This window comes from Podarcis melisellensis, assembly GCF_964234715.1.
Source record: "Podarcis melisellensis genome assembly, chromosome: 8".
NCBI lineage: Eukaryota > Metazoa > Chordata > Lepidosauria > Squamata > Lacertidae > Podarcis > Podarcis melisellensis.
This window is the reverse complement of record NC_138540.1, coordinates 76,397,099-76,641,556: the sequence shown is the minus strand read 5'-3', so window position 1 is coordinate 76,641,556 and position 244,458 is coordinate 76,397,099. Positions and strand designations below refer to the sequence as shown.

At 45.6% G+C, this 244,458-nt stretch overlaps 7 protein-coding genes, 4 long non-coding RNA genes and 1 pseudogene across 18 annotated transcripts; 4 read left to right on the top strand and 8 right to left on the bottom strand.

Moving 5' to 3' along the window:
* The first annotated feature begins 17,942 nt into the window (after positions 1 to 17,942).
* PHLDB3 (pleckstrin homology like domain family B member 3) lies at positions 17,943 to 56,960 on the top strand. 4 transcript variants are annotated; one of them, XM_081920647.1, is made up of 16 exons: positions 17,945 to 18,117; positions 31,142 to 31,413; positions 34,324 to 34,464; positions 34,872 to 35,012; positions 37,754 to 37,882; positions 38,614 to 38,769; positions 39,623 to 39,733; positions 40,678 to 40,764; positions 43,404 to 43,502; positions 45,631 to 45,724; positions 46,881 to 47,049; positions 48,449 to 48,536; positions 50,209 to 50,265; positions 52,859 to 53,078; positions 55,159 to 55,244; positions 56,543 to 56,960. In XM_081920647.1, the coding sequence occupies exons 2-16, from the start codon at positions 31,189 to 31,191 to the stop codon at positions 56,675 to 56,677; spliced, it is 1,938 nt and encodes a 645-aa protein (XP_081776773.1). In that variant the 5' UTR covers positions 17,945 to 18,117; positions 31,142 to 31,188; the 3' UTR covers positions 56,678 to 56,960. The 4 variants fall into 4 exon arrangements, with proteins under 4 accessions (XP_081776776.1, XP_081776773.1, XP_081776775.1 ...); XM_081920649.1 differs by having other exon boundaries at positions 17,947 to 18,117; positions 34,875 to 35,012; XM_081920648.1 differs by lacking the exon at positions 17,945 to 18,117 and adding an exon at positions 18,251 to 18,532.
* A 3,617-nt stretch (positions 56,961 to 60,577) lies between these two features.
* LOC309375223 (chemerin-like receptor 1 pseudogene) lies at positions 60,578 to 64,702 on the bottom strand (annotated as a pseudogene). The gene is made up of 2 exons (XR_014173317.1): positions 64,122 to 64,702; positions 60,578 to 62,018 (listed from the first exon to the last, which is right to left on the bottom strand). The product of XR_014173317.1 is annotated as a chemerin-like receptor 1 pseudogene (transcript).
* A 16,631-nt stretch (positions 64,703 to 81,333) lies between these two features.
* LYPD3 (LY6/PLAUR domain containing 3) lies at positions 81,334 to 93,537 on the bottom strand. Its single transcript, XM_081922814.1, has 5 exons — positions 93,360 to 93,537; positions 84,841 to 84,972; positions 84,216 to 84,386; positions 83,224 to 83,364; positions 81,334 to 82,328 (listed from the first exon to the last, which is right to left on the bottom strand). The coding sequence occupies exons 1-5, from the start codon at positions 93,421 to 93,423 to the stop codon at positions 81,799 to 81,801; spliced, it is 1,038 nt and encodes a 345-aa protein (XP_081778940.1). The 5' UTR covers positions 93,424 to 93,537; the 3' UTR covers positions 81,334 to 81,798.
* An 11,675-nt stretch (positions 93,538 to 105,212) lies between these two features.
* Positions 105,213 to 118,169, bottom strand: LOC309375261 (ly6/PLAUR domain-containing protein 5-like). The gene is made up of 6 exons (XM_081920905.1): positions 118,055 to 118,169; positions 109,260 to 109,380; positions 108,126 to 108,263; positions 107,078 to 107,263; positions 106,199 to 106,330; positions 105,213 to 105,686 (listed from the first exon to the last, which is right to left on the bottom strand). The coding sequence occupies exons 2-6, from the start codon at positions 109,336 to 109,338 to the stop codon at positions 105,400 to 105,402; spliced, it is 822 nt and encodes a 273-aa protein (XP_081777031.1). The 5' UTR covers positions 109,339 to 109,380; positions 118,055 to 118,169; the 3' UTR covers positions 105,213 to 105,399.
* Positions 118,170 to 119,099: 930 nt separating this feature from the next.
* LOC309375262 (uncharacterized protein) lies at positions 119,100 to 132,224 on the bottom strand. The gene is made up of 6 exons (XM_081920906.1): positions 132,112 to 132,224; positions 125,796 to 125,916; positions 123,776 to 123,913; positions 122,420 to 122,605; positions 121,513 to 121,644; positions 119,100 to 120,990 (listed from the first exon to the last, which is right to left on the bottom strand). The coding sequence occupies exons 2-6, from the start codon at positions 125,872 to 125,874 to the stop codon at positions 120,704 to 120,706; spliced, it is 822 nt and encodes a 273-aa protein (XP_081777032.1). The 5' UTR covers positions 125,875 to 125,916; positions 132,112 to 132,224; the 3' UTR covers positions 119,100 to 120,703.
* A 14,179-nt stretch (positions 132,225 to 146,403) lies between these two features.
* On the bottom strand, positions 146,404 to 202,397 carry LOC309375156 (uncharacterized protein). Of its 3 annotated transcripts, none has more exons than XM_081920697.1 (8): positions 201,716 to 202,397; positions 199,757 to 199,912; positions 198,183 to 198,362; positions 197,296 to 197,430; positions 189,612 to 189,767; positions 187,334 to 187,513; positions 186,455 to 186,592; positions 146,404 to 148,810 (listed from the first exon to the last, which is right to left on the bottom strand). In XM_081920697.1, exons 1-8 carry the CDS (start codon positions 202,074 to 202,076, stop codon positions 148,485 to 148,487), a joined length of 1,632 nt encoding a protein of 543 aa, XP_081776823.1. In that variant the 5' UTR covers positions 202,077 to 202,397; the 3' UTR covers positions 146,404 to 148,484. The 3 variants fall into 3 exon arrangements, with proteins under 3 accessions (XP_081776823.1, XP_081776822.1, XP_081776824.1); XM_081920696.1 differs by lacking the exons at positions 186,455 to 186,592; positions 187,334 to 187,513; positions 189,612 to 189,767 and adding exons at positions 150,642 to 150,779; positions 152,344 to 152,523; positions 153,887 to 154,042 and having other exon boundaries at positions 201,716 to 202,370; XM_081920698.1 differs by lacking the exon at positions 146,404 to 148,810 and adding an exon at positions 184,421 to 184,850 and having other exon boundaries at positions 201,716 to 202,395.
* On the top strand, positions 154,476 to 163,716 carry LOC309375389. Of its 2 annotated transcripts, none has more exons than XR_014170895.1 (2): positions 154,476 to 155,489; positions 163,344 to 163,716. It is a non-coding gene; the product is annotated as an uncharacterized lncRNA (long non-coding RNA). The 2 variants fall into 2 exon arrangements; XR_014170896.1 differs by lacking the exon at positions 154,476 to 155,489 and adding an exon at positions 156,029 to 156,170.
* LOC309375364 lies at positions 172,696 to 190,644 on the top strand. The gene is made up of 2 exons (XR_014170859.1): positions 172,696 to 173,709; positions 190,440 to 190,644. It is a non-coding gene; the product is annotated as an uncharacterized lncRNA (long non-coding RNA).
* Positions 173,718 to 175,435, top strand: LOC309375369. Its single transcript, XR_014170867.1, has 2 exons — positions 173,718 to 174,390; positions 175,063 to 175,435. It is a non-coding gene; the product is annotated as an uncharacterized lncRNA (long non-coding RNA).
* On the bottom strand, positions 177,607 to 179,020 carry LOC309375373. Its single transcript, XR_014170872.1, has 2 exons — positions 178,516 to 179,020; positions 177,607 to 177,974 (listed from the first exon to the last, which is right to left on the bottom strand). It is a non-coding gene; the product is annotated as an uncharacterized lncRNA (long non-coding RNA).
* A 3,993-nt stretch (positions 202,398 to 206,390) lies between the features above and the next one.
* On the bottom strand, positions 206,391 to 217,404 carry PLAUR (plasminogen activator, urokinase receptor). Its single transcript, XM_081920818.1, has 7 exons — positions 217,106 to 217,404; positions 215,082 to 215,192; positions 213,146 to 213,292; positions 211,649 to 211,810; positions 211,384 to 211,521; positions 210,498 to 210,644; positions 206,391 to 207,626 (listed from the first exon to the last, which is right to left on the bottom strand). Exons 1-7 carry the CDS (start codon positions 217,152 to 217,154, stop codon positions 207,364 to 207,366), a joined length of 1,017 nt encoding a protein of 338 aa, XP_081776944.1. The 5' UTR covers positions 217,155 to 217,404; the 3' UTR covers positions 206,391 to 207,363.
* A 14,092-nt stretch (positions 217,405 to 231,496) lies between these two features.
* LOC309375126 (uncharacterized protein) lies at positions 231,497 to 243,770 on the bottom strand. The gene is made up of 7 exons (XM_081920609.1): positions 243,612 to 243,770; positions 239,521 to 239,634; positions 238,357 to 238,503; positions 237,248 to 237,391; positions 236,716 to 236,850; positions 233,690 to 233,848; positions 231,497 to 232,973 (listed from the first exon to the last, which is right to left on the bottom strand). Exons 1-7 carry the CDS (start codon positions 243,658 to 243,660, stop codon positions 231,556 to 231,558), a joined length of 2,166 nt encoding a protein of 721 aa, XP_081776735.1. The 5' UTR covers positions 243,661 to 243,770; the 3' UTR covers positions 231,497 to 231,555.
* Between the last annotated feature and the right edge of the window lie 688 nt (positions 243,771 to 244,458).

Below are 244,458 nucleotides of genomic sequence, written 5' to 3'. Positions count from 1 at the left end.
ATTATTATCATCACATTTCTGTCTCACCTTTCCTCCAAAAACCTCATGGTGGCATAAGCACTTCCTGCCCTGCTTTTCGTTTTATACTCACAACAACTCTGTTCACCTGATAGACAGTGACTGGCCCAAGATCACCCCATTGGCAATCATGTACTGAAGTAGGGATTTGAGTCCTTAATCCTGCACACTAAGCACTACACTACACAATCTAACTACCTACTTCTTTGGCGATCACTAGTAGCCAAGTAAGATTGTCTTCCATGAACACGGTTTTAACAGTGAGTCCGTAAGTGCCTGTGGAGGCCAATTCGGGATCCACACATCCTTTCACAGTGGGGACATAGGTTTCCGGGCGGGAATTGACCACGGTGAGGGTTTGTCAAGCGAGCCTACCTCTTAGCGCGTTTCTCCCTTTTGTCCTGAGTTTGATCATCTTTGAACCTCTTTTGTTGACCACCAGCAATGCGCTTTCCATTTTAAAGTTCGGAATAGAGTAGTTTCTTTGGAAGACGATAATCAGGCATCCAAGCAACATGACCAGTCCAACAAAGTTGATGTTGAAGAATCATTGCTTTAACACTGGTGATCTTTGCTTCTTCCAGTGGATGTGGCCTACAACTCCCATCATCCCTGACCATTGGCCATGTTGGCGGAGAGGGATGGGAATCATTGTCCAATAATTTAAATCAGGCCGGCAGCTCACCTAGTCCAGCATCTTCTCACACTGGCCAACCAGATGCCCATGGGAAATCTGCAAACATAAGAGCCCTCTCCCCTCCTGTGGTTTCCAGCAAGTGGTGTCCAAAAGCATTATTGCCTCCAACTGGCAGAGGAATAGCTGTCATCGCTATTGGGCATTCATAGTCCTCCATGAATTTATTAAACCCCCTTATAAAGCTGTCCCAAATTGGTGGCTATCTCTGTTGCAACTGTAAGCTACTTGGAAGAAGAGACCTCTCTTTTTTTGATGCACCCTTGTTCATGCTGAAGGGGCTGAAATAATAATCTTTGGCCATTACAAGTCTCAGCTCAGAGACTTGTGCTGGCTTGTAGTTGCAAGTTCTAACCGCTAGATAGTACTGTTTGCTCACTGGGCTGACTTGCCAGAAACTTTTAACAATAACAGTTAGCTAGTCTGAAAGGCCCAAACCACACTTTGCAGGGCATTGCTTGGATTTTCTGACGACTACTTTTTAAAAAAAGCATTTTAAAGATGAAATTGCCGTGGGGGCAGGTGGTTGTCTGCAAATATGAGTGGAGACATGGTTCTGGGAATGTGCACTCTTTGCTTCCTCATCCGGGACTGAGTTTTGCATGAATATTGTTCCTCTCCTTTCTCAAATATTGACTTGGGAGCATCCAGAAACAGAAAATTAAAAAAAAAATCCATCAATGTCTGGATCAAACACCTTGCTATAGTCCCAGTATGCAGCCCCACTCACCTCACAGAGTGTTTGTTGTGGGGGAGGAAGGGAAAGGAGAATGTTAGCCGCTTTGAGACTCCTTTGGGTAGTGATAAAGCGGGATATCAAATCCAAATCCAAACTCTTATGCAGGGGGAGTGGGTGGGTGGGTTAAGACAGGCTTTCTCAACCACAGCCCTCCAGGTGTTTTTGGCCTACAACTCCCATGATCCCTGGCTAGCAGGACCAGTGGTCAGGGTTGATGGGAATTGTAGTCTTAAAACATCTGGAGGGCCGAGGTTGAGGAAGCCTAGGTTAAGGGAACCAGAGGAGGAACAAGCAGAGGAGGGGATGTAGCATCTCTGTGTTTGGGGCTCTTGGAAGGAACTGTTGGGGTGGAAAGCTGCCAGATCACAACTTGACCCTGACTTGACTGTTTCATTTTAAAATGCTATTGGGGTTTTCCAGCTTGGGTTTCCTTGCAGCCGTGGGGTTTTCCAGAAGTTGTGGATTGAATGTGGAATGTATTGCTTGCTGCTAGATGTTGTGTTTGAAGTGTTTAAAGGGGTGGGGCACAGAGGGAGCCCTTCTGACTTTTTCATTGCGTCGTGTTCAGAGTTCTCACTCTTGGGGACCCTAAACGGTTTGGGCAGGTCATTGGGGCAGAGTTCCTGGGCCCCTCTCAGCAGGATGAGCAAGAGGGCTCCCCAAAAGCAGCACAACTAGGTTTCCACGGCTTTGATCTAAGGTGATACCAAGGAGTTGCAGTGAAGCACAATATGGCAATACAGTGGTACCTCGGATTACATACACTTCAGGTTGCATACGTTTCAGGTTACAGACTCCGCTAACCCAGAAATAGTGCTTCAGGTTAAGAACTTTGCTTCAGGATGAGAGCAGAAATCGTACAGTGGTGGCGTGGCAGCAATGGGAGGCCCCCATTAGCTAAAGTGGTGCTTCATGTTAAGAACAGTTTCAGGTTAAGAACGGACCTCTGGAACGAATTAAGTGCTTAGCCCGAGGTACCACTGTAGAACAAAAATTGCATAAAATAAACCCATTCTGGGCATTAGTAAAACAAACAAAAAAACCAACAGAACAACAAAGTAGTATCCAGTGAGCTCAGCTGGTTAGAATGTGGTGCTGATAATGGCAAGGTTGTGGGTTCAATCTTCATACGGGCTAGCTGCATATTCCTGCATTTTAGAGGGTTGGACTAGATCCACAGGTCTCTTCCAACTCTACAGTTCTATGATTCCTATCCCTCAAGCCCTCCCAGCCCTGTTGCAGACTGTCCTGTACAGCCAGGCCTGACCTAATGAACCCTAAAGTTGCGGTGTTTTGACTGGATCTGATTCTGCTCTGTTCCACCCGCACCCTCCTGTGTCCCAGGGTGCCCCACTGCCCTTAGTTCCTGTTATCAGCAGCTGGATACTTTGCCCCTTGATCTTCCAGCTGTACAGAGTGATGTGGTTGCTCAGGGGTTCGCCAGAAAGAGTAAAAGTCCCTTCTGCTCTGCTGTTGTATCTTCAAGCAGCAAAACTGCATGGACTCCAACTCACATCAGCTCCAGCCAGCAGAGCCAATAGCCAGGAACGATGAGAGTTGGAGTCCAGTCACATCTGGAGGGCCACTGACACTCCACCACTGCTAGACCATTCTCTCTCTACAGATATCTTGTTGGTTAAGAGGGGAGCATTAAGTCAAACAGCTGCGGTTAAGAATTTAAATGGTGACGTAATGAGGCCCAGCCCAAGCCTGCCTGCGAGTTCCAATCTCTTCCGTGAATCCCTTAATCCCCTGATATTTAACCATTCTCTTGGTTACTCAGTAGTGGGGGGGGGGTCACACTCTGTGTATGCTCAGAAACACAATGTTATTTACTTCACATGTTTAAGGGTGGCTCCTGCCATGGAAAAGAGGTTCTGGGGCCGAGTCCAAGAACATGCCAGAATGCAAGAATACAAAGCAAAACAGACTTAGTTTCCTGCATGACAGATGTGGGCAGGGCTGGGGAAAATAATCCATATTCCTAGGTGCCACATCATTGATATAATAGCCAGAACTGTACTTAGAGGCCAGCCCAGCTAAGAGCTAAAGAAACTTCTCCAGTTTCCAGACACCTCCAGTTTCTAGAGGTGGAACAAGTCAGTTCCACCACTAACCTGGTTACTCAGCACCCAGCCTGATTTGTTTGCACAAAGCTTACACAGTGAGTAGACTATGTCAGAACAAATGCTCAATAGATTACAGGGCGGTTTTGTGACAATGTTCATTCGTTTGGGTTTGCTTGTGGCGTGTTTACATATCTTCCCATGAAACATTTGGTCATTCCACACTCATCAGTGCATTTCCTCGTTACTTTCCAAATCACAAAAAGTCTGGGTTGTTTTTTTTTATTGTGTTTACTCTAGTGTATTTAAATATTCTTCCATTATTAGTTCTGGAGGGGAGTTTCCAAAAAAATCCCCTATTGTCAACATAAATGTCTCTGTCAATCTGGAGAGGCAGACTTGCTAACTCATGTACAGTACTTACAAATTTCTATTTTTGTTGTGATATATGTAACATTTTTGTCTACAGAGATTCCCAGGCTGATGGGATGCTTTCTGTGTTTGCTTACTCGTTTCAAATTAGAATACGTCAACATCTTTCAGGGCTGCTAAATATTGTGGCGCAGCATGTAAGTATTACCAGGGAATAATTTTAGCAAATTCACAATTTTGCTCTCTATGCCCGGCAATACAATTACCAATCCGTTTATTGTGCTGGGTATCTGCTTTGTTTTGTTTGGTATTATTTTATATATTTATACAAAGTTTCTTTCTGAATATCGGTCATAGAATAGACCATTATAAATAAATGGACTGACATTTTTTAAAGGGATTGGTTGTATTTTAAGAAACCAGCCCTGGTCACATATACACCAAACGTTTCAAGCACAAGGCTTCCTTGAAAGAAGCCTAGGAATGAAGCTGGTTAAGGCTGCTGGGCATTGTAGCTCTGTGAAAGATAAACTGAACGTTTATCCTAATATTCACAATTTTGCCCATTTGTTCAATCAAGCAATCTCCCCCAATTCATGTTTTCTATTCATTAGCACGTGCATTTTTCTGCACTCTTCCCCCTAATGTATGCATCTTTACACACTGTTCTTGGTTGGAGAACAGCATCACAAAATTCTGAGACCTGCAATTTTCGAAGGACGGGTGTGTTACAGTGAAGAATTAGGCCATCTCACATGAAAATGCAAACCCTATTCCACGCCACTCATCCATACCCCAAACAAAGCTCCATTAAACAGTGTGAGACTTACATCTGAGCAAGGTTTTGCACTGTGCACCCTACGTTAATTGCTCCCTTTGAACAACACGGCATCCTTTGCAGTGCTTTTTCTGTTCTCTAACTTTATTTCCCTCTCCACTTTACCACTTTGGCCGTGGAGACGAATTTGTCTGCCAGCTTCTCACTCCATAATTCCAGTGGAAACACCCAGTGTTGTCACTCATGGGGCAACTGGGGAGAGTTGTGCTTCTGCATGCCGGCGGATGTCCCGATTGTATCTCACAAATGGATTGTTTTGAACATGCAGAGAAGTGTGTCCTGCCAGCACGGCTCCCATTCATTCCCACGGGAGGACGGGCAGAGATGACAACCGACTCAGATGGCTGTTAAAGGAGGTTTGGACAAATGCATGGAAGATTATGTTTCATTTTACTTTTAACTTGTACACCACCACCTTTCTATATTACTATATGCAAGGCGGTTTTCAAGTCAGAGAAACAACAAAATAGACAGCAAAGGTCACACACCTAATCACAATCTGATCCAATTTTTAAAAAGCCATGTTAAAAACATAACTTTAAAATAAACAACTTATATCAATAAAAAGCAATATACAACAATCCATTAGAATGCAATAGTAAACAGTGGCTGTCTTGTCTATGATGGCTATGTTCTGCATCCACAATGGGAGGCAGCTATGCTTCTAAAATACCAGGTAAAGGAGAGGGTTGCAGGCCACTGTGGAAATTTATGCTAGTTTAGGTGGATCATTGGCCTCATCCAGAAGGCTTTTATGTACTTATGCTCAAAACCCAGATTAAGTGCAGGGGGAAGTGATGAAGGAACTGAAGATAAAATCAACAAGGTTTGCATTTGTGATTGGTGGCAATTTGTTTGCCTGAATACTGAAAGGGAGTGGGCTGTTCTCCTTGCCTCCTTGCCTGGTTTTATATAAATACATATAAATTAGAAGCTGGTGGGAAGCTGTTTCTCTCCCCGCCTTCTTCCCCACCTGCACAACTTTCCCTAGACAGGCCTGAGTTTCCCAGCCATTTCCCAAGGGAAACCAAAAGGCAGCGAAACAAGAGCAAAACCAGGCAAGATCTGGCATGTTTCGATCTGCCATCAACTCAGAGTAGCTGGCTTGAGAACGACGCACGTTTTCTGTTATGTTTTGGTTTTTTCCCACAGCCCAGGCGGTAAGATCCTGCAATGCCTTGCGAAATTGTTTCAGGGTCTCATTTCCCCAGCGGCTGGAACGAGAACCTGGGATGAAGGTTCCCACCTTTGATCTGCACCAGTTGGCCAAGGACAGGGATGAGGAACCTGTGCCCACCCACCCCCACCCAGTTAATGTTGGACTACAACCCCCCATCAACCCTGGGACTATGGGCCATTGCCATGCTGGCTGGGGCTGATGGGAGTTGGAGTCCAACGACATCTGGAGCGCCGCCACAGGCTATCACTGGATTTGTTTGTTGCTGAAGCTAAAGGAATCTGAGTGGTTTAACAGTTCATCTGTCTTCCCAGGGAATTGTGGGAAATGCTGCTGTGTGAGGAGAATAGGGGCCTCCTACCAACTACATCAATACCCTCCAACATTTCTCCAGTGAAAATAGGGACGTCCTATTCAACAACAACAATTTTACTCCACCCTAGGTAGTCCCAGCCACTCTGGGTGGCTTCCAACACATATAAAAACATCATTAAACATTTTAAACATTTTAAAAAACCTTCCCTACACAGGATAATTCCATACCCTCCAACTTTTGTCCAATGAAAATAGGGACGTCCTAAGGAAAAAAAGGACGCGGGTGGCGCTGTGGGTAAAACCTCAGCGCCTAGGACTTGCCAATCGCATGGCTGGTGGTTCAAATCCCCGCGGCGGGGTGAGCTCCCGTCGTTCGGTCCCAGCTCCTGCCCACCTAGCAGTTCAAAAGCACCCTTAAGTACAAGTAGATAAATAGGTACTGCTTTATAGCGGGAAGGTAAACGGCGTTTCCGTGTGCTGCTCTGGTGCCAGTTCGCCGGAGCAGCTTCGTCACGCTGGCCACATGACCCGGAAGTGTCTGCGGACAGCACTGGCTCCCGCCTCTAGAGTGAGATGAGCGCACAACCCTAGAATCTGTCAAGACTGGCCCGTACGGGCAGGGGTACCTTTACCTTTAAGGAAAAAAAGGGACGCGGGTGGCTCTGTGGGCTAAAACACAGAGCCTAGGACTTGCCGATCGGAAGGTCGGCGGTTTGAATCCCCACGACGGAGTGAGCTCCCGTTGCTCGGTCCCTGCTGCTGCCAACCTAGCAGTTCAAAAGAACGTCAAAGTGCAAGTAGATAAATAGGTACTGCTCTGGCGGGAAGGTAAACGGCGTTTCCGTGCGCTGTTCTGGTTCGCCAGAAGCGGCTTAGTCATGCTGGCCACATGACCCGGAAGCTGTACGCCGGCTCCCTCGGCCAATAAAGCGAGATGAGCGCCACAACCCCCGAGTCGGCCATGACTGGACCTAATGGTCAGGGGTCCCTTTACCTTCACCTTTAAGGAAAAGCAGGACGTTCTTCTGGGATCGAATCAGAAACCAGAATGGCTTCTTCTAAGTCCAGGACTGTCCCTGGAAAATAGAGTCACTTGGAGGGTCTGTACATCAACCCAGGGTTCTTTGGGGGAAGCCATGACTGTTTGAAAAGGCATGCTACTGCTTTAAAGGAATAGTTATGCTGCCTGCAGCTGATGAAGTCCAACAACGTAAGAACATAAGACGGACTTGCTGGATCAGGCCAATGGCCCACCTGGTCCAGCATCCTGTTCTCACCTTGGCCAACCAGGTGCCTGTGGGAAGCCTGCAGGCTGGACTTGAGAGCAACAGCACTCTGCCCATCAGTGATTCTCTGCGACTGGTATGGCGAGGCATAATACTTCTGACACTGTGGAACATGTTCATCATGGCTAGTTTATAGTCTGGAGTTCCTCTACCCCCAGGTTAGAGAAATTTAGCTTTCTCCCCCACACCCCCAGCAGTCCTTTTACTGTGATGGCTAGTGTTACGTACTGAGTTGAATAGGATCAAAAATGCAGCAGTCTGATTGGTCCTAGAACAATAGGATTCAGAATGCAGCAGTCTGATTGGTCCTCAGGAGCCACCCAATCCAGCTCCAGGTGGAAGTGAATCCACAACCTGATTGGCCTACAGGAGAATCCCGGAATTAGCCAATCACGTGCAGCCCATTGTGTAAATAATGTATATGAAGCAGATATTGTGGGGGAACTTCCATTCCTCACCACCACTATGAGCTGAATAAAGAGCATGAAATCCACTCTTGACTCTGAGTATATTTCAACTAGGAATGGAGCTTCCATGTTCAGAGGTAGTATACCACAGAAGACCAGACATTTTCCTCTTTCTCATGCTTTGTGGAGAGAGATAGCAGGAGACAGATGTCACCATCATGCCCTCGGTGAACTTTCTGGGGTGCGGTAAGCATTTGAAAGCATTGCTGGGTATCGTATTGGCAATCGGCTCACAAACATTCAGTCAAAGGGCGGCTCAGGGCTCTGCAGACTGTGAGTCACATTGCCACTGGGATGGTTGAACAGGAGCAGCAGGGTCACGACCCTGATTGCCGTGTCACCTCCAGGATTTCCATGAATTGGGAAAGGGCTGTCGCTCAGCAGAAAGGCATCTGCTTTGCATTCGGAGTTCCTGGGCTCAATCCCCGATGGCATCTTGGAAGCAGGACTGGGAGAGAGTCGCAGCCTGGAACCCTGGAGAGTTGCTGCCAGTCAGTGTAGGCATCACTAGATGGACCCATGGCCTGACTCAGTATAAGACATGCCCAAACTGTGGCCAAGAGACTGGTATTGATGAATTGGAAGAATAAATATTTGATCCCCATTAATCAATGAACTGACGGCATGACAACACCTGCACCATGTAAATGGATCGCTTATAGACTTTTCTGAAAATTTATTTATTTGGTTTTTCAAATTGAAATTTTACAAATATCAAACGTAAATCATAAAAACAAGATTCCAAGGAATCTCCTGGACTTCCATCCTCCCCTTTGTGGGTCCTATTATTAAACATTTCCTCCTGTGTCTTTTATGATACTCCAAATCCTTTGCCTCTTCCATTATGTCCTGAATTCAACCTTAAACTACAAGTGAGATTCCAATCCTACTAACGATTTTAGCCATTTACAATGATATTTAAGATAAGTCATAAATTTTCCTCATTCCTTATTAAAATTTTGGTCTTCCTGATTTCTAACTCTTCCGGTCATTTTAGCCATTTCAGCATAGTCCATTAGTTTCATCTGTCATTCTTCTCTAGTATAGTATATCTCTGGTATATTTGGTAGGGACTTTGCATCTCTGGGTCAGTAACATCCATGTAGCCCGCTTATAGGCTTTTCCGGATAAATATATTGACATTTGGAATGAGTTTATACAGAATATACTAGATTATTAATAATCATATGTGTATTAGGACAGTAATATTATTCATCTATCTATATAGTTCTCTATGGAAATGCAACTGATTATAGTTATTGCTTCATATTGTATATTTCTTTTTTTCACTTTTCTTCTCCCTCTTTTTCCTTTTTTCTTTCGCCACTTTATTTTCTAAAACTGAAACTCTCTTAATAAAATATTGATATTATTAATAAATGCAGCTGCAAATGTTACATGAATCACAGAGTCACGGGCTTGGAGGAGATCTTGTAGACTCTCTGGTCCAATTTCCATGCTCGATGTACGAGATCCTGAGCTAGGGAACCCACAACCAATGGCTGCCCTCCCTGTGTCTGTAGGCTTCCAGCAAGGGAGAGCCCATCAGCCCTGTAGCTAATGAGTCCCATTGTCAAACTGCTCTCACCATCTTCAGATGGAATTATTACATCCTGGGACTTCCCGGGTAAGGAGGGACCACAGGGATGAGCCAAGGAAGGGTAGTTTGAGAAACATTGACTGTAATGCACCATGGCTGGGGACAGAGTTAGTTTAGAAGGGTAGGGAATGTCTGGGCTGATCCGCTCTTTGGGGGTCAGCCCCAGCGGGGAATTAAAATTCAAACTTCCTGACAAAATATTCCAAGGAGACAGGAAATGGTGGAGTGGAGATAACCCACAGTGAGGCTTTTGGGTGGGATGGAGAGGAAAAGGAAACAAGTCTCCGCCTGCATGTACCTGTTGTCATTTTGAGCACTTGTTTTCATGTCCTGGCTGATCCTGTTCGCCTGCACGCTTACTGCAATGCTCTCTGTGTGGGGCTACCTTTGAAAGTGACCCAGAAACTGCAATTAATCCAGAATGTGGCAGCTAGGCTGGTGACTGGGAGTGGTCGCCGAGACCATATAACACCGGTCCTGAGAGACCTACATTGGCTCCCGTTACATTTCCAAGCACAATTCAAAGTGTTGGTGCTGACCTTTAAAGCCCTAAACGGGGCTGTATACCTGAAGGAGCGTCTCCACCCCCATCATTCAGCCCAGACATTGAGGTCCAACTCTGAGGTCCTTCGGGCGGTTCCCTCACTGTGAGAATTGAGGTTACAGGGATCTAGGCAGGGGGCCTTATCGATAGTGGTACCCGCCCTGTGGAACACCCTCCCATCAGATGTCAAGGAAACAAACAACTATCTGACTTTTAGAAGACATCTGAAGGCAGCCCTGTTCAGGGAAGTTTTTAATGGCTGATGTTTTTTCATTAGTTCTGTTGGGAGCCACGCAGAGTGGCTGGGGAAACCCAGCCAGATGGGTGGGGTATAAGAAAGAAAGAAATTATTATTATTATTACAGTGGCACCTCGGGTTATGTACTTAATCCATTCCGGAGGTCCATTCTTAACCTGAAACTGTTCTTAACCTGAAGCACTACTTTAGCTAATGGGGCCTCCTGCTGCCGCCGTGCTCCCAGAGCACAATTTATGTTCTCATCCTGAAGCAAAGTTCTTAACCTGAAGCACTATTTCTGGGTTACCGGAGTCTATAACCTGAAGCGTATGTAACTTGAAGCGTATGTACGGTAACCTGAGGTACCACTGTATTACAGCTAGAAATTTTTGGAGGAGTGGGCAATGAAGAGCTTAAGGAACCACTGAGGGAAGAGTCAGTACAGAAACGCTACAACACACAAGCAGAAAAAGCGTTAAAAAATGCAAACAACCCATCATATTTCTTTTTAATAACTTGGGGCTGCTACTCCTGCTTGATAACTGCATTTACCCCATTGCTGTCTGCCCCACTTACCCCCCTTTACACCCCACCTACCCCTTGCCTCTCCCCCCACAACTTTCCCCAAGCCCCTCCCCTTTCATCTCTAGCCCTGCCCCCTTTAAAGGAGGAGACACTTGACAGAGCGGTTTGCTAAACTGCTGTGTGAAGCGCCTCACCTCCCTCCATTAAACAATTTGCATGGGCTGGCTTGCTGTTTCTCACACCTCTTCATCCTAGCTTGATGCCCTAACCTCTACGTTATGCTGGCTAACAGGGTGGGTGTTGGGGGGCATATCAGTGCTTTTCCAGAGAAGCTTGTTTGCCATGTCCCACCTAGTGACTGAGGAACGCTCAGATAAAACTCTAAGGAACCTCTCTAGGGTTCCCCGCATGACAGTTTGCAAGCGCCAACATGCGCCACAAAACAACACAGGGACCTAGAGCTATTCACAGGTGCTGTGACAATTCCTGTTTGCCTGACTGCTGGGAGTGCCACCCAGCATTCCATCTCTGCCGGAAGGATTTCTCTGTCTGCAAAGACATCGTGCTTCTCGAGAGGTGCAATGCGTTGTTGTGACAGAGGGGAGTGGCTGTTTTTGTTCAGGTATCATTTCTGGGTTGGAGGCAGACAGGGCGGAGTGCTCTCCCTCTGTGTGTGTTTGTGTGTGTCCCACAGGGCGATCTATCTGTATCAGCAGAATACCTGCTTTTATTGACATTTTCTCAGGTGCGATGGCCCTTAGGCCCCAGATCTGTTTTTCTGACCAGCCAGTGTTTTGGTTTTAGCCGTGGACCGTGCTGTGAGAACAAAGATAACCAAACATGAAAGGACAACAAACAAGACTCTGATATCATCCCAATGAGTCTGCAAAGAACACAGGAAGCACTAAGTCAGATGACTTGTTCATCTGGTCCAGGACTGCCTAATACACTGATAGGCAGTGACTCTTCAATAGAGGTCTTTCTCATCACCTGCCTGTACCACACGGTTGGGGAACCTCTGCAGGTGTCTCTGGACTCCCAATTCCCATCAGCCTCAGCGTGCATGACCAATAGTAAGGGATGGTGAGAGTTGCAGTCCAACAAGATCCAACAGGTAAGAGCTGTTCGGCAGTGGAACAGTCTCCCCCAGGAGGTGGTGGACTCTCCTTCCTTGGAGGCTGTTATGTACTAAGCTTGGATCCTAGAACAATAGGCAAGTAGCATCCTAGGATGCAACAACTGATTGGCTTGCAGGAAAAGACGAATCAGGCTCCAGGAAGGAAGCAGAATCAGCCAATCAGATGGGACTCATTATGTAAATAATGTATATAAAAGCCTGAAGTTTGGAGGGCAATTCAATCATTGTTTTACAAGTTGCAATAAAGAGCATGAAATCACTACAGGACTCTGAGTATATTTCAGAGGTTTTGAAGCAGAGGTTGGATGGCCATCTGTCATGGATGCTTTAGCTGAGATTCCTGCATTGCAGGGAGTTGGGCTAGAATCTCGATGACCCTTGGGGTCCCTTCCAATTCTGCAATTCTGATTCTAAGATCTGGAGAGTCACAGTGCCTCTGTTCCCTGTTTTTACTGAATCCATCTAACTGGAGATGCCAGGGATCGAACATGGGACCTTCTATATGCAAAAACATGCACTCTGCCACTAAGCGACCTGCATCACTGTCCACAGATTTGCTCTAAAGGTCCCTACTCCCCAGACAGAGCTACAGGTCACAGATTTCCTGTAAAGAGGGATGCATTGTTAAAGGACTCTGGGAATTGTAGCTCTGCAAGGGGAATAGGAGCCTTACAGAGCTACAAGAAGTCTCAGCACCCTTAACAAATGACAGCTCCCAGAATTCTTTGAGGGAAACCCATGACTGTTTTAAGTGGAACATAGCGCTTTAAATGCTGGGTGCCAATAAACTCTGCTCTCTGCCCTCTCCCTGAGAATAGGGGTGGGGAACCTGTGACCCTGCAGCTGCTGCTGCTGGACTCCAATTCCCATCAGTCCCCAGGCAGCATGGCCAATGGCCAGGGATGATGGGAGCTGTAGTCCAGCAAATGTATGGAGGACAGCAGATTTCCCATCCCTGCATGTCAATCTTTCCAAGTGCCAAGCCTAAGAACAAATATTATTTCAGCCTATATAGCTTCTGGCAGAAGAGTTATATAATGAAAGAAAGACAGCTTGACTTCCGGGTTGACGTAATCGGTGTAATGGCGGATTCCCTCCGAGCTCCGGAGGGAATCGGCTCCACTGAGGACGGGTCTTGCCGCACCGGCGACGCGGGGACCCTCGGAAACCACAGGTGCTGATACCTGTGGACTTGGTGACTCAGCGGGCACCTTAAGCGCCCCCCTCGACAGTCGAAGAGCCTTTTTAAAGGCTGCGGAGAAGGTACGGGGGGTGGCGTGGTGCTGAGAGTAGACCGCTACCTCAGTGGAGTGAAGCCGCAAGCCATTCACCGGAGAATGTCAACTTTCTACCTGAAAATTGGACTGGAAACAAACACCCCGTGAGTAGAAGGAAATTTGGACTTTTTTTAAAAAAAATATTTTTAATTGGGCGAACGGGGGGGATGTGCTAAAGGGAAGTCCGCACCCCCCCCTTCATACAGGCAATTGGAAGCAAGGAGCAAAAACCTAAGATCGGAAAAAAAGATCTTGTGTCTATTGAGACTGATAAGAGATTCCATTAATTTTTGAGAACAAGCTTTTATCTTTTTAAGTTGTGCTGGAGGGAAGAGGTGAATCTTGGAAACTTTTGTGACCCCCCCCCCTTGGACCTGGGAGCGTCCTGCATCAACCTAGCCTGAAGGAATCGGAGTTTGACAGCTGTCAATTGAGCTGTCAGACAGTTGAATAAAGGACAAAATTGTATTACTATATATCTCTTTGGTTTAAAGGTGTTACATATAAGCAGATGTGACTTGAAACAAAGTAAATAAACAACAGGGTAAGGGACTGCTGGCGTAGAACTCTGAACAATGGCAACCCCCCTAGGGGAAACCAGTGACATTACAATGGCTGCAGAAGGAAAATTACTGGCAGAAATAGAGAGAGCTTTCTTTCTCGTGGGAATTTTGCAAGAGCAGACCATGGAAATGGACAAACAACTTACGTCCTTGAGTTCTAAAACAAGCAACCCTGTTGACGGAACTAAAGATTTGTTTTTGAAAGTCTCCGCAGCTGAACCAGAAATGATATCCTTGGAGTTGGTGGAAAAGGAAGTCGGAGGAGGGAAAGTGTGGACAAAAAATTTTGAACAGAAATCTATGCTGCCAGGAAACAGAGAAACCCTTTGGATTACAAAACATGAACAGATGAGACTGAGGAGAAAAGTTAAGGAAGAAGTCCCCGGAAACCACGGAATTTTGAAATCTAAAGGAGTAAAGAAACACAACTGGGACTTCCTCCTCTTTTCTGGCCTTGACCATTTGGAATTTGAGGGATTTTTGGTAGAACCCTGGCAACAAGTTTCTTCAATTAGGTTTGAACTGGGAGAAGACGAAGCAATTGTGACAGATATTCTTCAAGACCTGAAGACCAGCAAAGAGGACTATCGGCAGAAAAGCCAGAGAGAGACTGAAATGGATTTGAGGGCTGTGGACGTGAGGAATCCTGGCTAGGAGTTCTATGGGAGGATAGTTATTTGGGAAGGGACAGATACCCGGGCAGGGAGGGAGGGGAAAACAGATTCTTAAAAATTTTAGGACTTTTGGTTATTGTAAATTTGATTTATATTTTAATATAAAAAAGGGGAAATTTATGGTATAAAAATCTCGGTTGATCTTAGAAAAAGGATCTATTGCATATAAGAAAATAGGATAATAATATTGGGCCTAATAGGGAGAACTAAGTTGGAAAATAATGAGAATAAGTTTAGAGAGAGGAATAAGAACTTGCTGAATTAAATAGGGGAAGTGGGATGTATGTGGGGGGGTGGGGGGAAGTCATATGTGTTGTTTGTCTTTATAAAATGTGAAAACCCAATAAAAATTTATAAAAAAAAGAAAGAAAGAAAGACAGCTTGAAAATGTACACACACGCAAAACCCACTTCAGGAAACTGACAGACATTTATGGCTCTGAGGTTTATCAACTCGATTTCCCACAGGCTGCAAGACTCATCCAATAGGCTACCAATTCTGCCATCAACAGAATCAAGTGGTTCAGCACTTCCTGGACTGTACTACTTTGCGGGGTGGGGAGTTGCATACTCCCTCATTTTAAAAATTATTATTCTCACTTTAAAAAAACCAAAAAATACTTGTCTATCTGGAAAAACAAAATGTCAAGGAAAAGCCTGACAGCACGCAAGTTTTCTACGTATGTTTTCTGCCCTCCACCCCATGGATGAGCAATTCCAACATGCCACCCCCCGCCATATGATCTAGTCTGAAGTGGTAGAGTCCAGGCAAGGTTTCCAAACAGTGGAAGGCTGTAATGCTTCTGAATACTAGCTGCCAGGAACCACAGAGGGGGAAGAGTGCTCTTGTGTTCAAGTCCTGCTTACAGGTTTCTCACAGGGAACTGGCTGAATTAGATGGGCCATGTGTGGTTCTGCCATTTGCAAGCAAACCAGCTCATTAAATAGACCACATTGTCTAGTCGCCTTGCAGGGAAATCAGGATGAATTTTTAATTTTCTTTTTATTAATGCATTTATATGCCACCTTTCCTCCAAGGAGCTCACGCTGGTGAACAAAGCTCTTTCTCCCCTCCTGCTATGTCCTTGCAACAGCCCAATGAGGAAGGTTAGGCTGAGACATTGTGACTGGCTCAAGGTCACACTCTAACCACTACATCACACTGCCTCTCCAAAATGTTTGCTTGCTTGTATATTACATTTGCATCCCTGCCTTTCCTCCGTGGAGCTCAAGATGACAGACTTGGTTCTGGTGCTATTTTTCTAGCAAAAGGGATGCCAGAACTCACTATGAACACTTTCTTTGTTCTGTTAGAATGGCAATAGCACCTACCTGAGAGGTGCTGGAACCGAGTTCTGGCGAGTTCTAGCTGAAAAGAAGAAGAGGAGGACTTTGGATTTGATATCCTGCTTTATCACTACCCGAAGGAGTCTCAAAGCGGCTAACATTCTCCTTTCCCCTCCTCCCCCGCAACACCCTCTTTTATCCTCCCCGCAATCCTGTGGAGCAGGTTAAGCCGAGAGGCAAAAGTGCCTGGGCCATGGTCACCCAGTGAGTTTCATGTCTGAGCTGGAATTTGAACCCTGGTCTCCCAGGTCCTAGTCGAAACACTCAGTCTGCTACACTACGCTGGTTATGAGTTGTTGTGTATTTTAAGGACTGTGGTGGCATCACACCAAAGCAGGCTTTCATGAGTGTAAATGATCAGTAAGACATCATGACTGAAAATGTGTCTCTGACCACAGACAGAGTGCCTTTCCCCTGTGCATCACTGTGCAAAACTGCCAGCAGCAATCTGAAGGGGAGGGACAAGTGAGTAAATGAGAGGGTGTTGCTTTCAAACCACCTTCTGCCCTGGCATAATTGGTATCTGTCTCATTAGGAAATTAACCACCATGGAGCAAAGGGAACGGCAAGACTGAGAGGTACTCCAAAAGTTTTGAACTTACGAAGCTGCCATAGCGTCAGCCAGACTGTTGGTCTCTCTCTCTCTAGCAGACTGCTGGGAAGTCTCCCGGCAGGGATAGCCAACATGGTGCCTTCCAGACTTTTGTTGGTGGATTACGACTCCCGTCACCCTGATCATTGACCATCCTGGCTGGGGCTGATGGGAGTTGGGAGTCCATCAACGTCCAGAGTGCATTACATAATCTGTCCCTGCAATCTAACCCTCAACTCTATGAAGTAATGATCTTTAAACTGGAAATGCCAGGGATTGAATTTGGGAGACCTGGGCATACAAAAGACTCGCACTGCCACTGAACTACAGTCTCTTCCTGCAAAAACAAAACAAACCCGCTTAACCTGTTGAACGTCTTCCTGCCAAGCAGTTTATTAACGGACAGCTGCTGCTAAATCTTTGTGCTGGAGATCCTGGAGATAAACCTGCGAGGCTTGGGCATACCAATGACATGTTCCACCTGCACTACAAGAGAAGCTTCACCTGCTGAATGTCTGCCTGCCAAACAAGTTATAGAATCATAGAATGTGAGAAGCAGCGCAGAGAGGATCTTCCAGGGTGGGAGGCTGCGGTAAGAGGGGGGAAGTGCCCAGATGTGAGCTGGGATGGCCTGCCTCCCTTTGTGTGGATGAAGAGTAAAGATACAATCTTCACAGAGGGTTTTGTATTTTACTTTTCTTCTTATTATTATTCATTTTCTTTTCCATGCTCTTTTTTTCCAATTCTTACTCTCTGTTTTGCTTTTATTGTATTCTGAAACTTTTAATTAAAAACCGATCATATATATAAAAAGAAAACAACCAAGCAATAAAAGGGTTTTGGCACAGCTGGGAAGGAACAAAAGAATAGTAGATTTTATTAAAATTCCGCTGCTGCTGTTAATAATAATAGTCAGGGGTTGCTGTTGTTTTTAGCAGAACTCAGGGGAACTGAGTTCCCTTACCTTTTAAAATTTAAATAATAATTATCTTTTGTCTCTGGGGCTGGAACCCAATGCCTGAACCAAAAATCCACTTATATCTGTAATCAATAAAGTTGCGGCCATTTCTAATCCAGATCATTGTCTGCTTGAGTTTATTAATCACATCTTACACTTAGCTACTAAGGGGTGTATGTGCCCCCTCCCCCGCAACAAACAAGCAAACTAACTAACTAACTAACTAACTAACTAACTTCTGGTGAGTTCCCCCACCGTTTCTCCCAGATAAAAAACCCCCACTGACACTAGTAATAATAAAAGGGGCAGCTGCTCTCAGCTGGGAAAGCTTCAAACTTCTGCACTCGTGGGATTTTCCTGGTTTCACTATCTCAAAGCTGGTTCCCTGAAGACCGGGTGCTTCCCCCCAACCGCCCCGCTTCTTTCGGCCTCTGATGTCACAGCTTTTGTTTTTCCAAAGCAAAAGCCAAAGCCAGCGAGCAGGGTTGTAAAACTTGTTTGAACACCAGGAAGGCAGGAGGAGAACCGCTTGCAGGCTCGACATTGCAAGCGGAAAGTCAGCAGAAGAAGCCGTTCCGGCAGCTCAGCGCACGAGGGGTCTTGCGCGCCCCCGCGCGCCTTGGAACCGGAGGGGGTCCTCTCTGTCCAATAGCCCGAGAGCATCGGGGGAAAGCCTCCCCGTCAATCCAGGTGAGTGACAGGCAGCTAGCTGTTAGAGTTAGCAAGGAGCCAGGGTGGTGCAGAGAGGAAGCCAGGAGCTGGGTGACATAGGCAAGGGAACGATCCAGGATGGGGGCGGAGCAAGGGAGGGACACTCAGGGAACCAGGAAGGACATTAGGACAACCTGGGAGAGACACCCATCATCATCTTCGTCACCATCATTTTTCCCTATCTGGAATCACAAGGGACAGCATCTGCTTGGACTGGAGGCGCCCTAAAACTTGGAAGCTTGTTTTTCACTTATCTGTGGTCTCTTTTCCTGGGATTGACTGAAGACCCAGGCGCCGGGGTCACCCCCTGCGCTCCACCCCAAGAAACTGAAGGTTTTGCTTGGGGACAGATCCCCCCTCCCTACACCCCCGGAGTGACAAGGCCCAGAGGAAAGTGAGTGTCAAGAAGTGTTGACCTTGGATTAGTGGGGAAGGTTGTGTGGCTCCCCCCCCCCCGGGAGGAATAGGGAGCAATGTGCTTATTGTTGTCGTTTTTCTGGGTTTGTTTTCTCTCCAAATGGGGGGCATTTTTCCTGCTCCCCTGCAGTCAAGTTTAAATTTGGGGAGAGGGGCAGGAAAGGGCAAGCAATAGGGGGCTAATCCCCCCCCCCCAATTTCTGGAATCTTATCAAATGAAGGCTAAAATGACTTTCAGGACAGACTGAAAGAATCTGAAATGGTGGGGAGCTGGTAGAAGCCCACTTTTTTCTTTATTTTTGAACTGTGACAAAACTTTCCATCGGTGCACGGATTGTTTGTGGGATTTGCAAACACCATGGAGGGGGGGATTCCATATAGGAATTGGGGTGTGCGTGTGCAGAGGTTAAGAGTGTCAGTTCTATGGTACGCAAGAAGGGTCTCAAAATATGGGTTGTGGAAAGGGATTGTTTTTAGAAGCGAGTGGGAGTGCTTTTCTTGGAAACGTTAGGACCTGGTGTGTGCTTGTATCACTTGGGTGGTGCAGAGAGGGGTTAATTTTGGAGGGGTTGAAGATCAAGAGCGTGCCAGGTACAGGGAAAAGGTCACTGGTGTTGCGCCATAAGGAAGTGGGGTTGGACGTGAACCAGAATAGGATCTTTCCTGCTTGTCTGGTGCAGTGTACACACTATACCATGGGTAGGCAAACTAAGGCTGGATCCGGCCCAATCGCCTTCTAAATCTGGCCTGCAGACGGTCCGGGAATCAGTGTGTTTTTACATGAGTAGAATGTGTGCTTTTATTTAAAATGCATTTCTGGGTTATTTGTGAAGCATAGGAATTTGTTCACTTCCCTCCCCCAAAATATAGTCTGGCCCTCCACAAGGTCTGAGGGACAGTGGACCGCCCCCCTGCTGAAAAAGTTTGCTGACCCCTGCACTATACTCTTGCACCACTTCCTGCACATGGCAGAGAGTCCTGGGAGCTGTAGTATACTCTCTGCAGTGCTATAATTCCCAGCACCCACAACAAACTATAGTTTCCAGGATTCTTTAATGGGGTGGGGGGATGTACAGCAAAAATCAGTTCAGTGCAGCCAAACCCTTATGTTGTACTCCACTGTTAGTTTATGGCAGGCGTGGGCAGCCCATGCCCAAATGTTATATGGCCCTCAGTCTGATTTTGGAAGCTTCTTTGCAAGTGGTCAGCTCAGACCTCTGACAAGTGCAATCTGGCCTTTCCCTGGACATTCACTGGATGTGGAGGGGCGAGAGAGAAGGGATGGCAAAAGGGGTACCCCTGCCCACCACTGGCTTTGGCCTTGTCCACAGTTGACATGCAGCCCCCTACAAGGGGAATGACAGCCTCCAACATTTCTCCGATGAAAATAGGGACACCCTATTCAACAACAACAACAATAACAACAACTTTATTATTTTATACCCTGCTCATTTGACTGGGTTGCCCCAGCCACTCTGGACAGCTTCCAACATATGTAAAAACATTGAACATCGGAAAACCTCCCTATAGCAGGGCTGCCTTCAGCTGTCTTCTAAAGGTTGTATAGTTAGTTATCTCCTGGACTTGGGAGGGTCTCATAACTTCATACCCTCCAGCTTTTTTCTGATGAAAATAGGGATATTCTAAGGAAAAGCGGGACATTCCAGAATCAAACAGAAACCAGGATGGCTTCTATAAATCTGGGACTGTCCCTGGAAAATAGGGATGCTTGGAGGGTCTAGGAATGCGGCCATCGGCTCTGACCCACCTCTGCTGTCAAAGGCAACATGGCACTGAATGCCAGTTGCTGGAAATGGCAAGTGGGAGAAAGCAATGTCCCATTTTCCCCAGGAGTGGGGGGCCTTGCAATGACGAAAGCACACGGTACACAGTTAAACATGGACATTGCTCTGATGGCTTTGAAAGAAGACTAGACGGATTCATGGAGGAGAAGGCTTATCAGTGGCTACTAGCCACGATGACGGTGCAATGCCTCCACAACCGAAGGCAGTCGTGCTTCTGAATTTCTAGCTGCTGGAAACCGCAAGAGGGGAGAGATGCTGTTGTGCTCAAGTCCTTTTTGAGGGTTTGCTACAGGCATCTGAGTGGCCACTGTGAGCACAGGAAGCTAGATAGAGGAGCCATTGGCCACCCAAGCCATGGCTATTATGTTCTTAATCAGCTAGGATCTCCCTAGTTGGACCTACAAAAGAACATAAGAAGAGTTTGCAGAATCAAGTCAATGGCCCATTTAGTCCAGCAGCCTATTCTCACAGTGACCAGCTAGATGACGATGGGAAGACCACAGACAGGTCCCTTTTAGTTCCACAATTCCATGCGTTGCAGGAAAAGTTTCTCTCTTACACAGAAGGAAATCCTTTCTGATGTGCCGTGACACACAGATAGATGGGTGCACCGCTGGTAAACTGGGAAGTGTTTAAAAAAGGAAAATCCGGACGGCTGTGTTAGTTGATATGCAAATGCATGCAGATTTAATGAGTGAGGACCCCATTCAGCAAGACGCATGATTAATTGACCAAGCTGTCTTCAGTCGAGCAACAGCCAAAGCAAAAGCAAGCACACGTAACACTCGTTCTCTGCGGGTTTGGCAGAATAAACTGGGAGGTTGGATGGTGGTTTTTCTTCTTCCAAGGGCTAAGGGAGTCCAAGGGGTGCCGTTTAAGACTCCAGGAGAAGGCAATGAGCCAAATTTCCAGCGGGTTTTAAAGGTCCCTTTTGGGTTATGTTTGTTTATTTAGAGCATTATTATTATTATTATTATTATTATTATTATTATTATTATTATTTTATTTTAAACCTGCTCTTCAGTTTTAAAAGCCTTCCAGAATGGGTTGCATGTGACTGCTTAAAATACCATGGTGCCTGCTCACAAGCTTGCCATCTGAAAGATAAGTGACGAAAGGAAAATGGGTTGGAGAGTGAAGCAGTTTTTATTGCAGTTATGACGAAGACTGTGTGTTTGTGTGTGTTTTAAGAGTATTTGTTACGATTTCTTTCTTTTTTTATTTGAACCCTTCTAGATTTTGAGACATTCACCTACAGCAGTGTTTCCCAAATTTGGGTCTCCAGCTGTTTTTGGACTATAACTCCCACCATCCCTAGTTAGCAAGACCAGTGGTCATGGATGATGGGAATTGTAGTCCAAAAACAGCTGGAGACCCGAGTTTGGGAAATGCTGACCTAGAGAGTCTGGCTCTGTTGTTGTTGTTGTTTAGTCGTGTCCGACTCTTCGTGACCCCATGGACCAGAGCACGCCAGGCACTCCTGTCTTCCACTGCCTCCCACAGTTTGGTCAATCTCATTCTGGTAGCTTCAAGAACACTGTCCAACCATCTCATCCTCTGTCGTCCCCTTCTCCTTGTGCCCTCAATCTTTCCCAACTTCAGGGTCTTTTCCAGGGAGTCTTCTCTTCTCTTCTCACGAGGTGGCCAAAGTATTGGAGCCTCAGCTTCAGGATCTGTCCTTTCAGTGAGCACTCAGGGCTGATTTCCTTAAAAAATGGATAGGTTTGATCTTCTTGCAGTCCATGGGACTCTCAAGAGTCTCCTCCAGCACCATAATTCAAAAGCCTGGTTCTAGGCTTCTTCTTTGTCAGATATCAGGCAGAAACCTAGCAGGATAAGGGCCCTGTTTGCTATGGACCCCTTTTCTCTCCTTAAAGAGTCTGCAAGGCATTTTCCTTGTGGACTATGAACAAACAAATATTTAAAAATTATTATTACTCCTCTGGGTTTTGAGAGCTTAGCACAAGCTCTTTCGCACCAGAACACTTAGAATTGCCAGATTTCCCATTTAGCCCTGTTCCTGTGCCTTCTTCAGCAGTGTACAGCAGAATCCTGACAATATTCCTTATTTATTGATGTGTAATTTTTGCTGTCCTGACAGACGCCTCATTACTTTTATTTTCTCTGCACTGTCCGTACTCAAGTCATTTGCTGCTTCAGACAGCCTAGAGGCAGTAAGGCTGCAATTGTTTGTAAACTCAGAAGTAAGACCAACTGAATTACTCCCAGGTAACTGGGGTTAGGATTGCAGCCTTAATTTGCAGGTGTTAGCAGGCGATAATGCTAAGTCTTCATCCCGTGAAAGGTTTGCCTTCTTTCTGCAATTCAACCTGCCACTCAAGCCTCAGGAGCAAGATAATCTGGTTTCCCCCCTCCTGTTTAGCTGCCAACCCACCTTATCTGAGGCTGCGCACAATGCTGCACATTTAAAACACATTCCCCCTCCGCCAAGAAGCCTGGGAACTGTAGCTCCAGCTCAAAGAAGTATAATTCCCAGCACCCTTGACAAACTTCATTTCACAGGTTACTTTGATGGGAAAATGTGCCTTAAATGCAATTTGAACGTATGGCGTGCACATAGTCTGCATTGCCAACTGTTCTTTGTTTCCATTTTGGTGTCTGTGCTTTTGTAAAAGGGTTTACAGTATGTATGATGTTGCTATCTTTCTAAGCTGCCTTGAGGGCCCTTTGTTCGGAAAAGCGAGGTGAAGAAAAGGATAAATCAATATCCCATAAGAATAATTATACTCAAGCCATCAGCACAGATTAAACATTCACCTACAAACACCGCCTCCCCTTGTTTCTTAAGCAGAGGGATTTATACCTTTGCCACGCATGCAAACAACATGGGGCCAGTTTTAATCCTTCATAACAAAACGCTCTGTCAGCATGTAGATGGAATCAGAGTTGGCCAAAGATGCTTCTGAGCCATAGTCACATGCAGCAGTGTAGCATGGGTTGCCAGCACCCGGGGCAAGGCAAATAATTTGCGCCCCCTAGCCCCTAACCTGCCGCCGCTGCCAGCTTCTTCTTGCTGTTGCCTGGGCCGGGGTATTTACGGTAAGGTAGCCATGGCGGCGGCGGCGGGTCCGTGTCAGGTGATCTGAGGCGAGTTGCCGCTGGCACTGCCGCCCAAACGACGCCGCTAGCCCGGAGGAGGGGGGCAGAGAGGCGAGGAAAATGCAACATAGCCCAGCTGCTTCAGCAGCGGCGGCGGGGCTGTGAGGAGGGGCTGCCTGGCGCGCCCTCCGCGGCCCTGACGCGTGGGGACCGCGGCGAGCGCTGAGAGCCGCTGCCTGCCGGACGCCTTCAGCCCGGACACGCGCACAGCTCGTCGGTTCCGCGAGACATGGGGCTCTGCTACAGCCTGCGCCCGAGGCTCTTTGGTGACTCCGGAGGCGGCGAGCGCGCCCCCCCAGATGTTGCGCCCGGTGTGGCCGGCCCCCCCTGCACCCCCCACGCTACGCCACTGGTCACATGCAAAGGATGCTGTTGCAGCTTTAGAGACGTGGTATCTTGCCACTGAGGAAAGAGAGGGAGGAGAAAGATGAGCTAAGAAGGAGCATGTGGAGGAACACATGTGAAAAACTGTACAAGTGTGTCTAGTTCAGCTGATATACAAGTTCCTATTCAGCTCAGGACCAGGTTGCTTGAAAGACTGCCTTATACACCCTGCAAATTGGAAATTGCAAGGCCGCTCTACAAGTGACTCAGAGCAGGGCTTTTACTGTGGCTGCCCCGTTCTGTGGCACAGTGGGACCTCGGTTTTCAAACGTCTTGGCTGTCAAACATTTTAGAAGCCAAACGTCAAAACCCCGAAAGTGAATGCTTCCGTTTTCGAACGTGCCTTGGAAGTTGAATGGCTTCTGAGGCGTGTTTCTCATTTTTTCCCCCAATTGAATTTGCAGACAGCCCTTTGATCTTCGGTTTTCAAACGTTTCAGAAGTCTAAAGTTCTTCCGGAATGGATTACGTTCAAAAACAATGTTCCCCTGTACAGGTGGCTGCTATCTGCACTTTCCAGAAACTATTAAAAACAGTTTTGCTAAGAAAGGCTTTCTCAGCTGGATAAATGGGTCTTTACCATGATTGCCCATTGGTTAGGGCTGTAGTCTTGTTTTAAATGTATTTAATAGAATCGTAGAATTGAAGGGTCCCGAGGGTCACCCAGCCCAACCCTCTACAACGCACAAATCTCAACTAAACCAGTGTTTCTAACTACTTTTAATTGTCTCGTATGTAAATCATATTGAGATGATGGTTTAGAAAACTATAAATAAATTATTATTATTATTATTATTAATAATAATAATAGCAATAACTATTTATGTATCAAGGTGAACAGATTGTAATGTGTGAACACCCCGCGAGGGCTTCTGGCACCCAGGGATTGTATCCAATTAAGCACAGCTGCTAAAAAAAATTACTGGAGCTAAATTGGCCATGCCCATTGATTCCAATGGGTCTTCTCTGAGTATGAGTAATGTTGGATGCAACTCCAGGCTTCTGCCCCATTTTCATGTAGTTTCTGCCGCATCCAGTCTCCTTCCTCTCTGTTTGATTCCACTTCTTCCTTCTGGAAAAACAGGACTTAATAAGGCGGGCCCCACCTAATTGTGGGTGAGGCACCGAGTGAGATTGCTGACAGAAGAACTTACATAAAACAATTTACCTTTCTTACCATATAAAAGAAGCCGTGGAGGAGGCATGTTTGGGAAGGGTTAGCAACTTGCTACATATGTATGGACTAGTCTGCTAAGACTGTGCCCTCTGCCAGCCCTCACCCACCTGGCTCTGCCTGTCTGCCTCCTCCACCTTAATCTCAGTGTTGCCCAGCTAAAATCCCCATGCTGTTTTTCTAGAAAAAGAGGTGCCAGAGCTCACCATGAACTTTTCCCTTGTTCTCCTAGAATGGCAGTACTGTGGTACCACTGGTTGCAGATGGGATCTGTTCCGGAGCTCTGTTCGGATGGGTCACTTCTGTGCCTGCGCGGGCAGCAAAACCCAGAAAAATACTTCCGGGTTTGCCGCGTACGTATCCCAAAGGATACGTAACCGGAGGTGACTGTAGAGGTACCACTGTAGTGCCCACCTGAGAGGTGCCAGAGCTGAGATCTAGTGAGCTCCAGATGAAATCCCGTTTTCAGAATATAATATTAAAATCCACATCACAAACTTTAAAATGCCTGAGCAAAGCTGTGGTGCCCTTTTAATATCAACCCAGGCAGAGTATACTGGAAACAGGCAGCAGGGTTCTTCATTGCATATCTTTAGGCACCGGGCAAAAACGTTTCTCTTCAACCAGGCGTTCTTTTTTAATGAGTTTGTGAGAGGCGGGGATTATTGGATTTTTGTTTATGTATTATGTGTCTTGTGTTCACATGTTGTATTTTCATGCTGTGAACCACCGTGTGATTTTCAGATGAATACAAAATAATAATAATAATAATAATAATAATAATAATAATAATAATAATACAGACAGCACAATCATGAACTCTGCAGCAGGTTTTGGGGGTGAGGGGGTGGGGTGGAACGGCTGCAGGCCTGGCCCAAGATTATTCCCAATTTCCCAAACTCCAGCTCAAATCCCGCTTTCAGGCCCTCTCTGACCAAATGCAAGCAGAAAGACGTGTCATTCCAAAGGCTGGGAAGAGACCTGTAGCTGTTAAGGACCATGGAACTCGTTTGCTGTGTGATCGCAGAATATGCAGCCGGCCTTGCAACAAATGTCCTGAAAAATAGGAGAAGTTTCTCTCAGGTAGCGTAGCAAGGGAGCCCCATCCATTAGGACAAAAGGAGCTCTTCCTCATCCGTCTCATTCTGCCTCATCCACCTGCCTTCTTATTTACAGCCAGTCCAAGGGGTGGCTCTGGCTGTCAGCTTCTTCCTCTTTAACCTCAGTGTTGCTTTTGCAGAACTCAGCAGGCAGGAAAGTTGGGGTCAATCTACAATTAGTTGGCTCTGCTTATTTACTGGTCCTGTCTCCATCTTCTGTTGACCTCCCTGCCTTCCCCACTGCTGGTCTCCAGGGGGACCGAACCCAGGATTTTCTGCATGCAAAGGAGATGTTCTTCCAGGGTGCCCTTCTTCATTTGTGAGCTGGAGCGATGAGAAACGAAGTGTCTCTGAAGGCGCGCTCTGGCTGTCGGCAAGCCCTTGTGCTGCCTCAGCAGACCTCCTGGCTGTGTTCAGTTCCTTTTCATTGGCATCTTACCCGCTTCTGTGGAAAAACCTGACCTTGCTGTTATTTTGGTCCGATGTGAAAGCGTCTCTTAGCGAAGAGGGAAACAAGCCGGGAGAGAGAACTAGGAGAGATAAGTGGGCTGCTGAAGTGGTGGGTCTCTGCCTCCGCATTCCACAGCTTGGAAGGCTTTCAAAGGGCACCGGACAAATTCATGGAGGAGAAAGCTATTGGATGACTACCAGCCGCAATGGAAATGCTCTCCACCTCCACTGAATGTGGCACTGGGCATTTGAATGCCAATTGCTGGGCGTCACAAGTGAGGAAGATGCAGCTGTGCTGGGGGGCTTCTTGTGGGTTGGCTGTTGTGAGAACAGAATGCTGAACTACATGGGCCTGCGGCCTGATCCAGCAGCCAGACTCTTCTTAAGTCAGGCACCCCCAAAACTCGGCCCTCCAGATGTTTTGGGACTACAACTCCCATCATCCCTAGCTAACAGGACCAGCGGTCAGGGATAATGGGAATTGTAGTCCCAAAACATCTGGAGGGCCAAGTTTGGGGATGCCTGTCTTAAATTCTCTCACCAGACATCTAAAGCAAACTTGATGTTGTTATTAGGTCATCATTTGCATACCCGCCAACATTTCTCTGATGAAAATATGGACGTCCTATTCAATCATCATTATCATCATCATCATCACTGCTTTTTTTCTGGGGGGACGTAGGGGTATGCGTACCCCTAAACATTTTGTGAATCTAAGTTTGGCCTCATTGAAGGACAGTATTTCAATATGAGTAGGAAAATGAGAGTACCTCTAAACATTTTTAAAGAATAAAAGCGATGATGATGATGATGATGATGATGATGATAATAATAATAATAATAATAATAATAATAATAATACCCCGCCCATCTGACTGGGTTGCCCTAGCCACTCTGGGTAGCTTCCAACATATATAAAACCATAATAAAACATTAAACATTTAAAAAACTTCCCTATATAGAGCTGCCTTCAGGTGTCTTCTAAAGGTTGTATTGTTACTTATCTCCTTAGCTTGGGGGTCTCATAACTCCATACCCTCTGATGAAAATAGGGACATCCTAAGGAAAAGCGGAACATTCCGGGATCAAATCAGAACCGGAATGGCTTCTGTAAATCCAGGACTGTCCCTTGAAAATAGGGAGACTTGGAAGGTCTACAGTTATCTAAGAGGTCTCCCCCCCCCAAAACCCCACACATCTTGCAGAGGAAACATCTTTATTATTCTCACACCAATGAAGACTTGGGCAGCCAGAGTTCCCTTGCTATTACACAGGAAGCTGCCTCAGACTAGGCCAGACAGTCTGGTCCAGTGCTGACTACTCTGACTGCCAGCAGCAGCTCCTGAGAGGTCTGAGGCCATGACACTTTCCCAGCCATCCTTTTCAATGAAGGCAGGTGCTCATGTGTCACCAAAAAATCGGAAAGGCGTCACCAAAGAAGACGCCGAAAGAGGATGCAGATTTGCATGGAAAGTGTGCGTGCTGATGTTTATGTAAGGATGCAAATCTAGAAATATTTAATAGACTCTAACGCAAAGAAATAATTGCATTTTCTGCCTCAGGCAATGAAATATCTTAAGCCAGTCTTGTCGCTGATGTGGTGTGTAATGTGCTGCCCTGAGTGCGTGAGCACACGATACCCGTCAAGGATAGGGTTTCCCATGTCTGGGGTGCAAATGTGGCCCTGCAGGACTCTCTCTATGGCCCCCACAGCTCAATCTAGGCCACACCTCCTTTCCTCAAACCACGTCCCTCAGTGACCCTGCTTCCAGAAAGTGGTGTTGGGGGATGAGTGTTCAGACCCCTCGGCTCTCACTTGTGGGGTGCCTCAGGGTTCTGTCCTCTCCCCCATGTTTTTTAATATCTATATGAAGCCGCTGGGAGAGATCATCGGGGGGTTTGGGCTGGGTGTTCATCAGTATGCAGATGACACCCATCTCTACCTCTCTTTTAAATCAGAACCAGTGAAGGTGGTGAATGCCCTGTGTGAGTGCCTGGAGGTGGTTGGAGGATGGAGGGCGGCTAATAGATTGAGGCTGAATCCTGACAAGACAGAAGTACTGTTCTTGGGGAACGGGGCGGGTGGGAGTGGAGAACTCCCTGGTCCTGAATGGGGTAACTGCCCTTGAAGGACCAGGTGTGCAGCCTGGGAGTCATTTTGGACTCACAGCTGTCCATGGAGGCGCAGGTTAATTCTGTGTCCAGGGCAGATGTCTACCAGCTCCATCTGGTACGCAGGCTGAGACACTACCTGCCCGCGGACTGTCTCACCAGAGTGGTGCATGCTCTAGTTATCTCCCGCTTAGACTACTGTAATGCACTCTACATGGGGCCACCTTTGAAGGTGACTCAGAAACTGCAATTAATCCGGAATGCAGCAGGTAGACTGGTGACTGGGAGTGGCTGCCGGGACCACATAACACCGGTCCTGAGAGATCTGTATTGGCTCCCAGTACGTTTCTGATCACAATTCAAAGTGTTGGTGCTGACCTGTAAAGCCCTAAATGGCCTCAGTCCTGTATACCTGAAGGAGTGTCTCCACCTCCAGCGTTCAGCCTGGACACTGAGATCCAGCTCCAAGGGCCTTCTGCCGGTTCTCTCATTGCGAGAAGTGAGGTTACAGGGAACCAGACAGAGGGTCTTCTCAGTAGTGGCGCCCACGCTGTGGAACGCCCTCCCATCATATGTCAAGGAAATAAGCAGCTATCCTATTATTAAAAGACATCTGAATTAAAAGACATCTGTTTAGGGAAGTTTTTAATATTTAATGCTGTGTTGTTTTTAACACTTGATTGAGACCTGCCCAGAGTGGCAGGTCAGCCAGATGGGCAGGGTATAAATAAAAAATTATTATTATAACATGTCTATTAGGAACCACTAACTCCAGCTGTTGCCCCTGTGCAAGGGCAAGGGCCAGGGCCCCTCAATATTCCACAGCCTGCCAGGCTCCGCTCGGCTTTCCCACAGCTGTGTTGGGCCCTGCCAGGCCTACCTGCAGCCAGCAGAAGACTGGCCTGCACTGTGTCTCAAGATGCCAAGGGCACCAGTGGGCATGGCACAAGGTCACACCAGCTTGCACAGCATCTCCTGACACTGCAGGGACTGGCACAGTTTAGCGGAAGGTGGCACTGGTCTACCCAGCATTTGGAGATGCATGGGACGTCACAGGTGACATGTGGCATCACATGTGCATGCTGGGCCCCTTAGGGGCAATTTGGTATTGGTGCATTCAAGGTAACATGGTGCCTAGCCCTGCCACTAGATTATCTCAGGCAAAGGAAAGGCGACAGCAGGCTGAGAAGCAGTTGGGATTCCCTTGGCCTTTGGTGCAATAGGAATTTCCTTTTCTTTCTTCTTCCAGGCTCCTGATAAGCTTTTCTTCTTCTTTCCCCTAAAAAGAGTAAATTGCAGGGAGTCCATTATGGGATGCTGACTTTCACATATGAAGTCCCTGAGGGCTTGGCCCCAACTTATGGTAATGAGTTGCAATAAACAGGGCTGGCCTTCTACCTTTGCGTAAGACAGGGAGGGGAAAAATACTTAGCACTCATGGGGTGTGTTTCAGAAGTTCAGGGCATTACACCTGTTTTTAATCTATTCATGACTTAAAATATTTGTACCACACCTATGGGGTCCAGAATGTACTAAATGACAGATAATGCTTAAAAAAAATACACAAAGAAAAGAATGAACAACAGCAAGCTAAAACCACACTGCAACAAAAGGCACCCCTCACTGTCGCCGAATCCACTTTGGGCTTTGGGCTTGGGGAAAAACTCAGGACAGGCTTACGGGGCTGTTATGTACTGAGTTGAATAGGATCCAAACTGCAGCAGTCTGATTGGTCCTAGAACAATAGGCTCCAAAAGGCAGCAGTCTGATTGGTCCTAGAACAATGCAGCAGTATGATTGGTTAGCAGGAACCACCCAATCATGCTCCAGATAGAAGTGAATCCACAACCTGATTGGCTTACAGTAGAATTCCGGAATTAGCCAATCATGTGCAGCCCATTATGTAAATAATGTATATAAAGCAGATACTTTGAGGGGACTTTCATTCATTCCTCCTCACCACTATGAGCTGAATAAAGAGCATGAAATCACTTTGCGACTCTTGAGTATATTTCAGGGGTGCTGGAGGGGAACACCGCCCCCGCCATGCAGTAGAAATCGTTCTGCTCATGCAAAGCGCATCTTAGCTCTACATTAAATGCAGCCCTTGGTGACACCAATCCTTTGGCAGTTATATATCAAGCAAAAACCACCTCTGTGGTCTTTCTGACACCTATTGAAGATCATTTCAAACAGAGAGCTTTATCCCTGTCTGCACCTGTATTGGATTTGAAATTGTTTTCATGCATGAGTTGTTGTTTTTATATACACGGAACTGTTTCTCCCTTGCTTTTCGCATGCGGGATTATTTTTAGCGTGGCTCTTTCCTGCTACGAAACCACGGGAAATAATTCCCAAACAGAATCACAAGTCAGTAAAGAAATAGACGACGCTGGTGACTAAATAACAAGGGGTCTTTGTTATTATCATTTATCCTCACAGCAGATATCATGCCTTGTTGAGCGACGGTGCTCCAGAACTCGGATGCCATGGGGGTGCTGAGCCAAGCGGAGCTGTGCCCCTTTTCAAACAAATCGGAGAAGGATCGCCTGGAGGATATGCCCAAGTGCCAGTCACCAGACAAGGAGGGGTCCCCAGCCCAGTGTAGCATAGAAGATGCCCTTTCTTTGGAAGGCGGCTCCAGTCCAGGCGGAAACTCCAGTGACGGGATGGAGGAGGATGAAGCCAGCAGCACAGAGAGTGCCCAGAATGGGGTGAGTGGCAGCAAACGTCTAGGCTCTCATTTCTCATCTGAAGCTTAATTGGCTTTTGAGCCTTTTCCTTCGTCAAGTGGGAGAGCGGTGTTTTTAACAGAAATGACAGGGGTAAATATGCATATGTATTTGCTAGGGGCTGCCTCCTCTGCTTTCACTGCTTGCCAGCCCCATATGCTTTGCAAGCAGAAGGTCCCAGGTTCAATCCCTGCTATCCCCAGGCAGGGCTGGGAATGTGCCCTGCCCAAAACCTTGGACAGCTGTTGCCAGTCAGTGTTGACAATACTGTACTGAGCTATAGACGGACCAATGTCTATAGGCAGCTCCCAATGTTTTTCTTTTAATCAAACAACGGGTAGAGAAGTGCAATCGTCTCTAAGCAATGCAATACAGAAAAGGTAGTTAAAACCACACAATCAGATACTCTGGTTTCTCTTCAGATCGTACAAATCTTTCGCCTTTTATTAAAACGACACAATCAGCTAATGGGGGGAAAGTCTTAAGTAGACACTGGAAGATCAACAGAGATGAGGCCTGCTAACCCCAACTAGAAGGGAGTTGGGCCCACAATATTAACTGCATGGCTCCCAATGAACACAAACCAAGCATCCAAGCCATAGGGGCCACAAACAGTGACCCAGAAGACTCAGTGTTTGGGCAGAGATTGGGGCTGCCAGTGCAAATTTTTGAGCATTAGAGTTATATAGTTTGGGAGCTCAATGGTAGAGAATCAGCTTTGCATGGCTACTGTGAGGACAGAATGCTGGACTTGGTGGGCCCTCAGCCAGATCCAGCAGGACTCTTCTTAAGTTCTTATGTGGCAGCTAACCAGAAGGCCTTTTGCCACTGGTGCCTAAAAGCATTAATCTGGGTGTTGCTATAGGGAAGTGAGCAAGTTTTTCCTCCTCCCTCTATGAAACTCATCTGTCTGGAGAATGGTCAACACCTCCTCTTAGTTTCCTAGTATAGTCGTACCTTGGTTCTTGAATGGAATCCGTTCCGGAAGTCTGTTCGACTTCCAAAAACGTTCAAAAACCAAGGAACTTCCTGCACTCAATCGGAAACCACGGAAGCCGTGTCGGATGTTTGGCTTCCAAAAAGCATTTGCAAACTGGAACACTCATGTCTGGGTTTGCGGCATTCGGGAACCAAAATGTTCAAGTTGCAAGGCGTTCGAGAACCAAGGTACGACTGTATGTAGTCACTGGAAGGATTCCCAAGACAGAAGTTTTGGTTTTCAGGTATGGTTAGGTCTTCATAGCTCCTAGTTAAGTACCAATTGGACAAAGGGGTAAAGGATGGGAGCAGGGCTGGGAGGAAGAGTTCAGAAAGAACAAAATCTCTCCTCTCCCGAAGGGACTAGTGTTAATCTCTTGCCTTCCAAGATGACATTTTCAGTTTCAGTTTTGCAACCCTGGTAGGGAAACTCAGCCACACCTTTTAGCACAGTTATTGGGACACACCGTAGCTCAGTGCTGGAGCACCTCATTTGAACAAAGATGTTTTGATATGCACCTGGTACCTCCAGTGAAACGGAAGTCTATGGTTAGACGCAGCAGCAATGCTCTGAATACCAGTTGTGGTTCAAGGACCCAACCCCCGCAATGTGAAATGAATACGCAAGGACACGTGATATAAGGTTAATGGGCAAGAAAAGGCCACAACTTTATTGATTACAGCAATGAAAAGGTATTGGCTTAGGCATTGGATGTCTAAAACAAGGGGGTTTATTCACCAGTAGGTGGAGCCTGTTGATGCTAATCCAACTATAGGCTCACCCCTGATGTCACCGAGGGTCGTGCCATGGCCTCCTGCCAAGCAGGCATCGGACAGAGTACACGACCGCCAGATTCCTTTAACGGAATACCCAAAAATTGAAGGCATAGGCGATGGCCACACCTAGCCCTTTGACACACCACAACACATTATTCCAATGCCTAACCACCTGACTCGCGACGAGACGACGGAGAAGAATGAGGCCAAGAAGAGGCTGGGGCCGCAGCAAAAGGCTGCTGTAAACGCCCCCTCGGTGGCACCTGGTTGGGTGCCTGCTGAGGGGCGTGGGCACCAGCCAGGTGAGAGGAGGAGGCAGGGGGCTAATGCCCCCTGCTGGGGCAGAGCTTGGGCTCCCGCCCACAATCCACTCCCCTCTCTTCCAGGGAGGAGAGTCTTTGCTGGAAAACACAGGAGGGGAAAGATGCTCTTGAGCTCAGATCCTGCTTGCAGCTTTCCCAACTTCTTCTTAAGTTCTTTTTTATTTCATATTCTCTATTGAAAAATAAAAAGTACAAAATTACAAGTGCTCAAAGTAAAAGAAGACACAAAAAGAAGAAACAAGAAATAGTACCCATGTAGGAAACAAAACAGAACAACAACAAAATATATTGTGCACATTACAAAAGGGGGGGGGTGTTATTGTAGTTAACCAGACCTTCATCTAATATGGCATTTATAACAAATATTATTAAATTTGTCCATGGCAAATCTGTGTTTGTACACAACTTGCTCATGTGCAGCAAGTTTGTACATATCTGTACATATCAATCCAATCATTAAAGGGAGTTGCATTTTTATTTTTCCAGTTCATCAATACCAGTCTTTTTGCCATACTAAGGGTACGGAGAGTTCCACGTCTTCCGTATATAATTCAAAAGGATATTTTCCTGTGCAAATTTAAGATTGCTCCATACAGTCAAGTTGATTGGCTCTATTACCTCCTGCCAGAATTTTTTCAATGTAGGACGTTGTACAGATGTATGTTTTAGCTGACATCTCCAGCAGCTAGATATAGGCCTTTCTTAAGCTCTTACAGTGCGGGGTTCAGAACCACCCACAGGGTTTCGTTTGTGTGAACACAGCCTGCACGTGTACATGCAAACCCTGATTTATATATCGTGTTCCCCTTCCCAGTACGAGAGTCCCCAAACAGGAAGAATCGGCTGCAGCACGAAGGAGAAGCAGCTGCGGCCGACTCACACTGTGAGCAAGATCTCGGCTCTTGAGAATCGGATCAAGGAGCTGCATCACCGGAAGAAGGAGGTGAACATTGAGGTACGCCTCAGTCTCCTACAATCCCCTCCCTGTTTCGCGAGGAAAGGGGTGTCTGATGGGTGACAATTGGCACCTGTAAAACCGGTATGGTGGAGGCACCACACCCAGGCAGGTGGGGAAAGGCTTGAGGCACGTCACAGATACATAGAGAGCAGGACCTGCTGGTTCTGCAGAACGGGGCATCCCTCGCCGCACGGTGTTTAGTTCCCAAGGTGCTCTCAGGAGCGTTCTCTAATGGTCAGATCAGATCAGGGGAGCCTGGAAGTTAGAACTTCCCCTGCATTCCTCGATTGCTCTTATCCCATGATTCCACTTGCCCGTCTGCCCCCTGGTGGTTGTGTAGAGGTTGGCCGGCCGCCAGTCAGGATGTTTGGACACCTTGCCTCTGACATGGCCCCCTTCCCTAGCAGATGGACCTGGAAGGAGCTTTACTGCAAGGAGAACTGAAGGAGGAGAGGCAGGAGCTGAGAAGGGAAGAGGAGCGGCTGCTGGAGCTGCAGAAGCGCCTCGTGGAGACGGAGCGCAGGTGCCACGCCGAAAGAGAGAAGGTGAGGCCTCCTCTCTTAAGTCTTCCTCTCATCAGCCTCCAGGGGCCTCTTCAGGCTGGTGATTTATTGCGGGTGTGTTTTGCAACATGTGGATTTCTCCTGCGTTCGTTTGTTCTGAGGTGCTCCTTGGATGCCTCTGCAAGATTGCTGTCCGGAAGGGTGGAAGTGCAACAAAAGCAGGGCAAAAATCAACTGGGACATAGAATCATAGGATTGCAGAGTTGGAAGGGACCCTGAGGGTCATCTAGCCCAACCCGCCTCTGCAGTGCAGGAACATTTGCTATGTGATTTCAGTAGGAAGTTGCAGGATATGCACCGATTGGAAAGGAAACAGTGCGACCTCCCCGAAAGTCAGATCATGTGTGGTCGCCCTGATAGCATCATCCTGAGCTGATGATGAATGGCACAGGTAGGATGGGTAGGATCACACCCTTTCTCTGCCAGTTTTGTTTTCCCTGCTGGCTAACTCTTCCAGTTGGATGAATCTTCCCTCCTGTGTGGTGGTGGGAAGGTCCATCAGGACTGTGGGAAGGGGAGGGAAGTTTTGCATTCTTCATCTCCCTGCAATCCCCCTTCTGCCGCTCAGTTGATTGGTGAACAGGTGAAAAAAGGTGGTGGAGGATGGGCTGCAGAAAGAAGGTAACCTGTATCTGGAGCCTCCTGTCCTTCTTACTGCTCTGCTGATCAGTGGGAGGGTATGTTGTGTGTCATGTAAGATCAGGCAGTGGTCTGGAAGCAGCCTGGGCAGCGGACTGATTGCACACCTCTGACCAGAGAATGTGCAAAATGTAGTCAACATATGCACATTCCGCAAGGGCAGTTGGCGAGTATGTCTGTTGATGGGAAATGTACATTATTGCCTCTTCTTGGAAAGATTATATGCACATTCCCCATGAGGCCTGGTGAATGTGCACAATGGCCAGTTGCTATGCACATTAACCTCTCAATGCACATTCCTTTTAAAACACACACACACACACATGTTATGGATGTATATACCTTCCACATCTGATGAAGCGCACTGTCAGTCAGGAAAGCTTATGCCATAATAAATTTGTTAGCCTTTAAAGTGCCATTAGGCTCTTTGTTTGTCTGTATTTGGAGACTGAAACTGAAATTCAAAGGCTTTCTCATCATCCCTATTATTGTTCACCACTTTGGGCTTTTTAGTGTTATATAATACAGTAAAGTAAAGCTTAAGTTGACAGAAAAGCGGTGTTTGGCTAAACAAAAACAAAAACCCACCACACCTACACACAGAATGTAGGAAGGACTGTAGCCCATTGGTAGAACATTTGCCTTATAGGCACAAGGTCCCGGGTTCAATTCCTGGCATCTCCAGGTAGGGCTGGCAAAACTCCTGCCTGAAACCCTAGAGAGCCACTGGCAATCAGTGAAGACAATACTGGGCTAGATAAACCAGTGTAAGGCAGCTGTCTATATTTCTACTTACGGTTTTTCTTGTCCTAGACTCAGAGAACTTAAAATAGGAAGGGAACCCAGGGGTCATCTAGCTCAGCCCCTTGCAATGCAGGCCATCCCCACTGTCTCCCTGCTTGTCTTAGGTCTCTCAGCTTTTTGTGTGTGTGGTGGGGGAAGAAATGGCAAATGGTTGCGTCCTGCCCTGAGATCATTTATGATGACAGGTGCAATAGATATTTTCTTCCTATATGAATAAAAACGCAATGCTGTCATCAAGTAGCCCACATCACAGGACTTCTGCATAACAACAACAAGCTGTCGCCAGGAATATATATGCTTAAAAAGCTGTCCTTCCGAAATCTTCAAAAGTACCTGTAATTAAGTAGTGCAAGGAACTTAACAGGTAGCTGACACACAGGAGGGTGCTAAATCTCCACCTTGATATCCAAAGTCTGCTCCTAGCAGAGCACAACACCTTGTTGATGGGCTGGGAGGTCAACGTGCCTGAAGCAGTGAGGAATAACAGCACAACAAGAAGGAAGAAAACACAGGGAAGGAGGAAAATGTTGATTACCGTATTTTTCGCTCTATAAGACACACCAGACCACAAGACGCACCTAGTTTTTGGAGGAGGAAAACAAGAAAAAAAAAATTCTGAATCTCAGAAGCCAGAAGAGCAAGAGGGATCGCTGCGCAGTGAAAGCAGCAATCCCTCTTGCTGTTCTGGCTTCTGGGATAGCTGCGCAGCCTTCATTTGCTCCATAAGATGCACACATATTTCCCCTTACTTTTTAGGAGGGAAAAAGTGAGTCTTATAGAGTAAAAAATACGGCACTTAGCAACTAGTTATATATTTCCATTCCCCAGTGGGAGAAGAGGAAGGGCCATAGCTCAGTGGTAGAGCATTTGCCTTGCATGCAGAAGGTCTCAGGTTCGAATCTCAGCATCTTCAGGTAGGACTGGGAGGGACTCCTGGAAAACCCCTGCTGGGCAGTGTCACCAGTGTGATGGACCAATGTGTCTGACTTTGCACAAGGCAGTTTCCAATCTTCCCATGCTGGCAAAAGTGATGGGTAGACTGAATCCAGGTGACCCTACCCTGAACTGCACTCCTGCCTGCACTCTGAAGTGTTGCAGCCTGGACTTCGCCTTTATTTCATCAGTGAGAACTTGGCCTCCCAAGCGGCACTTATCGCAGCGCCGATCACAGTTGGGAAAGGAACGCCTAATCTGGTAACCTGCTAGGTAGAGCAAAAGCAGCTGGATATTTGCTGCCCATGGAGGTGTAGTAATGCTCTCCCTGCCCTCTTTTTCGGCAGGAGAAGGCGCGGCTGCAGAGAGAGCGTCACAAGGTAGAGGAGCTGCAGCGGCAGCACGCTGAATCACAGATCCACCTGGACAACCAGCCCGAATCCATGCGGGAACGGATGCAGAAGCAGCTTCAGGAGGTGAGTGTGCAGCAAGGAGCTGCCAGAAACAGGTCTGGTTTGGCGGCATGCAAAAATCAGGTCAGATGGTGTGATTTCTCTCTTTGGTTGCTACCACTTCAGATTGCAAGTGGGGCAGATGGTGCGATTTGAAGGCATGCATCAAACTCTCTGCTTATAGGAAGATAGGCATCAGGGAGAGAAGGGCTCTAGCCTAGACCTTTAGGGAAGGGCAGTGGTTCACTGGCACAACACATGTGTGCAAAAGATCACAGGTTCAACCCCCAGGTACAGTTGGGAGAAACCTCCTGGCTAAGAGCTGCTACCAGTCAGTGTGGGCAGTGCTGAGCTTGATGGGCCCAATGGTCTGATCAGTATGTGTTTGCATGTTTCTAATCGTGTTCTTTGTGCCGTGTGCATTTCAAAATGTGGTTTCTCCCCACCTACAATCTCCAAGTGGTGAAATCTAGGACAGGCTCCCCTAATTAGGGGGCTTTGAATTGCTATCAGCCCCCAATACCACAGCTGGGTTGGGTGGGAGTTGTGCTCCAAAACATCTGGAAGGCACCAGGAGGTTGGGCGAGGCTGGTCTCCACAATGCAGGCCTAAAAAAATCCAAGCCAGGAAGAAATTTCTACTGGCTTGCAAATTGTGGGAATCTGGCAGGTAGCATAAGTTCCCTGACCACTGGGTCCTTCTGGCAATAAGTGATGAGACCCAGAAGTCAGTATAGACTCTGGTTCTATTCACAGACATCTGAGATGCTAGATGGAGCCCTGAGATGCTATGAAGATCTGGAGTTCCAGCAACTGGAGCGGGAAAGTCGGTTGGAAGAGGAGAAGGAGGCCATCTGCCAGGCTCTGGCCCAAGAGATCACTCAGCTGCAGAACAGCATCAACCAAAGGAAGGTAAGTGGCAGTCCTGATGACCCATAAATCCAGTTCCAGGGTTTGTCTCACCCTATAGTAGCCTTCTCTGACCTGGGGCCCTGACAGTGCTGATTGGGAGCTGTAGTTCAAAACATCTCAAGGGCACCAGTTTGGTGCAAAGGCTACTGCAGGGTTTTTCTTTTCAGGATGAGAAGGGACATTCCTATCCTGCCATTTTCATGTGCGCAGCATTTATTTCTTACACATTTATTCTTTAAAAAGTAGCACAGGTGTTTTTTTGTGCTCCAGGCTTTTTTGCCAAGGCAACGACAAACAGATCTGGTACTTCTGTTTTCCTTTTGTTTTCTTTTGACTGCACACTTAAATCTGGTCCAATCAGTAGATCAACCAACTGAAATTTTAGTTGCTCAATTGATGCAGGCGTCACCTTTGAACTAGGGGTGCCAACTTTTAAGCAGACTTAGAGGCTCTTAAGTATATTTTTGAAGGGTGTTATTTGTCTTTCTTTTCCTGCTGTGATATGTATAAAATAAAGGATGAAAAAGAAGATGGCCCTTCCTTTCAATAAAGGAGCATTGTTAAACTGTAGGTGGGCACACAATTCACCTGTCCACCTTTTGCTTTCTAAAAAAGATCCATATTTAGCTTGGGGTATTCTGCACACGTGATAGTTAAATCTGTGAAAAGGCAGATGAGTCATCAGCTAAGCGTTATTTAATTAGGCAATAACCTTGGGGTTGTGTTTTTGCTTCTACTGCACCTGACCACAACACAAGAGGGGCTCCCTGTATATAATTATCCTAGGTGCAATAGAGCTCTGTGTTGCCCTGAAGTCTGAGGATTCTAACCTGGTTCTCTCCCCCGTATCCAGAGGACGGTGCAGAGGCTGGAAGGACAGGCCCGTTTGACACAGGAGCAAATGGTGGGCGAGAGCCAGCGATTTGCGCAAGAGAAAGGCGAGGCCGTCAGGAATCTCAACGCGGTAAGGAATTCCCAGGAATCTTGGCGCAGTAAGGAATTTCTGGCAGAAAGCCAGGGAAACACCTAGGATCCCAGGTTCCCTGTTCTCCCACACCAGTCTACTTCCCATGCCCAACGATAACAACTAATGCAAAGTCTTGCTTTCAGTTCCCTGCCACTAAGCTACTTTCTGGGGGGTGGAAACCAGAGGTTTTGGCTCCTAGGCTTCAGTGGTGGCTGGTTCCGATTGGGACTCGGTGGGGCTGAAGACAAGGAAACCCAGCAGCAGGTGGCGCTAGACCCAATGGCAATGGAGGAGACCAGGGCTTTATTGTGAGGAGGGAGGGCACTAAAGACACCGTGATGCTATTCTCATACCTTCCAACACGTCAAGGTGAAAAACCAGGATGTGTGTCCATGCGAGTCACATTATGCGCATGAGATTGGGGCCCTGAAAGACACAGTTTTTCCAGGGCTGTGCTCCTGCATGGAAGCACAGTGTCCAAAAATGCGTATTTTGGAGTGCTGAGTGAGATCATGGCCCCCCAAAAGCGTTTTCTTTTGGGGAGAAGCAAGATTATGGCACCCAAAATGAGCACTGTGTTCTCACACACAAAAAATTGGGTATTCCAATTTTACTGGGACAGTTGAAGAGTACCTATTATTTGTGGGTGAACCGACAGCAGGAAGATGTGGGGTGGTGGGAGGAAGGGAAATGAATGGGGCACCAGATCTGTTTATGGGTCAAGCTGACCTGAAGCAACATTTGCAACTGGACTTTGCCTGTCTACAAAACTAACTTGTTGTCAAAACAAAATAAAAAAATTCCTTCCAGTAGCACCTTAGAGACCAACTAAGTTTGTTATAGCTATGAGCTTTCGTCTGCATGCACACTTCTTTAGATACACTGAAACAGAAGTCACCAGACCCTTATATATATATGAATTGTTGTCGTTCTCGGTGTAGGAGAAAAATCGCCTAATGGACATGGGCCCGGAGTATTCGGAGGACGGAGGAGAGGACTCCTCTGAAAGTAAGCAGGGTGTCACTCAGGTAAGCCCTTTCAGGTGCTCCCTTTTGTCTCTCCATCCACCAGTGCCCATCCAGGACCAAATCCACTTCCAGACGGCCTGCTTATTGAGTGGTCATCCTGATTTGTGTGCATAAAATTTTGTGGGGAGGTTATAGGGCTTCTTGAGCATTCGTTTAGATTTTTCTTACAGGGATGTTTTGCAACATTACCTTGAGTAAATGTTATTTATTCCCCACCTTTTGGTGCATTTCTTCATCACTTTCCTTACTGTAAAAAGTCCAGTTGTTTTTGAAAAGGGTTTGTTTTACAAGAGCTCCAAATCTATTTTAATAGCGCGACCGGTTATGGGATGTACCTAGCGATCCCTCATTTTAAAACATTGTCATTGAAGTATTTGCATGGCTGTTTTAATTCCTGCTTTAATCTGTGCATTGTGCTAATGTATTTCTTTTAATTGATCTGATCTTACCGTATTTTTCGCCCCATAGGACGCACCGCCCCATAGGACGCACCTAGATTTTTTTTGGGGGGGGGAATAAATAAAAAAAATTATTCCCCCCCCCCAAGGCGCGGGGCTGGCGCGGGGGAGAGCCCAAGCTTCCCCCGACCCCAGCCCCCAGAAAAGGCTGCTGCCTGCAAGCCTTGCGTGCCCGATGGGACCTCCCGCCGGGCGCGCAAGGCTTGCGGACATCTGCCCGAAGCATGGGGTGTGCTCCGCAGCGCGCCCCGTGCTTTGGGATGCAGGCTGCCGCCCCAAGCCTTGCGAGCCCGGGGGGAATTCCCGCGGGCAAGCAAGGCTTGCGGAGACTTGTACACAGCATGGGGCGTCCTCCGGAGGGCACCCCATGCTTTGGGATGCAGGCTGCCGCCCGCAAGCCTTGCGAGCCCGCGGGAACTCCCCCCGGGCGCGCAAGGCTTGCAGACACTTGCCCGAAGCACGGGGCGTCCTCCGGAGGGCGCCCCGTGCTCCGGGCTGCAGGCTGCTGCCCGCAAGCCTGGAGAGCCCACGGGACCTCCCGCCGGGCTTACAAGGCTTGCGGATAGCTTCCTGAAGCCTGGAGAGTGAGAGGGGTTGGTGCGCACTGATGCCTCTCGCTCTCCAGGCTTCAGCGAAAGCCTGCATTTGCCCCATAGGATGCACACACATTTCCCCTTCATTTTTGGAGGGGAAAAAGTGCGTCCTATAGGGTGAAAAATGCGGTACGCCCTTCCAGCAGATGTTAAAGTGATAAACAACTACCTGACATTCAGAAGACATCTTAAGGCAGCCCTGTTCAGGGAAGTTTTTAACGTGTGATATTTTACTGTATTTTTGGCTTTTATGGAAGCTGCCCAGAGTGGCTGGGGAGGCCCAGCCAGATGGGCGGGGTATAAATAATAAATTATTATTATTATTATTATTATTATTATTATTATTATTATTATTATTATTATTATTATTGCTGTGTTTTAGATTGCATTATAAACTACTCCCGGATGAATATTATTATTTATTCAAAGTTACTTATTTATTCATTATCTATCTGTGCACCCGACATCCTCAAAGAAGCCCAGGGCTGCAAGCAACCACGCAGTAAAACAATGCAGCGTAAAATAGAATAGAATAAAATAGAATAAAATAAAATGTATTTAAAACAATCTGAAAACATTTTGAAAGGAGTGGCCTATAAATAACTTGAATAAATAATTGGTTCAAATCTAAGGGAGGCTGTGCCTGTTGAATTTCTTCCTGTTGCATACAACAGAGAAACCAGGGCAAGAGAGAAGGTGCCACTTTAGTGCATGAACCAAACACATGTGTCATGGAGAGGTGGGCAGCCTTCTGAAATTTAAGACTTGGTGCTGCTCTGGCATGCTCATTTTTTTTAGTATTCCCCAAATGCCATCCTTATATTTTTATTCCCTGTTCAATCTGGATTCACCATTTCCATGTGCTGATCTGATTTTCTGCAGAAATGGTAAATCCCTGTTAAACGGGAATATACAACAGAACTTCATTTTGAGGAGTGTGTTGTGTGGGCACCAAGCAAAACCTATATTCAAGGGCTAGGGTGACCCGGAAACTACAACTAATCCAGAATGTGGCAGCTAGACTGGTTACTGGGAGTGGCTGCCGAGACCATTGGCTCCCAGTATGTTTCTGAGCACAATTCAAAGTGTTGGTGCTGACCTTTAAAGCCCTAAACGGCCTCAGCCCAGTATACCTGAAGGAGCGTCTCCACCCCCCATCAAACAGCCCAGACACTGAAGTCCAGCTCTGAGGGCCTTCTGGCAGTTTCTCTCCCTGTGAGAAATGAGGTTACAGGGAAACAGGCAGAGGGCCTTCTCAGTAGTGGCGCCCTCCCATCAGATGTCAAAGAGATAAACAGCTACCTGACTTTTAGAAGGCAGCCCTGTTTAGGGACGTTTAACCAGGTTAAATTTGTGCGAGTCAACCTTGCAGGGGAGGAAGGCAGGGGACTTGTGTAAACGTATCGTGTATGCTGCCAGACCACATGGGAAAAGCTTGCTGGGACTATGCTGAAAAAACTCATACCTTTTTGATTGGTTCTGGTGGTAAAAGCAACAGAGGATTGATTTAGTATTTCGGGGGGGGGGTTGGGGGGGGGAGGAGAAACACCACTTCCATCCTTTTATCTGTGTCTGTCTCTCCCTGCAGCTCACTTTCACCCAAAAGACGGACCGGAAGGTCATTGTGTTGGGTTCCGACCAATCAGACTCCTCCTCCTGTGTCTTCTCCGTCCGCAGTTCTGTCAAGGTCTGTCTTGTCCTCTTGGTCTATGTTGATTTTCAGTGTCTTATCTTCCTTTTATGTGTACAGACGTGATTCTGCAGCTGTGCTTCCCCCGCCCACCCAACCTAGTGCCCTCTGGATGTTAGCAGACTACAACTCCCAAACATCCATAGGGCAACCAGGTTATGTGAGATGTTTGCTATAGCTCCTTTGCATCTGCATTGTCTTTGATGGGAGAGGATGGGGCATCTGCATATTTTCAGGGTGCTTTGAATCATGGACCAGCAGTAAGGTAAAAGTAAAGGGACCCCTGACCATTAGGTCCAGTTGTGGCTGACTCTGGGGTTGCGGCGCTCATCTCGCTTTATTGGCCGAGGGAGCCGGCATACAGCTTCCGGGTCATGTGGCCAGCATGACTAAGCCGCTTCTGGCAAACCGGAGCAGTGCACGGAAACGCCGTTTACCTTCCCGCAGGAGCGGTACCTATTTATCTATTTGCACTTTGATGAGCTTTCGAACTGCTACGTTGGCAGGAGCAGGGACCGAGCAATGGGAGCTCACCCCATCGCGGGGATTCGAACCGCCGACCTTCTGATCGACAAGTTCTAGGCTCTGTGGTTTAACCCACAGCGCCACCCGTGTCCCAGCAGTAGAGGCAGCAGATATCCAATGGCTTAACTGCTGTAGTGGAGGTCTGTTAGGGCAAATAGGACACATTCAGCAACCTCAGCCTGCCCTCATCCAGTCCTCACATACCTGCCTTCTGACTCTGGCTGTGGTTCCACTTCCTGTTGGCCTCCTGCCCTACCAGTTCCAATGGGCACCAGCCACCACTGCAAGGTAGATTCTGGAACAAAGATGGCATGTTGGCATAAGAACACAAGTAGAACCTGCTGGATCCAGCCCACCTTCCTGTTCTTGCAGTGGCCAAAACCTGCAAACAGGAACTGAGCGCAAGAGCACTCTCCCCTCCTGTGGTTTCCAGCTGCTGATGTTCAGAAACGTTACTGTCTCCAACTGGGGGTAGTGCATTGTCATCGTGGCTAGTAGACATGGCAGTGACTCAAGGGGCAAAAGGACAGAGACTTGGGAATATGAGATTGCCCTTTGCTAGGGGAAAATTGGGGCTGAGCCTTGCAAGGCAGTAGGAGGTGAACCAGGAGCCATGAGATCAGTCAGTCAGTCAAGACCAAAGAGCAAATTGCAGCCAGAGGGCGAACCAGAGTAAGGTGCGAGGAGCAAGCTAGGATCAACAAATAATCCGTAATTCAGGAATATGCTATTGCTCAGGCCCCAAGGAGCTCTTGTGAGTCTCAGCCGGCACAGGAAACTCTCTCCCTGGTCAGAGGAATCCAGTGGTCAACCAGGGTAGGTGGAGTCAAAACCTGAAGGCATCTTCCCTGCAAAGCTATCCCCTGGGGTTTAAATGGATCATTCTATGGGGAACTTCACACACCAAGTTCCAGCACCTCCTTCTGGCAAGGAATCATTAACCAAACAACGAGAAAAGTAGAAACAAGGGGTTCTTTTCAAAGCAGTGATTTTCGAAGGCACTGCCTTGGGGAAACAATTTGTAAACATTGGTTTAGCTGCTGTGGAAGCCCCTGCACACTGTAAAGGATTTGGAGCAAGGGCACTCAGTGGGGTAGGAGAGCTGAAAATAATGCCAATATATTTCACATCTGGCACCCAATGCGTCCCCTTAGTTCCAGGTAGTATGTGGGCAGACAAATCTAAAAAGCCCAGGGCACAAATTTTCATGGCCTTCTAGCAGCTGTGGTGGCTCATTTAGCAGAAGTGATTACTGTACTTGATTCTGACCAAACCACGCCTCCTGATGCACAGTATATTTTGCTCTAAATCATTCCATTGAAGGAAGAAGTTAAGTTAGATGCCACTTGTGGCTAATAGACCCTTCCTTCATGTTGTTGAATCATTCCCTCTATTTCTGGTGCTCAAGAGGTAAGTGCTGTTGCTTATGTATGATGGATTTTACTGGATGTAATTCTCATAAAGTTGCCTAAGAAATTACCAGACAAACAGACAGACAAACGAACAAACAAACGAAAACCTGGCTCTTTGCAAAGCATGAGGGGAGAAGTGGAGTGGGAGCTTCGACCCTAATTCTTACCTTCCTGTTTTCTCTGCCCAGGGATCAATTGGATTGCAGAGGACTGCAAGTCTCCCCCGTAGGAGAGGAGAACGCCTCACGACCAGGACTGCACAGCGCCCCCTTTCTATGCATGGTATGGATTATTATTATTAATTACCTACCCTTCACCCTAAGGTTCTAGGGTGGGTTACAACAATCAAAGAAGGAGGTGGTCTTTCAGGTATTTGGGGCCTAAGTCAATTACAGCTTTAAACATGAATGTGAGCACCTTGGATTGGGCCCAGAAATGAGCTAGCAACCAGTTATTTGGAGTGGGCGTAAAGCATGAGACAAGAAAAAGGGGAAAATTCAAGGAATACTGTTTTTGGAGGTGGGTGGGTAAGGTTCATATACATGACATTTTGGTTGCAGAGGTTGTTGTTATCACTTTAGCACAAAAAACTGACTTCTATCCAGTGAAAAGTACAACACCCATTCCAGTAAACAGTGAATGCTATCCACCTTACCCATTGATGTGAAAAGCCCCTTTCACCTTCAAAAAGTATGAGCCATCTCTGCCCTCCAGGCATTTTAGAATACAACTCCTATCAGCCCCAGCCAGCATGATCCTTGGTAAGGATGATGGGAATTGTAGTCCAAAACAACCTAAAGCCACAATTTTTCCACGGGGAGGCAACTCTTAGCCTTTCGTCAGCCATTCTTTCACTGATGGCATCGTTTGAACTTCATGGTGGCTGGCAAAAAAACAAACAAACCACACTTCAGCATTGAACCAAGAGGTTTGAAATAAGATATTTTACAGGAACACGGTCTCTTTTATCTAAATGGTGAGGCAGGAAAACAAATGGACCTGTTATTTGTTTAGTACATTTATACTCCACTGTTGCTCCAAGGAGCTCAATGTGGTGTGTGCATGGTTCTCCCCTCTCATTTTAACCTCACAACAACCCTGTGAGGTAGGTCAGGTTGAGAGATAGTGACTGGTCCAAGGCTCCCCAGGGAGCATCCTGGCTGGGTGGGGATTTGAACCCTATGTTGTGACCAATTATATCCAAAATTAGGATTTCCAGAGAGGGGATTTGTGGGGGAGGGGGAGGTTACTGGGCCATAGCTCAGAGAGAGAGAGAGCATCTGCCCTGCATGCAGAATTTCCCAGGTTCAAGTCACTGCCAATCAGTGTACTGAGCTAGAGGACTAATGGTCTTCTGATGAGGACCATGTGCCCTGTGTCTTTAGGGAGATGCTGAACCAATCACTTTCCTTGGATTTCCTCCTCTCTCTCCCTCCAGGTGCTTTGGATCCCAGCATGCTGGCAGCACAGCTCTCAGGTGGGGGCAACAGGCCCTACCTAGGCAGCCCAAACCTGCAATATTCACGTCTCAACAACCCCCTCTACCAGCTACTGGCTGGCCAAGGAGCTGTGGGGCAGCTAGGAGGGTCTAGTCAAGGAGCCTATAGGTGAGCACATCCGTTTCTCCTTAATCTCAGCCTGTCCCAACAAACACCTTGCTAGTTAGACAGCTGCCTTTTCCTTGGCACGCTGGCCTTCTCCACTCGGCAGGCGCCATTCCATTAGTACTTTAAACTATGGGACTCCACATGAGGCAGTGATGGCCCCAGACTTAGATGGCTTTAAAAGAGGACTGGACAAATTTGTGGAGAAGATCCGTGGCTATGTTCTTTTTTTAGAATATTTTTTATTAAATTTTCTGTTTTACAATTTAGAATATTCATTTGAACAACCTTAAAATATCAATGACTTCCCTTCTTTTTCCATGATTCATTTTGCATAACATAAATCCCTGCATATTTTACATAAACTAAACCATTCAGTATTCCATTATTACATTCATCAAAACTTATTTACACTGTTGAATTTATCTTAATGCTGCCAATGTTTTCAAGTGTACACAATTCCCCCCCCCCATATATTCAATAAGCTTTTTCCAATCTTCTTTAAACATATGTTCTTCTTGTTCTCTTATTCTATTTGTTAGGTCCACAAGCTGCTCATATTCCATCAGTTTAAGTTGCCATTCTTCTTTAGCTGGGACCTCGCTCATTTTCTATTTGGGGGCTGACAAAACACAGGCCACAGTGGTGACATACATAAATAACTTTTTGGACACCTGGAAAATTCCGTCTGAATTATCCTCAATGAAAAGGACACTGGGGTTGTTGTGTTTTTTGGAAAAGTGCTTTTCAACATTTTTTTCAATTCATTATGAATTATTTCCCAATACTATTTTACCCTTTTACAGGTCCAACATGTATGAAAGAACGTACCCTTAACCTCATTGCATCTCCAGCACTTATCTGATTCAGTCTTATACATCTTAGCAAGTCTACTTGGCTTGATCAGTGACTGTGTTCTTCCCTGCATTGTTTGAGGCAGTATGCCTCTAATACCAATTGTTGAGAATCGCAGGAGTGGGAAGAGCTGTCACACTCATGTCCTGCTTGTGGGTTTCTCATTTGGTTGGTCACTGTGAGGACAGGATGCTGAACTAGACGGTCCTTTGACCAGATCCAGCAGGACTCATGAGATCTCCCACTTTCCCTCCTGCGGAAGAGAGAGAGGTGGAGAGAGGCGCTGTGTCTCTTGAAATACTTAGAACTGTGTGTGGCCCTCCAGATGTTGATGCACCACCACAGGGCAGCCAATGTGGTCCCCTCCAGATGTTTCTGACTACAGCTACAACATTGGCCTTGCTCTCTAGGGCTCATGGGAATTGTAGTCTAGCGACATCTGGAGGGACTAAGCATGTCAGCCAGTCCTGAACTACAGGCTCAGGCTGACACCCTGATATCTGCTTGTTCACTTCCACCATCACTAACCAGAAATGTCTCCTGACAGCCTTGGGAACTGTGTCACCCAGTTGGCCGAGATGGAACGGAGGGTGCGGGAGGCCATGGCCGAGAGAGAGCGGCTGCTGCAGGAAAGGGTGAGAAGTCAGATCAACGAATTCCGGGCCAAGATTGTTGGCCTTCCTCTGGTTTCAGAATAATCCCTGGTATTTGGGGTGGGTGGGAAGATGTCACCCATGTATACATACCACAAGTCTCTCCAGCTCTCCCAACACAAACACAAACATAAACACACACATTCCCCAAAGTGTAAGAGCATGAGGACCAAGCTAAACATTATGTGCATTGCCTGCATTTTTCTCTGATGTAAAAAGATATTGGGAGTGAGACAGAATTTGATAGGGGCCAAGGCAGTGGGGTGGGTGGGTTAATAAACTGACATGCATACTGAGGTCCAGGAAATCTACTGGACCTGATTCCCCTATTAGCAGCATTATGGGGTTCCGTCGCACAGTATCACCCATATACTCTTTGCATATGAGGCCATAAATGCTAAAGCACCTAAATGCAATTCAGAGTTGTAGAGTGGCAGAGCATCAGGCCAGGGTTGGAGAGATCAGGGTTCAAATCCTCACTTAGCCATGAAGCTCAGAGGGAATCAGACTGCTCAACTACCACTAGATCTGGGTATGCTAATGGGTGTTGAAATTGGGAAGAGAAGAAGGTAGCAGTTTTCCTTCCAACCTGTCTCTGTCGCAAGAGACGCCCTTTCTGTTCTGCTGCAGTTCGGTTTCCGCCAGATGCGGCTCTCATAGCCTGCTGTTTCATGTAATCTGGGGAATTATTTATGCCAAGCTACACGACTTTACAAATTTAACATAATTAATGATGTAATGCTTTCTCTGCTATTCGTTTCAATGTAATAATAATAATAATAATATTTTTTATTTATACCCCGCCCTGCCCAGCCAAGGCCGGGCTCAGAGCGGCTTACAAGCAATAATAAAAACAAGTTGAATGATTACAACTTAAAAACAAAATTAAAATACAACATTAAAATATTGAAACATTAAAATATTAAAATGTAGCCTCATTGCAGGAGGATGAAGAAATCATAGAATTGCAGAGTTGGAAGGGACTGCCAAGGGACATCTAGCCCAACCCCCTGGAAAACAGGAATGTCAAAGCATTGTTTAAAAAATGACTAGGAGTTGCATATTGGTTTCTCTTCATTAGCTAATGAATGAATGAATAGGCCTGTTAGCTACTTGTTACCAAAAAGGCTCCAAGCAACTTGCAGCACATTAAAAAAGAAGAAGAATAGGACTATAAATATATTGTGCCTTGAAAACAAAACAAACATATAACACAAAACTCCCCAGTAACAGCTGCAGGAAGCCTTGGCGATAGACCGCCAAGTCCAGAATCTAACATTAACTAACAGCATCATTGCTTTGCTCAACTCCCTTTTCTTTGCTTGAGACGGAACACCGCAACATTTTGTTAGTAGTGAGGTCTAGCCGGTGGGCAGGCGGTGGGGGAAAGCGAACATAAATCAGAGTAACCTCAGTTGCCTGCCATGTGCTTCCGAGGACAAGGAAGTAGCAGGTTTCACTATGTCAGCTCTCTGCTTGCCTGGTCTTCACGGAGAGAGAGCGTGAGGGGAGGAGTCTGGGAGTCCGTTTGGTTTTTATCTTTTGCGGTTTGGGGTTGTGTGCATGTGCCCGTGTGATGTTTGTCTTTTTTTGGGCATGCCTGTGGCTGCTGGCGCTTCGCTGCTTATCGCCCGCTCTCTCCCTTTCCTTGCAGGAGGCCAAGAAAGCCGCCGAGGAGGCAAAACGCATGGAGGTGCCCCCGTCCACCAAGGTAGGAGAACTTCTGCAAAATCAAAAATGAGCTTTTACGATCCCTTTTCGTCTTTGGATCCCAGCGGGAAGGTGGCTTGAGCTCAAACGGGGTTTGCCAGGACTAAGCCTGGAGCCTGTTGCAAATTTGCTTCCGGTATGCATCTTCTAAACTGGGAAGGACTTTGAGCACGCACAGAGCGCATTCCGGACAGCTATCCTACACATCAGGGGGATGGGGAAATGATTCAAGAATAATAATATAGTTATTGTCAATGTACAACCTGTGTTCAATGAAATTAATCAAGCTTCCCTCCCGCAAACACTCCATCTCATTGCACTCTGTATGCTTGTCGCACAACAATTCAGCTTTTTGAGCAGAGGAGGTAGCTTCTGTGAACATGTGAGCAAGCCCGTGCTTCTTCCTAAGAGCTGAGTCAAACCAAAGGCTGATCTGCTCTTTGGCATTCTGTTTCCTTCAGTGCCCAAGCAGGCGCTTACGGGAAACTCACAAGGAGGACAGGAGTGTAAATAACACACTTTCATTCTTGCTGCCTTGCAGCTGGTCTTCGGAGCCGAGCTGGAGTTAGCAAATAGAGATCATGGGATCGTAGCCATTGATAGCCTTAGCTTACGTCAGGGGTTCCCAAACTGTGGTCCGTGGACTGTGAGTGGCCCACAAGCATCCTTCAAGTGGTCCGTGGCTTGCCCTCATTAAATGCTCACATTGATTTTCCACTATTACTTCTTTCATTTCTTACATTGTATTTCATGGCGTTGCAATTTGAATTCTGTGGCAGACGTTTTGTTTTTTTTTTTTTTTTAAATCTCTTAATCGGCTTTTTATTTAAGTAGATCCTGTCCAGAGGTTTAGATGAGAGTCTGTTTCCCAGTCTTGCTTGAAGATGCCAGAAGTGGAGATATTTTAATTAAGGATGTTTTAATGCCCCAATGGAACTATGTGTATTTTAATGGTTTATTGATTTTATAGAATAATAATAATAATAATAATAATAATAATAATAATAATAGTTGCCCCAGCCACTCTGGGTGGCTTCTAACATTTATAAAAACATAATAAAACTATAAAATGCTTCCCTAAACAAGGTTGTTTCCAGATGTCTTCTAATGGTTATGTAGTTAAATATGACTTAGAAGCCATTTGGCATGTAAGCGGTATGTAAATTAATAAATAATAATAATAACAATAGTAATTATATTGCTCCCTTTGTTTCTTTTATTGTATTACAATTTGAATTCTATTATAGAGAGAGAAACAAAAGTACTTCTTCATGCAGCACATAGTTAACCTGGGGAACTCTCTTCCACAAGAGGCAGGGATGACCACCAACTTGGATGGCTTTAAAAGTGAATTATACAAATTCTTGAAGGAGAAGGCTATCATTGGCTGCTAGCCAAGATGACTGTGCTCTGCCCCCCTTGTTGGAGGCAGTAATGATTCTGATAATAATAATAATAATAATAATAATAATAATAATAATAATAATAATAATAATTTATATATACCCCACCCATCTGGCTGGGTTTCCCCATCCACTCTGGGCAGCTTCCAACAAAATATTAAAAATACAATGGTCTGTTAAACATTAAAAGCTTCCCTAAACAGGGCTGCCTTCAGTTGTCTTCTAAAAGTCTGGTAGTTGTTTTTCTCTTTGACATCTGGTGGGAGGGCGTTCCGCAGGGCGAGTGCCACTACCGAGAAGGCCCTCTGCCTGGTTCCCTGTAACTTGGCTTCTCGTAGCGAGGGAACTGCCAATTTCTAGAGGGGAGAGTGCTCTTTTCCTTTGGTCCAGCTTCCGGGTCTGTCACAGGCATCTGGTTGGCTGCTGTGAGAACAGGATGCTGGACTAGATGGGCCTGATCCAGCAGCCAAGCTCTTCTTATGCTCGTTCGTTGTTAAGTACGTATCTCTGCTTTGAAAGGTGCTGTCAATCAAGGTAGGCGATGCTAGGTCAGGTGGGCTAACTCCAAAAGAAAGCTGGTGATTATATCTGTAATGATTCACTTAACGCCAGAATTTCATACCCAAAGTAACATCCCCATTCTGCACCAGAAACACAATTTGCATATAGGAAGTGAGGAGAGATGTGTTCTACAAGGCAGTCAAGCTTCAAATGCAAATTCTGCTCAGCTCCCATCCACTAGCCTGAGAATGTGAGGCTTCATTATAAGACTGCAAGAACAGCTCTGCCAAAAGCCCATCTAGCCGGTTTCCCACAGTGACCAGATCAGATACTTACAGTAAGCTGGTGTACTAGATTTGAAGACAACAGTCCTCTCCTGTTCTTTTTGTCCCAGCATAGCTGGTATAACTCCCTGGGTGTTCTGCCGGGTAACTGTTGGCTTTCATGAAGCATACAAAGCAGCTCTAGACAGTCAACCTTCCCTCACATGTATTTCAAGCTTCTCTTTGCCTCCATAAGGACTAGAAACTTGCTTTGGCAAAAGCATAAAGCCGAGAACCTTAGGAAACTGAATTTGGTGCCCGGTTTGGCTTCTTGTGCTTACATGGTACAGGCTGCCTTGCATGTGCACCCCCCCACAAAAAAAACCCATTTCCAAATTTAACCCTTGCCGTGCTTGCTGTCCTGCAGGATCCTAACCCAGCCGAGATCCGGGAGCAAAAACCAGCCACATTCGACCTGCGCAAACACCTGGAGGCATCGGGGCACAGCGTAGACACCTGCTCCCAGGTGCGGGTGACCAACAAGTCCTGCAAAGGCTACCTGGTCAAGATGGGTGGCAGGATCAAGACCTGGAAGAAGCGCTGGTTCACCTTTGATCGTCAGAAACGTGTCCTGGCCTACTATGCAGGTGAGAAGGAGAGTCCACGACCAACCGCCATGTAAAAAATGCAAGGGAAGTGCTGCTGGATCACACCAGAAGCCCACCTAGATCAGCATCCTGTTTTCACAGTGGCCTGATCCAACAGGCTGGTCCTGTGAGGTTGCTCCCACTTTTTATGGCTTGGGTGGGGTGGGGTGGAAGAAAGACTTTCTCACCTGGGAGCAAAACTCCCAAACATGCATGCTGTTGCGAACCTAGCAGTTTGAAAGCATGTAAGAGTGCAAGTAGATAAATAGGTACCGCTCTGGCGGGAAAGTCAACGGCGTTTCCGTGCACTGCTCTGGCTCGCCAGAAGCTGCTTAGTCATGCTGGCCACACAAGACCCGGACAAACGCCGACTCACTCGGCCTATAGAGCAAGATGAGGGCGCAACCCCAGAGTCGTCTGCGACTGGACCTAACGATTGGGGGTCCCTTTACCTTTATTTCATTTGCACGCAGAGGTTTAAAAGACTCAATAAACACACAAGACGTAACCAGCTGTACTTTTGAATGAATAAGGTATACTATTCATTGCATCAAATTGTAGATTTCAACGGAAGTCTCATAAAGTTCAACGAAGAAAGCAGAAGAGCTTTTGTTCCACAGAATCCTTTCACAGAGTCTAAGGCAAGAATTTCCGGAATATTAGCGTTGTTTTGCCATCCATCCATCCATCAGTAGAACAGGCTCATATGTAACCACTACTATGCTATAAGATCCTGTAATATTGCCCTTCATGTGGATTATTGGACTCTATGAACAGACAGGTGGAATAGATACATATACCTGTATGGACCTTATGCATGAACTGACTAGAGAATGAACTGATGCACTGGGTCTTCTGCTTTTTTCGTTGAATTTTATGAGACTTCCGTTGAAATCTTCAATTTGATACAATGAATAGAATACCTTATTTATTCAAAAGTACAGCCGGTTACGTCTTGTGTGTTTACTGAGTATTGTTTCATGTAATCATAGGTTTGTTGTTGAGATTTAAAAGACTGGCACCTTTTAGAGGATGGCATAATTTGGGGTTTTGATTACAGTAGGGTGAGCTTGCTTATCCCCCAATTAGCTACTTGGGTGGGGGTGCTCATCTGTTATCAGAACCTGCTGCTCGGGATGGCTATTGGCTCCCCCAGTTCTGAAAGCTATGTACTGTTGCTATGTACAGGTGCTCTGCCTGCAGAAGGTCCCTGTTTTAATTTCTCCCTTGCATCTCCAGTCAAAGGAGTCTCAGGCAGCAGAAATAGGAAAGAGAGCTGTTGCCATCCAGTGCAGAAAGTTTTAGGCTCAATGGGCAGACTTAGAGCCAAACTGCATGTGGTGTTAATCATATGAGCAGCCTTTTCTTCTTTCAGAAATTGACAGTGCATGGCTCCAATCTGGATCAGGACCTTGGGGTGGGCTTTATCCCTTGACTCTGCCACAGCACTGATCCAGATCCTGCGCAATTTGTGTTGCAGGGGGGGGGGTGGCAGAAGCATCCATTTATTGCAACGAAACACCTTCCTTTGATCCTGAAAGTCTGTCCACAGCATTAATCTCCCCAGGCCGATTGAAGCTCAAACCGCTGGTATGTGTAGAACATACAAATCAAGTCTGTTTGCATATTTCTTATTTGCATGTGAGAATTTGCATATAAGTATAAAAAATGAAAATCATCTTCATCATCCATGGGGAAAGCAAGTTGCTAACAAAAATGAAATATACCGAAAAGCATATTCATCTCCCTCTCAGGCTCTTAAATTTCACCAGGCTTCCTCTCTTAAGCCATAGCCATTCACTTGTTTCACATCCATAAGAACTAGAAACTCTCTCTTTAAAATAAAATAATAAAAATGAAGAAATTAAAGTTTTGCAGTCTGCAACCCAGTACTATTTCCCCTAAGGAATTGCAGCTGGCACCCAATCCTGTCCGAGATTCCCTTAGAGAATGCCTCTATACTTGTGTTGTGGAGGGGTCAATGTGATGCACCTGAGAAATTCATGTCTGTCCTCTGTTTGGTATTTCCCCTGCCGCTCTCAGCACCCTAATGTGCCCCTCTGCTTCTTTCTCATTGCAGACAAAGAGGAGACCAAGCTTAAGGGCGTCATTTACTTCCAGGCCATCGAAGAGGTGTACTACGACCACCTCCGCAGTGCTTTCAAGGTACCAAAAAGCACAGACCCCCCCCCTTAAAACTCTCTTCACTGTGAAATCCCCTGATGCAGAGCATAGTTGGAAGAAGCTGCCACAGGAAGCAGTGATAGCCACCAGCTCCAATGGCTTTAAAAGGGGATGAGACAAATTCATGGAGGAGATGGCTATCAATGGCAGTGGAGGCAGTAATGCTTCTGGAAATGGCAGGAGGGGAGAGTGTTTTTGTGCTTGGGGGAATCTGGCTGGCCCCTGTGAGAACAGGATGCCGGACCATGTGGGCTATAGGTTCTTATGTTACTAAGTTCCATCACAGGCAAAATTCTGGGGCCCATATGCCAGCGTTGGGTAAGACCAGGGGGGCAAAAGTGGGTGGAGCCGCAGGTGTGACCCTTAACCTTTGCATACCGTAGCCGGTGGTATCTCTCCATCCAGGCAAATGGTGGCCAAAAGGAAGCCACTGAGCAGGGGTCATTGAGGAGTGTAGATCTGGGGGTGAAGAGTTTGTAAACTGGGAAGAGTTATCCTTTGCCACCCTGGGTTCCTTTGAGCAGGATAATAAACAAATAACCAAACAAATGGACACATTCCAGCTAAGCAAAAACCACCCGAGGACAGTGTGAAGCAGGGCAAATGGGGGTGAGGGTGACCTAGGGAGAATCCCAGGGTGAAATAAGAGAGGCTAGGTGAGCCACTTTCAGTTCCCTGCCCCTTATCTACCCCAGTGTAATCTGGAGTAGGCTAAATTTATCACTATGGGGAAGGATAACTACAATAAAGATGACTGTGCTACCGAAAATGTTGTTTCTTTTTCAAACAATCCCAATAATAAGTGGACTAAATTGCTTTAAAGAATGGCAGAGAGATTTGGCAAGATTTATACGGCAGGGCAAAAAAACAAGGATAAAGTACAAACTGCTAACGGAAATAAAAGAAAGAGGAAGGTTTGCACTACCAGACCTCAAATTGTATTATGAGGCAGCATGCCTAGTATGACTTAAAGAGTGGATGATATTAAAAAATGCAAATATATTAGATCCATTTTTTTTTTCATGGAGTCTGCATAAATTGGGCTTGTGCAAAGCACCTGCTCTAACCACTGAGATGTGGTGGCTTTACAAAGCTGCTCTGCTGTAGTTGAGCCTAGCGCTACCCCACAAAATGGCAATGAGGATAAAATGAACGTGGGGGGGGGGGAGGTGTTGAAAGAGCACCACGTGCCTTGCTGCGAGGTCCTTGGAGAAGGAAGGGTTGGATTTCATGAGAAAGTTTTGTGTTTCCATTGTTCTTTCGACTCTCCTCTCCCCCAGAGCCCCAGCCCCAAGATGACCTTCTGCGTCAAGACTTACGACCGCCTTTTCTGCATGGTGGCGCCCAGCCCGGAGGCGATGCGTATCTGGATGGATGCAATTGTCACAGCGGCAGAGGAGAACGTTCGCTACTGATGGGCCTTGATTGCTGTGGACACTTGGCTCCCCATACTTGACTATGGAGTCTGGCACTTCTCTCCAAGGAGGACTCCTCTGCTGTAAAATATGGCTCCTCCCAGGACAGAGACTGATGGCAAGACAGGAGAGGCCAAGTGTTTTCATGTTCGGTCAGAAGGCCGTGAAGCCTGTCTGATCTTTGGAACAACAGGGTGGAATCCAAGTACCTTATAACAGGATAATCAGTCAATAATAATGGTTGGCCGTGCCTGTTTTGTTCATACAAATTGCCTGAATACTGATGTCTATCAGAAAAGACTTAGGGCAATGTCTTGGCAGATGGAAACTCTTCTATAAATAAAAGTGACTTCCATTCCGAAGGATAAAAACCAACTTCTCTGGAACTTGTAGCTCCTGCTGAACAAAGCGAATCATCTGGACTTCATGTGGATTTTATGAGTTGGCTGGACGTTCCATGAATCACAAGTAGACTCCTGCTGGTTTTGTAGAAGTCATGACTTGCACTAGCCCCAACCACCTGAGATTTGGTCCTGGTTGGAACCCTTAGGAGTACATCTTATTTCCATCATTGCTACTTGTTTAGATTCGCTCAACCATGTGGCATTTCCACCCCTCCCCAGTAGTGTTTTTGTCACACTGCATTCACGTGGGTTTGACGGGATTGTGGAAGAGGTTCTTAATATGTGTGTTTGGGGGGTAAAACTCTGCTGCACCCCCTATGTGGAAAAGCAAGGCATCTTGCCCACGCTGTATAGACCTCCTTGTATTTATTGTGTGCTTCGGTCGGTCTTTCTTTTGTTGGAATACCTGGGACACTGCTTAAAGGGGCAACCATGTATAAAACTGTGGGCTATTTATTGTGCCAACCTTTAAAGTGGAAACAGATCTGAATATCACTCAAGTTATTCTCTCCTGCAATAAGAAGGTTTCACTCGTGATAATTAAGTTGACCAGCCTCCCTTCCCCTGCAAACTACTCTGTGTCGAATCCTGCTCTTCTCCTGCATCTGCCTGGAAGTACACCAGGCACTAGCTAGAGCCTATTTTGGTACCCACGTGGCGCTGTGGGTTAAACCACAGAGCCTAGGACTTGCCAATCAGAAGGTGGGCGGTTCGAATCCCCGCGATGGGGTGAGCTCCCGTTGCTCGGTCCCTGCTCCTGCTAACCTAGCAGTTCGAAAGCACGTCAAAGTGCAAGTAGATAAATAGGTACGGCTCCGGCGGGAAGGTAAACGGCGTTTCCGTGCGCTGCTCTGGTTCGCCATAAGCGGCTTAGTCATGCTGGCTACACGACCTGGAAGCTGTACGCCGGCTCCCCCAGCCAATAAAGCGAGATGAGCGCCGCAACCCCAGAGTCGGTCACGACTGGACCTAATGGTCAGGGGTCCCTTTACCTTTACTTTATATGGAATATTCAGTTGTTCCCATGACTACGTATCTGCCGTGCACAAGTGACTGATATCAAGGTTGATGTCATCAGGGCTCGGAATCATGAGACACCTGCCCAGGCCCACTCCCCAACAGTGGGCTGCTAGTTTTGCTCCTCTTCAGTCTTTTCTGGTGCCTGGTCAGCTGCTTTCTTCAAGCACAGTGACAAGTAGAAGGAGCAGCAGCAGCTGAGGAAGGAGCGTAGCTCAGTGGCAGAGCATCAACTTTTCATGTACAAGGTCCAATCTCCAGGTAGGAGTGGGAGAAACGCCTACCTAAGTGTTGGAGTGGCAGCAGTACTGAGATGGATGGACCAACGGCCTCATTCAATATTTATTTATTTCATAAAAGTAGTACGCCTCTTGAAAAAGAACCTCAAAGCAGTTTATAAGACAGCTTCCCACATTCCTGTGAGTGTCCCATGGCTCCTCTCATACCTGTCAATTGCCAGATGTCTGAGTGATGCCTTTTTGCTGCCCATGCGGATGATGCTGCAGCTTGTGAAACGCCACATGTCACGGTGCAAGCCTCAGCAATCAGCTGATTGTCACTGTTTGCAAGGTCCACAGATAGCATGTCACAAGCCCTGACAAACAGCTGATTGTTGGCCCTTGCATTGCACTGCACAGAGGACCTGCAAACCCCCTTTGGCTCAGTCACATCTTTAACTGACCCCCAAACAGCCTCGTTTATAGGCAGTTTGCTTTTGCTCAACAGACTTTGCCCCTTTTCCTTCCTGCCCTCTCTTCGATCACAACTCCCTTCATCCCCCAATATGAGCCAGCAAAACAGCTTCCTTCAACATTCTGAAAGATGGGGGAGGTGAAAATTGTCTTTTCCTTGAACTGTCGAAGAATTTTCGTCCACCACTGAAGAATATTCAGTGAAATGCATATACCCAGCACATACAATATCACCACCTACATATAGTGCCGAGAAATGGGGATGGTTTAGTCCAGGCATAGGCAAACTCTGGCCCTCCAGATGTTTTTGGCCTACAACTCCCATGATCCCTAGCTAGCAGGACCAGTGGTCAGGGATGATGGAAACTAGTCCCAAAACATCTGGAGGGCCGAGTTTGCCTATGCCTGGTTTAGTCCTAGGCTGCATTCACACCAAGTTAAAGCACTATGATACCACTTTAAGTAGTTATGAACTCCCCAAAGCATTATGGGAACTGTAGTTTGTTAAGGTCCCCTAGTCTCTTCTCACAGAACTTCAGTCCCCAGAGTTCCCTGTGAAGTGGGATTGAATGTTAAGCCGCACATGAGAATTGGTAATTCTGAGAGGGGATTAGGTTCCTCCTAGCAACTTTCAGCACCCTTAACAATTTCCAGCTCCCATAATTCTTTGGGGGAAGCCATGACTGTTTAAGGTGGTACCTGGCTTGGTGTGAAGGTGACCCTGGTCACTCGACTAGTTTTTCCTCTCCAGTAACCCATTACTGTGGGACTTGAACCCAGGCCTGTCCAATGAAGCTGAATGTTGGGAGATTCAGAACAGACTAAAGGCAGCTCCATATATAGCGCCTAGTTAAAATATGGAATTTTCTGATACAGGGTGTGGTGGGTACCCAGCCACCAGCTGGGTAGCTTCAGTACGTGATTAAGACGGTCAAATAGGTTATCAGACATGGTGGTTATATTGCAGCCAGGTTATACTGCCTATATATCACTGTGAAACAATGGTGTACTAGGGCTACTGTCCTTGCTTCCTTGTTGCAGGCTTTCCTTAATAGGCATCCGGATGGCCACTGTGAGAACAAAATGCTGGATTAGATGTGACCCAGCAGCACTCCTTGAGACAGCAACACCTACAACAAAACAGCTCAGAAATAGAGCCTGCATGATTAAGACTGCCTGGCTCCTATTTGGGCTGGGGAAACTGGGTGAATAACTTGTTTTGTGCACTAGGAAACGTTGAGCAAAGCCGTCGCTTAATCCTCGGGAGAGGTGTGTCTCTTTTGAGCAACTTCTACAATCCCAGGATTAGGAAGCCTGTTTGATGACTGTATTTAATAAATTTTTGCACCATCACAGGTACAGACCACACGTGCTTCTGTCAACCAGAGCAGGTCTTCCAACTCTTTGATTCTGCAGGGCTGTTGTTACAGGCATCTATTGCAAAGACACCTTAAGTCTCCAATGCTGACTCACCTAAACCCAGGAAGCCCTGGTTCCCAGGATAGTCTCACTGCTCAGGGAAGGGGGGGGGGAGTCTGCAATACCATGCAAACATTCTTCCCAGGTTTTTAAGGGTCTTGGTTTTCCCGCTTTGCTAAGCAGAACTACGGAAACTTTTCCTCAATCCATTTCCAGAGCCTGGTTCTCAAAAGCAGAACTCTGTTTGTCCCTCAAGTGACTCCACATTTGCTTTCAGACCCAATGATAGGACAAAAGACCACAAACAACCACACACACAAGTTATGTTCAGAGACCTGAGACTGTAAGAATCAGCATTCAGACTAAGCTTAGTAGGTGTAGGGATTTATTCTAGAGTTCCTTCCTTGCCCCAGGGTGCCCTCTCATTCTTCTTTCCAGAACTGCCCTTGCCCTGTCAGTCTACTATAAATCCTGGGGTGGACTTATCTGTGCTTAGTCTGGGGGCATTATGAAAAACCTGACCTGGATAAAGAAATGGATCTGCCATGAACCTTACACCTGCTATTCCCAGTTGAAAATGTTCAGAAAACATCGCTGTGTACCACAAGGTGAAATTTCATTCTACTCTGCAATTTGGGGGCAGAAACAGGCAGTCCAAAATTTGATTTGGTAAGGAATGCGATGGATTAATACTGTTTCAGCAAATGATGACTCATGGACCTCACAAGCCAACAAGTCTCCAGAACCTTGAATTTGCTCACAACACTCTATCAACCACCGTGGATTGGACCGGCTCAGTGACGGATGAAGCAGCTTCCTTCTGGTATCTGCTAGGCCTTCTGAAGGAGTAGCCACTCTCCTCGAGCAAAGTTCTCCTGAAAGCCCCAACCAAGTTGAAACGGCTGAGCTTCCTGCGGAAGTCCAGGCCCAGGAAGAAGTAAAGTATGGGGTTGGCACAGCTGTTGAGGTAGGCCAGAGAGGACGTGAGGGGAAGGCCAATGGACATCCCTTGACCCTTCACTTCCACCAGCTTGAGGATGAGGAATATGTGGTACGGTGCCCAGCAGAGAAAGAAGGTGACCACAATAGCCAAGATGACCTTGAAGGGTTTGTTGGAGCGAAAGGTGGTCTGTCGCTTCCTCAGTTTCACCGTGATAATCCCGTAGCAGACTACAATGATGGCAAAGGGAGCCAGGAACCCACAGATCAACCTCAGAAGATACAAGGCCCACTTCACTGAAATCTGGTCCCCCAGGGCAAGGGAACACTTGGTGCTACCTTTCTCTGCTACCACTCTTCGGTAAAGATAGAAAGGGAGGCTTGCGGCAATAGCCACAAACCAGGCCCCAGCAGCAGCCAGCCACGCCATGCGGGGGCCCCGGTGGTTTTTGAACCACACCGGGTAGGACACGGAAACGGCTCGGTCCAAGCTGATAGCAGCCAGGAGGAAGACGCTGCAGAACATGTTGAGGTACTTGATGAAGCTGTTGGCTTGGCACAGGAAGCTCCCAAAGGGCCACCCCTCGTAGAAGGCGTTCTTCAGCAGCGGCACTATCCGGCTGACTGAGAACAGGAAGTCGGCCAAGGCAAGGTGGAAGAACCAAACACAATTGACAGTACGTAAGACCTGGCGCGCTGTGATCCAGATCACGGTCCCATTGCCGAGGGAGCCAAGCAGGAAAACCACGCTGTAGAAGAAGATCTGGATCGCGTCCATTATTTTGCTCTCTTCGCTTCTGGCTTTGGAAGGCAGCTGCAAGGAGACACTGGTAGGCCACAGGGCAGTGGCATTGACGTCCATGATGGAACCTTTGAAAAGAGAGAGAAATGGGAAGTCAGGTGTTCCTGAGGCAGGTATGTGAACCTTGAAAGGAGAGGACTTGTGCCCCAGCAACATCTGCAGGGCCACAGATTAGCTGCCCCTGCTGTAGGTGACTTGAGAAAGAGAGTTTTAAAAAATATTATTATTTTTTAAAAAAATGATAAAAAAGAAGAGAGAAGCAGAAAGAAAGAAAGAATTATCCTTGTGAACGAATGCTGAGTGAACTCTTCACGGATTCAAGCCTACCTGTCAAGCTATGAAAGCCAATCAAAATGCAGCCCACGCCTCAGATTCATTTCTCCAAATTGCCCCCCCCACTTGCCAATTCCTCAACCCCTCTCTGCATTAGGTAGGAACTTTGAGGAGCAGGAACAAATCACGGCAAGAAGCAGGAAGGTCTCCCCTCCCCTGCCACAGCCCTCCATCATCTGAAGGGCTTCTGCATTTCCCAGGGACTGCATGCAATAATAATAATAATAATTTTTATTTATACCCTGCCCTTCCCAGTTCAGAAAACCGGGCTCAGGGTGGCTAACAACAAATTTAAAACACTTAATTGATGCAACAAAAAACAGCATAAAATACAGTATAAAATGTGAATAACAATAAATTCAGAATTCAAAAATCAATTTAGGGGGAAAATCCATCCAATAAACATTAGATGATCACCAGGGCTAGCTGGCTAAATTAGTCCTATTTGGGCCAGTGAGGAGACCTGGGGAGAATTAGCTGTGTGATCTAGAGCGGGTAATTTCTGTACACATTACTTGGCTGAAAAACTGCATTGCAAAATTCATATAAGTGCATATCTAGAAGGAGAGCTGCATTTTGTTTTTCGTATTGTTTCACAATGTGCAAATTTGATACAATTTGCTTGTAAATGTGAACTGAATTTACGTCCTCACCCAGAAAACCAATCCAGCTCACATTTCAAGATGAGCCTACCTAATCTGCATTTTCATAAACAACATACAAACCCAAACACTACCATCCTTTGAAATTTATCTGAATTTTGCAATGCAGTTTTTCAGGCAAGTAATGCGTACAGCAATGCATACGCTAGGATAAGGGTGTGTGTGCAAATGCAGAGATTAGTGAACACCAAATACCAAAATCCATTACAGTAGGCAAAATGACTTTGTTGGGGGGGGGGGGAAGTGTCTATTGAGAGAAATTCACACTAAAACGCTGTTGGATTTTTACAAGTTTTTGGTTTTAATCCCATACTGATGTGGTGATAACAGAGGGAAATGACTGGGAGGGAGGGGCCTCAGGAAGAAAGGTGGAGGAAAAAATCTGCCACCTGAAGTGGCTGTCTCACCTTGCCAAATGGTATCTTTCTTTTCCCAGAAAAAGGGAGTGCCTCTGTTATTAGAACAGTGGGAAATATCCATCTGCTTTGATTGACTTAGGCTGCGTACACATCATACATTTAAAGTACATTTAAACACCTCCTTAATAGCCCTGGAAGCTGTAGTTTAACCCTGACAGAGCTAGAATTCTCAGCACCATTCAAACACTACAATTCCCAGGACTCTTTGGTGGTGCGGTGCTTTAAATATATGGTGTTCATTCAGCCTATGGCTCCCCACTGTCGCTGGCACAGAACCTTCCCAGCTCTGCCATAAGAGGTTGTTTTTAATTGGGAATGTCAGGATTGGAACCCGGGACCTTGTTGCTGCCTCCACTCAGCTGAGCTTTCTCTACACGAAAGTATGAACCACATACAGGGAAAGTCAGAGGCACACACTCCATCCTAAGCATGCCACTGAGGCCACACACCTAAATCACATTGGGATGCCATTATGACACACATTGCGATGCAAACCACAATGCAGACAGAGCACAATGTTGGTGGCCACAGACCACAACAGAGGCGCAATCTATGCAGGGAAGAAACAATCTCGCCAGATGGACGATAAAAACACATTTACCTTGCTTCAAAAGACCAAAGCAACTGGAACAGCCACAGAGATGAGAAAGACCATTGTGATGTGTTTTCCCTCACACTAGCTTCCATCTGATTTGAAAATGTAAGCTCTAGCAGGACAATGTCCAAGGAGATGAAGCATCTTGGACCCAACCCTTACCTGTCAGAGGTTGCAGGACTCTGGTCTTCTATGGTCCTTCGTTGGTGTCCTTGTGCATGAAACTGAAGACTTCTTGGTTGCTGCTTGTCTTCCTCGCCGGGCTAAGACCTTGGTCTCTGGCCAAGACAAAGATTAGCTCCTGATGAAAAGGGGAACTCGGTGATATGTTTACTTCATTGTGCGTGGAAGAGGGGGGAACACAGAGGCCGGTGTGTGTTTGGGAAGCTCTGCTTGTAGACCGAGATAACAGCGGCCAATTAAGGCACCAGGAAAGGCAGGAAGCCCTCTAATGAAGAGTTCTGTGGAAGCAAGGCGAGGCATCCATAAAAAGAAAGAAAAAATCCAATTGCTCTCCTAAAGCTGCAGGGTGCAATGATTCATGGGAGACAGAGATTTCACCCGATGCTTGTCTTGAAGAGGAATTCTTTCTCTCAGGAGTGAGCTGTTCCTTTTGTAGTAGAGAGCGGGTTTGCAGAGTCGACAGTGGGCAGGGCTGGATGTGCACTCTTTGCAAAAGTTCAGCCAAGTTCTGCTATGAGAAACAGCTAAATTCTGCAACCTGATTTAGTCCGTATTTTTTTTCTTCTGCAACAAGGAAAAGCTGGATTCTGCAACTTGAATGAAAGCACATTTGCCTGATTTTTTCTGTAATTGTTTTTTTTTTTAAAAAACATTTTTGCAAAATTCCCCCAGCTGTTCTTAGTTATGGGGCTGGGAAAGGTCCGACCCTCCAGATATCACACATACATTAATGGACTATGCAGAACTGGACAAACTAACAGGAAGGATCCGAAACCGGCGGGACCAGAAATTCACCAAAGACTGGAGTAAATTTACGGATTATTTGAAAAGTATTTATGACGACCAGACAACATTTGTAGGTTTACAAGAAGTTCTGTGAGGAATAAGATTAGAAATATTGTAAAAATGCAGAAGGAGAGATGATATGTTAAGAGATGTAAAGGCAATATTAAGTTAGGAAATGCATAAGAAGTGATTAAGATGGAGGATTATCAGAGGTGCTGATGGAAGTCCAATAAGATTGTATTTGTGATAAACTGTGTGGTATGTTTTATAATTTTATATGATAAAAACCAATATATATATACACAGATATCACACATACAGAGACCATTCTTGCATGTTTCATTTTAGCTCACCCCTCCCCGTAAGCACCCATCCACATAGCAAATGTTGCTGAATGTGTCTGCATTGCACATATCCTGTAAGGAAACTCCTGAGTTGCAGGGGGTTGGACTAGATGACCCTAACGTTCCTTCCAACTCTATGATTCTATGACAATCAGGCCTCCAAGGAGGCAAAGCTGTCGGAAAGAAATAGTACAACCCCCCCTCTGCACTATACATTAAAAGCAGCATCATTCTAAAAAGTCCTAGCTTCCCTCAAAGAATTCTGGATTCTGGAGTTTCTTAAGGGTGCTGACAGATGTTAGGAGACCTTATTCCCCTCACAGAGCTACAGTTCTCAGAACAGTTTAACAGTTCTCTGGCAAATGTTGGGGGTTGCAGCTTTCTAAATAGGAGCTTCCTAGCAACTCTCAACACCAGTATATCTGAAGGAGAGTCTCCACCCCCATCGTTCAGCCTGGACACTGAGGTCCAGCTCCGAGGGCCTTCTGGCAGTTCCCTCCCTGTAAGAAGTAAAGCTACAGGGCACCAGGCAGAGGGCCTTCTCACTGGTGGTGTCCACCCTGTGGAACACCCTCCCTTCGGATGTCAAGGAAATAAACAACTATCTGACTTTTAGAAGACATCTGAAGGCAGCCGTTTCGGGAAGTTTTTAATTTTTGATGTTTTATTGTGTTTTTAATATTGTGTCAGGGGCTGCCCAATGTGGCTGGGGAGGCCCAGCGAGATGGGCGGGGTATAAGTAAATAATAATAATAATAATAATAATAATAATAATAATAATAATAATACCACTAATTATAATTATACTACTACTATCCAGAATTAATTTATTCTGGATAAATTCCAGAATTTCCCAGGTTCCCAGGATTCTTTGGGGAGAAGCTATGACTCTTTAAAGTAGTATGACACTGTTTTCAGTGTGTTGGGCAGATGGGGCCCAAAAAAACATGGTAATTTTACTAAAACTATGGTGCCAACACAGAGCGGCAGTTGTAGATTCAACAAATGCAACATACACCAAATGAACAACCAGGACAGGAGTGTCTCTGTGTTAGTAATGTTTGGTATGTTCCATTCATCCAGCAGCCCCTTCGTCCTTTCGGAGGTTGTTCAGCCTTAGCCACTGTTAGGGATACTTTATGGAAGAGGCGATGCTGCTGTTCCATTACATACTGAATGCATTGGAGAGAGCAGACTCGGGCTCTCTGCTAGAGTGCTTATTATTTTTATTTTAACATTTTAACATTTCAATTTTAAAATTAATTTCAAGGAACATGTCACAAACACATAGTCGTTTCAAGCATTACAGATTTACAGGTATAAACTGTCAGATGTAATGCAATACAGATAAGGATGACCCTAAAAAAACAAACCTCCTTTTGACAGCTTTCACAGGAAACCGAAGCCGCTATCTAGTTTGACTGATAATGCAGCTAAATTGAATAGGCAGTCAAACTAGATAGCAGCTCCTCTTTCCTGTTTGTGTAATAGCTGAAGATTAGGCTGCATGTTAGAGCTATGAGGTCTGCTTGCAGTCTGAGGCTATGCACACATTTGTAACTTAAAACATAACTCTCTGTTTCCCCTCACTGCCTTTTGAGTTTCTATTTTTAATGTTGCTATATGCACCGGAGAGAAAGTCAAGGATGTCTTCACTCGCTGTGCATTACCTAATTTGTTTTGTTGAGCTGAACTTCCTTCACTGAAGTTGTCCTCGGCGCTTGTTCATTGGCTGTTTCAAATGTTCACACCTTAGCTTAACTGTGGCTGACATTTTCAAATCAGATGGAAGCTGGTGTGAGGGAAAACACATCAGACACGAGTCAGCCTGGATAGCTCAGTTGGTTAGAGCATGGTGCTTGAAACGCCAAGGTTGCAGGTTCGATCATCCGTATGCGACAACTGCATATTCCTGCATTGCAGGGGGTTAGACTTAGATGATCCTCAATGATTCTGTGATATAGGGTATTTCTAAGCAAACTACAGGATGCACATGGGTTGGGGTCAATGCCATGTGTGTTCAGACATCATCATCATTGTAATAAACAAAAATCTGCTCTTATTCCATTATGGGGGACACAAGAGCCCTTATAGAGTCCTTTGTAGGTTTTCCATCGGTCAGAGAAAAGAGCAGAGGCCAACCCGAGAATATTGAAAAGCAAAGCAGCTAGTAAGCCTGATCTTTATTGATCGGTTGCAACAGGGTGCTCCTCTCATATGCAGGAAAGTAGGAGGACCCAGAACAAAGGTGTGCCTGCCCTTATATAGACATTTTCAATTCCCGGCCCTGGAGCTCAAGACCACCCCTCCATAGATCATACGTACATCACAGAAGGGGTGTAACCCAAGTGTAACCCAAGACCACCCCCCACAAACATCATACCTACATCACAGAAAAGGTGGTCTACATCAGACATTTGAATGTTGTTGCTTTTCCTGTCTGTCAGGTTATCTGATAATGCCTTATCTGATTGCCTTTCCTGGTAGTCTGCCCAATCCTTTGAGATGGTGATTTCCCAATTCCTGAGACAATGGGAAGGCTCCCTGACCCCCTCCCTCCTTGCAGAGAAAACATTTGGTCAGTTTGGGAGTCAACATGGTTTCAGGTCAGTCTTCCTGTGCTGATCTATGTATGTGCTTGGTTGGTACATTTATGAACATTATATATATATATATATATATATATATATATATATATATATATAACCTTAAAATTTATTATTACAATCAGCAACACACTGGAGCTGGAGTAAACGGTAATGGAGATTGTCTAAGGTCATATTCACACAATCCATATAAAGCACTATGATTCCACTTTTAAGCAGCCAGGGCTTCCCCCAATGAATTCTGGCAGCTGTGATTTGTTAAGGTTGCTGAGAGTCATAAGGAGAGTCCTATTACCCTCATGGAGCTAGAGTTCCCTGGAAAGAGGGATTGACAAGTAAACCACTCTTGAAATTGTAACTCTGTGAGGGGAATAAGAGGTCTCAGAACAGCACATTTGGGATGCAGAAGGAACTGGAAACAACCCCTGACACCTCAGTGTGGCATGAAGCTCACTGGGTGATCTTGGGCCAGTCACAGTCTCTCAGCCTAACCTACCTCACAGGGTTGTTGTGAAGGGAAAAAAGAGTGGGGAGGGAGAACTGTGCATGTGACCTTGAGCTCCTGGTGGGATATAAATGCAATGATAAATAAGGGTGATATTTAAAGCTAGGAAAGCTTTGGTGCAGCTGCCTGAGCAAAGTTCCAAGCCCCCTCCAGCTGTTATGGAAGGGAAGGCAGAAGACAGCTAGTGCACAAGAGAAAGCCTTTCTAGGGTCTCTCACTGTTTATAAGAAAGTGTCATTGCTTAGAGGACTGATACCAAAAAAACTGCAGCTGTTTACTTTTAGGATGTTTTGCCACAAGCAAATTAAAACAAGATTACTCAGAGGTCCCCCGCCCCAGCATTCCCATGAAATGCCAACTTTTGGAGCTGGAGCTGAATGGCATATGTTTGCAGGTGTCTGTGACTGACAGGCAGACTTGCCATGAATATGTGATTCACCTTGATTGTATTGTTCATGAGGATGTGGGTGGCACTGTGGTCTAAACCACTGAGCCTCTTGGGCTTGCCAATGGGAAGGTCGGTGGTTTCAATCCCCATGACAGGGTGAGCACCCATTCCTCTCCATTGTCCCAGCTCCTGCAATCTAGCAGTTCAAAAGCATGCCAGTGCAAGTAGATAAATAGATACCTCTGTGACGGGAAGCTAAACGGCATTTCCATAGGCTCTTGCTTCCTGTAACTGTGTCCCATTGCACCAGAAATGGTTTAGTCATGCTGGCAACATGACCCGGAAAGCTGTCTGTGGACAAATGCTGGCTCCCTCGGCCTGTAAGTAAGATAAGCGCCGCAACCCCATAGTTGCTTTTGACTGGACTTAACCGTCCAAGGGTCCTTTACTTACCTTTTAACCTCTTGTTCATGATCCAGAGCAAAGCATCAAACTACAAAGGGGTGGGGAGCATGTGCCTTTTAAACCTTGGAGATAAAATCCCAAGACATTTAGCTGCCTGAGGAAAGGGCATGACAACTTTCATGTACAGAAACTGGCTCGACTGACAGTTAAATACTTCTTCAATACTGGCAATGAGGAAGCATCCTTCATTGTGCCTGAAGGCGACAGGCTAGTTTAGACGGTTGCTGGGCAGATGGAGTGACAGCCCTCTCTTTCAAGGCTTTGCTTCGGTTGCCCAGCCACTTTACAGTTGCCACCTGAGGCAGCCACCTCCCTCGGCCTAAGGCCAGCTCTGCCTTCAGTTGGAGGGATCAGATAGCAGCTGTTGGAAAAGACCCTTCTCTTCCTGAGACCCTGTGGGACTGCTGCCAGTCAGAATAGACAATAAATGCCAGACCTGGAAACTTAAAACAGAGTCCGGTGATGTGGAAGGAAGGAGGTGGCAGCGCTCTCTGACAGTTCTCTCAGGTCTTTAGAGAGACGCTCAAGAAGAAATGAGATGTCTCATTTGGTGGGCATCCAAACAGCATCAACCCATGCATCTTGGCAGGGGGAAAGAGCGGGGCAGTAAAATGGGGTCAAAACGGCTGGTGCTTGGCAGCAGGAGGTGATGTTTGTAAATGGCTCCACCTCACTGGAAGGCAGTGGCAATGGCTGCCTGATCATTGGAACTTGTACAGAGAACCCAAAATGTATCGCTCTGCCAGAGCTAAGTAAGATAATTCCCAGCATGCCCTGCTCTAGGGCAGCCTTGCGGAGAGAAGATTCCCAGCATGCATTGCTCTTTCTCATACACACTTCTAGGCTCACAGTGCTCCAGGAGAGCTAAAGCTCAGTAGGAAATGAAACACCTAAGCAAGAAGTGCTCTGGGTTTAAGTTCACCTGCAGATCCTTTGCCCCTCATCACAGAAGTGATGGGGCAGGTTGGAGGCAGCCAGCGAAGACAGAAAGTCACTCCACTTGTCCTCAGGAGTACTCTCATTGGGCAGGGCTTTTGTTGGCCTGGAAAACAGGTCATAGGGTCAAGCATTGGCTTAAATTAACCCCAGACTGGTGTGCATGCAAAGCTTGATCCCAAGATAATAAAAAAATTCATTTCAGTAGCACCTTAAGTAGCATTAAGCTACTGGAGCTTTCATGTGCATGCACACTTCTTCAGATAGCTCATACCAATAACAAACTTGGTCTCTTAGGTGCTACTTGAAGGAATTTTTTTATTTTGTTTCGACTACGGCAGACCAACACAGCTACCTACCTGTAACTTGATCCCAAGACTGAGGGTTGGGTTTTTTTCTGGAAGGTTACCTCTCGTACCCTGATCATGCAATACCAACATATTTTTGCTATCTTTTTCTGTGGTTCTGCAAACTTTCCAGGTAAAGAAAAAGGAAGTCTGGTTGCTCCATCACACTCTGTGAAACCTTCACCATCCAGGAAGCTGCTCCGTAGTTACTTCCTTTTTCATGTCCTGAGACGAAAGCTTCTAGCTACCCTACAGTCATGCCTCACAGAGAGATGCTGTGAACTCAGTGTGACATCCTCCCTTGGCCGCCCCATCCCAAAATAGCAAGGAGACTGCTCAGCTCTTTCTACTAATGGGGAACAGAGATGAGGGGGGTGTCAGTCAGACATGTGGGTTTGGTTGCTGGCTTCAGTTCTATATGAGCTTTCTGCTCACATGAAAAACCTACAACCATAAGAGTAAATTGATAAAAAGGGGGAGCCTGTCCAAGTCATAGATTATGATTTATTACACTTATTAGTCTCTTTCTCTTTTTACAAACAGTAAACAATACAAAAATTAAAACAACTATAATCTCAGAACATTCATGTACATAAAAGCTGATCTAACACATTAAAGGAGGCTGCACTAGCTACAATTATCCAAATGTTTGGCTGAATAGAAATGTTTTTGCCTGGTGACTCAAAGTTGGAAGTGACGGAGCCAAGCGTGTCTCCCTGAAGAGAGCATTTCATAAGCAGGGAGCTACCACTGTAAAAGCCCCTTTTTTGAGTTGCCACAAACTGAGGTGGAAATGTAGAGAACTGGACTTAAGATGGAGGAAATGAGAAACTAAGAGAAACAGAAATGGTTGGAGTCACCCATCCATACCTGAAATTTCTTTAAAAAAAAAAAAATATATTAAGGATTTCTGAAGATTGAACCTGAGAGCTACATACAGAGCAGATGGTCTCCAAGCAAGCTACAGCCCTTCTTGACCTTTGCCCTCTACAAATTGGAGCGGGACGGGGATGGTGACCAAGGGATGTTGCCTAGCACGCTCTCTCTCTCTCTCTCTCTCTCTCTCTCTCTCTCTCTCTCTCTCTCTCTCTCTCTCTCCTTGCTTGGGTGTAGACTTTTCACAGGAACAGAATGCCCAAAGACGGCTTTTTGTTATGGCAAAGGCTTAACCCTAGGACCTTTTCCTAATGCTAGGGCTCTGCTCTGGGAGACATAAGATATAAATATTACCCTTTCTATCTGAGACGATTAATCTCAAGCTACCCATGAGAGTATTCATATCAGATTCCCCTCCCTGTTCTCCCCATCAGTGTTTTCTTATCTCAAGCAAGGTACCCACAAGTGCTGTCGATGGCGCTAGTGCTTTAACCCTTTTCTCTCTGCCGGCACCAAACCACCCCATAGCTACTCTTGAGTCAATGGGAGAAATTGACTGGTACCCATTATCATTCTCCCCGTGTAGCAGCCAGAGACAGAAAAGAGGCGGAAGGGAGAGGGTTGAGATGCCTTTCTATCAACCCTCATCTCCAGATTAGTCTCTCAATCACGATTTCAGCCTAGGCGACTGCTTCAAGTAAGAGAGAGACTAGGGGGAAGAAGAAAAATCCCAACACATGACTGGAAGTCCTGCTGAAGTCATGTGTAGTTTGAGCTTGAGTAACAACAGCCAGCCCACACACATCCCTATAAATAGGATGGAGAAGCACTTCTAGATCAAGCCAAGGCAGCATTGCAACTCCCCCCCCCCATCATGCTTTGTTCTGTTTTGCTGGCCTTTTCTCTTCCTTCCTCTTTCTACACCAGTTAGTACAGGGACACGGGAAGATTCCTTTTACCCATTCAGGCCAAGGGCACATCTATCTCAGCAGTGGCCAAAGTGATAGGCACCACCAGTTCTGACTGCAGCCAGTATTGGGGTACCCAATAGGCAGGCTAAGCAAGTGCTTAGGGCACCAGCAAGGCGGGGCACACACACACACAGCCTTAAAGAAGAAGAAGAATTTGATCCTGATTTTGGGAAAGATTGAGGGCACAAGGAGAAGGGGACGGCAGAGGACAAGATGGTTGGACAGTGTTCTCGAAGCTACCAGCATGGGTTTGACCAAACTGCGGGAGGCAGTGGAAGACAGAAGTGCCTGGTGTGCTCTGGTCCATGGGGTCATGAAGAGTCGGGCACGACTAAAGGACTAAACAACAACAACATTTGAAAACAACAACAAGAAGAAAACCTTATATAGTAGTCATTATGGGAAAAGCCAGAAATTTGTCAGTTGTTCCAAGTTTCCCTATTTTCCAGGGATATTCTTGGCAGGGGTGCCAACCTGAATAAAATATTGTGGGGGGCCAGGTAAGCCCTGCCGCACATAATTGATCACATGACACAGTGTGCACACAGCATTTGAACGGGAATTCCTATCAACTTTGTGGTGGGGTCAAAGCCCCCACGGCCCCTAAGAGTTGTCTCCAATGATTCCCGTATTTACAGAAGCTGTCACAGTTTCTGATTTGATCCCAGGATCTCCTCCTTTTCCTTGGGACATCCCTATTTTCATCGGAGAAATGTTGGAGGGTATGCTTTGTTAGACTTCATTACACTCTTCCTGCATTTCACTGCTCTTCTTTTATAACTTTCCCCACCTAAACTAGGAGGTGTGCTACTACCATAAAATGAAAGAATGTGAGGAATTTGGGTTTTGCTGCATGTTACAATAAAAGTTCATTTTTTAAAATTTTACTTTATTTTTTATTTAAAATTGTTTTATGGTTTGTCTTATGCAGCCCAGTATACCTGAAGGAGCATCTCCACCCCCATCATTCAGCCCGGACACTGAGGTCCAGCTCTGAGGGCCTTCTGGCGGTTCCCTCACTGCGAGAAGTGAGGTTACAGGGAACCAGGCAGAGTGCCTTCTTGGTGGTGGCACCCACCCTGTGGAAAGCCCTCCCATCAAATATCAAGGAAAGAAACAACTATCTGACTTTTAGGAGACATCTGAAGGCAGCCCTGTTTAGGGAAGTTTTTAATGTTTGATGTTTTATTGTGTTTTTAATAGTCTGTTGGGGGCTGCCCAATGTGGCTGGGGGAACCCCAGTGTGTGTGTGTGTGTGTGTGTGTGTGTGTGTGTGTGTGTGTGTATAAATAAATAAACCCCTGGCTGTGGGGTTTCAGGCAGGGGGCATTCCCAGCCCTCCCTGTAGACCATGGTCCAGGTTGGCCCTATGCTCTTATTTCCTACTATACCATTTTCCTTCTTAGGGGTGGGATAAGCCTGTCAATTTCTATTTGCTGCTAGCCATGCTACTTCCACTGTAGGAGGCAGCCTGCCTCTGAAAACCAGCTGCTAGGAATCACAGATGAGACAAGCGTTGTTGCACTCAGTTCCTGCCTGCAGTCCTTCCCACAGGCTGGCCACTGAGACCCGGATGCTGAACTAGACGGGCCTTTGGTCTGATCCAGCAGGTCCCTCTTGACAGCCCCCTAACCACCTGTGTCTTACATAAATCAAGCCAATCAGAGAGCCTCCAATGCTTTGCTTCTTTTTCAAATGAACCAGATTGTGGTAACTGGAATCATACAATAAATGCAGTGGAATAATGACAAATATATCACATAAATTAATGGATTTTGGTTGCCTTTTTCTGCCAGTCCCGCCTTAGGAATAGTTGGGGACAGGCAGTACTAGGGACATTGTTGGCTATGTCATGAGGGCTGATGTAATGCACCATATTATTTTTTGGGGTGGAAACCTGTGGCCCTCCAGATCTTGTTTGACTCCAACTCCCATCATCCCTGATTGGCTGTTCTGGTCGGGGCTGATGGGACTTGGAGTCCAACAACACCTGGAGGATCATAGGATCCTCTCTCCTGTGATAAAGGGTTGTGTGCCAGGTGTGTTTCTCTGTCATTGGAAGCTCATTGGCTCCCTCCATTGGTGGACAGCATTTGGGTAGCAGCAGCAGCAGCAGCAGCAGCAGCAGCACAGTCTCTGACTGGTTGGTCCTGGCAGAGTTTCCAGGTACACTCTTTCCCCTTCCTTAGCTGAGCACTTTTTTGATATTGCAACCAATATGTTAGCTGATCTCCATTCCTGGCTTGATGTGAGCCTGGGATTGTTCTGCCCTCCTTGGGAGCTATTTGAATCTTGCCAATAATTCCTGCTCACCTTAATCCTTGTAAAAGTCATATAAATCAGGCTTGTCCTGTGAAGAATCACCCTGGGATTTGTTTAGTTTGTCTTTACTGGCATTTGACCCCATGAAAGGTTGTTGTGACCAAATTTGGAATAGCGTGCACAATTGGGAACACCCCATCCCAAGCTGGAAAGGTGCTGAAAAGAGCAAATGAAATGATCAGGGGATTGTGGAGCCTTCGCCATGAGGAAGGCAGGAGTCTTGTGGGCTTTAACCTATGGAACTCCCTGCCACAAGATGCAATGGTGACTAGTTCCATTAGTTTTCAAGGGATTAGACAGATTCATGAGAGCCCATTGGAGCCTCTAACTTCAGATACAATATGTGGTGGGGTGGGGGCTATTTTTGTGGACTCCCTGGAGGCACCTCATTGGCTACTGTGGGGAGTAGAATGGTAGAGAATGGATCTTCTTATGTATTTCCCCATACCCTCCTTCTGTCATTAAACAGGGCCATTGAGGGATCTGGTGGCACCTCTCAGTGAGGAGGTTCCATCCCACTGGTGACCAAGGTGGGGTCTTTGGGGACCTTAATGAAGCAACCCTTGGTCAAGGTAAGCTGGTCCGGTGTCTGATCAGTGCCTGGTTGGGAGACCAGCCAGGAACTCTGTCTATGTTAACTTGAGTTCTATGGTGGAAGGAAAGGAAGTTATAAGCATAGTAAATAAAATGAAATTGCTGGTCCTTACTTTAGAAGCACTAATGGGACACACTGGGGTTGCCAACCCTTTGTGGACCATGGGCACACCTGCAGACTGTAGAAACTGTTAATGGAGGACACCACACATGTGTGCCACAACTAAAGATGGGCAAATCTGTCAATTTTATTTGTTTCCTTTTTTTCCAACCCGCACCAGGAGATTGGTGTGAGAATTACAGGTGGGTGGGGCATTATTTTAAGCCTTTCCTCTCTGCCAGCTCCGAATCATCCCCAAGCTACTCTTGATCCAATGGGAAAAAACGACCAGTTCCCATTTACACATCAGCTGCTTGCTAAAACAAAGCAAAACAAAACAGAAAGTATGCTTCCTGTGTTTTCTCTCTCTCATTTTCCTGTTGTTGTTTAGTCATTTAGTCGTGTCCGACTCTTCGTGACCCCATGGACCAGAACACGCCAGGCACTCCTGTCTTCCACTGCCTCCCGCAGTTTGGTCAGACTCATGTTTGTAGCTTTGAGAACACCGTCCAACCATCTCGTCCTCTGTCGTCCCCTTCTCCTTGTGCCCTCCATCTTTCCCAACATCAGGGTCTTTTCCAGGGAGTCTTCTCTTCTCATGAGGTGGTCAAAGTATTGGAGCCTCAGCTTCACGATCTGTCCTTCCAGTGAGCACTCAGGGCTGATTTCCTGAAGAATGGATACGTTTGATCTTCTTGCAGTCCATGGGACTCTCAAGAGTCTCCTCCAGCACCATAATTCAAAAGCATCAATTCTTTGGCGCTCATGGACATGGAGAAAACTCCATGGACAAAGGCAACAGGCATATAAAAGTTATGACGCTGGAAGATGAGCCCCTCATTTTCCTACTCATATTGAAATATTTCCCCTCAATGAGGCCAGACTTAGATTCACCAAATGTTTAGAGGTATCCGTACCTCTGTGTAACCCCAGAAAAAGCACCATGTGCTTCTACCCCTTTTGAAAAAGCACCCAGCACCTGAGATCTAGCTAAACTTTTTTTTTTTTATGATTCTCTTTGTGTTTGTGTCTCTGTGTTTATTTATATACATATACTAGTTAAACTCATGTCGAGACCTGAAACTTGATCAGGAAGTGGTTTGAATAGTCTTCTCTATTCAGCTCTGCTGGCTTGTGTGAAGTGTGAGGACGCAGCAGGGGTCTGTCAACCACAGGCCACATTAAAAGCAAAAGGTTTGAAACTTAAACTTGAGCGGGGGAGGCAGGTTTGCACAGGAACTGGATATCAGCAATTTCTACCTCAAGGGAATGGATCCAGCATTGCTCCGTTTGCCAAGGAACTGTTCAAACACCCCCCCCCCTCCTGAAGCTTTGGTGTGTTTCAGGAGAGAACTGACAACACCTTCTCAATCTTGGTGGGGAACTTTTTTCAAGCCATTCCATTCTCTTCCATTCTGGACAACCTTCCAGGGCTGCTGAAGGGGTGTGGCTGAGAAGGGGACGAAGCCTGGGCCAGATCGATCTCTGCATTTGGACCCTGGGCATAAGATTCCTCATCCTGTTCTAGAACATAATCAACACCCCCCTCTTTCTGTTCATTTCAGGTGAAAGTCAAGAGGATTACTGTCTTTCAGAAGTGGCTGCCCACCAGCACTGATCCTCTTACTGGGCTGCTCCTCATGAGCTTTTGAGCAAATGTGGTGTCGTGGTTAGGGTATTTGACTATGACCACAGAGATCCAGATTCAAATTCCCAATAAGGCAATAATAATAATAATAATAATAATAATAATAATAATAATAATAATAATAATAAATCTTGGGCTGCTCTCGCTGTCAATCACCCTAACCTCTCTTACAATATAAAATGAGTGTGTATACTGTCATTGACAGCACAGAGGTCAGGTAAGATATATAACATTGTTATAAGATTTCTGGGTGGGGTTGTTCCTATGTGTTTCTTCCAAAGCTGTGATCATGTATCTGCAAGTTTAGAATCTATGAGGAAACCTACTGAACCAGTCCAACTAGCTGTAAGATAAAGGCCCTAGCTGGCTAGTTAAGCACCACCATTTACATGACCAAAAGCATTGCCCTGTTGCCATAGAGACAAATGGTTGGGCCTTTTCCCACCTCACCTGTCACATCGTCCTAGGATGGAGAACAATTGGATGGGAGGCAGTGTGTGAGTTTGAGCTGTTGTTGGAAGCTGGAGACACATAAGCTTGTCTTCCTCAGTCCTGGACCCACAGTTGTGGCTTGGAGATCTCCTTGGGAATGTATAGTCATGGGGAGCCAAGATCTACTGTGATTCCCCTCTATTCTATGCTCAGGCTGTATGTCTGTCTGTCTGTCTGTCTGTCTGTCTGTCTGTCTGTATGTATAAAAGCATCACAGTCTCCATGGACCTTCATTCCATGGAAACCATGGGTTTGTTCTGGTCCCCCCTGGAGTCTCTAACCACTCAGAGATTGGGGTGCATGGAACAATACAAACAAGCTTCTCATCATCATTTCACCAGCCCATCATGTGAAAACCACTCTTTAGGGCACAGGTGAGCACCCCGTGGCCTGTGCAGGCCTTCCTTGAAGTCTGATGTTGATTCTACCCAGCTCCCTTCCAAAATTGCTCCCTCAACCTGACCTGCCTTCAGCCTGCCACAAGTGGGCTGCCCTTCCTTGTAGCTTGATATGGGACTCCCAGCTCCCCACACATTTAATTTTTTTATTTTTTAAAAAAATGGTAGACTGCAGACTTCCATCAGCCAAAGTGCAATATCTTTATTTGTTCCACCTTCTCCAGCTCATGCTTCCCTTGATATTCCCAACCTTGACAAGAGAGGAATCAGAAACTAATTGCAATAGAAGACAAGCTGCTGATTCATTTACATGTCTAGATCCCTGAGGATCCCAAGAAACTGAGATCAGGAAGGACTGTGTTACACAGCAAAGGGTTGTCAGAGAGATTCAACAAGTGGCGGATATGACCTGCTGAAAGCATTATTTAAAAAGTATCGTCCAGGAGCTTATGGTTAAAATACTTATTCAGTACAATATTTTTCTTGGATGTGAGCAGCCCTTTTTGAAGAGGCAGCTTGGGGGTCCTTAGGAAAGTTATCTTAAGAGTCTGAGGGCTTTATAGCAAACAGAACAGTAGGAGTGGGAAACCTCTGGACCCCCAGCTGTTGTTCGACTCCAATTCCCATCACCCTTGAGCATTGGCCATGTTGGCTGGGGCTGATGGGAACTAGTGTCCAAAAGTCACAGCTTTCCCACCATCTTGTGTGTCTTGCCTGGCCCCAGTTTGGTGCCTCTCTCTTCCATTTCTGTGGTGTTTTCTTGAGAGAACTTTCTGATGTGCCGTGTGCCTACATTCCTTCCAGTCCAGACCCTCCAATTGTTCCTGTTTTCCAGGGACAATCCTGCATTTACAGAAGCCATCCCAGTTTCTGATTTGATCCCAGAATGTCCCATGTTTCCCTATTTTCATCAGAGAAATTTTGGAAGGCATGATGTTATCTGCCCCCCGAGCCATCTGAAGGCAGCCCTATATAGGGAAGGTCCTTTTTTAAAGTTTAATGTTTTATTATGCTTTTATATATGTTGGAAGCTGCCCAGAGTGGCTGGAGCAACCCAGTCTAATGGTTGGGATATAAATAGTAAAATTATTATTATGGAATAGGACATCCCTGTCTTCATTGATTAAATGTTGGAGGGTGTGGTCTACCACCCTTAATGGGCTTACTCTGCATTTATCTATTTATCTATTTATGTTTATAATCTACCCTTCAAATACACAATGTGAGACTTGCAATAATATTTATATATATTAAAAAACACCACAAAAACATAGAAAGCTTTCTACATGTGGGAGAAAGGAGCAGCAACCTTTCCTACCACTTGGAGCAGGGCTGGGTAGCGTTTGGCTGTCCAGATGTTGGCGGACTACAACACCCACCATCACTGACCACCAGCCATGCTGGCTGAGGCTGATGGGAGTTGGAGCTCCACCACACCTGGAAGGTCACAGGTCCCCCCCATCCCTGACTTATAGCTATGAAACTGGCTACATTTTAAAGAACTGCTGGAAATCTGATATGTTTCCCATGAGAATACGGCATAAAACAGTGTTCCGGAAGAGAGCCTCAAACATTTTAGCAGAGACAATTCCTAAATTAAGGGCTACTGTATGTGTATGTGAGTGAGGTGAGCTTGGGGGTGAGGCAACTATCTGAATCTCCTCCAAATGCAACTGATGGTCTGATCCGTTGATCTGGTCCTGCACTGACTTGGTCTGGGTTTAAATGTGTTTTTTGTTGGTTCATGTTTGAATCCAACAGCAACTGGAGTTGAGTGGACTTTCCCCCTCAGCACCTCACAACGACCCTTCAAATCATAGAATCGTAGAGTTGGACGAGACACCAAGAGTCATCTACTCCAACCCCCTGCAGTGCAGGAATCTTGCCCAATGATGATGATGATGATGTATATTCTCTGGATGTGAAAATATTTAATAGTCAGTATGAGTTTCTGAAAATTCTGCATTGTTATCATCATCATTTCAAATATACCCACACTAGTAGTAGCAGCACTCAATTCGGTGGCCGTCAGTATTTAACAGCACCTGACTTCACTTTAGCAAAATTTAGATTAGCGTCATTAATTGAACCAGTCAGGAAAGTTTCCCTTGAACAGGTGAGAAGCTGAACTCAATATATTTCATATTATGATTTGTGAACTTGTCATATTTCAGGATCAAACCCCCAAGGGAAAGTCCTCCTAATTTTGAAATCTTGTTATTTATTTATCTCAATCTTTGCCAAGCTGTTGCCCTCCAGCTTGGATTACATGTGTTGGCTGAGGCTCATGGGAATTTCTACCCCAAACATCTGGAGGGCACCAGGTTGGCGAAGGCAGCTTTATTGTTTCAGCCCTAAACTGGGCCCAATCCTCTCTGCATCCAGGACTGCATCCAGCATTAATAATAATAATAGCTAAATCGCTGGGTCCCATATCAACAGCTCAGTCTTTTTCATAGCTTTGTGTTGTTGTTGTTAACCCAAAACATATTTTTTCTGACCTCTGTCAAATGCTAAAAAGATAAAATACTGGGAGGGAAAGGAAATGGAAACAGTGGCCCTTTGATCTAAATTATTACTGCTACTATGAAAGATTTCCATAGCATCTAGCTGAACATGAGAAGAGCCCTGCAGGATCAGGCTAAAGGTCCATCTGCTCCAGCACCCTATTCTCACAGTGGCCAACACTGGAGGCAGAACATTACCTTACCCTCCATGAAGTTGTCCAATTCTCTTTTGAAGCCATCCAACTTGGTGGCCTTCGCTAGAGATAGGGAGAACATATGCATGAGAGTGAATGGGGATGCACTGTTACTCAGCAATGCACAGAATTGGGAGAGGAAGGAAGCAGTCGCTCTGGCTGGTTCCTAGCCCAACTGATGCTCAAACGCTAAAAGTTGGAAGAGTTCATCATGGTTTAGGGCTGGGCGATATCTGGTTTTCAACATCGCAATACATCACCAAGTAGACATTGCGATATACAGATATATCCCAATGTCTGAAATAAGGATGGAGCTATGTAGAGGCATTGGCTGGCTTCACGGTTTTCCCCCCATTGCGATTTTTGCATAACACACACACACACACACACACACACACACACACCATATATAGACCTCCAGGAACTATTCATATCACACTCTGGAAAAGGCAAATTATCTTCATGGATTCCAAGGAAATCTGGCAGTCCATCAGACTATCTTGCCTTAAGACTTGCATTTGTCTGGACACTGGAGGCCAGCTTAGCAGCCCTCTGTCAGCCCCCAAAGCCCATATGAGATAATACAGCCCTCTGAAAACAATCTGATACTGTAGACTGATACAGGTGGAGCATAGGAGAGAGCAGTGCCCCTTGACCATGAGAGAAAACTTATTTGGTGAGCTAAAGAATGACACAAGGTAAACACCATCGAGAAAGATGGGTACAAAATGGCTGCCATTGTATTGGCACCAAACACAATGTCATGAGCCCACGAAAAGGCTCACACACAAATGGAACTCGACTTTGCTTTCTCAGTGCAGAACTGTCTTAGGATACACATTAAGCATAACACAGAAGAACTTTGCCTTGTAAAATGGCTGCAAGTTCCCAGCTACCCCAAGTCATGTGCTACAAGGCGTCTGCCAGGAAAGCAAGGTTAAAAAAAATACGAAGGAGAAGTGTGCAAATAAGGGCATGCTTCCAATAAGCAAAGTGTGTTATGCAAGAGCATTTACCATGTGAACTGCAAAACTGGTGGTTTCAAAGCATGTGTAGGCAGAAGCCTAATTCAAGTGGGGGAAGTTGTATGAAAAGACAAGGGCCAAATGTATTTGGGCAGGACTGAAACAGCAAGGGGGAAAGGAAGGAGGTTGAACACCATCTCTTCTCCTTTCATTCAAAGGAGCAACCCAGCCAGGAACAAGGACAGGAAGACTGACCCCCCCAAGCCTGCAGCATCCCCCTTTGTAGGATGTTGGCTCTGACGCCCTTCAACTTTCACAGCAGTGTCTCTGTTCCCATCTCTCACTGGGCTCTCACTGTGGTCATGATCATGGTCATGGTCATGGTCATCATCGTGGTCATGGTCATGGTCGTCACGACTACTTGAAGGTGGGCTCACAGCAACGGAACGGATTGGCTTGCCGACCGTGGAAGGGGCTGGCGCATTGTTGCGAGTGCGTGCGGAAGTTGTGGTGGTGGTGGTGGCAGTGGTGGCAGCCACAGTGGCGTTGGTACCTTGCCCGGGCATGACTGCAAGTCGTGGGATCTTGGGAGCGAAGTAAGTTTTGTTGGAGAGGTCGACATTGCAGAGGCTTCCAGAGCAACAGGAACCCATGACGGTGATAGCTGGGCTACCTTTCGTGACCTTGGTGCAGTCCTCATCTTGGACACAGCCCTTGAGGGGCCTAGTCAGTGAGAAGTTCCCTGGAAAAGATCGCGATGTTATTCATTTTGGGTTGTGTTTTTTTAAAAAAATATTGTAAACCGCCCTGTTTTTCTCAGATGAAGAGTGGCCTAGAACTTCAATAAATAAATAAAAATAACGGCAGCATGAAGAGGGGTAACTGATCTCTTTTGCACATGCCTGATTCAGCCCAAATCTATCCAGTCCAGTGTCAAACACATCATGAGGTCTGACCCTCTTACTCCAGTGTTTTTCTCTCACCCCCAAAACAAGAGGCATTAGTCAAGTCCTCCCTTGCTCTGGGGTACAACATACCCCTTAAACCAGCAAAATCAAGAAGATTGCTTACAGGTAAGAAACTCCAGCACTTGAGAGTCTTATGGAAACCCTCTTACAGAAACTCCCAGGCTACTGGATGCATTTCATCCCTTTTTAAAAACTCATTTCAGATAAAACAAAAAAAATTCCTTCCAGTAGCACCTTAAAGACCAACTAAGTTAGTTCTTGGTATGAGCTTTCGTGTGCATGCACACTTCTTCAGATACACACTTTCAGATACACACTTTCATTTCAGATAGGAATAATGCATCCACTCCTTCCAGGGTGGCTATTGTACGGCTGCATGTAAAACTTGCCAGGGACTAATTCTAGCAAAGTCATAATTTTGCTTTTGATGCCTAGTGTTCTATTACATGATGCAGTTCCTAGTAATTGTATTGTTATGGTCCTGTTTTGTTTTGTTAGGTACTATTTTTATAGTTTCATTTTTGAATACTGCTGGTCCTTGACTGTCACAAAGAGATTGATCGATCAAAGCTCCAGCATCTGACCTGCCAAATTTCACCAGGCCCATGCAAATGCACAAAGGACCCAGATTCAATGATAGCTGGATCAGATCCCCGACGGAGCCCTTACCTGCTTTCATTGTGACATTTCCATGGAAACAGCCCCGGAAAGAGTCATAACATTTGACTGTGGTAGAGTTGTCCAGTGAACACTCATTGCCGTAACAGCTGTAACATTCCACGCCATTCGCAACTCTGGCACTCTCGTTACCTAGAAGCAACCAAGGATGCATATACATATATTTAAAAAGCAACAGGCACTAGCATGGATGAAACACCTGGCTACACACTGTAAATCAAGCTTTGCCAACCTGGGACTACAACTCCCATATGCTCCAGCCAGCATACTTAGGTGCTGGCCTAGCTATTCCAACAATTGAATCCTTGCTGGATCCAGGAATCAGGAATCAGGCATACAGCCTAACCCCAGCGGTGTAGTTAGCCGCTCAGGTGCCCATAGTGTTGCATGTGCCCTCTGTCCGGGGGCGGGGCAAGCCACCCATAGGGTGGGGCGAGCTGAGGCAGGGCACACTGCATCGAGCCTCACCACTGCCCCCCCCCCCAGCTGCAGGATGGCTGAGGGAGAGGAGGCGAGTGGATGCAAGCCCCATGCTGCCATTTTGGGCAGTGTGGAGCCTGCAGGTGCCCGAGCCACTGTGTCACTCCCAGGAGAGATCCGTGGCTTGGGCACACTGCAGTCCCCACAGTAAATGCTGCCCCCTGTGGTGTGGCACCCAGTGTCTTTGCTCTTGATTCCAGCAATATAGTTTGTTGTTCTGTTCTGCATTCATTTTGGGCTGACTGCTTCTCTGAATTAACCTGACAGTTAAAAATGCCACAGACTTACATAGCCCATAGCCATTTTGTCACCCCCTCAGTGATGACACCCAGGGCGGTCTGCACCCACCGCACCTCCCTTCCTACGCCACTGCCTAACCTCCCCTCCCCAAACTCACAACAGTATTCTGACTCAACTCCTTGTCCCAACAGGATGAGAAGGTATAAGCTCCATTTCTCAACCAAAGGAGGACCTTCATTCCTGCACGGGGCTCAGATTCTCACCGATGGGTTCCAGCTCCAGGTTTTTGATGTCCAGTTTGGTGTTGCAGTGGCTGCTGTTGCACTGGTGCAGCTGAGAGAAGGCCAGAATGCCGTGCACATCTACTGCTTTGTCGTTGGTACCTGGCATGCCCAACCCGCAGCCTTTTTCGCCAACCGAGAACTTCCCATGGCCTGCAAACAGGGCAAGCAGAGGTCACACAGCGAGACAACAAAGAGCCACTTCCCAAAGGCTGATCTACTCAGAGGGCTAAACTGCACATTTCAAGGGAGCAAAAGGCAGGACTCTGCAACCTTGGGTGTCCAGCTGAACCAATTACTTTAATCTGAGCCAGTAGTTAGTAGTTCAGATTTCACTCCAACAGCTTCTCCCTGGAAGGTGTGAAATAGCTCGGTTCCTTTGAGCATGGAGCAATTACAACCAGAACCTCCTGTCCAACTTGGAACAGAGGAAAGGGATTGGAGTGCTGAACTTTTCTGGAGCTTCTCCTTTTGTGGAAGATAGAGATATCATCCTTGACCATCTCCATGCTGTTGGGGTTGATGGGATCTGAAGTCCAACAGCAGGAAGGTGACAAATTTCCCCGACCCTGGTTTAGAGCCTGAAGGTGACGGGCCGCCTACTCACTCCATTCCACAGCTGCCACCGTTTCCACACAGACGTGGGTAGATGCCGGGCACTCCACTTTCTTCATATTCTCTGCATTGCATCCACCATCACCCAAGTCGACGCAGCTGTGGCACTCCAGTGCCAGGGCATCTGTAAAGGAGAGGGCAGGGAGGGCGAAGATGCACAAAGAGAAAAGTAGATTTACGATTCTCCTGTAGCAGAACTAGTATGTCTCTTAGACTGAGAGGATTACCAAGCCAAAAAAAAAAAAGGTGTCATTTGATTTTCTCAAGGGAAAACAAGATTGGCCCAGGTCTTTGGCCCATCAAGTCCAGCATCCTGTTTTCACAGTGGCCAACCACATGCAGGACCCAAGAAACACAGCACTTTCCTTCTCCTATGGTTTCCAGCAAGTTGTATTCAGAGGCATTACTGCCCCACAACAACAAAAATAATTGATATCAAGCATTTCTGAAGAAATGATGTTTGATGAAAGAGATGGTTGTGAGATAACATTGCAAAAGAACAAAACAATTCCTCCTTTGGCTAATGTAATGCTTAATTTTTTTATATTAAAAAACACACCTCCAGCTCTGTTGGTATCGGTTTCCCACACTACAAAAACATGTTTTTATAATTTGCAGAATGACTGGTGTTAAAAGAGCGGGACCCTTTACGCTGACATCTGACAACTTTCATATGTTCTGCCGGAAGACATTTGGCAAGAAACCCTGAAACAGATCAGATATATGGCTAGCTATAAAACCCAAGTACTCTCAAACTCTGTTCTTGGGATATCATGTAAGTTGTAAGACATACTTTAGGAGGGTGTACTATGTACTTTAGCAATATTATTTATTAGTTCTGTTTAATTAAGAAGTCAGTAAAGTACAGCTCCAAGTGTATAAAGAATCAATCTGTTCCTGTTTCAATACCAAACAGAATTGGACACTGATACAAATGATTGAAGGAACATCTGGAGCAGAGATCTGATACAAAGCATTTGGGGTGTGTGGGGGGGGGGAAGCATGCAGCACAGTCCTCTGCACAACTCTGCCATCTTAGAACATGCACACATGGTGGAACAGGACATCATTGCTGCTGCGACTGGGTTGCAATGTGTCCAAAAGGCACCAGCCTGAACCTTTCTCCCTGACGCCTGTTTTCTGTGTGCTGTAAGAGTCAATTTCAAACTTGCAAACCTCAGCATACTACACTGCCCTCTGCAGTCTGAAGTGGTACAGGGCAGGGAACATCTTACCACTTTACGGAACAAATAAACTAGCTCGTGTCTCTCCCAGCAGGCAAATTCCAGTGACAGTAATAGGGAGGCAATCCCACACAGGGTCAAAGGGGGACTGATAATAATCTTAATGGATTTTTTTTTTCATAGAGACTCTCATCCAGCAAGATTTGCAGATGGTTTTAAATATTTTATTCTCTGAGAGAGTATTTTGTTTGGTTGGGGAGGGTTTGGACAACCTGTGCTGCTTTTGTTCATTTTATATATTGGAAGACACAATCCAATACTCCAGGGATGAGGAACCTGTGGCCTTCCAGATGTTGCTGGACTACAGCTGCCATCATCCCTGATCACTGGCCATTCTGGCTGGGGATGATGGGAGTTGGAGTCCAGCAACATTTCCTATATTTCCTGCTATATCCACTGGCCCAGGGGTAAGGCCCATTGTACTCAATGGGATTTACCTGTGAGCAGACATGTTGTCCTTGTAATTGTTTTGCTTTGCTTTACCTCATGTGAGGAACAACAGCAACAACTTGATTTCTGCAGCACCCTGTGTCACAGGGAAGGCTAGGGCAGTGATAAACATGCACAAATATGATAAAGAGGCAGCATAACAAATTGTACTCATTCTTTTATTTATTCTGTGGTTTCTTCTCATGAGCTGTCTCTGGAAACTGAGTTTATTGGCTCTGATAATAAACAGAGATTTATTTTCTGCATAGCAGCTCTCCAATTATTTTCTGCATAGCAGCTCTGTTTGTTTACCAAGCTGCAACCATGTTGAGAATTCTGCTAGAGGATTCTCTGATACTGCTAGCTCAGAGGTAGGCAAATGTCATCCAGATGTTTTGGACTATGATTCCCCCCTTCCCTGCCCACTGAGTTGACGGCTGGGGCTGATGGGAACTGGGGCACTAGGAGGGCCCCAGGTCAGCTTGCCCTGCCCTAAGCCTTTCGGCGGAACAACAGTTCCCTGGGAATAATAATAATAATATAATAATAATTTATTATTTGTACCCCGCCCATCTGGCTGGGTTTCCCCAGCCACTCTGGGCGGCTTCCATAGAAACCAAAAAACACTAAAATATCACACATTAAAAACTTCCCTGGGAAAGGAAAATGGCCGATAAACAAACCAAGCCTGTGCTGACCTTTGTGGCCTGTGTGGACTTCCCTTTTCTCTCCCCCACCCCTCTCTCTGGACAGGGCGCTAACACCAGGCAAGGAATGTGCAGCTGAGCAAAGTGCAGATTTCGGTTCCACGTCATGGGTGGCGCCAGCAGTCTGCTAGGTCAGGCACATGCTCAGGCCCGCAAAAGTGTGTCACTGCGCTGACTTTGTGTGCATACTTCCTCAACCTAAAATCTGAGGAGGGTTGTTTTTTTTTTAAGTGTCATTTCACTTTATGCCTCATTCCCCTGTGCTTTTGCCCCTTCGTCAGTCTCGGCTCTGCCTGCTTCTGCCCACCCTGCAACGACCACCTGCAAATTGATCCTGCCTATCCACTCCCTTCTCCCAGCACCTTCTTCCTTGTCTTTCCTCCATCCCTCTTCCTGCAGGGCCGTGTCTGCTCTGGTTCTGAGAAGACCCCACCCTAGGGTGGGGCTAATATTAATAGAGATGCTCCCAGCTGTGTAATAGCACCCCAGGGCCTGCCCGGATAGCTTTCAGTCACAAGCTCCACTGCACTCTCTGTTCTCCCCATGGCATCCACGGCTGCTCCTCCAAAACTCCAGGCCTTCTGGAAGAATATGAAATATGCAGACCTTCCAAGTACCCCCATTTTCCAGGGACAATCTGAGATTTATAGAAGCCATCCCGGTTTCTAATTTGATCCTGGAATGTCCCGCTTTTCCTTAAGACATCCCTATTTTTATCAGAAAAATGTTGGAGGGTATGGAGTTATGAGTCCCTCGAACCAAGGAGATACAACCTTTAGAAGACATCTGAAGGCAGCCCTATATTGATTGTGTGTGTGTGTGTGTGTGTGTGTGTGTATTATCAGTTACTCTTTTCTAAAAGAATTGGAGGTCCCTATTTTCATAGGAGAAATGTTGGAGGGTGTGAATATGGGGTAGCTTGTCTTTGAAGGGGCACATTCCCAAACTGACAGCTCCAACCAATTGCACCTATCCCCTCAGGTGACACTCCTCACTGACTGTGGCTTTGAATCCTCCTTTAGTGGTTTTGCCTGGCTGGAAGGTGCCTTTGAACCCTTTGCTTGCCTGGATGGAGGACAAAGAGGCATGTGCTGAGAGCGTCCACAGAAACTGGTCCACTGCCCAAAGCTTAAATTATCATTTGTTGTTCTGCCCACTTCTGCTTCTTGCAGCCCCGCCCATCCTGGCATGTGGCTAGAAGGTTGCCTGGAAGGGAATGCGGCTGTTGGGCTGGGAAAAATTCCCCAGCTCCTCGTTTACTGGGCAGCTGGGTGTGTGTTGCAAAGCATAATACCGGTGAGACTTGAATAATCCACCACTGTAATTCTGCCAGAGGCAAATTAAGCCCTGAGAGCAAAAGCCACTGTTTTCCTCTCTCTCTGAAAGCCAGGCTAAACATGCAGCTTTCCAGTTCTGTGGGACACCCTTTTTTGTGAGGGGGAAGAAGAAGAAGAAGAAGAAGAAGAAGAAGAAGAAGAAGAAGAAGAAGAAGAAGAAGAAGAAGAAGAAGAAGAAGAAGAAGAAGAAGAAGAAGAAGAGCTGGAGGAAGAGTGGGTTAAGCAACTCCTCCCCTTACTGCTTCTCCATGCAAAAACTCCCCCTTCTGAAGCAGGTTTTGTTTACAACAAGCAAAATCAACCATCAGTCAAATGATATTGACCCTTAGTAAAAAAATAAATAAATTAAAAATTGAATGAGAAGAAACAGTTAGCATCAGTAAACCACAACCCCTGTCAATAAAGCCTCAACTGGCAACATCAAACTTTCTGCTCATTAAATGGCCAGTCAAATAAAACTCTTAGGCTGGCGCCTGAAACTCATCAGATTAGACACCAGGTGAGAAGCCCCCGGGGAGAGCATGCAGACAGGTTTCTTTGTAATGGCTGGTGAAGAGCCAGTGCAGAGAAGTGGTTCGAGTGTTGTGCTGGGGCTTCAGACAACAGAGTTCCAATCCCCAACTCAGCCATGAAGCTCACTGGGTGACCTTGGGCCAATCACTCCCTCCTTCCCACCCTAGCCTACCCCACAGGGTTGTTGTGAGGAGAAAACTATGTATGCTACCTGGAGCACCTTGGAGGAAAGGAGGGGTATAAATGCTACAAATACATACATGTTTGGCCCCATTTAATGCCAGTGAGATTGGGCAGCTGCTGAGAACCCACATTGTAGCAGGAAAGCCACTGGCAAAATGCTTCTGGACTCCCTCCTTCTCCTCCTCACCATAGTGACCTGCTTTGTCACCTGTCTCTCACTCTGGCCCAGAGGTCAGAGCAAGCAAGGGGTGAGGAGGAAGGGGTGCAGTTGCCACTGCCTGGCGGCTCCTTGGCTCTACCTGGCAAGCAAACAGTTGGCAGCAGTGAGGAGGTAGAGAAGCCAGAGCAGCTGGCAACAGTGAGTCTGTAGACATGCAAACTCAGTGTGGCCCATGGAAGGTTCCTTTTACAAGTCCGCCTCCTGGGGAAAAAACCCTGGAACTGTCAATAAAAATGCTGCTTTTATTTTTTATTTACAAAGAATCTATTCAAACAGGCCACAGGCCTAATTATAGACTTCCTTCTTGACCTTAGCTTTTTCTCTTTGACATTTAAACAGAAGAGGACAGGCTGGGTTTGACCATGAGTGGCCTAAGCTGAAAGCTGTCCTCAGCTGTCTCTCTGTGTGTGGCACTCAGTATTAATGGCTAAGCTGTAACTTATTGAGGGGCAGGGCTGGTCCTTTCCTGAGGGAAGCTGCAACAGTTGTCTCGGGTGGCAAGTACAGTGGTACCTCAGGTTAAGAACTTAATTCGTTCTGGAGGTCCATTCTTAACCTGAAACTGTTCTTAACCTGAGGCACCACTTTAGCTAATGGGGCCTCCCACTGCCACCACGCCACCACCGTGCATTTGTTGTTCACATCCTGAAGCAAAGTTCTTAACCTGAGGTACTATTTCTGGGTTAGCGGAGTCTGTAACCTGAAGCGTCTGTAACCTGAGGTACCACTGTGTATCTGAAGAAGTGTGCATGCACACGAAAGCTCATACCAAGAACTAACTTAGTTGGTCTTTAAGGTGCTACTGGAAGGAATTTTTTTTGTTTTGACTATGGCAGACCAACACGGCTACCTATCTGTAACTGAGGTACCACTGTATCTGAACTGGCACCCCACCCCAGGACCTCCCAATTGCTTGCATCATTAACTTCCGGGCACTGCTGCCCCCGGCCTCCACCAGTGTCTGTGCTGCCATTGTGTTTTTTTTCCAATGGTCGCTATGAACACTCTTTAAACATAGGGAGGGGAAAGCCCTCAAGTACCATGTATACATTGGAAGGGCACAAAATGTCTCCCAGCCACCTTGCCCAGAATGCCTCACACTGTGGAAGGACCCCCATGGCCCTTCTTGAAGCAAGACAGGGAGGGAGGGAAGAACCAGCATTGGTTCATTTGTGGTGGCAAAACCAGGGAAGGGTTCAGGAAAGGAGAGGAAAAGGAGGGGAATAGGGCAGAGACAGAGATAGTGCAATGCTTTGCACTGGCCCTGTTGAGGAGAGCCTAACTTAGCCATGTTGGGAGCTGTAGCTTCTGCTGTCTGCCCATGAGGTAAGGAGAATCTTGGCAGGCTCTTGCTCCTCCAGATGTTTTGTGGTAAAATTCTCCTCACACATGGATGGACACTACAGATGTTCAGCGCCCTTTTGGGATTGTTAGGTCCAGCCCGATAAGCTCACATATTTCCTCCCTTTCATTTGTATCCTGCCTTTCTTCCATCAGGGAACCCAAAGTGGCAGACATGTTGTTTCTGAGGCAGACTCCCATCCATAGCTGTCAACGTTTCCCTTTTTAAAAGGGAAATCCCCTTATTCAGAATAGGATTCCTCGCAAGAAAAGGGAAAAGTTGACAGTTATGCCCTGACCAGAGGCAGACCTGCATAGTTTCAGCAAGGTGGTGGCCTTGGCTGCCTTCAGACCGTACACTGGAACAAGTCTGCGCTTGTTTCATGGCTTCCTGCTTTCGCCACACCTCTTGGCGTTCCCAAAGATGTGATGAGGATAAAATGAAACCCTTGGATGGATTCATAACCAGCCCCGATGGGCCTTTGGGAAAAGAAACCTAAGCCAATCGTCTCCATATTGTGCCCTCGGTCAGGGCTGTTTAATTACCAGCCTTACGTTCCACCCTTCTTTTAAGAAGCTCATGGTGACAGACATGAGGTAATCCTCACAGTTTAACCTCACAGCAACCCTGTGAGGTAGGTTAGGCAGAGAAATTGTGATAAGGCGAGGAACTTGTGGGTGTTGTTGGACTCTAGGTCTCATCATCCCTGAGATTGACTGAGATGGCTGAGGCTGATGGGAGCTGGGAGTCCCAAAACATTTGAGGGCAAGGGACTGGTTCCCTGCCCTTGGCCTAATGCCTCACAACAAGCTTAAGAGCTAGGAGAGATCTGAACCCAGGTCTACCAAGTCAAACTTCAGTAGCCACTAACATACCATCCTTGAGAGCAGACAACAGCTTCTCCTACATCAAGAAGAGGTTGCATAAGACTAGCCAAGGGTAATTACGGCCCAGACGAGAGCCATAATTAAGGATACAAGTTATCCTGTGAGGTGGTTAGACTCATTGGTGGCTAACATTTTGGGAGGTTAAAAAGGTGCTCCAAGCTCATAAGGCCACATGCTTTTATTTTAACAAGTAAATTGTGTTAATGTGGCTGTGGGCTGCAAGCTCCATCTTATGTGTCCTTCAGTGGTGTAGTGTTAAATGATAAAGTGCAACAACCTTATTATTCTCATCAAGTTTTCATGACAGCCCCCAAAGGAGAGCCAAAAAATGGAGCAGAGGAGCTTTATACAGAGTGGGCCCATTGATTCATCTAGCTCAGCATTGTCCACACAGGCTGGCAGCATCTCTCCAGATTTTCTCTCCCAGCCCTACTTGGAGATGCCATAAAATGAACCCAGGAACCTCCTGCAGGCAAAACAGATGCTCTGCCACTAAGCCACAGTCCTTCCCTGATGCAGGAAGCTGTCTTGATCCATGACAGATAGGTTGATGTGTGTATGCATGTTGCACACACAGCAACAGCATAATGTCTTCACAGAGTAAGACTTCATAGGTTTGACTTGTAAAACACAATAAGCATCCACAAAAGAGCCCTATTCAGCTGAAATGAAGTGTTTAGCTCATGCTCAAAGCAATGAAACTGCTAGCACGAGTTAAGAACCCCACAGAAAATAAAAGAAATATCTGTTTGAATCTCGTTCTCTGACTTCCTCTGTGCTAATCTGTCACAAACAACCTGAAAGCCTCATTCACTTGTTGGAGCAAGGAAAGTCCCTAGGTTAGGCTGGCACTCAGGTGACAGGTGCCATCATCACTCCTGCTCTGAAAAAAGTCCCAGATCTGTGCTTCCCTGCACCCCCCACCATTACTGGAGGCATTATCTTCCTAAACAGGAAATGCGTCGTCTAAGATAAAGCTTTCAGTGTCGCATGTATGCGTTATCTAAACACAAGGTGTGCTTTATCTTTAGATTGCCATGATTACTACATGCCATACCATGATTACTATTAGCTGCCTCCTCTGATTACCAGTTTCAGGAAGCTACTGGAGGGGCAACTGCTCAGTTCCTGCTTGCCAGTTTCTCACAAGTATCTGGGTGGCCACTGTGAGGCCAGGATGCTAGACTACATGGGCAATTGGCCTGATCCCTCAGGCTTCTTCTTATATTATTGATGCAGAGTTTATCAATGAATCAATTGAGCCATATGATTATTCAGCTGAAATCTTTAGTCCTCTGCTAGGATTTAGGCATGGGTAAATAGGTGTATGTGATGTACCAATGCGGGCAATGCACATTCATGTCCCTCAATCGCATCTTCCATAATACAGGCGATAGGCTCTTTCTCCTTCTCATGCCAGACACTCTGCTATTGATATTTTCAATTCCTATTTTCCCCCACAGAGATCATGATGAAACAGATACACTTTTCACAGACCCTACAAGAGAGACCCTACCTGACTTCATCATCCTGGGCCCCCCACTCTACAGCATTGCCACTCATCCAGGCCCACCCCAGATTCTATGGGGTTCCATGTTGGCATGATCCTGTTGCCACAGCCAAATGAATGAGTCTTCTATCACCCCTACCTTTCATGAAGAATGTCACCGCCACTAGAAAGACAGATGCATGGAGGAGAAAGTGAGTGCCCATTGCTCTGCTCGGTAAGTCCTCCAGGCCTTGTTTCAGATCTTCCCCACCTGTGCTGGGTGCGTCTTGCTGCCGTCAATGTCTGAAAGATGAAGCTAAGACATTAAATATGAGCAGACAGCTTGGGCGGGGCGTCTCAGGCTCCCCCATGAGACACACCTCCTCTAAGCTGCGTTGCTCAGTATTTCGATGATGGCCCAAAGCATCTCCACTCCACCCCGCCCTCCGCCCTCCTTTCTTCATGTTTCCTCTCCAGCCCAGGGCCCATCACTTCCCTTCCTCAGCATTTTAAGGCCGGTTATTGGGAAGGTGTCTCCATCGGGGAAACCTGAAGAGCCAGTTGTGGGATCTCTTTTGATGCTGTTAGCCCAGGGCTTCGAGGCAGGGGAAGATAATTGTGGGCAAGTCTGGGCAGTGAGCGGGACCTGGAGAAAGCACCGCTCTTGCAGAGGTTACAGAAGATGCTGTCGTAAGGCTACCCGGATAAGGAGTTCCACTGTCTCCTTGAGTGGTGCAGCATTGGGAGAGGGGGCGGTTGGAAGGTCTGTGTGCTGGGCCCAGGGGTAACCCGTGTAACGCGATCCAGGTCTGGTCCCGAATCCAAGGGTTCCGCAAGGAGTCAATCCTACAGGGCCAAGGCAGGAAACCAGGCAAGGTCAGGCACAGGATCACAGGCAGGTTCTGGCAAACAGCAACATTGCTCCCGCAACCTGGGGCGGGGTCCAGCAGCCTTTTATCTCTGTCAGGGTAACAGCTGGTCCTGGTCCCCCGGTGACTCACCTCCATGTCTTGCCCGAAGACAAGCACTCCTCCTGCGAGTACTCAGGTCTCTCCTTCTCTCAGACCTCAGTCTCTGCAGCTTGGGAGATGTTGGTGGGTTACTAGACCCAGTGGCCACCTCAGCCTCTCCTGACCAACCGGTAGTGGAGCAGCTGTAAGTAATGGCCCAGCTGAAGGCAATGAGATAATCCCCGCATCTGGAGCCAGGGCAAACTCGGGCACCTGACTTGGCCCAGCTGGTGCTTGTTGCAGGGGAACCTTTGCAGACTGGAGCTCTTCAGTTTCATGCCCCAGAATAGGTTCAGGTGCCGCCTGGGGCAAAGGATCCAGTGCAGACTGAGACTCCTCTGGCTCCGAATCCGAACCCAAGTCCCAGGCCATCACAGTCTGCTTCCATTTGTGGCAGCGGCATCTGACAGGAACATAAGAACCTGCTGGATTAGGCCTATGGCCCGTCTTGTCCAGCATCCTGTTCTCACAGTGGCCAACTTGCAAGCTGGATTCGAGCACAAAAACACTCTCTCCACACTGCAGCTTCCAGAAACTGGTATTTCAGCTATAGCATACCCTCCAACATTTCTCAGATGAAAATATGGATATCTTATTTAATGATGATGATGATATAGATATACCCTGCCCATCTGACTGAGTTGCCCCAGTAACTTCCCTATACTTCCCTATACAGGACTGCCTTCAGATATCTTCTAAAGGTTGTATTACTATTTTATTATTTTATTATATATACCCCGCCCATCTGGCTAGGTTTCTTCAGCCACTCTGAGCAACTCCCAACAGAATATTAAAAACACAATAAAACATCAAACATTGAAAACTTCCCTAAACAGGGCTGCCTTCAGATGTCTTCTAAAAGTTAGATAGTTGTTTATTTCCTTGACATCTGATGGGAGGGTGTTCCACAGGGCGGGTGTCACTACTGCGAAGGCCCTCTGCCTGGTTTTCTGCCTAGTTACTTATCTCCTTGGCTTGGGGGTTGCATAACTCCATACCCTCCACCATTTCTCCAATGCAAATAGGGATGTCCCAAGAAAAAGCAGGACATTCTGGGATCAAATTAGAAACTGTGACAGCTTCTGAAAATCCAAGAATCAACTCTCTTCAGCTGCTCCCCTGCTCATTCTGAATTTAAGTGATAAAAAGGAGGGAGGGAGATAATGTTGGAAAGGTATAGTTCTGATTTAGGAACAACTTTATCTGCAGAAGCTGCCTAGTGGAGCTTTTTGTAGTATAAAGAGAAAAGTTTGTCTTCTGCTAATGCCTGTAAATGAAACAGTTTTTTTAGAGGTGCAGCAAAAACCATAGGAAAAAATGGCAACTCCACAACGCAACAAGGTGACTCAGGTGTAGGAGTGGTCCCTTGTTGCTAAGGTGGTCCCTGCTCCACCTCCAGGATTAGTGTGGATGATTCTGCATCATGGAAAGAATGGGGCTGACTGCGTGTGACTCAGCACAGTCAGGAACTGTGATTCAGCACCTAATCTGATTGAGCACCTAACCTGATTCATTGGCCTCCACCTACGACTTTGGAGCATCATGTGACATGCCGAACATGCCAGAACACATGCAAACACAGACCATCGCAGCACTCCCCCACGTGGTTGGCTGAACATACGTGATGCATGCCAATCTAGTGTGAGAAATTGGATGTGATGGGTGAACTGGGTGGGCAAAATGAAAATGAGAAGATGAATCAGGACTTCTGGCTTACTTTTTGAGCTCTAGACAAATGCAGTGTGTGTGTGTATTGTTCAATAGTGGTTTTCACTTTTTACTGCCAAGGCTCTTAGGCTTTAACAAGGACTCCTAGCCATGATGGCGACGGTTTGTCTCCATGATTGGTGGCAAGGGGGATGTGGGGTGTGTGGTCCACCCTGGGTGTCATGCCTGGGGTGTGTGTGACCAAATTCCCCTGGGCAAATCGGTGTGGCAGCACTCACCCCCCCCCAGCGGGTGGATTTTCAGGATTGTCGTGAAAATCCGTCCACTGTTTCGCAAATATGGCCAGTCATCATCAACCTTTTATTCGACCGTCAGTCAGAAAAAGTACATTTGTCAACACACCGTTAAACATCCAGGAAGATTTTAGAGCTTAGCCAACACTAAAATGGGCTAAACAGATAGCCCCATAATATGGCCAGTGATCTGACTGGCACCCACTGGCAGGTGGCGCTCGCATCCCCGGCAGGCAGTTTTATGTGACCGGTGGTTGGATTTTCATGATTGGCAGGTGGCGCTGGCACCCCCGGCGGGCAGTGCTTGCACCCCCAGCTGGCCCTCCCTAAAAACAACCCTCTCTAAAAAGAAAAGCTCAACAACATTGGTCAACGTTTCCAAAAATTGCAATGTGTGTGGAGGGGGGTGCCAATATTTTTTTTTGCACCTGGTACCACCTGGCCTTGCTACGCCTCTGGGGGGGGGGCAGTAGTGCTTCTGAATCCTAGTTGCTGGAAACTACAGGAGCTCTTGCAGTTGGGTCCTGCTTGAAGGTTTCTTGCAGGTATCTGGATGGCCTCTGTGAGAACAGGAAGCTGGACCTGATGGGTCTTTGTCTTCATCCAGCAGGATCTTCTTATGTTCTCTTGCAGAAGTTTATAAAAATATGTGTTGGGTGGAGAAAGTTGGTAGAGACTAGTTTTTCTCCCTCTGTCGTAACATCAGAACTTGTGAACCCTCAGCGAAGCTGAATGTTGGTAGATAAAAGACAGATAAAATAAAGTGCTTCTCCACACAATGCAAAGGAATCAGTGCTGGCCACGTATTTGGGCTGTATCTACACTGATTTGTAAAAACGTTATGAAGTATAACATTATATAGCTCTCAATGAAGTTTTCCATTGTCGAAGGCTCGCTGCTCTACAGCACCGTCTGGTGTCACATTTTAATACAGTGGTGCCTTGGTTCTCAAACTTAATCTGTTCTGGAAGTCCGTTCCAAAACCAAAGCGTTCCAAAACCAAGGTGCACTTTCCCATAGAAAGTAATGCAAAATGGATTAATCCATGGGTAGGCAAACTAAGGCCCAGGGGCTGGATCCAGCCCAATCACCTTCTAAATCCGGCCCGTGGACGGTCTGGGAATCAGCGTATTTTTACATGAGTAGAATGTGTGCTTTTATTTAAAATGCATCTCTGGGTTATTTGTGGGGCATAGGAATTCATTCATCCCCCCCCCCCAAAATAGTCTGGCCCCCCACAAGGTCTGAGGGACAGTGAACTGGCCCCCTGCTGAAAACGTTTGCTGACCCCTGGCATTAATCCGTTTTAGACTTTTAAAAACAACCCCTAAAACAGCAATTTAACATGAATTTTACTATCTAACGAGACCATTGATCCATAAAATGAAAGCAATAAACAATGTACTGCAGTCACACAATCAATCAATCAATCAATCAATCTGTAGCTGAACTGGGTTCCACACAGCCACAAAAACAAAACAAAAAGAGCCACAAAAACAAAAACGCAAAATAAATAGCAAAAACAGGCAGACCTCAGCGTAACACTCAAAATGGAAGTGTGGCCCTCAAAACAGAAGTGTGGCCCTCAAATCGGAAGCGTAACACTCAAAATGGAGTATGTTTGGGTTCTGAAAAAGGTTTGTAAACCAGGACACTTACTTCCAGGTTTGCAGTGTTTGGGTTCCAAGTTGTTTGAGTAACAAGGCGTTTGAGAACCAAGGTACCACTGTAACACATTTTTAATAATATAAACAACCAGTGTAGATCCGTCGTTGGGTGGCTTTAAAAGAGGATTGGACAAATTCATGGAGGAGAAAGCTATCAAGAGTTACTCGTCACAACGACTATGCTCTGTCGCTAATAATAACAATAACAACAACAACAACAATTTATTATTTGTACCTCGACCATCTGGCTGGGCCTCCCCAGCCACTTTGGGCGGTTTCCAACAGAGATTAAAAATACATTAAGATGTCACACATTAAAAACTTCTTTGAACAGGGCTGCCTTCAGAAGTCTTCTAAATGTCAGATAGTTGTTTATCTCTTTGACATCTGATGGGAGGGCTGTTTAGGGCTTTAAAGGTCAACACCAACACTTTGAATTGTGCTCAAAACGTACTGGGAGCCAATGTAGGTCTTTCAGGACTGGTGTTATATGGTCTTGGCGGCCACTTCCAGTCACCAGTCTAGCTGCTGCATTCTGGCTGTAGGCAGTAATTCTACAGAAGGAATGCTTCTGAATACTAGTTGCTATTCTGCATACCGTGAAGGTAGAGTGCTCTTGCAAGTTCCCCACATGCATTTGGTAGGCTACTGTAGTACTGTAAGAACAGGATAGTAGACTAGATTGGCTATTGGCCTGATACAGGAGGATCTTCCTATGCTCCTATGTTCCTCTCCACAGGAGAGGAAGCTATTCAACAGGTGAAGCTGCAATTCCATGCCTGGGACAGGAGCACCTGTGGAATTTCAGCCTATCACATGGCTGTTGACAAAGTACAGTAACTCTGACCCCCTGCTCAACAAGAAGCTGTGTTCCCAACAATTCCACAACTCAGTTTTGGGAACTCCAGGATGTAAATTGGAAGAAATTTACATCCTAGTTGCCTAGACAGGTACTGTTGTAATTATAAACCTATCTTTAAATTATTCACTTTAAGAAAAACAGCTGGAGAGGCCTTTTTATTATTGTTACGGGCCCTGCAGTTACCTGGCTGGCAGTTAAATCTGAACTGGTTTGTCTTGCATGTGTCAATGTGTTCCTCTGGGGTTGTGGGTGTGTGGGAGATAGAATGGGCCAAGGCTATAATCCTGTGAACTTTTCCCTGACAGCATATCCAATTAGACTCATTCAAACTGACTTCTAGGCTAATCTCATGTCCTACTTAACAGAGGCAGGTCCTCTGTTTTGAAGGACTCTCGGAGGACAATTCTCTGCTTGAAGATTTCCTCTTAAACTGTCCAGTTTAGATGTTATTTAAAGAGGATAGAAAGGAGCAAAAATTATAGATAAGTGTATAGTATTGTGGAAAATATGGGTCCAGTGATAATCCAGTGGCAATCTGGAAATGCCTGACACTGTTGGATAAGTTGAAGAAGCTGAACTTGTATAGATCTGATTACAATTGGGATGGGAAGTCACTGACATCCCTAGGCACACCATGCTCAACACATCATACTGGGTTGTTTTCAAATTTAGACTCCTACTTAGAGTAGGCCCATTGAAGTTAATAGACATGTCTGACTTGGGTCCCTTAATTTCAACAGGTCTACTCTGAGTAGAACTTAGTGGACTACAACCCTTTGCCTGTATGGTCCAATCCCAGCTATGGTGACCTTTTTGAAGGATTTCCAAGCTGGAGTGGGTTGTGGGGCAGTGAAGATGCCACTCTAGCCAGGGGTGGGAGAGTGATTCTCCTACTGGCTTCAGCATCTCATGGGGCCAGGTGGGATCTTGGGGAGGTGTGGGATTGCAGGCCCTTTAAATGGGCTGGCTCTGCCATTGGCCTCTTGCAAGTGCTTCATGGATGATGGAAATGGCACATCAACTATCAGGGACTGGCTGGGTGACAAGGAGTGGTGGGAAGCTTCAGCCAAGGAACTCCCTAGGGAAGCCACAGAGGAAGAAGGGTCAGGCCAAGGGGAGGGGTGGTGGGGCACAGAAGACAGGTCAGAGGAGGGTGGAAGTCGGAAGGTGAAAGAAACAGGGGGCTTGAGTGAAGAAGAAGAGCCCCAGGCAGGGAACTGGATGCACAGGGCTTTGAGCTCAGGAACTGAAGGAGAGGACAAGGAGGGGCCAGATGGTGCCACAGCTTCACAGCAGCTGCCTGGTCTCTCTGCATTGAGCTCCCTTTCCCCTTTGACTCCAGAGTTTTACATGTAGCTGAAAAGAAAGGTAGACAAGCTTGAGGCCCCCTCCCTCCACCTGCTGGAGTTTGTGCCTGCTTGGAAGACATATGGAAGAGGAGGGTTAGGAGGAGGAGGAGGAGGAGGAGGAGGCGCCAAGAGCCAGTCTTGGGAACATCTTCACGGAGGTAGCTGTGCCTGAGTGATCTCTGCTGTATGCTAATTTCCTGAACAAAACTGCTGGCTTTACTTCGAGTCACTGAGTCTCCCTTCTGACCTGTGGATGAACCCACTTTCCTGCCAGCTCCTGACATCAACTCAACATTGACCCTTCACCAGTTACCAGTTACCATTTTCCCCATCAGTCAGAGATTAAGGGTTGAGACCAGCAGGGAAACCTGTTGGACAGCTTCTGCAGCACCCAGAAAAGTACTCTTGCTTCCTCTAGCTCCTTCCTCCAACTGTTTTGCATCCAAGGCTATTTCCAGTAACTTGGTGTCTTCCTTCCTTCCTTCCTGATGGAAAGGTAATTGTTGTAATTAAGAGTCATTCTGACTGTTATACAAAACAGGAGGAAGTAGACCCAGGCTGAGGAACATTTTCCAGCTTGCCAGACACATTCCTTTGTGAGCAAACTTCTGGGGGCTGCATTCCAGTGGCAGGTAGGATCAGATGCAGTGGTGGTTGATGGCTAATCAGACTGATAGGACAGAAGACAGGGAGGCCATTGGTAGATGGAGCCAATGAGAGGTAAAGCCAAGTAATTCTAATTTTTCTCTCCTTCTCTTCCTTCTCCCTGCAGAGTTCTACAAGTAGCAACACTGAGCAAGTCTAAGAGAAATGTGCTGCAGAGAGTGCTACTCCCTGGGCTGGTTGTAGGTGGGAAGGCAGGCAGGTGGGGGCTCGTTGAGGGCAGATTGAGGTTGGTGAGGGATTGGTGCATTCCTCCTAATGGACTAGTCTCAATTGGTCAGATGTAAAAGTGGGCAGAACGATAGATGTGAGAGCATCAGCGTACAACCTCCCAATACAGGGTTGACTTCAGGTGTTTTCTAAAAGTTGTATGATTCTTTATCTCCTTAGCATTTGAAGGGAGGATGTTCCACAGGGAGGGCACCACTACCTAGAAGGGCCCCCTCCTGGTTCCCTCTTAGCAAACACGTTCTTTCTTACTACTGTGAGGTACAACTCATCTCTTGCCAGAAGTCTGTCCTCAACAAAGTTAAGACCATGGTCCAAGAGGCCAAAGCTTTCCTGATGGCAGCACTTGCCCAGCCAATGATTTAATTTCAGTATTTTCCCCTCTCTTCCTGGACCACAATTTTCAACAGGAAGGAGTGATAAAAACCCACCCGTGCCCCTTCCTGCTCTGTCTCATTTGCTATGCACTGAAAGGTCTATCTGGCAGTATCATTTGTACCTACATGAATCAGTAGGAAGGGGTGGTGGTCAGTGGACTTTATAAAACTTGAGAACTTCTCTGTTTCAGTCCCTCTCAGTCACCTACCACAATCACACATCTCTTGTGCAGAAAAGGCAGGCGACTGAGTTGGATGGGACTGAACAATGCAGCATAAGCTTTGTAGGAACAGTATTTTCGTTCTGACATCACAGATCCTTTGATGTAGTAGGAATGGGGAATCTGTGGCCCTTTGGATATTGCTGGGCTACAGATCCCATCATCCTCTGACCAATGGCTGCCTTGGCTGGCTTGGAGACCAGCAACAACAGGACAACCACAGGTTCCCTGTCATTGCTTTAATGACTTAAAATCCACCATTGGATGGAAGAATGTTTTTAACTTTAATTACTTTTAGGATATATTTTTTTTAATGAAAGTGCTTTTAGGTTTTAAAAATTGTCATTTTTAAAAAGAATCTTTTAACAGTTTTAGAATATTGTTGCTTTGTTTTTATTTTAAAATGGTGCATTTGTTGCCCTGGGCTTCTTGGGGAGGAAGGGCAGGGTATAAGTTCAATAAATAAATATATTTAAACTCAACAAATAATATAATTCAACAGATGTGTCTTGAAATGGTTGCGTCTAAATGAATGTTTTGTTGTTATTCTTTTTTTAAAAAAATACACATTAATTAGTTTATTAAGGCACTTCATTAAACCAATTAAATAGATCTATTGTAAGTGGTGTACAAAAAGCAGTGAAGTAATAACTGTCAATTATAAAGGGGGAAAGATAAAATCAGCAGACTTTGAAAACAAGTATACATAACCAAATGCCAATTGCTGGGAATTACATGTGGGGAGAGTTTCAGTGCTCAGGTTCTGCTTGCAGGATTCCCACAAGCAACTGTTTGGTCTTGATTAGATGGACTTTGGGCCTGATCCAGCGAGGCTCGTCCTGTGCTCTTAACTAAATTATATGTCTGGACAGGCTTGCTGAAGTAAATAAAAAAAGCTTTTAGCAGGTGTCTAAAACAGTGCAATATTTTTTTTTAAAGACATGTGCTCTGCTTCTTTTTCAAGTGGACACCCAAAGCAAAAGAGAAGAAATTAAGATACATGTCTGTTTGCTAGTGGAATCCATTAAAAAACCCAAACCTGATGAAATGAAATTTTATTATTGAGATATTTGTAGAATAAATTTGGAAGAAATTCTTCCATTCTCCCCCTTCTTCTTCTTCTTCTTCTTCTTCTTCTTCTTCTCCTTCTCCTTCTCCTTCTCCTTCTCCTTCTCCTTCTCCTTCTCCTCCTCCTCCTCCTCTTCCTCCTCCTCCTCATTTTTTCTTTTCTTTCTTTTTTCTTTCTTGTTTATATATGTGTGTGTGTGCTTATCTGAAATATATATGTATGTATGTATTTGTATTTTGTAACAATTATGCTAAATAAAATTTAATAAATTAAAAAAAAACCTTAAAAAAAACCCACCTGCCAGTGAGCCATGGTCTCTGAAGCTAGTTGCTTTTTCCAATTCCATGCAGCTGTTAATTAAAAGAACAGGAGCCTCTCCATCATCCTTTGCATTACTATTCAAGAATATGCTGCATGCATTTTGGGGCAGGTGTGGCCTGTCATGCAAGAAAAAGATAAGCTACAGAACCATTAGAAAACAAAAAACCAGGAGCCTTCTTCCTCCCTGTGCCTCTGGCCGCCACATTTCTCTGTGACCCAGACTCACCCAGGTATTACAGGAATCTGCGCAACTTGAAGTATGTCCTCAAGGAGCCTGTGAGAAAAGGACAGGTTTGGATTGAGTCACTTCTGTGCCCAGAAGCTGACGTGACGAGGAAAAAGAAAGGCACTGTTGTTTGAGATGTTAAGTAAGAAAGCCCAGCCAGAACTAACCTCCCCCACCCCCCCATGATGAGTGTGTTCCAGTGGAAAGCAAAGCCAAGCAATTGTCAGTATGGAGGCAGAAGGAAGGAATTGGAAATGTCTGGAAAATAATACAGCTGAAACCAAGTAATGCAATTATTCGAAGGACTAATGAGTATGGCTGCTTGTCCTTGAGCTCCACAGTTTATTCTAGTTTTAATTTCTCTTGAACAGTTTTAAAGTCAGTTGTCTCGGCAGTTAATGTTACTTGCATACAGGCAAGGAGCATATCTGTTTTATCTGCTTTACTTCAACGTGGGCTTAAAAACCATATATTTTAATTGGAGGATGGGAGCTGGGAAAGCAGCTGTTTTGGCTCGACATTTTTAACTAGTAAGAAACTGGTAAGAAATTCTTAGAAAGCCATCTTTGCCAACAGACACTCTGCAGTTTTAACATGGCTGTTACATGAGCACAGGCCTGTATCACTTCAGTCAAAACATCCAGAACTCCATTGCCAAATTTCGTCCAGAAATCTATGCTGGACTATTGTCACTCAACAAGGAAGACAGAGATAATGGCAAAATGATTGTGGGAAGATGAAATTAATATGTCCTACGTGGACAGCCCTGGTCCTTTACATTGTGAGCATTCCAGTAATGGGGCTGGAGAAGCCTTATCCCAAGTACTGTATTGGCCCAAATATAAGCCGCACTTCCCCCCTCCCCAAATTTCACCATGAAAAGTTAAACTGTGGCTTAAATTCGTGACCTTACAAAAATTGGCTTTTACAATATCGCTCCTGTCCTGTCCCGTCCGGAGCTCCCCCAGCCTTCCCCAAAGCTGGGTAGGAAAGAATGTGGGGAGGGGGAAGACCGCTGGCATCGTGGCACAGCTCCCCCTCAGACCTTGGGTTAAGAACTTTGCTTCAAGATGAGAACAGAAATTGTGCTCCAGCAGCGCGGCAGCAGCGGGAGGCCCCATTAGCTAAAGTGGTGCTTCAGGTTTAGAACAGACTTCCAGAACAAATTAATGGTACATGACCCTCCGAACGTGGTCAGGATAAGGAAGGTTCCCTTCCACTCTTTGAAGGGCTATTAGAGGACAGTGATATACCAAGGATGTTGGTGTTGTTTAGTCGATTAATCGTGTCCAGCTCTTTGTGACCCAATGGACCAGAGCACGCCAGGCACTCCTGTCTTCCACTGCCATCTCGTCCTCTGTCGTCCCCTTCTTGTGCCCTCAATCTTACCCAAGATTTTTTTTCCCCCAGAGAGTCTTTTTTTCTCATGAGGTGGCCAAAGTATTTGGGCCTCAGCTTCAGGATCTGTCCTTCCAGTGTGGATTTCATTCAGGTGTGATCTTTTTGCAGTCCATGGCACTCTCAAGACCTACCAAGGATGGGGAACTGCAAACATGGACTGTCTTGGGCGAGTAGGAACAGTTGGGGCATGGTTCCCCTGACAACCTTCCAAACCCCCAGTCTTCGTTCACACCTCAGGGCAGGGGGGAAGGGCGGTTCTCTTGCATTGCCACTGGCCCTCTAGAGCCCCCTATTGTTCCTTAATGGCCCTAGTTTGGCCAGGTCATTTTGCATAGGCTAGTCCAGGAATTCCTCTCTTCATATCTCAAATAATTAACATTTATTAATTTCTAGAGTTTAGGGGTCCCCCCCAAATCTATAACAATATTATTATATTGAAGATGTAGTTTCTGGGTTGTCTCCAATGCCAGTCCTATGGAACGTAGTCCCATTGAAGTTAATGGACAGGGCTAACTTGGGTCCATTGATTTCAGTGGATCTGTTCCGAGTAGAAGTTAGTTGGGTATAGCTCTTAGTATCTTGCCATCACAGCCCAAATCTGTGGGGTCTTGGGAAGCAAACAAATAGCTTGGTTTTGGGAAGAGAATCAGACCCCAAGGAAGTGGTTATCCAAATAAAATTTTATTTTATAGATATGAGCCATACATGCAATTGGTTGGAACAGGTCACTGTCTTGGAACCCCAACTCCCCACCTTCCTTCCTTCCTTCTTTCCTTCTCCACAACACAGCCCTTCCAAACCGAAATGCAGGTTCCAGCAGTTCAGGTGCTCCCAAACCCCCTTCCTCACCCCCATATCCCGAGGATGGTGGTTCCTAGGACTGCCAGGAAAGGGCAAAGTTGAAGACTGAGCCCTTGGAAACCTGACCGATAATGATCATAAGACAGGTATGGGTTGGTGGTGCTCCTCACACCATAATTGGTTGGGTTAATTATCTTGCTATTGCAATTGCTGCCGGAGCAACACGACCCCCACTCGCTGGTGATATTTATATTACTGGTGAAATCAGTTCTCATATCAATGCAGGCTGGGCGCTGGCAGGTCCTGAAGATCATTGATGTTCTGAGGCCTCCTGTTGATGTTTGGAGGGAAGGGAAGAAAAGAAAGGCACAAAACGTTAGGCACGAGGGGTGTTGCCCCTCTTCGCCCAGCATGCAGTGGGACCCACAGGGAATTGTGAAGAACATGGAGCCTGAGGCGTAATCCACATCCATGAGATCTTAGGGGGCAGGGCCCCCTACACCTCTGAAAAAATGGCCTGTTTTGCCTTAGATTGTCAATTCTGAGGGAGGAATCTGTGGGAGGAAGTTAAATTCTTCCGGGGAGCAAACTCTGAACTGATATAACGTTTGGTTTTAAGAACTATTTTAATTATTTGTTTTAACTCTGTAATGTATTTTATAATCATTTATGTATTTTATCTTCTGTAATGGCTTTGGCCACACACTCATAAATCATATTTGCATAGGTTGGGTGGTTGAACAATTAATTGTAAAGAATGCTTCCCAACAAGTCCTGTTCAGCAGGGGGCAAAATGTTTTGTAGGCCAGGAGCTGTGGAATAAATTTCCTAGGGTGAACTCACCTACTGAAATGACCTTACTGCCATTGTAACATTGGTTGTAGCCCCTGCCGCATCTCATAGTCTGCTGGAGTATTCCGTAGTAGGTATGATCAAAGCCTGAGTAACACTGGTTGGAGCTGCTTATTTCAGCTGCTGGAATAGGAAAGCAAAATGAAGAGCAAGGGGCCTGTTGAGCATCACTCACCCCATTAAGCTGCTAAAGTGGGGCTGGGTTGAAAAGGGTGGCTCCCCTTTATAGGAGGCTCCCCCATTATTCTGTCTCTTCAATAATGATTGGGGGGGGGGATCTTTCGGTTTGCTTTGCATATCAAAGTGAACCTACTTAATTTTCCCTTTCCAAAGCAGTCAGTACCTTAATTGTACTCAGGGTAAACCCATTTAAATGAATACATATGAGTATAGGTCGATACGTGCAGGAAAAAAGCTATCCTTTGAAACCCAAACATTCTCAAATTTTGCATTGCAATTCTCTAAGATGGAATGTGTGCGAATATTTGCACATACTAGGAGCTGCTGCCCTTGCCTTTCTCCACTTGCCAAACCTGCCAGACTCTTTGTCAACCCCCCACACCTGAGCACGTCCCCTCCCTTTACCCCAGCTCACCCCTCCCCTACAGCGCACCCCATGTTCCCACTCCGCCAAACCTTTCCCATGCTCTCGCAGCTAAATTACACCCTAAAGCACACCGTACTGTACATTTCTTGAGAAGTGGGGTTACCTTTTCTTTGGCATAGGAGCCCAAGAGTTGGGGAACAGGGCCGCTTGCCTTAGAAATCTCCAAAATTGAATTCTTCAAGCCTCCCTAATGACAACCAACCACCCAACAAGTGAAACTCTGAGTTCTCACTTAACGGTCAGGTGGCCTTTTAAAAAAATACCTGTGTCCTCGATAGGGGTCTTGGGAACCTTCCACATTATCGAATGCCCATTGCAAAGGTCACCAAGACAGTAGCTCTCATCGTACTGGACGGCAAAGTGTCGGTCACCAGAGAAACTTGATATGGGTCCATCCCAAAGGTCCTTGCTGGCACAGCCTTTGTAGCCCATTACCAAAAGGTCTTTATCTAAAATGAGGGTGGATACATATATACAAACAATAGATTGATGCAGTGGCAGGGTGTTCCAAAGATTTTACCTTGACCATTTTTACTCTGGGGGTGAGGTGATTTGGGTTATGTGAGTGCCCCTTGAAACTGCTGACACAGTTCTTCCTGCTTCTGTCTGTTTTTTTGGGGGGGAGGGGCCACACTTCCTGGCTGTTGTTATACCTCAGAAGCCTAATAGCGGGGTTGGAAATCAGCCCACAGAAAATCAGCTAAGAATTTTCTTTATTAACAAAGAAAGAAATGGAGTACAGGGATTTGTACAACAATCTGCAAATAGAAAATAAAATGAATCAAACATGTTTTGAGCACCTCAATTCTGAAAGCATGCAAAGCATCATTTCAGGCCCAGTTAACCCCGATGGGAATTTGAGGGGTTTCATGAGGGAGGCGGGTGGCGCTGTGGGTTAAACCACAGAGCCTAGGACTTGCCAATCAGAAGGTGGGTGGTTCGATTCCCCAGGATGTGGTGAGCTCCCGTTGCTCGGTCCCTGCTCCTGCCAACCTAGCAGTTCGAAAGCACGCTAAAAGTGCAAGTAGATAAATAGGTACTGCTCCGGCGGGAAGGTAAAAGGTGTTTCTGTGCACTGCTCTGGTTCACCAGAAGCGGCTTAGTCATGCTGGCCACATTACCCGGAAGCTGTATGCTGGCTCCCTCGGCCAATAAAGCGAGATGAGCACCGCAACCCCAGAGTCGCTCACGACTCGACCTAATGGTCAGGGGTCCCTTTACCTTTACCTTTAAGGTAAAATCTTCTCAAAAATCTTTTCCTCTTAAAAATCTAACAGCCACACAGGATCCATCTGACAGAGCAGCACTTACCTATAGTTAATGTAAGTTGTGCAATTATGCAAACATTTTCAGCACTGGAGCAGTTTCTAATGTACTGCTCTGATGTATAGAACTTGAATGTGGGATGATCTATGTAGCTGTAGTGATAACACTCCAAGGCAGAAATTCCTGAAAAGAAGTTTGGGGAGAAAGGTTATGAGATCCGGGAAAAGCTATTAGCAATGTCTTGAAATCATCAGGGACTAGAAATAGGTTTTCCCCCTTTATAGTGAAAGCAGAAGTTCTTAGGGGGCAGAAATTTGTGCCAAGTGCCTGTTCTGAACCGGAGGCCCAAAGGAGGGGCCTGAGTGAGTGGTTTCATGTGTAGATATCAAAGGAGGATGCAAAACTATGCCAGAATGGTCAGTCCTAGAGCTTTATTAAATCAGAGGTGGATAGGACTAGGAGGGGCATCGAGTCCAATGCCAGATGTTGGATTCCAACTCACACCAACACCAGTCAGATGTAAACTGACAAAACAGAACAATGACAACCAAATAATAGGCATTAACAACCCCCCCAAAGGTATTGTAGTTAACCAGAACTTTACCTAATTTATAAAAATGGGAGTGGGGTGGAGTTTTCTACATGGGTACTCATATTTTCTTTTCCTTCTTTATTGTGTCTTATCTTACTCTGTGCACTTGTAATTATGCACTTTATATCTTTTAATGAAGAATATAGAAAATAATAATGGAAAAAACCTACAGCACAATGTAGGTTTGAAAGTAAAGTTTGAACAAATAAAAAATGGGTGGAGGCAGACAGCTCCATGGGAGCACACTTCACAGTTCCTGGTCTGAATGCTTTTACTGCCCTTGCTTAGAGGCAGGATACAGATTCTTGGCTGACAGCTGTCACTCAGCAGAAAGAGCTGAAACATCCCCTCCCCATTTCTCCCTCTTCAGCAGGGAAGGGAGCAGAAGGCTCAAGTCTTCTTCATTTCCTGCTTCTCCATGGGTAAATTTTCCCACAATTTTAAAAAACACTACACTAGTTCCCCCTTTCTGAACTTTTTCCATACACCTTAGGATTCCTTCTTGTTTCTCCATGCACATTTAGTTGGCTCCCACCCAACCACCCAGGTCTGCAACTAGAGGACATCCCAATAGCAATAACTGGTACCTGAAATAAGAAAGGTCATCGCCAGAAGTCCTTGCAGCACAACTGTTGCAGCTCTCCATCTCAATGCGACACCCTTCATGGTCTGAAGCCGAGAGGCCCTCTGAGCCAAAGAACCAACTTTCTGATGGAGGAAAAGAAGTCAAAGATCTGAGAGTGTTGGGCCGTTTGGTTATATATCAGGCACAAATGTGCTAGCTAGAGCTTCACAGGAGGAAATTCCCGAGGAGACAGGAGCAGTTCTGGTAATGGCAGGATTACGCAAAGAAGAAGGTAGCTGTGCAACAGGGGCGGACCCATATTTTCATATTTATATGGAGCCCCATGTGAGCCATTGAGTGATGGCCAACCAGTTGCACTGGTGCAAAGGGAGGCTGGCCTCTCTTGCTCTCCTCGCCCACTTCTCCCATCCTATCTTCCTCTCTGTTTTCTTCATCTAATGTTCTCTCCGTGGCAGAAAGAAATTAAAAATCACAAAAACAGTCGGGCGGATGTCTTGGAGTTCCCACCGCCTTTCCCTCCCTCCTTCCCCCTTTCTACCTATTTTTCTCAAGCAGAAAGACAAATTCAAAGTTTCAGAAATCCTCCCCTCTCTTTCCTCAATCTCTTTCTCCAAAACAAAAGAAAAGCAGTGGACTTTTAAGACATAGGACGCTGCAGAAGGAAGATATCAGTATGAAATGGCATTGCCAACAGGAACTGTACGTTGTAATCATTGGACTTGACAGTCTTTGGACTTGACTATGCTTGGACTTTACGACAATAAAAACATATAGATGGTTAACCATAATATGATATGTAATTGCCATCAGGAACAGTGCTTTGCAATTTTTTGATATGACAATTAGATTACAGTTTCATTATCTATGTTATATTACTTTACAGCCAGTTACATGTGTGTTGTGGTATTCTGAACTTTATTTACACAATGAGGCAATTGTGGTATGTGTTGCCCTAGTCATTTGCCATGGCTGTTTCTATTGATATAATTTAGGTAATCAATGATGTTACATATTAATAGTTTGATTATTACAATATAAAAAGTGGAGACAGCAATGACTATTTAGCAGGTGGAATCTATTTATGATTAATTTACACTGGATAAATCTTTAAAAAGCTAAGAAATACTAATGAAGATGTAAAAAACTTAATGTACTAGATCTCTGCTAGTTGGATATCATTGTGATTATGTTCCTTTAAGAATGGTAGATTCTAATTGCCTGTACCTATTGATTATTACTTAGAGTATCTTTGATTGACTTTGGTGTTCCTGGGGTATGCATTACTTATTTCTTCTATAGATATCCTGTGTTGTCTGAATTACTGCAAAGAAGGTATCCTTTCTTCTAACAACAGGTGTTTAGGTAATTAATGATGTTACAATCTCCTAAGATTAATTTATACTTTTATGTTCAACATTAGGAAGTGGAGACCGCAATGACCATTTGCCATATGGGATCCATTGATGATTAAGCCTCACTGAATAAGTTTGATAAAGTTGTAATAGTGTATATAAATGAAGATGTGGAATACTTATTTTAAACATTGTGAGTTTTATTCTAGTGTCTTTCTATGTTTACAATGGTTCTCTCTATATGATATGAATTTACTCCCTTCTCTATGGAATGCTTGGTCACTCTTGTTCTGGATTCTCCCGGTCAGCTTTGACAGTTCCGCATATTCCACCAGCATCGTCTGCCATTCTTTGATTGTTGGTAACTCCTGCTGTTTCCATTTTTGGACTAATAAAATTCTAGCAGCTGTTGTGCATACATAAACAATTTTTGTTCATCTCTTGATATTTCCCCACCTAGCATTCCTAACAGAAAAGCTTCAGGTTTCTTTGGGAAGGTGTACCTGAACATCTTTTTAAATTCCTTGTAGATACTGTTCCAAAATAGTTTAACTTTATCACACGTCCCCCACATATGGTAAAAATCCCCTTCTTTAACCTTACATTTCAAAAAATGCTTATTACTCATTCTATACATTTTTGCTAGTTTAAAGGTAAAGGGACCCCTGACCATTAGGTCCAGTCATGACTGACTCTGGGGTTGCGGTGCTCAACTCGCTTTATTGGCCGAGGGAGCTGGCGTACAGCTTCCGGGTCATGTGGCCAGCATGCCTAAGCCGCTTCTGAGCAGCGCACAGAAACGCCGTTTACCTTCCCACCGGAGCAGTACCTATTTATCTACTTGCACTTTGATGTGCTTTCGAACTTCTAGGTTGGCAGGAGCAGGAACCGAGCAACGGGAGCGCTCACCCCGTCGCGGGGATTCGAAGCGCCAACCTTCTGATTGGCAAGTCGTAGTTGGTAGCGATCAAATACCATCTATATATCATTTTCATTATATTTTCCTTCAGTGTCATGCCTGCAGTAAATTCCATACCCGTATTCCATAACCTTGACCATTTATCAAAGTCAAAGTTATGGACAATGTCTATTGGCCATTATATCATTACTTCCTTAGTTTCTTCATCTTTTGTATGCCATTCTAGAAGTAACTCATACATTTTAGATAGGATTTTTGTATTACTTTCCAACAATTCGGTTTCCAGCTTGGATCTAAATGTCTCAAAGCCATTCTTCCTTTTGTCTTTTTCAAATACATCATTAATTTGTTGGTACTGTAACCAACTTGTTACCTTATCACATGTTTCAGCATATGGTTTCATTTTTAACACTTTATCCCTTTCTATTAGCAACTCCTTATATGTGGGCCAATTACCTTTCATATTTAACCGCTTGACTGAAATTGCTTCTGCTGGTGAAACCCACCATTGGTGTTTTATGTTCTAATACTTCTTTATCCATGCTTCATACAACGGTTTTCTTATTGCATGATTCAGGAAACCTCTGTGAACTTTGAATTTATCATACCACAAATCTGCATGCCACATAAATCTGTTTCCATAACCTTCTAAATCTAACATGTCTGTATTTTGTAGTTTCATCCAATCCCTTAACCAAGTCAACAAGATGCTTCATAAAATATATATTTAAATTAGGCAGTGAGAATCCGCCTCTTTCTTTTTTATCTGTAAGAATTTTATACTTTACTCTAGGTTTCTTCCCCGCCAGATAAATCTTGACAATGCTTTTTGCCAAACTTTAAACTGTCCTGTTCCACTGATCATTGGGATTGTCTGAAACAGAAATAACATTTTGGGTAGCACATTCATCTTTATCACAGAGATTCTTCCCCAGATTGACAATTTTAGTCTATCCCAAATTTCTAAATCTCTTTTAATATCCTTCCACACAGGTACATAATTGTCTTTAAATAGGTTTATATTTTTGGGAATTAGCCAGATACCCAAACATTTTACCTTTTTGACCAGTGTGATTCCTGTTTTATCTTGTAATTCTTTAATTTGTTCCTGATTCATATTTTTAACCATCATTTTTGTTTTGGCTTTATTTAATTTAAAACCTGCTAATTGCCCAAACTCTTCAATCACTTCCAGTGCTTCCATTACACTGGCATGTGGCTCCTCTAATATTATTTCTCTTCTAACTATATTTCTCTCATTATCTTTCAATTGGTGCCCAGGAAGAAAGTAAACTTGTCAGAGACATGGCTGGCAGAGAGGAGTCTGCAGAGGGGGAGGAAGAGGCAGAGGAAAACAGGAACTTGAGTTGTTCTCACAACAAAAAAGTGACTTCTGTTTCAGTGTATCTGAAGAAGTGTGCATGCACACGAAAGCTCATACCAAGAACTAACTTAGTTGGTCTCTAAGGTGCTACTGGAAGGAATTTTGTTTTGTTTTGACTATGGCAGACCAACACGGCTACCTATCTGTAACAAAAGTGAGATAAGCCCTCCTCGCTCTGGATTGCTGCCTGTAAGTTTTTGCAGCAGCACAGAGATGAAGGAGCAGGATGCAGGTGGTAGTAGAGGACTGGATTCAACTCCAGAGGAGGAGGAATTGGCTGCACCTGAGTCTCCAAGAAGCAGGAGGTGGAGCAAACGATTAGAACAGAGGAAGACCAGCAGGAAGTGGGAACAGGCTTGGAGTATATCTGGCCTTGGAAGGGGCCGGAAGCCAGTCAAGTCAACTGACTCTGACAATGAGGACTGAGTTGTGGGAAGCTCGGCTTTCTGAAAGCCAGTTGTTGAGAAATAAACTATTCAAATTGCTAGCGTGTTGCGTCTTGTGTGAGAGAAGTGCTAAAGAAGATTGATCTTTACCTTTAAATTCCAAAGTTATGGAATTAGGATCCAAAAATGTCCTTGGCAATATCTCTGTACTTATTGTTCTTAGAGCTAAGTCCTTGGGAATCCAGACTTAGTCTACTCTACTAGAACTGGATTTGAATCAGAGAAAAATGTGAATTGTTTTGTTAATGGGTTTTTTAAGTCTCCAAATACCAATTAAATCATGATTCTCCAGCAATGAAAAAGAGCCTTTGGGAGTTTTCCCAGGTTTCCCCCCTTTTGCTTGATGTTCTGTCCATTTCTAACAACACCACTCCATTTAAATCACCCATAAAAATTACTTCCTGGTCCATATGGCCAAACAATTTTTCCTCCAATTCTTTATAAAAGTCTGATTTCCTCTCACTTGATGCATAGATCCCAACAATGATAAAGTTGTTGCCTTGCTGTGTGACTTGGACCCCTATCATTCCCCCACTCATTGTCTTTAAACAATTATTTTGCATTGTATTTTCCTTTAATGTACAAAACCACTCCCCTTTTCTTATTTACAGCTGAAGCTACAAATGCATTTCCCAATCTTTTATTTATTAGAACTCTTCTGTGTGTTTTTAGCAACACGTGTTTCCTGTAAACAAATTATATCCATTTTTTTAAAAATCAATGAATGTTCGATTTTCTTTCTTTTCACTTTCTAATTAAGTCCATTAACATTCCATGATAATCCTTTATCCAATTAAAATTAAAATAATTTTATTATTATGATTGGGATTTTTCCTCTTCCTCTTTATCTTCTTCCAACTGTTCTCCAAGTCCAGGTCTGTCCTCCTCCTTCCTCCCCAATTCTTTGGCATATTTCCTCCAAAATTTGGCCGTGTCCTGTGGATTCCTGATCTTGAATTTCTTATGTTTGTAATAAAAGGAGATTCCTTCCAGGTACTCTCAACGAAATCTAATTTTATTTGCATTTAATGTTCCAGTAATTTCTTTATAAGAATTTCTTTTCTCAAAAATCTGTTTGGGATCTCCTTAAATATGATTATTATCTGTTCATTGATACATAACTACTTCTCCTCGCTCATTCTCAAGATGGTATTCCTCATCTCCATCGAGTTAAACATTACCAGGCAATCTCCTGGATATTTTTTTGCCTTAGCCTTGGGGGAATATGACATTTATTCTGAATGCATTTACTATTGCATAGTCAACATCTTCATCCTTTAACTCTAACCATTTTGCAATTTCTGTAACCAGTTTTATTCTCACATCCTTCCCTTCCTGTCCCAGGATTCCTTGAAATTTCAAATTTATTTGTTTCTTGCTCATCTCGAGAAATGCAAGTTTGTCTCTCAGGACCGGTGTTATGTGCTTGGCAGCCACTCCCAGTCACCAGTCTAGCTGCCGCATTCTGGATTAATTGCAGTTTCTGGGTCACTTTCAAAGGTAGACCCATGTAGAGCGCATTGCAGTAGTCCAAGCAGGAGATAACTAGAGCATGCACCACTCTGGTGAGACAGTCTGCAGGCAGGTAGGGTCTCAGCCTGCGTACCAGGTGGAGCTGGTAGACAGCCACCCTGGACACAGAATTAACCTGTGCCTCCATGGACAGCTGGGAGTCCAAAATGACTCCCAGGCTGCACACCTGGTCCTTCAGGGGCACAGTTACCCCATTCAGGACAAGGGAGACCCCACACCTGCCCGCCCCCTGTCTCCCAAAAACAGTACTTCTGTCTTGTTAGGATTTAATCTCAATCTGTTATCCACCATCCATCCTCCAATCCCGACTGGAAGGGATCCAAATGGTCTGCATCCTCCAGGCATCATTGGAGTTGTTCAGCAACCACCCACTCAATCACCTTGCCCAAGAATGGAAGATTTGAGACTGGGCGATAGTTGGCCATACTGGCCAGGTCTAAAGATGTTTTTTTTAAGAAGCGATTTAATGACCACCTCTTTCAGCACGTCTGGGAATGCTCGTTTCAGAGAGGGAAGCATTCACCACTCTGCAGAGCTCATCGCCCAGCCCTTCTTGGCTTGCTTTTATTAGCCAGGAGGGCAAGGATCAAGGAGACAGGTGGTTGGTTTCATGCATGCAAGCAGCCTGTCCACATCCTCGGGGGTAACGGATTGAAATTGATTTCACACAACTTGACCAGACAGGGGTCTAGCACTCTCCCGCCCCGACCCTGCTCCCACGGAGGAGTCTACCTCCTTCCGAATCTGAGTGACTTTATCTGCAAAAACTTTGCAAAAGCATTGCAGGAGATCTTGGGGTCCCAACCAGGCCCCGGTGAAGAAGGTGGTTCCAAGAGATTGCAAACCACCTGAAAGAGTCTCTTGCTGCTGTTTTCTGCAGATGCAATAGAGACTGTGAAGGAGGCCCTCTTCGCTGTTGCCATTGCCACATGGTAGGCTCAACGTTGAGCTTGAGCCCGTGTCCAGTCTGATTCAGAATGAGTTTTCCGCCACTGGTGCTCTAGCCGTCTCAACAATTATTTGATTGCCCTCAGCTCCAAGGAAAACCATGGGGCTGTCCGGGCTCCATGCAATCGGAGAGGGTGCTTCGGAGCCAGACAGTCAATAGCCCTGGTTAACTCCACATTCTAGCGGGCCACCAGGGAATCAGCTGAAAGGCCATCAGCTTGGGATAAAACATCCCTCTGGAAGCCAATTGGATCCATTAAGTGGCGGGGGTGGACCATCCAAATCAGTCCCACCTCCCTGCAGAGGGGAAGGGTCGCGGAGAAGTCCAGTTGCACCAGGAAGTGATCTGACCATGGCACTCCTTTTATTTCGCTTTTACTTAGTGTCAGATCACCAACATCTGTAGAGGTAAACACCAGGTCTAAGGCATGTCCGTGGCTATGAGTTGGGCCAAACTTATTCAGGGACAGCCCCATGGAGGCCATGCTTTCCACAAAGTCCCGACCGGCCCCTTGTAAGGTCATGTCGGCATGGATGTTAAAATCCCCCAGGACAACCAAACTAAGCAGCTCAGGCAAGGAATCCTTGGTGCAGCAGGGAGGTCGCTGCACCAAAAGGAATCCTGTACTGCCCCTATTGCCCAACTTCCAGAACATGCACTCAGAAAACTGGGTCTTCCCAATGGGACGCCTGTGCAGACTAATGACTTCCTAAAAATCACTGCAACCAGGACCAGACCTGGAGGCAGGGATAGTCCTCAAAAAATGACTAAGCCTGCCTCCTCGGTAATGACATGGTCTTAGCAGTATGCAGATGATACCCAGCTCTACCTCTCTTTTAAATCAGAACCAGTGAGGGCAGTGAAGGGCCTGTGTGAGTGTCTGGAGGCGGTTGGAGGATGGATGGCGGCTAACAGATTGAGGTTGAATCCTGACAAGACAGAAGTACTGTTTCTGGGGGACAGGAGGCGGGCAGGTGTGGAGGATTCCCTGGTCCTGAATGGGGTAACTGTGCCCCTGAAGGACCAGGTGCACAGCCTGGGAGTCATTTTGGACTCACAGCTCTCCATGGAGACACAGGTTAAATCTGTGTCCAGGGCAGCTGTTTACCAGCTCCATCTGGTACGTAGGCTGAGACCCTATCTGCCTGCGGATTGTCTCGCCAGAGTGGTGCATGCTCTGGTTATCTCCCGCTTGGACTACTGCAAGGCATTCTACGTGGGGCTACCTTTGAAGGTGACTCGGAAACTACAACTAATCCAGAATGCGGCAGCTAGACTGGTGACTGGGAGCGGCCGCCGAGACCATATAACACCGGTCTTGAAAGACCTACATTGGCTCCCATTATGTTTCCAAGCACAATTCAAAGTGTTGGTGCTGACCTTTAAAGCCCTAAACGGCCTCGGTCCAGTATACCTGAAGGAGCGTCTCCACCCCCATCATTCTGCCCGGACGCTGAGGTCCAGCGCCGAGGGCCTTCTGGCGGTTCCCTCATTGCGAGAAGCAAAGCTACAGGGAACCAGGCAGAGGGCCTTCTCGGTAGTGGCGCCCACCCTGTGGAACGCCCTTCCAGCAGATGTCAAAGCGATAAACAACTACCTGACATTCAGAAGACATCTTAAGGCAGCCTTGTTCAGGGAAGTTTTTAACGTGTGATTTTATTGTATTTTTGGTTTTTATGGAAGCCGCCCAGAGTGGCTGGGGAGGCCCAGCCAGATGGGCGGGGTATAAATAATAAATTATTATTATTATTATTATTATTATTATTAGCGTAACTCCTCCTCCCGCCCTTGATCACTGAGATCAGGTGTCCCAATACATCCCCCCGTGGAACCTGCCCCAGCCATTCTATTGGCTGAGGCCCTCTCCCAGGCGGCCTTAACCCTTCCCCTTAAAAAACAAAATACAAACTATACAGTAACTTAACAAAATAATGAAAATAAAAACAAAGCAAGAAACAATTACGCTATATTTAAACTACTCCTCACTCCGACTAAACATTTATCCCACCCCAAGCAGAAAGAAAATAATAAAATAACATAATACTGTAAAAAAACACCATTTGAGGTGCAGCAAATTAAGAACACTTAAAACATTTAATATCATTTTTGCCACTTGCTGCTGGGAGCTGCTCAGAGTATGTGTGAGTTTAGGCCCCGCCCCTTGGGCCCGATGGAATTGGCTTGCAGGGTGGAATGGTCTTCCCAACACTCACCAGAGCAGCAACAGCAGCAATGTCCTGGAGGCCTCTCTCTCGCTTCTTAAGCTGCTGTGGTGGGTGTAGGCCCCGCCCTGTTTGCCCGATGGAATTAACTGGAGGAGGGAGCGGTCTTCCCAAAGAATCACCGGTGCAGCAACAGCAGCAATGTCCTGGAGGCCTCTCTCTCGCCTCTTAAGCTGTGTTGGTGGGTGTAGGCCCTGCCCTTCCGATAGAATTGGCTGGAGGAGGGAGCGGTCTTCCCAAATGCCCACAGAAGCAGCAACAGCAGCAGAAATAAACTGTCTCTTATGAAAAGGACATTGTGTAACTAGTGCAACCTGACATCTCAGCCAGATGGCCCTGTTTTTATCAAATTATGGCTTCTGATTGATGGCTTCTGGTTTGGAGCAGAAGATTCTGCAGACGTCGCTGGCAAAGGAACACTTATCTTGCACCGTGAACTAGCTGAACGGGACAGAGTTGGGGACCCCTCCTGCTGCCCAGAACTGTATTCCTTAGAAGGCAACCTAGGGAGGGATTTATACCAGTGGTGGGCGGAGCCAGAGGCAAACAAGTAGGTGGAGCCAGGAGTGTGAACTACATTCCAGTTGTGCAAAAGTCATTCAATCTCCACATCCCTGTATTCACACATCTCCACCCTTCCTCCAGAAAAACAAGAGGCATTTCATAGTTCAAGTGTACATGTCATTCCTGCGAAAGCACTTGAGGAGGGTGCGAGTCAAGAACAGCAAGGGCTGCAACCTGAGGATAAGGAGTACAGCCTTTGGAAAGTCCTGGGGGCCACATAGAGACATTTGGTGGGCCGCATTCAGCCACCGGGCCTGAGGTGCCTCATGTCTGTAGTGGAGCAATACTTGTATTGCCTAAAATCACTGCTGAACAGTCTCCAAAGGCTGCTTCTATCATTTTAAACCCCACTTGGTGAGTAAACCTTTTGTCCCTCTTGTGGAGTTTTATTTGCCAGGCATTTGCAATTGTTTCATCACATTTGTTCTACTTAACAACAACATATTATTCTTGTCTCTCAGTCTTACTCCTGTTTGAAGAATATGATGTAGTTTTTATTGCATTGTGTTGAGTGAAGAGTGCATTTTTCAAGGAAGGAAGGAAGGAAGGAAGGAAGGAAGGAAGGAAGGAAGGAAGGAAGGAAGGAAGGAAGGAAGGAAGGAAGGAAGGAAGGAAGTATTCAAGGGTCATCTTCCATGTGTTACCTTTGCCCTCTAGTTGTAGGAACATGGAATCACAGAACTGTAGAATAGATTACCCTTGTTGGAATGGATTACCATTCTTGATATTGTCACAAAAGTTCTCCCCCTCTATCTGCCAAGCGGTGGCAAGAGCCCATGGGGTTCCAGGCACTGACTCAGAGTCTGTGTTCCTTTGGAGAATTGAGACACGGCAGAGACTGTTGTAGCTTTAAGAAATATGCTTAATTCACATCTTTACACCTTAAGCCTGCATGGAGTCCTCATCTTACAGAAGAGTCCTTTCCAGGAGAAGTCCAAGGCATCTCTTTTCACCAGCCTTTAGCTAGCCTGCCAAAGATGGATCCCAGCCCTTCTTCCTTCTTCTTATTCCCAGCAGCATTTGCTCAAATCTCTTTTCCTGTCACCTCACACCCGGTTCCCCTGGCAGCCTTCCAAACCCCCAGCCTCTGTTCATACCTCAGGGCAGGGGGGAAGGACAGTTCTCTTGGCCCTCTAGAGCCCCCTTTTCTTCCTTAATGGCCCTAGCTTGGCCAGGTCTTTTTACATAGGCTAGTCCAGGAATTCCTCTGCAGCTTCAATTCTCCCTTCATATCCCAAATAATCAACATCTTAGCATTTATTAATTTCTAGGGTTTAGGGGTCCACCAAAATCTATAACAATATTATAATATTGAATATGTAGTTTATGAGTTGTGTCCAATGCCAGTCCTATGGAGAGTAGTCCTATTGAAGTTAATGGGCAAGGCTATTAACTTCAGCTATACCAGAAGGAGCGTCTCCACCCCCATTGTTCAGCCTGGACACTGAGGTCCAGCGCCGAGGGCCTCTGGTGGTTCCCTCACTGTGAGAAGTGAGGTTACAGGGAACCAGACAGAGGGCATTCTCGGTAGTGGCGCCAGCCCTGTGGAACGCCCTCGCATCATATGTCAAGAAAATAAATTTCTATCTGACTTTTAGAAGACATCTGATGGTAGCCCTGTTTAGGGAAGTTTTTAATGTCTGAAGTTTTATTCTGTTTGTAATGTTCTATTGAAAGCTGGGGCGGGGAAACCCAGTCAGATGGGTGGGATAGAAATAATAAATTATTATTACTATTGCTATTATTATTTATTATTATTTATTTCCGTGGATCTGCTCTGAGTAGAAGTTAGTTGGGTATAGCCCTTAGTATTTTGCCACCACAGCCCAAATCTGTGGGGTCTTGGGAAGCAAACAAATTGCTTGGTTTTGGGAGGGAGAATCAGACCCCAAGGTGGTAGTTATCCAAATAAAATTTTATTTTATAGATATGAGCTATACATCCAATTGGTTGGAACAGGTCACTGTCTTGGAGCCCTCCCTCCCTCCCTCCCTCCCTCCCTTTCTGCTCCACAACACATCCTTGCCAAACCCAAATGCAGGTTCCAGCAGTTCAGGTGCTCCCAAACCCCCTTCCTCACCCCCATATCCCGAGGATGGTGGTTCCTAGGACTGCCAGGAAAGGGCAAAGTTGAAGGCTGAGCCCTTGGAAACCTGACCCATAATGATCATAAGACAGGTATGGGTTGGTGGTGCTCCTCACACCATAATTGGTTGGGTTCATTATATTGCTATTGCAATTGCTGCCGGAGCAACACGACCCCCACTCGCTGGTGATATTTATATTACTGGTGAAATCAGTTCTCATATCAATGCAGGCTGGGCGCTGGCAGGTTCTGAAGATCATTGATGTTTGGAGGCCTCCTGCTGATGTTTGGAGGGAAGGGAAGAAAAGAAAAGAAAGGAAAGGCACAAAACGTTAGGTATGAGGGGTGTTGCCCCTCTTCGCCCAGCATGCAGTGGGACCCACAGGGAATCATGAAGAACATGGAGCCTGAGGCGTAACCCACATCCATGAGTTCTTAGGAGGCAGGGCCCCCTACACCTCTGAAAAAATGGCCTGTTTTGCCTTAGAGAGGCAATTTTGAGGGGGAAATCTGTGAGAGTAAGTTAAATTCTTCCGGGGAGCAAACTCTGAACTGACATAACGTTTGGTTTTAAGAACTATTTTAATTATTTATTTTAACTCTGTAATGTATTTTATAATCTTTTATGTATTTTATCTTCTGTAATGGCTTTGGCCACACACTCATAAATCATATTTGCATAGGTTGGGTGGTTGAACAATTAATTGCAAAGAATGCTTCCCAACAAGTCCTGTTCAGCAGGGGGCAAAGTGTTTTGTAGACCAGGAGCTGTGGAATAAATTTCCTAGGGTGAACTCACCTACTGAAATGACCTTACTGCCATTGTAACATTGGTTGTAGCCCCTGCCGCATCTCATAGTCTGCTGGAGTATTCCGTAGTAGGTCGAATCAAAGCCTGAGTAACACTGGTTGGAGCTGCTTCCTTCAGCTGCTGCAATAAGAAATCAAAATGAAGAGCAAGGGGCCTGTTGAGCATCACTCACCCCATTAAGCTGCTAAAGTGGGGCTGGGTTGAAAAGGGTGGCTCCCCTTTATAGGAGGCTCCCCCATTATTCTGTCTCTTCAATAATGATTGGGGGGGGAATCTTTCGGTTTGCTTTGCATATCAAAGTGAGCCTACTTAATTTTCCCTTTCCAAAGCAGTCAGTACCTTAATTGTACTCGGGGTAAACCCATTTAAATGAATACATATGAGTATAGGTCGATACATGAAGAAAAAAAGCCATCCTTTGAAACCCAAACGTTCTCGAATTTTGCATTGCAATTCTCTAAGAAAGAATGTGTGCGAATGTTTGCACATACTAGGAGCTGCTGCCCTTGCCTTTCTCCACTTGCCAAACCTGCCAGACTCTTTGTCAACCCCCCACACCTGAGCACGTCCCCTCCCTTTACCCACACCTGAGCACGTCCCCTCCCTTTACCCCAGCTCACCCCTCCCCTACAGCGCACCCCATGTTCCCACTCCGCCAAACCTTTCCCATCCTCTCGCAGCTAAATTACACCCTAAAGCACACTGTCCTGTACATTTCTTGAGAAGCGGGGTTAGCTTTTCTTTGGCATAGGAGCCCAAGAGTTGGGGATCAGGGCTGCTTGCCTTAGAAATCTCCAAAATTGAATTCTTCAAGCCTCCCTATTGACAACCAACCACCCAACAAGTGAAACTCTGAGTTCTCACTTAACGGTCAGGTGGCCTTTTAAAAAAATACCTGTGTCCTCGATAGGGGTCTTGGGAACCTTCCACTTTATCGAATGCCCGTTGCAAAGGTCACCAAGACAGTAGCTCTCATCGTACTGGACGGCAAAGTGCCGGTCACCAGAGAAACTTGATATGGGTCCATCCCAAAGGTCCTTGCTGGCACAGCCTTTGTAGCCCATTACCAAAAGGTCTTTATCTAAAATGAGGGTGGATACATATATACAAACAATAGATTGATGCAGTGGCAGGGTGTTCCAAAGATCTTACCTTGACCAGTTTTACTCTGGGGGTGATTTATACATGATTTGGTGGGGTGGAGTGGCTGCCAAAGCTGCCTGCTTTTCTCTGGTTTGTGGCTATTTTTGTGCTGAGGTGGAGGTAATTTGGGTTATGTGAGTGCCCCTTGAAACCGCTGACACAGTTTTTTCTGCTTCTGTCTGTTTTTTTTGGGGGGAGGGGGCACACTTCCTGGCTGTTGTTATACCTCAGAAGCCTAATAACGGGGTTGGAAATCAGCCCACAGTTGTGGGCAAACATCGCGGGGCACCTGACGCAAGAGGCAGAAGGAATTCTGGATGGAGCAATGGGTGCAACTTGTCCTGTAAGAGGCTGGCCTACATCCCAGCCATGCAAAATCCAGAGCTTTCCCAACCCCCCACTGAAGCACGCAAAAGGCACATCATATTTCTATCATGCAGACCAGCCTAGCAAAATAACTCAAGGAAGGTACGCATCATCCTCCCTTGTCCTTTGTGTTCACTTGTGCCACAAGGAGATAAAAGGTTTCTGCTTTTGTATTTGAAATAGGCATACTTCACTGCAATGTCAAAACCCAGGGAAACTTATGGAAGGTTGCTCTTGTAACACTACATTGTGGACAGGAATTGTCTCTTGTAACACTACATTGTACCCCTCCAGATTTCAAAGATTTGGATGGGACCACAAGCGTCATCTAGTCCAATGCTGGATTCCACTCACATCAGCCCCAGCCAGTATAACCAATGGTTAGGGATGGTAGGAGTTGAGATCCAACAAAATCTGGCGGGGCCAGAGGTCCCCTGTCACTGCACTAACCTATGGCTTAGTGTTACATCTGAACTGGGTTGTGTTAACGCTCAGAAACAGCTAAGAATTTTCTTTATTAAAAAAGAAATAAATGAGTGCAGGGATTTGTACATAAATCAGCAAATATAAAATAAAATGAATCAAAACATGTTTTGAATACTTCAATTCTGAAAGCATGCAAAGCATCATTTCAGGCCCCAGTTAATCCCGCTGGGAATTTGAGGGGTTGTAAGTAATTTCATGCTATTCCTCTCAAAAATCTAGCAGCCACACAGGATCCATCTGACAGAGCAGCACTTACCTATAATTAATGCAAGTTGTGCAATTGTGCAAACATTCTCAGCACTGGAACAGTTACTAATGTACTCCTGTGTTGTATATAACTTGAATGTGGGATGATCTATGTAGCTGTAGTGATGACACTTCAAGGCAGAAATTCCTGAAAAGAAGTTTGGGGAGAAAGGTTATGAGATGCTGGAGAAGCTATTAGCAATGTCTTGAAATCATCAGGGACTAGAAATAGGTTTTCCCCCTTTAAAGTGAAAGCAGAAGTTCTCAGGGGGCAGAAATTTGTGCCAAGTGCCTGTTCTGAACCACAGACCCAAAGGAGGGGCCTGAGTGAGTGGTTTGATGTGTAGATATCAAAGGAGGATGCAAAACTATGCCAGAATGGTCACTCCTGGAGCTTTATTAAATCATAGAGGTGGATGGGACTAGGAGGGGCGTCTAGCCCAATGCCAGATGTTGGGTTCCAACTCACACCAACACCAGTCAGATGTAAACTGACAAAACAGAACAATGACAACCAAATAATAGGCATTAACACACCCCCCAAAAAAGGTACTGTAGTTAACCAGAACTTAACCTAATACGTTATTTATAAAAATGGGGGTGGGGTGGAGTTTTCTACACGGGTACTCATATTTTGTTTTCCTTCTTCTTTATTGTGTCTTATCTTACTCTATGCACTTGTAATTATGCACTTTATATCTTTTAATGAAGAATATAGAAAATAATAATGGAAAAACCTACAGCACAGTGTAGGTTTAAACCTAAAGTTTGAACAAATAAAAAATAAAAAATGGGTGGAGGCAGACAGCTCCATGGGGGCACACTTCACAGTTGCTGGTCTGACTACTTTTACTGCCCTTGCTTAGAGGCAGGATACAGATTCTTGGTGGACAGCTGTCACTCAGCAGAAAGAGCTGAAACATCCCCTCCCCATTTCTCCCTCTTCAGCAGGGAAGGGAGCAGAAGGCTCAAGTCTTCTTCATTTCCTGCTTCTCCATGGGTAAATTTCCCCACAATTTTAAAAAAACCACTACACTAGGCTGCTTAGTCATTGCTTCTCTACTGAGTGCCAGCATATTGCAAGTCAAACCACATTCACTTTCTGGCAAACCTCCTGGGGGACATGACTCCTCCTTCTCTTACCCTGGTGCAGCCCAGACCTCCTCTTCCTTGCAGACAGGGCTAAACTGATGTCATAGAGAATTAAGCAAGTCATAGCGCATTCACTTAATGGGAAACCTCCTGAGTAGGATTGCAATATGTCCTCTTTTTTCCCTGGACACACCCTCTTTTCAGGATTGAAATTTCTGCCTGGGTGAATTTTTAAATGTCCAGGTTTTTGTTTATTTGCTTGTTTACAGTAATCTCAAAAAATAATAATAATCTAGTGTGTATCTGAAGAAGTGTGCATGCACACGAAAGCTCATACCAAGAACTTACTTAGTTGGTCTTTAAGGTGCTACTGGAAGGAATTTTTTTTGTTTTTAATAATCTAGTGTATTAGACTCAGATTTAAGGCACCCGGCTAAGAGAATCACAACAGAGCAGCAGCTTAAACTAGCTACATACTCTATCAATCCTTTCTCTTGTTGCTGATTTAAAAGGATGCTGGCTCAGCTTCAAGATCTTGAAGAAGGAATCTGGGAGGGCAAGAGTTAACATGGTTTTTATGGAAGCCGCCCAGAGTGGCTGGGGAGGCCCAGCCGATGGGCGGGGTATAAATAATAAATTATTATTAATTATTATTATTATTATTAACATCCCTCTGCCCTTAAGGAGAGTCCTTATGTACATGTTAAATGCAGGAATCCTTTCCCAACATGGGGCTCAAACCCATGACCCTGAGATTAAGCTTCTCATGCTCTACCAGATGAGTCATCAGACCCCATTGAACCCTTTTGGTTGCCCCTTTCTGAACCTTTTCCATTTACCTTGGAATTCCTTCTTGTTTCTCTGTGCAAATCTAGTTGGCTCCCACCCAACCACCCAGGTCTGCAACTAGAGGACATCCCAATAGCAATAACTGGTACCTGAAATAAGAAAGGTCATCGCCAGAAGTCCTTGCAGCACAACTGTTGCAGCTCTCCATCTCAGTGCGACACCCTTCATGGTTTGAAGCCGAGAGGCCCTCCGAGCCAAAGAACCAGTTTCCTGATGAGTTGTGGAGGAAAAGGAAAAGCAGTCCATGATCTGAGAGAGTTGAGCTGTTTGGTTATATATATATCAGACACAAATCTGCTCGGTAGAGCTTCGCAGGTTGAAATTCCCGAGGAGACAGGAGCAGTTTTGTTGATGGCAGGATTATGCAAAGAAGAAGGCAGCTGTGCAACAGGGGCGGACCCATATTTTCATATTTATATGGAGCCCCATGTGAGCCCCTGAGTGATGGCCAACTAGCTGAGATGGTGCAAAGGGAGGCTGGCGTCTCTTGCTCTCCTCACCCACTTCTCCCATCCTATCTTCCTCTCCTTTTTCTTCATCTAATGTTCTCTCCATGGCAGGAAGAAATTAAAAATCACAAAAACAGTCAGGCAGATGTCTAGGGGTTCCCACTCCCCTTTCCCACCCCTCTTCCCCCTTTCTACCTATTTTTCTCAAGCAGAAAGACAAATTCAAAGCTTCAGAAATCCTCCCCTCTCTTTCCTCAATCTCTTTCTCCAAAACAAAAGAAAAGCAGTGGACTTTTAAGACATGGGACAATGCAGAAGGAAGATATCAGTATGAAATGGCATTGCCAACAGGAACTGTACATTGTAATCGTTGGACTTGACAATCTTTGGACTTGACTATCCTTGGACTTTATGACAATAAAAACATATAAAAGTAAAATGATATCTTATTGCCATCAGGAACAGTGCTTTGCAATTTTTTGATATGATGATTAGATTACAGTTTCATTATATATAATGTTATGTTACTTTACAGCCAGTTACGTGTGTGTTGTGGTATTCTGAACTTGATTTATGCAATGAGGCAATTGTGGTGTGTGTTGACCTAGTCATTTGCCATGGCTGTTTCTATTGATATAATTTAGGTAATCAATGAGGTCACATATTAATAGTTTGATTATTACAATATAAAAAGTGGAGACAGCAATGACTATTTAGCAGGTGGAATCTATTTACTGTATGATTAATTTACACTGGATAAATCTTTAAAAAGCTAAGAAATACTAATGAAGATGTAAAAAACTTAATGTACTAGATCTCTGCTAGTTGGATATCATTGTGATCATGTTCCTTTAAGAATGGTAGATTCTAATTGCCTGTAGCTATTGATTATTACTTAGAATATATTTGATTGACTTTGGTGTTCCTGGGGTATGCATTACTTATTTCTTCTCTAGATATCCTATGTTGTCTGAATTACTGCAAAGAAGGTATCCTTTCTTGTAACAACAGGTGATTAGGTAATTAATGATGTTACAATCTCCTAAGATTAATTTATACTTTTATGTTCAACATTAGGAAGTGGAGACCGCAATGACCATTTGCCATATGGGATCCATTGATGATTAAGCCTCACTGAATAAGTTTGATAAAGTTGTAATAGTGTATATAAATGAAGATGTGGAATACTTATTTTAAACGTTGTGAGTTTTATTCTAGTGTCTTCCTGTTGTTGTTGTTTTTCAAATAATATTTATTACTTTTAAAGTTTACAAAAAAGGAAAAGAAGAAAGAAAAGACAAAAGAGAAAAACAAAAGAAAGAAGAAAAACAATACAATACAAAATATAAACAATACACAACACAACTTTAACACATTAAACTAAACACATTAAACTAAAAAAAACCTATCCCTAACCCTAAACTAAACAACCTCCTCTCGACCTCCTCTCACCTCCCTTTTTGTATTCCACTTCTGTTAATTGTTTCAGCAAATCCTTTCCATCTTTCTCTATTTTCTGTCATACTATAAATATCTTAACATATTTTTAACCTTATTTTCCATTGAAACTAGAATACTTGTATATGCTTAACTCCTTATAACATTTCTACTAAGGCCATAAAATTTCATTCCAACATTTTTCTATCACTCATTAATTTTACAGTATTTCTATAAATAAACTTTAAATTTTCCAATCTTGTTCCACCATCTCTTCTCCCTGGTCTCGGATTCTGCCAGTCCTTTCCGTCAATTCCATATAGTCCATCAACCTGGAGATCTTATGTCCGAGGCTCTTAACTCTTTTCCAAGTCCCTTCTGCAGATATTCTTCATATTCTTTAATGCTAAAGGGCAGATCTCGGGGAGACTCCAACCTAACAATGCTTTTATTCCTTCTCGACAGGTCAGCCAAATTTCCATAGATAAAATTAAGATCCATAAAGTATTTCAGAACATGTTTCAAGCTTCCTCCAAATCCAAAGGCCTCCAGAGCTTCAATCTCCTCCTGACCCAAGTCCATATCCCAAAAGTCCATTAATCCCTGCATAGAGGGATCTTTCCAACTTTCCTTCTCCAACCCAAGCCGGGCTCCGATCCTCAAAATCTGACTTTTTCTAGATTCAATCATAAAAGCCCTCAACTTATAGTCATCTGTTTGCTTCTGTAAGGCTGAGGATCCCGCTTGTATTACTTTAGGTTCGACAACAACAGCTTTCTCCTTCTCCTCCACAATTTGTCCTGCCAAAGTAGATTCCTGAACCAAATCCTGAATTCTTTCTGTGTTGGTGCTCACTTTTTGTCTCAAATTAATCGCTTTTTGTCCCAAGTTGTCAATTTTAATAGTCATGTCATCCGTCTTCTTATGAAGCTGTTCCAGCGAATAGCTTATCTTACATAATGCAGTCACTATGGCTTCTCCTGTCAACATTTTTAAATGGTCCAAGGTCAATCTCTGGTTCTCACAATTTCTTATCTTGCAGCTGGAGATTCCCCAGTTACACTCCTATAACAGTTTCAAAAGCTCCCTCTAGAGGGAAACAGTCTCCACTTGTATCAGTCCTTTCAAGGACAACTCAAGTAATAAAGATAGTTTCAATTTTCAGTTACTTTTCCTCCTTTTTAAAAGCAGAAGAGGACAATGGAAACAGTATCTTTCTCTTATTTAGCTAACTGTCAAATACGTTCTGTTCACAGTCAATGAACTCTCCCAAAACATCACTCTTTCTGGTAGCCCATTTCCAGGTTCTGAGCAGTGGTAATTTGATTTTTCACTCTCTCCTGCAGGCTTTCTAAGTCCAAAATTTCCCCCCTCTTCTCCTGTTTCCAAGGTTGTTGTTTTTTTGTAATTTTAACTGATGGAAATTTAATCCTTTGCCAAAGGCTTTCTAAGGCTTTAGCTTGTAACATCTTTGCTTCAATCCATTTACAAAAGAGGAAGGCGGACTTCCTGTTTAAAACCTTCCCGTTTCGGTGCCAAATTAAGGTATTTAAAGATCCAATTTTCCATTCTACTCATGGGTAGTTGTTTAAAGTCCAATTGTCCACAGGAAAAAGTCAGCGCTCTCCGGCAACAGCAATGCGGCTTCACTCCATGAAAGAAGCAGTCAATTCGAAGCACTGCGCCACTCACCCCACATCGCTCCGGATCCCCAAAACAGGGTTTCCCCGCGAGTAGGGGAGGCGCAAAAGGTGCCAGTCAAATCCCAGTTTCACAAGCTTCTCCCGCCTGTGATTTCAGTGGGTCTCCGCCTGCGCCGTGGCTGTCAGACCCTGCTTTCCATGGAGCAAGTTCCTCCCGATCGGAGGAGCTCCGCCATTGCCAGAGGCGCCAACCCGGAAGTCTCTATTCTAGTGTCTTTCTGTGTTTACAATGGTTCTCTATATATGATATGAATTTACTCCCTTCTCTCTGGAATGCTTGGTCACTCTTGTTCCGGATTCTCCCGGTCAGCTTTAACAGTTCCGCATATTTCACCAGCATCGTCTGCCATTCTTTGATTGTCGGTAACTCCTGCTGTTTCCATTTTTGGACTAATAAAATTCTAGCAGCTGTTGTGTATACATAAACAATTTTTGTCCAACTCTTGATATTTCCCCACCTAGCATTCCTAACAGAAAAGCTTCAGGTTTCTTTGGGAAGGTGTACCTGAACATCTTTTTAAATTCCTTGTAAATACTGTTCCAAAATAGTTTAATATTATCACACGTCCCCCACATATGGTAAAAATCCCCTTCTTTAACCTTACATTTCCAAAAATGCTTATTACACATTCTATACATTTTTGCTAGTTTAAAGGTAAAGGGACCCCTGACCATTAGGTCCAGTCATAACTGACTCTGGGGTTGTAATGCTCATCTCGCCAGGATGGGCAAGGATCAAGGAGACAGGTGGTTGGTTTCATACATGCAAGCAGCCTGTCCACATCCTCAGGGGTAATGGATTGAAATTGATTTCACACAACTTGACCAGGCAGGGGTCTAGCACTCTCCCGCCCCGCCCCGCCCCTGCTCCCACGGAGGAGTCTACCACCTTCCGAATCTGAGCGACTTTATCTGCAAAAACTTTGCAAAAGCATTGCAGAAGATCATGGGGTCCCTACCAGGCCTGGGTGAAGAAGGTGGTTCCAAGAGATTGCAAACCACCTGAAAGAGTCTCCTGCTGATGTTTTCTGCAGATGCAATAGAGACGGTGAAGGAGGCCCTCTTCGCTGTTGCCATTGCCACATGGTAGGCTCGACGTTGAGCTCTAGCCCGTGTCCGGTCTGATTCAGAATGAGTTTTCCGCCACTGGTGCTCTAGCCGTCTCAACAATTATTTGATTGCCCTCAGCTGCAGGGAAAACCATGGGGCTGTCTGGGCTCCATGCAATCGGAGAGGGCGCTTTGGAGCCAGACAGTCAATAGCCCTGGTTAACTCCACATTCTAGCAGGCCACCAGGGAATCAGCTGAAAGGCCATCAGCTTGGGATAAAACATCCCTCTGGAAGCCAATTGGATCCATTAAGTGGCGGGGGTGGACCATCCAAATCAGTCCCACCTCCCTGCAGAGGGGAAGGGTCGCAGAGAAGTCCAGTTGCACCAGGAAGTGATCTGACTATGGCACTCCTTTTATTTCGCTTTTACTTAGTGTCACATCACCAACATCTGTAGAGGTAAACACCAGGTCTAAGGCATGTCCGTGGCTATGAGTTGGGCCAAACTTATTCAGGGACAGCCCCATGGAGGCCACGCTTTCCACAAAGTCCCGAGCGGCCCCTTGTAAGGTCATGTCGGCATGGATATTAAAATCCCCCAGGACAACCAAACTAAGCAGCTCAGGCAAGGAATCCTTGGTGCAGCGGGGAGGTCGGTGCACCAAATGGAATCCTGTACTGCCCCTATTGCCCAACTTCCAGAACATGCACTCAGAAAACTGGGTGTTGCCAATGGGACGCCTGTGCAGACTAATTACTTCCTAAAAATCACTGCAACGCCCCCTCCCTGCCCACATGACCTGTGTTTCAGGCATGTAAGAGAAACCTGGTGGACAAGCAGCGGCAAGGACAGGCCCATCTGCTTCATCCAACCAAGTCTCTGCCACACATGCCAGGTCAAATCCTCCATCCACAATCAGGTCTTGGATGGGACTAGTTTTATTCATCATTGACCTGACATTGCACAGCAACACTTTCAGGTCATGTGGGTTTCCCTTGCTGATTCCAGTATCCTTCCGATCAGGACCAGACCTGGAGGCAGGGATAGTCCTCAAAAAATGACTAAGCCTGCCTCCTCGGTAATGACATGGTCTTAGCGTAACTCCTCCTCCCGCCCTTGATCACTGAGATCAGGTGTCCCAATACATCCCCCCCGTGGAACCTGCCCCAGCCATTCTATTGGCTGAGGCCCTCTAGCAGGCAGCCTTAACCCTTCCCCTTAAAAAGCAAAATACAAACTATACAGTAACTTAACAAAATAATCAAAACAAAAAAAAATTCCTTCCAGTAGCACCTTAAAGACCAACTAAGTTAGTTCTTGGTATGAGCTTTCGTGTGCATGCACACTTCTTCAGATGCATGCACACGAAAGCTCATACCAAGAACTAACTTAGTTGGTCTTTAAGGTGCTACTGGAAGGAATTTTTTTTGTTTTGACTATGGCAGACCAACACGGCTACCTATTTGTAACTTAGCAAAATAATGAAAGTAAAAACAAAGCAAGAAACAATTATGCTATATTTAAACTACTCCTCACCCCGACTAAACATTTATCCCACCCCAAGCAGAAAGAAAATAATAAAATAATATAATACTGTAAAAAAACACCATTTGAGGTGCAGCAAATTAAGAACACTTAAAACATTTTAAAACCATTTTTGCCACTTGCTGCAGGGAGCTGCTCAGAGTATGTGTGAATGTACGCCCTGCCCCTTGGGCCCAATGGAATCGGCTTGCAGCAGGGAGTGGTCTTCCCAACACTCACTGGAGCAGCAACAGCAGCAATGTCCCAGAGGCCTCTTTCTCGCCTCTTAAGCTGTGGTGGTGGGTCTAGGCCCTGCCCCTCCGATGGAACTGGCTGGAGGAGGGAGAGGTCTTCCCAAACATTATTATTATTAGGCACCATTAAGATGTCACATCATCAAAACACCCCCTGCAATCAGTGGATCACCCTCAAAGGGAAATAAATCAGGAGACAATTGCTAAAATAGAGAGTTCCACAATGAAGCTGTAAATCAGGTTTCACCAATTTGGTGCCATTCATATGTCATGGACTCCAACTGCCATCAGCCCCAGTCAAATTCTAGAGGGCACCAGGGCTGGCAAAGGCTGCTGTAAGGCAGCAGAGTTTGCATTCTGCACCTGCTATCGGTCACCTGGAACCAAGTGCCAGGATGGCACCTGACATCTCCAACAGGAGGTGCATGCCTGAGGATCATTGGATCTTGACTGTTTCCACACACTAATACCACATCCTGTAGAGTTCTGTCCGTTATATTTTATCTGTACAATCAGAATGAATTTCAGGAACCAAAAAGCTTTTTCAGTGTAGCCTGAACAGAAGCAGTGAACAATGTTATAGCTAATTGTTGTCACTTGTCTTACCCCACCCCACTTCCCTGCTCACAGCTGTGAAGAATATTCTTACATTACAAATGACCTGTGTCACCATTAATAAAAAGAGGTAGGAATAGGCCAAGATATATGTGGACTGTCCCTGGATCTAGCCAGATGTTTAACTGGGAATCAATCACAGTCAGTCCATCATTTGAAGACCAAGACTTTAGAGCCATCTTGCCCCCAAATGGAAACTGGACATTCCGTTTTTGCGACTGTCACCTTGGTTTAAGGAGCCATTTGGCACCTTGATTATATATCTTGAGTTTCTAACACGTGGGCAGGTGAAATTGTTTTGACTTTGTGCCTAAAACCTAGGTGCATTCCATAGCCAATTTACCATCATGGAGAAGGGAGGCCTTGTTTCTGGTCACCAACCATGACTTATTTGAATTATAATTTTTTTAATATATATTTTTATTAAGTTTTGCATAAATATATTTCACAGACATACAACAGACAAAAGTAAATGAAATAAACATAAAAAGAAAAGAAAAAAAGAAAAGAAAAAGAACATAAAATACGTACAACATGAACAACACAACTTACATTAATTTTACAACAACATTGATCGACTTCCCTTTATCTTGATTTCGGATAATGTTATCTTAATTATCTTTCTGCTGTATCTATTCCAAAATAAAATTTATAACGTAGTAAGCGTTATCTCATGCCTACTGTGAATTTTTTTTTTTAGATACATCTATATTTCTGATTAACATTTTGATTTTCCCCTTGTCTCTATTTCCATATATATTCTAAACTTATCCCATTCATTACTAAATTTTGTACGTTTTTGATTTCTTATTTTCTGAGTCAATTTTGCCAATTCTAAATAATCCATTAATTTAAATTGCCACTCCTTTAATGTTGGGGTTTTTGCTGTTTTCCAGTACTGTGCTATGAGGGTTCTAGCGGCCGCTGTTGCGTATTGAAGAAGGGTTCTATCTTCTTCTTTAATATCTTTGCCAATTATCCCCAGCAGGAAGGTTTCAGGTTTTTTAAGAAACGTATATTTGAGAATTTTTTTTAATTCATTATAGATAGATTCCCAGAATTTTTTGAGAATCTCGCACGTCCACCACATGTGAATAAATTCGCCCTCTTTACTCTTACATTTCCAACACAGTTTGTCGCCTGTTCTATAAATTTTATACAATTTTATCGGCGTTATGTACCATCTGTACATCATCTTGTACATATTTTCCTTAAGTGTCATGCATGCCGAAAAGTTCATATCTTTACACCATAAAGCCTTCCATTTATCAAACTCTATATTATACCCTAGATCTACCGCCCACCTCACCATCACCTCCTTTACTTCCTCATCCTTGGTGTCCCACTCAAGCAACTGGTTATACATTTTTGATAATAATTTTGTTTTACTTTCTATTATTTCAATCTGGAATCTAGATTTTTTCTCATTTATTCCAATCTTTTTGTCTTCCGTCCACATTGAATTTATTTGATGATATTGAATCCAACCAGTCAACTTATTTTTTATTTCTTCATATGGTCTGATCCTCCACCCGGATTCTGTTTTAGTTAGTAAGTCCTCATACGTCCATCGTTCCCCCTCAATGTTTAATTTTTTAATTGTTAAAATATCAATTGGTGATAGCCACCAGGGTGTCTTCTGCTCCAGCAATTTTTTATTCCTTTCCCAGACTTCCAGTAGTGGCCCTCTGAAAATATGGTTAGAAAAACCTTTATGAACCCTTCCCTTATCTCGCCATAGATAAGCGTGCCAACCGAATCTTAAATTAAACCCCTCTAGATCTAACATCTCTCTATTTTTAATGACGATCCAGTCTTTTACCCAACAAAGACATGCGGCCTCATAGTATAACCTCAGATTTGGGACCGCAAGACCCCCCCTATCTCTTTGGTCTGTAAGTAGTTTAAATTTAATTCTGGGTCTTTTTCCCTGCCAAATAAATTTGGAAAGTAGTCTCTGCCATTCTTTAAATATTGCAATTCGCCTAATTATTGGAATGTTCTGGAATAAGAAGAGTAATTTGGGTAGACTTATTTGAATTAAAGCACAAACACACCCTTTAAATAATGTATTTAGAAGAGAAGGAGGGCATTGGTATGGTAAAATGAGAGGATGTCAGGAGTGGAGCAATTTCAGGCTCCCTCTCCACTTTCTCCCATAATTTGAGCATTGCACCCACCTAATCTCCAAAGGAAAAGACACCTTCATAGGTTGGGATGTGGAACAGTTAATTGCAAGGCATGCTTCCCGACAAGTCCAGCAGGGGGCAAAATGTTTTGTAGGCCAGGAACTGTGGAATAAATTTCCTAGGGCGAACTCACCGACTGAAATGCTCTTGGTGCCATTGTAACACCGGTTGTAGCCTCTGCTGCATGTCATAGTCTGCTGGACGGTTTCACCGGGGCCCCAAGCAAATCCTGAGTAACACTGGTTGGAGCCGCTTGGTTCAGCTGCTGGAATAGGAAATCAAAATGAAGAACAAGGGGCCTGTAGAGCAACACTCACCCCCTTAAGCTGCTAATGTGGGGCTGGGTGGAAAAGGGTGACTCCCTTTTATAGGATCCCCCCCCCATTATTCCGTCTCTTCAATAATGATTGGGGGTGATATTTGGGTTTGCTTTGCATATCAAAGTGAACCTATTTAATTTGCGCTTTTCAAAGCAATCAGTACCTTAATTGTACTCAGGCTACAATTGTACTCAGAGCGAGAGGAAATTCGATACAAGATTTTAATAAAGAATGGATAGTATTTAAATATTATCTCAATAGTTACTGTGATAACTAAAGTCTCCTGGCAGATATTGAATGAGTCTTGTAACATAATGAAACGGTGGAGGAAAAACAGAATTAAGAAGGAGAAAAGCAATTCTAGGAAACTGTGTAAAAATCAAAATCAAAATGCAAAATAGTACAATGGGTATAGTCGGAAGGTTTCTTTTTTCTTAACATACTTTTTTCTACTTCTTTTTCTTTTATTTTCTTTCTTCCCTCTTTTCAATGTTTGTAATTTGTTGTATTATTTGTGGTGTGCAATGTTTGTATTTTGTGTATTTTATGTTATATGTACAATAAAGGAATTTTAAAAGTAAAAAAAAAAGTCCTCAGGGTAAATCCACTGAAATGAATGTGTATGAGTATAGGTCGATGTGTGAAGAAAGAAGGAGCTATCATTCGAAATTCACACTTTCCCAAATTTTCCAAGGCAGTTCTCCAACTTATAAGTGTGTGCTGACGCTCTTTCCTTTCTCCACTTGCCAAACCCACCAGACCCTTCATCAAGCCCCACACCTGAGCAAGTCCCCTCCCTTTACCCCTCACTCACCCCTCACCTAACCCCCCCAGCTCATCCCTCCTCTACAGGTCACTCCATGTTCCCACTCCCCTCACAGCTTCCTCCAAACCTTTCCCATGTTCTCACAGCTAAATCACATCCTAAAGCACACTGTTTTGTACATTTCTTGAGAAGCGTGTTAGCTTTCTTTGGCACACAAGCCCAAGGGTTGGGGAAGCGGGCCATTTGCCTTAGAAATCTACAAAATTGAATTGTTCAAGCTATTGAAAACCTATTGGCCACCACCAACACAACAAGTGAAACTGTGAGTTCTCCCTTAACGGACAGAATTCCTGCTAAAAAAATACCTCCGTCCTCAATAGGGGCCCTGGGAACTTCCCTCGTTTCTGTTTTTGCATTGCAAAGGTCATCAAAACAGTAGATCTCGTTGAACTGGATGGCAAAGTGTCGGTCACCAGAGGTTATAAATTCTGTTTCATTCTTAAGGTCCTTGCTGGCGTAGCCTTTGTGGCTCACTATCAAAACTTCTTTATCTAAAACAAGGGGAGATGCATATATACAAACAATAGATTGATGCAGTGGCAGAGTTTTCCAAAGACAATTTTTGCTCTGGGTAGGGGTGATTTATATATTATTTGGTTTCTGCTATCAGATTTTGAAATTTCAGATTTGTCTGTGATGTCAAAACCCAGACAAACTTACAGAAGGTCGCTCTTGTAACACTACATTGTGGACAGGAATCTGTCCCTCCAGATTTAATAGAATTGTAGAGTTGGATAGGACCACAAATGTCATCTGCTCCAATGCCAAATATTGGATTCCACTCACATCATCCCCAGCCAGCATGACCAATGTTTAGGGATGGTAGGAGTTGAGATCCAACAAAATCTGGAGGGGCCAGAGGTCCCCTGTCTCTGCACTAAACTCTGGCTTAGTGTTACATCTGAACTGGGTCTGTGACAACTCTTAACAATAGCTATGGGGTTTTTTATTATTTAAAAAGAAAGCAATGGAAGAGAGGAGTTTGTCCAAAAATATGCAAATATAAAATAAGAGGAATCAAAGCACATTTTAAGTACCTTAATTCTGAATGCATGCAACGCTTCATTTCAGGCCCCAATTCAAACCTGAAATGATGCTTTGCATGCATTCGGAATTTAGGTACTTAAAATATGTTTTGATTCACTGGAATTTTAGGGGTTGCAAGTAATTGCATGCTTTTCCTCTCTCAAAAATCTTGCAGCCATCCGGCGGAGCAGCACGTACCTATAGTTAATGTAAGCTGTGCATCTGTGCAAACGTTCTGAGCACTGGAGCACTTGATAATGCCACCCACTGCAGAGACATACACTGTGGTGTTGCCCTTGTGCGGAGTGAAATGATTCACGGTGTTGGAGCTATGACAGCTCAAGGCAGAAATTCCTGAAAAGAAGTGTGGGGAGAAAGGGTATGAAATCGTGGAAAGGCTATCAGCAATGTCATCCTGCCTTGAAACCACCAGAGACTAGAAATTGGTTTCCCCCTTTTAACATGAAAGCAGAAGTTCTTAGGAAGCAAAGATTTGCACCAAGTGCCTGTTCTGAACCACAGGCCCAAAGGAGGGGCCTGAGTGAGTGCTTTGATGAGTGGATACCAAAGAAGGATGAAGAAGAAAAAAGCCAGAATGGCCAGTCGTAGAACTTTATTAAAGAAAGGTGTAAGCTCACAGCACAGTGTGCAGAGCCTCACTGCCTTCACAGATGCAGGACGGACTCTGCAACAGTGAAATGTTGACATAACTAGTCCACACCCCAGCAAACTTTCCTACAGAATGGATACACAGAGCAGCATGCATCAGTTTTCTCCAAATGTCCCATCACACCTGGCCAGCGAGGCCATAGGTGGCAGCTATTGAAAGTTTCTCCTGTCTCAGTGCATGTTGGTGTTTCAAAGCCCAGTGGCAGCTGGTGCAATGCCAAAATTTGGCACCTCCCTGCCAACTGCCTTTGCTTGGACTTCATTCAACACCTTGAAATATACTGGAATACATCCTTGTCCATGTACTGGCATCTGCGTGCGGATGCAGCAATCATGTTAGTCAGTGTTTGCTGCTGAACGATACATCCAATTGCAGCAGAAACCTTTGCTGTCTCCTTCACGACGGCCAAACTCCCCAAGCTCCCAGTCCACATGTGGTATTGGAACATCCTGGCACAATGGAGACAAGCCAGCTTAGGAGTTCCAGGACCATGCACAGTAGGATAATAATGACCACCACTATCTACTCAGGGGCAGCCTGCTAATGGGCAAACAAATATTGGTTAGGCTAACCCAAGGCACATCCTCTGCCAGCACCAGCATTGCACTAGTAGCTGTCCCAGCCATGCTCAGAATTTCAGTGGCCAGCAGTTGGAGTTGAGCCCACTTCCCCCAGCCTGATAGGGCAATGTCTGCAGAACTTGCAGGATCAGTTTTGTTGTTGTTTAGTCATTTAGTCGTGTCCGACTCTTCGTGACCCCATGGACCAGAGCACGGCAGGCACTCCTGTCTTCCACTGCCTCCCGCAGTTTGGTCAAACTCATGCTGGTAGCTTCGAGAACACAGTCCAACCATCTCGTCCTCTGTCGTCCCCTTCTCCTTGTGCCCTCCATCTTTCCCAACATCCGGGTCTTTTCCAGGGATCAGTTTTACTTCTCCTCAATAGTTGGGGTCTATCATGCCCCCGAGCAGTTGCACTCCATCCAGGGCCCATATAATCAATTGTACACCAGGGTGCATTTTCCACACTCGAATAATAATAATAATAATAATAATAATAATAATAATAATAATATACCCCATCCATCAGATTGTGACTCCCAACAAAATATAATAATAATAATAATAATAATAATAATAATAATAATAATAATAAAGCGATAAAACATCAAACATTAAAAACTTCCCTAAACAGGGCTGCCTTCAGATGTCTTCTAAAAGTCAGATACGATAGTTGTTTATTTCCTTGACATCTGGTGGGAGGGTGTTCCACAGGGCGGGTGCCCCTACCGAGAAAGCCCTCTGCCTGGTTCCCTGCAAAATCACTTCTCACAGTGAGGGAATTGCCGGAATGCCATTGGAGCTGGACCTCAGTGTCTGGGCTGAATGATAGGGGTGGAGATGCTCCTTCAGGTATACTGGGCTGAGGCCATTTAATATACAGGAACTGGAAAAGACTTTTGCTCTTCCACGGGGGACCCCCTCCCAGTCTGCCAATTGTTCATCAGCCATACTGCATGGGGGCCCACTCCTTCAGGGATTTGGGTGACCCAGGCAGAATTCAGAATTGCTGTTCCAATAATATGCTCATGCATTCTGTGGCTCTAAAGCATGATACACAGCTGCTCTCCAAGAAGTGGGTTTCAGTTCCTTTGAGGAGCTGTTGCTGCAACACACCCAGCCCACTACTCATTCTGCCCTCAGCGAGAGCCTGCAAATGGGTAGCTTGTAAAACAAGGACTTTTGCTTCCAGCAAGTTTCACAAGCTACTACAATTCTTTCACTTTGTTGCCAGAAAAATGCCAATTGCAACCCGTCCTTTCTTTTCTCTATACATCTGTTGGGTGCCACCCTATGCCCTACTATATGTCCCCTTGGACACACATAGAATAAGTGCACCCTTATTTCACCTCCATGGTCCTTGACCTTTGCCCAACCGCTTGGCACTGCAGGTGGTCTTGCATATCCTTAACACACCAATCCAGAAAAGTTAAATCATCAGAGACAAGCATGGCATACAATAAGGAAACACAACTGACCTTGGGGCAGGGCTTGGAACATCCCTAGAAAAAGCGAATAGGTTTTGGGACTCATGAGCAAGGTGAATATACTAAAAAAGAAAGCACTACCTAATTCATCTGCAATTTGGGAAATTTTACAGTGCCCCCTGCCCCAAGCGTGGTTGCTTGGTTGCTGCAACTTTAAAAGCAAAACTTGAAATGTTTGTAATTTTTTTCTGTATTTCTGTATTGTTTATTCACGTGTTAAGAGTTCTTGGCTTTTAATTACTGTTTTACTGAAAGCTTAGAAGTATGATTTGGGTCAAAATAATGAGAATCAATTTGAACCAAAATAAAAAATAAAATAAAAATGAGTGGAGGCAGAACGCTCCATAGGAGCACACTTCACAGTTCCTACTCCGACTGCTTTTACTGCACTTGCTTAGAGGCAGGATACAGAATCTTAACTGACAGCTGTCACTCAGTGGAAAGAGCTGAGACACCCCCTCCCCACTTGTCCCTCTTCAGCAGGGAGGGGAGCAGAAGGCTCAGGTCTTCTTCATTTCCTGTTTCTCCCTGGGTAGGTTTTCCCACAATTTTAAAAACACTACATCAGGCTGCTTAGCATTGCCTCTCTACTGAGTGCCAGCATGAAGCAAGTCAAACCACAAATCACTTTCCGGGAAAGCTCCTGGGGGACATGACTCCGCCTTCTCTTTACTTGATGCTGCCCAGACCTTCTCCTCCTTGCAGACAGGGCTAAACTGACGTCATAAAGACACTCCCCCCCCAGCAGCAGTCCCAAAACAGACAGAGGACCCTGCCACTGGGGCGGGGCTGCTCATAAAAGATTAGTATGCATCAAAGCAGAAAAACAGATTTCAGCACAGACAGGAACAGCCAGCCTACCACGACCACAGTGTCCCCTCTCCCACAAACTTCAGTTGTCAAACTTAGTCCCTCGAGGGCAGTGGTTATGGCTGCTGGATCTGGCACGACAACGGACCAGTCCAATGCCTTCACCTTAGGCAACCGCTGAATCCCACTCCAGCCCACCCCATCCTTATTTTGGCATCCTGCCAACTACATCAATTGTCCTGAACCGCAGGCTCAGAGGAAGGCCTGAGCAATTGGTGTAACGCAGGGATACCAAAGAAGGATGTGCCAAACAATAGAATGACCAGTCCTAGAGCTTTACTAAAGAAACTGATAATACAACATGCAGTGTCTCACTGCCTTTACAGATGTGGGTCGGATAGTGCAACTGTGAGAGGTCGTCATGACACCCAAGCGTTCAGCCCGGACACAGATCCAGCGCTGAGGGCCTTCTGGTGATTCCATCATTGTGATAATGAAGGTACAGGGAACCAGACAGAGGGCCTTCTCGGTAGTGGCATCCGCCCTGTGGAACACCCTCCCATCAGATGTCAAGGAAATATGCAGCTATCCTATTTTTAAAAGACATCTGAAGGAAGCCCTGTAGTTTTTAATATTTAAAGCTGTATTGTTTTTAACACTCGATTGGGAGCCGCCAGAGTGGCTGAGGAAACTCATCCAGATGGGCGGGGTATGTATAAACAAACAAACAAACAATAAAACATTCACGCAGCCTATATGCGCAAAGCAACATGGGCTAGTTTGCCTAGCACCTCCCATCAAACCTGGCTGGCAAGGCCATAGGGGGCAGCTATTGAAAGCTTCTTCTCTCTCTGGACCAGCATCCCACAGCCCACAGATAAGCACAGCATCAAAGCAAGTGAATCGGCATATATCAGAGCAAGTGAATATGAGCATATAGGAGCTCATTCTCTCAAGAATTGCCAATTATTTGGCGGGCCGACTATCAATACGGCATTTGCAGGCCTTCTGGAACATTTCTCCTTTGGTGGTTCAACACAATGCCACACCCATTAACATGGATGTGCCTCACGAGCACAGAGTACACACGAAGCAGTCTGCTTTCTCAGTTAATGATTAGTTACAGCTCTTTTCTTCTTTACAGAGCTGAGCATCAAAACATAATGTCATCATGGCACTTCCAGATGGGCTAGTTGTCTCAGTGTCCGGCTGTTAACCTGAATTTCCTAATGCATTAATCCTGTCATTTTTCTAACCATGCAAAACGTCTCCTTAGTGCTCCATAAACTGATTTTATTTTGCCCACTCCCCTGCACTTTTCATGCATCATACTTCAATGTGAGAACACAGGAACTAGGAACATAAGAACAACCTGCTGCATCAGGCCAATGGCCCACCTAGTCCAGCATCTTGCTCTCACATTGGCCAACCAGATGCCGTTAAGATACCCAAAAGCTCTTCCTCTTCCTTCCTGTGGTTTCACAAGCATCACTGCTTCCAACCATCAAGGGAGAGCATAGCCATCATGGCTAGTAACCACTGAATCTTAGCATCATGAAATTGTTGAGCTGGAAGAGACCATGGGGGTCATCAAGTCCAACCCCCTGCAATGCAGGAATCTTTCACCCAACGTGGGGCTTGAACCCACAACCCTAACATTAAGAGTCTCATGCTCTACCAGCTAAGCTGTCCAAGCTCTTGAGAAGAACAAGAGAAGTCAAGCTGAAAGGCAGGTGGGTGGACATCCCTGTCTCCTGTAGTTTAACTTTGAACTGTGTGAAGAAGGTCTTTTATCTGTCCGGAATCTGCCAACTTTCAGTCTCGCTGGGTGTCCACGATTTTTAGTGCTTTGAGACACACACACACACACAGAGAGAGAGAGAGAGAGAGAGATGGTTCTCTACCCACTTTCTCCATGCCACACACAATTCTTGAGCTTCTATCCTGTGAACTCCTTCTCATATTTTCTCTAAACTAAAAAGTCCCTAGTGCTGCAAATTTTCCTCATAGGAGAGTCATTCCACCCCCTTGAACACTTTTGGCCGTCCTTTTCTGAAATGCTTCCATTTATCGTGGAATTCCTTCTTGTTTCTCCATGCAAATCTAGTTGGTGCCCACCCAACCACCCAGATCTGCAACTGGAGGACATTCCAATAGCAATAACTGGTACCTGAAATAAGACAGGTCATCGCCAGCAGTCCTTGCAGCACAACTGTTGCAGCTCTCCATCTCAATACGACACCCTCCATGGTCTGAAGCCGAGAGGCCCTCCAAGCCAAAGAACCAATTTCCTGATGAGTCGTGGAGGAAAAGGAAAAGCAGTCTATGATCTGAGAGAGTTGGGCTGTTTGGCTTTATTGCGCACAAATGTGCTGGGTAGACATTGACAGGAGAAACTTACCGAGGAGACAGGAGTCGTTCTGGTGAGGACGGGATTACGCAAAAAGTAAGAAGGTTGTGCAACAGGGGCGGACCCATATTTTCATATTTATATGGAGTTCCATGTGAGCCCCTGAGTGATAGCCAACCAGTTGCGATGGTGCAAAAGGAGACTAGCCTCTCTTGCTCTCCTTGCCCTCTTCTCCCATCCTATCTTCCTCTCCTTTTTCTTCATCTGATGTTCTCTCCACGGCAGAAAGAAATCAAGAATCACAAAAACAGTCGGGCAGACCTCTAGGGATTCCCACCCTCCTTTCCCTCCCTCCTTTCCCCTTTCTATCTATTTTTCTCAAGCAGAAAGACAAATTCGAAGTGGGGGAAGGGGACTGCCCAAAACAGCTTGCTGCTACCACTTCTGTCTCATCTCCCTGGCTCAGTGCCCTGTGCTGGGGAACTGCCCACCCTGGTCTAAATCCAGCTTTGACAACGGACTTCAGCCAACAGACCAGGAAAACAAGAGTTGTTAGAGGCGAAACATTTCTGCCCAGAAAAGTCAAGAAAATGAGCATGCACACAAGTGATGTTTAGCCATAACGTTGTGTTGGTTGAGGATCAATAAACTTTGTTGGAATCCTTGGGATTCTTTGGGTGCATAGCTTCTGGATAGCTCAGCTGGTTAGAGTGTGGTGCTGTCAATGCCCAGGTTGCAGGTTTGATCCCCATTTGGGATAGCTGTATATTCCTGGACAAATTATCCTCAGTGTCCCTTCCAACTGTACCGTTCCACAATTCCATAAGAAAGGTAAGTGGCTTGTTGTGGGTGGGGTCCGCCCTGTCTCTGAAAGACTAGGTACAATGAGCAATGGATACTCTGCAGTTTGAGCAGTTTTTACATGCTAATTACATGAACATAGGCCTGTAGTGCTACAGTTAAAGCATCCAGAACTCCATTCCAAATTTAATCCAGAAATACATGCAGGACTGTTGTGATTCAGCAAGGGAGGCAGAGGTAAGTATAAAGCAATTGTGGCAACAGAGACTGTGGGATGCCTATCCTGGCCGATTAAACAGCACGAGCCAAATGCCCTCTGGATAGAAAATAAGTATGATAACCAACTCGGGAAGGCAGCTTGTCAGTATGTTTTAAGTTCTTCTTATTTTCCAGAACTGAGTTCTGCTTTGACTTTGAATAAGTGTCAACTCAGGGATTGGCTCTTCTGGATAGAATCCAGAATGGACCTACAACGAATAGGAAACACCCCCTTGGTATCCTGTCTTGAGAACAGAGCATTTTAGACCAAACTCTCACTAGTTTCCTTAAGAAATGCCTTTATTGAGCTGCATTTCCAAGTGATACCCACTACACAGATAAACATCATTATTATTATTATTATTATTATTATTATTATTATTATTATTATAATTTATATACCGCCCTATACCCGGAGGTCTCATGGCGGTTCACAGAAAAGATCAACATAAAAACCGCAACATATATAATCAAAATAAAAACAACAACCCAATAACACCCCCCCCCCCAAAGAGCCACATTTTAAAATGGCATAGGATGTCAATCAGAACAACCAAAGGCCTGGTTAAAAAGGAACGTTTTTGCCTGGTGTATAATGAAGGTGCCAGGCAAACCTCCCTGGGGAGAGCATTCCACAGTCAGGGAACCACTGCAGAGAAGGCCCATTCTTGTGTTGCCACCCTCTGGACCTCTCGAGGAGCAGACACACGAAGGAGGGCCTCAGAAGATGGTCTCTGGATCCAGGTAGGTTCATATGGAAAAAGGCAGTCTTTGAGGTGTTGGCACAGGTGTTGCAGGTCACTGAAGCAGCTCGCTCACCCTCCATGTCTCTTGGTCCTATGAACACCGTGAGACAGTACTCCAGTCCCTGCTCAAATGATTCTGCCAAACACCATTGAAAAACCTTCATTTGCAAGGCCTTTTTGTGAACACTTGGTTGAGAACTCCCAGTAGCAGCAATGAGCATAGATACACAGAAAATAGTAGCTCTAGCCATATTTCAAAAACTGAAATTCCAGACACAAAAGCTTTATTTATTTATTTATTTATTTATTTGATTTTCAGCTATTTTTAATGAAATTTCTCCATACATTTCAATGCTTTCTGCCCGGACACTGTTTACGAGGGCCAAATACCGGCTGTGTCTGGGGAATTAGAAGGGTGTGTGGCTATGAGGATCCATAGCTGTGTAACTATCACTACTGAGTGAAAACAAGAGCATTGCTATGCACAGCTGTCCCTATTTAATCATGCTGCAAATAGGGATGTTCTGTCACTTTCAGTTTTCTCCGTTCCCCATTTATCTATGATTAAATTCAGCTCTCCTTTTATTTCAGGGGCGAGCGATCCTAGGCCAGAGGCCTCTCTATCTATTCCTTATGACTCTCCCCAGACTACACACATCACCACATGCTTCAAATCCTCCTTTGTGGAATCTACACACATATTAAAAAATGCTGTGAAAATGCTAGTTTAAAAAAAGGTTTTGGAAAAAAATACATCAAATTTTCCATAGCTCACCATCACCATCTAGTGTCAAATTTCTTTACTGCACTTTATAACACACATTTTCTTTTGTAGCTGTATAGCTGAGCCCATTGTCTGTTTTCCCCTGGCTGGAATGTGTCCCTGGACTGTGTTGGGTAAGTAGGAACAGCTGGGACATATGCTTCCCTCTTGGAAGCACACCCAACCTGAGAAAAAAACAGCAAACTTGAGAAATAAACTTGCATTGTGTAACTTGTGCAACCTGACATCTCAGCCAGCTGGCCCTGTCTTAATCAAATTATGGCTTCTGATTGATGGCTTCTGGTTTGGAGCGGAAGATTCTGCAGACGTCGCTGGCAAAGGAACACTGATCTTGCACCATGACCTAGCTGAGCGGGACAGAGTTGGGGACCCCTCCTGCTGCCCAGAACTGTATTCCTTAGAAGGCAACCTGGGGAGGGATTTATACCAGTGGTGGGCGGAGCCAGAGGCAAACAAGTAGGTGGAGCCAGGAGTGTGAACTACATTCCAGTTGTGCAAAAGTCATTCAATCTCCACATCGCTGTATTCACACATCTCCACCCTTCCTCCAGAAAAACAAGAGGCATTTCATAGTTCAAGTGAACATGTCATTCCTGCAAAATCACTTGAGGAGGGTGCGAGTCAAGAACAGCAAGGGCTGCAACCTGAGGATAAGGAGTACAGCCTTTGGAAAGTCCTGGGGGCCACATAGAGACATTTGGTGGGCCGCATTCAGCCACCAGGCCTGAGGTGCCTCATGTCGGTAGTGGAGCTATACTTGTCTTGCCTAAAATCACTGCTGAACAGTCTCCAAAGGCTGCTTCTATCATGGTAAACCCCAATTGTTCAGCCAAACCTTTTGTCCCTCTTATGGAGTTTTATTTGCCAGGCATTTGCAATTGTTTCATCACATTTGTTCTACTTAACAATAACATATTATTCTTGTCTCTCAGTCTTACTCCTGTTTGAAGAATATGATGTAGTTTTTATTGCATTGTGTTGAGTGAAGAGTGGATTTTTCAAGGAAGGAAGGAAGGAAGAATTCAAGGGTCATCTTCCATGTGTTACCTTTGCTCTCTAGTTGTAGGAAAGCCATTTCCGAACTAAAGAGGAGAGGGGGTTGCGGGCTAACCCCTCCCACACTCCACTCGCGGGGGCTGGCCTTTTGCCCCCGCGAGAACAGGGGAATCCCCGGGTGTGCCTGCAACCCGGCCCGCCAATCGGCGGGCCGGGGAGGCATGGCCTAGCCCATTTAAGGCCAGGCACGACCGGGGCCCACCCTCTTTGCCCCGTTCCAGCTGACCAGTTTTCCCATCCCACCCACCCTTTAGGCTTAGCTAGGTATGACCTTGCTATGGACTCCGGTTGGTCGCTGCAAGGGGCCTGGTAGGAATTTTTCCAACTTGGCGCACTTCCAGCCTTTTGGTTTTTTCGCCTACCTCATAGCAAACGATACAACTTCCTCGGTATTGGCGGTTAGGCATTGGCAGGTGTAATAGTTATGCAAATGAGGGGGGAAGGAAGCGCCATCACCTTTTCCAATGAAAAGGGGTAGTCCGGTAGAGGACTCCGGGGGGCGTTGCCTTGTCCGAAACCTAGGGAGGTAAGGGCCTCCGGCACGCCCCTGAGCAGTGACACCCGTGGGATCCTAGTTGGCGTACTTCAACAGGACCCCCACGGCTTGTGGATAACCCTTCCCGGTCTCCATGCTGGGTAGTCGATAGGAGCCAATGCCTAAGGCCAATACCTTTCAATTCTGTAATCAATAAAGTTGTGGCCTTTTTAAGCCCATTAACCTTAAATAATGTGTCCCGTGTCTTTATTTCACATGGGGGAGGGGACTTGCCACGCAACATGGAATCACAGAACTGTAGAATAGATTACCATTGTTGGAAAGGATTACCATTCTTGATATTGTCACAAAAGTTGCCCCCCTCTATCTGCCGAGCAGTGGCAAGAGCCCATGGGGTTCCAGTCACTGACTCAGAGTCTGTGTTCCTTTGGAGAATTGAGACATGGTGGAGACTGTCACAGCTTTAAGAAATATGCTTAATTTACCTTTTTACACCTTAAGTCTGCATGGAGGGACCCCTGATCTTACATAAGAGTCCTTTCAAGAGGAAGACCAAGGCATCTCTTTTCACCAGCCTTTAGCCAGCCTGCCCATAATGGATGCCAGTCCTTCTTCCTTCTTCTTATTCCCAGCAGCATTTGCTCAAAACTCTCTTTTCCTGTCACCTCACACCCTGTTACCCTGGCAACCTTCCAAACCCCCAGTCTCCATTCACACCTCAGGGCAGGGGGGAAGGGCGGTTCTCTTGCATTGCCACTGGCCCTCTAGAGCCCCCTATTGTTCCTTAATGGCCCTATCTTGGCCAGGTCATTTTGCATAGGCTAGTCCAGGAATTCCTCTACAGCTTCTATTCTTCCTTCACATCCCAAATAATAATCATCCTAGCATTTATTAATTTCTACGGTTTAGGGGTCCCCCCAATCAATAACATTATCTGGAATATGTAGTTTATGAGTTGTCTCCAATGCCAGTCCTATGGAGAGTGAGACCCATTGAAGTCAATGGGCATGGCTAACTTGGGTGCATTGATTTCAGTGGGTCTGCTCTGAGTAGCGCTTAGCTGGGTATCATTAGGGTTGCCATACATCCGGCAACAGTCGGCAGCAGTGTCTTGTCGGAAATAGGCAAAATGTTTGGGGAAATCCAGGTGTATGGCAGCCCATGTTGGCAGTGCTGCTTTTGCAAATTATCCATAAGATTAGCTCAAAAAGTCTGGATTTTCACCACTTGAAATATGACAACCCTAGCTATAGCCCTTAGTATTTTGCCATCACAGCCCTAACTCCCTTCCTTCCTTCTCCACAACACAGCCCTTCCAAACCCAAATGCAGGTTCCAGCAGTTCAGGTACTCCCCAATCCCCTTCTCACCCCCATATCCCTAGGATGGTGGTTCCCAGGACTGCCAGGAGAGGGCAAAGTTGAGGGCTGAGCCCTTGGAAACCTGACTCCAGGGTGACAGGCTCTTTTGCCTGTCCAAGGTTAACATCCTCATCTTGATCAGAAAAGAGGTTTGGCTTGGCAGTGCTTTTCATATTGAAATAAAAGCCATCATCTTTCCAATTGCATTTGCTGCCGGAGCAGCAAGGCCCCGACTCGCTGGTGATATTTATAGGGCCGAAGGACTGGCTCTTTATAACATCGCAGGCTGAGCGCTGGCAGGTCCTGAGAATCATCGGCACGGAGCTGGATCCTGTTGTGGAAGAGAAGGGAGGACAAGAAAGACACAACATGTTAGGTATGGGGGGACGTTGGCCCACTTCTCCCAGCATGAATTGAGATGCCACAGGGAATTGTGAAGTACATGAAGCCTGAGGGGTAACCCACATCCATGAGTTATTAGGGGGCAGGGCCCCACACCTCTGGAAAAAGAGGCCTGTTTTGCCTCAGAGTGGCATTTTTGAGGTGAAAAGTTTGTGTGAGTAAGTTAAATTACTCCGGGAGGCAGATTCTGACATTGCAGCTGGTTGAACTAGATGACCCTTGGTGTCCCGTCCAATTCTACAATTCTATGTTCTATGATTCTATAATGTTTGGCTTTAAGAAGTATCTTAATTGTTTATTTTAACTGCACAATATATTTTATTCTGTTTTCATTCTGCTTTGTGTTTTTTATCTGTCACATTTGAATCTGAGTAAGATCCATTTATTTCATTTAGAAAAAGCTTGTCACATCCCATTTTTCAGTGTGCCCAAATCCTCAAAGCAGCTTGCTGCAGATTAATAATAATAATAATAATAATAATAATAATAATAATAGATGGTACAATTAAGACATCATCTCACCAAAAGGCTCCTTGCAATCGACCGATCACCCTAAAAAGGGAATAAATCAGAACACCATTGCTAAACTTGAGAGGGAGCCACAGTGAAGCTGTAATTCAGGTTTCACCAACTTGCAGCTGTCCATATGTCATGAACTCCAACTCCCATCAGCCCCAGCCAACTTCTAGAGGACATCAGGGCTGGCAAAGGCTGCTGTAAAGAAAGCAGTCTTCAAGTAAGACGTGGGCAGCAGGGTTTGAAATTAGCCAGGCACATTTTTCACCTGCTATCGCCACCTGCGACCAAGTGCCAGGATGACACCTAACATCTCCACCATCTGGAGGTACCAGCTTGGGGATCACTGGATCTTGACTGTTTTCACGCACTAATACCACATCCTGTAGAATTCTATCTGTTATATTTTGATCTGCACGATCAGAATGAATTTCAGGAACCAAAATGCTTTTTCAGGAGCAGGAGCAGCGAACAACATTCGAGCTAATTGTTTTCGCTTGTCTTCACTTACAGTACCTCACCCCACTGCCCTGCTCACAACTGTGAAGAATATTCTTACGTTATGAATGGTCCATGTCACCATTAAGAAATAGAGGTAGGAATAGGCCAGTATATATGTGGACTTTCCCTGGATCTTTAAGTTTGAAAACTTAAAGTTCTTAACCTAGCTCAAGGTGGTCATCTGAACTAGCCAGGGGTTTAACTGAGAATCAATCACAGTCAGTCCGTCATTTGGAAAATAAGACTTTAGAGAAGTAGACATTCTGTTTGGCGACTGTCACCTTGGTTTAAGGAGCCATTGACACCTTGATTATATATCAAAGTTTCTAACATGTGGGCAGGTGAAATTGTTTTGACCTTCTGCCTAAAACTTAGGTGCATTCCATAGCCAATTTACCATCATGGAGAAGTTAGGCCTTGTTTCTGGCCACCAACCATCACTTCTTGAATTAAAGCACAAACACAGTTTTTAAATAATGTTTTTAGAAGGGAAACAGGGCATGGTATGGTAAAATTAGAGGAGGTCAAGAGTGAAGCAACTTTATCCCATAATCTGAGCATTGGACCCACCTAATCTCCAAGGGAAGAGGGGTGTTGAATAGTTGATGCCAAAGTATGCTTCCTAACAAGTCCTAGCCTTCTGCAACCACCAGGTTCTGATGGTGGAAGTGAGCCCAGCTGGTGGAGACGGGGAGTGTTTTGGAGGGCAGGAGCTGTGGAAGAAATTTCCTAAGCAAACTCACCTCCTCCATCTATTTCAACAGTAATGTTCATGCTGCCTTGGTAACACCGGTTGTAGTCTTTGCTGCATTCCATAGTCTCCTTGATGTTTCCATTGGAGCCCCAACCAAAGCCCAAGTAACACTGGTTGGAGCCTGTTACTGGAGTAAGACATCAAAATGAAGAGCAAGGGGTCTGTAGTGGGTCTGGATCAAAAAAGGCCACTCCCCTTTGTAGGAGTCTCTCCCTTTTTCCTGTCTCTTAAATAATGATAGGGGGAGAATATTTTGATTTGCTTTGCATATCAAAGTGAAGCTAATTAATTTGCCCTTTTCAAAGCAATTGGTATCTTAATCGTACTCAGAGTAAACCCACCAAAATGAATCAGCATGTGTTTATGTGGATGCATTAAGTGAGGTATTACCCTTCAAAATTCACACTTTCCTGAATTTTGTGAGGCAGTTCTCAAACTTATAGGTGTGTGAGATTTTTGCACATATTAGGAGCTGATGCCCCTGCTTGCCAAACCTGCTACTTGCCAAACCTGCCAAACCCTTTGCCAAACCCCACACCTGAAAAGTCCCTTCCCTTTACCCTCACTCACCCCTCACCTATCCCCCCCAGCTCACACAACCCCTGCAGTGCACCCTATATTCCCACTCTCCTCATAGGTCCCTTCAAATCTTTCCTCATGTTCTCACTGCTAAATTACACCCTAAAGCACACAGTCTTGTACATTTCTTGTACAAGAAAGCAGGGTTACCTTTTCTATAGCACGTAAGCCCAAGAGTTGGGGAACAGGGCCGCTTGCCTTAGTAAAGATAAAGGGACCCCTGACCATTAGGTCCAGTTGTGACTGACTCTGGGGTTGCGCGCTCATCTCGTTCTATAGGCCAAGGGAGCCGGCGTTTGTCTGCAGACAGTTCTGGGTCATGTGGCCAGCATGACTAAGCCGCTTCTGGCAAACCAGAGCAGCACATGGAAACACCGTTTACCTTCCCGCCGGAGCGGTACCTGTTTATCTACTTGCACTTTGATGTGCTTTCGAACTGCTAGGTTGGCAGAAGCAGGGACCGAGCAACAGGAGTTCCCCCAGTCGCAGGGATTCGAACCGCCTACCTTCTGATGGCAAGTCCTAGGCTCCGTGGTTTAACCCACAGCGCCACCTGAGTCCCTAGCCACTTGCCTTAGAAATCTCCAAAATTGAAGACAGTGGTACCTCTGGTTAAGAACTTAATTTGTTCCGGAGGTCCATTATTAAGCTGAAACTTTAGCTAATGGGGCCTCCTGCTGCCACCTCGCTGCCGCCGTGCTGCTGCGCGCGATATCTGTTTTCATCAAGAGGTAAAGTTCGTAACCCGAGGTACTACATTTGGGTTAGCGGAGTCTGTAACCTGAAGTGTCTGTAACCCGAGGTACCACTGTACTTCAAGGCAGCCTCCCTATTGACCACCTCCTGCCGAACAAGTGAAAATGTGAGTTCTCATTTAACGGTCAGGTGGCCTATTAAAAAAACACCTCTGTCTTCTATAGGGGTCTTGAGAACTTCCCTCATTTCCGTTTTCGCATTGCAAAGGTCATCAAAACAGTAGCTCTCGTCGAACTGGATGGTAAAGTGTCATCTTCAGGCTTCCCTATTGACAACCACCCGCCCAACAAGTGAAACTGTGAGTTCACATTTTCCTCTCTGGTGGCCCTCAACACCCCCCCCCCAAAAAAAAATACCTTTGTCCTTGATAGGGGTCTTGGAAACTACCCTCGTTTTCGCATTGCAAAGGTCACCGAAACAGTAGCTCTGGTCGAACTGGATGGCAAAGTGTCGGTCACCAGAGGTGATTGATTTTGTTTCATCCATAAGGTCTTTGCTGGCACAGCCTTTGTAGCTTATTATCAAAACCTCTTTATCTAAAAGGTGGGGGAGGGGGAGAGATGGATAAATACAAACAATAGATTGATGCTGTGGCAGGGTGTTCCAAAGACCTTACTTTCACAATTTTTGCTCTGCGGCTGATTTATTTTGGTGGGGTTAGGGTTGCCATATTTCAAAAACTGAAAATCTGGACACAAAAGTTTCTCTTTGTTTTTGGCCAAAGTTGTTAAGCCCTTTTGTTTTGCCCAAAGTTGTTGATGCCCGGATACAGTCGTACCTTGTTTTGTGGCCGGGATCCGTTCTGGAGCCCCAGCTGGTAGTCGAAAAGGATGCAGGGCAAAGCTCCGTGTCTGCACACACACATGGAGTGGTTTGCACTTCTGTGCATGCACGAAGCACAATTTAGTGTGTCTGTGCATGCGCGAGAAGCAAACTCAGAAGTATCCCATTCTGGTGCCTCAGGGGCTGTCCAGGTAGTGCTTGTTGCCAGGAGCTGAGACGGCCATGGAGTAAGCAAGCAAGTAGGGGAGGGAGCCCAGCCAGTCTACCAGCCCTTGCTGCTGAGAGTGGACAGACTAGTGGGAGGCCAGACAGCCAGGCGCCACGCTGGCCTTTCTTGTGCTTCCTGTGTACAAAGCTTGCCTGGGAGCTAAGTGCCTGTTGCTGTCACTGCAGCCTCCCAAGGTAAGGTGCTGTCCTCACTTTGGCCAGTCTCCATTGGGCCACTAAGGTTGGAGGTATCCTCTTCCCAGGCCCCTGTGGGGCAGGGTGAGAAGGCAACTCTCTTTGGAGTGGAAGGGAGCGACGCAGACATCAGCGGCTACCAGAAGCAGGGGCGAAGGAAGGCACCGTGACACCTGAGGCAGGGCGTTGCTACATAGGGCGCATGTGCGACATAGCTATGTATGACTCGGTAGCGACGCTGCACATGTGTTGTAGATAGCGGTTTGCCGGCGACGGTGCTCCAGCGCCGTATGGACAGTGCTGGGATGCTCTGCTCGTGGCTGCAGCTGCGAACGGAGGATTGTTTGCATGTGGCTGTAGCGGCGAGGGAGGGATCCCACCGCTGTCCGCAAGGTGATGGAGCAGCGCCAGCGGCAAACCACTTTGTACAGCGCATGTGCGGCATCGCTATGTACAGCGCATGCGGTGTATGTAGCAATGCTGCACATGCGCCGTACAAAGTAAACAAAAAACAAAAAACCCCAACATGTGCAAATAGAAAATAAAATGAATCAAAGCACATTTGAAATACCTCAATTCTGAATGCATGCAAAGCATCATTTCAGGCCCCAGGTAATCCCGCTGGGAATTTTAGGGATTGCAAGTAATTTCATGCTTTTCCTCTCTCAAAAATCTTGCAGCCACACAGGATTCATCTGACAGAGCAGCACTTACCAATAGTCAATGTAAGTTGTGCATCTGTGCAAACATTCTCATCATGGGAGCAGTTTCTAATGCCACCTCCTGTGTAAGTATTTGACGTGGTGTTGCCCTTGTGTGGAGTGGTAAGTTTCACGGTGCTGGAGCTATGACACTTCAAGGCAGAAATTCCTGAAAAGAAGTGTGGGGAGAAAGGGTATGAGATGCTGGAGAAGCTATTAGCAATGTCTTTCTGCCTTGAAATCATCAGGGACTAGAAATTATTTCCCCCCTTTTAAAATGAAAGCAGAAGTTCTTAGGAGGCAAAGATTTGCGCCAAATCCATGTTCTGACCCGCAGGCCCAAAGAAAGGGCCTGAGTGAGTGGTTTAATGTGTGGATACGAAAGACGGATGTCAAAAACGCCAGTCCTAGAGCTTTATTAAATGATAGAGTTGGATGGGACCACAAGGAACATCTAGTCCAGTGTTTCCCAACCTTGGGCCTCCAGCTGTTTTTGAACTACAATTCCCATCATCCCTGACCACTGGTCTTGCTAGCTAGGGATGATGGGAGTTGTAGTCCAAAAACAGCTGGAGGCCCAAGGTTGGGAAACACTGATCTAGTCCAATGCCAGATATTGGATTCCAACTCGCACCAACAACAGTCAGATGTAAACTTACAAAAGAGAACAATGACAACCAAATTATATGTATTATCCCCAACCCCAACAAGGTATTGTAGTTAAAGAAAACTTAACCTAATACTTTATTTATAAAAAATGGGGGAGGGAGTTTTCTACCTAGGTATTCCTTCTTTTCTTCTCTTCTTCTGTTTTGTGTCTTATCTTACTCTGTGCACTTGTAATTATGCACTTTTTTATCTTTTAATGAAAAATATAGAGAATAATAATGGGAAAAACCTACAGCACAGTGTAGGTTTGAAAGTAAAGTTTGAACCAAAAAAATTTATGGGTGGAGGCAGACAGCTCCATGGGAGCACACTTCACAGTTCCTGGTCTGAGGGCTTTTACTGCCTTTGCTTAGAGGCAGGATACAGATTCTTGGCTGACAGCTGTCACTCAGAAGAAAGAGCTGAAACATCCCCTCCCCACTTCTCCCTCTTCAGCGAGAGGGGAGCAGATGGCTCAGGTCTTCTTCATTTCCTGCTTCTCCCTGGGTAGGTTTTCCCACAACTTTATAAACACTACATTAGGCTGCTTAGCCATTGCCTCTCTACTGAGTGCCAGCATGAAGCAAGTCAAACCACATTCACTTTCCGGGAAAGCTCCTGGGGGACATGACTCCGCCTTCTCTTTACTTGATGTAGCCCAGACCTTCTCCTCTTCGCAGACAGGGCTAAACTGACATCACAGAGAAACTCTTCCCCACCAGCACTCACAAAACAGACGGAGGACCTTCCCACTGGGGTGGGGCTGCTCGTAAAAGCTTAGTACGCATCGCAAAAGAAAAGCAGATTTCAGCAAAGACACGAACAGCCAGTCCACCTCGGCTGCTGGGTCCCTTCTCCCACAGATAGAGAACCCACATCATAGAGACACTCCTCCCAACCAGCAGGCCCCCAAATGTGACTTAAGCAAGTCATACGACGTTCACTATCTGGGAAACATCCGAAGTAGGGTATGTAGTAGCAGTATGTCCTCTTTTTCCTTGAAATTTCTGTCTGGGAGGATTTTTAAATGTCCAGGTTTCTGTTTGTTACTTTGTTTACATTAATCTAAGAAAAAAATCTAGTGTATTATACTCAGATCTAAGGCACCCGGCTAAGTGAATCACAACAGAGCTGCAGCTTAAAATGGCTACATACTATATCATTCATTTTTCTTGTTGCTGAACTAAAAGGATGCTGGCTCAGCTTCAAGATCTTGAAGAAGGAGTCTGGAAGGGCAAGAGTTAACATCCCTCTGCCCTTAAGGAGAGTCCTTATGTACATGTTAAATGCAGAAATCCTTTGCCCAACATGGGGCTCAAACCCATGACCCTGAGATTAAGCTTCTCATGCTCTACCAGATGAGTCATTCCACCCCCTTGAACCCTTTTGGCTGCCCCTTTCTGAACTTTTTCCATACACCTTAGGATTCTCCGTGCAAATCTTGTTGGCACGCACCCAACCACCCAGGTCTGCAACTAGAGGACATCCCAATAGCAATAACTGGTACCTGAAATAAGAAAGGTCATCGCCAGAAGTCCTTGCAGCACAACTGTTGCAGCTCTCCATCTCAATGCGACACCCTCCATGGTCTGAAGGCGACAGTTTCCTGATGAGTCGTGGAGGAAAAGGAAAAGCAGTCTATTATCTGAGTGAGTTGGGCTGTTTGGTTATATATATATCTCGTGCACAAACATGCTAGCTAGAGAATAACAGGAGGGACTATCTGAAATACGAGAGCAGTTCTGGTGAGGACAGGATTACATAAAGAAGCAGGCAGCTGTCCAACAGGGGCGGACCCATATTTTAATATTTTAATAATGAGTGATAGCCAACCAGCTGCGCTGGTGCAAACGAAGGCTGGCCTCTCTTGCTCTCCTCGCCCATCCTTCTCCCATCCTATCTTCCACTCCTTTTTCTTTGTCTGATGTTCACTCCATGGCTGAATCACAAAGACAGTCGGGCGGATGTCTAGGGGTTCCCACCCTCCTTTCCCCTTTCTGTTTTTCTCAAGCAGAAAGACAAATTCATAGCTTCATAAATCCTCCCCTCTCTTTCTTTTTTCCTTTCCTTCTCCTCCTGCGATGAGGCTACATTTTAATATTTTAATGTTTTAATATTTTAATGTTGTATTTTAATTTTGTTTTAAAGTTGTAATCATTCAACTTGTTTTTATTATTGATTGTAAGCCGCTCTGAGCCCGGCCTTGGCTGGGGAGGGCGGGTGTCAGGGTCTCTGGGAGAGAGGAGGAGATGACAGAGGAGACGGAGAGCGAGTGGGAGGAGGGGCAGAAGGATGAGGAAGAAGATGACGGAATTCTGAGGGAATCCACGAGTCTGAGCAGCGAGTCAGAGGATTCTCAAAAGGGGGTTACCTTAATCAAGCAAAAGGGAGGAGAAGGGAGAAGCGGAGAGGAGCCCAGTGGAAGACAGACGCAGCAAGAGGCGTCTCAGCCGGAACGGAGTAAAGGGGGTGGAGTCGTCAGCCTCTCGGAGGGAGCAGGATTAGGAGAGAACAGAGAAAGGGGGTTGGAGCAAGGTGTTCAGCCGGAAAGGGTGGAGAGCAGAACAAGGGGTGGTGTAGCGGTCGAAAGAAAGGTCAGCAGCAACGTACGCGCGCCAAGTTCAAACGTAGAGGCGCGCGGAAGTGGAGAGAGCTCAGGGGAGGAGCCCGGCCCTAAAGCCAGAAGGAGGGGGGAAGAGGCGGCAGAGGATTCAGCCTCAGGCGAGTCACGGAGAGAGGGAACCCAGGGGGGCAGGAAGACCCTGCGGAAAAGAAAGGAGAGGAAGAGGTGGTCTAGAGCCAGGCTATTAAGTTGGTGTGGAAGAGGGGAGGAGTCAGAGGGGACTTCAGCGGTCTAACGTGTCAGACGTACGGCCACGATGCTGAACTGTACGAGAAGCAGAAATCTTCAATAAACTTTTCCTGTAAATAAACTGCAACGGAGTGAGGTCTCTTGTGAGCTGGGACCCGTCCTGGGTGGCCGTGACAGTAAGTCCCCTCTCTGAAAGCAAAAAATTTTTTTGCGAAGCTCACGAACGGGAGCAGCCATGAGCGCTGAGGAGCAGCTGGTTGCACTGCGGGATCAGGTTACCGCTCTCACATCGGCAGTCATTGCTTCGCAGAAGAAGAATGACGACTTGGAGAAGACGTGCCAGGATTTGCAGGCAAGGTGGGAACACGCGGACAGGGCGGGGGCCCCAGGTTCCAGAGCGGAGGGCATTGCGCTTGGACGGAGGGGGGGTGCCCTGGTTCCGCATTTTAATGGCAACTTGCAAGACTATCCCAATTTCAGAGCGGACGTCGTATATGCACTGCATTTACTCCGTCACGATTTTAAAGATGAGGAGGAGAAAGTGGGGTTCATTGTTTCGCACCTGCATGGGGAGGCCAGGGCTTGGCTACGCAATCTGTGGCGCGAAGATGGACCGGCCCGTCGCAATTCAACTGCGTTCATCAAAGCGATGGATTCTTGTTTTCAATCCTCTGTGGATGTGGACATTGCGCGCCGTCAAATGCACGGGCTGAGGCAGGGGAAAGCGACTGTGCGCCAATACCACTCTAAATTTTTTGCATTGCTCACCGCCTTAGATTGGCCAAAGGACAGTAAGCCGGTCAGAGATCTTTTTTGGGAGGGATTGAGCCCCCCCATCAAGGATGAGATCGCTAGGGGGGACAGACCCCAGACCCTAGAAGACGTGGTGCACCGGGCTTTAGCTATTGGAATTCGACATGAGGGACGTCCGTGGCACAAGGAGGACGGGCCCCAAGCGCGTGCGCAAGCGAGGACTCTCCCTTTTGTGCACAGGGATTTCAGCCGTGCGCACCCCTCGCCAATGGGGAAGGACAGCGAGGAGCCGATGGAGATTGGTGGTGCTAGGGCTCAGAAGCCGTCCCAGAGCCCTGTCCCTGGTGCAGCCAAAGCGAAGCCTCCTAGAGGAACCAGGAAGTGTTACATCTGTGACAGTGCGCACCATATGGCGAAAGAGTGCCCCCAGAGGCTCCAGAAGCACACTGCAGCACTGGCAACTGTAACAGCAGAGGTGCAACCAGGGGAGCAGCTTCAGGGAAACGACAGTGCCTGGCTGGAAGCAGAGCTACTGGGGCTCAGCCAGGCGGATCTGTAGACAAGCCCCCAGCATCACTGCAGAGCGTGGACCCTTTGCCTCCCAGACCGGCAGTTCTGCTCACAGCAACACTCCAGTTGCCTGATGGGAGACTCCTCGAGGTTCCAATAACGATCGATTCGGGAAGCAACGCCGACTTCGTGGGACTGCAGTTCGTTAAGCAGCACAACATGGCGCTCCTGCCTGCAACGACGCCTCTAAACGTGGTCACGGTAGACGGCAGGAAGTTGCTAGGGGGGCAAGTGGTGCAGCAAACCCCTCCCATGATGATGCAGATTGGCAACCATCGAGAACTTATTAGTTTCAATGTCACCCACTTATCGGACACACCCATCGTGTTAGGCATGAGTTGGCTGGAGAGGCACAGTCCCGCGGTTGCGTGGTACCAGCGGCAGATCACCTTTTGTTCATCGTATTGTGCTCAGCATTGCTTTCAGACCGATCAGGGAGGAGAAGCCGAGCAGCAGTTGCATCTGGGTATGGTGCAAACAGTGCCTCACAAGTACCAGGACTTCTTGGAGGTTTTCTGTGAGAAGGAAGCTGACAAGTTGCCGCCTCACAGACCTTACGACTGCGCGATTGATTTAGTGCCAGGGGCGCAACTGCCTGCTGCCAAGCTGTACTCCATGTCGGAAGACGAGATGCAAGAGCTTCGGGAGTTCATAGACCATAACCTCAAGCGAGGTTTCATCCAGGAATCTAAAGCAGCGGGTGGCAGCCCTGTGTTCTTTGTGAAGAAGAAAAACACGCCCCAAAAAAGGCTTATAGTGGATTACAGGTTCATAAACAGCTTGACTAAGCCCAAGGCTTTCCCCATGCCCAAGATTGACGACCTTTTAGCGACCGTCAGGAGGGGCAAGATTTTCACCAAGCTGGACCTACGTGGAGCTTACAATCTCATCCGCATCCGGAAAGGAGATGAGTGGAAGACCGCCATGTTCACCCCTCTGGGCACATACGAATACAGAGTCATGCCTTTCGGTCTCCAAAATGGCAGCCACGTTTTTCAAGCATTTATGCACCACGTGCTAGCAGGTCTTCTCTACAAGAAGTGTGTCTGCTTTCTCGACGATATCCTGATTTTCTCGGAATCGCCGGAGGATCACGATAAGGACGTGAGGGAGGTCCTGCAGAGGCTGAAGGACCACAGGCTGTACGCCAAGTTGGAAAAATGCCAGTTTGATGTCAGAGAGGTTGATTTCCTTGGCTACAAGTTGTCCGACGAGGGACTGGCCATGGACAGGGCTAAGGTTCAAGCGCTGTTGGACTGGAAAAGCCCTCGAAATCGGAAAGAGGTCCAGAGGTTCATCGGCTTTGCCAATTTTTACCGCAAGTTTATTAAAGGTTTTGCGAACGCGACGGCGGCTATCACTGACACCCTCAGTTCCAAGAAGAAGAAGTTCGTCTGGACCGAACAAGCGGAGCGGTCCTTCCGGACGCTTAAAGGTCTTTTCGCCTCCGAAGAGCAGCTGCTCCACGTGAATCCCGGCAGACCCATGCGGGTAGAGACCGATGCGTCAGACAGAGCGGTTGGGGCCGTTCTTTTGCAAGAGGATTCACAAGGCAACTGGAGACCGGGTGCGTTCTACTCCCGGAAGCTCAGCAAGACGGAGCGCAATTATACCATATGGGACAGGGAGTTGTTGGCCATTCATGCAGCTTTCAAAGCGTGGCGACACTTCTTAATAGGAGCCAAGCACACGGTGCAAGTCCGCACGGATCACAAGAACTTAGAGTATTGGCGGACGGCTAAGTTACAGACCCAGCGACACATGCGCTGGGCGGAGTTCTTTGCGGATTTCGACTTCAAAATAGAATACATCCCAGGAGACTCCAATGTTATTGCAGACGCGCTGTCCCGAAAGCCGCAATACTTGGAGGAAGCAGCTCCAATCGCAGCAAAGCACATTTTCGCACCGCAGGCGTGGACGTGCGCTACCATCGCAGTCGACCTGGACGCGGTGCGACGCGCGTTGCAAAGGGATCAGTTTGCACAGTCCAAGATGGAGGAGCTACGCGGAGGGTCGCGAGACAACGATGAGTTCCAATTGCAAGATGGACTTTTGACTCGTAAGGGTGCCCTTTACGTGCCCACCGACGATCTTCGAGCCAAGGTTCTGCAACAATTGCATGACGCCCCTAGTGCAGGCCATTTCGGCAAAGAGAAGACGATGGAGTTGGTGGCTAGAGACTTTTGGTGGCCCCAGATGAGAGGAGAGGTGGCGGACTACGTCGCCAGGTGTGATATCTGCCAGAGGTCCAAACCAGTGCACCAGAAGCAGGCGGGATTGCTAGAACCGCTGGAGACACCGCAGCAACCGTGGGAGAGGGTAGCGTTGGACTTTGTTACGGACCTGCCCAGCTCCAGAGGTAAGACGGCGGTGTTAGTGGTGGTGGACTTGTTCACCAAGATGGCGCATTTCATCCCTTGTGCCAAGGTGGCGACGGCAGAACAGACCGCAAAGCTCTTCATCGATCACGTCTTCAGAGTGCATGGACTTCCGCAGTCCGTCTTGTCCGACAGGGGGCGCCAGTTTGTTTCCACTTTCTGGCGAAAGCTTCTGGGCATCTTGCACGTCAAAATCAACCTGACATCGGTGAGACATCCACAAACCAACGGTCAAGCGGAGAGGGTCAACGCGATCATGCAGCAGTACCTGCGGTGCTACGCCAACCAGCGACCTGCGGCGTGGGTGGACTATCTGCCGATGGCTGAATTCGCCTACAACAACACGAAACACGCATCCACCGGGGTGACGCCTTTCTTCGCGAACAATGGCCGTCATCCCAGAACCTTCCCGAGATTTGCGGCACCAGGAGGGGGGGGGGCCTCAAGATGCCGACCAGTTTGCAGCGGAGTTGCAAGAGGTGCACGAGGAGCTGCGGAGACATTTGGAGCTGGCAAAGCAGGCGTATAAGGTGCAGGCCGATAGGCACAGGAGGGCGGGAGAGGACATCCAGATTGGGGACTGGGTGTGGTTAGCAGCCCACGCGATGCCGGCCAGGTCATTGGCCAAGAAGAAGTTAGGACACAGGCAGCTAGGGCCATATCAAGTTGAGGCTAAGATCAATCCGGTGGCTTTTCGTCTAGCCCTTCCGGAGGGTTCCAGGGTGCACCCGGTCTTTCATAGGTCGGTGCTCACTCCCTACAAAACCCCACACAGGTTTCAAGAGTCAGGAGCACTCCCAGAGCCACGTAGGAGGGCGCCTGAGGGGGGGGAATCGCCAAGACCAGAACCTCTTAACGAGGTCACAGAGATACTGGACTCGAGATGGGGGGAGGAGGGAGTTGAATATTTTCTAGCCAGGGAAGGCACTCCGGCCTCTGCCAATAGCTGGGTGCCGGGTTACGCGTTGGACGAACCCCTGTTGAAGGAAGAGTTCCATGCACTTTTTCCGCACAAGCCCATGCCCGAGGAGTATTTTGATGATTGGCTTTTCACGCCCACTTTGTCAGACAGCACGTTCGAGGGTTTCTCCTCACCCGAGGGCCATACGCCCGAAACAAGCCCGACCAGGGATCCGAGACTGGGGGGGGAGGAGACAGGCCCTTGTTGGTGGGTGGATCAGCCAAGGGAGGCATGGAGTCAGAGATGGATGGTAGGTCCTTGGCAGGCAGCGCCAGGAGAAGCAGTGATGGAGGAAGAGACTGTGAGGTCTGTGGGTGGGGAACCCGAGTTCGAACACACATATACGGAGATGACAGAGGAGAACGTTGAAGTGGACAACTTGTATCCTGAACCGACCCCGGAAGAACCACGTTTTCCTCAACCTGCACCCGGCGAGCGGGAGGGGGGAAGGGGGGGCTTCGAGGGGGGGATGGATGTCAGGGTCTCTGGGAGAGAGGAGGAGATGACAGAGGAGACGGAGAGCGAGTGGGAGGAGGGGCAGAAGGATGAGGAAGAAGATGACGGAATTCTGAGGGAATCCACGAGTCTGAGCAGCGAGTCAGAGGATTCTCAAAAGGGGGTTACCTTAATCAAGCAAAAGGGAGGAGAAGGGAGAAGCGGAGAGGAGCCCAGTGGAAGACAGACGCAGCAAGAGGCGTCTCAGCCGGAACGGAGTAAAGGGGGTGGAGTCGTCAGCCTCTCGGAGGGAGCAGGATTAGGAGAGAACAGAGAAAGGGGGTTGGAGCAAGGTGTTCAGCCGGAAAGGGTGGAGAGCAGAACAAGGGGTGGTGTAGCGGTCGAAAGAAAGGTCAGCAGCAACGTACGCGCGCCAAGTTCAAACGTAGAGGCGCGCGGAAGTGGAGAGAGCTCAGGGGAGGAGCCCGGCCCTAAAGCCAGAAGGAGGGGGGAAGAGGCGGCAGAGGATTCAGCCTCAGGCGAGTCACGGAGAGAGGGAACCCAGGGGGGCAGGAAGACCCTGCGGAAAAGAAAGGAGAGGAAGAGGTGGTCTAGAGCCAGGCTATTAAGTTGGTGTGGAAGAGGGGAGGAGTCAGAGGGGACTTCAGCGGTCTAACGTGTCAGACGTACGGCCACGATGCTGAACTGTACGAGAAGCAGAAATCTTCAATAAACTTTTCCTGTAAATAAACTGCAACGGAGTGAGGTCTCTTGTGAGCTGGGACCCGTCCTGGGTGGCCGTGACAGCGGGGTATAAATAAAACATTATTATTATTATTATTATTATTATTATTATTATTATTATTATTATTATTATAAAATAAAAAATCTAATGCAAAGCAATTTCCTTCAGCTTCCAGTCTCCAAACCTGCCTGGAGAAGATGCTTTTAGGATTTCCAGTTCCTTCTGCTCATTTCGTCCGTTTTCAGACAAATCTCGCTGTGAACTGTAAGGTGGAGGATGGGGGGAACTGTCAAAAACAGCTTGCTGCTCAAAACCTCCCTTACCTCTCCCTGGCTCAGCGCCCTGTGCCGGGGAACCGCCCACCAGGCCTAAATCCAGCTTTGACAACAGACTTCAGCCAACAGACTATGAAAACAAGACTTGTTAGAGGTGAAACGTTTCTGCCCAGAAAAGTGCAGAAAATGTGCATGCACACAGCTGGTCTTTAGATATAACTGTGTCGGCTGAGGATCAATAAACTTTGTTGGAATCCTTGGAAGAAGCGGCTCTTTGGGTACATAGCTTCTGGATAGCTCAGCTAGAGTTTGCTGCTGTCAGGGACGGTGGGGTGAACACCCCGCGGGGTGCCTTTTTGTCACCCCCTCAGAAATGGCACCCAGGGCCTCTTCCTCTGCCACTGCCCTCAGCCTCTCCGCTGGACGATCACAGCATCAGAGAAAGGCAGCACTGCTGTCTCTCCCAGGCTTCCTCCCCCTGGGTCTGCTGCTGTCGCCCATGCGCCAAAGCCCAGCCCCAAAGTCCAGCCCAGACGCAGCTTCCCTCGATGGGAACTATAGGTGGGGGCACAAAAAAATGTGCCTGGGGCAATGGCCCCAACAGCCCCCCTCCTGTTACGCCATTGTGTCCAGTGTCTGCAAACAGCAGATCATAGACACCAACTCCTAGAGGCCGAGGTATATTTGTTGCCTTCCATATTATATTTGAGGGGGCTGTTGGCTCCCAAAGTTGATGGGCTTAAAAGAGAAGACTTATTTACCACCATAAATAGCACGAGCCAAATGCCATCTGGATAGAAAATGAGTATGATAACCAACTCTGGAAAGCAGCTTGTCAATATGTTTTAGGTTCTTCTTATTTTCCAGAATTGAGTTCTGCTGTGACTTTGAATAAGTGTCAACTAAGGGATTGGCTCTTCTGGATAGAATCCAGAATGGACCTACAACTAATAGGAAACACCCCCTTGGTATCCGGACTTGAGAACAGAGCATTTTAGACCAAACTCTCACTAGTTTCCTTAAGAAATGCCTTTATTGAGCTGCATTTCCAAGTGATATCCACCACACAAACATCATCATCATCATTATTATTATTATTCATTGAATTTATATACCGCCGTATACCCGGAGGTCTCAGGGAGTTTCACAGAAAAGATCAACATAAAAACCACAATATATATAATCAAAATAAAAACAACAACCCAATAACGCCCCCCCCCCCAGAAAAGAGCCACATTTTAAAAGGGCATAGGATGGTTATAAAGGTATGATTTTGCCTGGCGCCTAAGGGTGTTTAAGGAAGGCACCAAGAGAGAGCATTCCATAGTCGGGGAGCCACTGCAGAGAAGGCCCGTTCTCGTGTTGCCACCCTCTGGACCTCTCGAGGAGGAGGCACACAAAGAAGGGCCTTAGAAGATGATCTCAGGATCCCGGTAGGTTCACATGGAAAGAGGCGGTCCTTGAGGTATTGGCACAGGTGGTGCAAGTCACTGAAGCAGCTCCCTCACCCTGCATGTCTCTTGGTCCTATGAACACTGTGAGACGGGACCCCAGCCCCCCCCAACTTCCCTCTAGGGCCCCTATTGTTCCTTAATGGCCCTAGCTTGGCCAGGTCATTTTGCATAGGCTAGTCCAGGAATTCCTCTGCAGCTTCAATTCTCCCTTCATATCCCAAATAATCAACATCCTAGCATTTATTAATTTCTAGGGTTTAGGGGTCCCCCCAATCAATAACATTATTATATTGAATATGTAGTTTATGAGTTGTATCCAATCCCAGGCCTATGGAGAGTAGTCCCATTGAAGTTAATTGACATGGCTATTAACTTCAGCTATACCAGAAGTAGCGTCTCCACCCCCATTGTTCAGCTTGGACACTGAGGTCCTGCATCGAGGGCCTTCTGGCGGTTCCCTCACTACGAGAAGTGAGGTTACAGGGAACCAGACAGAGGGCCTTCTCGGTAGTGGTGCCTGCCCTGTGGAACACCCTCCCTTCAGATGTGAAGGAAATAAGCAGCTATCTTATCTTTAAAATACATCTGAAGGCAGCCCTGTTTAGCGAAGTTTTTAATGTTTAAGTTTTATTCTGTTCTGCTGAAAGCCACCCTTAGCTGCTAGGGACACCCATTCAGATGGGCAGAATAGAAATAATAATAATAATAATATATTATTATTATTATTATTATTATTATTATTATTATTATTATTATTATTGATTTGAGTGGATCTGCTCTGAGTAGAACCTGGTTGGGTATAGCCCGTTGTATTTTGCCATCATAGCCAAAATCTGTGGGGTCTTGGGAAGCAAACAAATTGCTTGGTTTTGGGAGGGAGAATCAGACCCCAAGGCGGTGGTTATCCAAATAATTTTTTTATTTTATAGATATGAGCCATACATGCTATTGGTTGGAACAGGTCACTGTCTTGGAGCCCTCCGTCCCTCCGTCCCTCCCTCCCTCCCTTTCTGCTCCACAACACAGCCCTTCCAAACCCAAATGCAGGTTCCAGCAGTTCAGGTGCTCCCAAACCCCCTTCCTCACCCCCATATCCCTAGGATGGTGGTTCCCAGGACTGCCAGGAAATGGCAAAGTTGAAGGCTGAGCCCTTGGAAACCTGACCCATAATGATCATAAGACAGGTATGGGTTGGTGGTGCTCCTCGCTGCTGAGACTCTGAAGCTTGTACTGCAACAAGAATCTCTGCACTGGACTTAATTAATGCTCTGAAAAGAGAACTGTTGCTGGTTGCACAGCGGAAGCGTTTACTGGACCAGTACACAGACTCTCTTATCAATAACATTATTATATGGAATATGTAGTTTATGAGTTGTCTCCAATGCCAGTCCTATGGAGAGTGAGACCCATTGAAGTCAATGGGCACGGCTAACTTGGGTGCATTGATTTCAGTGGGTCTGCTCTGAGTAGCCCTTAGTTGGGTATCATTAGGGTTGCCATACATCCGGCAACAGTCGGCAGCAGTGTCTTGTCGGAAATAGGCAAAATGTTTGGGAAAATCCGGGTGTATGGCAGCCCATGTTGGCAGCGCTGTTTTTGCACATTATCCATAAGATTAGCTCAAAAAGTCTGGATTTTCACCATTTGAAATATGACAACCCTAGCTATAGCCCTTAGTATTTTGCCATCACAGCCTTAACTCCCTTCCTTCCTTCTCCACAACACAGCCCTCCCAAACCCAAATGCAGGTTCCAGCAGTTCAGGTACTCCCCAATCCCCTTCTCACCCCCATATCCCGAGGATGGTGGTTCCCAGGACTGCCAGGAGAGGGCAAAGTTGAGGGCTGAGCCCTTGGAAACCTGACTCCAGGGTGACAGGCTCTTTTGCATGTCCAAGGTTAACATCCTCATCCTGATCAGAAAAGAGGTTTGGCTTGGCAGTGCTTCTCATATTGAAATAAAAGCCATCATCCTTCCAATTGCATTTGCTGCCGGAGCAGCAAGGCCCCGACTCGCTGGTGATATTTATAGGGCCGAAGGACTGGCTCTTTATAACATCGCAGGATGAGCGCTGGCAGGTCCTGAGAATCATGGGCACGGAGCTGGATCCTGTTGTGGAAGAGAAGGGAGGACAAGAAAGACACAACATGTTAGGTATGGAGGGCATTGGCCCACTTCTCCCAGCATGAATTGAGATGCCACAGGGAGTTGTGAAGTACATGGAGCCTGAGGGGGTAACCCACATCCATGAGTTATTAGGGGGCAGGGCCCCCACACCTCTGGAAAAAGAGGCCTGTTTTGCCTCAGAGTGGCATTTTTTGAGGTGAAAAGTTTGTGTGAGTAAGTTAAATTACTCCGGGAGGCAGATTCTGACATTGCAGCTGGTTGAACTAGATGACCCTTGGTGTCCCGTCCAATTCTACAATTCTATGTTCTATGATTCTATAATGTTTGGCTTTAAGAAGTATCTTAATTGTTTATTTTAACTGCGGAATATATTTTATTCTGTTTTCATTCTGCTTTGTGTTTTTTATCTGTCACATTTGAACCTGAGTAAGATGCATTTATTTCATTTACAAAAAGCTTGTCACATCCCATTTTTCAGTGTGCCCAAATCCTCAAAGCAGCTTGCTGCAGAATAATAATAACAATAATAATAATAATAATAATAATAATAATAATAATAATAATAATAATAGATGGTACAATTAAGACATCATCTCACCAAAAGGCCCCTTGCAATCAACCGATCACCCTAAAAAGGGAATAAATCAGAACACCATTGCTAAACTTGAGAGGGAGCCACAGTGAAGCTGTAATTCAGGTTTCACCAACTTGCAGCTGTCCATATGTCATGAACTCCAACTCCCATCAGCCCCAGCCAACTTCTAGAGGACATCAGGGCTGGCAAAGGCTGCTGTAAAGAAAGCAGTCTTCAAGTAAGACGTGGGCAGCAGGGTTTGAAATTAGCCAGGCACGTTTGCACCTGCTATCGCCACCTGCGACCAAGTGCCAGGATGACACCTAACATCTACACCATCTGGAGGTACCAGCCTGGGGATCACTGGATCTTGACTGTTTTCACACACTAATACCACATCCTGTCGAATTCTATCTGTTATATTTTGATCTGCACGATCAGAATGAATTTCAGGAACCAAAATGCTTTTTCAGGAGCAGGAGCAGCGAACAACATTCAAGCTAATTGTTTTCACTTGTCTTCACTTACAGTACCTCACCCCACTGCCCTGCTCACAACTGTGAAGAATATTCTTACGTTATGAATGGTCCATGTCACCATTAAGAAATAGAGGTAGGAATAGGCCAATATATATGTGGACTTTCCCTGGATCTTTAAGTTTGAAAACTTAAAGTTCTTAACCTAGCTCAAGGTGGTCATCTGAACTAGCCAGGGGTTTAACTGAGAATCAATCACAGTCAGTCCGTCATTTGGAAAATAAGACTTTAGAGAAGTAGACATTCTGTTTGGCGACTGTCACCTTGGTTTAAGGAGCCATTGACACCTTGATTATATATCAAAGTTTCTAACATGTGGGCAGGTGAAATTGTTTTGACCTTCTGCCTAAAACTTAGGTGCATTCCATAGCCAATTTACCATATGGAGAAGTTAGGCCTTGTTTCTGGCCACCAACCATCACTTCTTGAATTAAAGCACAAACACAGTTTTTAAATAATGTTTTTAGAAGGGAAACAGGGCATGGTATGGTAAAATTAGAGGAGGTCAAGAGTGAAGCAACTTTATCCCATAATCTGAGCATTGGACCCACCTAATCTCCAAGGGAAGAGGGGTGTTGAATAGTTGATGCCAAAGTATGCTTCCTAACAAGTCCTAGCCTTCCGCAACCACCAGGTTCTGATGGTGGAAGTGAGCCCAGCTGGTGGAGACGGGGAGTATTTTGGAGGGCAGGAGCTGTGGAAGAAATTTCCTAAGCAAACTCACCTCCTCCATCTATTTCAACAGTAATGTTCATGCTGCCTTGGTAACACCGGTTGTAGTCTTTGCTGCATTCCATAGTCTCCTTGATGTTTCCATTGGAGCCCCAACCAAAGCCCAAGTAACACTGGTTGGAGCCTGTTACTGGAGTAAGACATGAAAATGAAGAGCAAGGGGTCTGTAGTGGGTCTGGATCAAAAAAGGCCACTCCCCTTTGTAGGAGTCTCTCCCTTTTTCCTGTCTCTTAAATAATGATAGGGGGAGAATATTTTGATTTGCTTTGCATATCAAAGTGAAGCTAATTAATTTGCCCTTTTCAAAGCAATGGGTATCTTAATCGTACTCAGAGTAAACCCACCAAAATGAATCAGCATGTGTTTATGTGGATGCATTAAGTGAGGTATTACCCTTCAAAATTCACACTTTCCTGAATTTTGTGAGGCAGTTCTCAAACTTATAGGTGTGTGAGATTTTTGCACATATTAGGAGCTGATGCCCCTGCTTGCCAAACCTGCTACTTGCCAAACCTGCCAAACCCTTTGCCAAACCCCACACCTGAAAAGTCCCTTCCCTTTACCCTCACTCACCCCTCACCTATCCCCCCCAGCTCACACAACCCCTGCAGTGCACCCTATATTCCCACTCTCCTCATAGGTCCCTTCAAATCTTTCCTCATGTTCTCACTGCTAAATTACACCCTAAAGCACACAGTCTTGTACATTTCTTGTACAAGAAAGCAGGGTTACCTTTTCTATAGCACGTAAGCCCAAGAGTTGGGGAACAGGGCCGCTTGCCTTAGTAAAGATAAAGGGACCCCTGACCATTAGGTCCAGTCGTGACTGACTCTGGGGTTGCGCGCTCATCTCGTTCTATAGGCCAAGGGAGCCGGCGTTTGTCTGCAGACAGTTCTGGGTCATGTGGCCAGCATGACTAAGCCGCTTCTGGCAAACCAGAGCAGCACATGGAAACACCGTTTACCTTCCCGCCGGAGCGGTACCTGTTTATCTACTTGCACTTTGATGTGCTTTCGAACTGCTAGGTTGGCAGAAGCAGGGACCGAGCAACAGGAGTTCCCCCAGTCGCAGGGATTCGAACCGCCTACCTTCTGATGGCAAGTCCTAGGCTCCGTGGTTTAACCCACAGCGCCACCTGAGTCCCTAGCCACTTGCCTTAGAAATCTCCAAAATTGAAGACAGTGGTACCTCTGGTTAAGAACTTAATTTGTTCCGGAGGTCCATTATTAAGCTGAAACTTTAGCTAATGGGGCCTCCTGCTGCCACCTCGCTGCCGCCGTGCTGCTGCGCGCGATATCTGTTTTCATCAAGAGGTAAAGTTCGTAACCCGAGGTACTACATTTGGGTTAGCGGAGTCTGTAACCTGAAGTGTCTGTAACCTGAGGTACCACTGTACTTCAAGGCAGCCTCCCTATTGACCACCTCCTGCCGAACAAGTGAAAATGTGAGTTCTCATTTAACGGTCAGGTGGCCTATTAAAAAAACACCTCTGTCTTCTATAGGGGTCTTGAGAACTTCCCTCATTTCCGTTTTCGCATTGCAAAGGTCATCAAAACAGTAGCTCTCGTCGAACTGGATGGTAAAGTGTCATCTTCAGGCTTCCCTATTGACAACCACCCGCCCAACAAGTGAAACTGTGAGTTCACATTTTCCTCTCTGGTGGCCCTCAACACCCCCCCCCAAAAAAATACCTTTCTCCTTGATAGGGGTCTTGGAAACTACCCTCGTTTTCGCATTGCAAAGGTCACCGAAACAGTAGCTCTGGTCGAACTGGATGGCAAAGTGTCGGTCACCAGAGGTGATTGATTTTGTTTCATCCATAAGGTCTTTGCTGGCACAGCCTTTGTAGCTTATTATCAAAACCTCTTTATCTAAAAGGCGGGGGAGGGGGAGAGATGGATAAATACAAACAATAGATTGATGCTGTGGCAGGGTGTTCCAAAGACCTTACTTTCACAATTTTTGCTCTGCGGCTGATTTATTTTGGTGGGGTTAGGGTTGCCATATTTCAAAAACTGAAAATCTGGACACAAAAGTTTCTCTTTGTTTTTGGCCAAAGTTGTTAAGCCCTTTTGTTTTGCCCAAAGTTGTTGATGCCCGGATACAGTCGTACCTTGTTTTGTGGCCGGGATCCGTTCTGGAGCCCCAGCTGGTAGTCGAAAAGGATGCAGGGCAAAGCTCCGTGTCTGCACACACACATGGAGTGGTTTGCACTTCTGTGCATGCACGAAGCACAATTTAGTGTGTCTGTGCATGCGCGAGAAGCAAACTCAGAAGTATCCCATTCTGGTGCCTCAGGGGCTGTCCAGGTAGTGCTTGTTGCCAGGAGCTGAGACGGCCATGGAGTAAGCAAGCAAGTAGGGGAGGGAGCCCAGCCAGTCTACCAGCCCTTGCTGCTGAGAGTGGACAGACTAGTGGGAGGCCAGACAGCCAGGCGCCACGCTGGCCTTTCTTGTGCTTCCTGTGTACAAAGCTTGCCTGGGAGCTAAGTGCCTGTTGCTGTCACTGCAGCCTCCCAAGGTAAGGTGCTGTCCTCACTTTGGCCAGTCTCCATTGGGCCACTAAGGTTGGAGGTATCCTCTTCCCAGGCCCCTGTGGGGCAGGGTGAGAAGGCAACTCTCTTTGGAGTGGAAGGGAGCGACGCAGACATCAGCGGCTACCAGAAGCAGGGGCGAAGGAAGGCACCGTGACACCTGAGGCAGGGCGTTGCTACATAGGGCGCATGTGCGACATAGCTATGTATGACTCGGTAGCGACGCTGCACATGTGTTGTAGATAGCGGTTTGCCGGCGACGGTGCTCCAGCGCCGTATGGACAGTGCTGGGATGCTCTGCTCGTGGCTGCAGCTGCGAACGGAGGATTGTTTGCATGTGGCTGTAGCGGCGAGGGAGGGATCCCACCGCTGTCCGCAAGGTGATGGAGCAGCGCCAGCGGCAAACCACTTTGTACAGCGCATGTGCGGCATCGCTATGTACAGCGCATGCGGTGTATGTAGCAATGCTGCACATGCGCCGTACAAAGTAAACAAAAAACAAAAAACCCCAACATGTGCAAATAGAAAATAAAATGAATCAAAGCACATTTGAAATACCTCAATTCTGAATGCATGCAAAGCATCATTTCAGGCCCCAGGTAATCCCGCTGGGAATTTTAGGGATTGCAAGTAATTTCATGCTTTTCCTCTCTCAAAAATCTTGCAGCCACACAGGATTCATCTGACAGAGCAGCACTTACCAATAGTCAATGTAAGTTGTGCATCTGTGCAAACATTCTCATCATGGGAGCAGTTTCTAATGCCACCTCCTGTGTAAGTATTTGACGTGGTGTTGCCCTTGTGTGGAGTGGTAAGTTTCACGGTGCTGGAGCTATGACACTTCAAGGCAGAAATTGCTGAAAAGAAGTGTGGGGAGAAAGGGTATGAGATTCTGGAGAAGCTATTAGCAATGTCTTTCTGCCTTGAAATCATCAGGGACTAGAAATTATTTCCCCCCTTTTAAAATGAAAGCAGAAGTTCTTAGGAGGCAAAGATTTGCGCCAAATCCATGTTCTGACCCGCAGGCCCAAAGAAAGGGCCTGAGTGAGTGGTTTAATGTGTGGATACGAAAGACGGATGTCAAAAACGCCAGTCCTAGAGCTTTATTAAATGATAGAGTTGGATGGGACCACAAGGAACATCTAGTCCAGTGTTTCCCAACCTTGGGCCTCCAGCTGTTTTTGAACTACAATTCCCATCATCCCTGACCACTGGTCTTGCTAGCTAGGGATGATGGGAGTTGTAGTCCAAAAACAGCTGGAGGCCCAAGGTTGGGAAACACTGATCTAGTCCAATGCCAGATATTGGATTCCAACTCGCACCAACAACAGTCAGATGTAAACTTACAAAAGAGAACAATGACAACCAAATTATATGTATTATCCCCAACCCCAACAAGGTATTGTAGTTAAAGAAAACTTAACCTAATACTTTATTTATAAAAAATGGGGGAGGGAGTTTTCTACCTAGGTATTCCTTCTTTTCTTCTCTTCTTCTGTTTTGTGTCTTATCTTACTCTGTGCACTTGTAATTATGCACTTTTTTATCTTTTAATGAAAAATATAGAGAATAATAATGGGAAAAACCTACAGCACAGTGTAGGTTTGAAAGTAAAGTTTGAACCAAAAAAATTTATGGGTGGAGGCAGACAGCTCCATGGGAGCACACTTCACAGTTCCTGGTCTGAGGGCTTTTACTGCCTTTGCTTAGAGGCAGGATACAGATTCTTGGCTGACAGCTGTCACTCAGAAGAAAGAGCTGAAACATCCCCTCCCCACTTCTCCCTCTTCAGCGAGAGGGGAGCAGATGGCTCAGGTCTTCTTCATTTCCTGCTTCTCCCTGGGTAGGTTTTCCCACAACTTTATAAACACTACATTAGGCTGCTTAGCCATTGCCTCTCTACTGAGTGCCAGCATGAAGCAAGTCAAACCACATTCACTTTCCGGGAAAGCTCCTGGGGGACATGACTCCGCCTTCTCTTTACTTGATGTAGCCCAGACCTTCTCCTCTTCGCAGACAGGGCTAAACTGACATCACAGAGAAACTCTTCCCCACCAGCACTCACAAAACAGACGGAGGACCTTCCCACTGGGGTGGGGCTGCTCGTAAAAGCTTAGTACGCATCGCAAAAGAAAAGCAGATTTCAGCAAAGACACGAACAGCCAGTCCACCTCGGCTGCTGGGTCCCTTCTCCCACAGATAGAGAACCCACATCATAGAGACACTCCTCCCAACCAGCAGGCCCCCAAATGTGACTTAAGCAAGTCATACGACGTTCACTATCTGGGAAACATCCGAAGTAGGGTATGTAGTAGCAGTATGTCCTCTTTTTCCTTGAAATTTCTGTCTGGGAGGATTTTTAAATGTCCAGGTTTCTGTTTGTTACTTTGTTTACATTAATCTAAGAAAAAAATCTAGTGTATTATACTCAGATCTAAGGCACCCGGCTAAGTGAATCACAACAGAGCTGCAGCTTAAAATGGCTACATACTATATCATTCATTTTTCTTGTTGCTGAACTAAAAGGATGCTGGCTCAGCTTCAAGATCTTGAAGAAGGAGTCTGGAAGGGCAAGAGTTAACATCCCTCTGCCCTTGAGGAGAGTCCTTATGTACATGTTAAATGCAGAAATCCTTTGCCCAACATGGGGCTCAAACCCATGACCCTGAGATTAAGCTTCTCATGCTCTACCAGATGAGTCATTCCACCCCCTTGAACCCTTTTGGCTGCCCCTTTCTGAACTTTTTCCATACACCTTAGGATTCTCCGTGCAAATCTTGTTGGCACGCACCCAACCACCCAGGTCTGCAACTAGAGGACATCCCAATAGCAATAACTGGTACCTGAAATAAGAAAGGTCATCGCCAGAAGTCCTTGCAGCACAACTGTTGCAGCTCTCCATCTCAATGCGACACCCTCCATGGTCTGAAGGCGACAGTTTCCTGATGAGTCGTGGAGGAAAAGGAAAAGCAGTCTATTATCTGAGTGAGTTGGGCTGTTTGGTTATATATATATCTCGTGCACAAACATGCTAGCTAGAGAATAACAGGAGGGACTATCTGAAATACGAGAGCAGTTCTGGTGAGGACAGGATTACATAAAGAAGCAGGCAGCTGTCCAACAGGGGCGGACCCATATTTTAATATTTTAATAATGAGTGATAGCCAACCAGCTGCGCTGGTGCAAACGAAGGCTGGCCTCTCTTGCTCTCCTCGCCCATCCTTCTCCCATCCTATCTTCCACTCCTTTTTCTTTGTCTGATGTTCACTCCATGGCTGAATCACAAAGACAGTCGGGCGGATGTCTAGGGGTTCCCACCCTCCTTTCCCCTTTCTGTTTTTCTCAAGCAGAAAGACAAATTCATAGCTTCATAAATCCTCCCCTCTCTTTCTTTTTTCCTTTCCTTCTCCTCCTGCGATGAGGCTACATTTTAATATTTTAATGTTTTAATATTTTAATGTTGTATTTTAATTTTGTTTTAAAGTTGTAATCATTCAACTTGTTTTTATTATTGATTGTAAGCCGCTCTGAGCCCGGCCTTGGCTGGGGAGGGCGGGGTATAAATAAAACATTATTATTTATTATTATTATTATTATTATTATTATTATTATTATTATTATAAAATAAAAAATCTAATGCAAAGCAATTTCCTTCAGCTTCCAGTCTCCAAACCTGCCTGGAGAAGATGCTTTTAGGATTTCCAGTTCCTTCTGCTCATTTCGTCCGTTTTCAGACAAATCTCGCTGTGAACTGTAAGGTGGAGGATGGGGGGAACTGTCAAAAACAGCTTGCTGCTCAAAACCTCCCTTACCTCTCCCTGGCTCAGCGCCCTGTGCCGGGGAACCGCCCACCAGGCCTAAATCCAGCTTTGACAACAGACTTCAGCCAACAGACTATGAAAACAAGACTTGTTAGAGGTGAAACGTTTCTGCCCAGAAAAGTGCAGAAAATGTGCATGCACACAGCTGGTCTTTAGATATAACTGTGTCGGCTGAGGATCAATAAACTTTGTTGGAATCCTTGGAAGAAGCGGCTCTTTGGGTACATAGCTTCTGGATAGCTCAGCTAGAGTTTGCTGCTGTCAGGGACGGTGGGGTGAACACCCCGCGGGGTGCCTTTTTGTCACCCCCTCAGAAATGGCACCCAGGGCCTCTTCCTCTGCCACTGCCCTCAGCCTCTCCGCTGGACGATCACAGCATCAGAGAAAGGCAGCACTGCTGTCTCTCCCAGGCTTCCTCCCCCTGGGTCTGCTGCTGTCGCCCATGCGCCAAAGCCCAGCCCCAAAGTCCAGCCCAGACGCAGCTTCCCTCGATGGGAACTATAGGTGGGGGCACAAAAAAATGTGCCTGGGGCAATGGCCCCAACAGCCCCCCTCCTGTTACGCCATTGTGTCCAGTGTCTGCAAACAGCAGATCATAGACACCAACTCCTAGAGGCCGAGGTATATTTGTTGCCTTCCATATTATATTTGAGGGGGCTGTTGGCTCCCAAAGTTGATGGGCTTAAAAGAGAAGACTTATTTACCACCATAAATAGCACGAGCCAAATGCCATCTGGATAGAAAATGAGTATGATAACCAACTCTGGAAAGCAGCTTGTCAATATGTTTTAGGTTCTTCTTATTTTCCAGAATTGAGTTCTGCTGTGACTTTGAATAAGTGTCAACTAAGGGATTGGCTCTTCTGGATAGAATCCAGAATGGACCTACAACTAATAGGAAACACCCCCTTGGTATCCGGACTTGAGAACAGAGCATTTTAGACCAAACTCTCACTAGTTTCCTTAAGAAATGCCTTTATTGAGCTGCATTTCCAAGTGATATCCACCACACAAACATCATCATCATCATTATTATTATTATTCATTGAATTTATATACCGCCGTATACCCGGAGGTCTCAGGGAGTTTCACAGAAAAGATCAACATAAAAACCACAATATATATAATCAAAATAAAAACAACAACCCAATAACGCCCCCCCCCCCAGAAAAGAGCCACATTTTAAAAGGGCATAGGATGGTTATAAAGGTATGATTTTGCCTGGCGCCTAAGGGTGTTTAAGGAAGGCACCAAGAGAGAGCATTCCATAGTCGGGGAGCCACTGCAGAGAAGGCCCGTTCTCGTGTTGCCACCCTCTGGACCTCTCGAGGAGGAGGCACACAAAGAAGGGCCTTAGAAGATGATCTCAGGATCCCGGTAGGTTCACATGGAAAGAGGCGGTCCTTGAGGTATTGGCACAGGTGGTGCAAGTCACTGAAGCAGCTCCCTCACCCTGCATGTCTCTTGGTCCTATGAACACTGTGAGACGGGACCCCAGCCCCCCCCAACTTCCCTCTAGGGCCCCTATTGTTCCTTAATGGCCCTAGCTTGGCCAGGTCATTTTGCATAGGCTAGTCCAGGAATTCCTCTGCAGCTTCAATTCTCCCTTCATATCCCAAATAATCAACATCCTAGCATTTATTAATTTCTAGGGTTTAGGGGTCCCCCCAATCAATAACATTATTATATTGAATATGTAGTTTATGAGTTGTATCCAATCCCAGGCCTATGGAGAGTAGTCCCATTGAAGTTAATTGACATGGCTATTAACTTCAGCTATACCAGAAGTAGCGTCTCCACCCCCATTGTTCAGCTTGGACACTGAGGTCCAGCATCGAGGGCCTTCTGGCGGTTCCCTCACTACGAGAAGTGAGGTTACAGGGAACCAGACAGAGGGCCTTCTCGGTAGTGGTGCCTGCCCTGTGGAACACCCTCCCTTCAGATGTGAAGGAAATAAGCAGCTATCTTATCTTTAAAATACATCTGAAGGCAGCCCTGTTTAGCGAAGTTTTTAATGTTTAAGTTTTATTCTGTTCTGCTGAAAGCCACCCTTAGCTGCTAGGGACACCCATTCAGATGGGCAGAATAGAAATAATAATAATAATAATAATATATTATTATTATTATTATTATTATTATTGATTTGAGTGGATCTGCTCTGAGTAGAACCTGGTTGGGTATAGCCCGTTGTATTTTGCCATCATAGCCAAAATCTGTGGGGTCTTGGGAAGCAAACAAATTGCTTGGTTTTGGGAGGGAGAATCAGACCCCAAGGCGGTGGTTATCCAAATAATTTTTTTATTTTATAGATATGAGCCATACATGCTATTGGTTGGAACAGGTCACTGTCTTGGAGCCCTCCGTCCCTCCCTCCCTCCCTCCCTCCCTTTCTGCTCCACAACACAGCCCTTCCAAACCCAAATGCAGGTTCCAGCAGTTCAGGTGCTCCCAAACCCCCTTCCTCACCCCCATATCCCTAGGATGGTGGTTCCCAGGACTGCCAGGAAATGGCAAAGTTGAAGGCTGAGCCCTTGGAAACCTGACCCATAATGATCATAAGACAGGTATGGGTTGGTGGTGCTCCTCGCACCATAATTGGTTGGGTTAATTATCATGCCATTGCAATTGCTGCTGGAGCAACAAGACTCCGACTTGCTGGTGATATTTATGGGTCCAAACATTTGGCTCTTTATAGCATCGCAGGCTGGGCGCTGGCAGGTCCTGAAGATCATGGACATTGAGAGGGTTGCTGTTGTGGGAAGGGAAGGGAAGGGAAGGGAAGGGAAGGGAAGAAAGGCAAAAACGTTAGGCATGAGGGCTGTTGCCCCTCTTTTCCCAGCATGCAGTGGGACGCCACAAGGAATTGTGAAGAACATGGAGCCTGAGGGGTAATCCAAACCCATGAGTACTTAGGGAGTAGACCCCCCTACACGTCTGAAAAAGCTGCCTGTTTTGTTTTAGAGTGGCAATTTTGAGGGGGGAAATCTGTTAAATTCTTCCGGGGAGCAAACTCTTAACTGACATAGCGTTTGGTCTTAAGAACTATTTTAATTATTCATTTTAATTGTGTCATGTATCTTATTCTCTTTTATGTCTTTTATCTTCTGTAATGACTCTGTCCACACACACATAAATCATATTTGAATAGGTTGGGATGTTGAACTGTTAATGACAAAGCATGCTTCCCAACAAGTCCTGTCTACCCACAACCACCAATAAAGACCAGCAGGGGGCAAAATGTTTTGTAGGCCAGGAGCAGCTGTGGAATAAATTTGCTAGGAAGAACTCACCTACTGAAATGTTGTAGGTGCCACTGTAACACCGGTTGTAGCCCTTGCTGCATGTCACAATCTTATGGACGGTATCATCAAGGCCCCAGTCAAAGCCTGAGTAACACTGGTTGGAGCTGCTTCCTTCAGCTGCTGCAATAAGAAATCAAAATGAAGAGCAAGGGGCCTGTTGAGCTTCACTCACCCCATTAAGCTGCTAAAGTGGGGCTGGGTTGAAAAGGTTGGCTCCCCTTTATAGGAGGCTCCCCCATTATTCTGTGTCTTCAGTAATGATGGGGGGGGTGATCTTTCAGTTTGCTTTGCATATGAAAGTGAACCTACTTAATTTGCCCTTTTCAAAGCAGTAAGTACTTTAATTGTACTCAGGGTAACCCACTGAAATGAATGTGTATGAGTATAGGTCTATGTGTGAAGAAAGAAGGAACTTCCGCATTTTTCGCTCCATAAGATGCACTTTTTTCCTCCTAAAAAGTAAGGGGGAATGTCTGTGCATCTTACGGAGTGAATTCTTTCTTTTTTAAAAAAGATATTTATTGACGTTTCAAAGATTAGACAAAAAAAAGTAATAAAAACAAAACACAAACACAAAAAATAAAAAACTAAATACAAAACTAAAAACTATTTAAAAACAAGTAAAGTTTCATTCCCTTATTTTCTTATAACTTACTTCCCCGACCTCATCATACCTCCCTTTTTGTATTCCAATTTCTAATTATTAATTCAGCAAATCCTCTCCCTTAATTTTCATTTAATTTTCAACCTTTCTTTTCTTTTTACTTAATCATTACAGCTGAAAAACCCCTTAATTTTCTAAACCAAAATCATTCTAACATTCATTAATTTTGCAATATTTCCCAAGATAGTCCTTAAATTTCTTCCAATCTTCTTCAGCCGTCTCTCTTCCCTGGTCTCGGATTCTGCTAGTCATTTCTGCCAGTCCCATATAGTCTATCACCTTCATCTGCCATTCTTCCAAGGTGGGTAGATCTTGTGTCTTCCAATACTTTGCGATGAGTATTCTTGCTGCTGTTGTGGCATACATAAAGAATGTTCTATCTTTCTTTGGCACCAATTGGCCGACCATGCCCAGGAGAAAGGCCTCTGGTTTCTTCAGGAAGGTATATTTAAGTACCTTTTTCATTTCATTATATATCATTTCCCAGAAAGCCTTAATCCTTGCGCACGTCTACCAAAGGTGAAAGAATGTACCTTCATTTTCTTTACATTTCCAACATTTATTATCAGGCAAGTGGTAAATTTTTGCGAGCTTGACTGGGGTCATGTACCACCTATAAATCATTTTCATAATATTCTCTCTTAGGGCATTACATGCCGTAAATTTCATACCGGTGGTCCACAACTGTTCCCAGTCAGCAAACATAATGTTATGACCAATATCTTGTGCCCACTTAATCATAGCTGATTTAACCGTTTCATCCTGCATGTTCCATTTCAACAGCAAGTTATACATTTTTGACAAATTCTTAATTTTGGGTTCTAACAATTCTGTTTCCAATTTTGATTTTTCCACCTGGAAGCCAATTTTCCTGTCCAACTTGTAAGCCTCCATTATTTGGTAATAATGAAGCCAGTCTCGCACTTTATCTTTTAATTTCTCAAAACTCTGCCATTTCAGTTTGTCCCCTTCTTGTTCCAGAATTTCCCAATATTTCGGCCATTTGGACTCCATATTGAGTCTTTTCACAGCCTTTGCCTCCATTGGCGACAACCACCTTGGGGTTTTATTTTCCAGCAAATCTTTATATTTAATCCAAACATTATACAATGCTTTCCTGACAACAGAATACCAGGCCAAAGAATTTTTTGAAAAACATAGAAGAGACTTAGACCCTGGACATGACATAAGAACAGACCCAGTAGCTGAACAAAGAGCTGCCCTGGAGCGGCTATTATTGGAAGGAGCAACAGGTGGGAAAACAGATATTGTAACTGACTCTGATAATGGCCAATCTTAAAATATTGAGTTGGAACATGAATGGCTTGAACTGCAAAGCTAAACGTAACAGGATTCAGCATGTAATTTTAAAACAGAAGGCGGACATAATTTGTCTTCAAGAGACACACATTGCAAAAAAACATAAAAAAGTTTTAATTAATAAAAAATTAGGTTTGGACTTCATCTTGGCGGATAAAGCAAAAAAGAGAGGAGTAATTTTTTTACATTAACCCTGCACTAGAACCCAAATTGATTCAAAAAGATGAAAAAGGGAGGATTTTAATAATACAAATAAAAATTCAGGGAGACAAGGTGATTCTGGTAGGAATTTATGCACCCAATGAGAAAAAAGCAGTCTTTTTTAAAAAAATTGCAAACAGAATTACTTGAATTTACAGATCAAAAGATGATGTTAAGGGGAGATTTAAATGGAGTTCCATCATTAGAAAAAGATAGATCAGCTAGGAAAAAAGAGACGAAAGAAGGCAGATTACCAAAGATCTTTTTTGATTTGGCTCAAAATTTGAATTTGATAGATATATGGAGAATAAGACATTTGTTTACAAAGAGTTCACTTATTACAGTCATGTTCATGACAGCAGTTCAATAATAGACTAACTATGGATATCCAAAGAGTTGGAACCTCAAGTTTAAATAAATGAGATTAATCCCAGGACATTTTCAGATCATAATTCCTTGACAATGGAAATAAAAAAAGAAAGCCAAATTTCATTTAGATGATCAAAAATTTCTGGAAAAAGCCAAAAAGGCCTTGAGTGATTATTTTGAAATAAACATTCGAGGACAGACAAAATTGCAGACGGTCTGGGACGCAAGTAAGGTGGTGGTGAGAGGACTGTTTATACAACAAAATTCATTCAAAAAGAAATTGAAAGGGAAAAAATAGATTTTAGAGGAAATTGCTGATAAGGAGAAACAATTGTCAAAGAAAGTAAATAAAGAGTCAGTCAAGCAGGCAATTAGAATATTAGAAACTCAATATTCTATGATAGTCAATGAGGAAACTAGCTGGAAAATAAAAAGAATGAAACAAAAATATTTTGAGCATGCCAATAAATCACCAAAACTGCTAGTGTGGCATTTGCAGAAAAGTGAACAAAGGAACTCTAGAAATAAAATTAACATAAATGGAAAGATCACAGATAAGACGAAGGAAATAAGAGCAGCATTTGTAAAATATTTTTCAGATTTGTATAGGAAAGTGAAGGAGAAAATTTTTAAAATAGAGGAATATATTAAAAGTAGTAATATATAGTAATATAAAGTAGTAATTTATAGTAATATAAAATAAAAAGGAACAAATGACTATCTTAAATACTCAAATAACAGTTCAAGAAGTGCTAGAGGCAATAAAGTGGACAAAAAATGGCATGTCTCCTGGTCCAGATGGATTAACGGCAAAGTATTATAAAAAATTAAGTGAACAACTGGTAAACCCATTGAAAAATGTTATGAATGAGATTTTAAATACAGGTGAAATCCCAGAAACATGGAAAGAGGCTTATATCATAGTAATTCTAAAACAAGGCTCAGATTTGCTGCAATTATAGGCCTATCTCATTTATTATTATTATTATTATTTTGGCCTATCAAATTGTTAAACAATGATTATAAATTATTTGCAAACATTTTAGCTAACAGAATGAAAAAAAATATTAAATGGGTATATACATCAAGATCAGGCAGGATTCCTTCCAGGTAGGCAAATGAAGAAGAATATAAGAAACATTTTGAATGTAATACCTGGAGGTTAAAAATGAAAAGAAAGCAGCAATGATGTTTATAGATGCTGAAAAAGCCTTTGACAACGTCTCTTGGAATTTAATGATAAAGTTACTTGAAGAAATTAATTGCGGATCTAAATTTTTAAAAGGAATACAAGCAATATATTCAGAACAAAAAGCTAAATTAATTGTAAACCAGGTGATAATAGATGATTGCAAGATACAAAAAGGAACTAGACAGGCTGTCCATTATCACCACTTTTGTTCATTCTGGTCCTGGAAGTACTTGCCAGAAATATAAGAGCAGATAAAGAGATCACTGGGATAAAAACCAGGAAAAGTGAGTTTAAATTGAAAGCATATGCTGATGATTTGGTGATTACAGTGCAAGATCCCAAAAACTCTCTCCCTAGAGTTATAGAAAAGATTCACAAATTTGGGGAAGTGGCAGGATTTAAATTAAATAGGAATAAAACTAAGTTATTGGTTAAAAATTTGAAGGAAGAAGAAAAAAAAGAGTTGGAGCAAAGTATTGAGATAGAAGTCCATAAAAAGGTACAATATTTAGGGATATGGCTAACAACAAGAAATATAAATATCTACAAAGACAATTATGAAAAAGTGTGGTTTGAGATAAAAAGGAATTTAGAAATATGGAGTAGAATGAACCTTTCCCTGCTAGGAAAAATAGCAGCGGTAAAAATGAATGTTTTCCCAAAAATGCTATTTCTTTTCCAGACAGTCCCAGTAATGGTGAAAGATGATTGCCTCAAAAGATGGCAGAACTAAATTTCTAAGTTTATTGGGGGGGGCAGGAGGCCAAGGATAAAGCATAAGATACTTACAGACACAAAAGAAAGAGGCGGTTTCCCCCTCCCAGACCTTAAATTGTATTATGAGGCTGCATGTTTGGTATGGATTAGTGACTGGATAAAACTGGAAAAGGAAGAAGCACTGGACTTAGAAGATTTGGATGGCATGCATACTTATGGTATGGGAAAGGAAAAGTACATAAGGGATTTTATAATCATGTAATCAGGAAATCATTAATGAGGGTATGGGAGAGATATAAAGACTTAATAGAACAAAAGACACCTTGGTGGCTCTCACCAATTGAAGCTTGGTTGCTCAAGCCTTTGGGCTCACATATAGTGATTTATTAAAAGACCGAGAAGGAAAATGGAGATTGAAAGAGTATGAGGAAATAAAAGAACATTTTCAGAGTTGGTTACATTACAGGCAATTACATGAGATATGTAAAGAAGACAAAAAAAAAACCCCGGAATTAGTTATGCCACTTCTAAATTTAAAAAGGAAGTCATAGAAGAGAAAGTGAAGTTGCTGAAGGGTGCATATAGTATTCTGCTAGAATGAAAGATGAGAAGGTGAAATCGGTCATGATCAAATGGGCATAAGATATAGGACATAATATACAATTTGAGGATTGGGAAAAATTGTGGAAAGCAGATTTAAAATTTACAGACTGTTCTCTTTTGAAAGAAATTACATGAAAATTATGTATAGATGGAATATAAGACCAGTACAGATTGCAAGAATGTACAAAACCGGGTCAAATGTATGCTGGAAGTGTAAAGAAAAAGAAGGGACTTTTTACCATATGTGGTGGAAATGTAGAGAAATTTTTAAAAATTGGGAAATGATAAATAATGAGTTGAAGAAAATGTTTAAATTCACATTTGTAAAAAAAAACCAGAAGCATTTTTGTTAGGGATGGTAGGAAAAGACCTGCCAAGGAAAATAAAGAATTTATTTATGTATGCTACAAAGGCGGCAAGAGTCTTGATAGCACAAGGATGGAAGAATGAGGAAACCCCGACAAAAGAAGAGTGGCAAGAGAAACTGATGAATTATGCAGAACTGGCGAAACTGACATACAAATTGCGAGACAAGGACAACTGTGACTTTCAAAGAAGGATGGGAACTTTTTACAAACTACTTAAAAAGAAAACAAAATGAAATGGACTCCTTGGCAGGTTTTGAATAAACATACACAAATTTATTGATTGTTAACATAATAGACAGATAATGTTAGGATTTATATAATTTTACAATATGCAAAGGATAACATGTATTGAGAAATCAGAGAGAGGAACTGAGGGAAGTCTCGGGGGAGGGTTCTTTGGGGAGGGGGGAGGGGAGAAAAAAGGGGGGGAAATAATGAAGGTGATATGTTTTGATAATTTGTTATGTTGAAATTCTTAATAAAAATTATTTTTTTAAAAAAGAGACTGGTCACTGCCATGGAGCCCTAACTCCCCTCCTTCCTTCCTGCTCCACAACACAGCCCTTCCAAACCCAAGTGCAGGTTCCAGCAATTCAGGTGCTCCCAAAGCCCCTTTCTCAGCCCCATATCCCAAGGACAGTGGCTCCTAATGCTGCCAGGAAACCTGACCCATACTGATCTTAAGACAGGTTTGGTGTGCTCCTCACACCATCATTGGTTGGGTGGAGTATCTTGAATGAAAAACCATCATCCTTCCAATTGCATTTGCTGCCGGAGCAGCAAGGCCCTGACTCGCTGGTGATATTTATAGGGCCAAAGGATTGGCTCTTTATAACATCACAGGCTGAGCGCTGGCAGGTCCTGAGAATCATGGGCACGGAGCTGTATCCTGTTGTGGAAGAGAAGGGAGGACAAGAAAGACACAACATGTTAGGTATGGGGGGACGTTGGCCCACTTCTCCCAGCATGCATTGAGACGCCACAGGGAATCATGAAGAACTTGGAGCCTGAGGGGCAACCCATATTTAGGGGTGAAAAAGTAGCCTGTTTTGCCTTAGAGCGGTGATTTGGAGGTGAAAGGTTTGTGTGCGTAGGTTTATTTAATTATTCGGGGGGGGGGATTCTGACATCGCAGGTGGTTGGACTAGATGACCCTTGGTGTCCCTTCCAACTCAACAATTTTATGTTCTCTGATTCTATAATGTTTGGCTTCAAGAAGTATTTTAATTATTTATTTTAGCTGTGTAATATATATTATTCTGTTTTTTTATCTGCTTTATGTCTTTTATCTTGTGCAATGGCTTTGGCCATACACATAAATTATATTCATATTGGTACATGTAAAGGATTACACTTGTGTCAAGGGGCCCCAGTCGCCTCTGAACCTGGTCAGATGCATTTATTTCATTTAGAAACAGCTTGTCACATCCCATTTTTCAATGTGCCCAAATTCCCAAACAGCTTGCTACTACTACTACTACTACTACTACTATTATTATTATTATTATTATTATTATTATTATTATTATTATTATTAACCGATGGCATTATTAAGATGTCACATAACCAAAAGGCCCCCTGCAATCAATCGATCACCCTAAAGAGGGAATAAATCAGCAGACAATTGCTAAAATAGGGAGAGAGTCACAGTGAAGCTGTAAAACAGGCTTCACCAACTTGGGCTGTCCATACGTCATGGACTCCAACTCCCATCAGCCCCAGCCAACTTCTAGAGGGCAAAGGCTGCTGTAAAGAAAGCAGTCTTCAAGTAAGACATGGGCAGCAGTGTTTAAAATTAGCCAGGCACATTTTTCACCTGCTATCGCCACCTGCGACCAAGTGCCAGGATGACACCTAACATCTCCAACATCTGGAGGTACCAGCCTGGGGATCACTGGATCTTGACTGTTTTCACGCACTAATACCACATCCTGTAGAATTCATTATAGCTAATTGTTGACACTTGTCTTCATTTCCCCCACCCCACTGCCCTGCTCACGGTTGTGAAAAATATTCTTACGTTGTGTATAACGTAATATATATGTGGACTTTCCCTGGATCAAGAGACTTTTCTTCCCTGAGAACTTAAAGTTCTTAACCTTGCTCTAGATGGTCATCTGAACTAGCCAGATGTTTAACCAAGAATCAATCACAGTCAGTCCATCATTTGGAAAACAAGACTTTAGAGCTGTCTTTAGGGCTGACGGATAGACATTCTGTTTTGGCAACTGTAACCTTGGTTTAAGAAGCCATTTGGCACCTAGATTATATATCTTGAGTTTCTAACACTGGTGGGCAGATGAAATCGTTTTGACCTTGTTCCATAGCCAAGTCACTATCTTCACCAACCAGCACTTCCCTTGAATTAAATCACGAACACACCCTTTAAATAATGTATTTAGAAGGGAAGCAGGGCACAATATGGTAAAATTAGAGAAGGTCAGAAGTGGAGCAATTTAAGGCTGTGGAAGAAATTCCCTAGGGCGAACTCACCTCCTCCATCTAGTGCAATAGTAATGTTCATGCTGCCTTGGTAACACCGGTCGTAGTCTTTGCCGCATTCCATAGTCTCCTTGATGCTTCCACTGGCGCCCCAACCAAAGCCCGAGTAGCACTGGTTGGAGCCTGTTACTGGAGTAAGACATCAAAATGAAGAGCAAGGGGTCTGTAGTGGGTCTGGATCAAAAAAGGTCACTCCCCTTTGCAGGAGTCTCCCCCTTTTTTCTGTCTCTTAAACAATGATAAGGGGGAATATTTCGGTTTACTTTGCATATCAAAGTGAAGCTACTTAAATTGCCCTTTTCAAAGCAATGAGGATCTTAATCATACCCAGGGTAAACCCACCAAAATGAATCAGCATGTGTTTACGTGGATGCATTAAGCAAGGTATTATCCTTCAAAATTTTGTGAGGCAGTTCTCCAATTTATAGGTGTGCGCGATTTTTGCACATATTAGGAGCTGATGCCCCTGTTTTCTCTACTTGCCAAACCCGCCAGACATTTTGCCAAACCCCACACCTGATCAGGTCCTTTACCCCCCACTCACCCCTCGCCTATCCCTCCAGCTCATACAACCTTTGCAGTGCACCCTATATTCCCACTCCCCTCACAGCTCCCTCCAAATCTTTCCCCATGCTCTCGCCGCTAAATTACACCCTAAAGCACACAGTCTTTTCTCATTTCTTGAGAAGCGGGGTTACCTTTTCTATAGCACGTGAGCCCAAGAGTTGAGGAAAAGGGCCGCTTGCCTTAGAAATATTCAAAATTGAATTCTCCAAGCCTCCCTATTGACAACCACCCTCCCAACAAGTGAAACTGTGAGTTCTCACTTTCCTCTCAGGTGGCATTCAACACCCTCCCTAAAAAAAATACCTCCATCCTCGATAGGGGTGTTGGGAACTTCCCTCGTTTTCACATTGCAAAGGTCACCAAAACAGTAGCTCTGGTTGAACTGGATGGCAAAGTGTCGGTCACCAGAGTTGATTGGTTTTGTTCCATCCACAAGGTCCTTGCTGGCACAGCCTTTGTGACTCATTATCAAAACTTCTTTTTCTAAAATGAGGGGGATAGGAAGAGATGTATATATACAAAGACTAGATTGATGCAGTGGCGGGGTGTTCCAAAGAACTTACCTTGACAATTTTTGCTCTGGGAGTCATTTATACATGATTTGGCGGGGTTAGGGTTGCCATATTTCAAAAGCTTAAAACCTGGACAAAAAAGGTTTTTGTTTGTTTCTAGGCCAAAGTTGTTGATACCTGAACATTTCAGCAATTTCGGCCCAAACGCTGTTTCCGATGGCCGAATCCTGGGAATGTCTGGAAAATTCTGGACATACGGCAACTCTTTACAGGGGGAGGGGGCTGCCTCCTGTCTTGCCCCCCTCTGATTCATGTCTACCTTAGTGCCATGGGTGGGGGTGATTTTGTTCATGTGAGTTGCCCTAGAAAGTGCTGACTGTTCTTTCCACTTCCCACTTCTTCCTGTTTCTTCTTCACACATTTCCTGGCAGCTGTTTTACCTCAAAAGCCTTATATTGCTGGGTTCCCATAGGACGGTAGCCTGCATTCTAGCCATGCAAAATCCAGAGCTTTTCTACACCCTCATATCTCCAAATCCTCCACTGAGGCAAGTAAGATGCATATTGTATTTTTAGCATGCAGTCCAGCTTAACAAAAGATCACAAGGAAGGACTGGAGCCAGAATGGCATTTGCCCAGTGGTGGAAAGAAGATGCTGTACCAACTTAGGAAGAGTGGCTGCAAGTAAGTTCATTAGTAGGTTTAACTTAAATCAGCACTTAAAAATATTACTAAGCTAAATGGTAGAATAACTTTAAAATGGAGTAAAGTGGAACACGCAGTGTTAAAGCTAAAGTAGAAAAGTAACCACAAAAGAGGGGGGGGGATAATTTATGTGTTTGTAAGGTGTGTATTTGTAATCTTGCGAAAAATGTTTAGTTTATAATATAAAAGTTTATATATAAAGTTTATATATGTTCAACTTTGACCGGTCTCTGTTGGGCCACTAAAGCTGGGGATATCCTTTTCCCAGGCCCCTGTGGGGCAGTGTGAGGAGGAACCTCTCTTTGGAGCGAGAGGGAGCAACTCAGAGACCAGTGGCTGCCAGGAGGTCTCCCAAGGAGAGGGGAGAGGGGAGGAGGCTGAGGGAATACTCTGCATGGAGGGTGTTCACTAAAAGGGTGAGAAATTGCTACCTCTGCAGACAAAGGATGACATAACTGGCTCCTGAGTCCTACAGTTAATTGGCTCACCACAGGCAAGTTGCAGAAAGAATGTGCAGTGGTACATCTAGATACAAACTTAATTCTTTCCGGAGGTCCGTTCTTAACCTGAAACTGTTCTTAATTAGAGGCGTGCTTTTGCTCATGGGGCCTCTTGCTGCTGCTGAGCCGCAGGCACATGATTTCCGTTCTCATCCTGGGGCAAAGTTCTCAACTTGAGGTAACTCTTCCAAGGTAGTGGAGTTTGTAACCTGAAGTGTTTGTAACCGGAGGCATTTGTAACTTGAGGTACCACTGTACTTGTTCAACAGGGAGCCGTGGACTCAAAAAGGTTTAAAACCTCTGAACTAGGATATCAAACTGAAAGAACAAGACAAGATTTATAAACTATCAGAAGGTTGCTCTTGTAACACTATACTGGTAGCAGTAATCTATGCCCTTCCAGATTTCATAGAAATGTAGATATGGATGGGACCACAAGTGTCATCTAGTCCAATGCCAGATGTTGGATTTCACTCACATCAGCCCCAGCCAGCATGACCAATGGTTAGGGGTGGTAGGAGTTGAGATCCAACCAAATCTGGAGGGATGAGAGGTCCCCTGTCTCTGCACTTAGTAACTGGATCTGTAACTGGAACTCTGGCTTAGTGTTACATCTGAACTGGGTCTGTGTCAACTCTCAGAAACAGCTAGGTATTATTTTTTATTAAAAATTAAAGAAATGGAGGGCAGAGGTTCGGAAAAAAATCTCCAAATATAAAATAAAATGAATCAAAACATATTTTAAATACCTCAATTCTGAATGCATGCAGAACATCATTTCAGGCCCCAGGTAAGTAATTTCATGCTTTTCCTCTCTCAAAAATCTAGCAGCCACACAGGATCCACCTGGTGGAGCAGCACTTACCTATAGTGAATATAAGTTGTGCATCTGTGCAAACGTTCTCAGCACTGGAGCAGTTGGTAATACCGTTTTCTGGGGAGGCATTTGATGTTTTGTTGCCATGGTTTGGAGTCATAAGATGGACGGTGTTGGAGCTATGGCACTTCAAGGCAGAAATTCCTGAAAGGAAATGTGGGGAGAAAGGGTATGAGATCGTGGTGAAATTATTAGCAATGTCTTTCTGCCTTGAAATCATCAGGGACTAGAAATTGGTTTCCCCCTTTTGAAGTGAAAACACAAATTCTTAGGAGGCAGAAATTTGTGTCAAATGCCTGTTCTGAACCGCAGGCCCAAAGGAGGGACCTGAGTGAGTGGTTTGATGCATAGATACCAAAGAAGGATGTAAAAAATGCTATAATGGCCAGTCCTAGGGCTTTATTAAATCATAGAGGTGGATGGGACAAAGAGGGGCATCTAGTCCAATGCCAATTGTTGGATTTCAACTCACACCAACACCAGTCAGATGTAAACTTACAAAACAGAACAATGACAACCAAATTATAGTCATTACCCGCCCCCCAGGCAGCCTATTCCTCTTTTAAAGCCATCCAGGTGGGTGGCCATCCCTGTCTCCTGTGGGAGGGAGTTCCATAGTTTAACTTCGCACTGTGTGAAGAAGATCTTTCTTTTAGCTGTCCTGAATCTGCCAACTTTCAGTCCACAATATCTAGTGTTTTGAGAGGGAGAGAGAGAAATGTTTCTCTAACCACTTTCTTCAGGCCACGCATAATTCTTGAGCATCTATCATGTGAACTCTTTCCCCTACTTTCTTGTTTCTCTGTGCAAATCTAGTTGGCACCCACCCAGCCACCCAGGTCTGCAACTAGAGGGCATCCCAATAGCAATAACTGGTACCTGAAATAAGACAGGTCATCGCCAGAAGTCCTTGCAGCACAACTGTTGCAGCTCTCCATCTCAATGCAACACCCTCCATGGTCTGAAGCTGAGAGGCCCTCTGAGCCAAAGAACCAATTTCCTGATGAGTCGTGGAGGAAAAGCAGCCTATGATCTGAGAGAGTTGGACTGTTTGGTTGTATATATATATATATGTATCAAGCACAAATGTGCTCAGTAGAGATTGGCTGGAGGGACTTCCTGAAAGACAAGAGCAGTTCTGGTGATGGCAGGATTACGCAAAGAAGAAAGAAGCCTATGCAAACAGTAAACAGCAACAGATGTGGAATCTGGCAATAAGGTAAAGGTAAACGGTTAAGTCCAGTCAAAGGTGACTATGGGGTGTGGCGCTATTTAAGGTATGGGAGAGAATGAAAGAGGGAATTATAGAAAGAACACCATGGTGGACCTCGACATTAAAAAAATATTATATATGAAATATATATTATATATAAAATATTATATATAAATTATTATATATAAAAATTACCTGGCCAACTTATAGAGATTTAGTAGAAGGAATGAATAAAAACATCAGATTAAAAGAATATGAAGAACTCAAAATATTGGGAATAAATTGGTTAGAATATTTCCAATTTAAGGCTACATATGAGAAAGATATAAAAACAGGGGATTTGGGAATAAAATATCAACATTAGAAAGAGAGGTTTTACAAAATAATCAAAAAACACTCTCTAAAATGTATAGATTATTAGATAAAGTCCTCCCAGATCAAGAAGTCAAAGGAGAAAATATGCTAAAGTGGGAACAGGATTTAGGATATACAATTGATTCTGAAGATTGGAGAAAAAAATTGGGGGGAAAATATAAATTTTACGGCCTGCTATTCATTAAGAGAGAATTATATGAAGATGCACCACAGATGGTATATGGCAGCAGACAGACTGGCAAAAATTAATAGATCGAATAGTAATAAATGCTGGAGATGTAATAGAATGAAAGGCACTCTATACCACTCTATACAGTATTATGTATTGTTCTTTGTTTCTCTTTCTCTTTCTCTTCTTGTAAAAAGAAATAAGAATTATTATTATTATTTTTTAAAAAAGGTATATGTCCCCTGGACGGTTAAGTCCAGTCAAAGGTGACTATGGGGTGCGGCGCTCATCTCGCTTTCAAACTGAGGGAGTTTGTCCACAGACAGCTTTCCGGGTCATGTGACCAAGACGACTAAACCACTTCGGTCGCAACAGGACACTGTGATAGAAGCCTGAGCGCATGCAGACGGCGTTTACCTCCCCACCTCAGCAGTGCCTATTTATCTACTTACACTGATGTGCTTTCGAACTCCTAGGTTCAATATTGCAGATTCTGGCAATATGGAGCCCCAAGCTAGTACAAAATTTGGCACCTCCTAGCAATGGCAAACCAGCTGTGCTGGTACAAAGCAAGACAGGCCCTTTCTTGCTCTCCCCATCCTCTTTCCCCATCCTATCTTCCTCTCCTCTTTCCTACCCAGATGGTCCCTCCCCGGCAAAAAGAAATTAAAAATCACCATGACAGTTACAGCCCTTAAGATATTCAAAGATGGCTCCCCTCTCTCTCTCTCTCTCTCTCTCTCTCTCTCTCTCTCTCTCTCTCCCTATATATATATATATAGGGAGACCGGTGGGAACTCCCGCGGGCTCCCAAGGCTTGCGGATAGCTTCCTGAAACCTGGAGAGTGAGAGGGGTCAGTGCGCACTGACCCCTCTCGCTCTCCAGGCTTCAGCAAAAGCCTGCATTCGCCCCATAGGATGCACACACATTTCCCCTTCATTTTGGGAGGGGAAAAGGTGTGTCCTATAGGGTGAAAAATACGGTATTTATTTATTGCATATTATTTATTTGTTGCATTTATTTACTGCATTTTTCTCCAAGGAGCAGAAGGTGGCATACAGGTTTCCCCCTCCCCCATTTAATCCACACAACAGCCCTGTGAGGTAGGTTGCACCGAGAGACAGTGACTGGCACAAGGCCAGCTGCATTAGAAAAGGCTGCACAGGCTGTGGACTGGGAGATACAGTGGTGGTCTGGATGAGTGCCAATAAATCGAGACTGGCAAGACAGAGGCACTATGGGTAGGTGGTTCTCAAATCTGAGAACGTAGGAGCCTGCTCTGGAGAAGGTTGCCCTCCCCATGATGAAACAGGTGTGCAGTCTGGCAATGTTCCTGGAACCAAAGGCAAATGGAAAATTTCCAAGAAATCTTTAGAGGCTTCCTGTTTCTCTGATGTTCCCTAAAGGCACGGCACCATTCATACAGCTCTCAGATGTGAGCAAAGTTCCATTGAGCATCCGAACCCAGCTTGCTTCACTTTATTTCTTCAAAACAATCAACCCAGGAACTTGCCCAACAGCTTGATGCTTCAAAAGCAACACTGCAGCCCCCGAGGCATATTTCAACACCCCCTCCCTACCTTACATGGTGTCAAATTTCTGTGCAGTGATTGGTGAATGTAATAAAATAATAGATACCTCTAAATAGAATATAAAGTGTTATCCTTTAGTGACTGTAGTACAGAGGGAGGAGTAGGAAAAGCAATTTTCCCAGGGGCACCCCATGTTCTTAAAACAGAAATGCAGCCATAAGGAGTATAAAGACCATAAGTGCCTTGCCGCCTGTATATATGTTACTTTGAACAGCAACCCTGTGAGGGGAAGAGGGGTCTCCTAACAACTCTCAGCTCCCTTAAGAAACTATAGCAACCAGGATTATTTGGAGGAGAAGCCAGGGCTGTTTAAAAGCCAGGGCTATGAGGTAAAGGTAAAGGGTAAAGGGACCCCTAACCATTAGGCCCAGTCGTGGCCGACTGGGGTTGCAGCGCTCATCTCACTTTATTGGCCAAGGGAGCTGGCATACAGCTTCCGCGTCATGTGGCCAGCATGACTAAGCCACTTCTGAGGAACCACAGCAGTGCACGGAAACACTGTTTTCCTTCCTGCCGGAACTTTGACATGCTTTCGAACTGCTAGTTGGCAGGAGCTGGGACCGAGCAATGGGAGCTCACCCCATCGCGGGGATTCAAACCGCTGACCTTCTGATCGGCAAGCCTTAGGCTTGGTGCTGACCTTTAAAGCCCTAAATGGCCTCGGTCCAGTATATCTGAAGGAGCGTCTCCTCCCCCATCGTTCTGCCCGGACACTGAGGTCCAGCTCCGAGGGCCTTCTGGTGGTCCCCTCACTGCGGGAGGCCAAGTTACAGGGAACCAGGCAGAGGGCCTTCTCGGTAGGGGCGCCCGCCCTGTGGAACGCCCTCCCATCAGATGTCAAAGTGATAAACATCTACCTGACATTCAGAAGACATCTGAAGGCAGCCCTGTTCAGGGAAGTTTTTAATATGTGACATTTTAGTGTATCTTTCATCTTTGTTGGAAGCCACCCAGAGTGGCTGGGGAAACCCAGCCAGATGGGCGGGGTACAAATAATAAATTATTATTATTATTATTATTATTATTATTATTATTATTATTAGGCGACATCCGCATCCCAAAAGTGCTATGAACACTGCTTTAAATATACAGTGCAGATAGGCAAAGGAAAGGACCCCTGGTCAGTTAAGTCCAGTCAAAGGTGACTATGGGGCTGTGGCGCTCATCTCGCTTTCAGGCCAAGGGAGCCGGTGTTTTTCCACAGACAGCTTTGTGTGTCATGTGGCCAGCATGACTAAGCCACTTCTGGTGCAATGGGACATCGTGTCGGAAACCAGAGTTCACGGAAATGCCATTTTCCTTCCCACCACAGCTGTACCTATTTATTTACTGGTGTGCTTTTGAACTGCTAGGTTGGCAGGAGCTGGGACAGAGCAACAGGAGCTCATCCCATCACGGGGATTGACCTTCTGATCGGAAAGCCCAAGAGGCTCAGTGGTTTAGACCACGGCTGCACCCGCTCCCCTAGTGCAGATCGGACCTGTGAGTGTGCATAGGTAATGCCTTTTGATCCAGCTGGGCTACAGGGCAACGGTGTCTCTGAGTGGTTTAACAACCAGTCCCTCTTCCCTGGGAACTCTGGGGACTGTAGCTCTCTGAGGGGAATCGTGGTCTGCTAACAACTCTCAGGTCTCTTAACAGACTTCACTGCCCAGGTTTTTTTTTAAAAAAAGCATCCTCAGAACTTAATTTTGTTAAGGTTGCCGAGAATTGTTAGGGGACCCTTCACAGAGCTACAATTTTTTCATCATCGTTTTTAATTTGTATACAGTCTTTCTATCTTACAATACTGAAGGCGGTTTACAAGCTGAAGAAACAAAAAATGTACATCTTATAACAATATAATGCAGTACAAAAATGCGATAATAAAACATAACTTTAAAATAAGCAACCTACATCAAAAAGGTAGTATTCAACAATCATTAGAATAGTATAAAATTACAATATTAGCATATAAAAGTTAAACAGAAATTCACCCTTGTCAGTTACGATAAATAATTTCTAAACTATAATCAATAAAACAAGGGCAAAACACAGTACATAAAATAATACAATAGAAATTGAGAAGCAGAAACTAGAGGTTGGAGCAAGGCAGGTGGAAGAAAGCCTTGCCTGATTAAGTCTCTCCCCTCACAGTTCTTCCTCCAGGAACAGCTCCCTTCTGAGGACTCCTAGGGCCGGATGGTGGGGTAAGGCCTGTGGAAGAAGGCCTTGCCTGATGAAGTATCTTCCCTCCCAGTTCCTAGCACCCTCAACAAACTACGGTTCCTACTATTCTTCACAGGAAACTGCAACTGTTAAAGTACTATAAATGTCTTCTTCTTCTTTGGCGATCACTCGTAACCAAGTAAGATTGTCTTCCATAAACACGGTTTTAACAATGAGTCCGTAAATGACTGTAGAGGCCAATTCTGGATCCACACGTCCTTCCACAGTGGGGACATTGGCGGGAGTTGATCACGGTGTGAATTTGCCAAGTGTGCCTTCCTCTTAGCACGTTTCTCCCTTGCATCCTGAGTTTGAGTGTCTTCAAAGCCCATGACACCTTTGGTAAAGGCTGTTCTCCAATTGGAGCGCTCACAGGCAAGTGTTTCCCAATTGTAGTTTATACTACATTTCTTTAGATTTGCCTTCAGACAGTCTTTAAACCTCTTTTTGTTGACCACCAGCATTACGCTTTCCATTTTTAAGTTTGGAATAGAGTAGTTGCTTTGGAAGACGACAATCAGGCGTCTGCACAACATGACCATTCCAACGTAGTTGATGTTGAAGAATCATTCCTTCAACACTGGTGATCTTTGCTTTTTCCAGTACACTGGTATTAGTTTGCATGTCTTCCCAAGTGATGTGTAACATTTTTTTGAGAGACCATTGATGGAATTTTTGAGGAGTTGGAGATGCCATCCATAAGTGGTCCATGTTTCACAAGCATGCAGTAAGGCTGGTAGTACAAAAAGCATTTTGGTTTCCCTGAGAATGTCCCAGTCCTCAAACACTGTGCAAAAATCACTCTACCTCCACTCTACCTCCTTCCAAACCCAAATGCAGGTTCCAGCAGTTCAGGTGCTCCCCAATCCCCTTCTCACCACCATATCCTGAGCATGGTGGTTCCCAGGACTGCCAGGAAAGGGCAAAGTTGAAGGCTGAGCCCTTGGAAACCTGACCCATAATGATCATAAGACAGGTATGGGTTGGTCATGCTCCTCACACCATGATTGACTATCTTGAATGCAAAGTCACTCTTCTTCCAATTGCAATTGCTGTCGAAGCAGCAAGGCCCTGACTCGCTGGTGATATTTATAGGGCCGAAGGATTGGCTCTTTATAACATCGCAGGATGAGCGCTGGCAGGTCCTGATGGTCATGGGAACAGAGCTGGATCCTGTTGTGGGAAGGGAAGGGAAGGGAGGACAAGAAAGACACAAAATGTTAGGTATGAGGGGCATTGGCCCCCTTCTCTCAGCATGCATTGAGATGCCACAGGGAATCATGAAGAAATTGGAGCCTAAGGGGTAACCCACACCCACGCGTTCTTAGGGAGCAGGGACCCCTACACCTCTAAAAAGAAAATGGCCTGTTTTGCCTTAGAGTTGAGGGGAAAATCTGTGGGAGGAAGTTAAATTATTCAGGGGGGCAAATTCTGACATTGCAAGTGGTTGGACTAGATGGCGCTTGGATTCCCTTCCAACTCAACAATTCTGTGTTCTATGATTCTATAATGTTTGGCTTTAAGAAGTATTTTAATTATTTATTTTAACTTTGTAAGATATTTTATTATGTTTCTATTCTGCTATGTCGTTTACCTTTTGTAATGGCTTTGGCCATACACATGAATAATATTCGTATTGGTACATGTAAAGGAATCTCCATCAAGGGGCCCCAGTCACATCTGAACCTAGTAAGATGCATTTATTTCATTTAGAAACAGCTTGTCACATCCCATTTTTCGGTGTTCCCAAATTCTCAGAGCTGCTTGCTGCTGATTTATGATCATCATTATAATAAAAAGATGGTATTATTAAGATGCCACATCACCAAAAGGCCCACTGTAATCAACAGATCACCCTAAAGAGGGAATAAATCAGCAGACAATTGCTAAATCAGGCTTCACCAACTTCATGGACTCAAATTCCCATCAGTGACTGCCATCTTCTAGAGGGCACCAGGGCTGGCAAAAAAAGGGGTTTTCAAGTAAGACATAGGCAGCAGTGTTTGAATTTAGCCAGGTGCCAAGTTCTGATACTGGAAGTGAGCTCAGCTTGAGGGGAGGGGCTGTTTTTTGGGGGGCAGGAGCTGTGGAAGAAATGTCCTAGGCAAACTCACCTCCTCTATCTGAAATAGTAATGTTCATGCTGCCTTCGTAACACCGGTCGTAGTCTTTGCCACATTTCGTAGTCTCCTGCATGAATCTACTGGAGCTCCACCCAAAGCCTGTGTAACACTGGTTGGACCCAGTTACTGGAGTAAGAAATCAAAATGAAGAGCATGGGATTGGGGGGGGGGCTGGATTGAAAAAGGTCACTCCCCTTTGTAGGAGTCTCCCCCTTTTTCTGTCTCTTAAATAATGATAGGGGGAGAATATTTCGGTTTGCTTTGCATATCAAAGTGAGCCTACTTAATTTGCCCTTTTCAAAGGATTGGTTTCCTTAATCATACTCAGAGTAAACCCACCAAAATGAATTGGTATGTGTTTATGTGGATGAGTAAAGCGAGGAGTTATACTTCAAAATCTGAACTTTCCTAAATTTTGCAAGGCAATTTTCTAATTTAAAAATGGGTGCAAATCTTTGCACATATTGGGGGTTGTTGCCCTTGCTTTCTCCACTTGCCAAACCTGCCAGACTCTTCGCCAAACTCTACACCTGAGCACGTCCCTTCCCTTTACCCCTCACTCACCCCCCAGCTCACCCCTCCCCTACAGTGCCCCTCATGTTTCCACTCCCCCCACAGTTCCCTCCAAACTTTTCTCCGTTCTCTCGCTGCTAAATTACACCCTACATTACAGCCTAAAGCACTCCATCTTGTACATTTCTTGAGAAGTGGGATTACCTTTTCTTTGGCAAATGAGCCCAAGAGTTGGGGAACAGGGCCTTAGAAATCTCCAAAATTGAATTCTTCAAGCCTTCCTATTGACAACCACCCGCCCTACAAGTGAAACTGTGAGTTCTCACTTTCCTCTCAGGGGATCCTTAAAAATAAAAAAAAAATACCTATGTCCTTGATAGGAGTCTTGGGAACTTCTCTCGTTTTTGCATTGCAAAGGTCACCAAAACAGTAGCTCTGGTCAAATTGGATGGCAAAGTGACGGTCACCAGAGGTGACTGATTTTGTTCCATCCACAAGGTCCTTGCTGGCGCAGCCTTTGTAGCTCATTATCAAAACATCTTTATCTAAAACGGCGGGGGGGGGGGGAGAGATGTATAAATGCAAACAATAGATTGATGCTGTGGCAGGGTGTTCCAAAGACCTTATCTTGGCAATTATTGCTCTGGGGGTGACTTATACATGCTTTGGCGGGGTTATTGTCATTGTTTAGTTGTTTAGTCATGTATTTCAAAATTTAGTCATGTATTTCAAAGTCCAGATACAAAAGATTTTTGTTTGTTTCTTTGTTTGTTTTTGCCAAAGTTTTTCCCAAAGTTGTTGATGCCCAGACATTTCAGCGATTTCTGTTTCCAATGGCTGAATTCCAGGAATGTCTGGAAAATTTTGGATGTATGGGCAACTCTATACAGTGTAGGGTGGCTGCCAAAGCCCCCTGCCCATTTTTTCCCCTCTGGTTTTTCCCCCTCTGGTTCATGTCTAACTTGGTGCCATGGGTGGGCGGGTTTTTGTTCATGTGAGTGGCCCCAGAAAGTACTGAGAGTTCTTCCCACTTCCCACTTCTTCCTGTTTCCTTGTGACACACTTCCTGGCAGCTGTTTTACTTCAAAAGCTAGGTTGGAAACCAGCCCAAGTCTGTGGCCAAGCATCTGTGGGCCACCTGCCTGTGACAGAAGAGGTGGAAGGAATCCTGGATGGAGCAGTGGGTGTGGCTCTTGCTCTAGGACGCAGCCTGCATTGTAGCCATGCAAAGTCCAGAGCTTTTCCACACCCTCACATCTCCAAATCCTCCACTGAGGCAAGTAAGATGCAGATCATATTTCAAGCATGCAGTCCAGAATATCTGAAAGGTTCTGGCATGCAAATAGTTGAAACTATTTCAACATTAGTTGAAACCTTTGAACTAGGATATCAAAAAGAAATAACAAGCCAAGATTTATAAACCTGCGGAAGGTGGCTCTTCATTGGTGGCAGGAATCTATGCCCCTCCAGATTTCACAGAATTGTAGATATGGATGGGACCACAAGTGTCATCTAGTCCAATGCCAGATGTTGGAGTCCACTCACATCAGCCCCAGCCAGCATGGCCAATGGTTAGGGGTGGTAGCAGTTGAGAGCCAACCAATTCTGGAGGGGCCAGATGTCCCCTGTCTCTGCACTAAGCTATGGCTTAGTGTTACATCTGAACTGGGTCTGTGTCAACTCTCAGAAACAGCTAGGGATGCTTTTTATTAAAAAAAAGAAATAAATGGAGGCCAGGGGCTTGTACAAAGATCTGCAAATATAAAATAAAATGAATCAAAACATATTTTAAATACTTCAATTCTGAATGCATGCAAAGTATCATTTCAGGCCTCAGGTAATCCCGCTGGGAAATTTGGGGGTTGTAAGCAATTTCATGCTTTTCCTCTCTCAAAAATCTAGCAGCCACACAGGATCCATCTGACAGACCAGCACTTACCTATAGTTAATATAAGTTGTGCATCTATGCAAACGTTCTCAGCACTGGAGCAGTTGATAATACCGCTTTCTGGGGAGCTATGAGATGAGGAGTTGCCCTTGTGTGGAGTGGTAAGATTGACGGTGTTGGAACTATGACAGTTCAAGGCAGAAATTCCTGAAAGGAAGTGTGGGAAGAAAGGGCATGAGATCCTGGAGAAGCTATTAGCAATGTCTTTCTGCCTTGAAATCATCAGGGACTAGAAATTGCCCCCCCCTTTTAACATGAAAGCATAAGTTGTTTGGAGGCAGAAATTTGCACCAAGTGCCTGTTCTGAACCGCAGGCCCAAAGGAGGGGCCTGAGTGAGTGCTTTGATGAGCGGATACCACAGAAGGATTCAAAAATGTCAGAATGGCCAGTCCTAGAGATTTATTAAATCACAGGGTTGGATGAGACCAGTAGGGGCATCTAATCCAATGGCAGTTATTGGATTTCAACTCACACCAACACCAGTCAGATTTAACTTTCAAAACAGAACAATGACAACCAAATTATAGGCATTACACACACCCCAAAAGGCATTGTAGTTAACCTGAACTTATCCTAATATGGTATTTTAAAAAATGAAGAAGAATTTTTAAAAAACCAACAGCACAATTCAGATTTGAAAGCAAAGTATGAAGCTAAAAAAGAAAGAAAGAAAAACAGGTGGAGGCAGGCAGCTCCATGGGAGAGTACTTCACAGTTCCTCGTCCCAGTTATTTTTCCCTGGGTCAGTTTCCCACAGTTTTGAAAACACTACATTAGGCTGCTTAGCCATTGCCTCTCTACTGAGTTCCAGCATATTGCAAGTCAAACCACATTCACTTTCTGGGAAAGCTTTTGGGTGACATGACTCCACCTTCTCTTTCCCTGACACAGCCCAAACCTTCTCCTTCTTGCAGACAGGGCTAAACTCACCTCAAAGACACACTCCTCTCCACCAGCAGTACCCAAAAGGTGACTTAAGCAAGTCATAGCACATTCACTTTCCGGGAAACCTCCTGTGTAGGATTGCAATTTGTCCTCTTTTCCCAGGACATGTTCTCTTTTTTTCCTGGGCACACCCTCATTTTCAGGACTGAAATTTCTGCCTGGGAGGATTTTTAAAATTTGACTAAATGTCCTGGGTTTTGTTTGTTTGTTTGCTTGCTTGTTTACAAAAATCTAAGAAAAAAATCCTAGTGCATTAGACTCAGATCTAAGGCACCCGGCTAAGCTAGTCTGCAGCAGAGATTCACAACAGAGCAGCAGCTTAAACTAGCCAAATACTCTATCAATCCTTTCTCTGATCTAAAAGGATGCTGGCTCAGCTACAAGATCTGGAAGGAGTCTGGGAGGGCAAGAGTTAATATACCCCTGTCCTTAATAAGAGTCCTTATGTACATGTTAAATGCAAAAATCTTTCACCCAATATGGGGCTCAAACCCATGATCCTGTGATTAAGCCTCTCATGTTCTACCAGCTGAGCTATCCCAGCTCTTGAGAAGAGCCAGAGAAATCAACCCGAGAGGCAACCTATTCCTCTTTTAAAGCCATCCAGGTGGGCCCATCCCTGTCTCCTGTGGGAGGGAGTTCCATAGTTTAACTTTGCCCAGTGTGAAGAAGGTCTTTCTTTTATCTTTCCTGAATCTGCCAACTTTCAGTCTCAGTGGGTGTCCACTATTTCTAGTGCTTTGAGAGGGAGAGAGAGACACATAATTTTGGAGTATCTATCATGTGAACTCTCTCATATTATCTCTAAACTAAAACATCACAAATAATGCAAACTTTCCTCACAGGACAGTCGTTCCATCCCCTTGCACAGTTTTGGTTGCCCCTTTCTGAACCTTTTCCATTTACCTTGAAATTCCTCCTTGTTTCTCCGTGCAAATCTAGTTGCACCCACCCAACCACCCAGGTCTGCAACTCGAGGACATTCCAATAGCAATAACTGGTACCTGAAATAAGAAAGGTCATCGCCAGCAGTCCTTGCAGCACAACTATTGCAGCTCTCCATCTCAACATGACACCCTCCATGGTCTGAATCCGAGAGGCCCTCTGAGCCAAAGAACCAGTTTCCTGATGAGTCGTGGAGGAAAAGGAAAAGCAGTCCAAGATCTGAGAGAGTTGGGCTGTTTGGTTATATATATATATCACACACGAATGAGCTCGGTAGAGATTGGTGGGAGGGACTTCCTGAAAGACAACAGCAGTTCTGGTGATGGCAGGATTACGTAAAGAAGAAGGAAGCCTATGCAAACAGTAAGCAGCAACAGATGTGGATTCTGGCAATAAGGTAAAGGTAAACGACCCCTGCATGGTTAAATCCAGTCAAAGGTAACTATAAGGTGCGGCGTTCATCTCGCTTTCAGGCTGAGGGAGCTGGCAATTGTCTACAGACAGCTTTCCGAGTCATGTGGCCAAGATGACTAAACCACTTCGGGTGCAACAGGACACCGTGATGGAAGCCTGAGCGCATGCAGACGGCGTTTACCTCCCCACTATAGCAGTGCCTATCTATCTACTTAAAGTGACGTGCTTTCAAACTGCTAGGTTCAATATTGCAGATTCTGGCAACATGGAGCCCCAAGCTAGTACAAAATTTGGCACCTCCTAGCAATGGCAAACCTGCTGCACTGGTACAAAGCAAGACAGGCCCTTTCTTGCTCTCCCCACCCTCTTTTCCCATCCATTCTTCCTCTCCTCTTTCCAAGCCTAATGTTCCCTCCCTGGCAAAAAGAAATTAAAAATCACCAAGACAGTTATATCCCTTAAGATATTTGAAGATGGCTCCTCTCAATATATATATATAAAATAAACAAATTTTCCAGTAGCACCTTAGAGACCAACTAAGTTTGTTCTTGGTTCTTGGCATGCACATGAAAGCTTATACCAAGAACAAACTTAGTTGGTCTCTAAAGTGCTACTGGATAATTTTTTAAAAAATATATGTATTTCAACTGCGTCAAACCAACGTGGCTATCTACCTGAATCATGTCTCCTTTTTTTCCAGGCTAAACATACGCAGCTTCTTCAACTATTCCTCATAAGGCTTGTTTTCTAGAACCTCCTGGTCCCTTCCAACTTTATGATTCTGTGTATTATTTATTTATTCCATATTATTTATTTGTTGCATTTATTTACTGTATTTTTCTCCAAGGAGCAGAAGGTGGCATACAGGATTCCCCCTCCCCCATTTAATCCACCCAACAGCCCTGTGAGGTAGGTTGCACTGAGAGACAGTGACTGGCACAAGGCCACCCAGTGAGTTTCATGGCTGAGTTGGGGGTTTGAACCCCAGTCTCCCAGGTCCGAGTCCTCCTCTCTAACCACTACACCACACTGCTTCTACTCGAAGCCATTGGAAGTGGGATTGGGAGCATCAATAATGCCAGCTACGTTAGAAAAGGCTGCACAGGCTGTAGACTGGCAGATACAGTGGTGGTCTGGATGAGTGCCAATAAATTGAGACTGGCAAGACAGAGGCACTATGGGTAGGTGGTTCTCAAATTTGAGAACGTAGGTGCCTCCTCTGGAGAAGGTTGCCCTCCTCATGATGGAAGAGGTGAGCAGTGTTCCTAGAACAAAATGCAAATGCAAAATTCCCAGAAATCTTTAGAGGCTTCCTGTTTCTCTGATGTTCCCTAAAGGCACGGCACCATTCATACAGCTCTCAGATGTGAGCAAAGTTCCATTGGGCTTCCAAACCCAGCTTCAAAACAATCAACCCAGGAACTTGCCCAACAGGCTGATGTTTCAAAAGCAAGAGTGCAGTCCCCAAGGGATATTTCAACTCCCACTTCACATCTTGTTGTTGTTTAGTTGTTTAGTCATGTCCGACTCTTCATGACCGCATGGACCAGAGCACGCCAGGCACTCCTGTCTTCCACTGCCTCCCGCAGTTTGGTCAGACTCATGCTGGTAGCTTCAAGAACACTGTCCAACCATCTCGTCCTCTGTCGTCCCCTTCTCCTTGTGCCCTCCATATTTTCCAGCATCAAGGTCTTTTCCAGGGAGTCTTTTCTTCTCATGAGGTGGCCAAAGTATAGGAGCCTCAGCTTCATGATCTGTCCTTCCAATGAGCACTCAGGGCTGATTTCCTTAAGAATGGATCGGTTTGATCTTGTAGTCCATGGGACTCTCAAGAGTCTCAAGAGTTCCCATCTTACATGGTGTCAAATTTCTGTGCTGTGATCTGGCAATGTAATACAGTGGTACCTCGGGTTAAGAACTTAATTCGTTCTGGAGGTCCGTTCTTAACCTGAAACTGTTCTTAACCTGAAGCACCACTTTAGCTAATGGGGCCTCCTGCTGCCACCACGCTGCCAGAACATGATTTCTGTTCTCATCCTGAAGCAAAGTTCTTAACCCGAGGTACTATTTCTGGGTTAGCTGAGTCTGTAACCTGAAGCATATGTAACCTGAAGCATATGTAACCCGAGGTACCACTGTAAAATAATAGATACCTCTAAATATGATACAAAGTGTTATCCTTTAGTGGCTATAGCACAGAGGGAGGCCTGGGAAAATCAATTTTCCCAGGGGCACCCCATGTTCTTAAAACAGAAACCCAGCCATAGGCAGTATAAAAGCCATAAGTGCCTTGCCTCCTGTATCTATGGAAATACCATTTCTAGGAGAAATCATAAGAACACAGGAAGCTGCCTTATCCTGATTCAGAGTGTTGGTCTATCTAGCTCAGTAGAGGCAACAGTGACTGGCAGTGGATCTCCAGATTTTCAGGCAGGACTCCTCCCTCGTCCCACTGGAGGGGTCCTTTGGTATAGTTTGGCCCCACACACCTACTGCAAAATTGGGAGCTGCCTTGATAACTTTTTGGGACGTGGGTGGTGCTGTGGGTTAAACCATTGAGCCTAGGACTTGCTGATCAGAAGGTCGGTGGTTCGAATCCCCGCAATAGGGTGAGCTCCCGTTGCTTGGTCCCTGCTCCTGCCAACCTAGCAGATCAAAAGCACATAAAGGGCAAGTAGATAAATAGGTACCACTCCAGCAGGAAGGTAAATGGTGTTTCCATGCGCTGCTGCTCTGGTTCACCAGAAGCGGCTTAGTCATGCTGGCCACATGACCCGGAAGCTGTATGCCGGCTCCCTCGGTGAATAAAGTGAGATGAGCACCGCAACCCCAGAGTCGGTCACAACTGGACCTAATGGTCAGGGATCCCTTTACCTTTACCTTGATAACTTTATCGTCGAGTGGCCATTCTACAAAGAAGAAGAAGAAAGAATTCTTGGGAAATGGTTTGTTTGCTATGCATTTAGATACCTCTTAAGACACCATAGCCAAATTGGATGGTGAACAGAACCTTTCAAAACTGCACTGATTTTAACCAGTGATTTCCCGGGGTTCCTGATCAATGCCAGGTGCAAGCCTGCAATAATAAATGAAGTTTAAGGGGCCATAAGGGGGCATTCATGCCATATATTTAAAGCACTAGCATAACACTGTAAACAGTCTCCCCCAGAAAATCCTGGGAGCTGTAGTTTGCTAAGGATACTGAGTGTTGTTGGGAGACACCCTATTCCCATTACAGAGCTACAGTTTTCCAGAGTGGTTTAACAATAAATCCCTCTTTCCAGGGGGCTATAAGAACAGCAACCCTGTGAGGGGAAGAGGGGTCTCCTAACAACTCTCAGCACCCTTGAGAAACTACAACAACCAGGATTCTTTGGAAGAGAAGCCAGGACTGTTTAAAAGTGCTTTGAACACTGCTTTAAATATGCAGTGCAGATAGGTAAAGGTAAAGGACCCCTAGTCGATTAAGTCCAGTCAAAGGCAACGATGGGCCGCGGCGCTCATCTCGCTTTCAGGCCGAGGGAGTTGGCATTTGTCTGCAGATAGTTTGGCCAGGATGTGGCCAGCATGACTAAACCACTTCTGGCGCAATAGGACACTGTGTCGGAAACCAGAGCACATGGAAATGCTGCTTACCTTCCCACTGCAGTGGTATCTATTTATCTACTTTCACTGGCATGCTTTCCAACTGCTAAGTTGGCAGAAGCTGGGTCACAGCAATGGGAGCTCACTGCATCGCAGGGATTTGAACCGCCGACCTTCTGATCAGCAAGCCCAAGAGGCTCAGTGGCTTAGACTACAGTGCCACCCGCTCCCCTAGTGCAGATAGGACCTGTGAGTGTGCATAGGCAATGCATTTTGACTGATTCAGATGGACTACAGGGCTACAGAGTGGTTTCACAATCAGTCCCTCTTCCCTGGGAACTCTGGGAACTGTAGCTCTTTGAGGAATAGTGATCTCCTAACAGCTCTCAGCACTCTTAACAGACTTCACTGCCCAGGTTTTTTGGGGGGATGGCATAACTTTTTAAAGTGGTATCATAATGCTTTAAAGGTTCAAAATACGGTTCCCACGATTCTTCGCAGGAAGCCGCAACTGTTATAGTACTATAAATGTATATCATGGATGAGAGCAGAAACTGTTCTGTGTAGGGTCAATTGCTTTATGGATGAGGGACTTGGGAACTTGGCAAGGTTGTTGGACTACAGATCCCATTATCCCTGATGGTTGGCCAGGCTGGCAGGGTCTGATGGATGTTGGAGTCGAACAATCTCCAGAGTTCCCCAGCCCTGCATTTAAAACGGCTGACACACGAGCTCTTACTTTAAATAATATAAAAATAGTTTATTAAGATAAATAATGTTCAAACGCACGCATATATAAGGATAATAAAATAAAGGGCAGTGACCACATCCTGTGGTTAACAAACTTCAGGAAGTCCAACCGGAGTTGCGTCTAGATGGTGCATTGCACAATTTCCCATGTCTGATGGAACTTCTGGTTTTCTGAACAGTCTTGTGTTGGAGGAGCAATTCCCAAAAGTGCCTTCCAGATCTTAAACAGCCAATGGGACAAATCCTTGTTTCTTGAAAGAGTCCAACAGTCCTCCACAGCAGTGCAAAAAGAATAAATAATAAGGCGGGACGTTTCTGTTTTGCATATATCTGTTTTCATAAATGAAAAAAAAGTAATGGCCACCAGGATTTCCCCAGTTAGGAGAGGTGTCCAGCTCCTCTGCCTTAATTTGCAACACAGAGAGCAGAGAAGAGAACCAAGGAGTCCTGAGTCTTGCTCTTCCGGAGCCGCTATTCTCCACTCCACTCCTTTCTCAACAAGTAACTTACTGCCTGCTCCAGTACTCAGAAGCAAGCCTTGCTTTTGTTCAGTGGGACTTATTACCCAGACATCAGAATGTAAGAAGATGGCCCCATCGAGGCCAGCATCCTGTTCTCACAGTGGCCAACCAGAGGCCTGTGGTAAACCCTCAAGCAGCAGCCAAATAAAAGATGACTCTCCCCTTCTCCCGTTTGCAGCAACTTTCAAAAGAGAAGGTCATGGCGCTTGTGCTTGCTTAGAACTTCAACCTGGAAGGTCTGCATCTTAATCCCCAATGTGTTATAGGAGTGGGCTGTAGTTCCTCAGTGGTGTGGGGAAAGGCACTCTGTGTATGCTCAGAGGTGGTTCATTCTTATGTCACATGTTTTCTTCACAGCTGCATTCTAATATTGGAAGACGGGGAGAAAACCCTGGAACATCCTGGCCTGGAATATGCCCTGATCTTAGCCGTGGAGATCAGGAGCTCTCTGAGGAGAGGAGAAAGGTCAGAAGGATCAAAAGACCCATTGAAAGCAAAGTGTGTTGGGCTGAGACTCGGCGGCTGGCTTGGCTCCTAGGGGATGGTTTCAGCGTCCCGTCGACAATCCAGTTGTTGCAGAGGTCACCAGTGCAGCAACGGCTGTAAATAGCACCCAGGTTCTTGTAGACAGAAGTGTAAGGACTGTCACACCAGGATGGCGAAGCACAACCCTTGACGGCAGAGATTTGCCCAGTAGAGCCTGAAAGTGGAAATGACAGATGGGGAGTTAGTGACAGATGGGGAGAAATTGGTTTCAGTTCTCATTTAAAGGCCAATTTTCTCCCCATTGCATACTTTCTGAAACAATCTGAGAACCAAAACGCAGCCATCGTCTGGAATGCACACTTCTCCAAATGTCGTGATGCAGTTCTCCAATGGGTACAAAAATGCATGTACATACAAATGCATATATTAGTGAAAAGAACATGCAAGCATGTATTATAAGGAATGGTTGAAGGAGTATGTTTAACCTGGAAAAGAGCAGACTGAGAGGAGATATGATAGCCCTCTTTAAATATCTCAAGGGCTGTCACATGGAAGAGGGAACAAGCTAGTTTTCTCCTGCTTCAGAGGGTGGAACTTGAAGCAATGGCTTCAAGCTACAAGAAAAGAGATTCCAACTAAAAACAGGGATATCCTTTTGATGGTAAGAGCTGTGTGACAGTGGAATGTTCTCCCTTGAAAGGCTGTGGACTCTCCTTCCTTTGGGTTTTTAAGCAGAAGTTAGATGGCCATCTGTCATGGATGTTTTAGTTGCAATTCCAGTATTGCAGAGTGTTGGACTAGTTGACCCTTGGAGTCCCTTCCAACTCCACAATTCTAGGATTTTATTAGGGGAAATATGCTTTGCCAAAATGTGTACTTCAGGCAAAAATGCATTAAAAGCATGTATATAAAGACAAATCCATGCTAAAATGCTGGTGGCTTCTCATGAGGACTTTACCAAAAACAAACAAACAACCCTCTCAAACTGGTGTGGAATGTGGGGACCTGAATTTAAGACTGGAAAAAAATGAAATAGATAGACTCTGACTGGAAGCCTTTTTGGAAGTCCTCTCCTGCCTGTATCTCATCATCTGACTCCTGCTGACTACTTGGAACACTTTGCTGCTGAACCACAAGGTAAGTTTATGTTGTGGAGGATTTCCACCTTGTGCATGTGTGCATGCCCCCCTGTTCCATGAACACCTGTCCAAAGAGAGACATTGAGCAGGTGAAACCTTTCTTAGACTTTCCTAGTGGAAGTCTGAAATCTGCTTGGCAGGCCTTAGATGTGAGCTACAGAGGAACTCAGCAGGAATTTTGTTTCCTGGCATGTAGGACACCTGAATGAGTCCTTTCTGGATACACTCCCTTGCACGATGTAGCAAAGCCAAACAGGACCTGTTGTCTTGATAAACCTGTATAGGACATTTCACATTAACCCCGACATCCTAAAACACTTGCAACAACCATTCACAATCCATAAGTGAATATGACAGTGCATTGAGTTCAGCTTCACAAGAACTTAGGCTCACTGTTGTCTGCTTCTTGCACAGCCAGCCAGTCAAACAGACACTGGTTGTACATGTAGCACACCCCGGAAGTGCTTGTACCATCTGTGGTGTCACTTTCAAAACTTGCATTGGCAAAAATCTCAAGACCTCCAGACTTCTGACTAGTGAATCTCAGTCTGTAGTGCATAGTACCTTTCAGGTAATGTGCTATGTGCTTGATAGCCTTCCAATCCTGAACAGTAGGATTGTCCAAGGGGAGTGGGGAATGATTATGGCTCTACTATGTCTTGTTGGATATGGCCCCGACTCAGCAGCATGACCTACCCCTTCCCTATCCTTCTGGCAGACTTTCTGCCTCCCCCTGCCAGTTTTGAAAGCATTGAAATGATGTGCATTCACCTAAATGGATGTTATTGTTCCCACCCCTTCAAAGAACACATAATTGTCCTATGCCAGTGGTTTACAACTAGTGTTCTGTGGTACCCTGGGGTGTCTTGAATGATGGTCAGGGGTGCTGCAGTCAACACTGGTCTCTGTCCCTCTTTCTTTCCTTTCCTTTCCTTTCCTTCCCTCCCTCCTCTGATACTCTCTTGTGTCTCTGCCTCCCAAAGGCTTGCACAGCTGTTTGTTGCAGCAGCCCTGGCTACAAGTTCCCCAGGCAAATAGTACCTCTGGGGCTGGCGAGGGGGTGCTTCCCAGGCCCCTGTGGGGCTCTGTGAGGAGAGAAGGGAGGGCAGCTCAGAGATGAGGAGTGGCAGCAGCAGCTGGCCAGAGGACTCCCAAGGAGAGGGGAGAAGAGATGGGGGAAGACTCCACAAGGGAGGGTGTTTTCAAAAAAGGGTGAGAGGCTGCCAGCTCTGCAGGCAAGGGGTCAGGGGCGCCGACTTATAAAAAATATGGGGGGGCGGGGGCCCATACCGACTTATAAAAAATATTGGGTGGGGCCCAAGACCTCCAAACCGCTGCTGCTGGGGGAACGAAAGGGGCGAGCCCCGGGCTGCCCCAACCTTAAGTGAACCTGTGAGGGCCCGCCCTTTGCGGCAGCCAATTGGCTGCCGCCGTGGGCAGTGAATATTAATGAGCTAGGGGGAATCCCCGCTTCTTGTGGGGCTGACGCCAGCCCCGCGAGATTGTTGATGGGTCGAGAGCCCGCAACCCCACCCCCTCTCTAGATCGGGAGTGGCTTTGTTTTAACTCATTAGTGAATGTATTTTAAAAGGTAACTATCGTCAAACAAGGAAAATAAAAAATATCAACATAATTTTGTGATTTTACAAAGCATAATATAACTAATAATTTTCTTAAATTATTGGGGGGGCAGAGCCCCCCCAAACGAATTTTTGAGGGGGCTCGGGCCCCCTCAGGCCCCATGGAGTCGGCGCCTATGCAAGGGGTGACATAACTTGGCTTCTGAGCCCCACAGGAGTGCCGCAGAAAGAAGGTACTTGGTCAAGGGAGCCATGGACTCAAAGGGGTTGAAAACCTCTGCTCTGTGCCTCTTTCTGTTGGGATTAACCTGGTCACATTAAACTCCAGGTGGAGGGAGTGAGAAGGAATGAGTAAATGATACTCACCATGTATCCCTGAGGCCTCTAGGCATTGGTTCATCACACCCCGGCACTGCACCTTAGTGATGTCATCTGGGGAACAACCGTGGGTGGAATTCCCCTCACAACTGAAACACGTGACCCCATTTGGGTGGGGTGGGGTATCCTTGTAGTCTGTAGGCAGAATAAGTGAATACTCTCAGTACCATAAAGTTCATCCTAGGCTGTCTGTACCAAGGCCACATATTTATGGCTTTAAATTTGGGTCCTTTTAAATAAAAATAAAAATGGAAGGCATTATTAAAAGGATGCAATGGCACAGTGTAGCACTATCCTAGGGCATCATGGGTATTAAAAGATAGAAATTGTGGGCGCCAGCCCAGCAGCCAACTGGAAAAACAGTTCATGACTGGCTTAAGCCATGGTTTGTTGAACAAATTTTGAGGTAACCATGGGTTATTTTCCCCAAACTTGTTTTCCCAAAGTTTGGTTTCCTTTCCAGCTGTTCCTACACCATGTCTTTGTAGCTGGGGTAGGGTGGTCAAAGAAACTATGGTTAGGGTTGGAAAAAGAAAATAGAAAACTATGAGGGTTTGGGGGAGTGAATTGACTTGCAACAATTTGTAGTGTCACATAGAACTATGGTGGAATCTGGACACATAAAAAAGTTGTGAAAATGCCTTTTAAAAAATGTTTTGAAAATATACTAAATTTGCCATAGCTCACCATCGCCATCTAGGGTCACATTTGTATAATGCACTTTGCAACACACTTAAAATGTTTTATTTGCAGCTGTATAGCTGGGTCCTCTGTCTTCCCCCCTGAGCAAGAGCAATGCCATCAGGAGTTGGGAAAACACACAGAAACATTTGGTTGCAGACCCAGTTGGTGCTCCTGGAATCCCAAACCTTACCTTGCGTGTCATCATTGCACTGGCTGGAATCGCAGCATTTGATCAGATGGAAACTGTTCTGGTTGTGGAAGCCCAGAGGCTCCTGGCAGTGGGTAAGTGAGCCACAGCCCTTGATGCGCTGTTCGTCCCCCGGAAACTCTGCCAGTTGGGAGAAAACAGTGGCTGTGATTGTGGTCTTTTGTCTCTAGGAGGAGCTGGTGCAAATTTCATTGCAACAACCTCTTTTAGGAAGAACCCGATCAAACCAAAGGCTACAGGAGCTCACCTTCTGTCGCAGTGAAGGACGTGATGTCTATGCACTTCTCCTCTGGCCGCGCACAGCGCATCTGCATATGGCTGGAGTTGTAGCAGGTCTGGTCGGCTGAGCTGCAGGAATAGCAATGCAAGGGATTTCGTGGGCGACCCCGAGCAGTGAGCATATCCACGACTGCAGTTTGAGGAAAGCAGGAGAAGCAGAGAGAAAAATCAGGGCTGAATCACAGTCACAAAGCATTCAGATATATTTTCAGGAATCTCCCATCTGGCTGGGATCAAACAATTTTATATAGGCACATGGATTTAAGGAGACCAAGCCTACACAGTCATGCAATCTTTTATTTTGTCAGGATGTAAATTTTATTTTGTTATGTGTGTTCACTTTTTCCATTAAACAAAATAATACGAGTAGAAGGAAAAGCCTATATAGATGTACAGTGGTACCTCGGGTTACATACACTTCAGGTTACATACGCTTCAGGTTACAGGCTCTGCTAACCCAGAAATAGTGCTTCAGGTTAAGAATTTTGCTTCAGGATGAGAACAGAAATCGTGGGAGGCCCCATTAGCTAAAGTGGTGCTTCAAGTTAAGAACAGTTTCAGGTTAAGAATGGACCTCCAGAACGAATTAAATACTTAACCCAAGGTACCACTGTATTCTTCTTTCTATCCACCCCCGCACTTTATTTATGTTTTTTGTTACTTTAAGCTTTAAACTGTTTTCAATTTGTTCTGCTGTAGGAACCTACCCTGGGACTTTCTGGTAAAGGACAGGCAAGAAGTAAATAAATAATGTGTATCCATAGCAGTGACCAGAGGAGGAATGACCGCTGGGAGGAACTCAGAGATAAGAAATGCCAGAGTACATCTGCAGCAGCACAACTGGACGCCTCCCTCTGCCCCAGCTGCAACCAAACACGTCTCTCCTGTATCAGTCTCTGCAGCCACAGCAGGCGCTGTAACTCTCCAGCGGTTTGACTTCATTGTCCTCCATTGTCTCTTGAGACAGAAGGATGCCAGCCGGGCAATGCCAACTTGACGTTTAATAAATAAAATTTAATGCGGAGAGGGAAACACCAGGACTGAAACTGTGACCCGGTTACAGAAATTAGCAGATCTAATTGCATGAGGTTTAGTGGTTCAAATGCATGCATGTGAACGGATAGAAGAAAAAGGCTTACTTTGGGCTTGGGACCAGCCTTTCACAGCCTGATACCCTTGGGAAGCTGTTGGACTCTGTAGCCCCAGCCAGTTTGCAGCTTCCCCACCCCTGTGACAGTGGAGTCATTTGGCATGGGGGTGATTCAGCTCAGCTCCAGGGGTGAGGCTGCTTTCACACCAAAACAGATGTTGGGGCAAAGGCTTACTGCCCCTCCCCCTGTTCCAAACAAACCCTCGCAGCTGCTTTGGGGAAAACAAAATTATCCCGGGAGTTCTGTTCACGGGGTTCCAATTTAATGTGCAGCACAGCCTGCAGAGCGAACCCTCTCTGCTCACATGGACTGACCGTTTAGCACCCCCTGGTTGCAGAGGTCAGTCCCGCAGTGCTCCTCCGCCAAGAACACAACCTGGTTGCCAGAGAGGTGGGAGATGGAGCTGTTTGGCTTCCCACCCACGTCACAACCCTTCAGGATGTAACTGGAGATCTTAGATCCTGCAATGAAAGAGAGAGAGAGAGGAAGTAAAAATGAAGGCACCATTCTTTTTTCTTTTCTTTTTTAGAAGGCAACATTCCTAAGTGCAGACTTAGCACTCACGGCATGAATCCTGTTTCACAACTTAAGTAAAGGTAAAGGGACCCCTGACCATTAGGTCCAGTCGTGGCCAACTCTGGGGTTGCGGTGCTCATCTCGCTTTACTGGCTGAGGGAGCCGGCATACAGCTTCCGAGTCATGTGGTCAGCATGACTAAGCCGCTTCTGGCGAACCATGGACTGGCCGTTTACCTTCCCGACGGAATGGTATCTATTTATCTACTTGCACTTTGATGTGCTTTCGAACTGCTAGGTTGGCAGGAGCAGGGACCGAGCAATGGGAGCTCACCCCGTCGCGGGGATTCGAACCACTGACCTTCTGATCAACAAGTCCTAGGCTCTGTGGTTAAACCCACAGTGCCACCCATGTCCCTGTTTCACAACTTACAGATATGCAAACCAGATTAGCTCTCACTTTAGGTCTTCCCCTTGTGGTTCTGTTTGGTTGTCACAGACTGTGGCACATATAAGTTTGTACATAGTCATCCTTCGTTGAAATAAAATTTATCGACATTTTAAAAGTTGGTGCAAAGCTTCTCCGGGGTCCGGAGTGCGGGTGGCGTCACAAGCACTTACCAATAGGTGCTCGTCACTGCCACTGTCCACACGCAACATGCTATAGACTAGCAAAAGAGTGTGTTGCTGCTTCCTTCCCAGGGCTCATTTGGGTGTGTTAAGACATGCATATATTTCCACACCTGCAGTGTTCCACCGTCTTTCAAATATTGCATGTCTTTTTCTGTAGGTCTGTCTACGCCTCTGTTTGACAGATTCCAGCAAACCCCATTGGGGTTGACTGGAAACCTAAGGTGCCGTTGCTTTATTGCTTTCCACACAAAAATGTTTCAGTAAATGTATCCATAAAATTTGCAAAGCACACACACAGAAGATATAAATACTGAGGGCTACCAGAGCTTCTCGCTCTGATAGCCAACCCCCACCCCACCCCTTTGCCCTTTGGTCACCAGCCCTTCCCCCACACCTGACCAAACCTCAGTTTATTCACTTGCAACACAAAAACACGGAAAAATTACAAGCAGACCTGCACCAATACAAAAAAGAACAATATATCTCGAAAAGGAAACAATAAAGTAAGTTTCTTCTCCTTTTATTGGGTGATCTCCCAGTTCTGGTATCATGAGGAGAAGAGAGTTCTCCTTTTTCTCATCCTTCTAAAAACCTCTATCTCAGGGTTTGGGTGTCTTTTCCCTTCTGAGGCAAGAGTTTCCTTTCTGGGCAACTTTCCAGGCACCGCATGACCCTGGTGGGCGGGGCCAGAGGCAAGAGCAACAAAAGTGGGTGGAGTTACCTTTGTTTGGCTGGCTAGTTTCTACACCAGGCATAAGCAAACTCGGCCCTCCAGATGTTTTGGGACTCCCATCATCCCTGACCACTGGAGCTGTAGTCTGAAAACATTTGGAGGGCTGAGTTTGCCTATGCCTGTTCTACACCCTGCTCCTCCATCCAGCCAAGCATGAAGCATTGTCAGAGTTCAAGCCAAACAAAAACCTGGGCTGGGCTGATGAAGGGCATGATTCAAGAGGTGGAACGAGGGAGTTTGTCCTCGAGGGCTGCCTTTGACACCCATTCTGCCTAAGCTGAGGTTCCTCACCTCTGCTCTCCAGCTCCTTCTCATCTGCCTTGTCCTCCCTTTCCAATCCCCACAGCCGCCTCCTTCAAAGATACTCACGGGCCAGTATAGTCATTATGGTGGTGCTGCATTGCTCTTGGTACTCTTTGCAGATCTCTGTTTCCTGGCAGTCGCTGTCGCCATCACAAGCGTAGCATTCAAGGCCAGCGACTGAGAGAAGGGAAGGGAAGCCATTAGCAAACCAGGTTCAGCATAATGCAAATTGGGGTGTGGGTGTTCGTGTGTCCTTGACCTTTTCGAATCTGGGGGCTAGGGAACTGCCGTAGTGGCCACAAAATTGCCCATTTTTCAGGAGAAATGCTGACAATCTGCCCAGCACCTATAGATGTGTAAAGATGGTGCCAAGTGAGCCTCCCTGGGGAGAACATTCCACAAGTGGGGGGCCACCACTGAAAAGGCCAGTTCTCATGTTGCCACCCACCTGACTTCCATCACACAGAGAAGGCACTCAGATGGCATGTGTGGGCTCCAAGCCGTTTTGTATGGGGAGAGGCGGTCCTTGAAATGCGTGGAGCCCCTTCCTATGCCAGGTGAACATGCAGGTGTTGGCCCATGGCTATGGAGCACAACAGCATGGCATATTGAGGGGCACACACACAGAGCCCCACAACTTCTTCCTGCGTTCTTTCACATGTGGTGGTAGGGGTTTCCTCAGAACATGTGGACCTTGGAATTGAGTGCTCTTCATGGTGAAGTTGGCCTCGCTGGGATCTTGCCTGTGTGGCATAGCTGCCAGATGAGAGGATGAGGGACAGCGAAATGGGGAGGGAAGGGGTCAAGTCTTTGGGGCTCCATCCTTCCAGAGTTGGAGGCTCTGCTGAGCCAGGGTGCCATTTTGTCACAAGGGTTGTGTGAGGACACAAGTACTGCTGGGGATGGGGAAATCCTTAGCCCCCTGGCATCACTCATCATGCCTTTTAAGGTTATGTTCCTGCCTGGCCGGGCATTTCCTTCCTTCTGCTTGGAAATGTCCAGCTCAACAGGATGTGAATATATTGCACATCTGTCAGGTGTGAAGAAATGGGGTCAGGCGGCCAGGCTTTGGTCTGAGTCAGGGTTCGACAAAGGATTTCTCTGGTTTAAAATTATGAATATGTTTACTTTCATGTGACAGCTCTAGAAGCAATTGGACAGTTGATTTACTGCTGAGCTGAGAAGCCCATGGCCCTCCCCATATTGCTGAACTAAGGTTGTATTCACATGTGCTCTCAACAGCAAGCACCTGGATCCTCATAGTTTCCCCCTCTGCTGATATTCTCCCTCTTTCTCCAATTAAGAATAAAACACCTTGTTCTCCTTTTGGTTTGTTTGCTCCAACCATTGCACTTTACTCTCCACCCAGAATTAGGAGCACCAGACCTTTGTGTCAACTTAGTATTGTCTATGCTGCCTGGCAGTGGGTCTCCAAGATCTCAGCTGGGACCTCTTCCAGTTCTACCTTGGAGAGGCCAGAGATCAAACCCTGGGACATGAGATGAGTTTGAGACCAATATTTAATCCATGCAAGAGAAATGATGGTTCGGCAGCTTTTAAAATACTGTACTTTTCAGTATGTTTGCTACTAAGTGAATTTCAGGGGGGTCTTAACAAGTAGTCAGAGATATCTGTGTTTGTAGTTAAACTGCAGGAAACCATAATTTCAATATAAATATACCATGTTTGGGGGCAGGGAATGCTTACAACGAAACTTTGACAGTTGCATGCCGGGCAAATGCTCTAACCACTTCTCTCTCGCCTTTTTGCCCTGGGTGATCTGCCTGCCAGGCAGCACACCACTTCTCCTCTGCTTTACACCTCTGGTCTGCACACCCACATTTTCTTGTAATGATACCAAAAATAAAAATCTAGGAAGTTTGAGAACTGAACGCCCTCCCTTCCCCCAAAAGTTACACATTCTGATCACCACTGAACTTTGCTCCTCTCCACTACTGGAAAACAACAACTGAGAATTCTAAAAAGGACATAACCACCATTCTGGAGAAAAACACACTCATGTGATATAGCAGACAGACATTAGGCAAAAGATAATCTACATGACACACACACACATACACAATACTTACCGTGAGCTACCATCAAAGACAAGGAGAAGCTGAACCAAAATAATTCCATGGATGTGGTTTGGAAGAGAAGTTATTATTTCTTTCTAATTCACAGATCTAGCTTGCTGTCCCTGGCTGGTTCCTCTGTTCTGTGCAGGAAGAATGTTCTGCCAACCTCTCTCCCTCTTTCTCTCTCTCTCTCTGCTTATTCCTTCAAAATAAAGAAAAAGAAAACTCTTTTCCCCCTCTGGCCCCACCCCTGAAATCAATTGGAAAGGAACTTTTATCATTTCTGCTATGCAGAACTTCAGAGGGTGACGCAGTCGATGATGTGACTGATGCAGGAAGAGGAGAAGGGGGGGGACGGGGGAAAGTGGTGACAGTTTTCTTTTGTGTGCTGGGTATGTCTTGAAGGTTTCAAGGCTCTTCCCTGAAATGCACTCTCATCGTCAGCACAGAGCCCCGGAGAATGTGAAACCAGAATGAAGAGGAAGCAAGCCTCATCTCCACTGACTCCTTGCAGTCCTTGGAGGGAGGGAGATTAAATAAAAAGCAGGAATGGGGCATGGTGGGGGGCAGATTCCTGGTTGGCCCATGATCTCGCCTTTTATATGGTTTTAGAGCTGCGGAAGGTCATCTCGGAGACGCCACCCTTCTGCCCCTAAGGAGCCCCGGGTGGCAAACTGGTGTAGCATTTAAAACAAATTCCTGCATTACAGGTTGGGCTAGATCAGTGTTTCCCAGCAGGGGGGTCATGTGCCCCCCCAGGCCCCCAGGATATTCCAAGGGGGGCCCAGGTGAAAATTGTGCAAACGGGGGGCCACAGCACAAGGCTAGGGGGGCACAGAGGGAGGTGAGAAATGAGAAGTGAAGGGGGAAATCCTGATTGATGGGGCCAGTCACAAGTGAGTAGAGGGCAGCCCACCAGGGCTAATGCTCCCCCCCTTTTTTGCCACATGTGTTTTCTTAGAGTAGTGAAACTTAATTCTCTCCTCTTAGGCAAAGATCATAAGACGACCTGGCTGGTAGCCAGATTCTGCGCCCAGATTTGTAGGCACAGATCATCCTCTAGTATAAAATAGCTTACTAGGGAAATGCTGGAGTTTCCCTTTGGGGCGCCTCAGGGTCAATTTTTTATGGTAGCCCAAATCTCAGTTGGACGGTTGTGTGTGTGTGTGTGTGTGTGTGTGTGTGTGTATAAATTTTAACTCATGAGCTATTGCTGCAATCTGCTCCAATTGTATCTTTTATCTTTATGAACTCTGTTTTTATTGTGTTGTGTTGTGTTATGTGAGCTGGTCTTTGACCGTATCTATCTATCTTAGAACAGTGCTGGTTTGTTTCTGGAGGGAGAGGGCAATTGCTGAGCCTCCCATTTTGACCAGCAGAGCAGAGCCTGTGATCCAGAACCCCCAGGTTAGGTAAATGCAGTGGTGGGGTGGCAATGGGTAGGGCTGGGTGAGCCAGAGCTGCTTGTTGCTGCCGCCAGTGCTGAACCCAGTGGATCAGCACCTTCGGATGTTGCTAAGGGGTGCAGGGCCCATCAGCAACATTGGCTCGGCTCTGCAAGGTGAAACCCACCCCAGCGCCTAGCCGAGCTGCTGACTTACATCTAGTAATTAACTGTTTACTCAGAAGAAAGCCGACAGGACGCGGGTGGCGCTGTGGATTAAACCACAGAGCCTAGGACTTGCCAATCAGAAGGTTGGCGGTTCGAATCCCCGCAATGGGGTGAGCTCCCATCGCTCGGTCTCTGCTCTGCCAACCTAGCAGTTCGAAAGCATGTCTAAGTGCAAGTAGATAAATAGGTACTGCTCCGGTGGGAAGGTAAACGGCGTTTCCGTGCGCTGCTCTGGTTCGCCAGAAGCGGCTTAGTCATGCTGGCCACATGACCCGGAAGCTGTACGCCGGCTCCCTCAGCCAATAAAGCGAGATGAGTGCCGCAACCCCAGAGTCGGTCACGACTGGACCTAATGGTCAGGCGTCCCTTTACCTTTACAGAAGAAAGCCGCACTGAGTTCAGTGGGCCTTACTCCCAGGTAAGGGTGTGTGGAGCGATAGTGTTTTATTGAGATAGCCAGGGCTGCTTGGGATGACAAGACCTTTTTGCACCAGGTCAGTAAGAACCACTTGCTTTTAAAAATTCTCCCATATATACACAACAGTCTGTGCGCCTTTTGGACCGTATCTGTAGGTTCCCCCCCGATGTCAAATAACTTACAATATATTACAATATATTTAAAACTCAATAAGATAGGCAGTGATGCAATAGCATTGCATCGGAGAAGAGTGTATGTAAGTCCCACCGACCCCATTTTCTGATGTTCCAGCACATGCCCCTTTGCAGCTGAGGCTTTGTACACACAATACATTTAAAGCACATTCAAAGCACAACATTTCCCTCAAGGAATTCTGGGCACTGTAGTTTATACCCCACAGAGTTATGATTCCCATCAACCCATAACAAACTACAGTGCCCAGAATTCCTTGAGCACTGTGATACCCCTTTGGATTTTCAAGGCCTTCCCCCAAAGAATTCTGGGAGCTGTAGTTTGTTAAAGGTGCCAAGACTTGTTTAGGGGACTCCTATTCCCTTACCAGACCTACAGTTCTCAGAGTGGTTTGACAATAAATCCCTCTTCCTAGGGTACTCTGGGAGCTGTAGAGGAATGGGGGTGTCCAAACAAGTCTCTGCACCTTTAACAAAAAACAGAAATCTTTGGGGGAAGACTTGAATGTTCAAAGTACTTTAAAAGTATGCTGATTGTGGCCTACGTTTTACTCAGCACAGACTCACTGAAATTAATGGACCTAATTTTGGTGGGTCTACTCTGCATAGGACTAGCCTTGGAGCCAGCCCGTAGTTTTTGTGACTTTTTGAAAGGCACAGCCAAGTACAGTCGTTCCTTGGAAGTCGAATGAAATCAGTTCCGGAAGTCCATTCGACTTCCAAAAAGATTGAAAACCAAAGCACAGCCAATTGGAAGCCACAGAAGCCCTGCCAGACGTTCAGCTTCCAAAAATAGTTCACAAACAAGAACAGTCACTTCTGGGTTTGCGATGTTCTGGAGCCAAAATGTTTGGGAACTAAGCTGTTTGACTTCCAAGGTACGACTGTACTTTGTAGTGCCTACTCAGAAGTAAGCCCCAGACCCACTGAGTTCAAGAGGACTTGCTCTCAATAAATGAGTGTAGGATTTCAGGTGTACATGAACAAACACACAAGTGGAATCTTGATGACATAGCATGAATCACCGTCTATTGTGAGCCACACACACTGAGCACAGCATCTGACTCAGCCTGGCGAAGTTCCCTCAGGCCTACAAATTGAAATGGAAGGCAGCTGTTAAGGAAATGAGTGCTGGCACTGAATTTGATGGGTCTACTTGAAAAAGCATGTCTGTTTTAGGCAGGCACTGAAAAGAATACAGGGAAGGTGGCTGCTTGATCTCAAGAGGCAGGGTGTTCCAAAGTAGATCTCAGTGGATGACTGTGTTTTGGCTTAAGTATTCTTCCAGAAAGTGCAAATTAGGTAATTTTTGCATTTACAGTGGACCTTCTAGTTATGTACCGCTCTGGATATGTAACTTTCGGTTTACGAATGTGGTAAACCGGGAAGTGTATACTTCCGGGTTTTGCCACACACACATGCGCAGAAGCGCTCAATCACACCGCACATGTGCGCAGAAGCAGCACCTCCGCCTATGGATGTTTCGGGTTGCAGACAGACCCCCCCCAAAAGGATTTAATTTGTATCCAGAGTGTCCACTGTAAAGGCAAACCAAAATGAATTCCTCCATAGTCCCTTACTGTGGCTAACCTTCCATCATTTAATTGTCTCTTTATGGTGGCCGATGGTGGTTTTAAAATTTCAATGGTTGGCTTTAAATGGTTAGCAACTTTTGAAATGCTTTTAGTTTTGAAGAGCAAGGTTGTTGTTGTTTTTAAAATAAGCTTGCGAAGATTACTTGATGCTGGGAATGGAGGAGAATTTCGAATCAGTACACATTTGAATCTGAATCTATCAAATTTTCACTTTCTGAAGCATTATGCGAACCAAAACACAACTATCCTCTGAAATGTGTACATATCTGAATTTTGCAATGCAATTCGTCAGCCAACCAATGTTCCAATGTTTACCCCCAAAAAAGCACATTTAGGGGAAAGTGTGCATAAAAATGAATAAATGAGTGAAAAATGGCATGCAAACATGCATTATGTATGGAGAAATTGTTTGCAAGGAAACCTACATTACTCACAACTGCATATTAAAAAGTATTGCTTTTAGATGAAATTTGCACGAACGTGATGAATTTTCATGGGGTTTGTAAAAAAACAAAAAACAATTGCAAAATGTGAAGAACTGAATTTAAGTTTGGAACAATGAGAAACTGAGGAAACTGAAATTGACAGATCCTTCCATACCTACTCAATGCAAACACATTTGAGGAAATGCTCCTTCAGAGGAAACTACACAAAGCGCTAAACTGAATGTTGTGACGTTCTTCAGACTTGCTGCTTATGAGGCAACTGGGGAAAGAGGAAGGCCACGTGGCAAAAGCAGAGAGACTTATCCCCTTTATCTTGGATTCTCCTGGGCACTCTTAATCCCGTAATTGTTTGAATCACTGCTGACTAAGCCTTCCCTTATACTGACCACATAGAGCAGCATTGAAACCCAAACAATCTGAATTCAGTTTTAAACCAGAAACCCAACTTTTGGGATGAGTTGAAGGGACATTGCCACTCACAACTGCTACCTCACAGAGCACAATGTTACTTATTGTTTGGGTAAAATGCTGGCTGTTTGGACAAGCCAGTTGTGGGCTTGAGCAGAGGGGGTCCTCTGGAAGGAGTTCCTTCTGTGGGGACCTTCAATGCACCCCCAAAGGCTACCCAGTAGCATCCATGCTCCTCTGAATGGTGCCAGATGGATGCATTTTAATTTCCCACACTGTCTTAAATGTATAAATCCACACAATGAAATCAAAGCATATCTAGGTAAGGTAAAGGTAAACGACCCCTGGATGGTTAAGTTCATGGGCTGTGGCACTCATCTCGCTCTCAGGCCAAGGGAGTTGGCGTTTGTCCACAGACATCTTTCCGGGTCATGTGGCCAGCTTGACTAATCCGCTTCTGGCACAACAGAACACCGTGGTGGAAACCAGAGTGCATAGAAACATTGTTTACCTTCCTGCCGCAGTGGCACCTATTTATCTACTTGCACTGGTGTGCTTTCAAACTGCTAGGTTGGCAGAAGCTGGGACAGAGCAACGGGAGCTCACTCCATCACGGGGATTCAAACCGCCAACCTTCTGATTGGCAAGCCCAAGAGGCTCAGTGGTTTAGACCACAGCGCCACCCGCATAGTGCACATTTAAATCACATGACTCCCTCCCTGAAGAATCATGGGAACTGTAGTTTGTTTAGGGTGCTGGAAACTGTAGCTCTGTGAGGGGCAAACTTCAGTTCCCAGAATTCTCTGCAGGAAGTCACAGGCTTTAAATTGCTGTTGAATATGCTTAAACCTTTTTCATACTGCCATTCACTCAAATTGCACCCAGAGATGTTTGCACAATTAAATCAAATTCTTTAAGAAGAAAACAGGAGGAAGCAGGCTCTTTGTGGCCTCTTTTATGGGCAAAGAGTTTGAAAACAAGACAATTATGCCACCTTCCCAATAAGGAGATTCCTGTGGTGCTCTGTTCTGCTTTCAGGTTCCAGTCATGCTGACTCACCTCAGGACCTTTCTTGGGTGGCTCAGAGTCAGACCTCTGAAAAGAACTAGGTTTGCAAGTGATGGTTAGAGGGAGCGGGGCAGTTTCACACTCCTGACTAGGAATGCATTACCACCAATTTTGGTTTCTCTCCATTTTTCTTTTTTTCAAATCTTAAATTCACTTCACCATATTTCCACCTCAGTTTGTGATTATTTCTTCTTCTAAAGTCCTCACAAAAATTCACCAGCATTTCAGAGTGCATTTCTTATCTAGCACATCCATAGTGGTTTGCACATAGTGGTTTGTAAGGAACTCTGAGCCGGTCACTCCAAACTCAACCCATCTTTTTTGATTCAGATCAGAGTGTAGTCTGAAACTAGTGGGTTCCCTGCCCCCTATCTCAATAGTTTAGAAACTTTTGCCTTTTATTAACTAAGCAAAATTTTAACTGCCTGTGCGTGTTTCCTGACTGCTGCATGAAAAAGCACATGAATCTGACCTTTGAACAGTTTTGTAAGTAAACCATTTTGTTTTTGTAAACATGTGGTCTATCTCTGTGCTAGGGAAGTGGGAAAGCTAGGAGAATTTAAAAGGGGATATTTCAGAAACTTACTTGAAGGGCACACTTTAAAGGTTTTACAGATATTTTCACGCTTTTCTTTGCTGCATATTTTGTAATTCTAAATCTCTGCTGGAGTTCTCTCATCAAAGAGTGTATGCCCCAAATCTGAGTCTTGGCTTCCAGGATCCAACACAAATACTGTACCATCCTTGCATGTTATTTTCTTCAATATATGCATTCATACACAAACTTTGACTGTATGTCTCTGTATTTCTCTGTTCCCAGCAAGTCAAACTGAGCAGGATTGAACCCTCTGCTCACCAGCTGTGTTTGCCACAGGGAGTGAGCTGGCGAAGCTGCACCTAGCAGGATTGATGCTCCTGCACTCTGAAGTGTGGGCAGTATTGGGGAAGGAGACCTGACCATATGTTTTAATAGGGTTTAAACGAGAGGACTTTGAAACATACATATGTATTTTTATTGGATTTTAAGTTGTATAGAGAGTTAAATTAGAGTTGAATTTAGGATTTATTCAGGATGTACCAGCCTACCCTATGTGCACATCTGATTTTGTTTTGGGTTTGCCCTGCTTTATCTATGATTCTATCCACCCTTGCTGGAAGTGCATGGGCCAGACCCTCCAGCATTCCACAGCCGTTTGTACTACAACTCCCATCACCATGTTGGCTGGGACTAATGGAAATTGTAGTCGAACTCAATACCATCTGGAGGACACCAGGATGCAGGAGGCTGTACAGCTGAACCTGGCAGGCTTCCCTCCAACCTTCTTTTCTCACCTGAGTTGCCTATGAACAACCCTCAGGGATTGCAAGTCACATTCCAGAGAGGAACGTCACTGGGGTGGGCCAAGGAATGAGGCTGGGATTAGAGCAGGTATCTGAACGGGAGCCATGACGCAATTCGGGGGCTGAACAGAGAGGTGTTTTCACCCATCTCATAAGCATTTAAGGAATTTGCTGTATCACAGTGCCGAACCCTTAAGCACCTCCTTGGTGGTTTCCAAACTCGCAGCTAAGCTTCCTAGAGTGCAGGAGAAACTACTGAATCAGAAAATAATGGGACTTCTATTATTTTTTCTTTTATTGATTGATTCCATTATAGCCCACCTTCCTTCCAAGATGCTCAAGGTGGCATATATGGTCCTCTCCCTCCCAATTTCCTCCTCACAACAACCCTGTGAGGTAGGGTTGGGCTAAGAGACAATGACTGGCTTGGTCCTCTTATGATCTTAGAGCCACAGCTTCCTCACCCTTGGACCATACTGTTTCATCTGAATCCCCTTTGCTGGAAAGCAAAACCCCATTTCTTCCACTGGTGGAGTAGCTGCAAAATCCAGGAATGGCATGGTGCCAATGGTAGTTGCCCCCAGATGCCCTTTGGGTTTGGTGGCGTTTGGCTGCCTCTGCTGGCATGAGGATTGGGGGAGAAAATAGGCTGGTTACACCAAGCACTGTCCTATTTCTCAGTGTCTTCAGATACACATGATCTGGAAGAAGAAAAAACAACCAGCTTGAATTAATCACGCTTCAAACTTCACCCTTCCTGGGGAGACTGATGATTATTTTGCAAATGTTTCAACATTATTACTGGAAAGAGATGGCCGAGGTCACAGTTTCACACACCCATATAAGGAGGGGATGTGAGCTTTAGCCATTTGTCAAGTGACATTCAGTGTATTTGCACTTTCCAAAGCACTTTAAACAGTTACAGTTTTCCGGAAATAATCCTTCAAGCTGTAGTGTGTTAAGGAGTTGAGAGGTGTTAAAGGTAAAGGTAAAGGGACCCCTGACCGTTAGGTCCAGTCGTGACTGACTCTGGGGTTGCAGCGCTCATCTCGCTTTATTGGCCGAGGGAGCCGGCGTACAGCTTCTGGGTCATGTGGCCAGCATGACTAAGCCGCTTCTGGCGAACCAGAGCAGTGCACTGAAATGCCGCTTACCTTCCCACTGGAGTGGTACCTATTTATCTACTTGCACTTTGATGTGCTTTCGAACTGCTAGGTTGGCAGGAGCAGGGACCGAGCAACGGGAGCTCACCCCATCGCGATGAATCGAATTGCCGACCTTCTGATCGGCAAGCCCTAGGCTCTGTGGTTTAACCCACAGCGCCACCTGCGTCTGCTGTTAGCAGACCTCTATTCTCCTCACAGAGGTACCACCCCCAAATCAGTCCCTCTTCCTGGGAACTGGAGCTCTGTGATGAGAACAGCCATCTCCTAACAACTCTCAGCATCCTGTAACAAACTACAGTTCCCAGGATTCTTTGGGGGAAGTTATGACGGCTTAAAGTGGTGTGATACCGCTTTAAGTGCAGAGGGGGCCTCAGTTGAGCGTGTTTTACTCCCTAGCTAGAAGTGTATTTAGAAATTCAGCCTTACTTTAGAATCTCAATATTAAACGTGGTGGAAACTCTTGTGCCTTTAGAAATAGAGTGGTGCCTCGGAAGTCAAACGGAATCCGTTTCCGAAGTCCATTTGACTTCCAAACCATTTGGAAACCAAGGCACAGCTTCTGATTGGCTGTAGGAAGCTCCTGCAGCCAATCGGAGGCCGCAGAAGCCCCGTCGGATGTTTGTGTTCACAAACCAGAACACTCACTTCCGGGTTTGTGGCATTAGGGAGCCCAAACGTTCGACTTGCAAGGCATTCGGGATCCAAGGTACAACTGTATGGTTAAATTACACATATTTACACCTTTAGTCTACACAGAGTAAGTTACAACATGGTCATCTCAACAGGGGCTTGTTCCCCACAGTGGATAACTTACCATAACACGCACCCGACCATAACACGCACATAGTTTTTAGAGGAGGAAAATCCATAGGCATGCCACCCATAGGCATTCCCTCCATAACACGCACAGACATTTCCCCTTACTTTCTAGGAGGAAAAAAGTGAGTGTTATGGTGCAAAAAATATGGTAATTTTGAGGAGGAAAAAACCCCAAGTTAATCTGGGAGGTGTGAATCAGATCAATTCAAATGGGAATTTGTAAATATTGCATTCCTCAACCATTCCCACTCTCCACTAATACAGCTATCTTTTCAGGAGTTGTTGTTGTTGTTGTTGGTTAGATCTTACAGTAAATAATGTGCAGACTGGAGATAGAGCTTGCAACCACAATAATATACCCACACACCTCAGCAACAGGTGCTCACACTACAAGCTAAGAATGCCTGTGAAGGACTTCAGTTACACAGGTGGATATATGACTTTTGTCTAGACCTAGAGAAAACTCTGTTTCCTGCAGCACTTGCAAACTCATTGAAAGCAAGGGTTCCATAATTAGCAATCCGAGAATTTAGCTGGGTTTCCTCCTCCCTAATTTAAGTTCATTCCGTTACGGAAAAGCCTTGGAGTTATAAATAAACAGAGCCTAGTTTTGTCCCACAACATGGAAACTGAACTCGTTATATCATGTGGCAATTGTAAATTAATTAACAAAGACAGAAGTAGGGAAATGTGGTTGTGGTTCTTTTCCTTAGGGCAATGGGACATGAGGCCCCTATGCACACAACACATTTATTTATGCCAATTTCAGAGTCGGGGTTCCTCCAAAGGACCTACTGGGAATTGTAGTTTGCTGACGGCACAGATAATCTCTGCCTGAGATTTGTTTAGATTGTTGGCATCTCCCCACAAAACACTCCTTTGCAGAGGTCCCTGGGGAAAGGGACTCACGATTAAACCAGCTTAACTGTGGCCTTGTTGCCATGTTTCACTGAACACGGGTTCAGATTGTGTCTATACATGGAGACGTGTTTGCTTGAAAGAGTGTACACTTGCTGATTTGTACAGCTTAACTGTTATGTAAAGAGGTACACAGATTGTACATGGCTACATGTCAAAAAGTGTATGAAGAAGAAGAAGAAGAAGAAGAAGAAGAAGAAGAAGAAGAAGAAGAAGAAGAAGAAGAAGAAGAAGAAGAAGAAGAAGAAGAAGAAGAACCGCCTAATTCACCATCTCAAGGAAATTTGCACATAAGGTAATTAAAACAGTTACAAACACTAAAACTAAAAATAAATTTAAAACAAGGAGACACTCATGGTAAAAACCCATTTATCCTGCTGAAAAAGCCCTGGCTGCATTTTAAACCAGTAATGTGTACACAGCTTGAATGTACAGCTCAACTACCGTATTTGTATGAACAGGCATACAGACTGCACACTCTTTAAATGTAATTTAAACATAGCTATTTCCTCATAGAAGTCAAATTCCCTGGTGCGTAATAAACGTGAAGTAAATGGAGTTTGGTTGAGTTCTTGTGCTGTCTTGTGTTTGTGGCCTTCCAGCTGTTGCTGGATGCTGTCTCCCATTGGTTCTTGCCAAGGTGGTCAGGAATTATGGGAGTTAGAGTCCAGTAACATCTGGAGGGCCACAAGCTCCTCATCTTACTTACTTTATCAAACCTTTATTAGGCATTATGGAAATAAAACCTTAAAAGAGAAAGTAACATATAAAAGCCTTGAAATATATATAAAAAAGGCAGCAGTTTGCTAAGTACATATATATATATACATATAGAGTCAGTGGTTTTCCTTGTTAACCTGCTCCTTGGAGGACTGCTGCCAAAAACTCGGCTACCCCCGCCGTTACCCTTTGGTCAACGTCGGATAGGTAGAATCCCACACATTCACCTTGCTGCGGTTCCAGACCACCCAAAAGAGGGGACAGCACGCGTTGACGGAGCGTACTGTACAATGGGCAATGAAGGAGAATATGCTCTACAGTGTCCGGGACATTCATAGAGCATCTGCAGAGTCTCTTGTTTCTAGGAATGTTTTGATATCTTCCCCTGACAAATGCTGAGGGAAAAACATTCAAGCGGGCCAGCATAAAAGCCCTACGTTGGGCTGGGATTATTAGTTTAGTGACGTAATTGGCTCTAACTATCGGAGCTCAAAGCTCCTCATCTAGATGATTGCTGAACCTCTTGGGCTTCTAGAAGTTTAAAGAACCAATAGGAAGCTACAGGCTAGATTTAAGCTCCTGGATCCAAAGTGGTTCTGAAAGTGCTGCGGACCAGCTTACTTTAATTTAACATTTCACACACAAAAAAAAAACCTCAACAATTTTTGTGTTCAGATTTTCACTTTTTGAAATATGGCAACCCTACTACAATATCCATACTGAGGTCCAGCACTAGCAACCTCAGACAGCACCATGGAAGTGTCACTGACACTTGTCCTGCCTTCTCTTTTAAAAAACAACAGCCGCAGCAACACTCTTGCCAGCTCCCAGTGGCCACCATCTTTGTTTCTGACAACATCCTGAAAGCCACCTGAACTTCCAGGGAACTGTGGAACTTCAAATTGTTACGCACAATTAATTGCATGTGACTGGAGCATGGGTCAGATCCAGTCTTCAGTTGGTTCTCATCCCACTTGCACAGTCAATTTCCATATGGCAGCCAACGGGGCAATGGACGCTCTACATTGGAAAGCTGCCTTTTCACATGTCCAAATCTAGCATGCACCAAGGTACGTAAGGAAGACTGTTACATTCCCAAGGAAAGATGCCTGGACTGTGTGCAACAAATTGGTACATATTTACATGAATCTGCCCTAAGATGAGTCATCGGGGGAAGGCCCTACCTGGGTTTCAGCCATTCAGTTGTGGCAAACCAACCAATAATTTTATCTAGCTGCTACTCTGGGCAACGCTTTGACAGATGGCAGCAATGTTGCAATAGCTGTTTTGATGACCTAGAAAACGAGCACACAATCGTTTTAATTGCAGTGTTAGCGTGTTGTTTTTAAAATAACATTGTTTCTTAATTGCAAGGGAGCTTGAATATCCTGCCCACTACCAGACAATGGGCAAGGTGTTCTGCAAGGTCAAAGCTAGAAATGGGACGCTCCAAAGGCATCAGTGTTTAGGTTAGCAGTGAGAAAGGTGAGGCCTGCAGGTAGTGCTTAGTTAGTCTGTATCCACATCATATATTTAAAGCACTGTTATACCCCTTTGAACAGTCATGGCTCCCCCCAGAGAGTTCTGCAAGCTGCGGTTAGTTAAGAGTTCTGTGAGTCATTAGGAGACCTCTTATTCCTCTCCCAGCACTGCAGTTCCCAGAGTTCCCTGTGAAGAGGGATCAATTGTTAAACTACTGTAGGAACTGGAGCTCTGTGAAGGGGACAGATATATGTCTGGAATATCTGGAACTGCGAAATTAGCATCCAGGAAAAAAAACCCTCAACAAGTTTGTGGTTGATTCCCACCCCCCAAAAAAAGATCAGTTTTTTGTGTCTGGATTTTTACTTCTTGAAATATGGCAACCCTAGGAACATGGGCTGTCACCACAACTCTCAGCACACTAAACAAACTTTGTTTCTGTTGGGGAGAAGGATTGAGGGGTAGTTTGTGCGCTGTCTGTATTTATCTCAAGGGAAATTCCAAGTGTTGTTACATCCTTTTTCTCTGGCTTATGCACAAAGTGGGGGTGGGAGGTGGGTTCCTCAGGATATTTGTCACATTTTGGATTTGGGTGATTTTATACCTCAGTCCCACTGTGCAACCAGAGCTCCCCCCCCCCTTGACCAGCATTTTATCGCAGGTGTGCTTTGCAACATGCTTTTGACCCAAGAAAAGTGCCTTAGTGGTAGGTTCATTCTACTTTATTAGATGTTTCGCGATGCTTGCCCAATTCTACCACATGATTGCTCCCCGGAGGGACCACAGTGCAACGAAAAGTGGTACAAAAATAAACCAGAACATTGGTGATATAAATAGTTAAGGGGTTTCACGAGGTAGTTACAGAATATGCACTGATTAGAAAGGAAGCTGTGAGATCGCCCTAGAACTTTTGCATGTACAAACAGTACTGAAAGCAAGATCGTGTCAGACTGCCCTGGTAGTATCCTGAGCACAAGTCATCATGAATGCAGAATTTAAAAAAAATCATATTAAAGCCCCCCCCCCCAATGGAATATGGATGTTCCTCTCCATTTGTTGTATTTTGCAATTAGCCTTCACAATGCCTAGATGGGACTGAATTGACCGTGGAGCTCAGAGTCACCTTCCTGAGCTTGGAGGAGCCCTGAGTTTTGCTGATGACCTACTGAGCTTTGCTCTGTGCATCTGGAATATATATATATAATTGTAAAAAAAATAAACATCCCATTGTAGATTTCCTAATAAATACAGTGTGTGTCAATGTGTGCTTGCAGCTGCCCATAGCTGCACATTATTGGCACAGCTGAGTGAACTGTACAAACCTCACTAGCAGCATATGAAAACAAACAGACCTACCGATATGTTATGGGTTAACTGCTATACTTGTGTATCCTGTTGGTTATGTGGAATATATACTTCTCTAACTACATGTTAATATGGCACCCCACCTCCCGAATCAGTCCAGGAGGAGTTAACAGCTCAGTCTGAATATAAGCAAGACTCTTCTTTTGGCCAAGGGTCTTGTAGGGTATATGAAACACACGGAGCCTCATCCCATTTTTCCTAGCAGGAGGGAGCAAGATGCCATTTGTTTTATTCATTTGTGCATATTCTCTCACACATCCATGCATACTTTCATGCAAAAACAAGCATTCCAAATTTTATTCTGGATTACATTTCTCCTTTAAACCCTGTGTGGGTTTGAATGTTCTTTTACGAAAGGAAATGGCACCAGATAAAGGGGTGGACGGCCATACTCCAGTGCTTTTTTCTGGGGGGGGGGACACAGGGGTCCCCCTAAACATTTTGTGAATCTAACGGAAGAAGAAACTATTTTTTTTTTTAAAAAATAGTTTCTTCACTAGCACATTGCTACCTCTGATGATGGCCTCATTTCCTGTCACAGTGTTCCCTGAGTCTCAGACAGAAGCGAGTGTTTCATGTGTGAAGTAGGAGTTGGAATCTGGCATGGTGATTGGTCAGTTTCATTGTTACCACCTCCGATGGCAGCTTCATTTCTGTTCCCGGTGTTTCCTGAGTCTCAGACGGAACCTCATGCCAGTGTGGAAGTTACTGTGAGCTGACAGCTGTATAATATGAGGTAATCCACGTTCTTTGTACTTTTGTCCATTTACTGTATTTATTTCCCCCTATTTGAACTATAAAATGGTGGTTTTCTTGAGTCAAAATGAGAGTATCCCGAAAGATTTTTTTCCAGAAAAAAAGCATTGTCTAAAACAAATCAACAGACCTAACCCCAATCCCAGCCTCTGTGGGTTCAATGCAACAGGGCAGCCAACAGGAGAGTGAAACAGAAGAGGCCCAAGTTGGAGACAACGCCCAAAGCCCCATTGTCAAGGCTGCCTTTCCCCCCTGCATTGAGCTCTGGCTGCTTAGCATCACTGAACAACGAAGGTTCGGGGTTCTTGGTGGCAGTGTCTTCCACGCCTCGGCTCTCAGCTCCAGGTGCGGATGCCAGGTTCACTCCGGGTCGGCTTTGGGGCCCAGGCCGCTTGCATGGGATCTTCTTCTTGGGGCGTGGAGTGCCAGCTGCCGCTCCAGAAACGAGGACTGCTCCAGCAGGACTGCTGGTGGCTGCTGGTGCGTTGGCAGTGATCACAACAGGGGCACCCGCCTCCACCTTTCCTCCCGTGGTGGAGCCACTGGTGGCATGGCCTGGCTGGGGAGTGCTACCGTCAACGGTGACGTGCTCGCCACTGGCATCTCCGTGATTGCCACCGACGGCAAAGGTTTCACTGCCAGTAGTAGCATGGCCAGTGTGGTCCACATTGGTGTTTCCTGTGGGACCGGCAGCAGGAGAGTGAGCAGACCCATGTGGCCGGGTTTCACTTTCGTAGAACACACCTGAAGGGTGAGAGGCGGCCGAACCTTCACGGTTTGCCTCCTTACCAGCCATGAACTGCTGCCCGGTGCTGGTGGCCTCTTCTTCTGCCTCACATTCTTCATACTCATCATCGTCATCGTTGGAAGCTGCCACGACCATGTTGCCGGCGCTTGTTTCTGAGGAGGAAGAGGAGGTGGTGGTAGCAGTGGCAGAAGTGGCATTCTTCTTGGGGACCACGACGGGCACCAGCACAACAACACTGCCATGATTGCCAGAAGAGGTGGCGTTGATGCCGGCGTTGCTCTCGTCCAAGTTTGTGGCAGCTGAGGAACTGCCAGCTGCCATGTCCTCAGAGTCTGTGGTGCCCGCGGGGGAGATGGTGTGGCCCTCTGTGTGATCGCCAACGATATTCTCATTGATGACGTGTTCACCTGCAGTTGTTGAGTGGTTACGGTCGCCTTCATTGACCAAAGACTCACTCCCTTCCTTCTCATTGACCTTGTAGGCAGTCTCATTATCGACATGACTCCCGGGAGACAGGTCTGCACCAGCGGGGATGTGGGCTACCGCGACGCTGTCTTCATCCTCATCATCGTAGATGCAGTCAGGATTTGGTGCAGCGCCAGATGGCGTGGGGGTGGCACACTCTGCCACCGTTGTGGTGTCAGCACTGTCTGCAGGGACTATGCGCTGCGTCACCACGCCGTCCACGATGCGGTCATTGCAGAGGTTGCCTTGGCAACACATGACGTCGGCGTTGTCCAGCTCTTGTACCAAAGCCAGGAGAGAGCTCTGGCACATGGCTGGGGAGGCACAGCCTTTGAAGGTCACTAGGCCCAAATCCCTACCAGCTGCAGGTGAAGAAAAGAAAAGAAAAGGGAACAGCGACAATTAGTCAAAAGGGTTTATTGCTCCCTACAAGGCTGTTGTGGTTACTCTCCCCGGGCAAGTGTGAACTGCAGCCCTTGTCGCACACCTTAAATCTCATATGACATGTGGCTGGAAAACGATTTGGAGAGCTCCTACAATTTCTTTTAGAGTGACTTAACCTTTGCGGGTGGGTTTTGGTGCCCAGTGCATGCGACAGAACTTGCACACTAATCTCCTGAAACTAAAGCACCTCATTCTTTTGGTGTACCTAAACATTCAGCTCTGCAGCACATGGAGCAACAACTCAGAGTTTTTCTTGTGCACCTTCTCCAGAGTGGCCCTAGGGGCCGATCCTCAGTGTCTGACTCACCCCCCTTGCACTCTTTTGGACTGTAGTCAATGCAAAGGGTTGAAAAGATTTCTTCCCAGTGACTAAAAAGTTCCCATTTTATGTTGGTTAGGCAGCTCTCAGATGCTGGAAACTGGGACCCTAACACAGAAAGAGTAACAAGTCTTCAACCCCCACCCGACCTCAGACTACTACACCTTTGGATACGAGGGGGAGGCAAGTGTCCTGCCCACTTTTGACCTTGGTTTTGCTGTTTCTGGAAGGAATGTGGACTTTCAAAAAAATGCTTGCCTCCTCTGCCTAACCAGGATGGTACCGGTAACTTAAGTCTCGCAGATCAACACTCACCTTTACGGCTGTTGCCAACCCCTTCCAAGCACATGTTGTGGATGCCTGTGCATTGCACCTTGGAGATTGATTTTTTGGAGCACCCGGACCCAGAGCCGTTGTCATCCACACAGCTATAGCATTCTAGCCCGTTCGTTGCCTGGCTTTGGACATGAAGATCTGGAAGGAGAGAGAAAAGTGAAAGAAACAGCCATGAGGCATGCCTGCGTCGTAACAACCAGGAATCCTCCTGCCATTTGCACAAGCAGCAGGTCATGGACTGGACCTGCTTCCAGCTACAAGGAGTGTGTGCTATTTCCTTGCTGCAAGAGCAGACCTGGCTGCCTGTTTTCTACCAGACCAAGCTCTTGAGTCGATTCACAAAGCCCTAAACAATGGGCACAGAGTACCTAAAAGACTGCCTGATTCCTTTGTCAGTTTGCATTTCTTAGTGCAGAAGAAATCTTTCCTATTCTGAGTAATTCAAGAGGGTTCTGGAAGCTTCTCTGTGTGAAAGAAACAAGCAGAAGGTTCATGATGTTTAGGTTATCCCTTCAGAGAAGCTGAGTACAGCTGGCTGAAACTGGTTCTGTTATCTCTTCTTCAAGGTCATGATGATCCTGGGTTTTACTTTCTCTATCTATCTCTCTTCCTTCTGGTGTGGTGTTCTGTATATAGCATTACGATTTAGTCCTATTATAAGTTATTGTAAGTTTAAGTTAAGTCTGCTGCAACTGGACTTCTTATGGACACTGCCAATCCTGAATGTATTGGATTTGTGACCATTATGCTCATTTGCTTTCAGTAGCAGTAAAGCTCTGCTGGATGAAATACAGTTGCCTCTGGTCTATTTTTCTGGGAATCCTGCAATGTGTTTAAGTTTTTACTCTGCTAACTATACATTGAAGTTCTGCTGTGGATCAATGCTGAGTAGAATTCAATGAGTAGAATTTATGCTGTTTCTGGATCACCAAGATCCTCTAATGGAGCAGGCATGCAGCTGCAGTTTGGCTGACCTTTGCCACTGACCAAGACTTCTATCTTCACTAATAGAAGCCCAACAGGAGCCACCCTTGCCTTCTCTACCTGCCATGGTCCTGACAGAAATCACCAATGGATGTTCTGCCTTGTTTGGCCCAAAGAGTAGCAGTAAAGCTCTGCTGGATGAAATACATTCAAGGCTAGCTATACAAAAAACCACTAGACCAACACAGGGCGGAGGAGGTCACCTGTAGAATATACCAGTGTCCTCAGCATTTGACTGCATCCCTCATCTGTAGTCCTCTAGAAGTTGCTAGCAGCAAGATTGTTTATGTATGCTACAACAGCAGCAAGAATTTTATTAGCTCAAGTATGGAAAACAGAGAAAACGCCAACGAAGGAAGAATGGCAAGCCAAGCTTATAGACTACGCGGAACTGGCTAAGCTGACAGAGAGGATACACGAGAGAGACAATATTGATTTCAAAAAAGAGTGGGAACTATTTATAAACTATATAAAAAGACAGTATAAAGACTTGGACTCATTGGCAGGTTTTTACTAAACTTTCGCAACCATAAAAAGGCAAAGGGACCCCTGGCTGACTCTGGGGTTGCGGCGCTCATCTTGCTTTATTGGCTGAGGGAGCCGGCGTACAGCTTCCGGGTCATGTGGCCAGCATGACTAAGCCGCTTCTGGCAAACCAGAGCAGCACATGGAAACGCCGTTTACCTTCCCGCCAGAGTGGTATCTATTTATCTACTTGCACTTTGATGTGCTTTCGAACTGCTAGGTTGGCAGGAGCAGGGACCGAGCAACGGGAGCTCATCCCGTCGTGGGGATTCGAACTGCCAACCTTCTGATCAGCAAGTCCTAGGCTCTGTGGTTTAACCCACAGCGCCACCCGCGTCCCTTCGCAACTATATAAGAGGTCAAACCAGCAGGGTATAGAAATTGTTTAATAAATCAATACGGAAATACGGCGGAAGCCAAAGAGGGGGGGAGGGGAGAAACATGGATATATAAATTGCTTAATTAAGATTTGTGGAAAATTTGTTGTTATAATTTGAAAATTCAATAAAAATTATTTTTTTAAAAAAGAAGTTGCTAGGCTACAACTCCCATCAGCCCTGAGCATAGACTAGGTAGCCTGGCAGGGAAAAGGGGGGCTAGAGGGGTCTTGCTCGCTCTCTCCTAACACTGGAACTCATGGGCATCCAATGGAGCTGAACACTGGAAGATTCAGAACAGGGAAAAGAAGGTTACTTCTTCATGCAGCGCATAGTTAAACTATGGAATTCGGTCCCCCAAGAAGCAGTGATGGCCACCAAGTTGGATAGGTCTAAAAGAGGACTGTCCATGGAGTTTTCTTGGCAGGGATACTGGAGTGGCTTGCTGGTTTCTGCTCCAGGTGAGAGCTGGACCATAAAGAAGGCTGATCGCTGAAGAATTGATGCTTTTGAATTATGGTGCTGGAGGAGATTCTTGAGAGTCCCATGGACTGCAAGAAGATCCAACCTATCCATTCTGAGGGAAATCAGCCCTGAGTGCTCACTGGAAGGACAGATCCTGAAGCTGAGGCTCCAATACTTTGGCTACCTCATGAGAAGAGAAGACTCCCTGGAAAAGACCCTGCAGTTGGGAAAGATTGAGGGCCCAAGGAGAAGGGGACAACAGAGGACGAGAAGGTTGGACAGTGTTCTTGAAGCTACCAGAATGAGTCTGACCAAACAGCGGGAGGCAGTGGAAGACAGGAGTGCCTGGCATGCTCTGGTCTATGGGGTCATGAAGAGTCGGACATGACTAAACGACTAAACACAACAACACAACAAAAAAAGGACTGGAGAAATTCATGGAGGAAAAGGAAATCAATGACGACTAGCCATGATGGCTGTTCTCTACCAAGGACATCTGGAGGACACAAGGCCCCAACACCACTGTTGCAGATGCATGAGATAAGAACTGAGAGTGGCTTAGCATGCTGGGGAACCCACTGTCACAAGAAAACAATTCGATCCTATACCGTACAATTCTATATCTGATGCCCGGCTATCAAGTTTAGTAGTTACCTGGGTTGAAGGTATTGCAGAGGGCTGTTGAGCAGCAGCTGGCATGGATGGTACGGTCTGCAGAGTGGAAGCTCAAGGTCTCCTGGCACCGCGGGAGGTTGGTGCAGCCCTTCATCTTCATGTTGTCATACTGACCTGCAGGCGTAATTGACAGCGAAAGACATAAGACACCGCAGAACCCATCACGGAGGAGGGGAAGTCTATCAGTGGCTGGTGGTCATGGTGGCTACGTTCTGCCTCCATGGTCTGGGGCAGTAATGCTTCTGAACAGCAGTTCCTGGAAGCATCAGGAGGGGACAGCGCTCCCTTGTGGTTGGGTCCTGCTTGCAAGCTTCCAACAGGGCTTTGGTTGGCCACGGTGATCCAGCAGACTCTTATCCCCAGTTCTGATTTGCCAGGTGTGTCCCCTTTGTGTCTCCTCCCACATCTCCACCCATTCCTCCCATCATCACCTCCCTCTTCCGAAAAACACCTCACCTCTCTCCCTCCCTCACACATCCTGCACTGCCTACCGCCCCCCCCACCAACTCACCCAGTTTTCCGGTGACGGCAAGATCCAAACACTGGTCCTGATCCCCAGCACAGCTGATCTGAGTGCGAGAAGCTTCGGGGCACCAGGCTCCTTGGGTGGCACAGCTGTGGCAGCGCATGTGATTGACAGGGGTAGGATGGGAGACTGGGGGAAGACAGGAGGTGGGGGTTAGCATGTGCTTAGGGAGGGAGAGCACAGTGAGATGGCAAAGGAGGACAGGGGGGGTGGCATCCTATGGACAATCAGCAAAGGAACCTGGGAGTGTTTTTTATTTTAAAAAATGACTTTCTTTATTTCATTTAAATCCTACCTTTCCTCCAAGGAGCTCAAGGCAGTTAATGAACTGAACAGAGTGAAAGGTTATGAGTCACGGGGGCACAGAGATTGTGTGAATGAATTTAAGTGCTTAGCTTATATTTTCAGTTGCTATTTTGTGAATGTTTTTAATATTGTTTTATAGATTCTAAATGCCACATTGATTTGTTAACCACAACTTGCCGTAATTGTGAGGTTTAGCTTATTTTTCAATTGATGTTTTAAGGGGGTGTTATAGATTGCAACTGTTTTATTGATAATTTATTAATTATTTTATATGATGTATGCTGTATTTGCGATGTGCTATCATGTTTTATTATGATATGGTTATTTATTGATTATAAGCCACTTTGAGATTCATTTGAATGAAGAGCAGAATAGAAATACAATCCATTCATCCATCAATCAATCCCCATTCTATCCTCACAACAACCGTGAGAGGTAGGCCAGGCTGAGAGTGAGTTGACTGGCCCAAGGTGAGCTTCATAGCTGAGTGTGGTGTCGAACCCTGACCAAGGTCCTGGTCCAGCATGCTGATCACTTTGCAGGCAAGGCAAGGAATGCAAACTTCACCCTTGTCATATTTATTCATCGCATTCATACAATAGAACAAGTTCCTACACACCACAGGTGAAAATGGGTAACAATGGTAGACCTCTAGGTAACTCTCTCTTGGAAATTTCACGTATTGTCTCAATATGCTTTCAGCCTTCCTCAAAATCCAACCTCCCCCCCCCCCCAAAAAAAAAATTCAACTTGGTTTCATTTTGGGTGCCGGCAGCCATGCGACTCACCAAAGTAGGTCTCATTGTTACAGCCATCTTCAGCACAGTAGCGTGCCTGGTACGAAAGAGACATGAGGTGAGAGTTGAGGGAGATGGATTCGTGGGGAAACAGCTGGGGGGCACAGCCTTTCCTCACCGACTGAAATTCCAGGAAGCCTGGAAAGGGAAAGGAACAATGTTGTCGTTAACGCAGCATTTCACAAACTGGAACCCGAGCCCAGTTTTCCTTTTGCTGTATGAAACTCAGAGGTACGTTTCATTTCATTCCCACACTACTATATATTAGGGCAAATCCAGCAGGGGAACTCTCAGAAGTGTCTCTTTGTGAGTCAGGCTGGGCCGAGAAGGGCCCTGCCTTAAGCCTGCTATGGTCATGCACTGAGGAAGGTCTACTTGGCCTGACCATTGGGCATCACTACCACCTCCACCTCTGCTGACCCACTTCTGCTGCCCATTGACACTTCTGCAAACCATGGATTTCCCCCCAAGCTTGCCAATAGCTTGCTCTTGTTTCTCACCGCCTCTTTTCATTACAATCCTGTTGGGGGCCCATTAACAACAAGCCCCGAATATGGGGTCCTCTGCAAACCTGTTCCAAAGTTTTGCAGGTGGGCTTTTGTTTTGTTTTTTTGCAGTGAAAACCTCACATTTTGCAGCACCCCACAAACTGAGTAACTGATATGTCAAACATGGGGTTCCTACTTAACATTAATTATGAACCCCAAAGTTTGGGATTCCTGTTGGCACTCACAACTTGAGTTTTCTATTGCAAGGAGACACACACACACAGGCTCAGCTCCCAGAACAATTGGCAGGCTTCAGGATAGGCTAGTTAGTATTGTTTTCTCATGCCCCAACCTCAAATTTGCCCAGAAAGCATGGTGATGGCATGGTGATAAAGGCAAGACCTGAAACCTCAGATTTCTTCTACTACGCCCTCTAACAGCAACATGCTGCCCAACCCAACACCAAGCCCAATATGAGGAAGAGTTCTGTGAAGCTCAAAAGCTAGCTCACTGGCTTGTGACTTTATTTAGCCCCGATCACGACATTAGAACGCTGTTCTAATCTATTTTGTTTTTAGAACGAACATGCTTTTTGTGTATGGATGACCCACAGTCCTTACAAAACAAACAAGAAGTACGCATGACCACCGCTAAAAATAATACTTACCGACATAAGCCTTTCGGACAGATGTTGAGCAGCTGGCCGAAGGATCTTCACACGTCACGTTCTCTCCTAAGCAATCGTACTCACCGTGACACGTGTTGCATTGCAAGGAAAAGGCTGGAAGAGGACGGAGAGAAATTGGTCAGGTCTAAGGCTGCTTCTTCCACTCCATCCTTTAGCATCTGCGCAACAGGCAGATATTCACCAGGTGTGCTTTCCCCCAATATGGGGAGGCTTTGGGCTCACCCATACTTTTGTTTTACTTTTACTTTGATGCAGAGAGTTGAAAGGGACCACAAGGGTCATCTAGTCCAACCCCCTGCAATGCAGGAATCTCTTGCCGAATGTGGGGCTCGAACCCACAACCCGGAGATTAAGAGTCTCATGTTTGTGGGTCAAACCCTTTGCGAGGGAAAACTGTGCCTGTTGGATGCCATCTGCTGGCTGCTCAGCTGTGGAACTGAGTTACGCAACGAGGAGCACATTGGGAATATGTCATGCAGGCTCATCAGATTTTAATCTTTCTCATTACACACCACGAGTATCACTTCCACAGTTCTTTGCATAATGGATTTCACTTGCATCACATGCAGTTTAAAATAAATAAGCAAGAGTCGGCAAGCGCAAAGTGCTTATCTCTCCAAGATTTTTATTCCGGGACTGATATTGCCGTGTGTGTGTCGGTCAACAGCAGGCATTGTAATCCTTATTCGGCACCCAATGAACATCAAATGACTGCATTGAACCTCTGTGGAATGCCTTTGTGGAATGGTCTGAAAAGTGACAAGAAAATGCTATCCCAGAAAGCATGGGATAACCATTCCGCTTTATGTAAGCTCCCCACGATCAAATCAGAATGAATGCTGAATAAATAGTTGACAGGTATCTAGGTTCCCCATAAAATGGCTTCTCCTCCACACAATCCTGGGAGCTGCAATTTCTTTCTTACGGGTACTGCAAGTTGTTAGGAGACCCAAGGGTTGCTGTCCCCTGGGAAGAAGGGTATATTGTTAAACTGTTCTGGGAATTGTAGTTCTGGAGGAGGAATAAAGGTCTCTAACAACTCTCAGCATCAGTGCTATTTTTCTAGAAAAAGAGGTGCTGGAGCTCACCATGAACCCTTGTTCCCATATAATAGCAATGGCAGTTCCAGTGAGTTCCGGCTGGGGGGGGGGAGCCCTGCTTGGCACCCTTAACAAACTACAGTTCTCAGGATTATTTGGCAGAAGCCAGGACTGTTTAAAGTCATTGGTTGTGTGCATGAGTCCCCAGTTCAGTAGGACTTACTTCAGAATAAACACCCAGTGCAGGAAGATATTAAAGAGAAATTAATCCCCACATAGTGAACTTTTAACATGCAGCTTTGGAAATTTTGGGAGCAGAAACATGGCAAAGGCAGCCCCCCCCCTTCTCAATTAGTGAGGGCAGGCGTGGAGAAGGGGGGGGAACGACTCCAGATACTTAAAACCACACACACACACACCCCACCCCACACCATCCCTGACCACTAGCCATGCCAGCTGAGGTTGATGGGAGTTCTGGTCCAACAACATCTGGAAGACACCAGGTTCCTTGTTTCTGCTATAGTGGCTCCTCCCATGAGGACTAGAAACTTCGTCTCCTTTTTGTTGTTGTTGTTGTTTCAAAGATTAGGCTCCAATTTTTAAAGACAACAAGAACAAAAGAGAATAAGTTTCTGGGACACATGTTTATGGGATGCATGGAACCGCACCCCACATAATTAGCCATTCTGGTCTCCAGAATTCCTGGACCAGAGAACCAGGGAAGCCAGAGAATCACGTTGTTTGCTAATTGTCCTCTTTCCATCATAAGGTGTTTTGTAAAGTCCCTGTCCGTGGAGGAGGAGGAGGCACCTTCTGGGTGTTTATGTCAAATTTGGGACAAGTCATTCTCAGGGTGGGGCTTCCCCACGCTGCCTCCCAGTCCTCTCTCTCTCTCTCTCTCTCTCCCTCTCCTTGCTACAGAAGCTACAGAAACAGTAGGGTGGCGGGTGGATTTGGGGAAGGAATAATAATAATAATAATAATAATAATAATAATAATAATAATAATAATAATTTATTATTTGTACCCCGCCCATCTGGCTGGGTTTCCCCAGCCACTCTGGGCAGCTTCCACAAAGACCAAAAACACACTAAAATATCACACATTAAAACTGTGGGGAGTGAGAGGGAAGAAAGTGAAGGTTGCCCGGACTGAAAGATTGGGAAAGAAAAGGAAAGCTCCCAGACAAGAATTAGGAAGGTCTACCATTTTCTATGGCTAGGATTAAGCGTTGTCTTTGGCTAGAGAAAATACAAGGTATTTGTGTACTGTTTTTGTTGTTGTTGTTGTTTTGCATTTTAGTTACCTGGTTGCTGATTCTTGCCTCCCTTGTTTTTGATGCTGTTGCTGTTACAATCATCTGTATTTTATTATGTATTACTATAAGGCCTGCATAGGACTAGATTCTCCTTGGGATCTTTCCAGTTCTACAGATCATAGAATCACAGCATTATAGAGTTGGAATGATCCCGACGATCGTCTGGTCCAACCTGAATATGCAGCTGTCCCATACAGGGATCAAACCTGCAACCTTGGCGTTCTCAGCACCGTGTTCTAACCAACTGAGCTATCCCATGATTCTAACTCTTTCAGTATTTATGAGGTATAGGTATTACGTTGCATGTTGACATTTGGGTTCTATGTTGCAAACTGCCCTGTGGTCTCCAGACAAAGGGGGTCTAAAAATTTAGTTAATTAATAAGCTGCCTTAGAGTGAGACAGACCTTAGGGTCCATATTGCTCAGTATTGTCTACACTGAGTGACAGCTGCTCTCCAGGATTTCAGCTCTCCAGCTCTACCTGGAAATGCTGGGAATTGAACTTTGGACCTCCTGCATGCAAAAAAGTGCTCTGACCCCATGCTGTGGTTTTTCTGCTGTAAAGGCTGGTCCTCAATAGCACAATTAAAGAACTTTGAACTTTGCTGGAGAAGCAGGTCAGTATCAATGCAAGAAGCCTCATTTCATGATTTAGCTTGTCCAACTCATTGCTGCAGTAGCCTAGAGTGAGCTGCATCTCTTTAGCCTTGGATCATTTAGTTAGGGTTGCCAGCAGACTGGAAAAGCAACAAAGCAGTGAGGTCATAGCTCCTTAAGGGAGATTTGAATTGCAGGAATCCACGTCTGCACTAGCTACATTTCAAGCACTATTATACCACTTAAAACAGTCCTGTCTTCCCCTGCAGATCCCTGGGAGCTGTAGTTTGTGTCCAAAGTGCTGAGAGCTGTTAGGCGGCCCATATTCCTTTCATGGAGCTACCATTCCCAGAGTGGTTTAACCATCCATCCCGCTTTCCAGGTAACTCTAGGAATTTAAATGCATTTAAGTCTGGATGATGCCAAGCTCTGCTTGACTAGAACTAAACAATATCACTGGGCAACTGCTGTGGAGCCAACCGCTGTTACAGGAGCAGCTACCAAGGAAGGAATATTTTGGGCATCTCTGCATTACAGACTTACAGGACAATCCCATGCATCACTGAAATGTCTTATAGCAGGAAAAGCATGCCGAATGACGAAAAAGCGCTCGTGATCCTGCAATATCAAACCTGCTCCCAAAGATGGATGAACCATTAAGCAAAATGAGCATGTGCTAGAGTATCAAGCGGCACCACAGAAATTTTTCACTGTCAGTTTTTCCATGGACCCACAATTCTGCTTTTCAGTTTACAAATTCTGAGACAAAATTCATCTCTATTAATTAAAGCACAAAATTTGGCTGTAAACTAGTAAATAAATTGTTTGTATCATGGAATAAAGTGGAAGTATACAAAAACAAACATTATTTTCCATCTTACCATAGGTTTCCTTTCGAGAAATAAAAATATATTTTACATTTTATTATTGTTTATGTTTTAAAACAGATATATATGGGGGCAACCGAAACCTTTTAAGTGCTTGGGGCCTCTAAAGGTCTTAATCTGGCCTTGCCTGCAGCACTGAAAGCTGAACTAAAAGTGTGCATTCTGCAACATAAAAATTAATAATAATAACAGCAATAGTAATTCCTATCAATCCATCTTTAGTTTACCTTGGTAGAAGAGAGCAGGTAGCAGCAAAATTGCCCAAGTCTTGGTCATCTTGAAACAGCTCTAAGCTCCTTGCTGTGTCCTGGGCCCCTGTCTCTGACCTGCTGCCTGGCGCTGCCTTTAATAACCTCCTAAATACTCCCACCCAATCCTGCCCTTCCGTAAGGACCAGCCCCAAACAAAGGTGCCACTTTGAATTCCCAATTGGTCTCCGGCTGGCCTCTTCTGCTTTCACAATGGCTGGGAGGGGACAGTGAACATGAGGGTTGCCAGCCACGTGAGCAAAAAGCGTGGCACCAGAGGACACAGAGGACACGTTGGACCGGACCCACCTGGTATCAAGGTGAGTCACAGGCCAGGATTTCAGGAGGAGATGTTTGGAGCATCCCAAAGGATGGATGGGAAGGCGGGGATGTGTCAGGCTTCAGGAATCCAGCCAGTCTGGTTGGGATGGGAGGGAAAGCTGGAGGAAAGGATACAAAAAGCAACAGAGAGGGAGAAACTGAAGCAGGGAGAAAGAGAAAGGCAATCAGAACATAAGAAGAGTCTTCTGGATCAGACCAGTGGCCCACCTGGTTCAGCATCCTCTTCTCACATCGGCCAACCAGATACCTGGGGGGGGGGGGGAACCTACCAAACAAGACCCTAGCACTCTTCCCTCCTGTGGTTTCCAGCAGCTGGTATTCAAAAGCATCCCTGCCTCCGACTGCGGCTAGTCGCCATTGACAGCCCTCTACTCCATGAATGTGTCCAGTCCTCTTTGAAAGCCATCCAAATTCATGGCCATCACCGCCTCCCATGGGAGCAAGTTCCAAAGCTGAACTATGCACTGTGTGCTTCCTTTTTTCT

What these genes read in the sequence shown, in the direction of transcription:
- PHLDB3 (XM_081920647.1), top strand. Translation starts at nt 31,189, where the DNA reads ATGGGGGTGCTGAGCCAAGCGGAGCTGTGCCCCTTTTCAAACAAATCG. An exon ending in CCGTCAGGAATCTCAACGCG is followed by an intron (nt 39,734 to 40,677) that starts GTAAGGAATTCC and finishes TTCTCGGTGTAG; the next exon opens with GAGAAAAATCGCCTAATGGA. An exon ending in TGTCCTGGCCTACTATGCAG is followed by an intron (nt 53,079 to 55,158) that starts GTGAGAAGGAGA and finishes TTCTCATTGCAG; the next exon opens with ACAAAGAGGAGACCAAGCTT.
- LOC309375262 (XM_081920906.1), bottom strand. Translation starts at nt 125,874, where the DNA reads ATGAAGGGTGTCGCACTGAGATGGAGAGCTGCAACAGTTGTGCTGCAA. An exon ending in GACCCCTATCGAGGACACAG is followed by an intron (nt 121,645 to 122,419) that starts GTATTTTTTTAA and finishes TTCTTATTGCAG; the next exon opens with CAGCTGAAGGAAGCAGCTCC. An exon ending in CAGTAAGGTCATTTCAGTAG is followed by an intron (nt 120,991 to 121,512) that starts GTGAGTTCACCC and finishes AAACATCAGCAG; the next exon opens with GAGGCCTCCAAACATCAATG.
- LYPD3 (XM_081922814.1), bottom strand. Translation starts at nt 93,423, where the DNA reads ATGGGCACTCACTTTCTCCTCCATGCATCTGTCTTTCTAGTGGCGGTG. An exon ending in GGTGGCAGCTGTGGAATGGA is followed by an intron (nt 84,387 to 84,840) that starts GTGAGTAGGCGG and finishes CCCTGTTTGCAG; the next exon opens with GCCATGGGAAGTTCTCGGTT. An exon ending in CCTGGAGCTGGAACCCATCG is followed by an intron (nt 83,365 to 84,215) that starts GTGAGAATCTGA and finishes GGTTGCTTCTAG; the next exon opens with GTAACGAGAGTGCCAGAGTT.
- LOC309375126 (XM_081920609.1), bottom strand. Translation starts at nt 243,660, where the DNA reads ATGACCAAGACTTGGGCAATTTTGCTGCTACCTGCTCTCTTCTACCAA. An exon ending in TGCCGTCACCGGAAAACTGG is followed by an intron (nt 236,851 to 237,247) that starts GTGAGTTGGTGG and finishes TTACGCCTGCAG; the next exon opens with GTCAGTATGACAACATGAAG. An exon ending in CTGCAATACCTTCAACCCAG is followed by an intron (nt 233,849 to 236,715) that starts GTAACTACTAAA and finishes CTCTCCTTCCAG; the next exon opens with ATCTTCATGTCCAAAGCCAG.
- PLAUR (XM_081920818.1), bottom strand. Translation starts at nt 217,154, where the DNA reads ATGGAATTATTTTGGTTCAGCTTCTCCTTGTCTTTGATGGTAGCTCAC. An exon ending in GTCTTTGATGGTAGCTCACG is followed by an intron (nt 215,193 to 217,105) that starts GTAAGTATTGTG and finishes CCCTTCTCTCAG; the next exon opens with TCGCTGGCCTTGAATGCTAC. An exon ending in AGAGGCCTCAGGGATACATG is followed by an intron (nt 207,627 to 210,497) that starts GTGAGTATCATT and finishes TTCCACTTTCAG; the next exon opens with GCTCTACTGGGCAAATCTCT.
- LOC309375156 (XM_081920697.1), bottom strand. Translation starts at nt 202,076, where the DNA reads ATGCAGGGGTCGTTTACCTTTACCTTATTGCCAGAATCCACATCTGTT. An exon ending in GACTCCTATCAAGGACATAG is followed by an intron (nt 197,431 to 198,182) that starts GTATTTTTTTTT and finishes TTCTTACTCCAG; the next exon opens with TAACTGGGTCCAACCAGTGT. An exon ending in CACCCCTATCGAGGATGGAG is followed by an intron (nt 186,593 to 187,333) that starts GTATTTTTTTTA and finishes GTCTTACTCCAG; the next exon opens with TAACAGGCTCCAACCAGTGC.
- LOC309375261 (XM_081920905.1), bottom strand. Translation starts at nt 109,338, where the DNA reads ATGAAGGGTGTCGCATTGAGATGGAGAGCTGCAACAGTTGTGCTGCAA. An exon ending in ACAACTTACATTAACTATAG is followed by an intron (nt 107,264 to 108,125) that starts GTAAGTGCTGCT and finishes CCCTCATTTTAG; the next exon opens with ATAAAGACCTTTTGGTAATG. An exon ending in GACCCCTATCGAGGACACAG is followed by an intron (nt 106,331 to 107,077) that starts GTATTTTTTTAA and finishes TTCCTATTCCAG; the next exon opens with CAGCTGAAATAAGCAGCTCC.